Source organism: Rhipicephalus microplus, chromosome 9 (genome assembly GCF_043290135.1).
Source record: "Rhipicephalus microplus isolate Deutch F79 chromosome 9, USDA_Rmic, whole genome shotgun sequence".
In the NCBI taxonomy this organism is placed as follows: Eukaryota; Metazoa; Arthropoda; class Arachnida; order Ixodida; family Ixodidae; genus Rhipicephalus; species Rhipicephalus microplus.
In genome coordinates, this window is record NC_134708.1 from 14,791,121 (window position 1) to 15,039,420 (window position 248,300).

The window sequence follows — 248,300 nt, forward strand, 5'->3', positions numbered from 1 at the left end:
TGTGGCTTCTGCCAGCGTTTCAGGCCTTCACTGCATGCGCTGTCCAGATTTCACAGGAAGTCCAGCTTCCAGATGGAACTCGTTGGAGAGAAAAAAAAAAACTCTTTATGTAGGGAAGTGCTGACTGTGAAAGCGCACGAAAAGTGCTCGAAAACAAGAGCTCCGAAGCGAAGTGGTCGACGTGGCTTACACCATCCACCATCGGCACATGTATAGTGCCTGCTCCGAGAGGGGCCACAAAAAAAAAAAGACAAAATGACAACTGTACAGGGTGGTTCGGTCGCCCGAAAGTAAACCTGTTGGCCCCATCACCCCACCCCCCTTACGCCAACAGCTACAAAAAAAGAAGAAAATGAACGAAAACATGCCAGTCACGCAGTCGGAACAGCTGCTTAGTGGTTAGGCAGTAAAGGGAGGGAGGGACTCGAGACTGCAGAATCTTCTTTAAAGCCGGCAGATTTCACGTGCGCGTAATATATAGGAACATAATAAAAGGTTTCTAGAAAAAAAAAAAAAACATTGAGAATGGTGAGATACAGATAAACAGATTGAAGAGAAAACCGACAGGGCTTTCGGGGAAAAAAAAAAGTAACTTTGCGCAACGAAGATCACGTTTTACGGTTTTGTTATATTTTTACCATTTTACTCTGTGCCACCACCGTGCCATCTTTCGTTCGGCTCTTCCGTGAAGGAGAACATTCGGCCCGCCCGTCATTCACAGACGTGTGCTGGTTTTACACCGAGAGGGCCCCAGAGTTGGAAGAGGGTGTTTGAACCGACCGACCGGGGTTCGGAAGAACGTAAACCGAGAAAGAAAGAAAGAAAGAAAGAAAGAAAGAAAGAAAGAAAGAGAGAAAGAAAGAAAGAAAGAAAGAAGGAAAGAAAGAAAGAAAGAAAGAAAGAAAGAAAGAAAGAAAGAAAGAAAGAAAGAAAGAAGGAAAGAAAGGAGTGGTTCACACACGTACCCACCATGGGTTGAAGGGTCGTGCCCCGACCTCGATCGCTCTTTAAAGGACAGCTACCCCGACGAAAGCACCGAACCCTCCCAGAAACTACCCTCCTTGCAGAACCTGCCTTTCGGCAACCTCAGTTCAGACCCCGTGCGCAACCCTCCTGTGTGGTTCCTTCCACCCCCTTTTCCGTAAACAGGAAAAACGTGCAACGCACGTATTCTCGCGCTCTCCTCGACTTCCTCATCCTCCTCCCCTCCCTCCTCCACGCTTACAAACCTCATTCCTATTACCGGACCCCGATCCCCGCGTCACTGAGAAAAAGTCTGACTGCCTCAACGGCTGATGTGTAAAAGTAATTTTAAAGAAGCAGTAAAATAAGCGCAATGAATAGCAAGCACAAAGATGAATAACTGAGGAGGAAAAAAAAAGAAAGAACTGAGAAGCATAGAAAATAAATCGCGGCACTCGAAGGCACCCAAGCAATAGCTGCAGTTCAGGGTTCAGACACAGCGTAAGATCTCGCTGGGGTAAGCTGCGCCAAAGTGGATTGACGAACCGCAATCGTAAAGGAAAAGTAGGCGAGAGTGACTCCCTAATCCATCGAGATGGGCGGAGCGTACCCACTCTCAGACGGTCGAAAAACAACCGCGCTCTTCGGATCACGTGGTGGGCACCCCACTCCATGACATCCGACTCGTGTATATCTAATCTATAATGTCCGGTTTTGTTAACATGGAAGTAAGACCACTCATCCATAAAACATCCTACAACCCAATCGTTACACACATGTTTAAGGAGATGATTTCATACGATGACGTCATAGACGTCACACTTCTCGGTGATTTGTGGCGTCATCACATGGTGATTTACAGCATCATTAGTGTTGAATCCTCCGTTGCTGACGGTAAATTTTGGCATTTCATGAAGCTTCTACACTTAATGCTGACAATGTACAGCCATGGCCACGTCTGTGTAGAGCACGTGAGCAGCCGGTTCTGGCTCTTTGGGGTGAAACCCGGAGACAGTATTGGGCTCTGACTTGGTCGGCCTGACAACTAGGTCACGCATGCTTCTCATAGGCCACTTCAGGGTCAGAAACTGACCCAAGATTTCGGCCCACACTGCAAAAACCGGCTGCTCACGTGCTCTACCATGGCCGCGGCTGTACGTTATACTGTGTTTACCTTATTGATTGCGGATTACACGTATTCGTATAAGCCATCATGACTAGGCATCGGTACGTATGCCAGTACCACCTCCATTTTGTACCTTTTATTACGTTTAGCTGGCATGTTCAATAGATCCTCCGAATGAACATCAAGGGTGTTTCCAGGCTGCCTATAAAAAAGAGGGAGGGGGCGTTTATTTCCCAAAATATTGTACTCTAGTAAAATGCAACCAATGGCCGGAAAAGGCAGTCGGCTGACGTAACCCAGTTTCTGAGCACCGTAAATAATGTTCCTGCTTCACGGGCGACGTCAGTACAGCGATGCTTTACTTTGAAGTGGAAACGCTCGGGTCAGCAAACGAAACCACGTGGCTGCTATACGGTGGTGCGACGTCACACTTACGTCGTCTGCCACATAAATTGGAGAGGCGACGCCTGGCGGTGGCAGACGACAGAAGGTGGCCGCAACGCGAGCAGACGACAGGACCCCAAGACATGCTTCTTCTGTGACGCCCACAGAGCTTCCTTGTACAGCAGTGGTACTTCAACAACAGCTTGGCGGCCGCATGTTGAGAAGCTCCAGAGACGAGAAGCTTTTGGTTCGTCTCTTTCACCTTCTAGGCGACCCGTATCTTCCCTCGACGCCGCTGCAAGAAGAAGCGAAAACCCGACAGAAACGGGGCAAAACAGAAAAAAAAAAAAACGAAGGAGCCTGATGTCGTCGTCTTCTCCTCCGTTTCTAAGAACATGGCGACCGGAGCCTAGCGTCTGTCGTGGCATCCTGTGCCGCCTCAGTCGTTACACGGGCACAGCTTCGTAAAGCACCACATGGAGCTCAGATGGAACTTTAACGACGCGAAACACACATAGAGGTTAAAAAAAAGAAGTAAGAAAGAAAGGCAAATAAAAGCTGGGCGGTAAAAGGTTCGAGTGCGTTTGAAAACAACCAGGCGTCACTGAAACTCCCTTTCTCTCTCTCTCTCTCTCTCGCTCTTTATGGTGGCAATGTAAGAACACCGCTTCTGCCGAAGAATGGTGGATACACGAAATCGCCTTGCCATTTGCAATGACATTGGCTATTTGCGGCAACAGAGCAGGGTCATGGTCACAAAAATCGTTGTCGTTGTCGCAGCCTGCCTTCAGCCTGTGCTTAGGCGCCGGTTTGATTCCCTGTGCTGACACCAGGTTCAGTTGATGTCATTCTGAAATGGCGGACCTGTCGAAATGTTTCTAGACTTATGTAGGAGCGGATCTCAACCGAACTTAGTTTTGAGCCCTACACTCCATTGACCTGTTTTACGACTTAGCCTGGCGCACACTGGAACAAAGCAGCAGCTAAGTTTTCTGGTAAGTGTAAAACGAACATCATGAACAAGATGCAGAAGATTAGAGTAGCCTGTTTCTGGGTGGTCTACGTTCAATGTGGGGAAATAAATAGCCTAATAAATACTAAAAGTCACTTCGCGCAATTACAAGGATAAGGGAAGATCTTAAAACAAAGTGCGAACAATGCATATAGTCACCTTATCCTGACCCAGCCGGGCCAAGCTACTCGAACCTAAACACACCTTAGCAAACACTGAAAGAAATGCAGCCGTTTTGCCTTGGTCTCAGCTCCCCGAAGGTCGCCGGATCGAATCCGAACCGAGGTGGCAGCCTTTTGATCGAGGCAAAATGCGAGAGGTTCATCTTCTTGAACTTAGGTGGCTGTTAAAGAGCACGACGTGGTCAAAAATTTCCAAAAACCTTATCGGGCTTCTGGGACCTAATAACGCGTCATCAGTTATTATTGTTTAGCTCAATCCTGTTCAGTTCGGAGGCCTACAGCAACGATAAGGACAACACAGAGTTACCTTACATTAACACTAAGCTTTTGTCGTCATCCTCATCAGTATTGTGTCATTCCACGCGTTACTTTCAACCATGTTCTTTCGAAGTGATAGTTTCGTGTGCGTTGTACTTTCTTATATGTTCGGATAATTCATCTTGTTACCACTTTCACAGCATCCTTGTTTTCATGCAGTCCTTGTTAATTTAGCACTCTGGGCCACCGCAGGTGGCATCCCGCCCCAAAGTGTTGCACCGTTTCGTGCGTTTCACCACTTCATATAATTAGGAGAGAGTGAGAGAAAAGCAAGAGTGGAAAGTTTTCCATTAACCGTGGCAGTGTTGTTCGCCGACTGTTCTGCACGAGCCAGCCCCCAAGCGAAATCGTAAACACTCAATGACCTTGGCCTCGTCTTGACGCCGCTAGACTTCCCTCGTTTCGTTAAGCTTGTTCCACTTCAGCATGACGCCACGTGTTTAGCCGAGGCAAACATTCGGCCACTTTGGGCACGTTGTCTTCGCCGCTGCGATGTCACAGAGGGCAGTGGCACTCGCGAGCACTACTTAGTCTAAGCATTGCGACCGCGCAGTGTGACCTTGACTTAGTCTATATTACGGTCTTATAGTGCGGTGGCTTGTTTCGCGTAGCGGGGCGCCCGTATAGCGACCACATCTCCCGCAGGAACCACCACCCGTGGTGCGGTAATGCGTGGTTCCGAGCAGCCTGATGCGAGCGCACAGCTGGCTAGGCCAAGGTTATTAGGCCCACCCGAAAGTTTTTTGCAAACTATGTGCGGTGTACCGCGAGCTAATGTTCGTATATAACAGCAGCCGGGTGCGTTTATTATTTTTTTCCTTTTGGAGTGAATGCGCGAATTCTCACCCGTTGTGCCCTATATAACATCCGTGACTACTTTGGTTTAGTAATTTTGTGCAGTAGGGAAAAAAGAATCCTCTTTTCGGTTTTCTTTGTTTTTAGTTGGTTCACACAAACCAGCGTTACTGCTGCCCGTGAAAATGACAAGATGTGTATAGATTGTAACTTTCTCATTGATTTAACTATTATTTGTTTGTGTCATGGCGGTGTCCCAGGAATTCATGGCAACTACAATATGTGTCGGTGTTTTACATCCCAAAACCAGGATATGACGAGGGGCGCCGAAGTGAAAGCCTTCGGAAACTTCGACCACCTGGGATCATTTCACATCCTTCGAAATCTAAGCCACGGCCATCTGGCAAGTTGTCGCCATCTAAATTACACGTAACGTTAACTGCTCCAAAACTTTGACTGCCAATCAATCAATCAATCACCTGACCCCTGTCTTGGTGGGATTTTTCCCCACACTTATGGAAAGGCCACGTGAATGTGTTCGCGGCAATGTCATCAATGATATCTGACTTAATTAAGGAAACAGAGGCATCATTCCTTAGCTAGTTACAGTAAGGTGGAGATCTTTGCACGTTGGTATTCCATGATTAAGAATGGTAAAAACACACTAAAAAGGAGGACACAAAGAGTGTGTGTGTGTGTGTGTGTGTGTGTGTGTGTGTGTGTGTGTGTGTGTGTGTGTGTGTGTGTGTTCTTTTTGTCCTCGTTTTTAGTATGCCTTTACCTTTCTTTGTGATAGTTACAGTAATTATTTGTACACTACCCACACTCACGTTGGCTACACAAGACGATAACGCACGCTTAGGTTGATTAATGTGCGTATATTTCCTCTATCCTACGCTTACCCAAAAGTGTCCATGTAATCTCAATGACCCGTTATCTTAAGATTTCTTTTTGGCGGGGCCATGGTGCAGAGTCTTGAAAAAAACAAAACAAAAAGAGCAAATTTAATATCCGTAAAAGGGAGCCTATAAACTGAGCGCCACTACCAACTGATTTATTCGGCATCAAATGTGCATTTCAGTTGCCTATAAAATTTTTATTCCCTCTATTATCCTCCCAAATCAGCACAGACAGTGCATTCAAAACTGAGTCACTGTCGCTGTGCTGCGAGAGACACTCCGCGAAGAAATGCAACTTTGTGCGCGCGTGAAACCACCACGAGCCCACGACGGTCTCGAGAAATCTTCGAAATGCGCTCAACGCCGTCCCCCAGTGGTGCCTACGGAGGACGGCTGTCTGCTGCACACACATGCACGTGCAGGTCGTTGCTGCGGGTCCGACCTTCGGCTGCCCCTGCTGCACGAACCGTCGGGGGGTCCGGGCACGCCCCCTTTCGCGCTCGACCATCTGCTCGCGCCTGCCGCCAGCGGTGTAAAGTTCATCGAGAGAGGAGGAAAAGAGAGAAGGAGATATAGACTGCACACGCCACAGAAGGAGAAGCCGTGTACGTGAAAGAGGGGAAGAGAGTTTGTGCAAGAGATGGAGCGAGCGATGCCGAACAACACGACGCTTTTATCGCGCGGGCCACCGGGGGTCGCCTCCTCTCCGCGTCTGCAGCCTCCCTGCGGTCCCACACAGCAGTGCTGCGGGAAGCGCCGTATTTATGGACGCGGGTGTGTTGTACCGAAGTCGCGCGACATGGCGTTTTTCTCGCGCTCCTAGAGGAGCCAACCGCGGGTCCGAAACGCGTGCGATAGTGCGGCCCTTAGTGATATGGTTCGCTGTGTTCGTGAAGGGCAAAGCTGTAACGTGGACTCCCGAAACGAACAGCTGGACAGGGCCAGGCTCCCTACTGCGCGACGCCTGGGTGTCCCACACGCCGGATTAAATGGCTTTGGTGACTGGTGGGTGGGGAGGTTGATGGCGGGATGTCAGCGTGGCGCACCATACAGTAAAAGTAGGAGAAAAAAAAAAAAACTCGCAACCTGCCAATTGGGTACACGTCAACATTACTAGTTCTTCGCCCGTTGTCCAGCTAATTGATTTCTCATACCCAACGTTGCAAACTGAAAAGGTAACGAGACAGTTGAATTACCGCGAATAAACGCTTGTTTTAAGCTAGGCTGCCAATCGCTGGGTAAACATAATGTTACTATGCTGTGCTCACTGTAACCACGCCCTCACATTAGTCGTCGCATTAAGACTTCTTTATGTATAAAAAATTATTGTATATGCTACCTAAAGGTAGCATATACAATAGAGTGACTTCGTATGCTACCTAGGGTGAATACAGTTACCTTATAGTAGGCAAACAAGTTACTGTAAATGGAGTTACTGTATATGCTACCTAAAGGTAGCATATACAGTAACTCTATTTACTCATTAGAGTGCTTCAATTCCTGTTCTTCCTAAGGCGTGCGCATCGAGGTGCCCTATCTTTGATGATCGAACAACGCCTCCAGTGGAGATCGCCGAAATCGAAACGGAAACTCAGTGGCCTCCGAAGTTGCCCTCCTTGCATCAGTAGACAATCTCGGGGGGGCTTAGATTTTTCGCGACAATTTGTAAATGTCCCCACTCGGTGACCCCCCAAAAAAACATGGCGCGCGTGTTGTCACCGCCACCACTTATATATACACAGACAACAGTCTCCCGAAAAAGAAACTTAGAATCGTGCGAAGGAACTATCCGCAAGCCACGTCATCGGAAACTCCGGGCGTCGACCCTCGAAGCACCGCGAATCCCGCACAGACCTCGCCACCTGAGACACCACCATTCTTTAGTCGCCAAGCTGTCCGAAACTGATCGAGTCACCTGCGGCCGATATTTACGCTTGTCGAGAGTGTGAATGGATATATTATTATATGTGCGGTTTAACGTCCCAAAACCACTATATGATTATGAGAGACGCCGTAGTGGAGGGCTCCGGAAATTTAGACCATTTGGGGTTCTTTAACGTGCACCCAAATCTGAGCACACGGGCCTACAACATTTCCGCCTCCATCGGAAAAGTGTGAATGGATCCTTGCGTGAGCGAGACCCGACGGTAGCACTTGCTCATCCGTTCCTTTCGCATATAAACAACAATGAAAAAGTAAGAATTACGTAAACCAAGTTTTTTTTTTAAAGGCAAAGAAAAGACGACCCCACCTTGAACTCAGCTCGTTCACGTTTATGGATACCAAAGCCGTGTGAATGACTACGGAGTGCGGGTGGCGAGATCTCGACCTACCCTGTCGACAAAGAAAACACAGAAAAAGCAAGAAATCCCAACTTCTTTAGACGCCCTGCCTTCTTTCCAAAGCCACTTCGGAGCTTTCCTTCAAAAGGAGTGGAGGGAAGGGGGAGGAGAGGGGGAGAGTAGTTGATGGATATCATCGACCCTCTGCTGACAAGTTCGTGCACTCTTATTCTCACTGAACACACAAGTTAGAATACAGACATACGCATACATGCACGCACACGTAAAGATGATGTGCAACCATGCGTCATCTTGACAAAGATATAGAAGATGTATATGTTGTAATGCACTGGACGGAGAAATAGACACAGCGCCTGTAACCGAGGCTGGCTGTTCTATTCTGCTTCGATCTGTTCTGCCCCCCACTACCCGTGCTCGCGCCAGTGCCCAAGAGCCGGCCTTGCTTCTTTACAATGTATACAAAAAAAAATATGGCGCGCGCCCATGTACACAAATGCATACCCCTGTCGTAAAATAGAAGATTCAGCCGGCCTCTGCGTATCAGACAACCAGCCTTTGCCCTTTTACTACTTTTGAGAAGAGTTGCGTACTACTTTATTGATAGTGCGTGGGACATACGCATGTCATGCTCCTAACGTAATCAATCCCCGCCCCCCCCCACCAGAAAATATTTAGTTTTGTATGTGTACGTGCACATACAAACACACATTCACAAAACGCATAAATGGTACCTACACATCTGCCCCCCCCCCCCCCCCCGAAAAAGGGTATTTCATTTTGGCTGCCGGCCTAACACACGTAAACGCCGCAAAGCGGAGGCATACACAAACACACAACCGCACGTAAACATCCGCACACACACGCACGCAGCAACGTGGTGACAGAGTCACGGTGAAAAGAAGCCACCTTACGTAGCCGCTTTGCACCCAAACTCTCGGGGCTTCTTGCGTACGTTTATTCATCCTCCGAGACTCGCTCGCACAGAAGAGTGACACACCTAAAATGGTTGCCAGGACATGCTTTATCGCGCCACTATTCACCGAGTGCGTGCTTAAAAAAAAAGATTTCAGCGTTACAGTTTTGTTGCGTTTGCCCCCGTTTCATTTTTCTTCGCTTTCCGGTACCCTGCGTGGTGCGTCACCTGAGTGCGCCTTGCCTCCTATTCTACTACACATTCGATGCAAACGATCGCTAAACCAGAAGAAAAGAATAAATAGAAGTGGATAAGGGGCCGGGGGCGAATCCGTGTAGAAGACGGCGGGTCACACACACACACTCTCTTCTAAGTGTGCAAAACTGCGTCTCAGAGCGCAGGTCCGCTTCTTTTCAGGAACCACCGCTGATAGTTTGGAAAGGAATTTACGCTCAACCTTTTAAAACGTTCTTTTGTGCTCACGTGACTCTCGTATACGCACCACACGTTACGTGAGCTGCGACGTGACACTGGGTAGATAACTGAGAAGTGTGGCGTCAAATGTGGCATGCAAAGAAAATAAAATAAAAAGAACATTAAAAAGAAATTGTTTGCTCACGGATGAAATAAGCGTAAATAGGCCGCCACAGAAAATAATAAAAAAAACGAGCTGAAAGCGGGGCTACGCAAAGCTGAGTCACGTCATCGGCGGGTGCTGTTCGTGTTTGCAGCGTTCCTGGGTGCAGAGGTATGCACGTCATTGGAGTGGCATCACGCCGATTGCCTGTATGCGTCGATGAATGCTTCCCAGCCTCACAAGCTTGTACGCATATGAAGTGGTAAACCTGTGAGCCTGTGGGTGCTTCAATACAGACTCACTGTTTCTGATGAAGTTTGGCAAGCTCCTCTGACGCAAAAAATATTTTCTAACAACGAACATTAACAGTCGCATAGGGGTACAGAACAAAATGAGAGAAACTTGTACGTGGCCATCGAATGAAACGCCTCGCTATTTAAAAAGAAAAGTACTGTGAACGAGCAACGAAACCATAGAACAACCTATTTCCGGAGCGTGGTCTCGGGAACTTTCATGCGTTCTTGTCACGAATTTTCTTCTCAAGCATTCTATTCCCAACAAAATAATGCAATTGTTATGAGGTTATGGGTATCTTACCGTCAATGTCACTGTACTGTACTGTATAACTCACTGTACTATTAGCTTCGTGTATTTCTGGTTGGGTTCTGCATTATCAGCTGTCGCCAGCAGCGTTAGCCATCGCATATAGTTATCCCTAGCGCATAAGAAAGTATGCGGCTTGAAGTATAACGAATTCTGCAGCAGGTTCTTTTACCAGTGCTGTACTGTTCGGCAAGTACGGAAATACCGACGATCCCGACGGTGCTGAGCAGCCATTGTGAAGGGCGGATCATCATCATCATCATCATCAATCAATCAATTTTCGTGCGAGAATATTTCGCTCAAAAGTCGAGAACCATGCGGCTGCCACACCACCAGCGATATCGCAGCGCGTACATCCCAGCCCAGACATCCTTCTGCCAGCGGATGTCTTTCCCCTCCTCTCATATTTGCCCCCCTTCCCTTGCCAGTCATTCTCCCTTAGGCTTAGCTCCACGCCCCTATATACGGGCCGGTGCGCTTGCGCCGAGATCACAATGGCCTACTTATGCCCCTGCCATCTCCGTTCCTGAATGCACGCCCCGTCCAGTTCTAGACCATAGACTTGCCCCCTCGCATCATCAGTGTACTTCCCCGAAACACCACCCCCCCCCGTGCCCCCTCCGTTGCCCCACTTCCATCAAGCTGTACGAATAAAGGCCCCTACGCACACCTCTTGATCGCATGCCCGTCTGCCCCTGCTGGGGCAGGAAAAAGATAATAAAAGAAAGCAGGAAGCAAACTTTTCCTATACGCTCGCAGCGTATCCGGCACCGTTTTCTTTTAAATCCAGGTCGCGATGATTGTCGCGGGCACGACCTCAACGCTTGTTGCGCTTTGCGGCACGAGTTGCAACACCTTGGCAACAACGCCACCAGCACGAACGTGTGTCACACTGTATCCTTTTTTGTGACCTGGTAGCGCTACACTTACACAGACGAAGAAAGGATTTGTGTACATACGGACAGTGCGAGCTACCAAATAACCTAAGTGAAACCATACTAACTCGATTAAATGTCTGCGTTTCTTATAACGTTGTAGCCTAAGGGAAGAGGTGTCGAAGCTCTTTTTCCGTAATTTTTCGATTTTACTTTCGATCGCACCTCAGAGAGCATCGCACGCATATATATATACATGACGAATGGTCGAACCTCCACGCCATTCCTACCACCCCGAAAAAGATATCTGGTTACAACACTGGCTTGTACTCTATTCTCTTGATATATTCAGCTGGTTTGTCCCGAACAATCGCTTTTCTTCTCATTATTCGGGCATTAAAGTGATAAAAAAGAGGGATTATATGCAAAATGCCTAAAAATAAAGCAGAATAATGATTTTAAATAGTAATTTATAAAAGTTTCATGCACCAAATGTAATTATTATAAGGCAGGCTGGTGATCCGAATTACGTGGGTTCGATTTCGTCCACGGCATTCGCATTTCGGTGGCTCTCAACTGCTAGAAAACCCTGAAGTCCTATTTCACGGAATTCATCGCGTGCATTCCATTAGCACTCATTCTGCTGCCTGCGTTTTCCTTATTTGTTGTTGCCTCTTTTCCTCGTGCTCAAAGCTCAAACTTAGGTGCGCTATAGCGATGCAATGAGATTTCAGAGCACGTTAGGGGACCCCCGGGCGTCGAAATTTCCGGAGCCCTGGACTACGCCCACAGCGTATGATATCTGGGATTTCTTAAAGTGCACGGGCATACAACACGTCGCCCCCATCGAGAATGTGACCACTGCAGTCAAAATCGAACATGCGCCGTATACTGGTCAGCAACCGACCACTGTCATCAGCACAGATATAGTGAACAAAGTAAAAACAAACAAACAAGGGGCATGATGACAACTACATACCAATAACGATGCAGAAATGGAGATTGGAAACTGCCGCAGGTTAACTTACTTGGCTTCCTTGTTACGCTTCGTTTTCGAACGATAGCCCCGACGTATTGCTGGGTGGTTACTCTTGAGGCATACTAACACGGCTCGTCCTAACACACACACTACTTATGACACCACACTACAGTGCATGTTGATACTATTTACATGACCGCGGACAGACAACGACTGGGCGGCCGCATCAACGGAGGTGACGGCATGTTGCGACACTAATAAGCCCGTGCGTACAACACGTGTAGTGATGGTCTTGTTCACGGCCATAGTGAACTAAAAGTTCCAGTTTACTATATTCACGCCAAACGGAAACTCAAGCGGCGGCATTCCAGCGGTGTAGGGGTAGGGCGTAATTACGGTATAGGGCACTAGAGCAGCGAGCGCTCATGAACGCTTAGGGGAGCGGGATGAAGGTTGTTAGCTGAGGGCCTAGCGGCACCTGCCGGCGTGTTAAAAAAGAACGAAGAGCGCCTTGCGGCCTCAGAGATTACCTTCGGCGACGCATTGCCGGAACTGATCGCGGGCGCCACGAGCGCCTAGGTCGCGAGTGGGCAAATCGATCTCACGTGACAACGAACGTTCTGAAAACTTATTTTACTTGTTTTTATGTCCTAAAATGGTCATAAATATTAGCATGAAGGTGAATAATTACAATTTCCTCCATTCTTGTGAAAGTGAAACCTTGAGCATAATGCGTAGCCATGACTATCACTATCACTTCACAGAGTTGCAAGATGAGGTACAGCTAGTACAGTTGAGCGGCTTGTCAGATAAAAGAAGCACTATTATTAAAATAACCACGTGCTTTCGGGATTAACCGCTATACAGCTACCAACAGTACGAAGGGTGGGCTCCCTATTATGCTGTGAAAAAAAAAAAAAACTGGGGCGAGAAAAATCGGTTGTTGGTTTCTTTAAAAGACGACATACAGCAGGCCACCGATCGCAGCGCCATATGTGCCTTTGACATGTTTGGGCTTCGCCTTACGTAGTTGGTACTGTGCCCGTTGGGAGCATTCCTATTTTGGATGCAAAACATTAGTTTTTTGTCGGTGGTGGTACGGGGGGGGGGGGGGAGGTGTTAAAAGTAAACACCGTCTCACATCCACCTGCTTTTTCTACACCGATGGCGGATGATCTCAACCTATGCGATCCGTGAATTGAAATTTACAGCACGATACGAGAGCAAAAAAAAAAAAAAAGATATGTCACCTCATATAGCAACGCAAAAACTACGCGCTAACGCAGCCTGCGTGAGTAAATATGGTGAAGAATCGTACATTATGCTTCATTAAGCTTTTGAGGCATCAGTTACGTTCGTCACGTGATACCTGGCGGATTGTGTATATAGTTCTTTCCTACGTAGCCGCCATTGCATCTACAATATTATTAAAGATACTGAAAGACAGCAGTTCCTTCTATAGAAGATAGGTTCCCTAATTTATTCTGCAGGCCGGTACGCATTCTGCTAAGTTCACCTCAATGATCTTTACGTGTATTCCTATCTGGTCATGCCTATTTTTTTGCCATTTATGTACCGAACCGAATAGAATGTGTTAGAGCTTAGAGCAAAATATTACCGTGGCTAGTTCAAGGGTGTAAGAACAAGGGAAACGCTTACCATCGCCCCCCCCCCTTTTTTTTTGCTTGAAGTCAGGTAGTCGACGCAATTAACAGTCGACGCATGCAGAAAAGTGCAAACCATGTAGCCATTCACCGAGCACAGTGTTCACATTTTTATTGATTTCTCGCGCAAGGTATAAACAATTTGAACTTACGTTCATGAAAACTTCATATCGCCTATTACGTTTCATGCAATTAGACATTTGTGGCGCAGGAACCAGGAGTGGCCAAAGAGTAGTGGCCGAAGAGTATGTGGTGTTAGCGATGATCACTGGTTACAATAACAAGACTCAATACAGCTGTGATGAGGTGCAAAATAACGACTATAATTGTACGTCATTCAATTAGCCAATTTGACCATGAAGCTCTTGGGGCGATGGGGCTGACAACAGTTACACAAAGCAAACGTTCGCACGGCTACATTTTGAGAAAACAATATGCCGACGCGATATCCGACAGTTGGCGTGTAAAATAGCAACATATTCTGGAAGCCTTTCACGGTCCAATGACCGCACATATCTTACTACCTCTGACTAATAACGAAGTAAGTGTACAAATTAAGAATCGCGGCAAGTGAAATGATGCTTGTGACACCCATCAAAGTGAAAGGACTCGTGTACACTGGATAAATTACAAGAACGGTGGGCTAGCACTACGAACCAGTTTTATTGCGAGTTTCCAAAATTGGTAGCATTTGCGTTGGCTCGAAAACACGTTGGCAAGGGTATAGAGCAGTACCTTTCCCACTTGTTCACACATGCGCACTTTCGTAGTGGCATGTTGAAAATCTGAATTTCTCTAAGCGATATAAAAAAAAGAAAACCTAGACCATGCAGGAAATTCTCGCGACCAACAAGATAAATATCGCACGAAATGAACGTATCTGAAATTAACCACCCAGGAAACTCCAAACGAGTACTTCGACTGATTACACAAGAGAATGGAACATGTCCGTGTAGTATATGAAGCAATCACTCGTATATCAGCCTGCCAGAGAAAGCCCAATGAACAAATGAAGTAACCGATTCGAAGGCGGATATTGATTGAAAGTAGCAATCACTCTGGGCGCCACTCTACCGCGACAGATCGCACAAAGTGATGAGTTTCTCGCAAAGAGTGTCATCGCGATTTGCCTCTTAAAACAACAAAATCACGGACACAATCGTAGAGTGTGTGAGAACTAAGAAATCCTACGTTATCCTTTACTTCAAGAATAGCTTTAGGACAATTTCTGTGAACGGACAAAACAATCTCACTGTACAAAACTCTAGAGGTAGACAAATGCGTGCTTCGTACACTTCCACTGAACGTGTTTTCTTTACCATAAATCCCTTCAGTGGGTGAAATGACCAGCCCAGTGTCAACCATCCTCAGACCAAACCATAGGACAAAACCAAACAGGCTTCCACCGGTGCGAGACGCTTGTTGTGCCATTAAGACCAAGGCTATAGCGTTAAACATCGGCACAAAGCCAACTCTACAAATGAGTTCAGTACACGAAAGGCATATGTTACAACCTCGGGACAAAGCCAAAAGGGCTCCTACCGATGTGACACGACTAATTCGGTGCGAATAAGCTCAATGAACCAAGGCCCGAGTTGCAACCTCGGGGCAATGACAACAGGGCTCCTACCGATGCGACAACAAATTCGGTGCGAATAAGCTCAATGAACTAAAGGCCCGAGTTCTAACCTTCAGACAATGACAAAAGCGCTTCTACCGATGCAACACGACAAATTCGGTTCGAATGACCTCAGTGAAGCAAAATCCCGAGTTCCAACCTCGGGAAAAAGCCAAAAGGGCTTCAATGAATGCGACACAACAAATTCGGTGCGAATATAAGCTCAAAGAGCGAAATGTCCGAGTTCAAACCTCGGCACAACGACAAAAGCGCTTCTACCGATGCGACACGAATCCGGAGCGAATAAGCGCAATGAATGTAATGCCCAAGTTCTAACCTCGGGCCAAAGCCAAAAGCGCTTCTACTGATGCAACACGACAAATTCGGTGCGAATGAGCTCAGTGAAGCGAAAGCCAGAGTGCCAACCTTGGGACAAAGCCAAACGGGCTTCTACCAATGCGGCACGACAAATATGGTGCGAATCAGCTCAATGAACCAAACACCCGAGTTCTAACCTCAGAAAATGTAACGCCTCCTGTCCTGCTTAAGGCTTGGATATCCAGGTCGGCAGCATGGAATAAATAAAATAAATAAACAAAGCCACAAGGGTTTCTACTGATGGGACACGACAAATTAGGTGCGAATAAGCTCAATGAATCAAAGGCCCGAGTTCTAACCTTGGCGAAAAGCCAAAGGGCTCCTACTGGTTAGATACAACAAAATCGGTGCGAATAAGCTCAATGAACGAAATTACCGAGTTTTAACCTCGGGGAAAAGCCAAAAGGGCTTCTACCGATGCGATACGACAAATTCGGTGCGAATGAAGTCAATGAACCGAAACCCTGAGTTCCAACCTCGGGACAAAGCCGAAAGGCTTCTAACGATGCGATACGACAAATTCGGTGCGAATGAGGTCAATGAACCAAAACCCTGAGTTCCAACCTCGGGGAAAAGCCAAAAGGGCTTCTACCGATGCGATACGACAAATTCGGCGCGAATGAGGTCAATGAACCAAAACCCTGAGTTCCAACCTCGGGGAAAAGCCAAAAGGGCTTCTACCGATTCGATAAGACAAATTCGGTGCGAATGAGGTCGATGAACCAAAAGCCCGAGTTCCAACCTCGGGGAAAAGCCAAAAGGGCTTCTACCGATTCGATACGACAAATTCGGTGCGAATGAGATCGATGAACTAAAACCCTGAGTTCCAACCTCGGGGAAAAGCCAGAAGGGCTTCTACCGATGCGATACGACAAATTCGGTGCGAATGAGATCGATGAACTAAAACCCTGAGTTCCAACCTCGGGGAAAAGCCAAAAGGGCTTCTACCGATGCGATACGACAAATTCGGTGCGAATGAGATCGATGAACTAAAACCCCGAGTTCCAACCTCGGGGAAAAGCCAAAAGGGCTTCTACCGATGCGATACGACAAATTCGGTGCGAATAAGCTCAGTGAACGAAAGGCCCGAGTTCTAACCTCGGGACAAAGCCAAAGGGGCTTCTACTAATGCGGCACGACAAATCCGGTGCGAATAAGCTGAAAGAACAAAATGCCTGAGTTCTAACTTCGGGACAATGCCAGAAGGCCTACCAATGCGATATGACACATCTGGTGTGAATAAACTTAATGAACGAAAGACCTGAGGTATAACCGTGGGACAAAGCTAAAAGAGCTTCTACTGATGCGACATGAAAAATTGGGAGTGAATAAGCTCAATGAATTATAGGCCTGAGTTCCAGCCTCGAGGCAAAGCCAAAAGAGCTTATTCAGATGCGAAACATGTGACGACTGACGCCTAAGGTAATTTCAGAAACGAATAGCCTTGAAACCAATGTGCAGGAAGCAACTTGTGCTTGTCACGGGTAGCTCAGGAACGGATGGCCTTGAAACCACTGTGCAGGAGCCAACTTGTGCTTGTCACGGGTAGCGGTGGAAAACAGCCACGGGGAAGCTGAAACGAAAGAAGGGCGAAATAGTTAAGCATAGGTGCACACAGCCGCAGTAAGGGTCTTCTTAATGTAATACCTACCAACAGAATTCCAAGGGTAGCAGCAATGTGCCGCCTGCCAGGATCACTCCATCAGCGAAGTAGCGCGAAGCTGCAAAGAGGTTCAGCCATACGACGACTGATGCCGAAGGTGATCTCAGGAACGAGTAGCCTTGAAGCCAATGTGAAGGAGTCGACTTGTGCTTGTCACGGGTAGCGGTGGAAAACAGCCACGGGGAAGCTGCAACGAAAAAAAAGGCGAAATAGTTAAGCATAGGTGCACACAGCCGCAGTAAGCGTCTTCTTAATGTAACACTTACCAACAGAATTCCAAGGGTAGCAGCACTGTGCCGCCTGCCAGGATCACTCCATCAGCGAAGTAGCGCGAAGCTACAAAGAGGTTCAGCCATACGACGACTGACGCCCAAGGTAATCTCAGGAACGAATAGCCTTGAAGGCAATGTGAAGGACTCGACTTGTGCTTGTCACGGGTAGCGGTGGAAAACAGCCACGGGGAAGCTGCAACGAAAAAAAAGGCGAAATAGTTAAGCATAGGTGCACACAGCCGCAGTAAGGGTCTTCTAAATGCAACACCTACCAACTGAATTCCAAGAGTAACAGCAATGTGCCGCCTGCCAGGATCACGCCATCAGCGAAGCAGCGCGAAGCTGCCAAGAGATCAGCCATACGACGACTGATGCCGAAGGTGATCTCAGGAACGAGTAGCCTTGAAGCCAATGTGAAGGAGTCGACTTGTGCTTGTCACGGGTAGCGGTGGAAAACAGCCACGGGGAAGCTGCAACGAAAAAAAAGGCGAAATAGTTAAGCATAGGTGCACACCGCCGCAGTTAGGGTCTTCATAATGTAACACCTACCAACAGAATTCCAAGCGTAACAGCAATGTGCCGCCTGCCAGAATCGGGCCATCAGCGAAGCAGCGCGAAGGTGCCAAGAGGTTCAGCCATACGACGACTGATGCCCCAGGTAATCTCAGGAACGAATAGCCTTGAAACCAACGTGCAGGAATCGACTTGTGCTTGTCACGGGCAGTGGTGGAATATAACCGCGGGGAAGCTGCAACGAAAAAAAAGGCGAAATAGTTAAGCACAGGTGCATGCAGCCGCAGTAAGGGTCTTTCTTCTGAATGTAACACCTACCAACAGAATTCCAAGTCCATGTTGGCTGGAGTATCGGTGAGAGATTGTGGAACTCCTGCAGACACGGCAACAGGACGGGTGATGCTGAACGCTATATCCCGTGGACCAAGGCTGGATTGTCGGCGTTGCACTGCTCGTTCAGAAACTGGACAACTGCAGGCCTTGGTGTATCTGAAAAGGTGCAAAAATAGTTCGCTATAAACAGTGGGAATGAAAGCCATCAACTCACCATGTTCATAGTAGAGTGCAACGCTCCTCCCATGTGCTAAAGGGTGTGGCGGCAGGACAGGACCCGGAAAGCCTAGAAGTAAACCTCAAAACGGCACAGTAAACAGAGCACCACGAGAACAGAAAACCAGTAAATTTGGCAGCAACTGCAAGTCATGGGGAGAACTGGCGCACTTCCACACGGTTAATCAACACCTGGCGGGGCGATTCCGAATGTCATTTGCTTCCGCGAAAGCACATTTCGTTCGAGCGCACTATCGCGCGCGGGCTACTCGACACGAAATAGTGGTCGCTTCACAAAAGGCATTCGGAACGGGATCATTGTCCCTGGCGAAATCGAAAAGAGGACACCTGTCATATCGCGCAACGACTGAGGCTACATATGCGACGCGCCCCCCACCCACACCCCGTCCTCTTCGATTCCGTCACGGAGAAGACCCGATATGGCGGCAACAGGTGGCCACCAAGATGGGGGACACCAAAACTGGAACATTGCCTGGAACATTGTCACTCCACTTGCAATACACGACGCAATTTCATTACACGTGTTGGTGCTCGCACGACTTGCCGCGGCCCAGACGATGTGCGGCATCCCGCAGGGACGAGACACCTGAAACGTTAAAAAAAAAAAAGCGCTCTTTAGCAACACGAAAGTCGGAGCAACCGATTTACTCACCATGACGAGGTTCGCAAGCGTGCGCGGTCCGTGTTTTGTGAACTCGACGACAACGGGCGGGCGCGTCCGACAGAGTGAGGGTGGCGCATATAGCACAGTGGCGGGCAAAACAAATTGTACCACAAACGCACATCAAGGGCAAAAAAGAATGATGAGCACTCACATTGGCTGCAGACGGAAGCGCTGATCTGCAACCCGAAGTTCCACAGGACGAACAGTTAAAGCTATCGAGCTAACGAGGTTATTCCGTATGTCGTTTACTTCCTCGAACCACATTTCGCCTAATAAAAAAAACAGCTACAATTCGTACCGCGCGCGAACTGCGAAATAGTGGCCGAAGTCGCAACGCCATTCGGAACGGGCAAATATCCCTGACGAAATCGAAGGAGGACGGCTACCAAGCTACCCACACCAGCGACGCACTCCGTCCTCTCGAATTCCGTCACGGCAAACACCCACTACGTGGTCGCAGCACGCCCAGCAAAAATGGTTCGGGCTTAGTTTTACGACGCATCTAACCTCACGTAACCTTTAGCGAGCGTAACCAAGACGCCCGGCGAGCGTATACCAATTCGAGAAACTCGACTGACAGATTGTCTAGGCTGCGTAACCACCCTCGCTAGCTCGGGGAATCCCTGTCTTACTTGTTGACCGATGACCAAGCACTCCGCGAAGAAGGGTGGCCCACACTGGTCCTCGGAGAACTGTCCACCGTGAATTGAAGCACTCTGTCCAGTTGACGCTGACGGTCCGTGAGCGCGCGCAACAAAAATTGAGTCCATGGCAGGCATGACTTGCAACTTCCGGGTTCGTTCCTCCGGCTTCAAAGGAGCGTCCTTTGCGTTAGGCCTATGAACGAGCCGAGGTTTGACGTGTTGGGCGAGCGTCGCATGTATTTCAGAAAACTTGCGTGGAAGGCGGCCGTACTCGTGCGGGAAGAACTTGAGTCGAGATAAATGTCCGTGGTAAGTTGGTAGCCACTCTCGCAAATGTCGAGAAGCTAGCAGTCTCTGGTTGCAACGGGAACAGAATGTCTGCGGCGGTGTCACGGCTTGCCAGGCACCAAGTTTCTCGGAACATCCAACGCATTTTCAATGTCCGAAGGTTGAAGTCGGTTCTTGCAGAGTCCGCATAGAAGGCGCAACGTAACACGGTCGCCCCGTAGTCAAGGTCCAGTCACAGTCGGCGCGTGAATACGACAGCAGTGCGACGCACGGCTCAACAGACACATGCAACCACCATCGCCGAGAGAACAAAGCAAAATGGCGACCCGAGACCACGGAAAGACGCTCTCCGATAACGAGGATGGCGATCCCATGATGCCTGGTTCATGCCGCGACATGCCTGGAAATTTCTTCTTAATCGCGCATTGGTCGATCTCGCCTTTACGTCACTGTCGCACACCGCCACGGCGCCGTTGTTATCAGAGCCATCGGCGCGACTGGCGAAGTTGAAAAAAAAATATAAAGAAAAAAAAAGTAGCGTCGGTCATGCTGCTGTCGAAAATGGAATCTTCTGGAAGCTTTTCCCGTGTTCTTCGACTGCAACTGCGTAGTTGGCGCTGACGCCTTCGTTTTAGCGATTTAAAACGTGAACGTTCGCAGAGCGTTGTATTAACGTATTATTTTAAAAGCATAATCTAGACGTTGCCTTTACTATCAGTACTTGCGCACAAAAACTGAACTTATGGTAACGGAGAAAAATAATATAATGGTGAACGTATCGCTGCAAGAATGCCTTCGGATTCGCGATGGTACTACAAGGAGCATTGTCGCCCGTTCGGAGTTAAATAAATTATTAGCCCCAATTCAATTACGAGGCACGACGAAAATGGCTGCGCCTGGATCAATATTGTGAGCGAAAATTTTAATATGCTAGTGAACTCTGAGAAAAGGACAACGGTATATTAGCTGAGATAAAGCAGTAGGGCACACACAAGACACTGACTAACAATTATTTTTTTTATAGCATTTTCGCGTTACTGGAGAACAACCGGTATTACAAAACAAAAAATGGGGACCGTTTAAGTTCTCAGATTCCGGTTCTACTCTCTGCAACAGCGGCTGCATTTCATTGGTGGGGTGGGGGCGAATAAAAGAACACGCGTTTACGTTGATTTGGGTGCTCGCTAAGTACCTTAGGCGGTCAGTATTAAACCGTAGTATCCCAGTTCATCACGCCTCACAATCACATTCTGGTTTTCATACGGAAAAGCTCAGAATTACTTTGAGCAAATAGGAATACGAGATATCCTAGTAAACGGTGTTTCATCGTGCGTTAAGGGCAAGATTTAATTTCGGCGTAGCGACAGGGACGGCACGTTAGCACAATTACTTCTTCATTTAGGTGTGGATATGCTTCAAAGATCTCTCGCTTACGTTTTTTCTACGTAATCAATCAGCGTAAGGCTGTGCCGCCTACCCGCCGGGATTCACAGTTACGCTTCTTTCGGTGTTCGGTTCTTCCAGTTCATTAACTTATTGTGAGCAATTCAACACGCTGTTGAAGTTTTTCCAACATTTGAGTTCAATTCTCTCGTTCATTGAGCACATTGTGAGAGTGGTTTTACGCATACGAACGCGTTATGGCATTAATAATATCCGAGGTATAACGTGCCAAAATCACGATATCATTACGAGGCACGCCGTTGGACCACATCAAGAAAACTTCGATTAAAGCGCACTGAAAACGCAAAGTAAACGGACCTGGAACATTCCGTCGTCCTACCGAATGCGTCCGCTGCAGCTGGGTTCGCACCCGTAACCTCCAAGTCAGCAGCCGATGAAGCCTGTAACCACTGTAGCAACCAGGTGAATGAAGGCGTCGTTGTCTTGACCATAGTTTAGCGTGTGGCTTCGGACTGATAATGACAACCATAAACACGTGCGGGATTTCCTTTAATGGGGGTGGGGGGGAGGGGGCTAAGATTTGTCGCAGTGCTCATCATTACCAGTGACGTTGGCAGCGCCGGTCTCCCAAATGTGAATGTATAAACCTGACTTGCGCCCCCCCCCCCCCTTATGTTGCCTGTCTCGTCTGTCTGTCCGTCCATCTTTCTGTCCGTGCATTCGTCTGTCCGTGCATTCGTCTGTCCGTGCATTCGTCTGTCCGTGCATTCGTCTGTCTGTCCATATCCGTCCGTCCGTCTGTCTGTCTGTCTGTATATCCGTCCGTCTGTCTGTCTCGGTTACGCTTGACGCCGGACAACGTTAGACTAAAAGGAGATTCAGCTCTAAAAAAGAAAAAAAAGCGTAGCCGTAACCCTGCGCAATAAAAAAAATGACGTGGGAGTCCGCCTGAGTGAAGGTGTGGCTTACCATTCGCGCCCACCCCCTCCCATCCTTTAGATGATATGGTGGGGGAGGGGGGTGCATTTTAGGCTAATAGCCGTACAGTAACGTCGTCAGACACAACTTCTGTTCATTGCGTATGCAGTAGCACGTAGCGCCGGGTATAGACTATGCGGAGTTCATAATTCCTTTCAACAAACGCGACAACCGCCGCGGAAAGTACAAAATGGCGGTCCTAAGCCCCGGATGTACAGCGCCTTGACCGGGAAGCCGAGCATAGCCGAGCTGCTTGCCACACGCAACCCCCCGCCCCTCTTTTTTTTTTTTTCGTTCGTCCTTATCACAACCAGGCCGCCTCGACGCCGTTATCACCGCGATCAGCGGGACTGGCGATGTCTAAATATAGAAACACGCGCACAGTTCTCGAAATCCAAGTTCGTTGTCGAACACTGCGTTAGCGAGGTCACCGTCGTTTTAGTTTTAACGGCGCAATGCACGCCAATGGTAAGTTTCGTTTTCGCGTTCGAAGCAGCCTATGGCCGCTGTTCCGGCCACTGTCATTACTCGCGACCCATGAGCGTACGTCACCAAGCACGTTTAGAGGTAATTAGGTTGTTGGGTTTTACGGTTAAAAACCGCGAACTTTATAGACAGCTTCAGAATACGATTCTTAGCGTTAGCATTCCTCGGGTACGGGATGCTATTTCCGTAATCAGTACCCAGGGGGATAGGCAATGGTGTATTTGCAGCGACGACAAACGCTGAAGCAAAACTTTGTGTACAAAAATTATCTTCAAGGAGGCACACCGTAAGTGGCTGCGCACGGACTAATTTGACCACCTGACTCTATGCATGCGATAGCGTTTTAAAGCGGCAGCGTTAAAGAGATCGTTTCGCAGATACTCCAGCGTCAGTGTCGGCTCGTTGGTTGTGAGCGAAAAATCATCCCGAGTATGACCAAAAAATTGATAAAGATGCAGATAAAATAAATAATAAAAATCATAGCATGTCCACGGAGTGCATGATGACGAGTGGGGCATAGCGTCCATCCATCCGTCCGTCCGTCCATGCATCCGTCCATCTGCCTGTCCATCCGTGCATCCATCCTTCCGTTCATCTAGTGAACACTCGAAGTACTGCCATCTCGCATCATCTATTCAGCACATAGAAGTACCGCCATTCAGCAGACATTCCAAGGACTAAACGAGAGGTGGCACTCGTGCAATTTCTTACGGCCTTGTTTCTTACGGCCGCTGGATAAAAACCTTGATTTTTATCCAGCGGTTATGTTTATATACTAGTTCACTATATTCATGGCACTGCGGCCCAACCCTCGTTAAGCCTGCGTGTTTAGAAAAAGTGGGTAACGATTTAGAGTACTATGTAGTTACTCTACTATGGTACTAGGTACTAAACACTGTGCTACCTCGCTACAGAATTCTTTACAGACCTTGTAAAAAAGAAGGAGAGTACACGAGTTTCACGAGGCAACCTTTGCTGGTCAAATATATGCTCCTCAAACTGCGTCCTTCTGTTACTATTTTTTAGTAAGCACCAAATTCAAGGCAAATTTCATTGGAGATCAAGTCACCAATACTCGTCTCTGTAAGGTATTTCATCAGAAACGACTATTTCTTTTATTTATGATTAACGTGCACGGGTTTCCTCCTCAACTGAAAATGATGTGCATGTGCCGCTCCTCTAGTCCGGCCGTGAAGGTATAGCCACCTACTACTGCAACCACGGCCGCTGGATCAAAGCTGTGCGCTTTCATCTAGCAACCTTGGTATCGGGGACGCACGACACACGGCTTAGGGAGCTCCGCCCCCAAAAGTTCGAGTGGGGGCCAAACGTCGTGGTCGTTCACGCGGCAAGCTGGTGTTTTACCACACAGTCACGCACACGCATGCTTGTGAATGCCGTGAAAAAAAACTTCCTCTGTTTAGAAATGCAGTGAAAATAACACGAATGATCTATGAACACGCGTCCTGCATACATGCTTCACTATACATTGCAGTACAATAATGCGTGGTAGAAGCATTGCCATCGAGCGTCAGAATATGTGATTATCGTAATGACTTCATAGTTTGGAGCCGGTAAATCACTACAAAAGGCACACACATTACGGCACCTATTCCCTTAAGGCCCGTAGTGGGTGCATAGCAAGTTCGAAAATATATGCACCAAGTGTCGGAACTACGCACTAAGAACAAGACATCACTATCGCATTCAACACTAACTCCCGTATTCTAGAACGCCCCTTCACTTAACGCTCCACCTTCACTTGGGAAAGCCGATGGGAGCGCCATCTCTAGGTAGGGCAAGTCACTGCATATCAGCGATAATTTGCTGCTATTCTTGAGTAGAGCAGCGCCATTTTCAGCCGAGCAACGGCGCAGTGCTCAACTCTGTCAAGTGAAGGGTGAAACTCGAGTCGAGCAGCGTTTGTGAATGCGGGTATTAAAGGCAAAGCTCAAGGGTCCCCTATAATTTTTTGCATGTCCAGTCCGTGGAACACTTGGCGGTTTTTTGCTTCCGAATGTCATATGTATCAAGAGTTCGCGGTTCATTAAGCATAACCCCCGAATGCAGAGATGTTACTTGACTCGTACTTGACTCGTTCTTGACTCAAGACAGTCTTGCCGGTCGCCATAAATCGTTCTCGAACTTGCGGATGACTTGAAGGTGACTTGGCTCGGTCGAAGTCAGGACAAGTTTCAAGTCAGCTGCGGGGCTTGCTTGAAAGCGACTTCACGCGTTATTCCAACATGGCCACCTCTCGAATGGACGTCGCGTGAAAGGTGGCCGCTTTTGAGTTTGCTTGCCTCGCCATAAGCGTAGCATTTTTTGAGGCGCACTGCCTGCCGAAGATTCTTGGAACCACTTTACGTGACCAAGGAAATCCGATGGAGTTGTACGACGAGCAACAATTCCACGCTAGGTACAGGTTCATGAAGAACGCCGTGGGGCAGCTGCTCGTTATGTTGCCGCTCCGTGAAAGTGGGGACAACCGAAGACAGCCCGTGCATCCAGTGTTACAGCTACTGATGGCTCTCAGGTTTTACAGCGCTGGTACATTCCAACCAGTCACCGGAAATTTCGTCCGCATTCTGTAGTCGACAGTGTGCCGTGCAGTCGGAAAAGCTACGCTACTCATCGCAAAGCACCTGTACGCGATGCTGGTGCGCTTTCCGCAGCCGGCGGACTGTTATGAAGTGGCTGAGTTCCCTTGCGTTACAGGTTGTGTCGACTACGCACACGTGCGTATTAATAGCCCCGGTGTCGACAACGCCGAAGTGTTCCGTAACCGGAAAGGCTATTTCTGTTTTTCTATCAAACGACGACACTTTCCGTCTCTTTCGGTAAAAAAAAAAATTGACTCGGTGCTGTGTCCGTGTGCCTCGTCTATCCTTTCGTCCCGTCTAGGGCGCTGTTTCTCGCTCAGAAAGGCATCGCTTGTAGCACAACGCTACGTAAAATTACACACACACAAAAAAGAGGTGCCCCTATCACGGGTTTTTTTATCCGCGTCACCATCATGCAGCGATACATTGCTGCACCCCGCGAGACAGAATTCTGCTGAGGGCAATGCCCTGACCACCGCTATTTCTCTTGTTTACCAAGCTTTACAAAAGGATACGAATCACATTTGTTCCCAGAACTTGTTTTTTTTTTCATAACAACTGCAACCTAGCCCATTACAGGCATGCACACAGGCGAACAGAGGCAAATACTGTGAAAATCGCGTCACCTTGTGAGCCAGGTCAGCACAAAAAATTGCCCGCAGCTTCCCTCGGGGGAACACTGAGGAGGATGCGGAGCATATAATTGGTTAACGGGGTGTTAAAGTGCGACTTACTTGGGTCGATGGCTAAATTGGTTAACGTGGTTGTGAAATGGGGTGTTAAATTGCGACTTACTTGGGTCGATGGCTAAATTGGTTAACGTGGTTGTAGGAGGGCGTGTTAAATGAGTGAACACGTACACACGTATGCGAAAGGGCGGCGCTGGTCGAAGGGACGTCGATCATTGTGTTTGTGGATTCGTTGGAATTCATTTCACCGCGACCTTGGACGTCGACGCGCCGTACAAACCAACCGACGAGCGGCAACTGAGCGAGCGAGCGCCGACCTTGAGTATATATACAGCACGACGGCGCATGCACTGTCAGCTGTTGAATGTTCTCGAAGCGCGACGCCACATGCGCGTCCACTGGAGAATCAGGAGAATTGTAGATGTCGAACGCGGTGTGTAGAGGAGGAAGGGTGCACAGATGGTGGAGGAGTGAAGCGCGCGCGGTGTGTAGAGGAGGAAGGGATGCACAGATGGTGGAAGAGTGGGCGACGGCGCGACGGCGCATGCGCGCGCGTCAGCTGTCGAATGTTCGAGAAGCGGTGTGGACGGCGCGGACGGCGCACTACAAGGCGCGAGTATAAGATGCTCCGCATCTAATACATGCCATGGCGTTCGATTGAGGAAAAAAAACGACGAAAGAACCCAACGCGATGCTTGTTTCGCCTCCAAACAAGCAACCGTGGAGAAACGCACCGCATTTGGGTGGCCACTAAAACCAGCGGGCAACGAACGCTTTACAGAAGCAACACTGCGCATCGCTGTGGTGGCAGGCACCACGTGCCGCTCGTTAGCCGTAAAATGGCAAGAATATGCTTGTGGCCCTTCGTTTTTATAGTTATTTTAAAACGTAGGGTCTTTTTTTGGTGTAATGCATGCCTTACGCGAACCACTTCATTATTATCCTCGCTAGCAGGCGAGCAGCGTGTTTCTGCTTTGAAGCTCGTTCTTGACTTGACCAAGCAAGACAGCCTGAGCATCTATGAAACGCGAAGGCTGACTTGAACGTTTTGAAGTCCGCTGCTTGCTTCGCGCCGACTTGCTCAAGTTAAGTTGAAGTCGCGAGCCAAGTAACATCTCTGCATTCGGGGGTAAGTCTGCCTTCCGACTACTTTTATCTCTTCGCGGCTCACATTTTTCGCCAGCGTCTGCCCTTCGAAACCTACGCTAGCAAATGAAGTATTGCATGATTTAAGGTGGACACAAAAAGTTTATTGAACAGAAAGTCATACGAGAACGTGTCCTTCAGAAACTGGCGCGACAGATGTGAAGCAAAACGATCACGTGATGTCTGCTGCGTATAGCCACAGCGATACCAAAATGAATAGCATGACGCCACATTTATAAGCGATTGATTGATTTGTGGGGTTTAACGTCCCAAAACCAACATTTGATTATGAGAGACGCCGTAGTGGAGGGCTCCAGAAATTTTGACCACCTGGGGTTTTTTAACGTGCACCCAAATCTGAGTACACGGGCCTACAACATTTCCGCCTCCATCGGAAATGCAGCCGCCGCATATATAAGCGAAGCACTTCAAATGAATGATTGGTTAGTTAGCGAAAGTAATTATAATATAAGAAATGAGCGCTGGAATAATTAAAGCTGTTCAGCTAGGTTAGTTAGAAGAAATTAGGTAGGGTAGATTACTGGTGGGGGTAGAAAAGCCGAGGAACCGCGCCAACCAACATAAAAATGTCATATACACACAAAAAATCGTTTCGGCTTCCATACGGGAGCCTTGTCCACAGGTGAAATGAAGCAATGTTAGCGAACACTAATTAGTGGACGTTGCACGTATATATATACAGCACCCGGTAAAATAGCAACACAGCATGTTTTCTTTTTGTTTTGCTTACGAGTCATGGCACGCGAATGCATGAGCGACCCTGTGAGATATTCCTGTTGATTGATTGATTGATTTGTGGGGTTTAACGTCCCAAAACCACGCTATGATTATGAGAGACGTCCTAGTGGAGGGCTCCGGAAATTTCGACCACCTGGGGTTCTTTAATGTGCACCCAAATCTGAGCACACGGGCCTACAACATTTCCGCCTCCATCGGAAATGCAGCCGCCGCAGCCGGGAGAGATATTCCTGTTATTTAACTTTTTTTATAGCTAATGAAGTTATGAGAAGCACTTACAAGGGCATAAGCATCTCACAGGTGCTCGGAGGAGCGCGAGTTTGGGATACCTCGCTTTTCCCGAGAGAAACACCCCGTGAGAACCACCGTTATCTCATCTTATCGCGCCTGTCACCTCGGATAAGCGTTGCGACAAAGTCGACCGCAAAACGAAACAACAACGCGGAAGATCTCGTCTGGAAGGCGATTTTATGTCATCTACTTTTTTTTCTTTCTTTAGTAATTTTCTTCTTGCCGAATATCCGGCAGCTTTATTTTGACGAGAAGCGGCAACTCCATTCTTTCATGAAACTCCGCAACGGTGATAAGAGGTGAACAAAAAAATAAAAAAGAAAACGGATGAGAACAACGCGGAAACACGCAAGCCTTCGTATACCAAGGCAAAATAAAAGCGTGCAGCGTTGTGGAAGGCACGGCACGCACTAACGACATAAGTAGATGCGATATCGAATAGTGAGCTTATGCTCTTAACTATACCGACGACAATTTGTAATCCTTAATACACAGAAACACCCGTGTCGCGTAGGGCTGGTGCTGTGTATACGAAGTGAAGTCATGCTTCGTGTGTGTTTGTTGTCACGCGCCTGCATTGTATGCGGTTGTGTGCTTGTGCTACAACATGTATTTCAACCCGAACACATTTGAAGCTATTCTAGTGTCGACATATTAACGTACATGTGATCTTCCTCATTCCATTCTTTGCATACACTCTCAGTAAAACATCATTGTCAATCGGACAAGCGTTGCGCCAGTACATCCAACTCGAGACAGTAACGTAGCTAATTAGTGCAGAAAGGATCGCAGGACAAGGCAATTCAAATGAACAGGACGCTGCACCCTCATCCTTCGTCCTTTTTTGCGCTAATTAGTTATGTCTGAAGTCAGTAATCAACTAAGCTAATAACCCATTTATGTGTCGTCTGGTTGCATTGCTCCCAACAGCAGACGACGTTGTAAGTCGCGGTCATCAGAATACACTTCCCCGACGCGACGGCTTTTTTTCGCTACTGGATGTAATTTGTAGCCCGGCGCTGCAATGCACAGATTTGGTATGGCAGAAAACACGTTCGCGCCGTAAAACGCGACCCGATAGCGTCGACAAGCCGAGGGAAGTCTACGTAATGTAAATACGGCAAAACAAAATAGAACAACTGGTCGCATTAAAAAAAAAAAGCAAGTCCACGCAGGAACCGGCAACTATACGGACCTTTACGAATAAAAAAAGAAAGAGGACAGAACGGCGACGAGAACTAGCCTCGGGGAATTTCACATACTTCGCGAAAGGGGCCCGCCAGCCGGCCCCAGAGACGCAAGGCGAACGAAATCAAACGAACAAACAAGTGACTTCGTTCTCTGAAAGGCCGCGCCCGTATATACATTTAGTGCTTCCGTTTCCTGCGATGAATGAAAACGCGAGGACGCGCGTAATACCCTTCCCTGGCTTCGGGCTTGGCATGTTATACCTTCGACCGGCTTTATGTCTTGCGTTTACTTGAGTCTTCCGGCCTCTTCTCGGTATCTTGAGTCGCACAGTAGCGGTATCGCCTTAGGCGCGCCGTAATGTACCGCGCAGTCGCCACGCCACGACTGAATTCTCACAGGTCTTATGACATTCTTTCCCAGGTAAAATACCCCAGCCTGCAAGACCACCCCATGAAATTCTGTCCTATTGCTTGCCCTCTTTCGAATAAGGACTATGAAGGACAACGTCCTTCCGCGAGAAGGCGTTGCCTTATTTAATTAAACTGAGAACGCCACCGCAATGTAGCGCCGGAAAAATTTAGTCCGCCAATTTTACGGCAAATCGTAAAATGGTTGAAACAGGCGAATAAAAGCGCAGACATGGTATGAAGGAAAGGAAAAAAAAAACGATAACTGGCGAGACTTGTTCAGATCGTAATATGGTAAACTACCACTAGGCGGTGTCTATGTAGATAAATGACGCGATAAATTACCTGCGATATACGGGGAGACACGTATACGTTAGCGTCACCTTTCATTAGCCCTGATTACCTGCACTCATAAATATCAATCAATAGTCACGGTATTTCGTGACAACATACGATGGTCAAAAGTGGTGTTGTACAGGCGATTACGGTTAGTTTCGCCGCATAGTCGTGCGCATTAAAAACCCAGCAGACTGATTCAGTCTCGCAATCACTCGCACGTTTTCTTTTTCTTTTTTGCGTCGAGATGTGTCATGCCTGATAACCGGAATATATCGTAAATATACACCCGTTATTGTCTTGTGTTCAAAGTAACTTCGTTAATTATGACAGGTTGGTACTTTTTCGGTAAGTAAAATCACTGACTGGCGTGTAACCGATAAGGCGTACAAAGAACGGTATATTCAGTGCAGCAAGACCACAACCGACCTAGCTGTATGCGTGTCGCCAGTTCGCAGATCGTCACACAAAAGCAGGTTTCGTGCTGCGGTCGCTCTTTGGCCCCCTAACCCATGGTTAAACGGGCCTGATGAATATACCCATTTTCATACCTTCGTATATCCTCTAGTGCGCACTGAAGGCTCGACCTGGACAGGCTTTCGAACAACTGGTCTAGAAGCGTTGCAGAATAAGTCAATTCGGTTCAGATAAAGCGGATTCATTCAGTGTCCGCTTCCTGCGTGCGCCTTCAGTAGTTTAGTCAGAAGTAGCACGCCGAACCCTCCCCCCCCCCACCCATGCGAAATATTTTTTTTGTCATGGCATACAGAGCACAATGTGACCGTTTGCCCGCCCGACACCCACTGCAAAAATAAAAGGTGCCCCCCCCCCTCCCCGACAAACATTCTGCCTAGTCCCTACGCCTCCTTGTTACGGACCTATAGGGTAGACAGTCCAGAATATCAGAACCACTACATCCCCTTATCGTCCTCCAGAGTGGAGACTGTCGATGCATCCTAACCGGGACTTGCCGTAACAGGTCGCGAAATGCATTCCGGCCTGATGCACAGAATTGAAAAAAAAAGAATTCAACAACAAAGACCACACCGCAGCAGCGTACTGGCGGGAGGGTTGACCGTGAAGTCGTGGCGGGGCGTTGGCCGAAGAAGAAGCGACCGCCACGGATGTATCCGGTCCAAGGCCGCGCGCAGCGCGGCGATCCATGCATCAACGGGCGTAGCGAAACGAGGTACACGGCACGGGCAACAAGCCTCGTTGCGCGGAGTGGCCACACCGCTGACACAGCAGCAACAACTGCGCTGCAGTACGCACAAGGTCGGGTCAGTATACGAAACTAGCTGGACTCGACCCGGGGAAGACAGCAAGAAGTAACCGGCGAAGTGCCGTAGAACGAGGGGCTTACCTCTTTGACCTTCCGGGGTGTGTTTTTTTTTTGGCGGAGGAGATTAAAACAAAGAAAACTTAAGGAAAGCTGCTAGAAAAACGGGAACCAGAAATGAGAACGCCTAGGCAGGTACACAAAACGACGCTGTAAGAGCGACAGCAACACACGAGACAGGAAGGTCGCGAAGACAAAAGACCGGGAGGGTCTAGGTTAAGCTAGTATGGGTCAAAATGGTCTGCCTACTGCGTTACTGATCAGATATAGCAATAAAGGATCACGCGAGTATCGGCGCAGTTGGACACCCCACTGTACTTTATAGAGCGGTAAGGCATACGTAGCCACCTTATCTTCAACAGGCGTTATTTTTCTTCGAGGACAACACCCACGAACCAGGACGTGTCTAATCCATCACGCTTGAAAACTTGATGCAGAAAATCATAGGCAGTGGCTATTGAGAACAGGTTGTGAATCGCTATAGATTGTGTACAAACTGTCCTTGTAAGAGGGAATGGTTCCAGCGATAAGCAACTGATATCAATTAATGGCATGCGTCGTAGGGCCCCCTTTGCCCACTTTGCCAAAGTTTTGTTTTCACAAAACTTTGCCCACTTTGACCCCCCCCCTCTGCCCCCCACGGGGGCAGAGGGGGGGGGTCAAAGTGGGCAAAGTTTTACGTGAGAACTTCCGCCTTTTCGCCATCCAATAAGGCCTCCTATATAGGACCAACACTCAGTGAAAAGAACGGGAAAAGACAATGGGGAGGGGTGCAAGACTTAGGCACCAAAACTGAACTGCAGACCAAGTGAGCCGTTTGTATGTTCCAGCTATTAAGGCGAAAGTCGTTAATGCTTCACACTCGCGTTCTTCCGTCCCTCCATCCGTGCTCTGGAGCTGTGCGAGTTGAGGCCTCTCCCCCTTACACTCTCTCATAAATCACATAAATGTTGCGACAGCGTAAAAAAAAAGACATGGCATTGTCTGTCCAATGGTTACAGGCTTTCGCTGAACACATTTCGGAGTTCACGAAGTGTCCTTCAGTTTTTTTAATGAGCGCTCACATTGAATTCGAGTTCCAAGACTTACATACCTTTGAGGTTTCTATATTACGTTAACACGGGAAGTTCATGGGAAGTTTAGTGCGCCTCTTGAGCTCACAGGAAAACAATGAACAGCCAATAATAAATGCGAGGGCAGCAACCACATAAACGCGATGCCGTGTACCTCGGCATATGCCGGCCATCCCAACATGTCCGAAAATAAACGTGTTTTGAATGTAGCCGCTTGTACGCAACAACGACCTTCAAGAGTGGGCTCTCTGGTCGACTGTGGCTGCCATGGTTGCCAAAATCCTTGTGACGCCTTTAAGCTGAAGTCCGACAAGCCCGAGGGATCCGTCAGCTAAAGACAAGACAGGAAGCGGCTGAGACAAAGAAGTTGAAGATACGGAAAGAGTGGCCCGTGTCTTCGGGGGTCATCTGCCTCGTACGAATGACCGCGGACGTGGGTCACTTTAGATAGCGTAAAAAGCACGATTTCCGGAAGTCCACGGAACAGGATGCGATATCTACAGTACGATGACACGGACGGCATCGTGTTGGCCGCAAATAGTGTGGTATAAATCTTTTCCACTGACGTAGCTGCTTTGGGGGCGGGGGGTTGAAATCATTCACCATACTTGGATTTTTTTTTTATTTACATGCAATTGCACACACGCACATTTACAAACAGGCACACGAACGTACACAAAAGATTGTTGAATCTTCTCCCAAGAAAAAAATAAAATGTTGGTTCGTTCCTGTTCTGTTCCAAAAGCATGCTTCGTCTTTTGTATATGTGCGCATTGTATACTTGATGACGAGTCGTAGCAATTGCAGGATAAGATATATTAATAATATCCGGTCTCATGACTAGATAGAGAAACATTTTTTGAGAGGATAAACTGAAGCAAAACAAAAATGGTACAAGGCACGTTCGAAACAACAAATTCATGTTACGTTAATTGATGACGATAACAATTGCAACACGTCGATCAGAAACCGTTGTACATTTAGTTTTGAAGGAATTAAAGTTATCTTGTACTAGTTGAATGATCGATATGTGGGGTTTAACGTCCCAAAACCACCATATGATTAAGAGACGCCGTAGTGGAGGGCTCCGGAAATTTCGACCACCTGGGGTTCTTTAACGTGCACCCAAATCTGAGCAAACGGGCCTACAACATTTCCGCCTTTATCGTAAACACAGCCGGGATTCGAACCCGCGACCTGCGGGTCAGAAGCCGAGTACCTTAGCCACTAGACCACCGCGGCAGGGCTACTAGTTAAATGACTGAGCTAATTGAATAAATGCGCGCTTTAAGCTAACTTCATGCTATTAGGATATCAGTCATTCCTGCAATATGAGAATACTTATGCGCTATACAGAGAGGAGGTCTTCTTGTGATTGCGCTTGCGCATAAGCTTTCGGGGTGGTAAGTTTTTAATAATTAAAGTAGCTGCCTGTGGACGTTTTTTCATGTATTGTGTACTTTCTCTTGAAACACTCCACTCTTGCTCCAAAGACGCTGAACCAACATGCCAAACTAATTATTTTGAAACAAAAGTCTAGACATATCCATTTCATAAGCACTGAATGTTGGGTTATTTAGTCTGACATGTTAAGCACAAAAAATAGCAACGATGACAATAAACCAAACGAAGATGTGTACCTGCCAATTACCCCCAAGCTGCCTGTATGACTACTTTAACCCAGCCAGACATATAAGCGCGATACCGCAAATCGCCTTCTGAACGATATTAACGACGAAATTCAGGGCTGCACGATGCATGCACCCGGGCAAGTTCACGGGCGACGTTTCAGGGCGTTCCTCACACGTGCCTATCCTAAGGCGAGGCCAGACACGCGTGCACGGTATCACATTTTTCTTTTCCTTCTCGGCAGGTATCATAACAGGCGGCCGGCTGCTATCTCGAGGCGCACCATCACAGCGGCAGCCCCACGTGCACCGGCGATTTGCTCGCAGGGTGTTGCTTGCGCGGGCGGCTCCTTACACCTGCCGCTGGGCGGGACAGGTAGACGGGGGCAACCACGCGCCCGTGCATGCACCGGAGCAATGCACGGACGCCCACGCGAACGTCGGGGAGTTCGGAGCGATTAATCCTCGGCGGGAGCTAACGCGAGCAGGGGCGTCGATTTCCGCGAAGCAAAATATCACGACGCAAAGCGGGGGGGCCTTTAGAAAGAAGGAGAGTGCTAGAGGAGCGTTGTTGTTATTGTTGATGATGATGATTGCCTAAACGAATGGCTCACATCCACTTCGGGGGATTGACCAAGAAACAATAACAACAACAACAACAACAACAACAACAATAATAATAATAATAATAATAATAATAATAATAATAATAATAATAATAATAATAATAATAATAATAATAATAATAATAATAATGATTATTTTTCATCAATAGTTTGATGAAGGACTGCTGCAGGCAAAAGCTGCTCTCCAAAAGAGGCAGCTTGACAAAGGCCCACAGATACCTTTTAGCACGACAGCAGTGGCAAACAATCAGCAATGTGAAGTCAACAACAATAACAACAACACCTTATAGAAAACAAATTTTTCTAATTAAGAAATTTGGAATGAAAACCACCTTGATTCGATAAAGGATCTTTGTACAGCAGAACAGATAACCCGGTGAGAATGACCTGGTGGGGAGGCTCCTAAGGAGAAAATATGAGAAATAATGCGTTGAACTCCACTTACCAGCCGTCTTCGTCATCGGCGACCCGGAGCGAAGAAAATACAAAATGTCGGAAGTTTCGTGGTTACTTGAGGGTACCGAGCCCCGGCCGCCGCCACGCAATGTAAGAGGCAACGAGCGGAACCGCGATATTCCCAAACGACTTGATTTGACCCAGCGAGCTCTGAACGGAACACGTTGAAGCAGTGGTATACTACGGCTGAGTTCGGTAAAGGGCGGTAGGTGGGAGGTTACTAACGCTTTCCCCCCTACTCCCCCCCCCCCACCTTTTCCTATCGGAAATTCTTGCGTAACCGAGTCTTACTACTCGTACTGCTTCTGCCGTTCTCTTTCTATAGTACTACAACAGCTCACTACTTACTACTACCAGCTGTAGTATTGGCAGCAACAAGATTGCGGCAGCAGCATGCAGCGGTACTTGGTCGCTATTGTAAATGTCATCGAATTTCGTTATATTATAACGGCCTTCTCGACTCGCCGCCCAGTTCCACTTCATTAGCAGTGGTAGTAGTTAAGCAATAGTTGTAGTAGTAGTATGCACAGCAGCACGAGAAGAAGGAATATCATTCCTGCTCGGTTTACCGATGTCGCACTTTGAATTGTTCGGGTACTTCTTTCGCAGCTATACCCTCATCTTCTACACCCCCTCCCTCCCGCACCCCCCCCTCACGCACACACAACGTGCGGATTGAGGGCGACACACTACATATACATGACTGTATGCCTCCAAGGAGGATATTCGTAGGAGACACCACAAATTACGTCGCATCACAACCGTGTCACCTATAGCGTAAGGGAAAAATTCACGCAGAAAATATGGCCATTCGGACTTTTCAATAATACGAATAAACGTTGAGGTACGAAGCGATAACACACAAAAAATAACTAACAAGGAACAAGGACCACGAGTGGTCTCGTCTAAACTCGAAGGCGATGTCCCTGCACACGGCTTCAGCACAGGCTTGTTGGGGCCTGGTGTCCGCAAGGGCAGAGCTCGTAGTCCCTATGCAGTTGCCTTGGCGTCGCCGTAGGGCCATACGACGAATACGAGAGCCATGACTGCTCCGAACACGGAACCACACACGACGTCCTCCGGGAAGTGCTTGTGCTGCAGAACCCTCTGCAAACAGACCACCAAGACGAGCGCGCCGAGATAAACAGCCAGGAAAGCAGCTCGACATGGCTGGTCGAAGCCCACGCACCTGCGCAGCACGCAATGTTCATTATACCGCGGTGAAATACATCGCGAAAGTAACAAAAGTGAAAAGTTACGATACCATACAAAAGTGAAATACACTGAAGTAACAAAAGAAAATGCCCAAGTGTTTGATTAGGCATGAACATGAGCCAAACCATCCCTGAGATATGACACTTCTGCTTGTGACAGTGCTACCGAAGGTTGGCTGATGCAATTGTCTGCTGACCCGCAGGTCGCGGGTTCGAATCCCGGCTGCGGCGGATGCATTTTCGATGGAGGCGGAAATGTTGTAGGCCCGTGTGTTCAGATTTGGGTGCACGTTAAAGAACCCCAGGTGGTCGAAATTTCCGGTGCCCTCCACTACGGCGTCTCTCATAATCATATGGTGGTTTTGGGACGTTAAACCCCACATATCAATCAATCTGATGCAATTGTGATTCACTTGTATATGTCAATGGAAGCATAAGCGTGCCCAGCGGGTGCAGTCTGCCCCGTACATTGACTGAATGTGTCACCCTTACGATGACAGGTAAGGGTGACACCGACAGCACCGACTTACAACACATTCTTAAAACGAAAAGGATGTACACACAATGCCACTGACTTGCACCACAACTGTAGAAAAAAAAAGGTACGCATAATCTCGTACAAACACCACTGCGCACAAAGGTGTGGCCATTCATCATTATCTGTTCTACTAATGCTGCGTCTAACCAGAAAAACCAGCCTTTAAATTTATACTTCTTTCCAGCCAGACCTATTTACATAAGGTATTTCACGAGATAAAAGTGATATCGAAGTAGTACTGACGCATGTGACGAAGTCTGCCTGAACGATTCGACGTGTCAACTGTGAATTATTCCGGCTATAACACCTCCATTTTTTTTAATAAGGGGCACACAACCTCAATGCGGTAATGAATGCCCCAGTGGTCTTGGACCATGTTGTACTTGTTGGTGTGGCGCTCTCTTGGCAGTCCTTCGGGTAATTGTCAGTCCAATGTACATAATTTTATCTTCCCCGTCCTACGATTAAAGTGCTGTAAGTCAGCGCCACGTGTGAGTCGCACGTCATTGTACGCGTCTCATTTTGCGATGTACAGGTTCCGACCAACGTTTCACCAACGCGCCCAAGCTTCTACACTATGCCGGCTAGAAGTACGGTAGCAGCGCTGGTACCAGCACACTGCCAAGCAGAGTATCGCGGACATGGTGGTTACACTGTGGTCGACTGCTGACCCACCGGTTGCGGGATCGAATCACGGTCGCGGCGGCCGATCTCGCGATGGAGATGAAAATGCTCGAGTACCCTGTGCTTAAATTTAGGAACACGTTAAAAAATTAGACCATCTTCCGCTAAGACGAGGCTGTTAACTTTCCTCTGAAGATGAAAAAAAAAAACACTTCCTTGCAATCCTTAATGTGTCTCCGTAACTCTCTTAATAGTAACAAAATTCGTTCAATTCTTGTATATAAGTATTGCTACGTCCAGTGAAAGTTTACTGCGTAGTTGTTATTACTCATTGCCTTTCTTTTGTTTGTGTATAAAATTACATGTTTCTGTTATCTTACCCAAGTTCGAGTATCTGAATACGTATGTCTATACAATGCCTAACCTTCTTTACTATATCCGCAATGTTTAGCATCTTGTATACTGGTTCAATGCCTTGAGCTGTTGTTTTGCTACGTGTGCTATTGTTGCCCTGTGCTATCGTTTGGATACTGTGCCATTTTGTATTGAATCATTGGACCTATAGCCTTTGGCTACGGGTCCAAACAGTTTTTTGTGCTATCATGTTGGAATTGAAAATAAAGCGAAATGAAATTAAATGAAAACCATGTGTAGATACGAAGCAGCGGGTGCAAACGCTTACACTGGCGGCAGCGTTGACGCTGGCGCTCATTGCGGCGTTGCTCACGAGAGAAACCTGGGGAGGCGCAAAACACATAGTGATGGACTTGAGTTTCTTACTGGAGCATGCCTGTGGCTGCTAATGGGCAATGAGAGACAGAAGACTCCGATTGGACACAGAGACTCTCATTCCGCTTTTAGTTAACGAGCACGCTGCGATTTTTTTTGTTCAACAACTCACAGAAGAAACTTCCCATCGGCACTAGCTTGAAGGTCTAGGTCCAGTGAATGCACATATATTCAGGGTGGCCAGTGAAGTTTTGCAGCGCGAGCAGTCAGTCTCTTCAATCGAGAAACTCGCTAGCAGACACTGCCTGCGTCGAGGTTGCGAGGCGAGGGAAGGGGAGCGTAGGAGAGGAGAGCGAGAGAGAGCGCGAGAAAGGAGAGGGAAGAATGGGTGCGCATGCGCGGCAAGGGTGGTCACGCAACACACCGGACTGAGCTCGCACATAATATGCGTCGCATCTAGAAAGACCTAATGGTCTAAATTTCCGGAGCCTTCTACTACGTCGTCTCTCGTAACCATATGGTGGTTTTGGGACGTTGAATCCCAAATATTATATTCATTGCGAATCAACGTTCTATCGGGCTGAAAAAAAAGAAGTATAATGTCATTGATCCATCACAGCATGCAGTGCGGGTAGGCAAAGATATAAACGTTACTTTTACGAAATTTCGAGAAGGAAATGATTCATGCAGTACAAAAATGCTTTCATAACCTAATGTCTAAGTTTGAAGTCTTGAATGACTAAATACCATTTGTTACAGTTACCATCTTTTACTAATTTTGGTTTAGTTGGTAACCAGCCGACAGTCGGTGCTTACAACAAGCGAATAAATGCGATAGTCATCACTTGCACAGCACGCTTGCCCCGTCCAAATTAGAGGTCCTTGAATACCTGCGAGCGTCGCGTGATCGAGAATGTGAATACCCTGTCCAATCTGCTAAGTGAGCTCACCTCCGAATACTGTAGCCAAACATGAAGACAGCCGCGAAGCCCGCAACGGCTGCGTGGCCCGAAGGAAACGAGTCCCCCGACTTGGGGCCCTTGGGTCCCGTGCACCGATAGTCCGTGACGTCACCAGTGATCGGTGTCCGATAGCTAACGCGGCGATATTCGGGGTGTTCGCCGCCGCCAAAGACCGAAGGGACGCCTGTGTTTAAGGTAACGTGCAAGTCACCACCATGTTTTACTGAAGATGTATATTTTTTAGCCATTGACATAGAGCTATGAAATCCAGTCACAACAATTCATGTCCCACAACCACTGACCAACACCTCTCCACCCAAGGCGGTAGCCTAGTGTTTATGGTGCTTAACAGTAAGGGGGGTGGTAACGAATTGCAAAAAAAGGCATATCAGGGATGACCAAGATGGTACAGTATTGTGTATCCTGTGACACGGTTCAGACCTCTTTTTCGTGCTTTGTTGCACCATAGAGCGCTCACCTGAGCGCGGTCCTGGAGCCACCGGCCTTCCCGAACACACGAGCACCTCCGTTCCGTTAGGCAAGCGCACGGCAGGTTGGCAGGCGTCGATGAAAAATGGTCTCTTAGCATTAAAGGCCATCTTGATGATGCTGGTAATGTCACCTAAGAGGAACAAGGCGACGACGCGCTGTTGGTGCTGATCCTGAGCGATTATCGACGCAGAGAACTCCTGAGAGTGTGCACAGTTAGAACACCCAACTTCTCAAACCGAAGCCGTATAGACCTCTGCCACGTTTAGACCTATTCCACGCTTAGAAACAGCGGTAGACGCCGTCGACATACTGAGGCGCTTGTAGCGACGTTGTCTCGCGGAGCATCCACCCAGCCCAGAGCTGGCAACCACCTTCTATGATCACGTGACAGCACTGCAGCTGCAACGGCCGGACTCTACTCTCTCCTAGGAGCGGAGGAGAGAGTCGATTCCGGCTGTGCAGCTACAAAGCTGCTTCCGACACGCGGGAGGTTCCCCGACACGCTCTGCTCAGAGGCAGCTTTTCAGCTGCTCTTGTCACGTGATCATGGAGGTTTGGTGGAGGCTACGCACCACGACGTCGCTACAAGCGCCTCAGTATCTCAACGGCGCCTACCGCTGTTTAGGAACATGGATTAGGTCTACAGGTTCTTGCAGACCGTGTTGATGGACGCGTAGAACAACAGTTTTAGGCGCCTCTCGCCACAGGTTATCGTCCCCTCGAGACCCACCTGAAATGACGAGGCCGACGAATAATCTGCGAATATGCCTGGCCGCCCAGTAGGTTGCATCCGTCCAACTGACGCCGGGGCGCCACATCTCGTTCACTAACACCACGGCGTGCGAAGAGGCCCATACTACCAACAAATAGGGAGCCGTGGGCAAGATGTCCCGCTCCTGGGGGGCCTGCAGGGACGGGTCGTCACAGCGGAAAGGGGACGAGGGCGGACTCCGGATGACTTCTGCGAAAGCGAAGGTGTGCGCCGGGTTCGAGATTAACCGGGACATGGGGGGCAGTGTAAGGTTGACCACGACACCCACACTGTTGGTACTGAGTCATAAAAAAACGAAGCTTCGTAATGGGTGCAAAAATAAACATGAAGCAGTGACATGCTTGCCCCTTGATTTCCCTTTGGTACACGGTTTTCCAGCTATAACTACGGGAAATAAGCAGGTGTTGCAGTGCAACCATGAGTGTTTCTGGGCCGTCAATATGGCCTAAAACCGCCATGGCCACAACCATCAACGTTAAAGAATGGCCAGAAGGGACTGACCAAGTAACAATACGGACGTGACTTGGTGCATCCGTTAAATGATATTGGGAAGGGGGGGAGAATTTTTTCCCACTGAAGAAATGCAGAAGAAAGCAGCTGCTGTCCTGCAGACGAAGAATGGTCCCCTTCTCGACTCGGTACACTCGAGCTACATACCTTATTTGACAAGTTATCACTTCAAGCATTCCTGTTTCCCTTAACTAAATGGTCGGTAGAAGATATCGCGCGGTGACATAGCACCTTGCTTCCGTACTTGCAATACTCACGGATTTAAATGTGCAGCGGGAGAACGTGGTCGCTACTCGCTCGTACAAGGAGTGCCAATCATGGTGCCAGTGGAAGCAAACAGTTGTATTGTAACATAGCACGAAGGCGAGGGACATAACGACAATCCCGCATGCCCATTGTCACAGGTTATCTCCATAATTACCGTATTTATTTTTCTGAATTCATTACGTTAACCATATTCATTCCGCTGCAAGTGTGGTTCAAACAGGCGGCTCGCAACATATACCGCTTACCGGAGACAACGACCAAGGCGAAGCCGATGGCAATTCCGACAACCGCGCCGCGCACGAAGCCTCTAATGGAGTTGTCGGGCAGCAAGGTTGACAAAAAGAGTCGGACCAGCGCAAAGAAACTGTCGTCCATTGCAGTAGACCTGAGGTGGGACGATCTAGACCTCGACTCAGAACTGGCGGTACTACGGCTGCTTCCATGAGGGGCGGAAACTGCGTCCACGCCGGTAGACCCTCGGTGAGGCGCTCTGTGCCCCGGCTCAGCACTGACGACATTGTGGCTGGTTCCATGAGCGGCAGAAACTGCGTCCACTCCGGTAGGCCCTCGGTGGGTCACTCTGTGCCCCGGCTCAGAATTGACGACATTACGGCCGGTTCCGTGAGCGGCAGAAACTGCGTCCGCTACGGTAGACCCTCGGTGGGGTGCCCAGTGCCCCGGCTCAGTACTGACTACATTGTGGCTGGTTTCATGAGCGGCAGAAACTGCGTCCACTCTGGTAGACCCTCGGTGAGGCGTTCTGTGCCCCGACTCGGCATTCACGACCTTACGGCTGGTTCCATGAGCGGCGGAAACTGCGTCCGCTAGAGCAGACTCTCGGTGGGGTGCCCTGTGCCCCGGCTCAGCACTGATGACATTACGGCTGGTTCCATGAGCGGCAGAAACTGCACCTACTCTGGAAGATTCTCTGTGAGGCGCTCTGTGCCCCGGTTCAGCACTGACTACATTATGACTGGTTCCATGAGCGGCAGAAACTGCGTCCACTCCGGTAGACCCTCGGTGAGGTGCTCTGTGCCCCGACTCAGCACGAACTACATTATGACTGGTTCCATGAGCGGCAGAAACTGCGTCCACTCCGGTAGACCCTCGGTGAGGTGCTCTGTGCCCCGACTCAGCACGAACTACATTACGACTGGTTCCATGGGCGGTGGAAACAGCGTCCACACCGGTAGGCCCTCGGTGGGTAACTCTGTGCCCCGGCTCGGCAGTGACGACATTACAGCCGGTTCCGTGAGCGGCAGAAACTGCGTCCGCTACGGTAGACTCTTGGTGGAGTGTCCTGTGCCCTGGCTCGACATTGACGACATCACAGCCGGTTCTATGGGCGGCAGAAACTGCGTCCGCTACGGTAGGCCCTCGGTGGGGTACCCTGTGACCCGGCTCAGTACTGACTACATTATGGCTGGTTCCATGAGCGGCAGAAACTGCGTCCGCTACGGCAGACCCTCGGTTGGGAACTCTGTGCCCAGGGTCATAAGGGACGACACTACGGTAAGTTCCATGAGCGGCAGAAACTGCGTCCGCTGCGGTAGACCCTGGGTGGGGCGCTTTGTGCCCCGACTCATAAGGGACGACACTACGGTTAATACCATGAGCGGCAGAAAGAGCGTCCGCTGCGGTAGACCCTGGGTGGGGCGCTCTGTGCCCCATCTCATAAGGGAGAACGCTACGGCTGGTTCCATGAGCGGCAGAAACAGCGTCTACTGCGGTAGACTCTCGGTGGGGTGCTCTGTGCCCTGTCTCATAAGGAACGACACTACGGCTGGTTTCATGAGCGGCAGAAACCACGTCCGCAACGGTAGACCCTCGCTGGGGTGCTCTGTGCCCCAATTCGGCATTTACGATACTACGCTTGGTTCCATGAGCGTCTGTAGGCATCTCCTGCGTCTAGAAGACCCGCACCTGGACAAAAGATGAATAATAGCGATAAGTTCCCTCAAAGCAACTGTCAAACGTGATAAGCATTAGCCCCTCATTCTGTGCATATAATTGGAACTATGTGTACAACTAAGAGTAGCAATTGCACATGGACTCACACAAGGCCATAAAGATAGAGAGAGGATGCTGCCCCCCCCCCCCCAGCCCAATCACTCCTACCCTCAATAGAAATGGCTGGCTAAGCGCCATTAGATTCAGGCGCTACGAGGGGTTGCGCTAAATACACTTTCGCAGATAACGACTATATAGACTGTCCTGACGCTAGAGGAAAATGATGTCATGCTGCCAGCGCAATGCTCGCCCTCCGAAAAAAATACGAAAGGTGAAAGGGTATGAGTGCACAGAAAGTGTGTGTTATTACCGGCTGGGTCATAGGGCAACTACACAGTCATTTGCCCTGCACGGAACCACACACAGATTTTAAAGGCGGTCTTTCACTTCGTTGGAGGCATTGTACTGGACAGGACAGCGGCAATAGAAACCACCCGCAGCACCCTCGATAATGGACACCCATCTCCTTCCCTTCTCTGATAGTCGTCACATCTTCATTTCCCTTTCCCCATTCGCCCAGAGGCACTGAGCCACGCTCCTAACAATAGCTGCAGAAGCTGCGTCTTTCCCACTTCTCAACCTATCCCCCTCTTCCTTACCGGATGAAATGGACGTGCTTGAAAGACCTGCCCGAAGACGTGCGATGCTCTTGGTCGGTGCGTGGCACAAACGGAAGCCAGGACAGGGCAGCAGAACCGTGAAGCCACTTTGCGTGCCCTCGTGGTCGCTCGCGCAATGAATGCCACCACGAGCACGGGCCAAATCGCTGTTGCCAGACTCGCGGTGCGCTCCTGGCTAGCACTCGCAATTTGCAGCTATGAAAATGTGAGTCCGAAAAAGTGAGGAGTTTAGAGGAAGATGGAAGCTTGAAAAGGTGAAAAAAAAATGCCGCCCACATTTTCCCGCGGGGGGAACTTCAGTGAACGCGTCGCACAGTGGTGCGGGTATCACGCGAATGTTGCGTGATTGGTTATGGTTTGGGAATCCTTAATTATTATTTCGTCTTTATTATTCTTATCTAGTGAATGGAGGATAAGCGTCGCCTTTAACGTGAAGGGAAAGCCAAGACGCCCTTGACTGATTTCCGAGCGCGCGAACCAGTGCCTACATATACGGGGTGGCCAGTGAACGGCGGTGCAACGCGAGCAGTCGCTTCGTTTTTTAAAGGGGCCCTGAAACACTTTTTAGAGTAACCATGGTAGGAATTCACTGGAAGAGCTTATTGCATCACGAATTGAACGCCGACAAAATTTTAAGAATTCGTCCAGTACGAGCGAAGTTACAAAGATTAGCCACATGCTGCAATCGCATCTTCTCTTCTCTCGTCCCGACGAAAGCGCTGGAATCTAAGCAAATAGGTATGGCAAGGCCACAGAGAAACGTACCGCGAGCCCCGTGACCTTGAGCACTTTCCATCTTTTTTTCGCTTCGAATGCGCGGCTTTTTTAGTGTGATCGCACGCGCACGCGTGGGCAAGTAGCGGCCTCCCGCGGCGATCTCTGTAACGAGCGAGCATACCATGTTCAAATCAGCCAATGGCTGTTGGATGGGCTTGCTACGTGTGATTTTTGGGTATATTTCGTGATTTGTCGAGAGAAGAGAGAACAATTTTTAGCTGACTTTGATCATCTATCATTAATTCCAGGCCGCGTGCTGCGCTATATCATTTGGCTTGCGTGTTGTCGGGAGCCTCTACTACCGGTCGGCTGCGTTTTCTGACCATGCTCGAAGTGTTGCAGTGCCCCTTCAAGCCGTGGGTCGTGCATCCCTGATGTATGCAGTAGTAGTAGTAGTAGTAGTAGATAGCCAACTTTCTTTTAGTACTTGGGATGTCTGCTGGGTGGCGGTACTTGTATATGATGAATATATGACTAAAAGATACGGGATGGCGGCACTTGGAGTGTTCACTAGATGGACGGACGGACCGGCAGACGCATTGACGGACGGAAGCAAGAACCAACGGATGCACTGACGGACGCTTCGCCCCCCTCATAAATTCACTCCATGGATACGCGGCGATTTTTTTTCTTTAACTAGCAGGACACTGCTTGCGTCGGCCTTGCAAGGCAAGAGAAGGGGAGGGTAGCGACAGTTTTGCGGCTGTCTTCTTGGGCCGGCACGAGACGCGAGCATGCGGCAGAAGACAGGAGCATGCGCAGTTTGGGTATGGACGGCACCAGCGCCGAAGTGCGACATCGTGCGACTTCTACATGCACCGCATGAAAGAATAGACTTTAAAGTCCGGCAGTTTTACCGGGCGAGGTGGGGGAAGAGGGGATTGACCCCCGTCTCTTCCCACTCTCCGTTGATTATGATGGCGGTGCCTCAGGTGACCACTCGAATTCCTTGCACCCCGGCGGCATCTTCAGCTTAAAAAAAATAATTCCGAGTGTCGCTGAAGCCAACGTTTCGACAATTAGCACAAGCATGCACACGGAATGTGTGAGCTAAGAAGGTGGGGGTTGGAATCTACCCCATACTTTGGCTTAATAAGAGGGGGCGGAGTCATGTTCATCCGCCCTGGCGAGAACCGTAGGCCCATCACGCATAGTGTTGTCTTCTTGCTGTCTGGAATAGACAAGACCGGTCGCCTAAATGTTGGCTCCAGTGACACTGCGTGCTGCAAGGATTTTCCATCCATGAAAATGTGAGCTTGACCCGATGATGACACGAAGTGCTCTTTGAATTTCTTTCAGCATCTTATGGGGATGGGGTGTGAACAAAGACCAGCAGAATAAAATCAATTCTACACAATAGCACATACGTCGAAAAGGAGCGCTGGGAAGCACATCTCGCTATATGGGATGCGGGGATGCAAATCGCGCTCCTGGCTCCCGTACGGAGGGCGGCGAAGCCCACTGAAGCCCCCGGGCCTCCGTAGCCACCCAGTTGGCCTCAACTTATCCTTTTCTCGGACAAATGCAGCACGACTTGGACGAAGACGTAGGACAGCGACAGACGAGTGCCGTCTATCGCGTTGCATTTGTCCGAAATGTACCAAATCACCCGAATAAAGGAATTGTCTTTATGCTGCAAAAGTGCGTCTTGAAGAGTCGGTTGGTACATGATACTGAGGGTGAAATAGCATGAAAAACGAGATAAAGAATGACCACACATCACAGCGCTTGTATTGTGTGGTCATTTTTCGTCTCGTTTTTGCACCGTTTCCCCTTCAGTGTCTTCTTCCATTCACCTGAAATAGTTTTGTTCTTCCTTTTTACCGTCTTCTTTCACGTCTCCATACCTGAAAGCGTTTGTAGCAGCTCGTGACTGGAAGAATGAGCATCGCATCTGAGTCGAGAGACTAAAGTAAGCAGAGATCTTGCAGGCCATTGCACATGACGCAAATGAATACGGAATGCCGGATGGCACACGTATCGACATAGCTCACTTGTCAATAATTACCAGTGGGATTGCCGGCGTTAAAGTCTGCGGCGGTTACACAAAGGTTGATTCAGACAGCACTGAAGGAAGGGTATAGTATGCGAATTTACCGGATCTCCACTACTTTTGGTCAGAGCACTATTTCAACGAAGTGAATCGGAAAAGTTAGAGAATGGCATTACATCATAGATGCAATCACAGAAATCGGCTATAGCAGGACCACCTCACATGGCAAAGAGGTATGCACCAGCACCTCAACTCAGTCAAAGAATTTTTTTTGTAGTACACTTTAGGACAAGCTCAAGAAAGCTTTCCATTATTTCACCCATCAGTGAACCGAAAGGTGATGTCTAGGTAACAAGGAGTCACATGTATCTAGCTGACTGTGGCATATTCATGCTTGAGAAACCACCTTAATTTCAAATGCTGCATTACTAGAAAGTGGTTAATGTAGCAAATGTTAGTAAGAGCTTTTAAATTTCAGATGTGACAATCATGGGTTCGTGCAAACAGGTTGGTAGTGTTTGAATAAGAGGCTAACCAGGACAACCGTCAGTGAATGCAATTGCTTACTTTGCAAGAGTGTTTAGTATGTATTTCATTGTACTGAGCCCCCTCCACAAAATGGTCTGTTGTATTATAATAATGAAGCACTCAGGAATATTAGATTTGTTCTCGTTAAATGTGCAAGGAATTTAAACTACAAATAAAAATTCTGGCAGATTGTAACATGATAGTTAATACCACCACAAGTCCACATGAGTATAGAAATGTTGTACAATGGTTCAATTACAAGAAAGATTCATGAATCCCTTACTTTTTTCTTAATTTGAATCCCTAGGAATGAACAGTCAGCACTGAAATTGAGAAGAAGATTCAGAAAGTGTTCACTTGGTTGAGATAGAATGCACAACAGATTATGATGACAATACTGTATCAATGAGCTGGAACACATTTGGTAACACCAAAACTTCTTTATTGACTAGGCAGCAATATAGGAAACAGTGTTACATTAGTAGCTAGTTTGCTCAACACACCTGCCATACAAAAGGACAGGAACAATCAAACAATGGGAACATTTTCAATCGTACATTGTGACAGAAATCGACCCTGGAATCTAGTAATACTTTGTTGACTGCGATGGTGACTATCGATGAACATAAGCACTCCTGATTCAAAAAGAACAATGTGCAGAGTATGCCTTTTGCAAGCTACATGTCAGAAAGGCGTGGTGCTAATTTTATCTCTGCATCATCAATTCATTTCATTTAAACTGACCTTTTAAATCATGAGCAAAATCAATGAAGGATCAAAGGTGATATTTGAGCCAACACTCTGTATCTGAAGTGCTTACAGTATCCCCGAAAAACACTGAAAAATCTGCAGACGAACAACTTATTGCAGCCGTGTATATATTAGCAACAGGTATAGGAACAAACATCACTTGCACAGACTTTTTTTTTCTTCAGGAACATCAGCTACTTCAACTTCTGCATTATATATATTTAATAAAGTTGCCATGTCAAAAAATATTGAAAATGAAGTAAAGTACAACCAAAAGGCTTAAGCTCACAATTGATTGTCGCCATATGAACGTGTTCATGTATAAGATTGTTTCTCAGTCGACACAGTTCGATAAAGCGAAAATAATTTCCGAAATATGTATGCTCTGGTTTTACAAGCCCGAAAAATACTTCCTTGCAGGGTTATGAAACAACCCAAAGAACCACTTCTTGGTTTAAACTGTCGATCACACTAAAAAATACAAGAAAAATTAGCGGTTACATTGAGCAAGGAAAGGCTTTGGTCCTCTTACATAATTCGATGCCTCGTTGAGTACAAAAACATTCTCCTTCAATGATCATAAAATAGCTGCTGCACATGAGCATTTGCATAGACGTATAACTACACCGCAACTGCACGAGTGTAAAGCTTCAAGACAGCTGCAATTGAAATGGTAAATATATCTCTAAAAAGGTAGCTGCTATGTACAGTGCTCCAAGAAATATCAGAATCTATAAACTCGATAGCAAGTATACTTCAACAATGCATGCATGAGTAAGACTAGTACTTGTAAAATAAATGCTCTATAAACATCAACTACATATATTGGCACTTCAAACACACCTGTTTTTGTGAATGCCACAACACCAAAGCTTGCAAGCAGACTGACAGAACACATTCAACTTTGGAGTACAGGAATGCTCAGAAGTTATAAAAAAAAAAAAATGCATCACAGCCAAGTTCGGCTTAGGAAAGAACCGTTAATGACTCAGCCCAGTTGGTCTGGTCAAGTGTTGAACACTTGAGACCATTGGCGACTTAATGAAGGAGGCTTAGGAAGTGACACTGGAGTGTAGAATTTATGAGAGGGCAGTAATTCAAGCTTGCAACACTCGTAATAATTTCTGGATGTGCAGCCATTCAAAGAGGCTACCACGTGGTTTGGCCCCTATCAATTCCAACAGGTGTATGAATATAAGGCATGATCTGCATAAAATATTGCACATAGTGAACTTTCAAAATTGTGGCCTCATTCAAGTTACAAAACTGCCAACAATTAGCGCATGAAAATGCAAGCGCATAAAAAACATCACAACCACTATTCACTAATAGGCATCAAAAACAAACTCTAGTGAAGTGGTTGTCTCTTTATACTTATTAATCTAAATTCTGTAAACAGACATTTATTTAGAGCCAAAGCTATTCATTTATAATTTGTAAGGATTTCAAACCTTGTAAATTGTTTAGTCAAAAAATTATTTTCGTAAAAGACTGTATATACATCGAAAAGTTTTTTCTCTGGAAACAGATTCGAAACTTACAAATGGCAAGTTAATTGTAGCTCACAGAAAGACTAGTCTGTAAAGGACAGTCTTTCTGGACATCTGTCACACAGGAAGCATGATCATAAATGAATGAGAGAGCAAGCAAATTCACTTCTAACTAGCACGATATTCAGTATATAAGCATAATCCCAACACAACTTGTCATATTGTGTGGGGCAGTGCATTTTAGAGTCATCAAGCAATACTCACACATTAAATATGTGAACTATTAGTTCATGAGACAGTAACCCATGAGTACCAAGCATCTGTTCACTTGGCGGTTTTACAGAAGCATAAGTGAACCAAAAAATCGGCTTAGTGCTATGCACAATGCCGAACAGTTTTTACAGATATAAACATGATGTGTAGCTCCAACAGCTGAACGGAGGAGACGAGCTTCGAATAATTATAACAGTGGCCATGTAAGCAGCAATGTTTTAGTTTTGGCTGCGACTTGCATAATGTGAGAACCCATCCCCAATGACGAAGCTCATGGGTTGAAACTCGAATCACTGGACGACCCTTTCTTCGGGTCGTGCTCAAATAAGCATCAGGAAAAGGGCCACAGGACGAACACTACGGCCATGGTGAGACCCAGCGCCCCGCCGACACCGACATCCCACCAGAAATGCATTCGCTCCACTATCCTCGACAGAGACACCGCCACAGCAGAAGCGATCAGCAACGCCACGAGAAGTACGCGGGCCGCTGCTGGCGCCACGGAGTCTCCCCTCCACACGAGATATCCAACGAGGAAGAACCCGACGAAACAACTGACACTGGAATGGCCCGATGGGAAAGAGTCAAAGGCACGTAACACGTCTCTCGGGGGGCCGCTGCAGACATAGTCAGTAATGAGCGGTGGAGCTGTTGTCACAGTTGGAAGAACGGCCCCCATAGAGGCTGCAGATCCACAAAAAGGGAATGGTGGTCCAGTTGGTGCATTGAGAAAAAGAAAAAAAAGAGAGAATGTATTACAAGGACGGTTTACATTATTACTACCAGTTCAAAATTATTCTCTTGCTGCCAAATTAGGATGTGGTATTGAAGGCATGTTTTAGCAGTATAAAATAAGGTGAGCCCAATGAACTATATACTTACACTCACAAAACAACTTCCTAGCTGAAAGTTCTCAGGTTAGTGAAATTGTTTATCCTTTGTACTGAAATTTACCAAATTTCTATGTAACATGGCTCAGTACAACTTGATTGATTGATTGATTGGTTGGTTGATTGATTTATGGGGTTTAACGTCCCAAAACCACCATATGGGAGATGTCGTAGTGGAGGGCTGTCAAATCTGAGCACCCAAACGTGCACCCAAATCTGAGCACATGGGCCTACAACATTTCCACCTCCACCGGAAATGCAACCGAGTACCTTAGCCACTAGACCACCGTGGCGTGGCTCAGTACAACTTGCTTGTAGGCATGTAGTCAGGCTGATGATGATATTAACGAATGAGAAGTCTCCAAATCACTTAATGCCGCAGTCGGAGAACTCTTTCACACTCTACCACATACAAAGTTGCTCAGAGAACAAATTTTTCAGTACAACTCGCTCTTCAAAGTGGTTCTCTTACCAACTGTATATGTGGTAGAGTGTGAAAGAGTTCTCTGACTGCGGCATTAAGTGATTTGGAGCCTTCTTATTTGTTAATATACCATCATCATCATCAGCCTGACTACGTTCCTACAGCAGGGCAAAGGTTTCTCCACGTTTTGTCAATCTGGTCCTGCACTTGCTTTAACTATGTTTTATCCACCCCCCTCCCAAAATTTCTGCTTGCACCTCGTTAGTATCCTTTAAATATGACACCACCGCTGGCAACTCCAACCTCCACACACACACACGCACACCACACACACGCACACACACACAAACAGACGCACACCACACACACACACCACACACACACAGACGCACACACACACACACACAGACGCACACCACACACAGACGCACACCACACACACACACACACAGACGCACACACCACACACACACACACACACAGACGCACACACACAGACGCACACACACACACAGAGACGCACACACACAGACGCACACACACACACAGACGCACACACACACACACAGAGACGCACACACCACACGCACTCACCACACACACACACGCACACACACAGACGCACGCACACACGCACTCACCACACACACACACGCACACGCACAGACGCACGCACACACACACACCGCACACACCACACACACAGACGCACACACACGCACGCACACACCACACACAGACGCACACACACGCACGCACACACCACACACACACAGACGCACACACACGCACGCACACACCACACACACACACACACACGCACGCACCTTGGCACAGGAGGGTGGTGTTGCGCTGGTTCCGGAAGACGGGCTTGCAGGCATCCAAGAAGTAGGGGCGCTTCTCGGCGACGGCGTCTTTGAGCAGCTGCGTCGCCGTGGTTACCAGGAGGAGCCCCACCAGGTAGCGACGCAGCATGCGGCCGCTCCAGAAGAAGCGGTCGCGCAGCGGGGCGCCGCTGCGGCGGAACTCCAACACGAGCAGCATGGCCGGCGGCAAGGTGGCCACGAAGATGGCCAGGTCGCGGGTGCGAACGCTCTCGGCCAGGAAAGGAGACTGCAGGTTCGGATCGTCGCAGCGGAAGGCGGGCCGCCACATACCGGGACTGGAGCCCACCTGCGTAAAAAGCCAAGGAAATGAGGCCGTTAACAACAACAACAACAACAACAATTGCTCGGGCTTTACGTTCCACAACTGCGCACAATTACCAGAAGCAGTTATGTAATTTGATGGTTTCATGTTTTATTTTTTTTTAGTTACTTGTAACCACTCCTACAATGTCTCTAACATGAGACAGCAGTATCTGTAAATAAATAAATAAACAAAATAAATCAATCGATAAATAGCTACTACAGCGGAGGCCTCTGAAAATTTCAGCCACCTACGGTTCTTTAGATTTATATCCACGGGCCACCAGCCTTCTGCCACCATCGAAATTCGGCCACCACAGCCGGGATTCGATCCCGCTACTTTCCCGTCAGCAATCGGGCATCCTAATTAGAACAACGTGACGGGTGTAGTCGTTAGTAAACGGGCTTCACGTTTCTACACCGAATGCACGCATGTCTGTGTGACGGACGTTGATGAGTACCACCCAAGAATACTGTAGCTTCCCTAAAAATTTTATTAAAGCACTGGAAGTTGTAATGGAGGCGTTATGCAGCTCTTTAGAAAAAAAATAGCGACTCATCAATCAGTCCTTGCGATCTCTGTGTGTTCAACACTCATAGGCTGAGTAGGAAAAGAGGAAAGCGGCGATTTATTTTATTTCTCGCCTAAACCTCAAACCCGAATCCAACGATGACGTCACATATTTCAGCCTCTTATTTTGATTCAATGGGTCGATAAACTTGCCATATTGTAAGTTTATGACTAGTACCGAATAAAATGTAATTCATTTTCTCCCATAGACGACCGTAGCAGCCATCTCTCAAAATTATGACGTCGTGGCAGGTCAGTGAGAGAACTTCAGGGACGGCGACACCTCCTGATTTTTCTTTTCGGATATACAACGACTGGCAGCTGCTCGAGATAACCAAGTCATGTCACGACGAATCCGATCTCTGAAGATAATGTTGGCACTGACCTACGCGTTCGAGTCGGAATTATGCCGATTTGACCCAGAGTGAGCACGGGCACAACGAAAGTGCGTCACTTGGCCCAAAATTGCTGTTTCAATCCGTCAGTACTACAGGAAAAAAAAAACAGCGCAAAAGAAGGAACCAAGAAAGAGACGGCACATACGCCGTTCTAGGGTCATTTTTGCGTTTTTTTTTTCTTTGGAGCACAGAGAGAATGAGAGTGCCCAACCGTGCACCTCAGCTGTCATTTTCAGCACAAATACGCGAAGACTGACGCCGTACTGACACGTAACAGTTTATACTGCGATTAGATCCCCGTGCTATAATTCAAGCATGAATGGAAGCCCACAGCTAACGTGAGGTAGCAGCTGCCGACAACAGCGTCGACAGCCACCCAATTCCACTGCTCTAGACAAGTGCGATTCTGTCTGTACGACGCATTTAAACCTAAATCGCCCAGTCTGCCTTCCTAATTCGGTTTTCTTTCTGCGTGTTTCCGAGCTTACCAGACTTCTAAACCGTCAAGAATGGTGCTTTTTGCATTGTGGAACGTGACTTTGCTAATAAAAGTGAAACAATTTTTGTGCCCCGCCACGGTGGTCTAGTGGCTAAGGTACTCGGATGCTGACCCGCAGGATCAAATCCCGGCTGTGGCGGCTGCATTTCCGATGGAGGCGGAAATGTTGTAGGCCCGTGTGCTTAGATTTGGGTGCACGTTAAAGAACCCCAGGTGGTCTAAATTTCCGGAGCCCTCCACTACGGCGTCTCTCAATCATATAGTGGTTTTGGGACGTTAAACCCCACAAATCAATCAACAATTTTTTGTCCTTTAACGTCCTTCAAGAGAATAGCGTGACGAACGGTGTGACAGGAATATTCATCACCTGGAAAGCCCCGGAAATGGAGAGGACGACGTAGGCGGCGAGCGCGGCCAGCAGGACCTCGGTGGCGAGCTCGACCAGGGTCCTGGCCGGCACCAGGGCGTCGAGGAAGACCACCAGGAGAGAGGCGACCGAGCGGCGGGACTTCTTGGCGACGCCCTGGCTGCCCGGCAGCGAGGAGACGTCGCCGTCGCTGAGCGCGCTCTCCCCGGCGCCCCCGTTCCGGAGCAGCGCCTCGTCGGTCTTGTTCGCCTCGAGCTCCACGACGGTCTGGTTGGACGTCGTCGACGACAGCTCCATGGAAGCGGTTCACCTGCAACACACGTCGAAAGAACCCCGTTGAACAACGTGGCGAATGCAAGCTATAAGGATGACGAACGAGACAAGAGGCACAAGAACGGGCAGTTTCGTGAACATCTTGCGTCAATTTACATTACAAACCTGCACAGTGAACTTGGCACAACAAACCACACCGGTAACCCACACCACTAAGCCATACCACTAATGTTGAATTCCATTGGCGGAGTCGGAGCAAGTTTTTCTGCTCCTTTCAGAGCAAGTGTGTTCCAATGACAGAGTGAGAGCGAGAGTAAAAAGTTCCAATGAGAGAGCCGGAGGGGATTCAGAGCGGGAGTCCCTCCGTGGAGCAGGAAAAACTGCTCCGCCGAAATCGGTGGAGTGGACTGGAACTCAGCGCGACGCATTTCCTTTAAAACGTTTGCCTGCTTGGGGGCGTGGCTTGCGCGGTGCGAGTTGTGTTGATAATGGCGGACGGCATGGACGGCTCGGCTACCTCGGCAAAGCGTGCGGCAATGCTTCTGCTACTCGATAGCGACAGCAGACATCGTGGACAATAGCTGTTGCACGCTTGGCGTGATATCTATTCCACACAGGTGAATAGCGCTGAACAAGCAAACGAACGATGCGGCGATGCTGGTAAACCACGTGGGAAACAGACAGCGGAAAAGACCACGCGCAAGGTATCCTGGGTAACGCGGCAGCTTCCGCCTTGCTCCAGCAGGGCGGGTTGTGTTCCGATGGCGGAATCGGAGGATTCGCTCTACGCCAGAGTCGAGTGCTCGCTCGCGAAGTCGATCGGCTGCACCGACTCCGCCATTGGAATTCAACATAACACCGCTTTCTGCCGTTTAAGAATTGATGATTGATATGTGGGGTTTAACGTCCCAGAACCACCATATGATTATGAGAGACGCCGTAGTGGAGGGCTCCGGAAATTTCGACCACCTTGGGTTCTTTAACGTGCATCCAAATTTGAGTACACGGGCCTACAACATTTCCGCCTCCATCGGAAGTGCAGCCGCCACAGCCGGGATTCGATCCCGCGACATGCGGGTGCCGTTTGAAGATTAACGCACTAAACTTTTCGCACTGAAGAGTTACACGGTCAACTTGCATCGCTAATTTGCAACGTTGACCTGCACCACTAACTTCTTTTTCTGCTTATAGATTTAACCGGAACAATCTGGTGCACTATCAGCGTCAAATGAAACCCGAGCAGCGGCAAGCCTTCACGATGGTATAGTGAGCGCAGTCTACTTATCACCATAGACATGCACGCATATCTGCGCAGAGCTGCCGAACGGGATGCGCGCGCCTGCCAATGGCGATAAACTGGACGGTGTGCGCTACATCATCGTGAAGGCTTGCCGCTATTGGGGTTTCATTTGACGCTGATAAATACATCTAGATTATGGACGTTCTCGGCGTCCCCTCTGAAAACGGACCCGTGAAGAAGGCATGCGATCCAGAAAGCTAAATTGCTTATTCTACCTAATGCATTCGGAACTTAGTATTCTGTTTGAAAGCTATTAGCTAACATAGACTAAGGTTTCTCGTGTTTTACAACAAATAATGAGTTTTTTACGCTAGTTCAATTGTTCTCTAAACTTTTCCCGCCACCAATTCTCCAACGGCACTCTACTGCATCTATCAACGGACGCTGAATACAAAAGAAATACTTCCACGTTCTCATTCAGTAGCAGCCATGCCGCAGCAGACTATTTCACGTATTGTGCAGCTCTTCAAATTGTACCCCGATTGAGCAGCCACATTTCGGGAAGACTAGACCACAGCCTTTTTTTTTTCTCCCACCACGAAAGACGCGCCGACGAAACATTAATCACAGCGGCTTCACACTTTTCCGCCACCTTGGCTGTCGCCCGATTCAGGGGTGCAGGCAGCACACACACACTCAATGACGTTCTCAGGCCTCGACGACTGTCTGAAAATACCGCTTTTTTTTTTCTGCGTACACTTGCCGCGCCTGCACCGTTTCGCGCACCGTGCACGTAAAGGAGAGGCGACGGCCGTGAATGGAAACCCGCCCTTCCCAAGATCATCCTCGCGGCGGAAAACGGCGAAAAGGACTCCAGAAGCCAGCAACCCCGACCAAGGTCAGCGTCGCTTTTAGCCGAACCGCCCCTGCCTCGCACACACAAGCAAAGGCGCTGAGACGACGACGCTCAGCGATTCCGCGCAGCCGGCAGAAAGAAGCACGGGTCCTTTAAAAAAACTTGCAGGGTGCCATATGTGTATGCGACTAAGACGACCAGAGGGCAAAAGTCACATTCATTTCAGTCGATGTATTGATCTTACAACCCCCCTTCCTCAACCCGACCGAAAGCCTTCTTCACTTGACGTGGACTTGAACTGCCTCTGTACCATACACAAGTGGATTTACAATATCTATAGATTGCGTAAAAATAAAATTAGACTATAGAATCTCTAAATCTGTTTTTAGTCTGTAGACTGCCTAAAAATAAACCTAAGAAGTCTAGAATGTTTAAAAATAGACTGAGAAGGTCCATTATCGAATAAATATAAAGTCTACAGGCTATCTAAATATAGATTCCAACAATATATGCTGTCTAGTTCTATTTTTGCAGTCTATGTATTGTCTAAAAGCAAATTTAGAAAGTCTATAAACTGATCAAAAACAGATTTAAAATGCGTACAAATTGAATAAATTTAAAAGGTCTGTAGACCGTAATAGATTTATACAGTCTATAGACTTTAAATCAACTGTTGTAAGGGCCCGCATTCGACCAGGCGACTACGACGTCTTTGTTTTGTGACGTCAGAGTTTCTGGCATCAATCATGTCGACGTCGCCGACGGTCGACTTTCGCGTTTAATAATGCACATAAGGCATGTGTCCTAAAAAACGAAGAACGAGGAGCCCAAAGTGCAGGACAGTCTCGTACCAGAGTACCTTCGATGCTTTCTGCTCGTACGTTGTGCGCCGCTAATCGTACCACGCTCAAGATCGGTTGGACAGCCACATCACGGCCGGATCAGCGAAGCCCACAAAACTAAACTCAATAAAATTTCACAGAAGGGTTCCGTGCAGCGGAGAATCCTTCGTGCCGAGGCATCATCATCATCATCATCATCAGCAGCAGCAGCCTGACTACGTCCACTGCAGGACCGAGGCCTCTCCCATGTTCTGCCAGTTAACCCGGTCTTGTGCTTGCTGCTGCCAATGCTGCCGATGCAATGCTGCCGATGCAACAGAACTCAACACGTGACGACGTCACGTCATTCCCAGGAGACAGAGAATAAAACGTTTACTAGGTTTTCTGCGCGAGTAGATCAGTGAGTGGGATCCTTAAGGCGTGGATGCCATTGGCGTGGGCCACTGTCCTTGCACGTTTCACAAGGGCCGAGTCATACGCACGACTTTCAAGAAGGCTAGCCCTGAACCTTCCCCCGTGGACACTCGCGGAACGTCTGCTTCAAATGGGGACTGCACAATAACGTATCGGGACTATTCCATGCACACCACACGAGTCAAGTCATTCCCACGAATTGGGTACATCATGACGTGGCGCCATCCCTGGGCGGCAGGAACGGCATCCTGTCGTAACTGAATGGAAAATAGATGAGAAAAATTATCACTTTAAAAAATTTTTAAAAGGACTCCAGGTTTTATGTAACAGAGACCCACAGGTGCGTTTGCGTGAAATTTCAGTATCACGCTACTACAAGTGTGTGATTTCAAAGGGTAATTGAACGCCGCCTTCAGAAACACACACGAGACTGTTAAACACTGTGGAAAGCCACGCGGTTTGTAGTGCGGCACTGTAACTTTGACAGACTGTTCGAACAAGTTTTTGCTCTAGAGAACCGGGAGTCATTTTTGATAACTATAGCTTATTTCGTGAGATTTTTTCCCCCTTCAATCAGTTATGGCTGGCCACCGCTGGAGCCGACAACATAAGACGCTACAGCAAACTCTTCGCGACATCGAATGTTGGTGCATAACGTGGGACATGGAATTAAACGCAGATAAAAACGGTGCTCTTGAATATAACGCGAAAAATAAACGCCAGTGTATTTACCTACAATATACATGGTTCTCCCGTTGAAGCTCACCGTTTCGAGTGACATGACGTGGCGGGCACACATTTCTGCACTTCCGCATTTCGAAAACTGTTTCTTAAAAAGGAAGCTCGCAAAGGCTACTGTGGATGTTAAACTTCAAGCGTATATGCTATTATCAGACCTAAATTGGAGTATGCATCTGTGGTGTGGGACACACACACACACACACACACACACACACACACACACACACACACACACACACACACACACACACACACACACAAAAGGATACACAGCTTAGAAGCGCTACAAAAGAAAGCGATCAGATTTATATTTAATAAATACACAAGGATAGATTCCTCCACTCAACTCATGAAAGCTTATAATATCCTCTCACTAGCTGTTCACAGAAAATTCAGTCGACTTAAGTTCTTGCGTAACGTTTTAAACGGTATCCCCCCCTTGATTTTGGAGGGTGCGGGTGGGGGGGGGGGGGACACCTTTCTTCTTGAAATTGTCATTTTCAGCTCTCTATGCTGTGGTGAAAAACATTCGCGAGGGAAGGGCGGCACGGGCCCGGCGTTCCACCTCCTGGCTACGCCCCTGGCTGAGTATAACCGTATAGCTTTGCGTACACTGCACACAATTTGCGAACGAGGCGTGCCATATCCCTCGCATGAGCGTCTTTTGTAAAGCCGGCCACGCCAACAAGGGCGACGAAAGTGTCAACGCGCACACATATGCATGCACACGCAAATCATCAAAAAGACCGGCACCCCAGGCGGCGAATAACGTCGTTTCAGCGCCAAACACGCATTACAGGCGAGCCCAATAAAGCCGGCCCCGAGGAAGGTGCTCTATGGCGATCGAACAAACGCGACGTTAAATGAATAAGCAATATATATATATATATATATATATATATATATATATAATGAGATCTAACACAGTAATGCCAAGGAATGTACAAAGGAAGTTATTAGAACCGATGGAATGTTAAGAAGAAAGAAAAGTGGGTGAAAAAATAACCAGCCGTGAGCAGGAATCGAACCTACGACCTTCGAATAACGCGTTCGATGCTTCAAAGGTCGTAGGTTCGATTCCTGCTCACGGCTGGTTATTTTTTCACCCACTTTTCTTTCTTGTTAACATTCCATTGGTTCTAATAACTTCCCCTGTACATTTCTTGGCATTACTGTCTGTTAGATCTCTCCTATATATATATATATATATATATATATATATATATATATATATATATATATATATATATATATATATATATATATATATATATATATATATATATATATATATATATATATATATATATATATATATATATATATAAACGGCTTCTCTGTCGACGATGTGTGCACCTGCATTCATAGCGTCCGTCCGCTCCCCGACTTTCTCGAAGGCTTCCTTCGCAAACAGGCAACGGCGATGGTCATTCATGCGGCTCGCCGCTGGTCAACGTTCCCTCCCGAGGACGAAGCAGCATTCGCGCGCGCCGTTACGTTCGAAACTCTCTCTCATAACGTCGCACGCCAGGTGCGCTCAAGCAATCGCCACGCCCGGATTACCTGATGCAGTGCAGAAGCAGCCTGTGCGCGGCAGTACATGATCAATGCTGTTTTTTTTTTTATCGCTGAATGAATGCTTTTTCTATCGCTAAAAAAAGAAAAATAAGTTAAATGCTAAGCGGCTTCTGCATGTCTTGCCTTTGTTTTTTGTATCGATTGATATATACTTTCAGCAGCGCACAGATTATAATCACCACTTTATTTTTTATTATTTACAAAAGACCTGTAATGGTCAAGGTTTGCTGTTTGCCCTCGACAGAAAATCATCGTCCCCACAACCCGGCGAGCACGATCACTGCCTAAGCAGCACTCGGGTAAAGATGGTTAAGAAGAGAATCCTCAACGTGAGGCCCCTCCTCGATTTTAGCATGCAGTCCACATGTTCTCTTGCCGATTTCTAGTTGAGTATAGCATAGCATATTATAGCATAGCAAGGAGTAGCGAAGAGACAGATGAGAGGGTGAAGGCCTCGCTAAGTCAGAACGAGCTTAGCTAGGCTTTACCCTCTCACCTTTTTCTGGGCCACAATGCCCACCAGCTCAGTTGTGGCCCAGTCTCGCGCGACGAACACTAGTGGCTAAATGCAGACATTAATCTATTATTATCATCATTGTTATTGTTTGCAACTTGTTACAGGGTTATGTACCTTCGCGCTACAGGCAGTGATATTCCATGCAGGAAATTTTCCCTTTTTCGGGCAATTTTCGCCTGCCATTCTGCGCCAAAAGGAAAAAGTGAATCTTCGTGATACAGCAGGGAGTTTCAGGAATGGTTAAATTATATGACGGCCTATATTTAGCAGTCACAGTGAGTCTTCATCTGCTGTAATCAGTTCTGGCGCATGCACCACGCAAGCATATAATTTGACATTTGTTTAATAATTACGCGGAGCGATTTCTAGTTCGTATTGGTGTTATACTGTTAGTACACAGCACATTGTGGTCTTCAAGTCTATGTATGGTTTCAAAACTCGCCAGTACGTGAGACACGAGTAATTAACGTATGTGTGCGCGCGTGTAGGAGAAGGCGGAAATCAGAACTGTAGCGCAAGGAAAAATGCCGGAAATTTCGTCAACGTTTGCAGAGAAAAATATCCGAAATAGAGAATTTTCACGTCTCTAAATGGGACTGTTCGGCTTAGTGCGGTGAATGACAGGCTCATTCGCACACAACACACGAACAAGCTGTACGGCGACAAATTACGATTAATCAGTCCCGCGTACAAAGCAGCGTGCGCTTTAACTAAATCCCACAAAATGAGTAGGAAAGAGGAACACTTAATGACCCGCTAACAAAACTCAAGCAAGCACGCCCAGGGTGTTCATCCGTCCGGGTGAAAAACGCGCCAAGGCCTCTCAAGAACAGCGCCCAAAAGGCAACGCGGCCACTGATGCATGTCGAGAGTCGAACCCGCTACCACGCGCTCAGCAGCGAAACGCTATTGGCAACGGGGCCCTGCATGAGCTACTGCGAATTCGTTTCCGAGCACTTGGCCTTCACTGCGGTCATTCGCTTCGCACCGTTACGGCTTCTTCGAAGTTCTGGACTCGAGCCAAGCAGAGAAGAAGGAAGAGCGCTGTTACGGGGTTCCGTATATACATTAACAATCGCCATGTACACAGATAGTTATCGTCCCTAACTCGACTAGTAGAGTGTAACGTAACACAAGCGAGAGCCGACTCTCGTAACTATTCACGTTTTATGAGGGGTTGCCCCATCTCGTAGCCGCGTTCCGGCTGATAACGGGCAGCGTGCCAAAAGAAGCGTCGTCGGTCATCCAACTCGCTCTCGAATCTCTAACCACTTCTCTCTAACCATTTCCAGACTGCGTCTTCGAAGAGCTTTTTTTTTTTGTGCCTTTTCCGTTTTTTATAAGACTGTTTGGCACAATCACTGTGATAAATAGTTACCGTAATCACTTGAATGGCGAAAAACATCGGTCAGCGAACAAAAAAAAAAAAACACAGAGAGAGAGAGCTCTCTCAGACTCGCCCGACAAATATATTTTGCGTTCGGGGGGGCCGACTCGGTCGGGCTCCATATCACAAAAGTTTTCCTCGGCCAGACTCACTCGGAACTCAAATTCATCAGAACATTACTCGCTCCGACTTGCAAAGACTCGGACTCACGCTTCGAGCCAAGTATGGTGAGTCAACTGATGACTGAGTATGCCGGCCTATAGTCGGGAAGTGACTCGACTGAAGAATGAATAGGCCTCGATTCCATAAGAAGTATAGACTAATGCGCCAAGAAGAGAAAATGCACGTTGTCGGCGTTACAGAACAAAGAAGAATTGAGATCGAAAAAAATGGCTATGCGCAATTGCGAAACACCAGCGACGAACAACACAGGGGGAGGGGAGGGGGGCGTGCATATGGTGACCACTCCACCATATTCATGATGCCCCGGAGCATGCGCTTACTTTATTATTTATTAATTAATTTATTTTATTTGGGCATTATTTACAAAAATTCCCACGAAGGGGGCAAAAGGAGAGAGCGTCTCCTGACTAGGCCTACTCTTCGCGAGGCACCTCCGGCAAGTACAGCAAAACAGCACATAGAAAATTCAAGATTATACATACAAATTATATAAAAAACGCTGATCATTACAACAAGCGGAAAAATCGCGAAACGTGTCTCATCATCTCGGAGGATTTGCGCATGGCGATATACCGGCTGTCCCGGCCCTTACGGAAACCCTACCAAAACGGGAGAGGGCCGCACAGGCAAATAAAAAGAAAGGCGGTTTTCAATGGGCGTCTACTCCAGCTTGAACACAAAGCTTGATTCACAACAGTACAGAGCGCAGTTTTATTGCATCCTTTAAAGGGACACTAAATACAAACAATTACTTAATGAAGATTTACAACTACACTTCAGGAACTGTAATATGTTGAACTATCACAAGTTCATTATCAGTAGAGAAAATCAATGTTGAAGTAGCATACTTAAACTTCGCGCCCAAATGGCCACGCATGACGTTGATTGATTGATTGATTGATTGATTGATTGATTGATATGTGGGGTTTAACGTCCCAAAACCACCATATGATTATGAGAGACGCTGTTGTGGAGGACTCCGGAAATTTCGACCACCTGGGGTTCTTTAACATGCACCCAAATCTGAGCACACGGGGCTACAACATTTCCGCCTTCATGAGAAATGCAGCCGCCGCAGCCGGGATTTGAACCCGCGACCGGCCGCGCATGACGTCAGAAACTTCGAAATGTATTTTTGGTGTTTTCGCGACATTGGCTAAATGAAATTTTCTGAAACTTCGTATGCTGGGTCTACGGCACCCACAGATGACAATGTAACTCATGTTCTTCGATTAGAAGCTACGTAGGACCGACCCAGCAGACGCCTTCAAAGTCTATGACGCTACGGTGTTTGGTGCGGGAGTCTCAAGTTGGCGTGACTTACCCCCCTCCACCGCATTTTATTTTCGCGCGTTTTCTCGCAAACCAACCGCCGTGTCGCGGTGTTTACGGGGTCATGAAATTGTGCCTTCGCTATTTAACACAAGTCAAGACTAACTACTCTGCGTTGGTATATGCGTGCATTGCGCACATTACGCTAGCCTAACTACGCACGTTAGTATAACGACACCTGCGCGTTTAACTAAAGGAACGAGAGCGAATGGCACGCGGCGAAATCCATCACGCGCAGGTAATACTTCCGAGAAACCTCCGTTTCACTCAACGCCACGTTAAAAGAAATAAAAAAAACGAAAAGAAAAAACGAAAGACGCAGACAATGCAAGCTTTTTTATCAGAGTTTAGTTTTTTTTTCTTTTTCTGGCTGTAGCCTGCGGGGAGATCTCGCAGTTTCATATATTATAGGTCATCAACAGTATTGGGATATCGTCGAGTTATGCGCCAGCTAGTACTACGGGAAATCAATATGAGTGAGTTATGAGCTGCAGCTATGGTACTTAGGATAATCAATATAAGTCCGTTTCCACAAGTTCCGTCACCGTGGACGCGAAGCAGTTAGGTTAACACCTGAAGCGAGTTTGGGCACATTGGTAATCGATAAGAACGCCTGCAAGAGCGTAAAAAAAAAAAAACTTTCTTTAATCGACAAAACGCTCTCAAACGAAGCTACAGGCATGATTGTGCCTGACGTACTGTTTTATATCACTTGCACAGTGCAATACCACTACTGCGTCTGCCGGTTTAGAGCATATGTTAAAACGAAAACAAGAGATGACCAATTCACTGCTGCCGCTCCGATACGAGATTTTCGCCAAAGCGATTGAGCCGGTTCTGAGCATATACACCGCTCGATTCGTGGTGAAAAAAATGAAAGCTTTTGCTTACGAGATAGCGAAGATCGACGTCCATTCCTGGAATCACATAAAAGAGGTTAGTTTAACGAGTATTATCAAGCAAGCTTATGCTCTGTTTTTTATACAGCCTATAGGTGCCGCTATGCATTGGAACATACAATCTGCCTAATAGCGAATCGATACGTTCTTCAGCACGAAATTTCTAGGTATACAGAAAGAGGTGGGATTTTTTTTGGGGGGGAGGGGGGGTCATATTGACACAACGCGAATATCGAGGCAGGACTGTAGCGCTAAAGATCACGGAAATGTACAGGTGTGCCTAATCAAGTAAGTGCTCATAAAACTTGTGCACACGTTTTATCAGTAGTATTTAGCTAACGCTGCAGGAAGTGCGAGAAATGTATGGCGATCGCTGCACCAACCAGCTATAAGTAACACACGTAGAATAACGACATATGCCTCCAATTAACCGGGAAACCCCAAATTAACTATAGCAATTGTGGGGTTTCTGAAGCACCAGAGCCGCGATTAGATTACGCGACACCGACTCATAACTAGGGGCCCTCAAATCGGTCTAAAATACAGTCCTCTGAAGAGTGATTACACTAGCAGAACACAAATTCGGCTATAATTTTCCGTCAAGTTTTCCGCTCCGACCAGAACAGGGGCGCAGAAAACGCTTAGTCGGACGTTGACGCTGAGAGTGCACTTAATGCGTCATTGTTGACCATTTTCCTTCGAACGAACTCTATAGCAGGATCTGCCGTCCGGAGGGAGCCGTCAGGGGGAGGCTCATGATGGAGTGTCGGCAGATTGGACAATACGCAATAAGCGCGAACATTCGCAGAAATAACTCCACAAGGTCGCGTATCTATTCAACCCACTCTTCGCAGCCGTTGCAAGGTCACTACGACGCAATTGCGCAGCTCCGATGGCGCAATTCAAATGGCGCAAGAAAATAACCGGACGTTAATTAAGGACGCAGTTGAGGGGAAAAAAGAAACAGGTAACTTCACACTCGTTGGGAGCCGCACGCATCGTACTTTCGAAAAAACGCCTGAGCGTGTTCTCAGACGTGTATCATCATCAGCGACATGCAAACGGCATAGTAGATGTCCACATGCCCATTCACAATTGAACTCGCTCGTTGCGTAGCAGGAAGCGTCAGTTTGCCCCCAGAGACAGCGGGCCACAACGAAGGCTACAAGGTTGCCAGCAAAAAGCTACAAATAGAATTACAACGCTGCGATTGCATTCGCAGCCACCAGAAGTTCCAGGGCTTAATGTCTGGGAGGGGGGCTAAAGGGGAGGGCAGAACCCCTTCCATTTCTTCAGCAGGGGCTCGTCCCCTCCCCCTTTCCAACTCGAATATTCAACCTAATCGCGTAATTTTCTACAAATGCAACGAGGCAACACGCATTCGCACACACTAATCATCACTTCACGAAGTTGCACTCACAACGCAGTACTTAATTCAACTCGACCTAATTAGCGAGTGCGAAACAGAACCGCACCAACTAAATTTAAGAATGTCTGTGCGCAATCCAATCACTGCCCCATTGGCTAAACGGTCGTGCTCTCAATCCCCGAAAACGAGTACCGGAACGAACGTAATCAAGCGAGGCGGAGGTGCAATACCTTTTTCCCGTGGGTAAAGGTTCGACAGTGCGGGACACGTGACGGGTTGCCTAGAATTATTTGCGCGCGCGCGTGTGTGGTTGAGTGCGAGAGAGCGAGTGTGTCAGAGTGGGTGAGAGAGAGGGGGCCAGTGAGAGGGAGCGAGTATATACGTGCGAGTGCATCGCGAGAGTGCGTATACTTCTCAGAGCACGTGACTGATCACAAACAAGACGTCCACCTAATAATAGAAAGTAACAACACGCAGCTCTGATGATCCCTTTCTTATTTACTCGACGGCCGCGCCCTCATTCTGCCACTTCCAGCACCGACTGCACTATATCGGTCCGACGAAAGAAAGCCCTCTTCTGGACACATGTCGGACAACAGTAGGACAAAGACTTACCCCCGTATTCACAAACGCTCCTCGATTCGACTTTCACCCTTCACTCGACAGAGTTGAGCACTGCGCCACCACTCGGCTGAAAATGACGCTGCGCTACTCAAGAATCGCAGCAGACTATCGCTTGTGTGCAGTGACTTGCCGTGCCTAGAGATGGCGCGCTCATCGGCTTTTTAGAAAAAGCCGATGAGCGCGCCATCTCTAGGCACGGCAAGTCCTAGAGATGGCGCGCTCTCTTTTTTCTACTCGATGAAGTAGAAAAAAGCTTGAAGGACGGACAAATACCGGACAGTTGGCGACAAAGTAGAATGAACTTAATCTATAAAGGCAAGGGAGAAAAGGACAAGATTCGCTCGTATAGACCACTAACCATTACATCGGTACTATACAGGATGGCGATGCAAGCAGTAAAAATGAAAATAGAAACATGGGCCGAACATAACGATATTTTGGGAGAACTTCAGAACGGATTTCGAGTCGACAGGCGGTTAGACGATAACCTGTTTGTTCTCACTCAGTGTATAGAAATATCTAAAATAGAGAATAGGCCCTTGTACGTGGCTTTTCTAGACATCACTGGGGCATACGACAACGTTAATCAGGAAATTTTGTGGGATATATTGAAAGAAATGGGCATGGGCGACGACTGTATACAGCTTTTGAGGGAGATATACCGAGAAAATACAGTTTGCATAGAGTGGGAAGGAATGCGTAGCAAAGAGAACGTTGAGGTTAGCAAGGGTCTGAGACAGGGATGTCCTTTGTCCCCGCTGTTATTCATGCTGTACATGGTGAGTATGGAAAAAGCGCTAGAAGGTAGCAACATTGGTTTTAATCTGTCACACAAACAGGGCGGCATGATGATTGAGCAGAAGCTTCCAGGTTTATTTTATGCGGACGATATCGTCTTATTTGCGGACAGTCGAGATGATATACAGCAGCTGGCGAATATATGCGGAAGGGAAGGTGAAGCTCTTGGACTAGGATTCAGTGTAACGAAGTGTGGATTGATGGTATTCAATGATCCCTGTGATCAGACGGTGTCCATACAAGGCCAAGAAATACCGAGGGTAAGCGAATACAAGTACCTTGGAGTATGGGTAAATGAGAGTGATAGATACATGGAGGTACAGGAAAAAGCCTCGGCAGCAAAAGGAAAGAGGAATGCGGCAATAATGAAGCACAGAGCGTTGTGGGGATACAATAGGTATGAGGTGCTTCGAGGTCTGTGGAAGGGTGTAATGGTTCCAGGGCTTACTTTTGGGAACTCAGTGGTGTGCATGAGGGCAGAGGTGCAATCGGGAATGGATGTAAATCAAAGGACTGTGGGACGCCTCGCGTTGGGTGCTCACGGGAAGACGACAAACGAGGCTGTAAAGGGCGATATGGGGTGGGCAGGTTTTGAGGCGAGGGAAGCGCAGAGCAAAATAAGGTTCGAAGAAAGGCTAAGAAATATGAAGGAGAGTAGATGGGCAGAGAAGATGTTCCGTTATTTGTATAGGAAGAGCGTGGACACACAGTGGAGAAAAAGAACTAGAAGACTCACTAGTAAATATACGGCTGGTACTGTAAGCCATATGTCAACAAAGAGCGTTAAGGGAAAAGTCAGGGAGGCGGAGAGGATTTACTGGATGGCAGCTATGGAGAAAAAACCGGCTTTGAGTAACTACCGAAAGGGCAAAAATGAAATAAGGAGGGAGGCATTTTACGATAATTCAAGGGGAAGCGCTTTACTGTTTGAAGCGAGATCGGGTTGCCTTAGAACGCGTAGTTATAAAGCAAGATTCAGTAAAGAAGATGAACAATGCACATGCTGCGGGAAAGATAAGGAAACGGCGGAGCATGTTCTGATTGAATGTGGAGATATCCACCCAGGTGTACGTTTGGGCACGAGCCTACAGGAAGCCTTGGGTTTTAGGGACAACAATGGAAAGCTGAACACACCCGCGATTGAAATAAGTAAGAGACGGTTAGAGTATTGGTGGCAGAAAATTAGAGAGAAAGGACAAAAATAAATATTGGAAAAATAAAATATGGACAGTGTGCCGTAAATGGCAGAGAACTTAAGCTGAAAATTTACCTTTTTTTCCATTAAGATAGAATTTATCGAAGTAGAGGCATTAGGCCAACATCAAAAAAGAAAAAAGGTTTTTTTTTTTTTGTCGAGCCTGGTGGCATACTTGTCACCACCCCGTTATAAAGGGGACGCTCATAGCATCCATCCATCCATCCATCCAGTGAAGGTGAAGCATTGAGTGAAGGGAGGTTCTAGAATACGGGGGTAAGTGTCTACGAAGGTACAAAGGCATAAAGGTATAAGCACTTATACGAAGCTATAACGACTCACACGCGTCCTCGTGTCACACTAAACGTACCCGCCACAAGATCGCGTCCCTGGTCCGGACATATTCTTAGCGAAAGAAGCAGGCTGCTTCTATTTACGCCAGTTGGCCGGAAAAAAGATGCATTTGCGGCCTCCACGTCCTCGACGTTACGAGAGCGCTGCGCACGCGAGACTCTCGCTCTGGAACGTCGAGCTGTCTCGAGGACGCTCACTCAACGCCGGCTCTTTATACAGAGGAGTGAAACTCGCGTGCATCGTCCCTTCTTCGCCGTCGCCAACGTCAAAGACGTCCACGACAGCAGGGACACTCACCCAGGTTGTCGCGCGCAGTGTTGTGAAAACAACGCAGCTCGTGAAGTATGTAGGCGGTCGCACAAGCGACGAAGAAAGCCCAGCGGGAGGTTCGGCGTGACCGCATGCCATCGAGCATGCCCATAGAGCATGCGAGTTTCGCGTTATAGCGCAGCATGCCCGACATACGTATTAAATAACTCCATTAGCAGATATGATCCTTTCTCAACTACTGACAGTCAAAAAGCTTCGCTTCGAACTTTGTGGCAAAAATTATGGAAATGGAATAGACAAAAACACAATAGAATGAAAATGCAATCGGCGCTGCGCGTAAAACATACGTTTAGTGTATTGGTGGTTTACATATTGAGACTTTATTTATACTTCTATGTAAGTTTATCACACTGTGTGTTTGTGTGTGTGTGTGTGTGTGTGTGTGTGTGTGTGTAAACGCCGCCACCCACAGTGCATTTGAAAACTGTATAATTGCTAATTTTGTTAATGTTGCGTACGTTGTAACGCTGTCTCACCACCATCGCCTTATCTATATAGGGGGGGGGGGTGAGAACTAAGTCAAGCGGATAGCCACTTTTATTCTCAACCGTTTCATCAACTTTGTACTGGTGATTATTATTATTATTATTATTATTATTATGAGCAAAACTGTCACAGCATATCACTACCTTGGCATTCATTATAAAATCACATTAAACCCATTATCTAAAGGTAACAGTACCCTAGGATTATAGACATGTGGTATAATTAACTATTCGCGGTGTGTTTTTTAGAAAAAGCCAAACGCAGATACCAAAACTAGGCTGAATTACACGGGAGCGTACAGCCCATCTGAGCGTATAACATCTAAAACAGCTGGAATCAAAATGGGCCTATTCCCAATTGTAACGCGCATTAAACAGGGTCAATATCTCGACTGAGGAAAAAAAAAAAAGGAGCTTGCGCCTTCGTGTTTCTTAGACCCATGTCTAAGGAACCCTACAAATTTTTTGTTCATTACTGTGTAGTGTTGCTCCTCATGCTGTAAATTCCTAGAATTTTTTTTTACTCTTGCGTTGTACTCTCACCCTTTTCCTCTATGATGTACGAACCACACCCAGCGGGTGTCACAAATAAATAAACAAATAAGCCGTTGCACAAACTGTTAGTAAGATGTAAAATGTACGTATGTGAGGGCAGGAAAGAAAAAAAGCGACAGATGTGTAGAGAATAAAAAAAAACCACGCAATATCAAAAAACCACCATTGACTATCAACAATCAACCTATTTGAAATTCCTAGTAACGCACTATAGTCGAACGTAGCGGCTTTCTAGCGCGCCATCCTTTAGCGCCGTTTAGCGTTCAACCACGCAGCGCATTCATGGTGCATCTTTTTTTTTTTCTTTCTCCCGCCCTTATCTTGCAGCTTGCGCCACCACGGGTATCCCGCTAAATGGCTACAACGCCCAGAGAAGGCGCCAACCATAAAACCACAAAAGGAGAGCCCGCGTCACAAAAAAACCAACTATATGCGGTGGCGGGACGCAATTCTATATTCTGCACAGAGGAGCACAAAAGCGCGTAAAGGACCGCGCGCTGTATATACGGAGTCGACAGCGAGTGATGGGGAAAAAAATACAACCCGAGAAAGTGAAAGGAGAGCAAAAATCCCATCTGCCGAAACGTCCTTCGACGCGAAAGCGGAGCAGGAGGGCAGCACCGCCCGAAGCTGAATAGAACACGAAGCGAAAAGGGGAGAGGGGAGGACGCCGTCCAATGCCGCGGGGGGCGGCAGACGCTCGCGATAACACCGCCGACGGCCATCAACGATCGCCTCCTCTGGCTTAATGCTGTGGGTGCCCTTCGCTGCTTGCAAACCCCTAAACCACTCTTCTCTTTTCGTTTTCAGCTTACATACGCACATATTTTCGACTTTTTTTTTTTAAGTAACCTACGGTAGATGCCAACTGAAAAGTATCGAAACGACTTTTTCAGAGCGGCGTGTCAAACAACGGCAAAAAATCCGGGGATGAGCGTTAACGACGCCCCCCCCCCCCCCTTTCGCAGCGAAGCTACGTGGAACGCGTCACGTAGATGCGCGGATTCGCGTCGACAATTGGGGCGGCTTTTCACGCACCGAGCATAGCTTCGTCTATCTATACGCGGCGCAAAGTGTAATTAATGACAGAGCGCACAAAACTGACGCCGCAGCTATCGACCGTAATCCAGGTAATGACAAATCTATGATGGCTAATGCATGTAACAGACGAAACGATGTGCGAATGTTCGTTTAAGGGAGCATAAGTTATCTCTTCAAGGGATCGCACGACTTCATCTGCCAAAACATTGCAGGTCATGCGGTTGCCATCCCATTTTTGAGAGAACCACCATCATCTCAAGCATCCTAACCAACTAACAAGAGAAATCGCTCAGGCATATCATATAAACATTAGGGGTAGCAAGTGCATTAGTGAACCATCCGTCACACTGCATGAAAAAGAATTAAGTTACTTAGGCCAATCTTGTTTATTGCCATGAGTGTGACAACGCTACCTCGGTGCACCTAGTATTCTGCGCATGTTGTGATGTAGGCTGCCAGTACCTATATATATGCCTTTCACCACGTTTTTTTTTCCACAAAACAACAGTTGTGAGTCAGCGCCGTCTTTTCTTTCTCTTTTGCTCCTTTCCTGTCCTGTATTTTTTCTGGTGTTGCGCTGTAAGTTCACGATGGATCTCAACCAACTGGCCCAACTTGCCGTCTAACTAACAGCTAGCGCTATTGCGCCATAGGCAGATGGTTTTCGCATCCAAATAAGAAAATCGCCACAGACAGACAAACGTCTTGTTTTTTCTTGGTGCACGCCGTAGGCGCAGGATGGCACCAGGAACCTTGATACGCACGTCAGTGCTAGCGCTCTTTATACTGTTACCGCCTACTACGCAATGCCACATTGCCGGAGGCAAAAACAGCTTGTGCAGCTCTTACGATGCTCGGCTGCTGAGCGGAAGGCCACGGGTTCGATCCCTGCCGAGGTGGTCGCATCGGCGATGGAGACGAAAATGCTAGGCCCGTGCATTCAAATTGAGGCACACCCTCAAATGGTCGAACTTGTTTGAGCCCATCACTACGGGTGGCTGAAATTATATGTCATGCTTGTGGGACGATTGATTGATATGTGGGGTTTAACGTCCCAAAACCACCATATGACTATGAGAGACGCCGTAGCGGAGGGCTCCGGAAATTTCGACCACCTGGGGTTCTTTAACGTGCACCCAAATCTGAGCACACGGGCCTACGACATTTCCGCCTCCATCGGAAATGCAGCCGCCGCAGCCGGGATTCGATCCCGCGACCAGCGGGTCAGCAGCCGAGTACCTTATCCACTAGACCACCGCGGCGGGGCATGCATGCGGGACGGAAAACCCCCAACAATTACGTCATTGTTCACGACATAGCCACAAGACGGTGCAACGAGCCTTCGTGCGCATGTCGGTTTCTATCAGTTTTCTATTACGCAATCTTTCGTTACTCTACTTTAAACAGATCACCGGAGGTGTAAACCATGCAGTTATGCAGATCACCACGCAGATCACCGGAGATGTAAACCATGCTATTAACAGAGGAAAATACGGCACTGTAGCGTTTATGCGAGATGCAACGCACGACACTTCAGCCTGCACGGGAATTATGTATAGGTATAGTACACGGATTTGCATCAGTTTCGTTTTCTCAGTTCTGTGTGTCATGCAGCCGATTTCTCGCGAGACGAAAGTTCGGCAGGCCCTGATTAGTACTTCGATCCTTTTATAGGCAGATTAAAAATTTTGTGTAATATGTATTGATGCCGTGGGGCAAGCTTACGCGATATGAAAAAAAAACAAAAACAATCGGCTCACGCGGTTCGAAACAAGCCATACTTTCGTCTAGAACAAAAGTCGACACACAAAAATAAGCAAAGCCACTCGTGCGTTCCAAAGAGGAAGCACGAAGACTAGGTAATCCCAATATAATTCCCATGGTAGCTGAAAGACCGCAGCACCTGTTTCCTTTATAGCATATATTGTAGGGAAACATGGGATCACAAACAGCACACGTAGCGACATTCCGCGACCCTTCAGACTTCAACGCAGGAACCCGAGTCTATAACGAAGAACCTTTACTGGGACTAATTTCACTACCCCCCTCCTCAACCCTGGCAATGGACCTACTGGAACCGTTATTTCGCTAGCCTTCCGAATGAGCAAGCGAATCGGCAGTCTATCCGGAGTGAAAAGGAACGGTCTTGAAGCGCTGCGACCGTGAGTGCCGACAGCTTCTACCTTCCACGCGAGGTGGAAAGCGCCTTCGGCACAGCCTCCGCTACAGTGAAAAACCGCGGAAGCAGAGCCAAAAATTGTTTTTACGAGCGCGGTCAAGGGAAAACAGTGGAACAGGAGTGGGCGAAGGATGGGATACAGTTGCGGAAGTCACTAGTCAAAGCAAGCTAGGGAGGCGTAAAGCCGGCACTGACATGTGCGCCTCGTAATGCTTTATTGTCGTACTGTCGTCGACGTAAGCACGCCGTGGGCGAACAGAAAACTAAATATTTCATTTCCGCAAAAACGTTCCAAAGGCAGGATGCATTCATGATAGAGGAAAAAAATATTCCATTTGATATTGAAAGACACCGACCCTCATGAAAATTCCTCGGAGAATTCAAAGGTGAAAGCCCATCTTATTCTTAGTCGATCGTATTGACACTGCAGGTGTTCGAATGACGCAAGGACAACACGGACATCGATTAAAATTTATTACTCCCACAAAAACAAACAGATCAGGAGGTGTGTTCACATAAAAAACATGAACTACTCGTAAACTGGGAAAATAACCCCATGCAGAATTGACTCCAATCGAATTGACTCATTTTGACTCCTCTGGAACTAACTCCTCTAGAATTAACTCCGGTGCATTGTTAACCTAAATAAAACCCCACCCCTTGTGTAATGCCCCTTTAAGAAAGGGGGGAGTTTGGTAATAAATGAACTCAACTGAATCCCCACATGCAGTTTTACCAAGATTTCATCTCTGTCACAATGACTTTGAAGGTCATCTCATCTTTCGGAGTAATGTATAGACCGGCATATTTGAGGCCACTTGTTCGCTCTTTTCCTATTACCCCTATGAATCATTTCAAGTACGCTTATATAAAGTACATAACACTAATACGCTGCAACCTAAAAAAAAGAAAAACGAATACCAGCTCGCGTTTCATGGTTTCACCTATACCGACTCTTGCCTCGATGATCACAGAGTTAAAGAGGCCACGAAACTCTCGCCCAACAATCTGAGGCTTTCAAAGAAAAATAGAAGCAGAGAGTATTATATCCATACATATATGAAAATTAGACTAGAATAACAATTCACAGCTAGCAACACAGCCCACCAGCGGAGACCGCCATTTTGCACTGGCGTCTGTGACGTCATGGACTGCATCGAGTGGAGCCGTCGTCTTCAACTCCCGCAAAGTTTCAGCCGCTTAAAATTTTATAATTTCAGTGTCAAGCGGAAAAAAAAGTTTAAGTATTTCGATTTCACGCGCAGGTGACCACGGAACAGTAGCGTTCGTCAGAATGCAGACACCCGCACAGCAAGCCACTCGATACGTCACTGCAAGCGAGTGCTCCAGCGTTGTCCGACTATTAGACCACTCGCGCCTTCGTGAAAATATGCAGTAACAAACTAGGTGACGGAGCAATCGCGCCTAATTTGCTGCCAGCTCATTTGAGAACGCACAAGAATTAAGCCACAGATCACAACCGAAATTTGGGTGCCATGATGGGCCCTTCCACCTTCCCGACGATCATGCCTGCGGCACGCGAGACATCCCCGCTTCTCAGGTTCCCGACAATATCTGAACGAGGTCGACGCATCCGGCGATTCGAACCCGGAACTTCGGTTTCGAACAGCGCAACGTCACGGAGACACCGCTAGAGGGTGCCTATCAGCGTCGCGCCAGCTCTATTTGGCACCCACGACTTGGACTGTGGGCTCGTACACCCCTACTGCAGGCACGTCACCCTAGTGGGCTTGGCAACTAAAAAAAAATAAACAATCAAAACAGCAGTCAAACAACACGACGTCGAATATAAAAACGCCGAATCAAAATTTTAAGAGAGTTAGAATCTAGAAAAGCAGCCAGAACACGACGTCGCCTCTTTTTCTCCTCTCCTACGCCCTCGCATTGAGTGATGCTCTTCCCCATTTTGCCTCCTATATGTGAGAGGTGAAAGAGAGAGAAAGAGAGAGATTCACGGCTAATACTTGCCCGCACCGCTCTCCTCCTCAAGCACCGAGCGACCGCCTGTTTACTACTTTTCTTTCCGCCGCACTGGTATCCGTTTTCCCACGGGCTCCACTCCAATCGGCACAACTACAGCGCCCCGGCGGACAACGATGTACCCAGAGAAGAAGATGAAGAACAAGAAGCAGAAGAAGAAAAAACGGTGCGGGCAAACTAACGCCGAGCACCCAATGCGGCCAACCGGCGATCCCTCTTGCTAAAAGCACGCACGCACACGCACACACCTATACGACGATCCCAAAGTTCTTTCTCCCACAGGGTCGGTGGTCCCCCGGAGCGGTAGTCAGTCAGGTCGTCCCTCTTTAGAAATATCGCGCTACGTCGACCGAAAGGCCGGGCGCGGTAAAAGAGAAACCACCCAAGTAAGTGCCACCGCCGGAAAGAATAAGTATACGTATGGCCCGTAGATGCTATAGTAGGCGGCCACGGCGACTATAAGAAATGGCAGAGAATGACCATCACGTTTTAATGACAGAAAAATAAACAAACAAGAAAGGAAGAACAGAATCTCCTTATAAGCAGCCGACACAATCAATTATATTGATATGAGATTTCATTATTATATAAACATACGGCAACAGACACCAGCCAGAATGATTGAACACCGCTATGAGTCAGCACTAATTGACGCCTTGTTCTCATTTACCCAAAATTAGCCGCCGCTAGCCAATATGGTGTGATTATTTGTTGGGGCAACTGCAGTGACCTTACTGTGTGGTACAGCAGTTCGCTTCTTTCAGTAATAGATTTAATCGTGTACACCGACCTAGCACATAATGTCTTATAATAAGTCACCTTTCGGATGTACGGAATTAGAAGAAAGGTACAATAGTTGCCTTCGAATATATGCGTCCCCGGCATGTTGAAAGAAACCAGGAAATCGAAATATCGAAATTGCTCTTGTGAATTTTTTTTTTTCGAAGAGATTTAACACGAACACGATCAAGGCCCCAACATCGGCATACACGTAGCACGTAATACATTGCATATATTGGTTAACTTGCAGAAAAAAATACAAGGGGGCGGATGCGGGGCGAGGTAGGCAGCCCAATGGTCGACGTCAGGTAGTAAGGTGAGTGTTGCTGTATTAAATATATTGAACATCGGACGACATTAGTGTGACATTAGGTATACGACGAGTTAGTTAAACGTTGCTATGAAACACCATGCAACGTACGCTAGCGAGCAGTATACGCACGAGCATGCCCACATCACCACCCTGGTCTATAAATAAACCAACGGTTAGCCAACACTTACTGAACGTTACCTAGTGCCAGTTGTGTGCAAGTTAATGCGGTAGTTGAATTCGGCCACAAATATTGATAGAACCTGGCTAAGGCTCATTCACATTTGCGACTCGCGCCTGTAGCGCGACCATTTGCGACCGGCGATCAGTGGCAAATTTTGAACAAAATGTCACCTATAACGTTGTCATTTGATATAAATTTATGTACCGCGAGGCGAAAAAACGGACACAGGAAGAAATAGACTGAGAGGACAGAGCGCTCTGTCCTCTCACTCTATTCCTTCCTGTGTGTTTTTTCGCCTCGCGCTACATAAATTTCTTTCAAATGCATCACCAACAAGCCCACGTCGCGACTCTTCTCATTTGATAGAACGCCTTTCCCATATCCCACATATGGGTCCTCTTCGAAGTGAATTCAACGTGAGGTACCGAAAAATATACGAATACCAACCTCCACAACGACTCAAATCTGAACGCCGATTAGAGTTCTCGTTACACGGTGACGTGACCATGGAATTATATATATGTGTCAACTCCATGCGGTCACTATGCGACCGCATTGAGTACATCCCTAAAAACGTTTGAGACAAGTCTAGTCTCTGTAGCTTACCCGAAGAAAGTACTATTGATCGCAATAGGTGAGAAAATGTTGAGGGCGCCATTTGGCAAAACCACAAAACTTAATCCAGTGTGAAGACGCCGGCCGCTGGCAAAACGTTTTCAGGCCGAGTCTTCGATACCCCTGCTGTGAAGAGTGTGTGTATCTAAGATCTTCCCGGGTCCGTTCCACTCAATCATGCGGCTAGAAGCTAGGGAGCACGTATTGGATTCTCGGCAGGAAGTGAAATGATAGCCGCGTACTTCGATTCAGCTGGACTTTGAAAGGAGCTTGCCTCAGCATGGTCACAACCGATGCAAAATATTATGGCGCCACACGTACGCGGCCTGAAATTAATAATTATCAAAATCAGCAGGGAATCATTTGTCGTCTTTACGCAGATTACGCAAAATATTGCGTCATATACAAATTCCCGGTCATTACCTGATTCGAGTATTGCGAGCCTGCATAGAGACAGCGGCCGCCGCAGGAGGTCGCCACAGGCCCACCATCAAACCGAAAGTTAGCGGCGCATTAAAAAAAAAAAAAGTGCTCAAGGTCATGACGCGAACGTGACGTAACTTCTTTCCCTCTGTGTTTAGCTTCCGGCGCGCTTGCCGTCGGAAGCTAAACAAGCTAAAAGTGAAGAAGCTAAAACTGAACAAGGAAACAAATTACAACGTCCGACAAATATAACTCCGCTCGTGTTTGTAGGGTTCTAAATTTTTTTTCAGAGGTCAATACCTCAGGCAATAAACTCTTTCGGTGAAGCCACGCGATGGTTATTTGAAAACCATTGAAGAGTCCCTTTAAAGAATCCCATTGATATGTGGGGTTTAACGTCCCAAAACCACGATATGATTATGAGAGACGCCGTAGTGGAGGGCTCCGGAAATTTAGACCACCTGGGGTTCTTTAACGTGCACCCAAATCTGAGCACACGGGCCTACAACATTTCCGCCTCCACCGGAAATGCAGCCGCCACAGCCGGGATTCGAACCCGCGCCCTGCGGGTCATTTAAAGAATCCCAGGTGGTTCAGAGTTAATCCAGAGTTCTCACACTACGGCGTGCCCCATAACCACGTTTCGTCGATACACAAAACACGAGAAATTATTACAAAACGAGGCAAAGTGGTCAGTGCCTAGACTCGTCTAATTCGGCTAATGCATCAAAAGCGGCGCCGAGACGACACCCGCAACAATAAAGCACAGTATCAGAGGGGGGGGGGGGCTTCATTATTAAACACAATCGTTACGTGGAAATCGCGGCAAAAGACTATAAACCATCTCCACACGTGCGACTCAGTAAACCAGAATACCCCAAAAAAAGAAAAAAGAAAAAGAGCAGGACAGAATAAATAAGTTTAGGCGACCTCCTTCCCTCTTCATCCTCCCATCACGGTCGCCGACTCCGGCGCGACGTGGAAGAATCTTTTTTTCCCACGGAAACCAGGCTGCCTGCCGCAGCAGAAGCAAGAGGAGCAGCCCAGAAGAAGAAGAAGACCGAAATCGCGCCGCACAGGGGCAACTTGCGGCGCCGAGTGGGCAAGGTCATCGCACCCCGCGATCATGCGTGTCATCATGTATATCCTCACGCCGCTCTCCGAATAGACAAGGGAGTCCCTGTGCACACGAGGACCGGACGTTGTGAGGAGGAAAAAGTAGAAACACACACAACGCCAACCATGCGAACAGCTCTGGCACGCAAAAAAGGAAAACCGGCGGCAGCGAAAGCAACGTAACAAAACAGTCCCGAGATCGATGGACGCATTAACGAACACGAAAGCTTTTCGGCTTCTGTTTCGCCCTGTTGTTGATACTGCGAGCGACGGGCCTGCGGTATAGTATACCGTGTTTGAGCATGCGCGGCCTCGGCGTAGAGAAACAGTTCAGAGACCCGACGATTTTTTTTTTTTGTTTGTCGTTTAGGGTGACTGCCCTATTTGCTTCAAGTGTACGGATCGTGCCGCGCTTATAGCGTTTAGTGTCGACGATCTGTTTCCCGTTGATATAAATCTAGACTAACAACAATAACGGGCTGTCACCTAACGAAGGGGATTTCCGGTCGTTACGCAACCGTCTCTTTCCGGTGCACTCACTGTAGTTGCTTAGTGGCAACGGTGTTGCGCCACTAATCACAAGGGCGCAGGTTAGATTCACGATTAATGTACGCAGATTTATGATCAGCCGGTATTAGTGACGCCAGGTGTCAGGGTTGTCCGTTTTGATGTGGCGATAGCCTTGACCAATACTGATGATCGTGTGATGGGATGTAATACGGCTGCAATGAAGTCCTAAAATCATGCGCTATATCGAACCGTGAAAGATAAGCGCTATAAAACAAATGCAGTGCCACGTGTAGTGATCTATGGGTGTTGAACAAGCGACTGGTGTTTATAATTTGAGCAAGTTAGAACTTACAACGAGCCCAACTGCCTAGCGAAGGCCTTTGAACCAAAAGCAGGGACCATACCGAAAGGCCACGAGAGAGGTGCTTACTTGATATGGATGGATGCTATGAGCGTCCCCTGTATAACGGGGTGGTAACAAGTATGCCACCAGGCTCCACAAAAAAAAAAAAAACCTTTTTTCTTTTTTGATGTTGGCCTAATGCCTCTACTTCGATAAATTCTATCTTAATGGAAAAAAAGGTAAATTTTCAGCTTAAGTTCTCTGCCATTTACGGCACACTGTCCATATTTTATTTTTCCAATATTTATTTTTGTCCTTTCTCTCTAATTTTCTGCCACCAATACTCTAACCGTCTCTTACTTATTTCAATCGCGGGTGTGTTCAGCTTTCCATTGTTGTCCCTAAAACCCAAGGCTTCCTGTAGGCTCGTGCCCAAACGTACACCTGGGTGGATATCTCCACATTCAATCAGAACATGCTCCGCCGTTTCCTTATCTTTCCCGCAGCATGTGCATTGTTCATCTTCTTTACTGAATCTTGCTTTATAACTACGCGTTCTAAGGCAACCCGATCTCGCTTCAAACAGTAAAGCGCTTCCCCTTGAATTATCGTAAAATGCCTCCCTCCTTATTTCATTTTTGCCCTTTCGGTAGTTACTCAAAGCCGGTTTTTTCTCCATAGCTGCCATCCAGTAAATCCTCTCCGCCTCCCTGACTTTTCCCTTAACGCTCTTTGTTGACATATGGCTTACAGTACCAGCCGTATATTTACTAGTGAGTCTTCTAGTTCTTTTTCTCCACTGTGTGTCCACGCTCTTCCTATACAAATAACGGAACATCTTCTCTGCCCATCTACTCTCCTTCATATTTCTTAGCCTTTCTTCGAACCTTATTTTGCTCTGCGCTTCCCTCGCCTCAAAACCTGCCCACCCCATATCGCCCTTTACAGCCTCGTTTGTCGTCTTCCCGTGAGCACCCAACGCGAGGCGTCCCACAGTCCTTTGATTTACATCCATTCCCGATTGCACCTCTGCCCTCATGCACACCACTGAGTTCCCAAAAGTAAGCCCTGGAACCATTACACCCTTCCACAGACCTCGAAGCACCTCATACCTATTGTATCCCCACAACGCTCTGTGCTTCATTATTGCCGCATTCCTCTTTCCTTTTGCTGCCGAGGCTTTTTCCTGTACCTCCATGTATCTATCACTCTCATTTACCCATACTCCAAGGTACTTGTATTCGCTTACCCTCGGTATTTCTTGGCCTTGTATGGACACCGTCTGATCACAGGGATCATTGAATACCATCAATCCACACTTCGTTACACTGAATCCTAGTCCAAGAGCTTCACCTTCCCTTCCGCATATATTCGCCAGCTGCTGTATATCATCTCGACTGTCCGCAAATAAGACGATATCGTCCGCATAAAATAAACCTGGAAGCTTCTGCTCAATCATCATGCCGCCCTGTTTGTGTGACAGATTAAAACCAATGTTGCTACCTTCTAGCGCTTTTTCCATACTCACCATGTACAGCATGAATAACAGCGGGGACAAAGGACATCCCTGTCTCAGACCCTTGCTAACCTCAACGTTCTCTTTGCTACGCATTCCTTCCCACTCTATGCAAACTGTATTTTCTCGGTATATCTCCCTCAAAAGCTGTATACAGTCGTCGCCCATGCCCATTTCTTTCAATATATCCCACAAAATTTCCTGATTAACGTTGTCGTATGCCCCAGTGATGTCTAGAAAAGCCACGTACAAGGGCCTATTCTCTATTTTAGATATTTCTATACACTGAGTGAGAACAAACAGGTTATCGTCTAACCGCCTGTCGACTCGAAATCCGTTCTGAAGTTCTCCCAAAATATCGTTATGTTCGGCCCATGTTTCTATTTTCATTTTTACTGCTTGCATCGCCAACCTGTATAGTACCGATGTAATGGTTAGTGGTCTATACGAGCGAATCTTGTCCTTTTCTCCCTTGCCTTTATAGATTAAGTTCATTCTACTTTGTCGCCAACTGTCCGGTATTTGTCCGTCCTTTAAGCTTTTTTCTACTGCTTTTAACAATGCTTCTTTAGTGTTATGTCCTAGTTCGTTAATGAGGCTAACGGGAATCCCATCTAAACCCGCGGCAGTGCGCTTTGGAATTTTTCCTTCGGCCTTTTTCCAGTTGAAATTATCAAGTACTAGCTCTTCCTCTGTTGCTTTCTCCGCCACACTTTTACTCACCGGGAAGATCCCCTGGACGCTCTTTTGAAACGAATCGGCTGTTACCTTTTGGATGTAACCTAGCGCTTCGTACCCTTCCAATTGATTTCCTCCTTCATCTAGAATATGTTGTTGCGTTGTGACAGACTTCCTACCTAGCGCCTTTATGTGGCTCCAAAAAATCCTAGGCGCGGCCTCCTTTTTTTCGTGTATCTCTGTCATCCAGCGTTCACTTTCACCTTTAATTTTTGCCTCTACCAATTTCTGTACAAGGGATTTTTTCTCTAAATATATTTCCCATATTTTTTTGACTTCGTCCTGCGGCCGCTTCTCCTTTTTTGCCTTTCTATGCTCCCGTGATGCTTCGCGTCGCTTCTCGATCGCCTCCAGGATTTCCCCGTTCCACCAACTTTTTGGCCTCCTTTTTCCTTTCCAGCAAACAGTTTTCTTCTCTTTCCCTATCTCCTTCGTCATTAGATGTAACAGCTCACTATACTCCCAGTCCTTGCCTGGTATTTCGCCTACTTCTTCCTCGACTCTTGCGGCTATATTTATTATTTGTTTGTCATTTAAATACGAGCTGCCAGACTTTGATTCCATGCTCATATTTTCAGTTTCGTATCCCATTTGTAATGTTATTCGTTTATGATCACTACCCAAGCTGTTAATGCCTTCCTCGTCTATCCTCATTTCTGTCAGTTTGTGGTAAATTCCTTCAGTCATGAGACAATAATCAATACTTGATTGCTTGTTTCCGACTTCCCATGTGATCTGACCGTCACATTTAGGCCCCGTGTTAACTATCTCCAGACTATGTTGCTCGCAAAGATCTAGTAATAACTTCCCATTGGTGTCTGAATATCCGTCAAGGTCATGTATGTGGGCATTCATGTCCCCTAGAAGGATGATTTCGGCCCCATTACCAAATTCCTTAATATCCGCACTCATGCAATCCACTATCTCCTGATTCTTTTCTCTGCAGTTATTCCCCGTCCACAAGTAGGCTACCCCTAGCCACGTTTCCTTTCCACCTACTGTGCCCAGAACCCAGAGGTGCTCTGAACACGTCTGTTTCACTCTAACCCATTTGGCTCCGCGATGAATTAGCATTCCTACACCCCCACCTTTCCTTTCCGATATGGTCCTGTTACACCCTTCCCAAACATAATTTTCAATATGTGGTGGCTCTTCCAAGTCTCTAAGGTGTGTTTCCGTAACCGCATACACGCCTATCTGTTCTTTGTTTAACTGCTCCTCAATCTCTAACCATTTTGCCTTCTTTCTGCCACCCTGCATGTTTATGTAACTAATTGCAACACGCGCCTTTTTCCTTTTTCTTTTACCTTTTTTCTGGTTTTTCGCAATTCTACCTGTCAAAGCGTCCTCCTGGTTGTTTTCCCTGTTACGAGCTACCCCGGACTCCGAAGGGCCCGTGAGCCCCCCAAAAAAGCTACTGCGCGTCCTGCCAGTCGCCAGCCCACCTCGTGTCCAAGCCTCTTATCGAAATGAATCTTGTCTCTTTGGAATCCACCCCACCTGTGTACTATCGCAGCAGCGACATCTGACGACAGGCTGCGCTAGTGATTATCAGCAAATGGAACTAAAACTATGTAGGTCTTAAAAACAAATCCTCCAAAGAGCGACGCACCGTCAAAGTCAAATTACATGTGCGTCAATGTTACAATTACCGTCAATGTTACATGTGCGTACTATCGAACAAAAAAAATAAAATATGTGAAGTATGTGCAACTCTTCCTGTCGAGTCCTGATCGACTTAGAATTGAGTCTATTTAAAGAGACCAACTATGTTTCGAAACCATCTCCCAAAAGAGAGTTGACGTACGTGACTTCAAAGTGATATGCCAGTTTTCGCACAATAGCGAAATACCTTATTCAGAGTAGTTAAGCCCAGCGCCACTAACCAAACCGTTCACGTTAACGCCTACCGGTAAATAGGCAATTCGAGAGCTGCAGGAACTTTGCAGACATACAAAGGCACTATGCACCAACCACACTATACTGTACAACTTCAACTGGACATACAGCCACTGTCGGCTCGAGTAAATCGAAGGTTTTCTCCCGGGCGTTTCGTCAAGATTACTTTTTGTAATTTACACTCCAATGTACAGATCGTTCAGTAGGGTTGAGAGCTGGGCTAGTTGGTGAGACATCATTTAACCATATGGTGTAGTAGCGCAATTTTCACGGGGACGAAGAGGACAAGAGGTAGCGAGTGTCGTGTGCTCTTGTCCTCTTCGTCCCCGTGAAAATTGCGCTACTACACCATATGGTTAAATGATGTACAGATCGTTCTATTCTGCCTGCAACTCTGCCGAGAACAAGCTTGTCCTCCTTTCTGTTACGCAGAGACCTCGGCTTTTAATCCACGCGCGTTCCTTTCTGCATCGCAATCGAGTCTCTCGGCTTAGCGCGCGACGCGCGCTAGATGCCCACTAATCACCTTCGCCATCTGGTGGTAGGGCTTTCGTCGGAAATGGGCGCATCTCGCGGCGTTCAGCTTCTTCCCGCCGAGAGAACCGTGAGAAATTCGAACGGCACAGCGGCGTCGAAAGTAAAGCGAGTCCTTCGCAATAATGAATCCTCCAATACACTCACGAAGGAAGCACACATTACCCTACTTAACGGATGATCATGCAGGTAGAACAGAAGACAGGCAGGCGGTCCAGCGGAGTAAAAGGCATCCCAGTGCAGCCGAGCGGGGAAAACATCGCAGGGAAAGCATATACGTCACAGAAAAAAAAAAAATCATCGAAGTCCGCTTGGCGGACGATCGCGAAACGGCAATGCAGGCGGCTTACGGAAAACCATTCGCTATGCCGAGTATTCGAGCTGGTTAAATGAAGTGCGATAAGAATTAAGTGGTGTTGAATGAAGTAATAATAAGTTACGGGGCTTAACGTCCCCGAAAATTTCGACCCTCTCGGGTTTTTTAGCGTGCACCTAAATGGGCCTCGAGCATTTTTCACTCGCATCGAAAATGCAGTCGCCGCGGCCGGGATTCGAGACCACAACCAGCGGGTCATCAGATGAGGGCAATATAACCACTAGACCACCGCGGCGGGTTGAGTGAACGAAGTGGTTGACGAGTGGGACGAGCGGCTGGAGTAGCAATGGGCGTAGTGGTCAGTTGTGGGAGTATAGCGGTACAGGAGTGGCGCATATTCGTATAGTGGGATTCACCAACTTTCAGTGGTACATACCCATTTCTGATCTACGACGAACAAACAGAAATGTCCGCGCTTCAGACTAAGCAGCTTCACTGTTAAAAACGTAATAGATTGCGATTCATATTCATGATTTTCGATGCCATAGACGAAAAAATTAAAAAAAAACATAAGGAGACCTTGCCCTATAAAAGGAAACGGGTTAGAGCGAAGGTTGGCGTGTGTGTTCTATGAGTAGACACTTTTTCCATCGCGTTGCGCTGTGCCCATTCCTGTTTCCGCAATGCCGGGACCTTCATCTATATGTGCTCATCACCGAAACACTTCAGCTGCTATTGTAAACCAGTTTGCATCCTTAAGGGTGCCTTGCGCGTCCAGAACGCCCATGCCATGGGTGTCCAGAGCACTAAACAACCGATGGCATGGCTATAGTTTTGGACGCGCAAATGCAAACTGGTTTACAGTGATACAGGCTACAAAAGGTCATGCGCCCTACCCAGGCAACGCTCGAAATGTGACAATGTGAAATGACGAGTCACCCTCGATAAGAGATCAGATTGCCGTATCAGAAACCACTCATCGCTAACAAGCCCACAATCGAGAGAGCAGCAGTTATTGGAAAACGGCGCAAGCAGATATGCATGTGACCCCCCCCCCCCACACACACACATAGAGAGAGAGAAAGAAAAAAGAGAGAGAATGGAAGCACTGTCCAGCACGTAGTATTTGTCAGTCAATTTGTCCCGTTCTTTGCATCGTTACCTAGTTTTCACCAACTAGCCCAACCTAACACTGTATTATAACCCTTTCCTTTGCAGTAATGGATATAAAGTTCCCGATTGCTAACAGACGATTCGGCATGGAAAGTACTGGAAATCGGTCACTTCTACGCTACACTGCTAACTATTTCATTAACGCTGCACAGATAAATTCTGAATGGATCATCTTAAACCATTCACTGTTTTTACAAAAGATCAATGATGCTTCGCCAACTGTTCTTTGGTTCGTGAATGTCTTCCACCGCGTTTTGGTTGTTTTTTTTTCAACAAGATAATAAATTGCCAGCTAACTAAGCAGTCTATGCTTCATAGATACAAATAGGGTTCAACAAAGCCGTCACTTACGGTTTCACAAGGTAACTAGTCGAAGTTACTAGTTAGACTGACGCGTTGTATAACGTCACAGCCCTAGTCGGACGATTGCTCCCCTGTTCGGGTTCCGAAAATTTGAAGGCAGCAGGAATTGACTTTATTTCGGCCAGTCGCTCAAACTGCCAAAGCTTACAGTGGGAGCGACGTAAAGAATAGCGCTAGTAGCGCCGGCGACGACAAACGTGGAACACAGACTGTGGCCTCCGAGATGAGAACTGGAGCTGCCCTTTGATTTCGCAGGCTACACACAGAATTCTATACAGCGGCATGCCTGCAATCGAAGCAACGTTGTTTTTTTTTTTTCAGGCGGCAGATTGTACTTAATCCCATCTACGAAACTAACAATGTTATAGATAACCTAATAAGGAGCTGCTCAGCAACAGGCGTCCTAAGACGGTGCGCCCTACACTGTGATCCCGCAAACGTCCCAGTTGCTCCTGTCACTGCGTTGTGCCTGGAACTTTTCAAAACAACTTTACAAGTTCACGATACATATCGCTCTATACATATCGAGCGCCATCGGAACCCGACGCGTGACAACAAGGCTGATCAGGAAGTAAAAGTGTTACGGTCGCCTGAAGCGTCACTTGACAACCAGAGCCCCTCTTTAGGTTTTTCCCGGTCTCATCACGCAGCGCTCTCTTCCGTCCCCCGTCGTTCAATCCACACACAAAGCTCGAGGCCAGAGAAAGTAACTCGCGCAAAAAAAAAAAAGCAGTACAAACCACGAGTTAACCACTTCCCCTTCACACGTCGGCAAACAATCCGACGCGGTTAAAGACCGGAGTTTCGCGACGGGCGAACACATTAACTAACTTAACTAGAGATAACGAAGGAACGCTCACGAGAGAGACAATGCGCCACATTCGGTAAGCAAGAAAACAAAAGAGCGAAAAAAAAGGGAGAGGAAAAGCACGACAGAAATCAAAAGGAAGAGAAGGCAAAACAAGCACAACGATTGTTCCCGTCTCCAGTGCCAACTGTGTGAATGCGGAGGACGCCATTCGCAACCAGAGACTTTTTACGAGCAACGCAACAGTCGGGAGGTTCTGCGGAAGACCGACAGACGTTCGCCCGTAAGAACAGAAAGCAACCCTTTTTGTTGTCCCATCAAACGGAAGGTGGGAATACGCGAAAGAGAAATATACGAGGAACGCGACAGAAGAAACGGCACCCATACAGAGACCGGGCCTTACTTAACAGGGGCCGTTGCGAGGTGCGAGAAACTGAATGGCAATAAATGGCAAACAAAAGCTAAACAACGAAAGCCTCCGCAGCATGCATCGCTTCGCATCGTTCGTGCACCACGCGAGTACAAGAGCCGAGAAAAATAAAAACAGAATATCGTCTCCTCCCAGCGAAGATCGGCATCATTGACGCCATCATCCAGTCCTGCCTTTGTAACGCAGGACGGCTGGACGGAGAAGCAGATGAAGGAAGTAAAAACAACGCTGGCGCGAAAAGCCGATGAAGGTTGCGTAACAGCTTCGATGGAAGAGCGAGTGCTGCTAGGCAAATGTGTACGTAGAGCGGCGGTGGAGGAGAAAATAAAAATAAAGAAGGAAGGTGTGTATAGGAAGGATGGAGGAGCGGAGCTACCAGAGGGAAACGGTGGCAATGTCGAATGAAAGACGTGGGGCACCTGGAAGGAAACAAAAAAGAAAGAGGAGGAGGAGAGGAAGAAGCTTGGGAAGAATGTCAAGGTCTCCGAGACCATTTCGTGAGCGAGAAACGAGCAGCAGCCGGAGATGAAGCCGGTTCCTGGCAGTCGTGAAAAAAAAAGTAAAAGGAGAAACGGCCCAGTGGACTGCCGTGACTGAAACATCGCGTAGCTTGCAAGAGCGAGAAAAAAAAAATCGTGTGTATGCACCAAATGAGTGCATCATGTGCAAACTTCTGTTCTGCCTTTCTCACTTCGTGTCAAGTGACAGTCACATGCAAGTTTTTGTTTTTTGTCCTGATCATATATCGTATGTAAATGACACAGGACAAGGGAAGGGACGAAGGGGAGCACTTCGTCTCTTGCCTTGTCCTGTGTCATTTTTTTTTTTTGCGCTACGTGATCAGTTTTGCGTATGACACACTTACGTTTTCTTCTAAGAAACGAGTAATAGCGAGAGAGAGAGAGCAGTTTTATATTTCACAACAACTTGCCAGCACCTAAAACACGGGCACAAAGGAACACAATGAACAGGACAGACGTCAACACGTGAGCATTGCGTGCATGCGTCATCGTACTGGTCGAATGCCATACTGTTACTGGTCTACTGTCACACGGTTCAATGTGCTCAAAAAGAGGTTCTTTTCGTTGTGATATAAATTAGTTGCAAGTTGGCACCCGTCCCGATATTTGTGCTCCTTCGTGCCCGCGCTTAAAGTTTGCGCAGGAAAGCTTTCCGTGAAGTACGGATTTTGAACGAGCTCAAACCGCAATCTTACTTTATCGTATAATAATTTTACAGCGCAACGAATTACCGACAGAGAAGGGACACAGCATGAACTCAGTACTGAATTTTATTTGAAAAGGAAAGAACACGGTTAAGAAACAATGACTCACCAAAACTGCACATGTATTACACAACACAACAAAATTCGCGTCTTGTCTATAACAGTTAACTAAATTCATCTAGAAGAGCGATATATGAATGACTTATGCAATTGTTATTGGATATAACGAAAAAAATGCTTCGGCTGCCTCACGCGTGCGCTAATCACCATGTCTATATCCGATAGTTGTTTTCTGCAAGTGGGGCCACACGCCCGCAATAAATCCAATAACAAGTTCATCCATCTATCACTCTTCAGGATGAAGAATATAAAAATCTGTTAGACAAGACATGAGTGATGTTTCGTAACACATGTGCACATGGGCACAGTTCCGATGAGCCAATGTGTCCTATTAATGTCCTTTCCTTTTCCAAATCAATCAGTTGCGAGTTCAGTGCTGTGTCCGTTACCTGCCCGTATATCTAACCCGTTGCGCTGTCAACTTGCTTAACTCGCGACTCCGCTTCAGCATCCTGCATGCTTGAACTGCGGCATGCAGAGGTAATAATTTCTGCCGAGGACAGCCGGTGAACAAGCTGCATTCTTTCACGCACCGAGGCTGTCACAGGCATGCCCCGCCTATGCGAACGCGCGTTTAATTCGGGCATACGATGCGAATCATTAGTGCTAGACACCAAGTACTTTTCCGAACGCAAAAAGAATATAGACGGTTGCAATACTATAACTGGTAACATCTTAACAATTATATAATGTAATCAAGAACGCAGGCAGAAATTTTTTTCGGGGGGGGGGGGGGGGGCTGGGAGCTGTGGGGGGCATCTCTTACGTCCGAAGAAATTCGGGGCACGGGGGGTGGGACACGGGCCTGGTGTACTACCGACGCACTATACGCCACCGAATATGACAAAACTAAGCACGATGCTGCCACTATTAATAAATAGAGGTTGTAGCAAAACTATATAAATATTAAAAAAGAGTTCCCGCTCTTATTCGCACCGAGCCTGTCAGAGTGTCGCCGCATGGCAGTCATAGCAAATAAGGCAACACAATCGACGGCACTTTGCACGCTTTAGGATTCCACCGTATCTTGTCATGTCTTGCCCGCGTGGCTCCATGGTAAGGCTACTGCTATTATCAACTACTGTGTGGATGGCTTTTGGTGCAGCCATATATAACTGCACCGTTGAAATTGTAAATTTTGAATCTAACAGATAAACGAACAGCAGTATACAGTATAGACGTGCACGCATGAAAACTGTTAGGCTGGCGTATTCGACGTTCCACGACCCCGTTAATTAACGCCTCGGACGTACGAAGCTAAGAAAACATTCATTTGACAGCCCAAGATATCGGTGCCCATGAATGGAAAGCAAAGTAGCCTACAGATGCTCAAAAACAGAAGCGCGGATGAATTTCGCAATGTACAGATTGACTATTGCAGGCGACTTTTATAGGGTGGGCGACGAGTGCGACAGCCCATCGATGATGCGATCGCTGTAGCCGAAGCGGGATGTCACAATCGGGCAGTTTTACGGTAACTTACGCAAAAAAAAATAGCACTAACTGCGTACGCACGCTATTTCCGTCACAGTTGCGTAACCAGAGGGCGGCAAACCACCTCCTTACCCTCTGCCCACCCAGATTTTTTTTAGCCATGACATGCAGGGTTCAAAACGACACTATTCTACATGTGCCTCCGCCACCCTTTCAGAATTCAGATGAAAGTGGCGCCTCCTCGAAAAAATCACGGCATGACAACGGAGTGAATAATGATGAGTGGGCGAAGTTCTGTCCCTGAGGTACATTGGGAACCCGTTAATCCTCCGTGAATTTTGCCCAATCGACACGCCATATCCACGAAGTGAGTGATCACGAAGGAGCTTGCTCCGTCCGTCCTTCTCTCTGTCTATCGAAACATCCCAAACGCTGCACGCCTCCACACCATCTAGTGATCGATTCGAGTACTAGTGATGCGTGCGCCATCTAGTCAACACCTCGCGTACTAAGGGGTGGCTACGTCAGACAACCACTACGGCGGACAAGCCTGCGCCTTAAAGAACTTCGCCCCTAAAAGATTTCCGTTTACGCCCGTGTCACTTAACGCAAGTACGCAAAAGGATAGGCGTAAGACGCGCTGGCATGCAGTGGCGATAAACGCTAACGCTAAGCTTTGCGTAACATTCTAAAGCACCTTTTCAGCCAGTACACACGGTATGATTGCGAGTGTAACATAGCTTTTTGCTTTGCGATACCAGCCGGCAACAAGAGCTGAAGGGGGGAGAGGGGTTGGGTTGCCGAAGACCACATAGCTATATACATATAACACACAGGCGGCAGGCGTGGCACGATGATCTACATCGGGGGAGGGCCCCTCGCCGACGGCCACCTCGATTTCGGCGACGGGCGGTTCTCGCTTTCAGCATTTCCCAAGGACGCGCTGTCTGGACTGCAGGCGGAGACGCGTCGCCTTGCACATGGCGCATACAATGCGATGTTGAAATGTCCACTCAGTGACAGTTACTCGATATCACTTATGCAAAGCAGCGTTAACAAACAAAAAAAAAACCTTTAAAGCTCTCTGTCCGTCCAGAAAAGCGGGGACTTGTGTCAACGTACCTTCACTATCACTTCTCAAAAAATGAATTGCTGTTTTTTTTTCCGAAGACGGTGATCTGGCAATGTTGCAACGAAATCACGTTCCTCGATATGCACATCGATCGTGCACCCCCCTGTGCATATTGACGTGCAAACGCAATAAAATACGGCTGTTAGTCAGCGCTGTGTTTGTGTCCTCTCGTCTTTGTCCAGTTCTATAGCCGTCCAGTTCTATAGGGCTGTTCCTTCGTTCAGAATTATTGGTCTGAAGACTCCGACTCTTATGAAACGACCGCGGGGACTGGGCAAGCCGGAAATGGTTTCTGTGCGGCACGCGTATTCACAGGGTGTGAACTGGGGATGCGTGCGCCCCCCCCCCCCCCATAAAAACCATAAAAAAAGGACATTGCCACACCTCTGAAAGCGGTTGTCCACCTTGAATATAATCAAGTAGCCACGGTGCACTCGATAGCTCATTAGCCTCTAACTGGTGCTTTTATTTACTTTAGGCTTTAGCCACTTTAGGCTTTAGCCACTTCATGTCTTGAATATAATCAAATAACCATGGTGCGCTATATAGCTCATTAGCTCCTAACTGGTGCTTTTATTTACTTTAGATTCATGTCAAGCTTCGACAGCAAGGTATTCGTACACCTAAGGTATTCACCTTAAATATACCTACGCCTAAGGTATTCGTGTCGATTCAGCGCAGTTTCCGAGAGCCATACCACTATGCAGTAGATTTAGTGAGCGGGGATCAGCGATCGCGGAACCCCAAAGGACGCAGATTACGCGTCAATTTTTTTTTTTCTCTCCACAGCTGGCGCCACTGGACGTGGCGGCAGCTGCAACTACGGCAGACGTTGTCCGGTATTAATCTACGCCTATGCTATACTAGAATACCGGACACAACATGAAATGGTAAAGAATGCAATAAAAAAAAAAGAAAATGCTGGGACTCGGCGTGCTCCTACGACATCGACGTCTCCGGTGGTTCCATCGATGAGCTCATCGTAAAATAAAGATTACGCTGCGTTTTGGAGCCTTCGAGGCCCACGCTTCGAAAGCACTCTCCGAATCCCATGGACGAGAAAATTAAGTTGAGACACTCGATGTGCGGCAGTCCTACGAGACCGGCGTGTGGCTGTTTGAACGCGAGGTGTTGAGGGAGGGTTTTCTGGTTTATTACAGAAACTATTTTACGAATGGGTTTCAGCGTCGCCATGTTGGGCTGTTAAGTGTTTTGTACCTAACAACTAAAGGGACAGTGTTACGGTAGACACATACTCATGAATACGGTCGGGTTGCTGCCTACGATGCCCCATGCTCTTATTAATTCACGTCGTATTGTGCAAGGAAAACACACAATGTTAAGGCGTTTATTAGCCGGCAATGAGCGAGAATATACAATGGCGACAGTCACAGCCAAGCACGGGCTCTCAGCGCGAGCGGCGTCCTTGTTGGGTAGCCCCACTAGAAGGTACTCAAGAGTTCGACCCATTTCAGCGTTCGGAGGCTTCGCTACAACAACATCAGATTTAAGCCACGCCTAGGTGTCTTAGGGAAAATAGCCTATAAGCGTCTTCTCAAGACATGAACGGTCTTTGCATTACTGTACTTCATGGTCTCGGATTGTCGGCGTGTTATCATATTGGCACAGCGCACGACTACGAGCAGTTAAGACGTAACTACAGAAGAAGGGACAAGGACAGAAAGATCGCCGACTTCAACTGAAATTTTATTAGCGAAAACGCTGGAAATATATACTCGTGACAGAACATCACCACGCAATCGCGAAACCTATTGCATCCCAGCATGACAATCATCTCATTATGTGGTTACAACGCCACAAGCTCAGCACAAATTCACGATCTATTGTGTCAAAGCCAGGAACTCTATTTATTTTTTTTAGTCAGAGCAAGCGAAAGCATGTCGTCATCACAATCCGTCAAATGGGTACGCGCCACAAAGATGGGGTGAAGTCCGCTACTCGATCATCACCGGGCCAAAATGTGCACATTGTGAGTTAGAGGTTCTTCGTTACTTCCTGAAACAATGTTTAGTTCAGCGTCAGGGGTCAGAATCGCCGACGGAATTCAACAAAACCCTCAAGTTTTTCATCTAGTTCACATACAAACGTGCATATATACGGTGTGGTCCTCCATTTGAAACACCGCTTTTTGAAACATATCTGCAAAGTGTCATGACGGTGCGTCAGGGGGATCGACGGCGGTGATGCAATAGAAAGTGAAGACTTTGCTTGGCGAAAGAACAGCGCTGCATGCCCGGCCGGCCACCCGAATGTTTACGCTAGTGGAGTCGAAACACTTTTCAACTCGATAGCATTAAACTCGTTTCGCATTCATTCTGGCGTCGGTGTCATTAGCGACAAATCATGTTGTGCGTGATCGAAAAATCGAGATGGTGCAAACGTCGGGTTTTTTACGTATTTTAACATATACTTTACTTTGCTTCGAGTTAAAGTTGTTTTCCCTAGTGAATTAAATCAAAAATTCTCGGTGAGAGTGGAGATAGAGCCCTGGTCGTTTGCGCGGCAAGCGACACAGCCACACTCCAGCTAAATAGACTGAAAATAACTATCATGCTTAACCCCCACATTGTGAATTTATTTACAGCGCAACACCAGAAAACACTAGGACAGGAAAAGAGCAAAAGAGAAAGAAAAAACAGCGCTGTTCGAGTGAACACATAGAAAAGAGCCCTGGGTAATATAAATATATTGCAGTAAGACTGGCCCATTGGCCAGTCGTACTGCAGGCCTTACTGCATTTACCCGTTAACACACGCGTCTTGTATATATGCTTCATAACACAATATGAAATAGTGCAGTAATAATGGGTGGTACCAAGGAAGTTTACAAAAAAAAATTGTTGGAGTGAAAATTCTTGCTCACGAGTGAAGCCGTGCCAACCGTAACATGGCGGCTGCGGCAGTCATATTACTAGGGGCACGATGAGCTGTGGCGTTCGGCGACTGAGAAGGAGCGTTTTCCTGTCACGCCCAACGAGTTTAACATGACAACCTTTTCGGGTCAGATGGCGCTCAAAGTGCGTGCTTGTGTTACTAGCTTCCTTTTTTGTAAGCCTCGAATTAAAGGCAAACTTTATTGGAGATCAAGTCACCGGTACTAGTCGATGCGGATTATTTCTTGGGAAAGAAATGTCTTCTAATTTATAATTAACGCAGCCTTTAGACTAACAAATCAAAGCCACTTCAAGTCTAAGTGGGCACCACCAGAAGAAAGCATGTTTCCGAGATCCATGGAGGGCAAAACCTGGCTTCGCTACTGCTGGCGAAGCAGTGCGGGAGCTTCCACTCCAGAATTTTTTTTTTTAAGCTCTTGGGGTGGCAGACGCGTGCATTGCCATCGGGCGTCAGGCCACGTGATTATCATAATCACTTCATGGTTTAAATCCGGTCACTCGCAACCGTTACTGCGCCTTTTACACGTCATGTTACTACGCGTTACAAGCACCCAAGTGCTTGAAGTACGCACTCGGGGCACGATATCGCTATCAACTTTTTAAGGTGAAACTTACGTGTCCCCTAATATTTTTCTTTGTCTCTTTTTAGTGTCCATTTATGCTCAGTCTTGCCTGCACTTGCAGAACAGTGACGGACAGCGTCAATTAACAATCCACGTCAAGAAAAAAAATATAGAGGACCCTAAAGCTTCACCTTTAGGAACGCGATAGCCGCATCCTGTTCGTATAGTGCGTACTTCAAACACTTAATGCATGAAACCTTTTCGAATTTGCTACGCACCTACTATACGTGGCCTTAAGGAAAAATGTGCAGTAGCATGTGTGTCTTTCGTAGTGGGGTATCGGCTTTCAACGACGGAGCCATTATGATAATCATTCTGACGCACCCTTGGCAATGGACGCTTGTACCACTCATTATTACTGCAATATTTCACGTTGCATTGTGAAGCATATATGCAGGACGCGCGTGTTTGTGAAGCATGAAAGCTATTTTCACTGCATTTCCTAGAGGAGGAAGTTCTTTTCACGGTTTTCAGAAGCAGGGGCGTGGCTTTGTGGTGAAACATCTGCTTGCCACGTGAAGTGCCGGGATTGGATCTCTACTCGGGCCCAAAACCCTGGTTCGGTCCCGACTCTGCCGCAGCGTTTTTTTTTAACCATTTTATTCGTTTAGTTATAGCTTTTTTGCTCACAGCCAACGACGCCAACACCGAACTTTCAACGAAACAAGCTCTTTAACGCTATCGCTTTAAAAAAAACAGCGCTGCGCCCCACCCACCACTTTGACGAGCACGACGATCCTCACCGAAAGCCAGGTAACAGCGACAAAGGGTACCCCCACAGGTTGATTTGCGACACGTTCAATGAAAGAATAATGGGCCCGCACCAGCAAACAACAGTTGTTTATAGCGCGGCCGAGTTCACACACCCACGGGCCCGGCCGAAGTCGAGATGCGTCAACTATTTGCCGCGCTGGCCGACGTCACCACCACAACGAATGAATAAGTCGGCGGACCATTTGTGGGCACGCTCGTGCTTTCCGCGATGGACCCACCCCGAGGTCCTCCGAGCTCCGATACAGCGGGCCCGACTCGTCGCTGGAGTCGTCCTAGGGACACCGGACTAGGGGTTCCTCCCACGCCTTCCTCCTCTTTGCCTTTGTGAATAAAGACGTTTCTCTCTCTCTCTCTCTCTCTCTCTCTCTCTCTCTCTCTCTCTCTCTCTCTCTCTCTAAAGGGATACTAACACGTCGCTCGAGCAGTGAACACAGTTCACACACAAAAAAAAAGGGAGGGGGCGGATCCAACACACAAGCAACTAAGCCTAACAAAAAAAAAAAACAAATTAACTCGATACGCAAAAGCGAGGGATGAAAGAAAAGCAAGAATTAGAACTAAAGCACGCAAAAGGTGCAAACATACAAAAATAGGTCGACGGGAGTACAACCTACAAGCTTTCAAGTAGAGAGCAAAATCTGAAACACACTAGTCTCAGAGCGTTCGATTGCGTGACTCTGGACGCCTCTGCCATCCACAGTTGCTAGATAGCTCGCGTTAGCTGCGAGCTTCCGTTTATGCTCGAATTACAGCACAGAGATATATACGGGCAGTGCAACCATGTTCGACATCATTGAGACGTCGGTCTCTGAATATTTTATGGAAAAGAAAGAAAAAAAAAAAACGCCGGCTGTAACGGCCGACGGCCGCTCCATAGACTTGCGTGATTTTAGACCATAGGTATCCCAGAGTATTATTGAACTTCATTTTGCGACCGGCAAACGTGCTGTTCATCCAGATGCCCATTTCGAAGAGAAAAAAAACGGCAAGCACAAAATAAAAGGCGGGAACGTATACGGCCAAACCAGACGAGCAAAACATTAATCAAGTGACACTGGAGCCTCGAAACAATTATAGACGCAGCCGGCAAGAAGACATACCCGAGTCAGAGGGGGTGAACGGTATAGAAAGACTTCGCACCACTCACCCAACCCACACGGTCGACGGAAGGAAGGTCGATGGCACCGCGGGATAAAAAACCGCACGCAGTCAGTCGTCCACACCGCAACAAACCAGTCGGGCACCCCGCACACCACAGGCGCGACCGTGCGATATATATTTTTTTCACGGTCAAGCAGTGGCGTATGACGCAGGATGTGGCGCGGTTACGGCACGAGCAGCTGCTCGTATCAAAGCAAAGGTCGACGAGGGGCGGCCCAGTCGAGGTCAACGCGACAATTAGCGCCGCCCGGCGCAGAAAAGCAAAATTACGAATAAACTCCGGTCACCGCAACGAGTTGTTGGCGTATAAAGTGTGCGGCTGGGACGCAGTGAACGGTCACGCGACTCGAATCAGAATCAGTGCCGCGGCGAAAAATCAGAGGATCGTAAAAACAAAAACAAAAACAAAACGCGTTATACGAGATGGACGGTGAAATAAACGGGAAAAGAAGATGCGTATAGTACCACGCTTTCTTTCCATATTTATTTTTTTTAATGCAGGAGTACGGGCATGCGCGCATGCGTCGTCCGCAACATAGAGTTTATCAAAATTAACTAGGGGGCACTCTGGCGCTGCGATCGTTCGGCGACCATGGGAATGATGGGTAGTACACATATTCGACTAGTCTTCGTACTTGCGGGCGGCGAATCGTACTTGCGGCTTCGTTTATTACTGGTTACGGTTTTGTTTTGAAAGAAAGAACGAACCCTTTTGAACTTACCGACTTGATTCGAAATAGTAAGCTTAAAAGAATAAGGTTGTGAAGCGCAAACGGTGAACATTTGCTAATTTATGTTGTCGTGAAAAAACAGCTCCAAGCCACACGAACACGCACAAAGCCAAAAGCAGGCCAGAAGTACGAAGTTTAGACAAATGTGTGTACTACCCATCATTCCCATGCTCGTTGAAGTGCCTTGCGTTGCAGCTCCCATAGACACTAGCGCCAGAGTTCCCTCTAGTTAGTACTGTGGGAAACTATGGTCCACAAGTCCCGCGTTCACTTTTTTTTTTTTGGATAACGTATCTGGAGTTTTACGCGCCGGAACTGTAAGCGACATGATTGCGAGAGACGCCCTAGTGGAGGGCTCCGGAAATCCCGTTAGCCCGGGGTTCTTTAGCGTGCAACTAAAGCCAAGTACGCGAGCCTATATAGCACTTTTCCTCGGAAATACGGTCGCCACGACTGCTGGGAATCGAACCTGCGACCTTCAGCCCAGCACCACAACCACTGACTGTACCGCGGCAGCGCACCATTCTACTTACTTCTCGAGCCAGATTATTCCGCCATAAACGCACAATACTTCGACAAGTCCCAACGAATATTTGCGAAACTAACTAAGTATCCTTAATTAACTGGGTGCACGTTAAACAAGCCAAGGTGGTCGAAATTTTCGGAGCCCTCCACTACGACGTCTCTCATAATCATATGGTGGTTTTGGGACATTAAACACAACATATCAATCAATCAATCATCTCTAATTAACTTTCCCTGGAGGCCTTATGGAGAAACATTGTAATACCGAAAATATATCCAGTAGCTTCGCCCCGCCGCGGTGCTCTAGTGGCTAAGGTACTCGGCTGCTGACCCGCAGGTCGCGGGTTCCAATCCCGGCTGCGGCGGCTGCATTTCCGATGGAGGCGGAAATGTTGTAGGCCCGTGTGCTCAGATTTGGGTGCACGTTAAAGAACCCCAGGTGGTTGAAATTTCCGGAGCCCTCCACTACGGCGTTTCTCATAATCAAATGGTGGTTTTGGGACGTTAAACCCCACATATCAATCAATTATCCAGTAGCTTCAATTGCCAGCTTGCTCGTGACGACATGAACGCAGCTAGGTTCTTGACGTACTGCAGGGTGCTCGAACACACGCCAAACTTGATGACGTCAAGGCAACATAATCACGTGGTAAAATAACATGCTCCACAGTGATAACGACGCTGCTGGTATACATTTGACGCGTATGTGCGCGAAAACAACGAGGCAAACTGCATGCGATGCACTGATAATATCGAAGTGACATCACAACCTTCATGCCCCATCACATTGGTCATATTTTAACAAGGCCGTTGCTATTACGTGGGTGCAAGCCATCACCATCAACAACAATATTTTGGTGCACGTTAAAGGGGCACTTTTATTGAAGGGAAACCTTTATTCCACAAACATAAAATTATGAAGATTCACAACATATACAAGCATAAATTACTGAGAACATACAAAAATGCCACATCAGGAAGAACACAGCTATTCGAAGAAATTGCAAATCTTCGAGCAAATACAATTTTCTATCTTTTCAGGTATCACCCACCATACCACGTTCCTTTCTCGCGTACCTATTATGGGAAAGAAAAACTTGATTATATACTCGCAACCACACTAAATGAACTAGAACAAAGAAATGTTGACGTTCTTAACTTTACTAACAAAACCTTACTAGATCTGTTTATGTAAAAGTATTAGAACTACTCATGTTTGTATATTTACAGTAGCTGGTTTTGCTAAAGTGATTGTAACTTAAAACATACATTGATGGTTTTTTTTTGTAATCGCATTGTATATACCGTGGCTATATAGACTTGTTAGATGTTTTGCCCTGTCACTACTGCTGTACGGGTGACCAGAGCTTAGTCAAGCTGCGCAAGCGCAGCTTTTTTCTCTGGTCCCCTATTTTCGCAGTGACAATGCGCTGTATTGTCTGAAGCGAAAATAAAATTTGATTTGATCGATTGATTGATAAAGGCAAGGCGACACTAACGTTGATTGTTGAAATAGCGGTCTAGAAACCTCGCAGTGCTACTTTTGTCCCAAAGAAAGGGCTTGTTTTCAAATAAAATCGCGTTTTAGTGGTCCGCATCGCGTTAGCACACTTCAAATTACCCGCCTGAAGCGCAACGTCTCACGTCACTGTTGCCGTAGACAACGTTGACCGGCTTTACTGCGCGGCCACCGACACTAGCAGCAGCAGAGCGAAAGCAGCGGGAGCCACAGCAGCAAGAAACGTCATTGAACGATTTCCTGACATGGCCTCCAAGATGGCAGGCATAACGATCCGTATGCGATGTCCAATAATTCCGTATGTTTCCGTAAGAATACAAGTTTCCTATATATTTTCCATATATTTCCGTAAGATTCTTACGGAAACATACAGAATTATTGGACATCGCATACGCATCGTTTCAATAGGGATGCCTGGTTCAACTGGGCCTTTCTAGATAGCACGACCTGTCCAGTTTAATCAGGCGAAAATTGACCTTTTCAACCACTCGCGCCCTTCCCTATAGTAACGTCCGGCGGCTTTATTTTTTATCTATGAATCCAAAAAGAGAATCACAAGCTGCATTTTATTACGCCTCTTGATGCACGGAAGGTTCTTTATTTAGAGCAGCTAGTTCAATTACTAGTGATTAATTGTAGGCGGCAACTTTCACGTCATCGGGATCACTTTGCGAATGTCCTAGGCGTAACTCATGTGTTCCCGTGCATTTATTTTAATTTCTCGTGCCATGGGATCATGGCCGTCGTCTAGGTTTGGTCCTCCCTTTTCCTCTCGCACCTGAAAGGGGAAGAGGACCTTTCTGCTAATTAAATAAAGTTTGTTCATCATCATCGTGCAAGTAAGGCATTGCTGTTGATAATATTGTCCTTTTAGCCGTTGTCATACATTGAGCTTTCACTTTGACATAAAATGCCGTTTGACTTTATTGTCCCTATGAGAACCCCAGGTGATCAAAATTTCTGGATACCTCTACTATAGCGTCCCTAGCTCATGACGATATCGTGCTCGCGAGACGCAAAACCACAACAATTATAATTATTCTTACAACTGCCCCAGGACCGCGCAATAGCTGCACGAAATACTAACGATTCGACTGCAGGTAGAGCGTAACAAATGAGCGCTCAGATAAGCAGAGTCCGGTACGAACCGGTACAGCATTCGCTTAACCTCGCAAAACGCATTTCATAGTTTCCAGCACAAACTTTGTGTGTGTGTGTGTGTGTGTGTGTGTGTGTGTGTGTGCACCCTCAAAGTAGCCTTAACGCACACAGGAAGCGGATGAAACGGAGGCTTCCAGCACTTCGAGCACTGCAATATGCGGTGAGAGTAATAAATAGCCCTGTTCCAACTCCGGTGGTCGCTTGTGATGTAAAAAAAATAAAGAAAAAAGTTTCAGCTTCCAAATCTAACGCGCGGCGTTTACAGGCGACACGGGTCATATGCCTTCCGTATAACGCAAAATGGCATTTTCTTATCTATAAAGAATGAAAGAAAAAAAAAAAACCAGTTCACGAAGAGGTTTTCTTGGGACGGGCGTAACAGTCTATTAACGGGATCTCGCGTCGCGGTCAACCGTCCTAGCACCGTACGGACCATTGACTTTGAGGCTTACGCAAATAACCCTTTCTCACCCTCTCCCTCTTACAACATACTTCCGCCATACCACTTCCGGATGAAACCGTGGGTGGCTGCAGCCACAAGCCACTCCCACCCGGGCTCTCGAAAAATTCCCGCACACCAGTTACATAACCTTGCGACGTTAATGTACGGAGACTTTGAGCTCGAAACTAGCGTTAAGGCCGCTGCAGGTCAGTGAACTGGTATAAGCGCGGCGTTTTCGAAGTGCTTTATCGCCAACTACGATATGCGCAACGCCGCAACTTCCATCTTTTGCACTTGCCTGAGCTGTTTGTGGGAAGCACTAATGATCATAAGCATGTGTACGGGGTCAGTCTGCCCTGCACACTGACTTCATAAGGAGATTCACTGAGGAATATATATATATATATATATATATATATATATATATACACCAAAGGGCTCGTTTTTCCGTGTTTTGACCCAGTATTAATGAGATCTAACAGCCAATAATGCCAAGGATAGTATAGGGGAAGTTATTAGAACCAATTTAATGTGAATAAGAAGAAAGAAAAGTGGGTGAAAAAATAACTTGCCGGGAACAGGAATCGAACCAACGACCCTCGAATAACGCGTTCGATGCTCTACCACTGAGCTACCACGGTTATATATATATATAAATATATATAATATGACACACGAGCTGACAGCTGACCAATAGTCCCTCGCATGCAACCTAAAGGCACCAAGCCTGCCAGTACGAGACCCTCGTGAATTACGGAAAGAAGTGTATACTTAAGGTCTCGTTTTTCTTTGTTTGACACAATATTGATGAGATCCAACAGACAATAATGCCAAGGAAAGTATAGGGGAAGATAGACCGAATTGTAATGTAAATATGAAGAAAAGTGGGTGAAAAGATACCTTGCCGTGGGCAGGAACCGAACACCTGCGACCTTCGAGTATGTATGTATGTATGTATGTATGTATGTATGTATGTATGTATGTATGTATGTATGTATGTATGTATGTATGTATGTATGTATGTATGTATCTACGTAAAAAACACGCATGCATGCATGGATGTAAACCACCGAGGCAGTAAACCACTGAAGTGGAGACACGAGACCAGTAAATCAGGGTGCCCGAAGTCGTCACACTAATAAATACTGTCCGAGACTCTACTGGAAACGACACTTTCGTTTTTTGTTTTTTTTTTTCGTCTGCGGATCATTTCCCGCAGACGACGACCTTCAATTCGTACAGGTCGACCAGTCTACCACGTTAGAAACATGAAAATACTACAAAGTAAGACGAAAGAGACCACCGTCCGTGCTCACCAAAGCATAAACGTGGCGCAGTATATAGACATATGGTTTACACGAAGCCGGGAAAGAAGGTGGACCGAGAACACATTGCGGGTTGTTTGTGTGTAGCGAGCGCACCTTGTGTGTGGGTGGCGAGGTGGTTGGAAAGCGGCGGCGACGGCAAAGGGAGACGACCTCGGAGATCCTTGACGCGCCGCGCCACACAGACTGTGCGAGGTCACCGCGAGAGGGGGCATGCAGTTCTTACGCGCGTCAAACGATGGGCCACTCGCGTCTGAGCGCACACGGGAGATTGTAGCAAACAACCTAGAGTATAGTGTTGCTTCGTATGCGAACGCGATACGCGAAGAACGCCAAGGCATAGAGTGAAGAAGGATAGCCGAGTTGGTAGTTTCACCTAAATCGCGCGACAGTGGCGCACAGTTAATGAAGTCACGAGAAATAACTACAGAAGCAAACTATTAGGCGTATCTTGCACTACCGATTGGGGGCTAAATATAATAATTATAGCTAACGAGGTTTTACGTTCTTCACTTATTTATTTATAAGGCGTATCCTGCAGTAATTTGAATCGTTAGACAAAGCTAAAATATACTAACTATAGCAAACGGTACTTTACGTCATATACGATTCATATACTTATTTTATTTACTTATTCATGAGGCGTATAGTGCGTATGGAATCGTTGCCAACGAGGATAAAATAAAATATTTATAGATAACGAGGTTTTACGTCCCATATTTATTTATTTATCTATTTATCAGGCATATCCCGCATTGTATCGAATCGTTCTCGATGCGGCTAAAATGTAATAATTATAGTAATAACGATATATAATGTAATAATTATGTAACCACGATATGTTGATCAGGAATGCCGTAGGGAACAGCTCCGGATATTTCGACCACACATATAAACAAAGTATCATTTAACAGTGCGGCGCCCCTAAGTGAAGACACGCGGGCCTGTAACATTTTCGGCTTCATCGAGAAATGTGGCCGGGATTCGCTGCCGCGACCTTTGAGTCAGCCTGGAAGTCGAGCGCTGCAGACAGACTACAGCGGCGGGTGTGGAGAAAACATCAGCACGCCGGATACACCCGGGTAATTTATGTAGGGAACCCATATGACGTGCACAGCGCATAGTACGCGCCTTGTCCGATTCTTATAGTAATGACAATACAGACTACAAACCTCATATTTATGGCAAATACCAAGGGAAGCTGGGGCAGCTTCGCTTGAACCGTTGTTGTTTCCCTGTGCAAATGGCTCGTACCCAAAGAAGGGGATTGGCCGATTATAAGGTGAACTTGCCCTATACTTTCAGCATTACGTCATTCCTACAAAACTTTTGTAAACTAATTTTGATTTGAAATGCCGATATAAAGTTTGCAGAAAAAGAATAAAGAAAAATAGTGAGACCGTGATTTAGCAAGAAAATCATTTATTCGCAGTGATGTATTTCTGAACGGCAAATAAAACATCCCTGTGGCTGAAACTAATTTCACGGCCGGCACGATCCAAACTTTTTCTTCCCCCTCCTCTTTTTTTGAGAGAAATAGTTTCTAGGATTGGGACAAAAAAAAAAAACAGACTAAAGAGAACACTGTAATAGGATGCAATCAGCATCTAAAAGTTGAGCATTACGGGTGATCACCTGACCCGACTACCCACAGAATCCTCATCAAAAAGGTATACACTTCTTTTTTTTTGGGGGGGGGGGTTGAAGGTTGTTCACGTGAGACCGGCTTCACGCAATGAAATATTTGAACCGCAACTGCCGGTGTATAGTCTAGCCGACAGAGTGGTAACTGAGAGCATGACGCCACACCAGGAGGAAAAAAAAAAGCCTTTTTGATTACATGTTACAGATTTCGCGTTAATAAGATATTTAAACCGTAATTGCCGGTGTTGCCCGGGCGACAAAGTATAGTGACTAAACAAAAGTCCCTTCCTCGGTTCACGTACGGTTAGCGAGAGACAAGCTAACCGTCAATTAAGTCAACTTCCCATGAGTCGAAGGTTGCCGTGAGGTTCCCGCGACGAGAGCACCGAGGACCAGGCGGCGGCAATTTTCGTTTATTTCAACACAAAGTCACCGTTACGCAATTGCCGAAAAAGCGGCGTTGTCAAGGAACACTGTACCAATTAGCTTGCCATTATCTCTTTTCTCTCTCTCTCTCTCTCACATATATATATATATATATATATATATATATATATATATATATATATATATATATATATATATATATATATATATATATATATATATATATATATATAAGGGAAAGAAGTGTATACCTAAGGGCTCGTTTTTCCGTGTTTTAACACAATAATAATGAGGTTCGTAGGTTCCATTCCTGCTCACGGCTGGTTATTTTTTCATCCACTTTTCTTCTTGCTTACACTCCATTGGATCTAATAACTTCCCCTGTACATTCCTTGGCATTACTGTCTGTTAGATCTCATTAATATAACACGTCACGCTAACACGTCACGCTTTTAAAGCACTGGCGCAACGAACGCGTTATAGAAAAAGAAGAAAAAAATCAGAGATTCTTATATGCTTCGTGAGCAAATTACAACCGACCTCCCGACGCTAAATATATACGGCATAATAAATGATTGCCTAGCGTCAGTGTTGAAACGGACGACGACGTACAGGAAGGGAAGGGAAAGGGGGGACTGTAAAAATAAAAAAAGAACCCGAAAAACCCCATTTGTAAGTGTCACAGTAACCTCCCGCACTCCCTTCTTGAGCAACCACTGACTGCGTCGAAAAGGTCTCGCAAAAAAAAAAAAAAAAGAACCCTCACCCGCTTGTTTCCTTCTTCTCGTTCGGAGAAAAATGGAGACAATGACTGCAAATACCGCGCAGGGAGGTAATAAATCGAAAAGGCCGACGCCGAACCGGCGTAACAGCAGGTAAAGAACCCGGCCGGCAAAAAGGTGAACTAGTCTCGCTTCTTCTACGGTTGCCGACGCGGCGTTAACAAAGTTAGCCCCCTGACGCAACGCGCAGGTGAGTGCGTCTCTAACATCGGCGCAAGAGAGCAGCGGCCCAGCAGCATCTAGACAACAGCGGTGCGCACGACGCTTCAAGAAATAAACGTGTGTGATACGCACGCTACCACTCCTCAAAAGATGACGCTACACCGGCCACCGTAACGTCGACCAATTCGCCAGAGCCGATCGACAGGCTTAAATTGAGGACGACGCAGCGAGCAATGGAAAGAAAAATGGTAGGCGCAACCTTAAGAGACAAGAAGAGAGCAGAGTGGATTAGGGGACAAACGGGGGTTAAGGATATCATAGTTGAAATAAAGAAGAGGAAATAGACGTGGGCCGGGCATGTAGCGCGTAGACAGGATAACCGCTGGTCATTAAGGGTAACTAAGTAGATTCCCAGAGAAGGGAAGCGGGTTAGGGGGAGACAGCAGGTTAGGTGGGCAGATGAGATTAAGAAGTTTGCGGGTATAAATTGGCGGCAGCTAGCACAGAACCGGGTTGACTGGCGGAACATGGGAGAGGCCTTTGTCCTGCAGTGGACGTAGTCAGGCTGATGATGATGATGAATAGACAGGCTCTCCGCTTCCGCACAATATCACCCCGAGGCAAGCAAGCATCGCAACTTGCACATTTCTGATATCGTTATTCCCGATTCATGCCGAGAAGGCAGGACACAGCGGAGAGCAGGGCCGCAGCAGCGGGAACCATGGGGAAACCCTGTCGGAGGAAGGAGGGAAACAAAGGAGAGAAGGGATTCGATCGAGGGAAAGGAGGGTTACAAAACGGGAGACGACGACATTGCGTGAGACGGCCGGCCAGCCAGCCTCAGTCGGGGAAATCCCCCATCGCCGCCCTGCTCTCCCTTTCTCTCCGCTCTTCTTCTAGGCGGGTCTCTGCCACCATCCCGTTCCCATGGCAACGGCAGCATCCCCTCCACTGGAGCATGTCGAGAGAAAAAAAGGAGCGGTGGAAGAAGAAAAAGGTGTATCCCCATAGCAACAGCGGTAAGCTGCGCGAGTGGAGGGAAGAGCGGGATGAAACACAGCGCCCAGCGAAGTACGACGTTTATATTGCGGCACAGTATTAGGAGAGCGTATTTTCATTAGCGCTGCAGCGAAGGACGCACCCATAATCCCCTCCTCTTCCCATCTTACACACAATAAAAAGGAGAATACGTTCATACGCGTCTTCAGCTGTAAAGTTCGTGAGGACCCCAGTTTGCGAAAAGAATTTGGTCGTTACGAAGCAGCTGACTGTTTGCGATTATGGTGAGCTTAAATGTTCAGGAAGAAAGTGAAGAAACATGCCATTCGAGTCCACACGTTTTTTTGGGAATTTAGCAGTGAAGCATAAAAGTTCAATTATAAAATTACCCCCTAAAGTAGACCGAGTCCATCATGTAACTTATTTAAGTTAGAAAGACAGTTAATCGTACTGTATTTGCTTTACTAGCGAGTGAGAGGCTTGCGACTGAAAAAAAAAGCTGTATATGATAGTATTATGGGGTCGATCATGAGTCAGTACAAACACAAATATTTAACACCCGCATTTGTCCGTTGCATTTGCGCTTCGAAAGCCTTCGCTGCTCCTCATTTTATTTGAACACAACAAAAAAGTCATCTTTCTTATAAAGCAATTGTGTTTATAGGTACAGGAGGTCCTAATTATGTTTATACTGTGGAACACCCTTTTGCATATCAATATCCTCTACAGTTTATCGCGAAAGAATGAAAAAATTGATTTATTTATTTAGTGAAATCCATGAAACGGGAGACGCTATGCGATACGAAATGGAATATTCGCGTACCCTAACTTTTCTCCTCCGTTATTAGAGTTATCATTTCGCAGGACGTAGAGATTGTCAAGTATCTTAAATGGACCATAACAACCAATTTTCGCTCGCAACCGGTGATATGTGGGTTCATTCTTCGGACATAACGAGCAAGCTGGCGAAATTTCGGCGCACTTGGTTCATTGTACTTAATGTACAATGAATATTTACATCAGCTGCACTTTCGATGGAGGCGAAAATGCCGAAGGCCAATGTGCTCATATTTGGGTGCACGTTAGCAAAACCCAGGTGGTAGAAATTTCTGTAAACCTCCACCACGACGTCTCTCATAATCATATCGTGGTTTTGGGACGTTACACCCCACATATTTATCGAATATTTTTAAAACACGTGAGCGGACCGAGAGTCTGACAACCCTGGTACATTCGTGAGCCGAGACGTAACAGGCGTCTTTGATTGATATGTGGGGTTTAACGTCCCAAAACCACGATATGATTATGAGAGACGCCGTAGTGGAGGGCTCCGGAAATTTAGACCACCTGGGGTTCTTTAACGTGAACAGGCGTCTTTCTCTGCGATAGTTGGTATTCAGACCGAAGATGTTTTGTTCCATGGCCAGCCCAGCCCCCCCCCCTCCCCCTCAGCGTGTAATAGAGCAATTTCAGCTTTTTTCAGCTTAGCATTGAAAACTGAAGGACTTGCGCCGGCTGAAATCGAGGTAGTAGACGACGGTTCGACTCCACGAAACATATGACGTCACACACGCTATGAAAAAAAAAAGTTGAGGTCACGATAAGTGTGCGCGATTTATAGCCGGCGACTTCAAGAGTTCATTTTGTAATGAAATATTCTATTAGTCAATTTTTTATATATAGAGAGTTTTTTTTTTTGAAAAAAAAAAAAAACCTCCACTTCTATGTTTCGCCGAGAACCTCAATTTGGCGGGTCACCAAGCCATGGTCCCTTTAATACCCATGTATCGCCAAAGGCGTCAACTTATGTGATACGCCAAGTTGACAGCCCCTCTTCTGTGGGCTCCAAGACGTTAGATTCTCGGCTGGAGCGCTCAGTCGCCGCTTGAATGGATGGAAGTGGGTTCCTACGATCGACGAGTCGGTCCGGCTTCTTCCGACTTCCTTTCGTATCGCTGCTTCCGAGGAAGCGGAAAGCATCCGTCGATCGTTCGTATAAGACTCCTCCCCCTACTCCTCCTTAGTCTTCACCTCTGTTCTGCGTCCAGGGTGACCTTTGCGCAAAAAATGCGCTTTCGCAACGACCCCCCCTTCCATTCTCTTCCTCTCCTCTCCCTGTCTTTTCCTCTACACGGCTGCGCAATCGTGCGCGCAAAGAGATCGGTTTCGAAACGAACGGTCGACAAAAAAAGAGACGAGGTGCGACTTGTTTTTATCGTTAACTTCACAGGCATGACGAAAAGAACCATTGCGTTGCAGAAAATACCGTTACAGCATCGGATGTCGCCATCCGAACGACTCGTACCGTAATCTTTGAACTGACACGAGCACTCGAACGATGAAATCGCGCTACATAGACGAATTCATCTATTTCACTTTTTATTCACGGACAGCCCATACTCGGGCTTTTACACAAATCGCGAATGATTTCTCAGTTTATCTAGTCGCGAAGTCGTATTAACACGGTCTTGAAAAAAAATTTCGAATGCATCGGTACGGACGTATTCATGTGTATCGAATGTACCGTGGTAACGTTTGACTCGAGTTGTTACAGATACGAAACGACAAAGTTAAGAGCTCGACATGGCGGCATGCACTTCTCTCGTATGCGTACTATCACTGCGATGTAACACAAGGTGATTCCACAGCGTCACTAGAACGCAGGCATGCATGGGGAAACGACAGCCTCGCCATCGAAAATGAGTGACCGAGCAGGTATGAGGTGCCACGAAAGATAAACGTAGACAAAATATAATTGAGCTTATTAATATTATTATTGTTATCATTGTTATTATTATTATTATTATTACAAATCTGTTGTCCTTTAACGCGGCCGAGATCGAACCCACGTTCTCGGGTGTCGGAAAAAGTTAAAGATGAATTCGGCAAATCCCACGTACCTTGGGAATCGACATTATGCGAAGCATGCAGATGGAAGGCGGCCATACTGTATTTTGTTGTTCATTGAGCTACACGGTATGATAGGATGCTAATATTGAACGCACGGATTCGCACCGTTTTCCGCAGCTACTTTGTCAATGCCAAACCAGATGGCGCCACCACACCGGTGCGTCACAGCCTTCTCCTGGGCGGCGCGGCCGCGATGTGGCGTGTGGCGGACGAGAAACGGTGGTGGTAGTGATTCTTAAAGAAGGAAAAAAAAAGCATCTAATGTCTGTCAGCCATAAAGCGACACAGCACAGTGGTTAAAAGCCCCGCCGCGGTGGTCTAGTGACTAAGGTACTCGGCTGCTGACCCGCAGGTCGCGGGCTCGTATCCCGGCTGCGGCGGCTGCATTTCCGATGGAGGCGGGAATGTTGTAGGCTCGTGTGCTCAGATTTGGGTGCACGTTAAAGAACCCCAGGTGGTCGAAATTTCCGGAGCCCTCCACTACGGCGTCTCTCATAATCAGACGGCGGCTTTAGGACGTTAAACCCCACATATCAATCAATCACAGTGCTTAAGAGAGAGAAAAAAAGGAAAAAAAAGAGAAACGTGCGGCCCGGTTTATGAGCTGCGCCCGCTTTGCTAGCCCTCAATCCGCGAGCGGAGGCGTCGACGAATCGGTCAGCCATCGGCGACGGCGAAGAAGTGGAAAGGAGAAGTCCATTAGATCACGTGTTCAAAAGTGGCAGCGCCCTTTTGCCGCTGCGAAAAACCGTCTATATGTTAAATAGTAGCAGGTGTTTATATAACCATTGTTTGCACTTGCGCCAAGAGGCTAACAGGAACATGAGTAATAGCAACACCACAAGCGATAAGCTGATATGAAGCGCTCGTGATCGCGACGACAGTATATAGGCCTGGACGCTCCTACATAAATCAACTTGAGCGAATGGCACCTAGCTACAATTGACGCTGACCCAACTTGACGACTGCATCATAAGACTACATACATAACGTTTATAAAATTGGATAGCGATCCCTGCAACCACAATAGGCATTTCACGAACTGCACTTGAAAAGTATTTCCGAAACCTGGCGCGGCTAAGTGGTAAAATGCTTGATTGCCACGCAGAATGCGAGGGTTCGAGTCCTGCTGGGACCCTGACATTTATTCTATGCATCCTTCTGGTGAACGCTGCCAATATCAGGTTTTTCTCAACACTCACGCGTTAAAATTGCTCATATGTGTTCTCGTTGTTCCTGATATAGATAGTAAGTGCCAATTACATGGGGCCCGTACCCGCATGCATACCAGTGGGACTATTTGAGCTAAATACGACGAAAAAAATTCTACCATCGCCATCGAGCAACAGTGATGCATGATCACGGAATTCCGGCGCATAATCTCGAACAAAAATGAACAGTCACGTTTTGTTTACTTTCCGGAAAAGGACACACCCGGAACTCAATGAAATTAGAGTCCTTAAAGAATACTTTATAAACCCTATTCGATATTTCCCAACGCATAGGTTATAGACAACAAACACATAAGACGACACGAACAGCGCTCAACTTACAAGTGAGCTTCATTTCTTATCTGCTCGGGAAACACAACAGAATACGCCGAAACAATTAGCCGAACGTTTAAACTTCGTTTCTAAGCAGATTTGCAGTTTTTTTTTTCAGAAGATCGTGCCGACAATATGGGGCCTATACTCGCATAACTTCATTCTGCCGACTCTAAATCAGTTTTTTAAAAAAAGTGTGTCCGACATCATCCTCGGCGGAAATCGATAACGGAAATGAGAGAGGGCTTTCAAGATTCAATTCGTGTCCCGCTCGCTGGCACAGTCGTCGATGCTACACCAACCAGTCGCACTGTCAGCGTTGTTCACCGTCGTCGGGCTCTTTCGTATCTTGCAGGGCTTCTTTATCTGATTACGCGACAGGCCTGCAGTGTGGGTGAGTCGTTTCAAACCCATTCCCAAAATGGGGGCGCTGTCAAGAACAATTCCACTCAATCGAAGTGCCACGGGACGAAGCACTGGGAGTGCTGGGTGAAAGAAAGAAATATGGAAGCCAACTGCTTTTCGGGTGCCTGTCTCTTCGAGCTGCATTTTCAGCCAGCCGCTGAAGGAACTAATGACACAAACATAGGGCGAAACATCAGTTGCGCAGTATCGAAACGTGCCAAAGAGTACGCATCAAGAAGAACAACTGAGAAGTGGATTTGCCATATAAAAACGAACATGATGCAAATTTCTTCCAGGATTACGAACTATTAAATAAAGTTTCTTTCATTCCATTCATTCCATTACGAACTGTATTGGGCCTAACTATGCTCTACAGGAAAACAAAAGGAAAGAGAATACCTGTACTTCTTTCTTAACGCATTCTACGCCTACCTGTTAATCTGTTTAACGCTTTGTTACTCTTTAGCACTCCTTGAAGAGTCATACCTCCAACAAATCTCCGAAGAGAGTATTATGACCCGAAAAGGGGAGTTAACATGAACCCTTAGAGGCAGCCTCACATTTTGCAAAGTCGACAAAAATCCAAAATGCCCCCCCCCCCCCACCCAATCACTGCCAAGTAGTCGCTTATCCCGCTGAAGCTGATCAAGATTCACCACGCTCGCTTAAAATATGGCATTTCGCTTACATCTATGGCATCTTTCTTGGTCGAAACGCTTATCCGTATACGGTGTTCAATTACCAGTAGAGATATTTCTTTTAAACAGGCGATTCAGCCAAACTAATCGCAACATTTCGGTGAAGTTACTTCAGCTTTCTGGGAACATGATGAGGCTCCTCGCTCATTTTTTATGGGGCGGAAAAGGCTAATTCTAGCAACTTAAAAAACATTTCGCTTGCACCTCAAAAGCCAGCGTTAAGAAAGATGTCAAGAAGATGTTCACCGTATGACCGTATGAAATTGCTCATGAACGACGCCACTTCTCTGTGGCGTATGCCCACAGTTAAATAATAATAATAAAAAGAAGATTTGCAAGCTCGAAGCACACGGCGAGAACTTGAAACACATGCATGGTGCTCTTCAAGTTCCGTTTTCCACCCCACGGGGCCCGCCGCATGCGGCGGCGGTACCTTAAAAAAAAAAAAAGAGCTATAGTTCGCCGTCGTCCGTGGCAGCGGCCGCACCTGGATTCAGTCGAGCGGAACGGGCCGCTGCTGCGCACCGGCTGCCGCGACGCCACACTCGACATGGAGGCCCGTGAAAAAATACGCATCTTGCCCCACACGAGACCGAAGCGACGAACCAAAAAACAAAATCCGCGAGCATACGTGGTTCACGAACAAGACTGGAAACCTGCGCTTGGAAGGCGAATTGCGCCTGCTCGTTCCTCCCTTCCAGTGCGAAAACGTGCGCGTCGGTTACAGTCCAAAACGTCGATTATTATTACGACTATCAAAACAATTACTCAATCCGTGAGAGAGGCAATCGTTACGACTGCGAAAAAACATTTGCCGAGTTCGAAACCGCGCCAATAATTTAGGGAGTTTTGGAATGGCGTACCGCGAGGCTTTGCGTTGCGGTGGCTGCCACTGCGCACGCGTCGCAACGCGAACCGTCGAAATAGCGTGCGACCGGAAAGCACATTTTGCGGAGAGCGAGCGTGCGTCAGCGTTTACGGAGCCAAACGCCATTTGAAAACTCGTATGGCGCCGTACGCAAACGCTACGCCCGCTAACTTAGCATACGCTGTTCGAAAAGTCCCTATTATAATCGCTAGCGCACCTTTTAATTAGTCACATAGCCCTCATTACATATGCTAAAGAATCACACACACACACACACGTGTCTCCGACAATTACGATACTGCCTAACGCGAATTCTGAACGATATTTTGCGTTCGTGCAAGGCCAAATGTGTTTGAAGTTTAGGCTTTGCGCAACGTATCGACTATACGCTATAAATCATATTTTTTCCAGAGTAGGACAGCACCAAGTACGTCATTATTCACCGATCCGCGGACAAGCGAGTTACCCGCTACACATCTGTAAGGTACCACGTACACGTTGTTGTGCTTCGTGTGGCTGATGATGACGAGGCATTATGGCTGACCACTTGGCAGTGGGTGGCAGGCAAAATGGACACCAGACGCGTTAGGCGTGGCAGTCCTTCGAAATACCGGTTTAACATCACTATGTTCACGACGAGGGTATGCTTGTTGCGTAGAATATATTATATACTAGCAAGATTATCGTTTTGAACGTCCGAATGTTGCAAGTTCCAAAATGACGAGACGATTACGGGACACGTCACTGTATTTTGTCGGGAATAGCGAGGGAGGGGTGTTGTTCCCATTAATCTTGACCACCTGGGTATCTTTAACGCGCGCATGAACCTAAACGCAAGGACTACTCCTCTTCACCACAAAAATATGGTAGCCATATTTACGAATCGAACAGGTGCCTTCGCGGTTAGGCTTGGCAGATCAATGCCGTAGCCGCAAGAAAGAAAATAAAGAAATGTCTGCACGGAAAGGTAGCCCCAATCTCGGTCGCAAACTTCCGCACGATTAATCCACGTGGTGCGATACCGGAGTGGCCATTGCGTTATATATATATATATATATATATATATATATATATATATATATATATATATATATATATTTATATTATTGCGTGCGGGCTGCCCACACTCGGTCACCCACCCACTCAATTCAGCCACTTCGCGCGGCATCACTCAAAGGTCACCTGTTTCGGTCGTTCGAGAGGAAGTTCTTTCTTTTTTAGCCCCAATTTATTTTTCGGATATCGCCCGGTATTACGGCGTTGCGCACCGCAGCACCCACTCGCCGAAACGTACGCTGTGGATCTAAAGTCGCTATTATATATCGCGTGGGCTTACGAGGAAACGGAATAGAAAAACCCACACTACCCACCAAGTTATTGCGTCATGAAGCGCGACGCCAACATAAAACGTGCTCGGGAACAGACCTTGCCGATGTCGTCATATCTTTTCTTTCCGGCAAGCGAACGTTACGACGACGATTCTAAGCCTAACGGAGAGAATAATGCATTAACTGTAGGAGGGCTTATACGTACCAAAACCTCGATGTGGTTTACGAGGGACGCCGCACAGTGGAGGGCTCCGGAAATTCCGACCGTCTGGTGTTGCTTAACGTGCATCGGTGTCGCAGAGTATACGCCGGCCTCTATAGCATTTTACTTCCACCACGGCTGGAATCGAACTCGCGACCTCAGGTCAGCGGCCGAGCAGGGTAACCACTATACCAAAATGACGGACGACGCTGCAGGTTTAGCGTTTCGATACCAAGTACCGAATTAGCGAAAAAAATCGGTTTTTTTTCACACCTGCAGCGACTTCTCGTTTTGTGTGCACGTTTTAGCGCGACACCTGTATAAACGTTATTTTCTAATTAAAATATTCGAATCACATTCAGTGTCGGTCACGCGTTCAACGTCTCCGCATACGCATTTTGGCAGCAGCAGTACCAATATCCCGTTAACGTATCAACTCGACCACGTTACTTACTACCCGTCACAGACTTTCACAGCCTCCTCCGCGCTGCACGCAACTGATGAGAGAAGAGTGCATCCACGCTAAGGGTCAGTCCGGGAAGCGGGAGCACGGCAACATCAACCAAACGCGAGGAAAAGGCGCCAGCCAATTTCGAGGACTGAGTGCGCTATCGATCGGCGCGGAAGTGTAGGAGGAGGAGGAGGAGGAAACACCAGGCGTAAGCACAGGGCCCGGGAAGAAAACGCTTACTTCACCACCCGAGCGCGCTGCGGAGCACAGGAGGGGGTTTCATAAACGAATTACGACACGCACGCCTGGTGCTAGGGCACCTTCGCCAGCGATGTGCGGCTCCACTGCAGGAAAGACACGTGCTTCACTATGTATACTCCTTAAATAATGACAGAACTTTGGACGTTAGACTCTGAGTGATTGGGGCGAGCGTCGGCGCTCCTGGCAACCTCGTTACCATAAGCCCGCGTTGACAAATGAGCAATTCAATCTAATGTTTTTTTTTTCCGGCAGTGGTGCAACGGCTTGTCGTCACTGCAGCTTAAAGTGCACACTACAGTTTACGACGCGAATTCGCTAGGTGCAGACATCGTAAGAAACACGCTCACGAGGGGGTGACCGGGCCAACTATACAAATATCCCTTACGAACGAAAAACGCCGCAGATATATACAGCATACGCTTCGCAATTGAATGGCAGCTAGAATATCGCTAGCATGAACACTGTCACATAACGCCAAACAATATTCGCCCGTTGCCGTAGGGCAAAGTCAAAGGGGCGCCATATTATAGCGAAGGTATCATTTGCGACGTGTTCCACTCCAACTGCGCCTTCTTTATTTCTTGTTTATGAACGTAACAAATACTGCCAATAAAAAAATACGCGCTGCCAAGAAACAAATGTTGTTATTCTATCGCGGTGTTTAGAGACGAATCTGAATGAAACACCTACCCTTCCGGTGTTTTATTTTTCTGTCATTGCCATCAGAAGTCCACAACCATTTCCAAGGAAGCTGCCTCAAAAGATTTTCGCGATTAAAAGTTGCTTTTCGTTAATGCTTTACCCAACTAAAGCTGAAAACAAGCCCAGATAAGAATAAAGTTTACTGAAAGCTGGCCACAATGAGCACTCGTATTTATTGCAGGACAGCGGTAAATGTGAAAGCCATCATTCGAAGCGAAATGTCGTAAGGAAAATATGTGCGCTCCCACGCGTTTTCAACGCCCCACGTACCAATACTCCCAATCTATCATGTCTTGCCATCCGAAATCATTTATGTATCTTCGACAGTACACAACTATTCTAGTGTATGATCAAGACACAAGTTCACGGCCCAGTGATTCCGCCAGTTGATCGGCTTGAGGAAAAAAGTTGTTAAGGCTTATCTGACCCATGAGAACCACGAGATCGAAGTTACTAGAAGAATAAAAATGGGTGGACCACATTCAGCAAGCATTCTCAAATAATGAGCGCTAATCTACCACTATCCCCCAAGAGGAAGGTACATAACAGCTGCATCTTGCCGGTACTTACCCACTGAACCGAAACCTGGAGGCTTACAAAGAGGGTCTAGCTTAATTAAATTGAGGACGGCGCAGCGTACGATGGAAAGCAAAATCATAGGTGTTACCTTGAGAGACAAGAAGAGAGCAGCGTGGGTCAGGGAGCAAAACGCGGTTAGGATATCACAGTTGAAATCAAGAAAAAAAAATGGATATGGGTTGGGCACGTAGCACGCAGGCAGGATAACCGCTCGTCATTAAGGGCACTGGATTCCCAGAGAAGGCAAACGCACGACGGGGAGACAGAAAGCTAGGTGGGCCGATATAGCAGAAAGCACAGGACCAAGCTGACTGGGGGAACATGGGAGAGGCCTTCGTCCATCAGTGGACGTAGTCAGGCTGATGATGATGTGACAGATGACTATAACATGCTGTGCGCGACACACGATTGCGCCATACGCTGACGACACGGTTGGTGATCCGCATCACAGTAGTTTTACTACGATTATATTAAGAAAACCGCTTTAGATGACCCACAAAACGAAAATCGATCGTCAACGCAGGTGACGCGAAAGATCCCGACGCGACGACGTCACATATCGCCGAACTCTATGACATCGTCACATAACGTGACCACATATGATAACGTAATCACGCGACATCGTCACCAGGTTCAAAGGTGGACCGATCACGGAGGCGACGGAAAAATACGGACAGCGTATAGAGAGCTCGCAGAGCTTCGGATCCCAGAGGCAACGCATAAACCACGTTAGGTGCAGAAAGCTGTCGAAAGGGGCCGGACGGAGATAGGTCAATACATCGACTGAGAAGAAACAGAAGACGGCTTTCGCCTTCCGGTTGTCTTACGCGATTGCGCAAAAGACCACGTGACAACTATGTACGATCAACTACTAAGACGTTATTTATTACTTCCTTTTTTCGATATTGGTGGCGCATATTGGACCGGCGCACGTGTTGTCGAGCGGTGGCGAACGCCTCATGACGGCCAAGAGAGGAGCGAAGAGCCGCAGAACAAGAGGAGGTTCCGCCTCTTCTTCGAAACAATGGCTTCCTCGCGAGGTCACTGCAGGTCAAGATCAAGACCCTTTCCTCTCGCCTCGAAAGACCTCGCCCACACCCTTCCGCCACCACCCCTTCTTCCTTCGCCTTGGCCAATGTGCTCGCCCTTCGATCGCCGCGCACACACACCCGCAAAGAAAACCCGCCATGCACTCGCGCGGGAAACTGAGTCGCTGGGCACGTGGCGCCATCTGTCGGGCAGCGACGACGCTAGCGGCGGCCGTACCGGCGTAGAATGTTGCCCGAGTTTCCAAACACGTAGTTAACTGCGGTAGTTTGAAAAGTACGAGTGTTTGACAGTTCGCAGTACCGAATTGAATCGTTGACGTAGCCCAAAGTAGGGGTGGAGGTTCACACACCACGTTCCCACTTGTTCCAAAAAGACTAAAACGGAAAGAAAGTTGAACGCGACTCTATCATTGGCGTAACGCTCAAGTTCCTTTTTGCTCAAGAAAACGAACTTAGTGTCTAATGGGCAAATTATTTACCTAGCTTCAGTTTAGCGGTATTCAGTGTATGACACTAAAGGAATGCGTCAGTTCAGACATACGTTATCTTTTCAAAACTATATTGCCCTTGGTTTCGCTACCATAGGTCAATTTTAAAAGGTGCAACGAAAGTGGAAATTTCACTTTTCGATTTCGCGAAGAAACTTCAGCATGAAAACTTCAGTGTCACGTCAGGCATTTCAATTATTTTTTTTTTTGCGGAATTTGGGAACATTGCTTCGATAAGATTTCATGAAACTTGCTATGTTATGACTTCGGGGTTTTATAGAACACAACGCAATCAGTTTTAAGCGATAAACAATAACGTAGACCCTAGCAGACGTCGACTAAATCTGTGACGTCATGGCAAGCTGGTGCGTGAACTTAACTGCCAAAAATGCGGCTGCACACCTGAACTTCAATGCTGGATCGTAATTAAAGAAAAGTGAAAGAACACGCTTAATCATTGAAATTTGAAATATCTCCCGTCTCTAAGACAAATGCACCAGCATGCAACCTATCTCTTCATAAGGCAAAGAAATTGCTTATCTCACTGGTAACACACGTAAGCGGTAGTTCTATCTTAGCTTCGCTTCGTAATACGCAATGAGCATTAGACATCGTTGTAAATGAGGTCACATCACTTGCCAATTAGCTGTTGTTAGCTTGCGCTTCGTCTGTCTGTGTTGCATCAAGTGCCCTGTCTTTTGTGCATCAGTTTCCATCAAGATGATTCGCAAACAAGCCCAAGTTGAGAGCCTCCAGGGAACTTCACAATAAGGCTTTGTAAGTGTTTTTTTTTTCTGTGCGGAGTAGTGCTTGCGGTATTGTGAAATTGTAACTCGCTAATACGAAAAAATTTTTTTTTTCTTTCCGTGTTAGTTGCTTCTAACAACGGAGTCATAACGAAACGGCGGCCGTAGCCGCAATGAGGCGATTGCTCAACAAACGGATCTTACTCACGAAGGATCCGCCGACGTTTTATGACTTATGCCTAGTTCACACTGAAACATCCGCTTTATACAGCGACCGAAATTCCCCTGCCGCCGAAACGGAGCGTTGTTCGCACTGGACGCGCCCCGCGCCGCCTAATATGCCATCTACTACGGGGCGAACGCGGAATGGATGCGCTGTCACCCGGTTGTTGACGCGGCTCGCAAACGCTACTACGCTATCCGGTGGTGTATACTTCGACGATTCTCGTACGCAAGAAGCATGAAAAGACAGTACTGCTCACTTTGCTGGCAAGTGGCTGTCCTTAATGCACGAAGAGCAGAAAAACCACCGACGCCAGCGGCGTTGGTGGGTTCATTTTGCTTTGCAAGACCGCAGCAAGCTCGGTCACGCCAACAGCAAGCTCGGTAACCTCTTTCACGAAATACGGAGGCGAAGTAGGCACAGAGTAGGTAAAACTCCCGTTGGCTTCAACATTCAGTTACGTGCACTGCAGCATAACAAGTGAGTAGGGCTTGGCCGCCATTTTTCAAAATTTCTTGACTAGCGCTCCTATTGGTCCGCGGTGACCGATTCGGCGGCAGACGCCGCGAAAATCGGTCCGAGAGCGATCGGCGCGGAGAGGGCCCTTTCGGCGGATCTCGCCACCGCCGAACCGGATTCGGAGTACTTTCGGCGGCCGGAATGCTCAGTGTGAACGCGGCCTTACGAAGCGACGGCGGATTGTTTTCAAAGCGCGAGCGGCTCCGCGCCACCGAGTCTACTTTTGCCGGGCGCGTCAAAAAAAAAAAAAAGAAAAAAAAACCCTCACTGCGCGCCAGCGAGCGAGCTTATTCGAGCAGCGGGTTCAACAGCACGAAGTGCGTGCGCCTGTGTTTTCTCTCACGTTCCCGAGCTTCCAGCGGCGCCTGGCACGTGCGAAGAGTAGCATACACACATTGACGCACGCTGAGCGTAAAAAGCGATAAGCAGAAGCGTTATGTCGCACATGAACGCAAGATCAGACACAAAGCCACTGCTCCGACAGACAGCATCGGACATCTTTATGGAAGCTGAGCTCTGAAAAATCTATTCAGATTGCATATCGGCACAGACGCTCAGAATTCCGCGCCGCGGAGACCCTGGCGCCATCTACAAGGGCTCGCTGACACTAACGATCGCACGGTACACAGGGCTCGAGCATTTCGTCAGCACCCAATCCTAGTCGTCCTAGTAGTTATAGGCCAACGCAGCGAGCAGCGAACACTTCGACCTTAATTTCTATTATATGCCCCGTCGCAGTTGTCTAGTGGCTGAGGTATACTCGGCTGCTGACCCGCAGGTCGAGGAATCGAATCCCAGCTGCGGCGGCTGCTGCATTTTAGATGGAGGCGAAAATGCTGTTAGACCCGTGTGCTCAGATTTGGGTGCACTTTAAAAAACTCCAGATGGTCGAAATTTCCGGAGCCCTCCACTACAGCGTCTCTCATAATCCTGTGGTGGTTTTGGAACGTTAAACCCCACACATCAATTTTCTTGCATATTAGTGGTGAGGAAATTAACCCTTTCAGTCACGCATTATGATGCGCTGTCGGAAACGCGTGAATTCGCGAGGCACGATTCTAAGGCACTCAGTATTACATTCTAAGTAAGAAAATGAAGTAAACATTCTTCCATGTGTCTTATGGTAATTAAACTTAACTAGTTTGTAAATAATTATCCAACTATTATGCCACCAGTCAGCTTCAGTACTTGCATAAAAAGAATCCCCTATTAGGCCCGAAATGCATGAACAGTTTGTTTTTCGGCAACATTTGTTTTGAGCAAAGAAAAATAAATATTTTTCACGTTGGTTGGTCTTGGAATGCGTCACGTCGAACAATCGTTGAGTATTGCCCCGCCGCAGCAGTCTAGTAGCTAAGGTACTCGGCTGCTGACCCGCAGGTCACGGGTTCGAATCCCTGCTGCGGCGGCTGCATTTCCGATGGAGGCGGAAATGTTGTAGGCCCGTGTGCTCAGATTTGGGTGCACGTTAAAGAACCCCCAGGTGGACGAAATTTCCGGAGCCCTCCACCACGGCGTTTCTCATAATCATATGGTAGTTTTGGGGCGTTAAACCCCACATATCAATCAATTAATCGTTGAGCCCATATGGTATCGCACCCAGCAAACTGATCCTCTGTAGCAATACGCAACACAATAAAGTTAAATAATGGCCAGCTGTCCACTCTGGAGGCGTGAACGAATGTGCACACTAAGTTTCAAGCCACTTGATGAAACACGCGGGGCGTGGCATGCCATTGAAGTTGGCGTCTCCATTTGTACATACCCGAATGAACAACTTGGTTTGTACTGAAGAAACTTGGCGCAACTTTGCATCGACTCATTCACGTACACATTTACACACGTGTGCATGCACGCCAGAACACACTCCACAAACAGCACTCGCTCTCTATTTTGATGATTGCGCCAAGTTTCGTCCACATGACGAGTTACCTAAATAGCCCAACAGATAGTTATGATAAACTTTGTTTATTCGTACTCAAATAAAAGATAGCTATTCGATAGAAAGTCGGTGAAGGAGGTAGGGGGGGGGGGCAGACGAAACTATATGAAGTAGGCATCCTCCGCCTTCTCTCTCAGCCCACACAGTGATGACCTCGGAAATGTCGTAGCGTTTCTACCACGACTACACCGAAAGGGCTTCACGGTACTGGATACTGACGTGCGCGTAATGTTAGCTCAAATTTCTTACCTGCAACTTTTAAGCACGCTTACTCAAGGTCCCTCACTACAAAATGTGTACTATGAAGTCCTCGAAAAATCTAGGGACTTCAGTATGCACTGTACAGTAAGAGCAGAGAGACGATGCGAGCACGCATCAGCGAAAATATGTCGGAAGTTGAGCTTCGTTTCAACCACCCTAGAAACATCATGAAGCAAGACGATAGTTATAGCGCGAGAACAAAACGCCCACACAGAGATAAGAAGGACACGTAGTCGTATTGTTCTCGCGCTATAACTATCGTCATGCCATACCAACCAGCTGCCACACTTCTAATTCATGAAGCAAAGTGGGGGGAAAAAACGAGAGAGAAAAGAAAACACTGCGGAGGGAGAAAAATGTGCGGCTGACTGGCGCGCGGGCAATTTTTAGGTCAAAGTAAGCAAGCCCAACCACGCGGCGCGCGCTGCCGAAGCTCGGGCTAATTTTAAAGGCGCGCCCAACCTCCCTTTCGAGAGCTTCATCGGCGAGATAGCGCGGCGGCAACCAGTCTTTCTCCGGCTGCACCCCCGTAGTTGACAGGTCCAGCCAGCCGCCCGCATATAAGATACGGAAAGGTGGGGTCAAGAACCGGTAATTTCCCAGGGGGACAACATCCCACCGCACATATTTTTTTTTCGCTCTTCTTCCCTTTTAAACGCCACCCAGGTGAAAGAACTGGGCAAACAAAACGCGCCAGAGGTGTGTATCTTGAGTTTCCCTTCAAGAACGCCCGGTTACAGCGAAGAAGAGACGGGACGGCTGCATGCCGGGCCTTCGATCGCACACATGTCAGTTCGCACGCAGCAATCAGCGCAATGCCACCTCGCGGTTGTATTTAGCCAGCATCACTGCTGCTACAGCCGACAAAGAGGAAACTGCTTCACCAGTGACGTCAGACGTGACGTTTCCGCCCACGTGACGTGACTGCGGAGCTGTCGAGGCGCATATAGACACTACCGTTTACCAACGACTTATTCACAGAGACAGAATCCCCCCCCCCCCCAATTATTAAGTGGAGAGGGGAGGGGGCGAGGTGATTCTTAAATGAAAAGAAGATAAAAGTGAGCCCCGCAACTGTCTCTCAGGGGGAGGACACCTCCACAGTAGCTCACGAGGGATGGGGGGTAAGGAGGGATTAAAAAGGATAGGAATTAAAGGTGTAGAGATAGAGAGAGGAGGAAGAGGAGAAAGAGGCACAGGGACAGCCACATACGGAAGTAGGGAGAAGATAGGAAAAATGGACACCGTCGCAGAAGTCCGAGGACGGGGCACCACTCAGCGAGAGCTCTTGTAGGCGTCAGGAGATAGTGTAGGGCGAGCCAGTTGCCCAGAGCTGCACTGTCGTCGGAGATCGCGGGAGCACAACCGGTCGGCACCAAATCCAGCGAGCGAGTGGAGACTGAGGGAGAGTTACGTGCGACTTCGTACAAGGCACCATAACCGCCCAGTCATCACGACAAGTAGGTTCACACGAACTCGGTTCAGATAAATTATTCAGTCTGGGTAGACATTTGGCAAGTCATCTCGAAGGCTTATGTCAGCGTATCACAACTGCTCCGATGACGCAGAAAAGTGCATGTCGCTTTATAGAGAAAAACTTTAAGCGTCTCCAAGATGACCCCACCCTTTTACCCTAAAAAGGATGTCTCTAGACTGGACAGTTGGCATAGCAAGGGTAGGGTGGCTGGAATGGCCCTAGCAAGGGGGTGTATGGGTAATTTCCCCTCTCATTTCTTTAAAACAAAAAAAATTAAAGGCTTGTTGCGACTGCCGCCTGAGCCGACGAGGGAGCGGCGTTTTTTTTTTTTTTTGTCCTCAAACAAGTCGCCGAACGTCAGGCATACGCATTGTCCCTCCTGGCCGGAGGGTGAGGCATCGTGACACCACGACGCCTCACCATTCACGAGACGACGACAAGTGCAGCTTCTTCCTTGGAAGGTGGAGCGGCGGCAGCCGCAAACCGCCCAGCTAATTGAACGAGCAGTGCGGCGGACGCTTTTGAGCTTGGTTGCGGCGGCCATTTTGATGTATGCTGCCGTGAGTCGGAGAACCCTCGCACAGCGGCACACACACGACGAGGAAGAGCCACGTTGGTGACACATGGCAGTGCAGTGACATTGCCTCAATATTGAACGTTTCCGCGGGCCGTGCATGCTCGTCACCCTCGCCGGTTATGTGTGATACGTGATTGGACCATTCCATCTGGACGCGTTTCCCTGATCTAGGGATCTGGGGAGAACGTACCCTTTATAATGAGCCTACCGGCTCACTCGAAGGAGCGCAATGTAGAGGAGCACCAGATTCGAGAGCTCGCCATGTAAGAAAGAGCTCGGCATGTACGAGAGCTCGCCATGTACATAATGTAAATAAACCCACTTAAAGTCTCTCTTCCTCCTGCCTCGACAACTTCACTCCGGATCTCCGGTGCCTGCAAACCCCCGGTGACAACAGTCTTAAATCAGCCATATGACCGCCCCTGGCCGATTCTGTCGCCCTAGTAACACGCCGCAGGTGTACTTATCGTCATAGGGTTTCCTATAAGTACACTAGAGATGGAACTCAGACGCTAGTGTCTATGGGAGCTGCAACGCACGGCACTTCAGCGAGCATGAGAATGATCGGTAGTACAACATTTTGTATAATCTGCGTACTTTCGGCTACGTTTGGCTTCGCGTGGCTTAGAGCAGCTTCATTACGAGACGACAATGAGCAAATGTTGAGCAGTTACACTTTACCGCCTTAATCTTTTAGGCCTACCAATTGAAATCCGCTCGCGAAACCCACAACGGTCCGTTCTTTTATTTGAAACAAAGCCAAAACACAGCAGTAAACGAAGCCACAAGTGCATTCGAATGCTATGCAAATTTTGTGTACTGCCCATTACTTCCGTGGTATCTGAACGATCAGAGCGGACGGAAGTTCCCCCTCCATGTAACTTCAGGCATCTTTATACTTACCGTCAATTCTTCTCGAGAGAATCAGCGGCGAAATCACGTCTACCGTTCACGAATTTGGAAATACGTCAAGGGGCAAGCAATTTGCTGCAAACGTGCATCAAGCGTAGCCGCCACAGCAGCGGAAATAAAACAAAAAAAAAAGAGAAAGAGAGAGAGAGAGAGAGAGAGAGAGAGAGAGAGAGAGAGAGAGAGAGAGAGAGAGAGAGAGAGAGAGAGAGGCGGACAGCAACGAATGTGGGAGGGTTGTTCTTTCGAGGCCCACGCTTCGAAGCACCAAACTGCACGAAATCAAGGCCCTATATGTCACGCCAAAACGCCATTTCCACGACACGCGCAGGCAAATTTGCCAATACATGTGCCTTGTCGCAGCGAAAGCTACATTAAACACGCTTGCAAAAACACGTCGATGAACTCTTTTTAACTATTGTCATGGGGCAATCGTCTGCATAAAAAGTTGTACGGCGTCAGAATTCACGGCATAACGCTTTATTAACAAAATCGAACTGCCAGAATGTTCGGTGCATAATTCGATCCAACTTTAACTGTTACCCTTTCCACGCTTTTTCTGCACCTACACTGAACGTTCACCATCAATAGCATCATTAGACGCAAAGTTGTGTCGATTATAACGAAAGAACACCTGCGTGGCTCGATACCAAATGTGCACGTAAGCCAGAAAAACGAGACATGACATCGCACGGAAGTTTCAAGCAGTGGAACGCGAAAAATGAAAAATACAACGCACACATGAAACGAAATCCTACTAGACATGACTTGCCAGTCATGGAGAACAAAATGGTTTTGGGTAATGTGGGCCGCTGTTCCAACTACGCAATGCAAGAGCTCATTGAAACGATTTGACCTTGAGTTCAACGGTAAGTAAGCACCTTATTCAAACGAAATATTAGTGACACTGAATCCTGTTTCCGCAAATAGGGAACAGCATTCGGCGTAGGGAGAATGAAACGTGTATTGGATGTTCTGCGCAAGATGATCCGTTCAGGGATCTAAGCCTGTCCGGCAGTGAGCTAGCGCCACCTTCAAACACATGGCGCAACGAAAAGCCAAGTTCCGTGATTCGCGCGAGAACGTCACGCGAATCGCAGACGCCGCGGCAATGACGATGACGAGAAAACGCAAGCGCCCCCTGTGAACACGAGCTCAAAATGAAATCTTGCCTCCGCGACACGCACAAGAAAATAAAAACACACCGCTCATCTCGAAAGCAACCAATACGCCAGCGCCATCTCCATTCAGCCAAGTGAAAAGAAAACAGCCTCTGCAACTCGAAAGACGCAACACTCATCTCAAAGGCGTCAGTGCGCGAGCGCCATCTATGAACGAGAAGTTGAACGAAAATCTAACCTCCGCAATTCGAAAACAGCGGAACAATGTGATACCGGTCTTGAAGGATGGATGCTATGAGCGTCCCCTTTATAACGGGGTGGTGACAAGTATGCCACCAGGCTCGGAAGCTTTTGAAGACTTTAGTCCGCCAGCGCCATCTACGAACTAACGAACGAAGGAGAAAACAGCCTTCGGAATGTGTGCACAAGAAAACACGGGCGACATTCATCTCGAAGGCCATGTTAAATGTCGCACAGTTACTGCTACGTACAAAAGATGGCAGCACTGGCGCATGCGCTAGTTCTGCCATCTATTGAATGTTATTCCACTTGCTTAGCAGATTGTTCCGTGTTTGGCCGACAGGGGCCGCGCACGCTAATTACAAAACAAAGGCGTGCATACAACCACGGTTCATCTAGCGGCCGTGATTCAACACAGCGTCTGAGGATCTCCACGCCTACTGCAGTGAGGTTAAATTTATCGTAATATCGAGCATCCAATGAATCAATACAAAGAAGCGCCAATTTCGTTAAGCGCGTTACGCCACTAAAATTTTTACAGCGAATCTTTCTCGACGCTTCACAAAAAAATATTCGTTTTCTTAGTTGCTTTTTTCTTTCGTCTTGCTGGTGCTAGGTTTTGAGGCATAAAGAAATATTAGCGAGAGAAATCACATTGAATAGAATTTTATGCGTAATTTAACTAAAACTGGGATCAAAACAGTAGACAAGGCTAGCTCGATGCAGCTCAAAAGATAACAAGGTTACAAAATAAAAGCAATCGGGCGACCCAATTGAACCCCACGGAAGCCCATCACAAGCATCCTCATCAACACTTCAGTGGCGAAACCTCTCCTCTCGCCCTCCCGGCAGTAAATTAAGCGACGCAATACAAGGCCGAGCTTATCGAAAGCGCCCGATCGTCACTGCGGGCTCGATAGAAACCGAACAAGGTATCACCATAAACCGATCAAGCGTTCACAATACACGCCGCCTGCGAGCGTTAAATATTTTGCGTTGCGGTTGACAAAGAAGAAAGCCTATGAGATATAAGCGAAATTGGCTCCGCACAAAACAAATGGGCCAAATATATACGGGTCACAAAAGAGGTCGGGTTAAACAGAACGCGCCATCACCGAGAACCAGTGAAAGCGCCCAGTTAGGGGTCATTGACACCAAAGGAGTAACACATAAGTTGCGTTGGTTTCCAAGTAAAAATGTGAAAATACGAAGCAAACGCGGTACCTGCATCACTGTTATCACGTTCGTTGTCTTTTTGCCATTAAGAACTACTGCTAGTACTACATGGGTGTCAACGACCTCAGACAACGTGCGACTGCGCTACAGCCAAGCGAAGCTCAACAATGAAACACTTTGGAGCAATTGAAGCAGATCACGCCACCGGGGGAAGAGTCAAGTTTTCCACTCCTTACTTCGAGCCAAGGCATAGCGTTCACCGGGAATAAACTGGCACAATAAATTTGACATCGCCGAAGGACGCGCGCGCGGTAAGCAACAAGTAGGCGGCAAAGCGACTGAACAAAGGACGCGCGCGGACAGAAGCGACGCCGACGAAACTGACGCTGAATAAATTAAGAAAAAGTGATAAGCTATGCCGGCCGTGAGCTCACGCGTGTGCGTTTCTAGCACGAAAATCTGCTTGCTCGAATAATGTGATAAAAAAATGCGTCGGCGTGTTGCCAGGTTGTGTAACAAAGGGACGTTGGACGCGTCGGCGCTGTGGTGGTACGTCAAACGAATCTAGGCAACGTAGAGGTGTGGATGAATTAGCACATCGGTCGGGTACTACGCCACATTCCCAACACTTCCAACGATTCCACTTGATTAGTTAAACTGCGATCGGTTGTTACAAAACACAGCGGAGCCGATCAAGCGCTGCGCGCGTGCGACACATTGTTCGCCGCGATTCAACCCGGTGATGCATCGGAATTAGGCGGCGCACCTTTTAACCCTACCGGCGGCGCATTCCACCTCACAAAGGCATTGCGCCATCGGCAACCACTTGCGACATAACATGGCATCCAATAGCTGTGCGATCGCCACACTTGGAGAAACGAGAAGAGAAAGCAGAGATGTCTTGCTTTCTCCACTGCTCACCTGAATTCCGTAGCATCCAGCGACGGCTTTTTCCGTTTTATTTTCTGTAACAACGCCGTTAATCCGTAAATTCCAGGGCACACAACATCGAGCGCACGCGCACACACCTCACCACACCTGAGCACAACACTTCCGTCAACACAAACCCCTTCGCGGAGGGCCGGTCACTATTCACCGAACAAAGGCCGTCACTCACGCTATTTCCCACATGCCGCCATTGGCTTTGTTGGCGCGCCAGCCGCGCCTCCTTCGGGCGTCGCGCCACTAGTAAAGCTTCGTTTAACGCTAGCTGTGACGTTTACGCCTAAATGTTTACCCAAAGCCAGTTAAATAAAACTTGTCCTGTCGTCTTGACTAATTTACTGTAACAATTATAACATTTATTTTGTAATAAAATTATTATAAATGATTAATTTTGTGATTGACAGATGTCGCGACAATCGGCGTGTTTTTAACTTTGGGTTGATAAATGGGTTGTTTGGTAGTTTGGTGTAGCAGTTGGCAAGAAAACTATTCTTCTTAATTTACCGACAATTATTTGTTCAGATAATGCCTTACAGATCATTTTAATGATATCGCTTTAGATTTTTGAACCTATTTGCGATCTATTTTAGAATAGCAAAGCGCCAGTCGCCGATTAATAAGTAGCGCTGCTAGTCGCGACAGCGCCTGAGAACGAGAGTTTCGTGCATGGTGATAGCCGGCGTGGTGACGTTGCGCAGCGAAGAATTTGTTTTGGGCTTGGATCTTCCACTCAAATTTCGAGGTTCGTAGTCGTGCAAAGGCTTCTTTGGTGTTGAGTGTGTTTGATGATCGATCTGTTGGTATCCCTGCCTCAATCGCCTGTTGCCAGCCGAAGAAGTTTCGTTAGACAGTGAAGAGGGTTGCTGTGTTGGCGACACGTCGACCGGTGCTTCGCTGGCGTCGATCTCACTTCTTCGGTCACCTTTTAACTGTATCTGTATGAATACTTAGAACTGAGATCTGGTACCTACTTTTGTTGCTCACTGATTGTCTGTGTAGTGTGTGTGCGTGCTTGTGATCAGTTGAGGGTGTGTTTGTCTTGTCAACCGGTGGGGGCATATCTACAGCGGCGGTTTCACAAATTCCTGGTGTCTTAAGAGCTTTATTGCCTTACGTAACTTCACTGCAGAAAACTGAACATGCTTACAAATACTGTTCATACGGCACCAATGGTTTAATCTTAAAAACTAGCAGTTAGCAGTATCAATCGGCCTACTTAAGCGGTGTAACACGAAACCCAGCATTGTTATGTAATAATGCATCTACTCAGAATCACGCGCGTGTTGTTCGTGAACGAAATGTGCTAAATATTTCAAGGCATCATAGTCTTCTGTTATTTTTCCACCTTCTTTATTCGAATCGTCCTTGGAACGCATCCAGAGTTTCTTGCAAGGTGAGAGCGAAAAACCTTTAATACGATGTTGTTTAACTATTCGGGACAACCAGTTCGTCAAGCCAAGCACATTGCACGAGCATCGCATCCCACAGTCCAGAATAGAAGATTTTACGTTATAGCGTGCATTTCAAATGTCAATCTGCATTCCAGTGAAAATGTAAACTTGATCAAGATGTTACATAGTAGCGTGCATTTCAAATGTCAATCTGCGTTCCGGTGAAAATGTAAACTTGATCATAACTGGATCAAACTTGATCCATAACTTCTTCTCGTACTACACCTTGCTTTCTCAAATTTCCATAATTTCTTATGGCTACATATTTTTATATGTAAATGTGACATAAGCGATGGCTTTTTCTTGTTTTTTATTCTTACGTGGCCTATCAGTACATAAGAAAACACACAATTCGTGCTCTAATTCAACGAATATATGCTGTGCTTACAGTGAACTGGAAGTATCCTTAGGCCTGTTCTTTATCGTAAGACATAATTAGCACACGTCAGCAGGGCACTTTCTCAATGTGCGCTTTTTCAGAGACATTTCCAAGCGTACAATGGTTTGCTCTTTTCTGTACTCCATCATGACTTTGAACTTCAGTGGTATCGCGAAAGTGCCGCACTTTCATTAATCTGTTGTGTATGTCGTGAGTTCTCTCCTCTCGTCAAGACATTTTTCTTGGTTTCTTTACTGCCATGTAGAAGTAAAGTAATAACATAAAATTATTTGTGCAGAAAAGAATAACTTGACGTAGTGTAGTGAAGTATGTGGACACATGTTCTAGCTGCTCGTCAGTTGTGCTAGGCAAGTACAAAATGACCTTTCTGGATACATGATGCGTGACGTATCGGTACGTTCTTGGTTTTAGAGATTGGTCATCAAAGTACAGGCTGCAGGTTTTAAGGAATATCTTGTTTTTGTGTAACATAAATATCTATTACGCATTCACTAATGCTCTCGTTTTACATAACTCAGTGTCTTTGTTGGTACCCTACATGAGGCATTATATTCACTAAACCTAATAAATATTGTATTGCACATCAAATGCCATCTTACATTTCTAACAATTCGTGCAGGTCACCATGATCACCGACATCCAACTAGCTGTCTTTGCGAATGCCCTCGGGGTATCCTTGTTTCTCCTGGTGGTTTTGTACCACTACCTCTCTGTAAACAACCCAAAGAAGGCTGATTAGGTATGTCTTCACTGTCATGTTCCGGTTGCGGCTTGCACGCAGCTTGCGATGTCGCGAGACATTCTCTACACATCGCCGCCAAGTCTGTAGCCTGGCTCTTGCAAAGCCATGCCCTACACTGCTTATGGCGAATTCCATAGGAGAAAAAAGAAGCATTTAAAAGCGCTCTTACAGTTCTCTCTTCAGAGCCGGCAAGTTTCAGTGATCGAACATGAGTAGGTGTACCGTCATCCAGTGGTAAAGCGAGAGTGCTTTCGCTGCTATATTGGCACCTCTTGTACGGGGATGACGGCTACGAAGTATACGCAGCTACACTTACCGAATGCATCGCTGCACACGGAACGTAATACGTAACTGCGAATTAGGATAATGGCAAACATGTGGCTGACAGATTTCACACATATTGTCCTGCTGCCACAGAAAATGCTGGGGCCTCGGGACTTTTTGATCCCGTGGAATACTTATCGTCACTCTCTCACCTGCTCTCCCGAAGCGTGATGCATTCCAGTCGCAGATGGAGTTGCCCTGCTCACAGTGCACTGCACCCAGCTCCTCACTATTTGGTGCACCTGCTCCTGTTCTCTCAATGAAATTTGCTAAGTGATGATGCGATTAACTTGGGGTATGTTGGCTGTCACAGCATGGTTGAAATTAATTTTAGCTGTTGTATTAATTTTATTAAACCTATCCATTCTAATTCATTCTTCTTGGCCTCATTGTGTTGTAAACAGTAACTTTACCTTCCGTCCTGAGTATCTGACTGCATGTACTAGATTTAAGCATTGGAGTGCATACTTATATCTATCGTTTATTCGTTGGTTGTCTTAAAGCGACTCTGAAGGCAACTATTAAGTCGATGTTGATTGTTGAAATAGCAATCCAGAAACCTCATAGCTTTATTTTTGTGCCAAAGAAGTGCATATTTTGAAAAAAAAAAAAGTGTTTTAGTGGTCCTCTAGTGGAGCCTGTCACATCACTGTTGCCATGCACAACGTTGCCCAGCTTTTCTGCGCAGCTGCTGAATCTAGGAGCAGCAGAACGAAAGTAGCATGAGCCACAAGCGCAACAATGGCCATAGAACAATTTCTTGCCGTGACCTGCGAGATAGCAGGCCAGCGTGGGCAGGCGTGTTTTGTTGAACTGAGCCCCGCTAGATGGCACGACCTGTCCAGGTTAACCAGGCGAAAATTGAACTTTTGGACCACTCGCGCCATTTATTTATTTATTTACAGTACCTTACAGAGCCCTCGAGGGGCATTGTGTAAGGGGGGCGGTACAGATAATATGTTAGAAAAATACATATAGGTAATATCTACACATACATAAGCAAATAATAAATATAATAGAAAATGCAGTTCTACTTATGAACATGTAAGCAAAATACAAACTAGAAAAGTGAGTTACAGTATGTGAAGGTGAAATACAAAAAAAAACTATTATGACAGTAACTATAACCTAGCAATAGTGCAAAAACATCGGCAACAGTCCTATAAACACTGATGATTACGAAGATGCGAGAGAGCAGTTTTTGGTGCATAAGTATTTTTTAAGAGTATGATAGAATTTTGTGTGGTCTTGTTCTGACGCAAGATCATCTGGCAAATCATTCCACAAACGAATAGCTCGTGGAAGAGCCGACTGGTTGAAAGCGTTAGTATTGCCGTACATGCGTGATAAGCTAAAGGTGTTATGTAGTATGCTCGAAGTTCGAAGGCTAGATTAAGGTGAACAGATGGCATCATGCTGGTGTGGATGAGTTTGTGAAATAGTGATAAAAGTGAGATGTCGCGGCGAATTTTCAGTGGCTCAGTGCAAGGCTATGTTTAATCTGTGTTACGCTGGACGGGTAGCTGTGATTACGCGCTATGAATCGACTAGCTCTGTTCTGTATGCATTCTAAATTATCTATGAAATATTGTTGATATGGTGACCAAATGGAGGATGCGAACTCCAGTTGAGGACGGATTAGAGCAAGATAAGCCAGTTTGCGCACATCGGAGAGAGCACTGTGTAGATTTCGACACAGAAAACCTAATGATCTTGATGTGTTGGCACAGATAGAAGTGATATGTGTGGACCACGAAAGTGTAGAAGTGTAGAAGGACCACGAAGCAGGCTCACCTCTAGGAGCTGCGCCCGTCAGTTTTCCGAGGACTGGTGGTAGGAGGGTGAGGGAGAGCGACGTCGGTTAGTTGAGCGGGACATGCGTCCACAGGGCGACGGGGGAGCGGCTAAATAGAACCATCACGGACATGCTCGCCGTGTACGTTTCTTCCAACCATTGTGACTGGGACTCCGCCCTTCCATTTGGAACATTTGCCTATAATACGTCTCGGCATGACACTGCAGGTTTCTCGCCATTTTTCCTCCTGTACGGACGAGAACCTACATTGCCTTTCGACACGCTCCTTCCTGCCGTTAGCCACACGTCAGAATATGCCCGCGATGTGATTTCTAGAGCTCTAGAGGCACGTGAGATCGCTCGCCGGCGTCTGAGTGATTCGCAGGAACGACAACGACAGGTCTACAACGCGTGCCATCGTGATGTCTACTTCAGTCAAGGTGACACAGTCCTTCTCTGGACGCCGTCGCGGCGAGTTGGCCTGTGCGAAAAGCTCACTTCACCGTACTCGGGTCCGTACCGTGTGGTGCGCCAAGTCACCGACGCGACATATGATATTGAACCTCTTAACGCCACCAGCGCGCGATCGTGTTCTGACGTTGTTCACGTCACGAGACTGAAGCGATATTACTTGGACCAACCGAGCACCGAGACGGTGCCTTCGCCGCCGGGGGTGATGCTACGGGGCGCCACAAACGAACATTGTAGAAAAGAGGCCGATGTTTAGGGCGAGCTTGTGCTGACTGGGCTCCATATTGAATGCCTGCCTATTTACCAAAAGTAAAGGTATTTTTCAGACGCCTTCTCCCCGTAACAATATTCCTTGTAGTAACGTCCGGCGGTTATTTTTTCCGATGAGTCGAACAGAAACAAACAAGCAGCATTTTATTAAGTCTTTTGATGCAAAGAAGGTTCTTTATTCAGTGCAGCTAGTTTGATTACTAGTGATTAATTGTAGGTGGTACCTTTTAAGTCATCGGGATCACTTTTTGCATGTCCTACGTGAAGCACATCTGTTCTTGTGTATTTGCCTTAACTTTTCGGTAAGTAGGGCACTGCTGTTGATAGTATTGTTTAATGGTTGTGATGCATTGAGCTTTCACTCTGACATAAATTATTTGGCTTTAGTGTCCCTTTAAATGTTTGTTTAAAGAGCTCTATGAAATGAGGATAAATTGAGGGGGAAAGATTGTGCATTAGTGATGATGACAGTGAGAACACATTAGTTGCCTAATATATGCAACTGCCTAGCAGATCTTGTGTATGTTTTCATGCTATGTTCTTTCTACTGCGCTCTGCGTTTTTACCAATTAACATATGTTCTTTCTACTGCGCTCTGCGTTTTTACCAATTAACATTAGTAATTGTCAATAATTTAAGTGCAAAGCCATACTGACATATGTAAAGTGCTACGAGATATTGAGAGGGAAGTGGCTGCTCATAGGCTTTATTGCATTGCCTTACCAATAATAAAGTTGTTTTTTTTGTTAGTTCATTTTTCAACCAGTTACAATTCTGTCCTTAAGCATCCATGAGATACATGTGTAATTCTTGTTTTCCAGGGGATAATGTGTGGCTGGTGTGCGTTCATCTGGGCCGTGCCTGCATCTGCTTTGACTTGATTTCTTCATGGAGGGAAACCCACCAGACTTCAACTAACCATGCGAGCGTGTGTGCTGTAAATAAATGATGTGCACTGTTTCCTGACCTGCTTGTCTTAGTTGTACAATTGTACAACGGAAATTGTCTGAGCCTGTGGTATGATAACAGAAATTACTAGCTTACAAAAAAAAATGTTTAAGAATTGTAAACATGGCTGTAGAGATTACCACTACAGTCTTTTTCGTAGTTGGCATGCACATGCTGCATTTTCTGCACTCTGTAATCATTCTATTAGGCTCACTGAGATAAAATGGCACATTAATTAGCCTTATAGAATACTAACCTATTGGGCAAAGTCTCTTGGCAAAGATTGTTGCCTTTGAAAACAACATTTGCAGCTCTCTGGGCCATGGTTTATGTGCAGAGGTTATGTATTGCCAGTCTTAATAGAAACGCATGCGAAATAAAGTTGCCCAAGGGTCGCAGGTCGAGCTTGGGCTGGTTGGTATGGCATGCCGATAGTTATAGCGCGAGAATAAAACGACGACACAGAGACAAGAAGGACACGAAAGACAGTTATTCGTTGATGTGAAAACACTCCTTGCAGTTGCACTGCCTCCTACAGTCATCTTTGCACAATGACCTAACTTGTTTGTGTGATGAAACATGTTTTTTTCCTTTTTTTAAATGTGGCACATTTGTTTTGGCGAAAGCTCAAGAATGCGCGATGGAGGATTATGGAAAGGAGAGGTGACCTTTTTAGAATGACTGCTTACACCAGTAAGCATGAGGTCGGCTGACCTCCCTTCTCAATAAAAAAGCGTTGGATGCCTGGCGGCGGCACTGGGAATCGAACCCATTACCTCTCGCATCGGAGGCGGACGTCGAATCGTGTTGAACATCACGAAGAACACAGGCTTAATTGTCCCTCATCACTATCCCCCCCCCCCCCCCCAGAAGTAAAGACAACATTTTTTGCGCCAGAACTGTTCATGGACAATTCATACAACTTCCGGCGTACAACTTTCATGATGGCGACGAACGCGTCCCTCGGCGCGTTATTCATTATCATCATCATCGACATCGACTCGGAATTTCTTCGCACGTGCCCAACCGAGAGGGAAGCGGCGAAGTTGAAGATCATCCGCTGGTTATGCGTCTGACACGAAGGATGCTTAGAGACTGGAAATCATTTGTGGTGACTTTCGGCATGGCTCTTCTGGCCATCCTCGGGTAAGTATGCGAGCACAATTTCACACCGTCAACAGAGGAGTATTGCGTTTCCTAGTACGTCACGATTGGCTCTTCTGTCATACACGACTACACCGCTTTGATTAGGGTATTCGCGATGCAGACCACCATTTTGCTAGGCACAGGGGGCTATTCAGGGGGCTAGTCATATAGGGGGGGGGGGTCATAGTCTGCCTTGTACATTGACTTAATAGGGAGCAGGTCGTTGCGATGATGAACTTGACCTCATCACAGCACCAGTCTTGTCTTATTCACCAGGCTGAAATTTAAGCACGTCGGTCATAGCCATTGTGCTGTCGTATAGCTTATCTGTCGGCAAACAAAACAGTGATTTGGGCGGTTTAGATGCTTAGGGGGGTAAACAGCGCACGATAGACCAGAGCGAAGAGCCCTGATGTATACTTAAAACTGAAACTTCGACAACCACAGCGCACAACAGCACGTCGCATTTTCGATTCAAAAGGTGTCGCGTCGGAAAGAGAGAAGGAAGCAGTCCATGTGCACTGCTATTCAATGTTAGCACGTTGTTCTTAATTTATTTACGCCACGCTGTCGTGAGCAGCATCATCGCGTCGAGGAAGCACTCGTCGAGGCCGTCGGTGGCCCGCGAACCTCAGCGGGACGTGTTCTTCCTGAAGACGCACAAGACGGCCGGCTCGTCGGTGCTCAACCTGCTGCTCCGCAGAGCCGACGGCGAGGGCCTCAACCTGGCGCTCCCGAAGGAGGCCACCAGCCACATGATGGGCTACCCGCAGTCCTTCTCGCCGCGCGACCACATGCTCAACTACTCGCAGTGCGGGCTGCGGCCAAATCTGATGGCGCTGCACATGCGATTCAACGAGACCGGCGTCAAGGAGGTGCGTAAACGTTTCGAAACAAGGCTAAACTGCCTGATCGCCAAAGCAGGAGTTATGCAAGGACGAGGAGAGATGAAGTAGAATCGGAGCTTAGTCATGTATCTTGCCCGACTACGCCCACTACAAGGCAAAAGCCTCTCTTATGTTCCGCCAACCAACCCGGCCGGTGCCCTGCTTGCTGTATAGTATGCATATAGTATCAGGTATTATGCATCACATATAATCTCAACTACAGCTTAGCATAGCATAGCAAAATGTGGGAAGCGAGACTGAGAAGCGATGCGACGATGAGGAGCGGGAGGTAAAAAGATGACCGACCGCGTGGAGTGGAATGGAGGAGGGAGAGAGGGTGAAGCACAGATTCGTAAGTAAAGGATTCCGAATTTTTAGCTCATTCTACAGACGTTCGAATGATGGGGCAGCCCCCCTCTCCAATAATCTAAAAGGAATGCCGATTCCACGCCGTGCCGTATGGCCGCGCATGTTTTGTTTTTTGTTTTCAGCTATTATGTCGATCAAATACGTGTTTACTTGCAACTTTTGTAAAACTCTGAAAAACCGGGGACCAAGAATAGGCTTTTGGGCGAAGCTTGACATCGCTTCGTTTGCACTTTTGCGTCCATTGCGGGGCTCGTTTTTCTAAGAACTCAATGAACGATGGGTGGGATGAGAGAGCTCTATTCCTCAAGGGAAACCCTGTGCTTACTTCATAATCATCATCAGCCTGACTACGTCCACTGCAGGACAAAGGCCTCTCCCATGTTCCGCCAGTCAACTCGGTCCTGTGCTTACTGCTGCCAATTTATACCCGCAAACTTCTTAATCTCATCTGCCCACCTAACCTTCTGTCTCCCCCTAACCCGCTTGCCTTCTCTTGGAATCCAGTTAGTTACCCTTAACGACCAGCGGTTATCCTGTCTACGCGCGACATGCCCGGCCCATGTCCGTTTCCTCTTCTTGATTTCAACTATGATATCCTTGACCCCCGTTTGTTCCCTAATCCACTCTGCTCTCTTTTTGTCTTTTAAGGTTACACCTACCATTTTTCTTTCCATTGCTCGCTGCGCGTGCTCAATTCAAGTTGAACCCTCTTTGTAAGTCTCCATCTTTCTGCTCCGTAGCTAAGTACCGGCAAGATACAGCTGTTATATACCTCCCTCTTGAGGGATAGTGGCAATCTACCTGTCCTGATTTGAGAGTGCTTGCCAAAACTGCTCCACCCCATTCCTATTCTTCTAGTTACTTCAATCTCGTGGTTCGGCTCCACGGTTATTACCTGCCCTAGGTAGACATAGTCTGTTACAACTTGAAGTGCACTATTACCTATCTCGAAGCGCTGCCCTCTTCCGAGGTTGTTGTACATTACTTTCGTTTTCTGCAGATTAATTTTAAGACCCACATTTCTGCTCTCCTCGTCTAACTCCGTAATCCTGAGTTGCAATCCGTCCCCTGAGTTACTCAGCAATGCAATGCCATCGGCGAAGCGCAGGTTACTAAGGTACTCACTTATGATTCGTTAGTTTCGCACTTTGCAATCACCAAGTGACCCCAGAGCAGTTTTACTGTGACGTAATTTCGTCCTGCTCAGGTGATGCCCGTCGACACCGTGTACGTGACGATACTGCGACGGCCGACGGACGCCTTCGCCTCGCTGTTCTACTACTTCGAGCTGCACAACGTTTACGACGCCAACCTGACCGCCTTTCTCAAGCAGCCATTCTTCGTGCAGGTGCGACAACACCGACTCTCTGGCAGTACGAATACACGAAGTGCCGAGTAAGGGGACAAAGAACGATCGGTGATTTATGAACGAAGATTTTGCTTTGAGGCGAAATGCTTCCTCACAAAATAGAAAAAAAAGACCATCGGCGTCAGCACGAACAACAACAACCAAAAAACGTCATCATTACGCGACGATGCCACAGGACACCAAATATCAAAGTAGCGAGAACAGTGAAAGTAGTGAAAGCATATGCTCTCGCAAGTTTCGTCCTTAAGAGGCTGGGCCTCACTCTGGAACAGTAAGATATGTCCAGCTTTAATGCTCCTACATAGAACAGCACCGCAGCCTGAGCGAGGGTCAACGGCATAGGCGAGCGAACTCATGAGTTGACTCACTTGGACTTGCTCAGACTCAGATCGAGCTCTAAGTCTGAGTGATTCCCGGCGACTAGTACTTTTGGAAGTTTTAGTTAGAGTGAGTCCGATTGATAAAAATGAGTGTGAATCCGAGTTAGTCCAACTCAGAAAAACGTTGGTCCACGCGAGTCCAAAACACAACCACAAGATATGTTCCGTTTGTTGACCTATAGCCGACGGTTTACGTGATTAAGAAAGCTTCCAACCCAGGACGCAGCTTTTCGCCTCATATTAATGTTTGTTTTGTTTTTTTCGCTCTCTCGGTTCATCCTCAGACGGTGCGCAATTCGCGTCTGCACGGGTCTCTGGGCTTCAACCAGATGGCGTTCGACCTCGGCGTCGACGGAGACGACATGGCGGACCGCGGCAGTGTCGAAGAAATCTCCCGGTTCGTGGAGTCCGTGGATCGGACCTTCCACCTCGTCATGATCGCCGAACGGTTCACCGAGTCGCTGGTGCTGCTGCGCGACCTGCTCGGTTGGCAGCTGGACGACGTGGTCACCTTCAAGCACAACATGCGCCTCAAACGATACCCGAGGCCCGACGAAGAAGCTGTCAGGTGCGGAGAAACCGCTTAGCTCACCGGTTTTCGAAGCCGAGTTTACTCCACCGTAAAAATATGTATACTGTACACAAGGACGGCTGTGGATCAGGCGTCATCATCACCAGGCTGATTGCGCCCCACGTTTCGTCGATAAGCGTGGCCCTGCAATTGCCCCTGTCCACACACCGCAAACTTCTCAATCTCATCTGTCCACCTAACTCTGTCTTCCCTTCGTGCATTCGCCGTCTCTAGGAATCTGATCTGTTACTGCTAAAGACCGGCGGTTATCTGGCCTACGCGCTACGTGCCCTGTACACGCCCATTCATTCAACTTGATTTCGACAATGAGGATCTAAGTAGCCCAAATGCACGCAAGATTATACTTTATTTTGACATAATATTGTCAGCTTTTGCAATGGCGCGCCTGCTTACATGGCGATTGTTATAGCGCGAGCTCAGAACGACGACAAAAGGACAAGAAGACGTGCGCTGTCCTCTTTTATCGTGACATGACTTGAGGACATGGCGCCATAACAATCGTCATGTCCTAGTAAATAGCACAATTTGCCACGCTTCTAACATTAGAGTGTGAATGTTGGTGAACCCCCCCACCCTCTCCACGCCCCTTCCGAGCCAATAACTTTGAGACTATTGATTGATTTGTGGTGTTTAACATCCCAAAACCACTATATGATCATGAGAGACGCCGTAGTGGAGGGCTCCGGAGATTTTGACCACCTGGGGTTCGTTAACGTGCACCCAAATCTGAGCACACGGGCCTACGACATTTCCGCCTCCATCGCAAATGCAGCCGGGATTCGATCCCGCGACCTGCGGGTCGGCAGCCGAGTACCTTAGCCACTAGACTACCGCGGCGGGGCAATTTTGAGACTAGGCATATTACGGGGGAGTCGATTCTACACATGTGTATGACTTGAGCGTACCTTGCGTAGGCAAAACATTAAACACCCCATCACCAATCACCCTTTCTAAATATAATGTCCATTACCCCCCATCCTTCTCACTCCCCAGCCCTTCCAAATTATTTCAGGCCAACATATCCAACCTCACCCACACCCGTAAAAGACCGGCACTCATGGACCCACCTCCGCATCGTAGTATAACTTCCCCAAAATCGAATTTCGATAATACCCACTTTTCGTAAGTGTACAAAATCATAAATAAGAGCACTAATTAACCAGAACGATATTCCCGTCAGCTTAATAAAAACTTTGTGCCGATTTGTTTTCAAACCTTCGCTCCACAAAGAGATCGATGACAACGTTACCTTTTCATGATCATTCTTTTAGGAGTAGGACTGTTCTAGGGGTAGGGATCTAGAAGAACGCTAATCTCAAATTTAAACGTTGACTCGCTAATTTATTAGTGCAGTGACATGCAGTCACACTTTTCACTCGTAATTCAAGGGTGGCCGTTTTAGTCAACACCATGCGATTACCATGGTCCAGATTTTATGCACAACAAGTTTGAAATTGTGAAACTAGTGTGACAGCTTGTTCATTTGTACACCAAAAAGCTTTCACCAGAGCCATACCCGTGATTCCTCAGCGTGCGATATTGTACAATGAAGTTCAGTGCAGTCAGCTTATCATACCACTGCTTTGATGGTGCTGCGTTGGCAGGGACTCTGTTAAAACCTCGACGCAAGTGACAAGCAGAAAGCGGGCTTTGCCGCACGACGTGCCTTGCTGCGGGAAAGCCGACTAAAATAGTCTGAGAAAGAGGGCTTTGCCCCTCAAATTGTGCTATTGCAGCGAAGCCCAATTTTACTAAAGGAGTGATGCTTTAGATTGAGCATATAAGGATATTTCCTTTGAATCTGACCTATTGCCTTGGGCGGTAGTTACAAAGAATTCCACTTTAGCGCGATTCGTGGCAGAACACTCAAGAAATATGAAAAGCTAATGGCCCGTCCCGTTTTTGTTTTTCTGCGAAGCACCGAAAAAAAAAAACGCAATATGTTATGCATGAACGAACGGCTTGGGCCTATAAAACTTTATTATAACTTTGACTGCCATGTGGCATAACAAGCATGATTTGTTTTTTTTTCAAATTATAAAGGTTAACAAATGATTACCCTGCTGGCGTAGGCATAACCAAAGCGTCTCCCCCCATCGCCCTTTACAGAACAATACACAGGCCTACATACAAAAAAAAGTGCTCTGAAAACTAAAGCTTCTTCTCTCGAGCTGCTTTATGATTAGTTAATTTCAAGCGCTATCTAAAAAATACAAATTTTATTCAAATCGTGAAAAGAACGTTCGATCCTGGATGGGGCATATTAAAGCTCGTTCACACCTGCGACAAGCACCGGACGCGCGACCATTTGGGACTGGCGACCAAAAAGCGACGCAAGGAGACCGATGAGCGAACTTGCGCGGGACAAACCCATGGTCACTCGGAATTCACAACTGCTCGCAAATGGCCCGCATTTCCATCGTCCCGTAAATTAAGCAGACGTCATGTTCCCGAGCCCGCGATGGGTTCAGAGGTCACGCGATTGAAGTCGCCTGTCTGAAAAATGGATCAGCGAGCGGCTGTGCCAAGTCATTTGCGACCATTTGCGTCAAACCGCGGGTCAGAAGGAGCATTAAGGCTTTCGCCTTAACATGTGTCCTTGCATACTTTTGTCCTTGCATACATGTGTCCTTGCATAACATGTGTCCTTGCATAACATGTGTCCTTGCATAACATGTGTCCTTGCATACGTCACTGTGGTCTGATCGGCCTCGCGCAGTATCCTGGAGAAGGCTAACCGCGTGGACGAGGGGCTGTATAGGCACTTCGCGGCCAAACTGGATCGCAAGGTGGAGGAGTTCGGCCGCAGCCGCATGGAGGCCGAGGTGGCGGCGCTGGAGAGCCGCACGGCGTTCTGGTACCGGCGGTGCGTCGACTCCATCCGGGTGTCCAAGATGGCCGTGATCGAGTACTCGCCCCTCACGAACGTCTCCGAGGCCGAGCAACGCATGTGCAGGCTCCTCACCACGCCCGAACAGGCGTTCGTCAAGGAGGCTCGCCAGCGACTGTTCGCGCTCTGCCCGCAGGTGTCGCCACCTACGACCACCACGACGACGCCGGCGCGCAGGGCGAGATAGAAAAAACGAACGAAACAAATGCGCGATTTAACTTCACAAACGAAACGGGCATATCAAGCCCTACTCGCTGTTCATTTCACTTGGTTTCATTGTAGCCCGGAATTTTTCGTAAATAAAGTGTCAAATGTCTCAGAATACAGAGCGAGCGGCCCCACCTTCTTGGGGGAAGGGGTATAATCATACACAATATTTGGAAAAGGTGACCTTGCTCGAAGATGGCAGCGCAAGATTAGCTAAGCGCTTCTAATGATGGAACTTATTGAATACGCATGCGTTTAGCGTCTCTACTGAACTGGAGGGAAATCTCGTGCGAATTTCACACGGAGGGAATCTCACGTGGTATGACAAAAGGGGAGGAAAATGCATCATTCAAATGTTCCGACCATTTGTGACAACTCGGAATACAACACGAGGCACTGCACTGCAAAACCAAGAAATCAGGTGCTTATCTAAACACTCCCAGAACCTTTCTGGGAACCACGGCTGCAGGATTCTTTATCGGAGGAGAGGTTAAAAAAATGGCAGCAGGTTGTGGTGGGCGCTAGCACGGTCAGTGTCGCACATTTCGAATGTCCCGAAAACGGGAAGGAGACGCTTGCTCGGGCTCTTTTTACAGTGGAGGCGTCATTTTCTGCCTCCAAGCTGTGTTCTCACGACGGACGAAATCGCGATTAGAGCTTGCGTACTACGTCACCATACGTCAGCCGTTCGCGCGTCCCCGCTTCGGTCCGGGCGGAGCGATTCGCGAAAAAGCCGGAAGTCCGAATCACGGTCGGGATCCTTGGGGGAGCAATGCTAAAATCCTCGCGAGTCCTCCCCGTCGTGTGAATGCTGGATGCGGAAAAATCACATGCCACGTGACTGATTCATCCGCGATCGCGTCTGTCGTGTGAATACAGATTCACGGGAGCACTGCTCAACGCCTACGGAGAGAAGATTTAGGGCTCGTTCTAGCAGCCGTAAAACGACCAGTCCCGTCACCATGACGTCACCGGTTTTCGTCAAGGGGGAGGATTCCCATCCCGTTTTTTCTCGTCAAAAAACGGGGTGACGGTGAGGTAGAGCGATGCTCTAAGTTTCCAGCGCGGGTACTGAGCCCCACTCCTCATTGTATCAGGGCCGGCTCCCCCTCGGCGCACCTGACGAACAGAAGAAATCGCGGAGAGCACAAAAGAACGCGGGGATAGATAGACTGGTTGTTTGCACGGTCACGGAGAAAGGAATTGTGTACAAAAATGTGCTGCTGTCGGCCTTGCAACCACCGTCGTCTGTCCGTACACAGCTCCATCGCGTAATCTCTACGTTTCTTTTTTAGACGTCACATAACGCGACGGGTCGTTTGACGGCTGTGAGAACGAGGCCTGAGAGGTCAATACGAAAGAGCTGGAGCACAGCGTCGATGGATGGATGGATGGATGGATGCTATGAGCGTCCCCTTTATAACGGGGTGGTGACAAGTATGCCACCAGGCTCGACAAAAAAATAAAATAAAAAAATAAAAAAACCTTTTTTTCTTTTTTGATGTTGGCCTAATGCCTCTACTTCGATAAATTCTATCTTAATGGAAAAAAAGGTAAATTTTCAGCTTAAGTTCTCTGCCATTTACGGCACACTGTCCATATTTTATTTTTCCAATATTTATTTTTGTCCTTTCTCTCTAATTTTCTGCCACCAATACTCTAACCGTCTCTTACTTATTTCAATCGCGGGTGTGTTCAGCTTTCCATTGTTGTCCCTAAAACCCAAGGCTTCCTGTAGGCTCGTGCCCAAACGTACACCTGGGTGGATATTTCCACATTCAATCAGAACATGCTCCGCCGTTTCCTTATCTTTCCCGCAGCATGTGCATTGTTCTTCTTCTTTACTGAATCTTGCTTTATAACTACGCGTTCTAAGGCAACCCGATCTCGCTTCAAACAGTAAAGCGCTTCCCCTTGAATTATCGTAAAATGCCTCCCTCCTTATTTCATTTTTGCCCTTTCGGTAGTTACTCAAAGCCGGTTTTTTCTCCATAGCTGCCATCCAGTAAATCCTCTCCGCCTCCCTGACTTTTCCCTTAACGCTCTTTGTTGACATATGGCTTACAATACCAGCCGTATATTTACTAGTGAGTCTTCTAGTTCTTTTTCTCCACTGTGTGTCCACGCTCTTCCTATACAAATAACGGAACACCTTCTCTGCCCATCTACTCTCCTTCATATTTCTTAGCCTTTCTTCGAACCTTATTTTGCTCTGCGCTTCCCTCGCCTCAAAACCTGCCCACCCCATATCGCACGTGATGTGCACGCCAGCGACATCTGGAGGCAGGAGCGTCCGGCACAGAAGATTTGCAGTCAGGCTACGCTGCTTTGCCTCTCCCCCTTTTTTCGACGAGGGAGACGCTACGCGATCCGAAAGCATTGGTCGCGGACGATCGAAGAGTGCTTCTAAATACGTTTGCCTCGGCTACAGCGATGGAAAACGAAGCAGCTGCCTCACTCCACTTCCCGGCATCATCCTGGGCGGAGCCACCTGGCTGAGCTAGCGGGGCCTCCGGTCCCGTCCCGTCTCTGCCGCCTTTGGACCAAAATAAAGTTCTCACTCATTCGCTCCCTTCAAGGCATGCAACACTTCTGCCCCCTCTCCCCTTTTTACCCGAGTTCCTACAGTAAACAAACGCGAATGCACTCTGACAAGAAAACATAGGCATGGCTTGATGTATGCACTTGGCTTAAACGTTTAACTCTAACATACTTCTAAAAAAAAAAAAACTAGCTACTTGTCAGAGTCTGCTCATTTTAGCAGAGTACCAAGGCGACCAAGCCTTAGGGTAAATGTCTGAAGATCACCGAAGACGCGCAATTTTCTTCTGACGATGTCCTACCTTTATATTTAAAGTTTTATAATTTTACACAATTAGACATTATGCACTATTAAAGCAGTTGCATACAGCAGAGAAAGTTCTCTTTTCTACCCCTATGTCTACTTTACTATTATACGATTGCCTTGGTGTTATTTAGTATTTTACATTTTTGAAACTGCATATTAGCCCTTTATTAGAAGACTGCATGTTTGTTTCTGCATTACACCGGAGTAACTTGGATAATGACTAAAGCTTTCCCTTTACCATGATCATGTTGCATTTTGTGGAGCTCATGAACACTAGAAACGCAAATAGGAAAGATTCCACGGCCTATGATGACCATGATAGGCCCTGTGTTTTGCGACAGCATCATGTAGCCTTTGTATTCTTGTGTTCTGCTCCTGCACAGTTCCAAGAAAGACATCATCACAAGCCTCGATATAAAGAATGATCAGTTGTAAAGAATTTTCAGATAAACCGAACCCATCTTTGTGTCGGATATGTTAATTTATCATTAAGAGGCCTGCCAAACCTGAGCACAAAAGCAAATAGTACGTGCTCAGATAAGCATTACGCACAACCACAAGAACCTTGTGGCTAGGCAACGACACTTTGCCCCTTATCTGAACTTGTGATCAAACAAGACGTGCATCTTTATAAACAACAATATTCTTTATTAAAAACAACGAAAGTTACGACATCAGCCGGCAGCACTTGCATCTCTGTCCAGCCATTCCCTGCATATGCAGCAACGTGGCATGTCCAACGTCCAAAAAAGACCACTTAAATGCAAGCACATCACCACCACCGCCGAGACAGGAAAAATACGTCTTCATACGAACTAGAAAAACTCGTTAACGGCAAAGTAGTTAGTATACACTCCAGAACAAATCTAAGTGCAACAATCAATGTTGCCTGCACCGAACAATGCCATCCGCATCAATGCATTGGCCCGCTGTGAAAAACAGAAGCCGAACAGCATCAGTGCTCCTGTCTTACAAATGCCGCTTGCAGATTTCTGCACAGAAATAAAATGCAAGTGCCAATCTGGTAACATTCGTAACAGCACAGTCTGAAAGAATTGTTGCAAGCAGCACTATTTTTAAATGGGGGTATGCGACATAAGTTAGAAGATACGAGTTGCGAGAATGCAATTATTCTTGGTGCTTGTGCAGAAGGCTGCTAGACAATCGTGCATAATATACTTAAACAATAGTTCCAGTGACATAGCAAGCAACATGATTGTGCCTAAAGTAAACACAAAAACGACTGTGCATGTTCACAGGGTCTGGGAAAAACACGCCAGCCTAAGTATTAGCACATGCTATGTACATGAACGAAATGTTGACACAATGTTAACAACTGTCAACATAAGGCTCGTAAAAAATGAACGGCCTCCCCCCGTGTCTCTTAAAAGACACACTGGGATTTTCGATGCTTAAAAAAAGTACAGAAAAAAAGGTGTATATATATAGAAATACCGGCATTATACTTCAGATTCTGTTGTGATCTTATAGAATATGCAATCTTTTGCCTTCTATATATATAAAAGTCACAATACTTGTCTGAGCATGAGCATGCAATAAAACATTACACGTTTCACTTCCGAAAAAACTGTGCGACCTTAAAAACTGAGTGTTTTTGCCGAAGCGGCAGTGCGACAGGTGCACACACGAAAATGAAACACTGAAAAAATTGCAACTATCAGTCCTAAGAGAGGCATGTCATACCTATAAAATGCGTTGCAGGCGCCGCCTATACGTAACAAATTGAGCATCGAGCGAACATTTGTGCCAAGACTTGAAACCAAGTCAACAAAGTTGTGTCGACAATTACACACACACACACAGTGTATGCACACACGTACAAAATTACCACGTACTCGGTTTCCTATGTAGCTCAACACTTAATCCACTCAGCAAGGATACAAGATACGGCGAATGCCGAGGAGATGCATACATTTTCAAAGAGTACATTTGTGTGAAATATCTATACATGAAATGACCCGCAATCGAACTCACAGATGTGCGTGAATAGCGTAGCGGCCTTAGAAAACACTGCAGCGCTCGAGATAAGAATGCCATCATGTGCTACTTGAAAATGACTCATTTTGAAAGCACTGCCATGATAACTGGCAGATTGGTCAGCAAGTTATCAATACTTAATGTTAAGCAAAGTGTCGATGTAACTTCATTATGTGTTCCCAATGTCCAATGGAGTATAATCATTAAGTAAGTTAACCAGAAGGTGCCCAAGGCACTAGAAGATAGATACGCACTTCTGTTCTATTTTCCACCAAAATCACATAAAATCGTCTTCAATGTGCAAATACTCGAAATAGTTCAACGCAATGCACTGAATTGGGAATGATTCATTCAAATGTTCCGCACCACACCAATAGAACCAACAACTGGACAACTTAACAAGTATTCATAACTAGTACTAAACGGCACCACAAACCTAAACGAATGCGCTGGGAAGCACACAAGCACTAAAAAATCGATGCTTCGTTGACTTTCTTGAGTATTCGTCTAGCTTCATGGTGCCGTTCGTAGATTGTGTGTCACGTCAATAAACCCCGTTTCAGAGTGGTGGAGGTGCTGGGTAACTCAACCTGGAACTCCACAGCAGGAAACTACCCGCCATCTCAGAAACGGCTGACGAAAACATTCAGCACCACAACTCTGAAATGGGGTTTATTGGCGTAAGTAGCACTTGCACAGGTCTATCGATACTGAAAGCGGGGGCGCGATCGACACAGGAATCGCAGTGCTAGGGCCAACAGCTCGCACTCTGCTCCTCTCGCTAAGGTCGTGAATCACTGCGCCACATAATCTTCTTCTGCTCAACACTAGGTTTATTTTCGAAGTGCAAACAGCACACCTCTCAAAGAATGAGCTTTGCGCAAGCATATTTCGCACTTAACAGGACAAAGAGGAGGCCATCACAGTTAGGACCATGTACGCATCTACAGCGAGTAAATTAAAAATGCTGCAAGACTATGTATCTACTTTTATGGCCCCTACCCCAAGTTCATCTTGAACACTGCAGTGTTTTCCCTGTTTTAGTACCAACCAGCTGAACAGTCAGCACTCCTTCATGACCTCGACCATAGAACTAGCAGTCACTCAGTCGAACATACTTTGTGCTCTTTCAATGGTGCTTTTCTCCGGCGAATTATTATGAGACCAGGAATTATTGACATGACTTCAGCAGTCTTTGTGCAGGGTCCTCTATATGAAACCCAAGTACACAGATGCTTAATTATTTCGTCTACAGAAGCGATGTGCATTGCAAGTTATCATTCGTTACACAATGAGAAGAAAAAGTGTACGCACGAATTATCACAATACATGGAGTGATGATAAAACAGAGCCTCCACTGCAGTAGAGTAAATGTACTTAAAAAAAAAGATTACAAGAGCTAACAAAGATTCCACCTAAATCACATAAAATCATCGTCGATGTGCAAATACTCGAAATAGTTCAGAACGATCCCCCATAAACACAGATTTCATAGTTCAGAACGATCCCCCATAAACACAGATTTCGCACAAGAGTTATACAAAAAAAAGTGAGAGCGGTATAGGCTATACAATAACCATGCAACACCACCGCCAACAAAAGTTACCCACGCGTTGTTGCAAATCGCTAAGAAAAATATACAATGGGGAAACTAGAATGACTAGCATCTTATAAATAAAACAAAAGAAAAAATAATCGAGACTTCGGACTGTGACAACAAAACTGAGAAGAGCTCAAGAACTCTGCTAAATCAAAGAACGCGGAAAGTCCAAAGGCCACGAATGACTGAACGACTAACCACGGCGACATCGCCAGATTCTTGAAACCTCATATTAAGTGTACTCTTGCAAACACTCAATCAGGCCTGACAAAAAATTTTTTTACTAAGCTAAATAGTCACAACTGCTCACGTCGGATGGTAATGACAGTATAAAACACAGAAATAACACACACATATAAGCAGCAAACACATACATTTGTGTAAATTTAGCACTGTTAATCTGAGCAAGCACAAAGAGCTGTATTGAGCTTTACAATGTATACAGCATTAGCAGGCAGTAGACCATTGTCAAATCAAAGTCTGCCACCAGAAACTATGCATAGCTTATGAATAGCAGTCATCATACACACGATCAATTGCCGTTAGTTACAATGCAATGAGGTTTACTAGGTAATGGTACGAATGATTAACCACTTCAAAGTCTGACCAAATGCTTTTAAAAACCCACCTCTTTCTAAATAGCTAGAATAACATGCAATACAGTCACTATAAGAGACCGCAGCCAAAACAAAATGAGCTTTCATTTTCACATTAAATTACAAGTACGCTGAGACACGAAGTGATGAAATCGAAGTCTTTTTTATCCTCTCGCAATGACAATGATGTCTCGTTTGATGTTTCATGATGTTTCAATGATGAAACACCATAATTGATGATGTTTCAAATACGAAGTGGCTTTTACCATGTGAATTGCAGAAACTAAATTAACTCCATCATACCTTTTCACTGTGTACACACGGAGCATGAAAATTTACCAAGTCACGATTGGTGCTTAGGGCTTGCCAACTCAATGCACCGCCTCTAGTAATATTAACTAGCAGGGTTTATATTCACACGAAAGTGAAACTGAACGGGCGAATGTTTCTGTATTCCACTTGCATCTAAAAATAACTTCACCAGCCGAGAATCGAACCCTTAACCTTAGGCTTTGCAACAGAATGATACGTATGCACTCAGTCATTGTGGCGGGCGAAAAAGAACTCTATTATCGACAGATATATGGCAGTAAAACTAAAGTGCCTTCCACTTAGCCTAAACTGCACTCAGAGGGTTGAGTTGTCAATGGTCTACCGTGGACATAGCCTTTCTTTCCGCACGCTCACATTAGTAAAAGCCTCACGCATCACCGACCTTGCAACGATACAGCCAACTTTTCTCACAACCCAGCCACCTTCACGTCTTTCCAAAAATAGCACCTCTCGCTACATGCCTATAGTATGTGCAGTGGCAAAACCCTGGTCGCGAAATGGCCACCACAAAGTGGGTGGGCCAGGCGTGATGTTCAGGCAGAAAAAAACAATTGCCTCGACAGAATGAGTGGTTTGGCAGTATTTTGCTTAGCAATGCGCTTCATCTACAGAGAGTTTCGCGGAAGACATTTTATATTCTCTACAAGTGGAAAAGGAGATTACTCAAGTGCTTGATGCAACACTTTGTCGGGCATAAGTATTACATGCTCCCATTATAGAGATTTAGATGTACGACTTTTCTGCAAAGCAAAACGGTGCGCCCTAACAATTTAGATTTGGAGTAAAAAAATCCAAGCTAGTTTAGAGGAGACAGCAATCAGGGTTTGGGATGCAAAGAAGCTTAGTGGCCTTGTGTTACGCTAAGACGCTAAATCTGAACACGCCTTAGTAAATTACTACTTTTACGATACTTCATAAAGATTAGATGCTCGCCTGAATGCCACGGTCAAACATTACCGTAGGCAGTCCAATTTTGTAAATTTCACAGGTTAAGGAAAGAACAAATCCTGTGCAGAGTGAAATAAAATTTCGAGAGTAACAACACAGGAATGCATTGAATATCCTTAACTGCATATGAAACACTAGGGCAATAAACATTCACGTTACGTGGCAGCCGCTACCGTAAAGCTTTAACGAGGTGTTGCATGTGCAGTTTACACCACTATCATTTTGCGCAGCTCGAGGAGATGCACCCTGTTTTGTATTATGACTAACCCTGTTGCACCACTACGCGAGAGCCACCTATGGGTCCTACGATCAAGCTACAAAAATCAATGTCGTCAGTAACGCAACACTTGCGTCAGATCCAGGCTTCCCTGAATTCCAATTCTAGACACAATGTCACAACAGCGCCTTCTGCATCGTTCTACATGTTGAGGTTTCTTCTACACGATGAAAATTCATGAACAGTACTTCGTCGATTGTTTTAAAAGAACTTGCAAGAATGTGCTCATTCTAATCTTTGTAGCAGAAAATGAGTTGAGGTACAGTTTCTCAGATACCTTGATAAAAAAAAAATGCGAAAGTTGTGCGCCGCAATGCTTTTGGTGACTGAAATTGTACGTAAGAGTAATCTTTCGTCATCTAAGAGGCATGAAACTCCACGTTTAAAGGCGAGTGCGATTTATTTTCAGATTATACGTACTCGCAAATAGCGAAAGTGCGTTGCTAATCTCACAGCTGTCGTAACTTGAAAGTCGTGGGTCATTGGCATGTTGCACCTACCACGCGTTGTTCGAAAGCCCAAGTGAAAGAATAATGATAATTATCTAGAAACTCAGTCTCTGTTCTGCCTAAGTATGTACATATCTGATCACGTATGCCGCCACATTAGTACATATAAGTTGGCTTGCCTCCCATTGATAATTCGATCTGGGGCTTTGAAGCACGTGGCGCAAGTGTAGAAGCTTTTAAAACGCGTCCTAAAAATTATTTCCGTCGCATAAAATTCTTCGAGGCTCCTAGGCTTTCCCACAGCAGCATTATGCAGCTAGCGCAGGTATAGTATCTTCAGTTTTCCAGGATTACAGCAGAACTGGGTCTTCAGAGCCATATGACAATCAACAGCGTGGTTAAAAAGACATTGATTGATTTGTGGGGTTTAACGTCCCAAAACCACCATATGATTATGAGAGACGCCGTAGTGGAGGGCTCCGGAAATTTCGACCACCTGGGGTTCTTTAACGTGCACCCAAATCTGAGCACACGGGCCTACAACATTTCCGCCTCCATCGGAAATGCAGCCGCCGCAGCCGGGATTCGAACCCGCGACCTGCGGGTCAGCAGCCGAGTACCTTAGCCACTAGACCACCGCGGCGGGGCGTGGTTAAAAAGACACGACAGTAGACTGCGACTACATCGATTGCAGTTCTGATAAATCCCACTGCTAGGGTACGTGCTCATGCGACTGTGAGAGAGCCTACAGTTCGGCATTAGTTTTCATCATCAACGACAGTGTATATTATTCAGTTATGATCAGGAGGAGCATGAACACATGGGAGAGAGCCTAACTCCCAACCAGCACTAGCAATGAAACTGAAAAGTTTCTGATTAATGCAAGTAGAAAATTTTAGATCGTAAACACACAAAAATGAGAAAAAAAGACATCCCGATTTCTAATGTGTATATGCACTACATTTTAAAACTATACTAATGATCGTTTGCACATCGGAAAAAGTCTGAATGGGGGCACGAGAATGGCCGACCTTTTTTAGCCCTCTTTCAAGTTTAATCTCGACTGCTTCACTAACGACGTTTCAACAGGCCATCTACCATGTGTGCGTGTGTTGTGTAGTGACAAAGCACGTGACAGTACAAACACAAATTGCAGACACCGGCGTTTGTGCTACCAGCCAAGATGTCTCAACGCTTCACCTGTACATACGCTCGAGTCTTGAAGGCATCCTAGAAAGTCTTCCAAATAGTCTAGATATAGGAATTGCAAACCCTTACACCATTTTGCAGCTGTAATAGATAGAAAATGACACGCCGAATGTCAAACACAGCCTATGCACGAAATGAACGCTCACGGCTGATGTACGGTGATAGGCAAGATAAATTGCAACGAAAGAAACGGGCTGACCAGTTCAAGCAGCAGGGACAGAGAAAGAACACACAGGATAAGGCCACAACGTAAACTTTCAACGTAAAAATAAAAGCTATAGTGAAAAGTTTCCCACAGAGCGAACCTCAAGATCAAATCTGTGGAAACACAAAAACAGTGCTAGAGAAGTTACAAAACTAAAGCAAGCTAAGAGACCACTACCCAAAGGTTGTTATTTGAAGGACTCGAAGCAAAAAAAAAAAAAAAAAAAGCTACTGACTGAGCACTCTGTGGAGGTAAAGGATACAATGTCGATAATGTTTATTCTACCTCTAACTCGAAAGCGGGGTCTTACATAAAACCAAGTGAAATGCTGTAAAAGGCAAGACAAACTAAAAATTTAGTCGTTGGGGACACAGCTAATAGAGCCCAAGTCAATTACTAAAAGCCGTGAACATTACACAGGTTCTAGAGAAGTGCTTAAACGATGTCGACAAATAAATGATATCAGTTTGTCGTCCAAAAAAAAAATCTGCGAAAGCTTCGGTTTCTACGATGGAAAGATCTTGTTGTTGCCTACCTGCGTCTTTCTCAGTCTCAAACACATTGCGAGGTTCACCAGTTTCTTCTCGGTACATCACACCATGTCCAACATAAAATTCAACGCCGTTGTGACCGACAAACAAACAAAATTTTAAGTGGTCCAGCTCACTTTCGTCGACGAAGTCGCGCTCTTTTTCATGTTGTGACATGAACACAAATCACAGGTGCTATTAAAGAGAAACAAGCGCCGTGCATAGCACGGCGCGGCCCTTTGCTGTAGCACAGAAGTGACGAGCGATGTCGACTGAAAAGCAACGTTTAAAATTGAATACTCGAGAGATGACTACCGCAGCGCAGTCCAAGTCAGGCCAGCAAACCTTTGATGTTGCGCGGCGTCGTTTCGTCGTTCAGGTGACGTGTTGTGTACCTGAAGCGTCGGAAACGTCAGTCAGTTTTTGCAGCGAATCTGATAACATCCTGAACAAACTTCAGAAGATTGGATAAAACATGCAACCATTCACTACAAAAGCGTGAATTTACTCGACCGGCATTGCCGATACCCCCTCAGTCTTATTTGTAGCCCTCAAATTTGGCAGAGAGCATTACTTCTGAACAAAAACCATAAGTGAACATAATTATTTGTGTCAAGAGAAGCTAACCTTTTGAAAAATTCCTATGTCACAAGATACTTGCTGAATGAATGATAAGTAAAATTCTGTTTAGCACTTACTCCTGTAAGCTAACAGTTGCAAACAATGATGTCTCATTGTATTAACTCTGTGTAAGCCAGCACATTGTGAAGCACCTGCATAGTGTTTTAAAGGTCGAATAGCAGTGCCAATGATGCCATGTTGTTGTCTTCAAGGAGTACGGACAGAACACATAAACATCACAAAAGGGATGTCACTTATTTCGTTGGCGTTAAGTGTTAATGTTCTCCACACTACATAATTGGAAAACACGTATAAAGTATTTAAAGAATATTTTACTTTGACATTAATGTTTTTGTCGGTGTGCATCTATCTGCAAACTAGCCCCACCGCAATGGACATTATCCTGACTTGCTAACACAGTTCTGCAGAATTTGAAAACTCCATCTAGCATGCAGCCCATTTTGCAGAAATTGCTGCTGGGCTTGCTGGGTGACAATTCGTTTGTTTACATCTACTGTAAGCACATGACAAATATGCCGCTAGTACTCTGGGACTTGCCGTTTACTCGTGATGCCGTACTGCAATGACAGGACACTGCCACTTGCTTTTGCCTACCGCTTGACATCAAAACCGAGAGTTTCTTTCCAAGGTAGTGGTATTAGGCGTATGTTTGATGCATCCCTGACACTACACTACTTTGTTTTAGGGTTGACACCAGTGCTTATCAAGTGCAAACCCGAAAATATTTAAAATTAATGTCACTAATCTTTTAAGGAACATAAAAAAAAACGATGTAAAGAAAGTGCCATCACGGAAATTCACCGATTACGCAATCAACAATGACAAAAGTCCACTGTGCTTGTGAAGTCCGTGTAGTGGCAGAAAACTCGAAAGCTTGCGTCTGAAAGCGGAAAAGCTTTTAAATTTGTGAGCGAGGTAGCAAATCCAATAATGAAAACGCTTTTCTGGATAGGAAATTCAATGTGCAGTCCACAAGGATGCGATCGCACATTCTATGCAGAGTGCACGCTGCCGGCCTAGGGGCCGGAGCCGCCCCGGTGCAAAGGTTAGTCCGACACTAAAGCAACCGCGCCCTTCCTCTTCACTCGGAGAGCCCGCCAAGCTGGCGCAGCGCTGCCGTGATTTTTCCTTTTTTTTTCCTTGCTTCAGTTAATGTAAAAAGGCGTCGAATTGCAATCGTGCAAATATGGTACAGAACTACTGACCCCAGCGACCGAGCTGAGGGTGTGCACCTATTTTGGGAGTAAATACGGTATTTTCAAGTGTGGAAACACGGCATGATTGCCACCATTACACTTGCATATACACTTTACCAACGCTCGCACAATCAAGTTCACACCGAGCCTGTTTGTACTTTTACGGACAGCTGCAGAAAAAACTAATGACGATTGCCAATCGAGCTCACCTTAGTGCATTCAGGAGTCCCTCGACAACATTCGGTGGCTGTTCCTTGAGGACCCTAATTGACCGTTTGACCTGAAAACGGAGAGAAATTGGTTTTCTATAGATACACTTTCAGAGATATACAGGAGCTACATGTTCACAGCATTTTAGCTGTTCATGTACAGGTTGCAGCAGTCGCCATTCAAATGGTCAGGTTGTAATGCTGAATACACTGATGCGAAGGCTAAGTTAAAGAACTAAATATCTGGCAAATTTGTTCATAGCGAAGCCAAGAGCACGTTTAGTACCAATGGTAGCGGTAAGCACAACAGCAGACATCTGATCTGGGAGTCAAATGCCTCCGCATCACATACACATGTTGTCAACACATTCCAGTGTAATCACTGGCGCTAACATGCTGCTGCCAAGCCAGTGAAACGTGGTGACTGAAAAACCAACAAACACACGCGTCAAAATGAAGCCGTAGTGTTCACCGCATAAAAGGAAGATAAGTATCTTGAATAAGGTTTCACTGCATAAAACACGTCCACTTTTTTCACGCTGTAAAATCGGGAGTTCTTGCACAGGAGAAGTAACTTGGAATGCATAAGCTTAGGACTAAATTGTGATGGTGTGCCATACGATGGCAGCACTGTGAACTGGCAAAGCACTGCACGAACAGCTGAAGCCCAAAAACACTGATGCGAAAAGCCAAGCTTGTAGGGATTACGTGTCAATGGCAGCTCGGGATGTTAAACCTCCTTATTATTGGAGCCTTGAAGACTCAATAAGAAACAAAATACTGGATCGTGTCGCAAGTTGATAAGAGCAATAGATCGACGTCAATCGGTATTATTTGTAAATACCAGCTGGTAGAAAATTAGGGGCCTAAAATGTATCGGCGGGCTAGTTAGTAAAACATTACAACACATGGCAGCAGACACCAGGTTACACAAATAACATGCACACATAGGGGACGACACAAGCGCTGAGTCGTTTGCGAAGGTTTGGTTTGGTTTTTGTAGTACATAGGCAGCTTAGGCCATCATGCACCAAACGCATGGTATGATTCTTTTAAAATGTTGCGATGCCTCGCCGAGTCCTTGCCTAGGCAAGGGCCTTGAGGATACCAACCAGGTCTAAAAAAAAAAAAACCTCGATCTTCTCAGACAGCCAGGGGGCCACGGAGTGCAGACAAGCATGTTGCGTCAGCTCCGAAAATTTTCAGTGATTCTCAGCGTGAAATCGAAGAATTGACGGACGCCTTCTTACAGTGAAGTGGAAGTTCCACGGAACCCCACGATACCACTCTCAAGTAGGTGGACACTTAATTTTCGGCACATTGACCACATTTCTGTAACGCCGACGAATGCACGACGCCGTTGCCTCCTGCTGCTGTGCATAATACGCTTGGTCTAGCCCACGGACGCTGGTGTCTTGAGCCCCTTCAAGGCGGCGTCTTATCGGGTTAATGCCACAGGATGGCTACGATGAGCGTGGATGGCGAAGATATCACGCAACAAGAGTATGAGAACGAAGCAGGTTGGCGCCTTGTGAACAGAAGAGGACGAGCCAACAAAGAAACCACAACGCATGAAGCCAAGGACCAAGAAACGCACTTCTCAAGCGAGAACGCGGTCAGTAGTAGGTGGAGGAAGGGACAGAGAGCATCCTGCTCGCAGAGGTGGCTGCGAGCAGGATGCCCCGTCTGCCGAAGGAAGATTACAAGATAATTGTGCGCCCACGTGACGGCTTCAAGGTCACTGACTACGGGATCAATCATCTAGAATGCTGCGTCGCCAACGCCGCTAAAATACCCAGGAATGAATCGGAAGAAGACACGGTATGTGCCAACTATAAACAGAACATTCTAGTGGTCAGCACACCATCAGAGGAGCACGCCGAAAAATACAGAACCATCGCTCAACTGAAGATTGGGGACAAAGAAATCGAAGCCAATGCGTACGAGTCAGCTCCGGAAGATACATCTAAAGGGGTGATCCGAGGAGTAACGCAGGACATGTCTGCAAGAGAGATCGTGGAAATGCTGGTAACCCCGAGAAATCCGACAGTCCTCATGGCCAAGAGGATGGGAAACACCACGAACGTCATCGTCCTCTTCAATGGGCATCGCGTTCCCAGTTATGTGAGCTACGGAAGAGCACTGGTCAAGTGCTCACTATACTGCAAGAAAATAGATGTGTGCTACCAGTGTGGACGCCTTGGTCACAGAGCTGACGTCTGTCCAAGCCCGAATAGCAGAATATGCAGAGGGTGTGGCACTGAGAACCCACCGCAGGAGCACGAGTGCGAAGTGAAGTGCCAGCTGTGTGGCAAAGACCACCCGACGGCAGATCGCCATTGCAAGGCCAGATTTAAGGTACCGTACCTGGTGAAACGACGCCGCTAGGAACGAGCCCGACGGGAGGAAGAAGAAGCACTTTACTACGAGACGGAAGCGAAAGCACTTCACAGGCAAAGAAGGGGCGACTCAGGTCAACGATCGGAACATCGGACGCGGGACGCATCCGGACCAGAAGCCTTCACCAAGCTTCAAGCACAAAACAAAAACCGCTCTACATTTACTACCACCACATCTATGTCGTGATCCAGATCGAGGTCCAGATCGAGGTCTAGACCCAAGACCGGCAATACCGGGTCTCCCCGATCAAAGGAGGGAGGAGGATCCCAAAGCTCAAAAGGACCGAGCGGCGTCCGTGGCACCGCGGGACCCTTCCAGGTGAGCTGGGCTGATGTAGCTTCCGGGGCGCGCGCGGAGGCAGAGGCTGCTTTTCAATGTAGGATTAAGGCGCTAGAGAACGAATTGGCGCAGATCAGGCAGAACAATGTTCCATTTATGAATGAGATTAGAGAACTCGGGGAAGAAAATGATTATCTGAAAAACGGAGGGGTTACATGCAACGAGAAAACCTCACAAGTTATAATGGAGGAAAAAGGCGCAGCAATGGAGGAAGAGGTAGCAGCCCTCACCCCTGTTAAACGTAAACCAGAGAACGCTCCGATTAAAAGCGTGGTAAAGAAACCAAAAGCAGTGGCGACGCCACAAGAAAGACAGGAGGAATTCGCAAACACCATGAAAGCCGAAATAGAACAAATTGAAAGAAAATTGCAAACTAAGCTCGAACAACAAGAAGTTAGATTTGAGGCAAACAGAGGCCAAAATCGAGGAGCTAGGCAAGACGATATTGCAGAAAGTGCAGCAAATGGTGGCTGATTTCGACACCAAGCTAGCAATATGGGGATTGCAGTCAAGTGGTGGGGGCCCAGTTAAGACGTCTTTTAAACCGTACACTAGAACCTCGGTGCCCACCGAGGGATTAGAGAGCCTGTAACGCCTCCATGGACAGACAAAATAGCTACACGATTTGGCAATGAAATTGTCGAGGATATAATCAAAAACGATACATTTTGCAACAACATCTTAAAGACACCAGCACCCCGGATGTTATAATGGTGCAAGAAACGCATGGGCTGGTCAAACTGTCAGGATATAAGTCATTTGGTAGTGCTGATGGGGAGACAAAGGTATTAGCAACGTTGGTTAAGCGAAATCACGCGGTGGTGCAACATGACACGGAAGTCAAGGCAATAAATCACATTCTCCTCGAACTCATACCCACGCGAAAAACAGAGGACAGTCTTTTTGTATTGAATATTTACAGCAGTCCTAAATGCAGAAAGCACAAATTCCGCACGCTGTTTCGAAAAACCCTCGCTATAACGGGCAACCGGGCGCTAGTGATTGGAGGAGATTTCAACGCCCCACACGGTGCATGGGGATACAGGATCGAAACCCAGAAAGGCAGGAACTTGTCGTTGGACGCACAGGAGGAGGGCCTGACGCTCGTGACCGATCCATCCATTCCTACAAGAACAGGTACTAGCGTTTGCGCGGATACCACGCCAGATTTGACGTTCACCAAAAATATACTGGACACGTAATGGACCAATACGCAACATGACTTGGGAAGCGATCATTTTATACTTGAAATAACGGTGAGGACAGGGCCGCGGAAGGCAAAAGGCCGACAACTTAAACTTGTCGATTGGGACAAGTTCCGAAACATCAGAGAGGAGCCCGACGAAATGATACGGAGTATTGAGGAATGGACCGAAAAGTTAAAATGAGACGTGGAGGCCGCTATGCAAACGGTGCCACCGGAGGCGCAGCTAGAGTATGTAGGCAATAAGCTTCTCCACATGTGGGAAGCTAAGGAAGGTTTACAACGGAGGTGGAAAAACCAAAGGCACAACCGGACACTTCGTAGAAAAATCGCTAAATTGAACAGAGATATAGAGCAATACGCTCAGCAGCTGTGTAGACAACAGTGGGAGGAAAAGTGCAATGACATGGACAACCAGATAGGAATGGCGAAAACGTGGACCATCCTTAGACATTTGTTAAACCAGGACGGAAACAAGTTGGCAGAAAGGCACAATATTAATCGGTTAATACAAAGATATCAAGGTATAGAGCAGGATTTCCTGAATGAAATCAAGAAAACATACATCTCTCAAGCGCTTCCCGTTACACACCCTGATTACACAGGGCTAGCAAATGATGATTTAGACAACAAGATCGGGGAGGCAGAAGTGAGGGCCGTCTTGCAAAAACTCAATACTAGATCAGCACCTGGAACAGATGGCATAACTAACAAAACGCTACGCAATTGGGATGACGAGTCCATAACTAAGTTAACTGAATTCATTAACAAATCATGGAAGGCAGGACAGATTCCGCAACAATGGAAGACTGCAAAAATAGTGTTAATACCCAAGCCAGACAAGCGAGTGCAGATTGCGGACTTGAGACCCATATCTCTCACATCTTGCGTGGGGAAACTCATGGAGCACGTGATTCTGGAGAGGATAACTACCTATCTCGAGGACCAGGATGCGCTTCCACCCACAATGATAGGGTTCAGGAGGAACCTCTCAACACAAGACGCAATGCTACAGTTAAAACATCAGATTATAGATAATCCGGGAACAGCGACAAAGGCCATTCTAGGGTTAGACCTCAAGAAGGCCTTTGATAATGTAACCCATGCAACGGTGCTAAAAAGGGTAAACGATCTAGATCTGGGACAACGGACGTACAATTACGTGCGTAATTTCCTGACAGAAAGGAAGGCAAAGATCATGATAGGGGACCTAGTTTCAGAGGAGATTGAGATGGGCAGTGCAGGTATGCCGCAAGGCTCGGTATTATCACCTATGTTATTCAATCTGGCTCTAATTGGACTGCCAACCAAACTCCAAGCAATCGAAGGACTGAATCATACTATATATGCAGACGACATCACCTTATGGGTAAGAAGTGGTAGTGATGGCGAAATAGAGGAAACGCTTCAAACAGCAGTCGAAACGGTAGAGCGGTATCCGGAAGGTACTGGGCTAGCCTGCTCTGCGGAAAAATCAGAGCTGTTGCTGTACAGACATACTCGTAGAGGTCGCAAACCAGGCAACTGCCTGCAAGGTCTTGCTCATAGAGAAGAAATACAGTTAAGAACAGCCGATGGAAAAACCATACCCATAGTCGACAGGATCAGAGTACTGGGTCTGCTCATCGAAGCCAAGGGCAACAATGGAGAAATCCTCAGGCGACTGGATGCAACTGTAGCCCAAATAATGAGACTCATAAAAAGGATAGCAACTAAGCACAGTGGCATGAGGGAGGAAAACACGATAAGGTTGATACAGGCATTCGTGATAAGCAGAATAGTATACGTAGCGCCATACTTAAAATGGCAAGTCGCGGAAAAGATCACGTTAGACTGCCTCATTCGAAAAATATTCAAACTAGCTATAGGGCTACCGATTAGCACAAGCACCGACAAACTGTTACAGCTAGGCCTGCACAATACAATAGATGAGCTTATTGAGGCGCAGCGTACAGCGCAATATGAACGTCTCTCTAAGACACGAGCAAGAAGACATTCTAGAGCGACTAGGCATAACGTATCACACGCAACATGGCGTTGAGGTGGACATTCCAAAAGAGACCAGGGAAACAATGATGATACCACCCTTGCCAAAAAACATGCACCCCGAACACGATAAAGCTAGACGAGAGACAAGAGCAAAACAAATACAAAAAAAGTTTGGTAATGACAAGGACGCAGTTTTCGTAGACGCTGCTCGATACAAGCGCAAACGAGGGTTTACCGCAGCCGTAATCGATAGCAACAAACGCTGTACAACATGCGCAACGATACGCACCACAAGTACCGAGACAGCAGAAGAGGTAGCCATAGCGCTCGCTGTAGCTCAGACAAACGCAACCGTGATAGTCAGTGACTCTCAAACGGCAGTGAGAAACTTTGCCAACGGCCGCATCTCCCCGGAGGCACTACGTATTCTCAAAGGAGGGTGTCGAACAAGCCCCAGAAATACATATATTATATGGACACCTGCTCATGCCATCGTGGCGGACAGCAACAATGGGGCTGTACATGACGCAGCTAGAGGGCTCACCGACCGAGCTGCCCTCTCAAGTGCCGCCCCAACCTCCTCCGGTGATTACGGCGTGGCAGACGAGTGGGAGTGGGAAGACAGAATGACCAGATACAATGAAATTACAAAACATTATAGATTACAGAGGGGCATATTCCCGCCCCCTCACCCAAAATTAACAAAAAGACAGTGCGGAACGGCGGCAGTTACAAACTAGGACATATCCGAATCCTGCACTATCGCACATTATATATCCTGATATATACAAAACGGACAGATGCAAGCGTTGCGACTCCAGAGCCACTCTGGAGCATATGTTATGGGAATGTAGAGGGATTATTACTCATAACAAGTATGCGGCCTCTGCTGACAGCCTTCGCGCGCGCTGGGAAGCCGCAATGCTCTGTTCCGTCCTCGAAGACCAAATGTGGGCCGTCCAGCGGTCCGAGGAAGCCGCCAGGATTCAAGGACTCCTGGCCGTAACCTAGGCGGGGCCAATCGCCCACCCCATCTACTTGCCAGACTCTGAATAAAGTTCTTTCCTCCTCCTCGATCTTCTCAAAAGTGGGAAGCCCTACGAGGTGTTCCTGTGTATTTAAACGATGCATTGTATAAGTTTAGAGTTTGTCTAAAAATCCTGCTTTTAGGAAGCTAAAAACTTCTGAGTTATCAACAAGCGCATCTTCACTTAAAAGCAGTGCAGGATGAAGAGGTATATGTTGATAGTGAAATACGATAAAATGTTTTTTCCGTAATTCTAGTTTAGTGCATGACATTAAAGTATGATTTACAGATAGCTCGCCTCCACATTTCGGACACTGAGGTTTGTCCTCTTTTGCTAGTAAGTAATTGTGGGTGAGGTGTGTGTGTCCAATGTGTAAACGACATAAAACTACTTCTATGAACCGTGCTTGGTGTGAGCAGGACTTCCATTTTTCTAAGGTGGGTTTCACTAGGTGGAGATTGTTTCCTGTTTCCGAGTGCCATCTAGCCTGCCATGCATTTCTGAGTTTGTGGTGTACTAATTTTACGACATCTTTCTAGGGAATGCTGACGTTCTTTATTTCTTTACATCGCGCTTTTGCTGCACATTCATCTGCTTTCTCGTTTCCACAGACGTGGCTCGGAACCCAGCAAAGCTTTATGCCGTGTTCCTGTTCTATAACTGTTATTATGTTGTGTAGGATGTCGCCTATCATTGGTACACATGCATTTCTCGGATGAAGGGCTTTTAGTACACTTAATGAGTCTGTGTATATTATACTTTTCTCGATGTTTTCATTATTGATTTTTTTTTTCACCGCTATTGATACAGCGTAGCATTCTGCGGTAAATACGGATGCACACTGCGGTAACCGAACTGTATGTTCCCAGTGATTGTGTATTACCGCACTTCCAACATATCGTGTCGATTTGGAACCATCGGTGTAAAATGCTGTGTGTCTCGCATATTCTCTTTGTGTCCAAGTTATCAGTGTAACCCAGTGTGCATTGCCATATGCTGTAATTACGGGGAAAGAAAGAGCGGGCAACTCACATCAATATGAGACGTCTTGGTGAAAGCTCCCTGGGGGTGAACGTGGTCGTACAGTATGATCACGCCCACCATTACCCGCAGCACAAACAGGATGGTCTCCTCATTCTTGAATCTCGAACAAATTTCTCTGCACAAGAAATCAGAACCGTCAGGGCTGTGGCGTTAGCTGGCTTGCAGTACCGCTATCAACCAGCTACAATGAAGTGTCAGCTTTTGCACGGATAAGAATCTTGGTTGAGACACTGGCCTAGCGTGACCATCCTGACTGTGTATGAAACTGACGTCAGTGAGGCCACAGCAACGGAGGTTCCTGTGATGTTAATGTTTTCTAGGCTGCCTCCTCAATATCAACAAGAGACAAAATGCTGCCTTAGCATGTTCTCCGACGTTGGTAACAAGGTCTAGGATCATGCTTGTGGCCAAATCAATATAACACCCATAATGTTCTCATATTAACGAAGTGTTACAGGCATTTGTTATCTATTACTCAAGCCATGTTGCATAACATTCATAGAGGTTAATGACCTGAAATCTGCTGATGTTTTCAATGTTGATTTGACATTTCATTTGCACAATTATCATTTAGTCCTGGTTAATATACCTATATTTTTGTGTAATCATTACTTGAACTGCACATTGTGCCCCCATATACTTATGTGCTACTGCGACATGTCACTTGACACTGCTGTTCTGTTTTATTATGCTCTAATATTGTAACATTCTGCATCCTTTCATCGTGCACATAATCTGTTCGCTGCAGTCTGTGAACAAAGCAGGAGCTTCTGTCTGGCCTTAGTGCCTTTTGATCTTGCCACTGCTTTTGTAACATTGGAGAATAAAAAGTCTTTTCTAGTAGGTGCTGGCAAAACCAACAAGATTAGCTCACACGGAACAGGCAGGTGTTGCACGAGAAGATTCCAAGCAACAACAACAACAATAATGATAATACAGTCGAACCCACATATAACAACCCCACTTAAAACGCACTTTAGCTAAAAACGAACAATATCCTCGTGACCGTCAAATATACATTGGTTCAATGGCACAAAATTGCACTTACAACGAATGTCTCCGAGCGCCGCTAATCGGTTACAGCGAACGGAGTCAGCGGTCTGCCGACTTCCCGGGAAACCAATTTCGACTACCGATCAGGTATCGACGAGGTGCCCATACATTCTTATTGTTAAACGCTGATTCTGCCTCCGCGTCCCTCTAGTTGCTGCTCTCCCCTACCGCTTTTTGTTACGCACCGCTCCGTCCTTTGTCCCCCCGCTACTCTGAGCACCTCGCATCGCCAGACGAGGCCCGTGTTTTCACATTGCCACCGATCTTTCGAAGACCGGTCGGCCATGTACCCTGTTTTTGATCGCTGGTACCGTCGTTGGCGTCACCGGCCTGGAGTGACCAGACCATTCGCCAACATCGTCGGCCACCGACTGTATTGTATCCGATACTCTGCGTCTAGTGCACACGTGTATGCTACCCCACCGACTGATAATTTGTGATTCGTTTCGTATTTAGGACTTGTTCTCGCTCACTTTGCACTCAACTCAGCATGCCTTCCGTGCGCGCAGAAGCATGAAAACGGCCGTTAGTTTGCACGGAACGAATCGCAAAATATCAAAGTGCGCCCAGAGCTGTTTCACGCGTATGCGCGTCTTGCTCGCTCTTGGTGTGCGTGTGTGGTCATGATGGCCGACGGGAGGACTAGCACGCCTTTTCGTGCCGCTCAACAAAACGTCAAAAGTGTGACCGCTTGGCTTGAGCGTAATCCGCGTGTTAGGTGCCGCGTTGCGGAGCGCTTGCTCAGAGCTGTTGACCACCTGGCAGCCAACTTGCCGCTTCGGGTGTCCCGGTATTCAGCTGTGGAGATGAATATTTCGTGGGCGGCGGTGACGGCTACATGTGCGCGAAACTATTTTCGCAAGGCCAATTTCGTTGATCGTCGGGCCTGATGCCGAGCCTGAAGCTTCGGAACAAGACCACTGCGGCGGCGATTTGTGGCAGCGCGTCATCGACTCCGACCTGGGAGAGCGGGTAGGACATCTGTTGCGTTGGTTTAATTACGGCTGATGATGATGCCGACAATGCGGAATCATACGCGGATTGGAGCATTGTGAATGAAGTACGTGGCGAGAGCGATTTGGAGGAATCGGATTGCGAGAACGACGAACCTTTGGAGTCAGCGCCTCATGCAGTTTATGCCACGGGCCTCGGCGAACGAGCAGCCTGCCGTTTTAAATGAACTCGAGACCCCCCTTATCGTTTCTGCTCTTCGAAACACGTGCATCACAGACATTTTTGGGGCAAAAAAAGTGTGTTTTCACTCGCAACTTTTTTTTAAAAGCTGTGTTTCATTTACTACGAACTTCAGGATACAGCGAACGGATGCTGCGTCACGCTCAGGTTCGTTATAAGCAGGCTTGACTGTAATAATTATAATATCTAGGGTACGTCCCAAAATCCTAACATGATTATGAAAGATGCCATAGTGGAGGGCTCCGAAAAATTCTGACCATCTGGTGTTTTCAACATGCACCGAGATGGTCTCCTGATTCTTGAATCTCGAACAAATTTTTCTGCACAAGAAAGCCGATTCGCCCCACAGTACATGGGCCTCCAGTGTTTCGTTTTCATCAAAATGCCATCACGGCAGCTGGGAATCAACCACAGAACAAACATGTCTTGCTTAATGCACTAAGAAGCGGGACTGGAATCGGGTCACTTTTAAAAGGTCTTTTCTGGATGTTTATTGCTCCAGTTCCTTAGCCTACCATATCCTTGTTGCCTCTGATGAAGGCCGAGGCTAGCTCACATTCAACAATTTTGAAACCACCCACCTGTTGTCGACCATCCTCTGGCACACCTTGGCCATGGTCCCCAGGGTCTCAGTGGTGTTCTCAATGGGCAGGTCCTTGTTTTCGGCGACAAAGCGCGTCGTTGCATCGCTGAGCACCTTCAGCATGGGCGTCGCGTGTGCGTAGAACAGCGACATGTGGTTCGCGAGCTCGTTGGGAACCTCCAGACCATCCTCTATGTTTTCCTGCATTTCGTTCAAAACACGTGCAAGAAAGACACATGGTTGGACGAACCAATGAATGACAAAGATGTGCTCGTTTATTTTTACTCAAAAACAGTTTCGAATAAAGAAAGCAGCATCATATGTGAAGGAAGGCTTAGCATGAAACCAGGAGGGCAAATGTGTAGTTAAAGATCAGTCAGAGATTGTCTTAAAAAGGCTGTCAAAGTCACAGGACACAGGATATCAACATACTCTATATCTATTGGTTAATGCTGTGAGGAGCATGCCCAGTCAAAAAAGTATTGACAACGATCAGGTTTTTCAATGGGAATTAATTGGAACCAATAGGAACCAATTAGAATCCCTTTACTCCCAATTGGGTCACAGGACAAACCAACTGGATTTGCCAATTGGAATGAAGTGGGCCAATTAGCACCAATAGGGAAATTTTTTTGCTTCCAATTAATTATAATAGAGCCAAATTGAAACAAATTCAGATCTCCAATTGGTTCAGATTGCCTCCTATCGGGTTAGCCATTACGAATCAACTAAGCCCACATTGCATACCTCCCCAACTGAGTTAAATTTAGGCTACCACCCGAAACAAACTATTAATAAACAATTTACTTTGCAACTTGCTCCTAAACATTTTCATTGATTTCTTTATCTACGGCCATTACCCTTATCACCTATCTGTTGTTTCTGTGTCAAAAAAACCTTGTAAAATAGACATCTGCTCCACTGCACGCATCCCCTGCAGTACAGAAACCACTGCCTGTCACTGTTCCACCACCGGAGCAATCTGCACAGGAGCCGAAGCTCCCCGACACAGAATGCAACTTGCAGTTCACAAGTTTTGCTTGAACTCTTGAGCTGGCATATTTAGTTCTTGGTGGTTTTAGTGTAAGTTTGTGATTTCTATTTTTTTTACAGGCCGACTTTTGGAGTGGTTTTAAAGTATTGATGTCGGCCTGGCACCGGCAAAGTCCCTCAATATTTTGGCCGCAGATTCAAAACAGTTCTAAGGACTTATGTTCGTAAAGGGCCTATTTACGGCTGTTTAGAGTTCGGCAGACTTGCTTGGACGGTCTCGGCAAGGTAACTACAGTCAAGAATTATTTTGTGGCTTGTTCTAATCTGTTCTATAAGCACCTTTTCAATTTTTTTCTTTTCTTACACTTTGCAGAAAAGCATTGTCTGTGCGGTTTCCCAACCGTCCAAGGAAGAAGCCGCTGTTGCTATGAAAAGTGTCGATCACGCGCGGCGAGTGAAGATACTAAGTGATCACGTCTAATACGCATTCAGAAAGTTTGGCCAATGAAACTTTATATTATTTGCTTGTGTGTAGATTTTTACTTTTGTTTGACAGAATGATCAAAGGAGCGAATAGAGAAAAAAATGACCGGTTGCTGAAATGATGCCTCGGGCTTTCAAACAGATGAAGTACTTCATCGTGGAGAAGCTGAGTGCCATAGAAAGGATGTCCAAAAGGTTTGGAAGCTGCTTAATTGCCATGTCACATTTAAGGTCTAAGGTATAAATTTGCACAGAATTTATTTTGCCTGTGCATGTAGCTTCTAGTGCATGCCCTGCATTACTCATGTACAACAGCCCACAAAAATTGTCTGCAATTACCTTTTCAGTATTTAGAGAATCTGTTAGGAAATTGTCTACACTTTTGTCATCTCTCCACCATGTTATACAAAGTACATTGCACGCACATTCATTTTGTACATTTATTACTTCCCTGTTTCTATCAGAGCAGCCAAGAACTGCCCCCACGAGGACTTCTGGAGAACCTACAGCTTCAGAGTGCAATAAAGTTGTGCTTTTTTTTATACCCCTTAAACTTCCTGTTTTGTTGCCAATTACTATTGCTCATTGGTGCGGCCAAGGAGCTGCCACCACGAGGCTGTTTGGCCAATTGGTTACAACAATAAATTAGTACCCATTGACTACCAATTGGTCTGTCCTAAAAAAACAAATTGGTTGCCTTTTAATAGGTCTAATTGGTTTTAATTATAAATATTCGAATTAGAGTCAATGGTTTTTTTTTACTAGGTGGGGTTTATGATTGGCAGCATCCACAATCATTCCACATTGCAAACCAATGGAACAACAAGCTAGGTTAGTTGGTTGACAACTATCGTGGCGTCTGGCACGCTTAAAAGATCTCATTTACAGCAAAACCTCTATAAAATGAAGAGCTTCATTTAATTGCTTTTCGTTCGCAGCACGCCACATGTTTCCACTGCAAGTTTATCAGGTGTGCATCCCCGATTGCAATATCGTGAATATAAAAGCTTTGCGAAGAGGCATTGTGCACTGGTATAAAGATTGGTGCACTACGTCAATGACTTCAATTATAAATCGGCTCATTTCTTTAGTTTAGACAGCTGTTTATACAACGTGGAAAGAGGGATGGAGAAAAAGCCGCCCCTCCAAAGATGGCTTGCAGAGTGCAGAATGCCTAGTCACATGCCATGTGCACATTTGTACTCTGTGCCTTCTCACCTCTCCATGGTGAGAAAGGCAAATCATCAGCGTCATCAGATAAGCACTAGGTGTACTAAGCACTTTATGACCACACATCCTTTGTTTGCTGTAGCTCACAGTCGCACGACCGACACACTCACCTGGTTTGCCAGCCGTAACCTGCTAACCGTCCTGCGGTAGTAGCTGAAGTCATTTTGGATTGCTGGGTTTGTCATCTGCGACAAAAGGCAAGGTTGTCAGCTTTCCAGTTCACGTTTTTGAGTTATCGAGTGTAAACATATCGAAGCCATTCGCGAGCCTATAAGAAGCTGTAGCAGTAAATATCAGCATGTTTAAAATCCACTGAAAGCTTCAGAAACCTGTAATCAGAATATTACATGAAAAGATGCGCTAAGTAGCTGTCATGTGAAATTTTGTGCCAGAAATGCGCCGAATTGGCCCTGCAAGAAACTAAATAGTGTAAGCCACACTTTTTAGATTACCGTATTGATTTGAATCTAGGCCGACATTTTTTTTTTTCAAATTCTTTTTCTATCAAACTTCAGGATCGGCTTAAAATACGTGGATTTAAAAAAAAAAGAGCAATTTTTCATTGAGAAAAGTGGTGCACAACTAGCGCCACCTAGACGGTATTGTAGCCGTTAGTAGCAGAGCCGACACCTGGCTTAAGTGCACACGTGAGGCCTCCATTTGGATCTCTGTGGAAAGTGTTGAGGCGAGACGTTTGTCCTCTCGAGTCGCACTTCGGGTGGCCCGTTTGAGGAGTAGCTGAATGGCACTAAACAGGTGGTGTCATTATAGTGCCGTTTCTGAAAGGAAAGTTGTCCTAGCCATGGAGCCATCGTCCAACGCTCAACCAGGGCAGGACTTTGGAGTGGACGAAAAAATGTGCTTCGCTGGAAGGGCTGCTGCATGGAACGACATCCCAGGAACTTTGTGCGCTCTTAAGAAGTGCGGCGCATCCAATGCGCTTGATGGCAACGAGGATAGCGCACTGTTCACTGTTTGAAGACAGCAACGATGACTTGGAGTGAGCGCGGCATTGGCAAGCACGGCATCTTTGTAGTGCAAATAACTACAAGCAGCGTGAAAAAAACGACAAAGAAACAAACAACAGAACCAGCGACTGTGTTTTTCGAGTTATTTGCATCATGAACCAACTGCTTTGTTTCATCTTTATGTTCAATAAATGTTTTATTTTTGTGAACGCTGTCTTCACTGTATGGTTTGACCTACATACGAAGTTTTTTTTTTTTACCCCAGGGTTCGGACTCTAGGGGTCGGCTTAGAATCTGGGTCGGCCTAGATGCGAGTAAATACGGTACATACTGGCAAATGAGCAAGAAGTTCCGAACAAGGCGGTCACGCCTATTTTTTAAATAATTGCAGATTTAAAGACTCTCCAACTGTTTTTGTTAAAGCAGATATTAGCTTGGGTTTTTGTTCAAGCAAATATTTAATAACATCGATTACCTAAACAGATGCCACAGCTTAAAGTGGATACCCTACATAAACAAAGTTGGCTCAAATAAAACTCGTGCTTGAGCTTCTAATACATCTGTACCAGCTTTTAGAACATCACAAAGCACAACCACATGTCACATACAAACAAACACAGCATTTGAAGACAACAGCTGAGAAGACTGCTGACAGAAGATTCAGACAGCTTCAGGAGGGATTCAAAGTGGCCCCATGGCCATATTATATAGTAGGTCGTGAAACTTATACAAGTGGTGACATCAACGCCCGCCGTATGATTGAAGCACCACTAAGTGAGAAGGCGATAATAAAGAAAACCAAAAAACTCAAGAGAACTTTATATCTAATATATGTAATTTTATATACGCCAAAGTAAAGCAGAAATTTACTTCAAGGTTAATCTGACATTTGTCCAAATGGTTGATTGCCTCATTTCTTCGTCGAGCGCAATAAATGGGGGGCGCATGCGGGCTGTCTACAATCTCAGCTTGTGTTTAGGTCGGTGCCTCGTCTGATCAAAAAGGAGTCTCACTTTTGCACGGCGGTCCCGTGCCTACCATCTGTAGTTAATTTACTTGCTTACGTGCTGCTTACTGGCGTGATATTTCACCGCTGAACTAGCTCACAGAGCATGCAGATAGCCGCTCCTGTGACTGCAGACTGCCTTCATTAGCACACGGCCGGTGCACCCTCGCCTTTCATGATTGTGAATGCGACATACTAAGCAAAAGAAACGCTGTGTTCTAGGGTTGCAAAAGTGATATTCTCAAGGCTGCTGTCTCGCTGCAATGGTTTTTCACGATTGGTCAACAAGAATGTTCAATTAACTTCAATTTCGCACCGTGCCAGGCTGTAGTGTACATTACATTGTAGTGCCAGGCTGTAGTGTAATTGTAGTGTACATGTACAAGTACACTACAATTAGAGCCCTTCATAAGAGGCATGCTCCGGGCAGCGATTCCTGTCTTTTATATGAGACGTCTCTTACAAGCAGGGTACCTCGTATGCATTTTCTTATCAACCCATGTTTTGCTGCAAGCATGGTGGTGTCTCATACCCATTTGTCTCTTTTATCAGTGTCTCTTATAAAGGCGTTTGACTTGTCGCTATTATTTAATATTGTGACATAAGATTTTTGTTTTTTTATTTTGTGCCGTCTCTTATTTGTCCCCACTATACGTAGATGGCGACGGTGGCAACAAGCCACTAACTACTTAATACACGAAATGGAAGTTGCGCTACCTCTTACTTATGCCTTGGCGGCTCCCTCACCTTGAGGTCGTCGAACTTGAGCACAAAGTCCAAAATCTCTGCAAACTGCTTCACAAGGGCCTGCTGTGTTTCCAGGTGCTCACGAGGGGTCCGAGGACCCGAGCAAAGCTCCCACAGGATGCGTGGCACAACTTCCTCTGCAAATAGGAACGAAAACTAGTTGGTTAGAAGAGTTGGTGAGAAGAGGTTAGTTGGGCCAGATGGTTAGTCTTGTGTTAGTCTTCACCACTTATGTTCGTATATTCACATGTCATCCGCTGCGCTTGTTTCAGATGTGCAGTGTGATAAGCTGAAGTGAAGACTGTGACCCTATTTGTCGGTCAGAAGGCGTAGAATGCTGCATATCATTCTGATAATTGTCAAGTTTTAAGCGCCCCAAAACTACCAAATGATTTTCGGTTCCATTGAAAATGCGGCAACGGTGGCAGGGACTCAATTTCGTGTCGTGCCGGTCAGCAGTCGAGCGCCACAACTACTAGACCACTGTGACGGGTGCACACGAACCACTCTTAGAATTCTAAGACGAAAATAGACCTTAAGCACGAATAACCCTAAAGCTGAGCAGAAAAAATATGGTAAGCTCAATATAGAAGCAACTTCATCCGGTACAGGATTCAAATGGCCAGTTTTGAAAGCATATTTGCCCTATCTTTTGTCTTTCTGGAGATCTCCCACAAGGTCTCCACACATTTGAACAGAAAAAGCCCAGAAAGTTTCAAACCATCCGCGAAATGTATTTTGAAATAAATGCTATGCCGACTAGTCTTCTCTGTACTGAATGGATGCATTTCGAGAGCCAGGCATCCACTTTACTAGAGTTGAATCACATTAGTTTGTCTCACATTGAATACCACTTGCTTGTTGCTTAACCTGAACACATTTCAAAGTCCTGGCAAGAACCTATACTTTGGTATGAAAGAAAACTTGTCTATATAGAATGGCAGGGATTCATCACAAAAATACGAAGGCATGTACGAGTGCATGCCTTAGTGGCTGCCACTACACACATGTGTGTGCACACACACACACATGTGTGTGCACACACATGCACATGTGTGCGAGAGAAAGAAACATTGGTGTTGGTCACCTTTTCTTGTGACCGCCTCTGCACGCCTTGCTCTCTTTTGCAATAAGCTTCAACTGCTCAGTAACAGAATTCTCGGCTATATACGCTGTCTATCTGAAGGTTAACTATTTAACTGACTGATTGGTCGTGCAGCGTAGCGGATCTGGCAATATCCCGATGGCAACTACAGGCACATTGACCTATGAAGACTACTGTACGTCATTCGTGGCAAGCACTCACCAAGACTTTGTGAGAAGATGTAAAACTGCTTCAACTTGGACACCAGGGGCAGCACGGCCTCCCATGCTTTCATTTGACGAGCTTCACTCCTTGGATTGGCTATAGCCTGGGAAACGCACAATGGTAAGCATAAAGGGTGTCAGAATACGAACAAGAGAATCTCGAGGGCTTGTTTTTTTTTTTGTTTGACACATCCTAACAAAAAAAAAACAGTAGATAATGAAGCCAGGAAACACCTAGGGGAACATTAATTTTATTGTTTCAAGTCGATTGGGGTACTTGCAAAATACAAGTCAAAAGCCAGAAGAAACCGAATGCGAAATTTTTATATTATGCACCAACTGAGCTAAGCTGAAAGTCATCCCATTTCCAGCTTTCCCTGTATGGGGTATTTATGCGCATGGAAACTTGAAGGTCAGGCAGCATCGCTTGTAGCCATGATAGCAAGTGTGATTATAACAGCCTCATTATAACAAAAGTCACACGTGTAAAAAAATACTTCGTTATATCCGAAGATTCCTTCTAGACATATTTGTAGCCCTCTATAACAAAGCTATTCTTCATTTACTTAGTTTTAACCGATAACTCGTTAGATCCAGGTTTGTTATATCGAGGTTTGAGTGTATTTGCAAGCTGGCATGTGTTAGCATCTGATCTTTATTGCGTGGACAGCTGGTGAATAAGCCGTCCCATACCACCTGAAGGCATCAAGCCCGCCAGAACGAGACTCTTGCGATCAATGTATGAAGGAAGGAAATTTCGTCGGCTCGTTTCTTTTTGTTTGACATGGCCTTAATGAAAACCAGCACATAATGAAGCCAAGCAAGGTATATAGGACATTAATTGCACTGCTTCAAGTGTATTGTAGTAATTTCACCTTTAGGGAAAAAAGACTTCCCTAGACGGTAACATACTGTTTGGAGAGCTAAACAATGTCACCAACTCCAAATCCATACTTAAACACTGACATGGTTCTCATAGTGTATGGCACAACTGTTCTGCAAGAACACCCTGTTCGTTGCAATGTGCACAATGTTCCCATCTGCTAGAGCACTCCCATGCGTTGGATACAATATGGGTGTATGGACTGCACTGGGCTGAACAGTTTTCATGGTACACGAAAATCCCACTTAAATTATTATGGTGCTGATGTGTGTATTGTGGCATAACCATGAAGCCGGTGGCTGTGGGTGTGACAGCTAACAGTGCTTTGCCGTGAAAAATTTGTACTTCAGGCCATTTTAAACAGGAGCCCTAATCACTTATTTTTTTACCACATTAGATGAAATTTCACAGGTTTGTTCAGTTTCTTTAGCCAATTCTAACTTGATTTACATCTTAAGCAGATGAAGTACTTTTAAACAATTTGTAATTACATTAGACTGTTTGCTGAAAGATTGAAAGCATAAATACTAAATAGAACATTCTGATTAACACATGCACAGATACTAGAATTCATGAGGTATGCAATGCTGCCAGTGGATATGAAATGGAGTGGTTATTTCTTTGCTTACAGCACAACAAAAGTCGTTTACGCATAAGTATTGACGACCACATCAAATTGAAAGCAAGTTTAATAGCATTCAATGACAGTAAAAGCATGAAGGTTAAAATTAGCGACATTTACTCTCTGTGTTTCCTAGCCTGCCTATAGCCCCGCCGCAGTGCTCTAGTGGCTAAGGTACTTGGCTGCTGTCCCGCAGGTCGCGGGATCGAATGCCGGCTGCGGCGGCTGCATTTCCGATGGAGGCGGAAGGTTGAGGCGGAAATGTTGTAGGCCCGTGTGCTCAGATTTGGGTGCACGTTAAAGAACCCCAGGGGGTCGAAAATTCTGGAGCCCTCCACTACGGCGTCCCTCATAATCATATGGTGGATTTGGGACGTTAAACCCCACATATCAATCAATCATTAGGCTGCTTATATTTTAGCTGTATACAGCAACGGAAATTAAAGCTTCAGCTGCACTAGGTCCAAATATATTGATGCAGGAAACAAGGAGAGTGGCAAATACTGTGTTGTACAAAACAGGATAACAAATTTATTTTGCAATTTAATGTACTCTTAAGAAGTGAGACACATGTACAAAAATAATGAACACTGAAGCAAGAAATACCACAGATTAGTATAAGAATGTGTTACAAATTCTGAGAATGAGTGCTTCGGAAAGTCTATTTCGTTCCCATTATTCGGCCTTCAAAGACCCATGTACCCCCTTAATGTGAACTTGTATGGGAAAACCCAGAAAGAGGTCTCATATTCAAACTTGCTTTTAATCCAGCTGCTAAGTGCGATGTCGCATTAATGAGAAAGCATTTCTTGGCTTGGTTGGGGGAAAAGAGCGCATCCCGCCAGAATGTGCAAAATACACATTTGGAAAGCACATTACCTCACACTGGAACCAACACCAACAGCTGTAGCATCAGCCGCGTGCCTCATAGGCAGCATTTTTTGGCTATGTTTGCAAAAACACTACGATGTTCTCGTCTCCTAAGGATGTGTTTAGGTATCCACTGTAACCTTCTAAACTTGAGCTGGTGCGCTTCCAGCAGTGTTTGCTATAGCAATAGGTAATATCTTGAGTTTAATGTTCCAAAACGACAAAATAATGAGGAACGCTGTAGTTGAGGGCTCAAAAAAATTGGGTCATCTAGTGTTCTTTAACGCGCTTCGACGTCGCAAAGTACACGGGTCTTTACCGTATTCCTCCACTGAAATGCGAATGCCACAGCCGAGATCAAACTCGCGACACCGTAGCGATTGCTGGTATGGTTGAATGTAGCCTGTGACGGTGGCAGACAAGTGGCCCGTGCTCACCTCTCTGATCTCGCTGCCCGCACCTTTGTACGTCTGAAGTTCCAGGAGTATGTCTCTTGAGTGCTGTAGCACATCCTGCACTACGTAGTATGTCTCCTGTTCAGATTCTGAAGGCTCAGCGTCTGGAAGGAAAAGAAAATACCAGCAAAAAAAAAGTAAGACCAGGATAGCTAGTTGCAATTACAGCAAAGCATAATTTGTCCAAGAAAAAAGATACAGCTGTAGAGAACTCTTCCTATCTTTTCAAGTAAAAAAGGCCATATGCAGTTCAAGGAAGAGTGCCTATTTCCCTTTCCAGCCAGATCTGTTAAGACGCTGACTTTCAAGCAAGCAAGCGAGCCTTTTCCGGAGTCCCGATGCCTTGGCATCAATTACTCCGCATTTAATGCCACTAGACACTACGCACACGTCACAAGCATGTAACAAATCGAAACGAGAACACACCATCATCTAGAACATTCATATTGGCTGTAATACAAACCAAACAATGTGCTGCCTGCAGTTTTAGAAGCTGCATCTACATAGCAAAACTGCTAAGCTGCCAGTTTGCAAGCAGTTTAGCATGCATTATCTAAAATACCATAAAGGGCACTTGACTCGATGTGCTGAAGGTTGCTTTTTGCGATAAGGGGGGCCTCAAACAGCAAGGCAGAGTGATGCCTCATTAATAACTGTAGCTTTCATGCAGTAAGCTTTTTTTTTTTTCCAGACCGTGCGAATTCTCACTGCTTTCACATAACAAAAATGCAGTAGGCAAACAGACAAAGCTAATGCAGTTCTTTACTTTCGGCTGCAAAAGATAAAAAATATATACAAGTTTTTCAATCACAAGTAAGTCAGAATTCAAGCACAGTACTGTATGGCGTAGTATTTTTAATGTATTTGGGAAAGACTGGTAGTATATGAACAGCTCTGATCTTTAATGATTCTTGCAACTGCACTAGCTCTTATCTGCCTTTGTCAGCCATAATTACCAAGCAGTTCCCGATTCCGCAGCGCATGCTCTAAATGCACAACCATGATCATCATCATCATCAGCCTGACTTACGCCCATTGCAGGGCAAAGGCCTCTTCCATGTTCCGCCAGTCAACTTGGTCCTGTGCTTGCCCCTGCCACTTGATACCTGAACTTATTATTCTCATCTACCCACCCAACTTTCTGTCTCTCGCCTCACCCGCTTGCCTTCTCTGGGAATCCAGTCAGTTACCTTTAACGACCAGCGGTTATCCTACCTACAGGCTACGTGCCCGGCCCATGTCCATTTCTTCTTGATTTGAAATATGATATCCTTAGCCCCAGGTTGTTCCCTGACAAACTCTGCTCTACTTTTGTCTCTTACAGTTACACCTATCATTTTCCTTTTTATCGCTCGCTGCGTTGTCCTCAATTTAACCTGAAACCTCTTCGTAAGCATCCAGGTTTCAGCTCTGTAAGTAAGTAATGGAGAGATGCTACCTGCTATATACCTTCCACTCGAGGGTTAGTAGTAGATTACCATTCATGATTTGAGAATGCTTTACCGAATGTGCTCCACCCCAAGCTTATTCTTCTAGTTACTTCAATCTGTTGGTTCGGCCCCGTGGTTACTACCTGTTCTAAGTACACGTACTCTTTTACAACTTCAAGTGTACTGCTACTTATCTCGAAGCGCTGTTCTCTTCCGAGGTTAGTGTACATTACTTTCGTTTTCTACAGATTAATTTTAAGGCCTAACTTTCTGCTCTCCTTGTCTAATTCAATAACCATGAATTGCGATTTGTCCCCCGAGTTACTCAGCAATGTAATGTCATTGGCGAAACGCAGGCTACTAAGGTAGTCTCCTTTAACTTGTATCCCTAACTCTTCCCATACAAGGCCTCTGAAAACCTGCTGTAAGAACGCAGTAAATAGCATTGGGGAGATCACATCGACTTGTCTTACACACTTTTTCATTGGTATTCTGTCGCTTTCTTTATGGAGCACTATGGTGGCAGTTGATCCTCACTAGATTTCTTCCAGAATGTTTATATATGCTTCGTTGATGCACTGATTCCACAGTGTCTGCATGACTGCTAACAGTATCTCTACAGAATCAAAAGCCTTCTTGTAATCTACAAAGGCTATGTATAGTGCTTGGGTGTATTCTGAGCATTTCTCTATGGGGTACATTGCCGAGTAGCCTGTTCGAAATCCTGCTTGATCATTTGGTTGATTGAATTCTAATGTTGTCTTAATTCTGTTACCAATTACCTTTGTAGATCGCTTGTATTGTCACGGGGTCGTGACGTGGCCGAAGACAGGAGACTTCGTGTTGGGATTTAACTGTTTATTTGGGCGAACCTGTGCCCGGTAAACGGAAAGTCCAATTACAGCAGCAGTCTCGCACAGATAGCAGTCTCGGACTGATAGCGGCGAACGGAGCGTCGGCCTTCGATCAACAACTGACAAGCGGCAAAGCGCGTCGGCATTTATACTCTTGCCGTCGAATGTCCTAGCGTTATCGCTGGCGGTGGCGTAGGTTCCAGAACAATCTGTACCATTCACACAGTGGGCGTGATCTTATCGAAATGATCTACTACAGTCCGGAACATTCTCGAAAATTGCAGGCGCAGTTTGTGCTGAGAATCGCGTCGTGTTTTTGGGACGATAACAAAAACTTGGAAAATGGAACGTGGCAGTATACGACAGAGCAAGCTGATCGGCCAGTAATTACTCAGGTCCTTGTCATCCTCTTTCTTATAGATCAAGATGATATGTTCATTATGGATTAAAATAATGGACATGGAGAGTCCTAGCGAAGAAAGTAAGAACGAAATAGAATTTATACTGACTGCACGCCCAGACACTGTGCAGGATGCTGAAGTGCTTGTTAAGGTATGATGTAGTGACCATAGAATGGTAAGGTCTCGAATCCACCTAGACTTGAAGGAACGACAGAAACTGATACACAAAGAAGCCTACCAATGAGCTAGTACTGAGAGGAAAAATACAGGAATTCAGAATATCGCTCCAGAACCTGCTTTTATTCAAAAAACCAGCCTTAGCATTGACGCAATGAATGATAATCTGGCGAGTATCATTATGGAGTGTGCAGTGGAAGTTGGAAGTACAGTAGTTAGGCAGGATACTGGCAAGCAGTCCCAGGAGACGAAGAACCTCGTTAGGAACGTCAAGGCATGTTAGCATCAAGCCCAACAGACAAAATAGAACTGGTAGAGCTTTTGAAGTTGATTAATTAGCTGAAGGTATCCGATGTATGAAGGTATAACTTGGAGAGAATTGAACATGCTCTAAATAATGCAGGCAGCGCCAAAGCAGTGAAGAGAAAACTCGGGATATGCGAGAACCAGATATATGCCCTAAGAGACGAAGAAGGCAAAGTAACAATCAATATCGATTGGATAGTTAAAGTAGTGGAGGAGTTATACAGAGATATGTACACTAGCCGGAACAAGCACGGCCATAGTGTAATAACTAGCAACAAACAACACGACATCCCTCTAGTAATGGCAGAAGAGGTCAGGAAAGCCTTGGAGGGAACGCAAAGAAACAAAGCTGCTGGTGAGGCTAGCCACCCTGTTTACAAGGTGTCTTCTGAAGGGGAGGGTACCAGAATCTCGGAAGAGTGGTAACATGCGTGCATAAACCACTGCAAATCATTGAGCTTATAATGAAACATCTTGCAAAAAAATTATCCCTGAGGCCTTAATGATCAGTGGACGCTAGGGGCCTCTACTTACTTTCGAAGTCAACGAAGACGTCGTACTTCGGGGCATCGTCCCTTGACAGCAAGCGCAGAAGGTTGCCCATTTCACATCTGTATGAAAAGAAAAAGGCATACATAGTAGTGAGGGTAACATTTATATGGGAACAAAAATAAAGTTACAAAATGTAATATGTAGTGGGCTATGCTATTGACCCATGTTTCCCCTTGCACGAACTGCACAGAACATTTTTTTTTGCTACAGTTATGCAAGTCTGTATATAAGTTTTGAAGTAAAGCTTGTCTACTTTTACAAAAAAAATATGGTAATGGTCACTATGGTGCTGTAATGATGACACTGCACACACAGCTGATAGTTCTACTGCTGCTGCTAAAAGCTTGAACAAAAGTTGTAGCCAACCTTAAAGAGACACTAAAATGAAACAATGACTGTTTAGATTGACGAACTGCACTCTGAGTACTGTGAAGCCATATGTTTCTTTATCATAAGTTTACTATTAGTGAAAAAAAAAACAAGATTGAAGTTTTATTTTTCGAAATTTTGCACCAAACTCTCTGCATGTGATGCAACAAATTTGAAAATGTATTCTTTGTAGTTTCGCGACATGGGCTCAATGAAATCTTGCGAAACTTCATATGCTAAGTCACAGATGATACTAGGTCACCCACACATGACATCTTGCGAAACTTCATATGCTAGGTCACAGATGATACTAGGTCACCCACAGATGACAATGTGCTTAATTTTGATTGAGCAAAAGCTGTGGAGGACAGAGCAGGCACCTTCAAAATTTACTACGTCGCTGTGTTTGGTGCAGGAATATCAACGTCCCAAAACCACTATATGATTATGAGAGACGCCGTAGTGGAGGGCTCCGGAAATTTCGACCACCTGGGGTTCTTTAACGTGCACCCAAATCTGAGCACACGGGCCTACAACATTTCCGCCTCCATCGGAAATGCAGCCGCCGCAGCCGGGATTTGAACCCGCGCCCTGCGGGTCAGCAGCCGAGTGAGTACCTTAGCCACTAGACCACCGCGGCGGGGCCTCCCCACCGCATTTTCTTTTCGTGCGTTTTCTCAGTTACCAAGCGTCATGTCACGGAAGAGTGTTCTTTTCGGCACCGTAAAATTGCACTTTAAAAATATGCGAGAAATCATTTTTGTTAATTAGTGTCCCCTTAACGCTGAAACTACTGCATTTTGAAGCTTTTTCACCTCACCTGAAGGACATATTTCTGTCAATACTGGCAACAAAAACGCGTTATCCCAGGAAGGTGACAAACTATACTATAGTTGCAACCTAGGCTTCAAGGATTCAGCAACTGTTGTTCTGGTCAGCATCTCTGAATGCAAGCAGCCAAAAAAATAAAAAAGCACCAAGTGCAACAGTGCAAAAGGGAACCAAAAGAAATGGGCGCTGGACTGATTCTTACTAAAGTGAGAGCGAGAGATTTATTAAACCATGATAAAGAATGTATATACACATAACCAGTTCTCATAAATCTAAACAAAGAAAAGAAAAAAGAAGGTCTCCAGTCTCGTGTTAAAAAAATTGACAGAAATGGGGATAAGTGGCATATTTCTAAATTATGTCTTCTTTTTTGTATAACCCTGTTCAACAAATAAACGTTCCAAATGAATCACTAATTAAGCTATAGTAGTGTCCTTGCATGCATTTTATAGGATATTTATGTGCACAATTTCATAACCTCATCGTTTCACTGTTAAGTCACACAACTTGTAACTTTTGACAAAAGCGCACTGATTGAATGGTGAAACTAGGACTATTCAAGCCATGAATTCGTTACAAGGCCAAGCCTAGTTCCTCGAAAAATTCCTGACTGTAATTGTGCCAGAACATGCATACAAGTGATGCTGCAGGCATTGCTCTAACGATTCACAAAAAGCTAGTCTTCCCTGCAAATGTGGAACCTTCTAAATGCCCTGCCAAGACAACCAGTGTTGATCACAAAGCCAAAACTCCTGACACCAAAGCCATCTGTAAGCTGTTCTCACGCCCACTACCTGACTTAATTGCGCAATTGATCTTGAAAGTGAGAGGGGCTGCAGAAGAAGCCCGCAGAGTGACAACAGCATATTCTTAAGCTCGTGTTTCGCAATAATGAATTATCAGTAATTATGAGTAACATAACTTTTTTTATAAGTTTCTGGACTTCCCTTCTTATCTAAACAACCCTCTCCTGCAAACAATGCGACTTTCCTCCTCGATGACTTCATACAGGAGCTGCAATTTCTCCGATATGGTAAACATGTTTATGCAAATCAGTTGCTCAGGTGATTGCCCTATTCCTGACAACATAGCGGATAAAGTTGTGTGGACTAAGAACTATTCAGCTACCGCAAAGAACTCCAGAACCTGAATTAGGGAATACATGGTGGCCCAAAGGAGCGTTAACAGTATAAGAGAAGTTTACAGTACACTCACAATGCATTCACACAAAGAAAACTGCATAGGATGAGAACAACAGTATGTTACATAACACATCTACAGCCAAAAGCTCAGAGTCTGAGCTTTTGGCACACTTCCTTATTTTAGTCTATCAATCAGCAATTCAATTTTTTTTGTACTTGAAAAACACGACCGTAAAAGATGTCCAAGCCTAACAGATGTCAAATAATCCCTCATTACCGCAGACACAGTAAAACATGTGAAGCTATACATTAACATTTTACAAGTAGTATACACGTCACTAAAAAATGAATCATAGTAAGCACCACCTAAAGTCAGAAAAACAAAAGTTATAGAGAAGAAATGTCAAGTAACTCTCCTGCCTCATACAATCTACCAATGTGGCAGCACCAGAGCCAGCGCCTTTACAAGGTGCCAACGAACACAACGCACCTGAAACAGCAGCGGCAAGTGTGGGTGGCCATGTGTATCCGAGATAAGTCTGGTTACCACACACATCACAACTAACTAGTAGCCAAGTCTACGCCAAGCTACTTTCGGCACTGTTCCATCAGAAATTGTACGAAGTGGCCTCAGCGAGGCACATTCATTCCTCGGGCAGAGGAGCCTGCAATGATTGAGCAAGCAGAGAGACACCCTGACCCGAAAACACGAGCAGCTAGCGTGACAACAGTGCTCAAGAAAGTAGAAACAAGGAGAACAAAATATAGAAGAGACACTGTCGTACAGCCGTCCCCGCCCCCCTGCTGTTCTGCTCTGTCTCCTCAGAGGTCACGCATCATTTGACGAGAGAGCTGGCAGGTCGGGGGTCTACCATCCGAAGGAGGACAATCTCCCTTGCAAATGAAGCCTTGGCATTCAGCCAGAGTCAAGGCTTCTCTAGTCTTCCGGCACGTGTTCGTGATAAAGATGTACGCAGTCATCGTCGATGTGTACACATGTTGCTATAAATACGCATCTGGCAAAATGAACTTGCAGTCTGCCGCAACGTGCAGGCATAGCTATTGATGGGAGTGAAGTATATGGTCCCCAAGATGCCATGAAAATTTGTGAAACGAAGAAGAATGACAAGATTTCTTATGATCCTCAACACAGAGCATAATGCATTGTTGTAGTGCCTGCAGAGATAGTTGGGCAATGGACAAGCACGCATTCGGATGTTGCGGGTTCGGGTTATTGAAAGTGAATGGGTGATTTTTTTGTCCACTTTGGTTCATATTAATTTAATTTACTTCACAATACACTACAGTTAAAAGCAACAATTAAAGTTCTTAGTGCTTGCCCTGTCCTAAGGATCAGGTTCATTTGGTTGTGTTGTGTACATCAAAAGTCAGACACATAAAGTATACAATATTGTGCTCCCACAATGCACGAGACTGCACTGTCAAGATTGCCCTTTCCTGCAACATTTTTCCCAAGCGTATTTTTGTCCACCGTAATGCAGTGTCAAACAGGCACAAGATACTGCACTTCTTTAAAACCCGTGAAAGTTGCAAACAGCGACTACCCCTTGGAAGCACCTGTAGCTATCACATCGGACGGGCAACTGCAAGTGATGTCTCAAGTTCTAGCACTGGCGATTGCATTGATTACTCGCATCAATCGGCTGATCGGGTGCCATACCTGCATAGGAACATCCCGAATCCTTCGTAGGAATCAAACTGCCTGCACCGATTCCAGTATTTAGTTAAACGCGACTCTCACAGCACGGGTCAGAGTGGCATGAAACTCCTTGCACAACTCTGACTGGTTGGCCACGGGGGACACACAGACGAAGTCACGGTAGGTCATGAAGTTACGGGTAGCACAGGCCACTGCATCCGGCACAGCAACTAAGGGCCAATGGCTGGTGTTTCACAGGCATCACAGTGGCGTGTTGCACACGGAGTACTCTCCGTAAGTACTGGAGTCGCTTTCACCGACAGGATCGTATTCAAACCACGGGGCGGTGTGATGGGCACGTGTCGACGCGACACGCCAGATGGAAGCGGAGTAGACGAGGTCTCTGAAGCGGGTTTTCTGACGGCGGCGGCGGCGAGCTAGCTTTCTTCCAAGATCGCGCGCACAAAAGAGGTACGACGGAGGAAGGGAGGTGGGGGGGGGGGGGGTGTCAGGCAAAAATTAAGGCAGGCATAAAAGGGCATACCCCTTCCTGCTATTTGCGCTCCCCCGGAAGCCAGTGGCAAAGCGCCAGTTTTTCTCGTACTCCGCTGCCACCAGCCCGACCGATGTCGTTCACCTCACCTCTCTAAAGAAAAAAAAAAAAATATCGCACAGAAGGCAACCTCAACGGCACGGCTCTTGTTTGCCCGCCGGCTACACTCAAAAACTCGCGCAGTGCTCGCGTTGGTTGCGATTTCTTACAAGGTCGCGAGAGATTTGGAGCTGGATAGTGGAACGGGGCGTATCGCGAGACGAAGAGAAAGACTGCGTAATATTGCTGAGGCAATTAAGGACAAGACCTCAAATGAGCGAGAAAGAAAAAAAAAGAAACGTATGACGTACGACCACGGAAGTTTTATCAATCGCGCCAGCACACCGAACGTCGTTTCGATTTTTCGTTCGGTCGCCGCCCGCGACAGCTATCTCGACTTCAAGGACGATGTTTTCCAGCAGAAACGGAACACCCAGCCACACGAGCTCCACATACTTGAATCCAGTGGAGCTGACGGGCGCTTTCTAGCTGTTCCGAAACTGATACGTCGCGCGAGGCGATTTCTCGGGCACTCACTCCAAGAAAGTTGGCAACGGCACGAAACGGTTCGCCTATACGTGCTTTCGAGAATTCCCGACGCCACTCGCCCCCCTCGAGAGACGAAAACAAACCCGGCGCGCTTACGAATCAAAATCTAAAATAAACACACTTACGTCGTCGCACTGGCGCGAGAAGCCGACGAAGCGCTGAAAAGGCCCAAAAAGTTTCGACGCTTTGAGCGAACACCGTGCAGATGATCTTGACGCTTTGCGCAGTTCGTACGCCACTCAAATGGCAGGACAGCGCGTGTGCTGGATGTAAAAAAAGGCGAACGTGCGATCACGTCGGCAAACTTGTTCCCTTCTTAAACTAGAATCACACACTTCTTCCCTTCTTAAACTAGAATCACACAGGCACAGCCAGCGCGAAAGGCGCGGACCGCTTTGAGATGCTCGAGCCGCAATACACTTTTCATAGCTCGCTAGAATGCAAGCAGTGCCACATCAAAGGCACGGTGCGGTAAGGTGGTCCAGAATAGGCTCACCGCCGCATGCCAACCCGGCTGTGACGACCAAGGGAATGGTGAGAGGCAGGCCACTCGGAGTGGGAGTAGTAGAACTCGATGATAAAAAAAAAAAAAAAGCCGCGCAACAATAGGAAGATGAGAGACGTGAACTGGGCAAAGTGAAAAAGGTACACGGCAGAGCCACTCGCGCTGACCGCGTTTTCGGTCCTATTCAGGAGGGTTACGCCAGTTACGCTTTTTTTTTACCCCCACCAACTTAGTCGCCGGATGAGAACTAAAGCACGGCCTGACGTATGACAAAGGAAAGGATATACTACGCACGGTGGATGGGCGAAAGAGATGGCCTTCCTCTCTGGTAGTACGTGGTGCAAAGACAAAGGCAGGTGAATGCGTGTGCGCGACGAGTGCGAAGAGGTTACCCGGCAACTTAGCGAGACGCCGCACTACAAGTCTGGACGACCGGAAACACCTGCTGCTTTTGCGAGGAGAGCGAGCACGATGGGGGAAGAAGAAGCAGAAGAGGAAATACACAAAAATGATAAAGCAGTGTTGCAGGCGGAGAACGAGACGAGGCTCTAAGAAATGTGGCTTCGGCGTTGCCTCGTGTGAACGCAGATGCAGTCGCCTGCCGCTACCAGCCTTCCCAACTTACTGGCAGCGCCAGACAGGCAACGAATGCTGCAGACTACCTTTTGTGTTTTCCTGTTTTTTTTTTTTCACCACCCAATAGAGGTTTCTTTATCGAAGCCGTGGCCAGCTACGAGCCAAACGGACGTACGAAAAAAAAAAAAATAGAGGGAAGCCGGTTGAGAGTTACGTGAGTGGAATAGAGTTCGGAAAAAGTTGTTTTGGAATGTCGCGCCAGCAACTAGGCCAGAAAAACAAGAACCCAAATGAAATGCGCTAGTGACCCTGAAGCACAGCGCGACACCACTTCGTCAGCGAAAAAAGCTACGCGACTGGGATAGGAATGACCCAGTGACGTTTGATGTGGGCGCCAAGAAACATCGAACAATTTCTGGCGTCAAAAAAAAAAAAAAGCCCCACCAAATGTGTGCTTCCCTGCACAAACCCACCGGCCTACCGTCATCACCATCTGGTTCGTTGTAAAAACAAAAATACGCGCGTGCTTCGTCAGATAGGCGAAGAAACGAGCTGCTTCTCATCGAACCAGCCGGGAAGCGGGGAGTGTTTATACTTTTCGTGTTTATGGAAACAGCGTTTTTAAACCTAGTCAAGAAAGTCGGCGCGGTTTGCGTATATAACGGGAAGGGTGCGTGTTTTTCTTGGCCGGCCAAAAAGAAGCCGCAACACCGTCCGAGGAAGGGCCCCCTCATTCAATGGACGAAAGCGCTAGCTTGTTTAGCTTTCGATATATAGGTCGGGGACTAGCGCTCTTTTTGTATTCAGCTACAACGGTGAATCTTTAAGGTCCTACATGGCTAGCAAAGCGTACCGGACATTCCCTACGGCACACACTGCCATCCGGTAGCACGAGGAAGTCTGTACAAAGTGAGTTGCAAAAAAGAAGAACATAGCAAAAAAATTTGTCGAATCGGAAAGCGCGCTAGCAACATCACTCGGGATGTGGACCCCCCCGAGTCACTTGCGCGCGCGTTTTCTTCCGCGCTCGTGAACCCCTGGTAGAAGCATGGAAGGCGTGCAGTTACTCACACTTCTTGGCTGGCTCTCTCGACAACTTGCGAAGGCTTCGGCAGTCGTTGCACGGCTAGAAAGTAACATTATCAGCGACGACTCGCGATGGTGTTCGACAACAACCACCGCCCGCTGCCATTTCGGAGGAAGTGGGGCACCGCCACCAACGCCAGTTTCCGGTTTAGGGCAAGCAAGTTGCAGGCGAAGTTGCGTATCAAAATGAACGTGTATTTTTTCGTACAGATAAAGAAAGCAATCAGATATATAAATAAAGCAATCAAATAAGTAATAGTTAGAGTAATATAAACTCAACTAATACAACTTAAACGATAAAGCTCAATATTTACCTAAATTGCATCATATTTCTTGAGCAGACGACTCGAATCAAGCGTTGTTCTCTGGTGTGTTGGCTGGGCTTCTTCGTAGCTCTTACTTCACACGTGAAAAAAACGGTTCAAATTCATCGCTAAGTCACAGAAACACTACTAAATTCGCGAACAAGCTATTGATAAGGTGAGTTTTGCTTGAACAAAGTCGCAACGCTGTTTACTAACACAGAAATTCTTTTGCGTGTATAGGAAAACTTCAAATCGGAAAACTCTCCTTTGCACGATTGCACAGGAACGCAAGACTTCGACGCGCTGCTGAAGTAAGTGTGGATTATTTGTAACCACCTTTTATTTCAAATCAATGGTGAGTAATTAAAGTGTATTATCTTTGGGGAAGCTCGCAGTCGATAAAAATAGATGGTTACCTGTGCCTGCTTTGCAAGTGAACGAATTATAGATGAAGTTTTTATGTTCTGCACTTTGAAGTGGCATTATGTGATCGTTTAAAGTAGTGCAAGCAACGTTTTGTCTCGCAGGCGCACCCCACGATGGCCGGCTTGGGGAGGGAAGCCGAACTCGAAACCGAAAACGAACAGAACGTCGCCGCGCAAGAAGGCGCCACTTTTGAACTCGGGCACGACGCGGACCGGCTCGACTCCGAAGAATGTCAAGGCCAACGTTGCGCCGGCCCTCAGAACGGCCCGCCGCTCGTCTGTGGCCGTTCAATTGAAGAGGCCAATTGCACTTCGTTGCCCTCTCGTTCTGATGCGCCGTTCTTCGCACCACGCCAGCTCGCGACAATGCGGCCAGCTCCATCCTTAACCGACGGCGCTTCTGCGAACTTCCCGTCTGTATTGGAGCCGGCGCTGAATGCCGAGAACGAGCGAGGCATCGGCCGCTCTCTTAACGCCACCTCTGAAGAGTTTGTAGAACTTTCGATGGGTGACTCGTCACATCCGCATCAGACGGACGGCACCTTCGAGGTGCCGGACAATGAACCATCACCAGTCATCATTCGTGACCGAAGCGTGGAAGATGCGAACAAACGCAGCTTCTCGAGAGAATCGGCTTCAGAGTTAGAAGACGAGCTTGTTAACCTTAACCAGAGTATTGGTAGTCCCAACGCCCAAGTCACTACCCACGATGTCATTGCGAGGAAACTCTCGGAGTGTGACTTGTCAAACGAGGGCACCATTCTTAAAGTCGACTCACACCTGAATATGAAACCAGGACGCTTAGACAGTGAGATGAAGTCTGCACCAAACACTGCGAAAACGGTTACAAAGGCGCAGATGAGGAACACTGTTGGTCGGCTCGAGCATCATCCTGACACTTTGGAAGGGATTCCTGTCGCAGGGCCGCATTCCTTAGACTACAGGGGAGCCGCGATCGCCGAAAACTGCGAAGTAGCACACAGTTCCAGAATGAGGGCTACTTCAGCTGGCTCGCTACTGCCACGCTACTCGATCGAGGAAGCACTTTCACGGGCCTACGACGAAGCCTTCCCGACACGTCAGGCGAGGAACACGGGAATCGTGAAAATTTTCGACCTGCGGGGAACTCACAGCATCATGAGCAGGACTCGCAGAAACCTCGAGGGTGAACTGCTCGTCATCGGCAGTGTTCCGGCAGGGGCGTGGTGGAACAAAGACGGCGTGTTCAACTTGGACTCGGCACGTGACCGCTTCGCACTTGAAACGATGCCGGAGTCGGTTGAACGTCCCCAATGCATAGACGTAAGTCGGGAGCTTGCTAGCGGCATGGTCGTTTCTATCAGCAACGCAGGGGTCGCCACTGAACCCACAAACGCCGAGACCAAACAGGCATCTGTCTGTCCTGACGGCTTACACAACGACGACATCGATCGACAGGCTGACCTTGTCGCGGCTTCATATCCAACTTGCAAAACAGAATGCCGAGAAGTTCCTGCTCTCTTTCCACTGGCACTTCCGCTGGCATTTCCGCAACTTGCAAGCCGCGGAGCTCTTGGACTCGCCGGCAGCATCCAGGCTTGTAACCTGGCAGCTGCGCTTCCAGCATCCATACACCTTAACACACCAGCTAACTACTATCGATGCTCGCTCCAAACCCTCCCCCACCCTGAGAGCTTTCCACCAAATGTCTTGAAGAATGAGGCGATAGTGACAACTGATTGCACGGTGGATGAAAAAATGAATTCCTTCGAGCACGACACAGACCTCGCAGTCCCCGCTATCGGCGCATGCGTAGAACTGGATTACGAGACCGAGGAGCGCGATGAAAGTACGGGGCACGGGGAAAGCTTTGTTATGGACAATGCTCTCGTTCCTTCAGGTGACGCTTCGTCTAAGCGTAGCTCCGTAGAGCTCGCGACTGGGCCCACCAAGAGCGCCCGACTTGACCTGGTTGGAGCAGAACCCGCCACCCAACAATTACAAATGAATGACAGCTTCATTGGACCACTAAGTCCTCGGTACGACACCACAAGCTCCCCCTCAGTCTCACTGTCACAAGTGAACGGCGCAAACGAACTCGCTAGCGCTGGCCAGAATCTGAACCACCACGATCCGAACTTCGAGAGCTGCTCATTTTCTTCATATAGACAGATTAAAGGTGAAGTCAGCCCCCCATCGGCAGCGATGAGCGACTCGTCGGGTTCTGTATTCAAAACCGGGAACAGCGATGAAAGTTACCACGTGCCTTGCGCTCAGACCTCGCTGAACGAGGTTGAAGAGCACGACCGAAGTTTTTACGAGGACGAACGCGTGGTGCCCGATGTAGTCAAGATATGCTTGCCAGAGCAGGCCGGATGCTTCGATCTCGAAGCCGAACGTGACTGCCACTTGAACGAGCTGCCTCACATCACGAGCGCCGAAATGGAAGAACTCCGCGACCATATCCGAGTGTTGGTCGCAAGCCAGGCTCCGCGTCTGAGCACGCCAACAACACCCCTTGGCCGACAGGCGGGGTCCCTGTCAAGCTCTGACGTCGACGAGGAAGAGAGCTCCGAAGAAGACGTCAGCGAAGAAGACGGGAGCAACGACAGTTCGCGCACTCTTCACACGACCACCGATGAGTCGGATCTGTCCGAATACGACCAGGTATCCTGTTACTCGGTTTTTTCGTATGTCTCAGCGTCTTCCTCGGGAGCTTCCGACGGGGCTTTGAGCACGTTCGACCTGTTTACCCAGTACACTCGCCGCAACGAGCAACCCTCCGAAGACGCCGAGTCGAGCGATGAACTGTTCATGCCTGTTGGCTGCTCAGCGTCTTCATACTCCAGAAAGAGGAAGGCCAACTGCTCGCCCGAAGAGATGCAGGAGGCTCAGGAAGATCCATTCGCTGGACTCATCAAGAAAGCTCGTCTAGTCCAGCTCGAAAGTGCTGTAGGCACCACGCCACAAGTGGAACTGAAGTCGAAGGACGACTCTGGGGTAGCAGTATCCGCGACTGCGCAAACGGAAGAGCCGAGCAGTGGCGTAACAACTGCGACGGGCAACGGCAGTCTGCACAGGCTAGTGCTGTCACAACATAATTATTGTAAAAACAGCACAGAAGAAGACTTGAATGACCGATACACAAGACGTTCGGGTGTTGACGGCGATGCTATGGATGTGTCGCCTCTTTCGTCTGCTATGACAGGAAGACGTATTAAACTGCGGGGCGATGAAGATTCAACCAATCAGCTTAGCACTCCTCGCGTGGGCGTGGCCAAACTAGTGGACTACCCTGAATGTACTCCTCCTAGAGAGGAAAACGACGGCGACAGCACTCCGCCTGTACAGCACTCGCAGAGGCGCCCTCTCGCGGACATATCGAATAACAAGGAAAAACCTCAGCGCAATACTGAGAACAAGGCAGACGTCTACAAGAAGGTCATGGAAATATACTTCAACGAGAACTCCAGAAACTTCATGGTCGTTCCGGCGTATCAGGAATGTCCCGACCCGGAGAACAGCGAGAACATCCCTCCTGATGAAAGAAAATCCGGGACCGAACATGCTTTATACGCAAGCGGTGGACAGGGAGTCGAACCCGGCAGCATGCAAGCCCCGAACGAGCCGGAGGTGCCTCGGAAAAGCGCTGCTTTCAACGTGGCGAGTACGTCCGAAGAAAAAAGCAATGATCACGGGGAGGCCGACTGCGAAGGTAACAAAACATGGAAGCTCTTGGCTTGAACTGGCACCAAACTCTTGGTTTGAGTGCTTTATGCGTTCTTTGTTTGGTAGAATTTGCATCTATAGCCATGTTATAACTAATTAACTTACTATGAAAACTGATAGTAATCAACGAACCAATAGATAGCATATGTAACCAAGTAAGAGATGCATTCAATTTAGTTCGAAATACTCGTTTGAACTGGTCCACCACTTGACTAGGTAATGAACTTGAATTAAATATTAAATTTAATATAAAACACGAATATCAAGTTACCAACGTGTTCGCCTACGTATTTTCTGCCCACCTTCAAAAAAAAAGCGACGCAATCTTGATCTTTATGGCATCGAAAAGCGTATCTACACGTCGAAGCCGTAATATAGAACCCACATATAATGAAATATTGTGTATATTGAACAATTTTACAATTATCTTGAATGTATTTTCGATACTTATTATGTGTATGCGTGGAATTACCAATACATCAAAATTTTATCCAGTTTGTCCATCCACTGTTTCATGTCGCACGGTCACGCAGTGGTCAACGCAGGCCTTAAACGGTACTAACAAGGCTCGAAACCTGACAAAATAAACTAGCTATGTTAAACTAATGCAATCACAAAGTAAGCATGAATTAATCGTAGTAATTTGCCTAAAACTTTGAAAGACTCTTCTGAAACATTGGGCTGATACCAGCCCCACGCGACAGAGAGCGCCACCGCTGATCGAGAACGCACCTCGAGACTGGCCGTGGATGGCCAAGGGAATCGCAGGGTTGTCCGTGCTACGCAATTCCTCAGACTCCACGACAGGAAAGTTGCAATAAACGCAGGACTTGCAACTGCATCCAAGACCTACACAGGCAACATTTGATGAGCTTTTTTTTTTCAGATGAGCTAAATACAGAACCGAAGCTAGCTCAAATAAGGCTTTTTTGGCACACACGCACTCTCAGCTTGACTCTCAACTAATAATAATAAATTACAAATAATAATTAGCATTTTGTTATTACTGTATGAGATGAACGTTGGGGGTATGCATGTGCCGAAACAGCCTTGTCATTTTAGCTAGTTTCAGTTCTTTATTCGGTTTATTTCGAAAAAAAGCTGCTCGTTTATAAGTAAAAAATAAACAAGAACTACAGTAAGGCGCTACATTAAGCATAAATTTACCGCTGAATTAGAGCCGAACTCACGCTACATTAAGTGCAAGACTTAGATTTTTTTCTTTTTTATCTGATGCCTTTCAGATTCGATATATTCGGGTTTGACTGTACGTTGCGTTCTTCCTGGTAAAGTAGCCCGAAATCTAGTGAATATCCATTAAAGCGAGCCGACCCCTTCGTTTATTGGCTCGGTATTCGACAAACGCATCCTTGGACACAGCACACAACGATATTGTAAATCTTCACGTAAGGGGGGAATTTATTTATAACAACGTTCTGTTTCTTTCATCTCTGCGATCCTTCAGGTCCGAAAAAGAAGATTCGGAGAATCGGTCTTCCCAAGAGCTTCAAGGGTCAAGCGCTGCACCCCAACTGGAAAGCAAATGTCGACATGTGATACGACGCGGCCATGACCGGATTTGCTTTCACTTTTTTTCGTTTCTTTATTTTGTTTTCTCTACAGGTTGTTCCTTATTTATTACATTGTATACCTGGTTAAATAAAATTGTTTCTGTGTTCCGGCTTCAGGAACAGGCTGGACTTGCGTTGTGTCTTCTTCACCCGAATATATAGTGCCATTAACTAATTGGTATTCTCATAGCCTGTCGTAATAAGTGCAGAAACACCGTGTGACTATATTAATGAGCGCGTTAAAGAACCTCAAGTAGTCAGAATTAACCCAGACTCCCCTCCCCCCTCACCGATAGAACAGGCCTTTTTTTGCATGTGAATTTTCGTTTAGACTGCTGTTATCGCATTCATAAAAGTGCGACTAAAAATAGAATGTGAGCTTCCATAAATATGCAACTAATAATACGTAACTAATTATAAACCTTCTAATCAGTTAAGCTTATGCTGGCACAAGGAGACAGATACTACGCATAAACATGCGTACGAAGCAATGACTTGGTTTTAAAAGCAGACATGCATTTTCTGCTGAAACACATCCAAGACGTGCTTCACTATGCGAACACTTATGATCACGAATGTAAACTAGGAAATCAGCTTGTCAGGTTTCATTAGTTGATGAAAATGAGCATGTCAAAATAAGAAATAAATAAACATAAATTTATTGCACTTTTTTTTTGTCACAGGCACTAACATGGATAAAAGACGTTCGTGCAGGTCGAGAGTCGACCATCGAGTCTGCAAAATAATCGGTGCATCTACGACAGAACATTTTGCAACAGTAAACATCACGCAGAACTTTACAACAAATGGAGTTCTGCTATTTTAACTTCATTCGGCGCGTATAGGTGACCCAGCAGTACGATGCACACATTTGAAAATTTGACAAGCGCTGCAACCATCAGTATGGCACACAATGGCGTCGGCAAGAAACACAACCACACAAGACAACGGCCGGTATATTCTTTGTGACTTTACCCCTTGGCTAATCGACGAGGGTTGCCATGTGGGCTTGGTGAATCATTTGAACTGCTTTGATGTAGCGCGAAGGGAAACGAGGGGGCATATAGGGACACCACACAGTGCTACTAGCAACATCCTCAAGAACAGTTATAACTGCTGTTACTGTAGTAGTGATATGTGTGGTGACAACAAGAACAACAGTTATCATAACTGTTGTTGCTATGACAATTTCGTTTTGGATCACTCGTGTCCACGCCTGTGCCGCTGGCAATGACGGTGAATTTTCGATTTCAAATAGGCATTTAGGGCTTCGGCCATAATAAGAGCTTTTCACAGCTACTATTTTTAACATCATATGCTCTATCGACGTTTCTTTACGAAGAGGACGACATTGAAGGTACTTAGGAGGAACACAAGGGTCTCTGACTACTTATGGCCATAAAGCGACCTGAATATGAAGAAGGGTGTGAAGGACCCGAGGAACTGCTGAGATAATCGAGGAACGAGTCGAACCCGTCGTCCGCAGAGGCAGCGGACTGGTATCGATGTCCACCGTGACACGAGGTTAACTGCTGCTGCTGCTGCTGATAAAGCTGCTTGTTGACGGGTCGGTGGGGTGAAGCGGGAGACGCGGCGTCACCCTCGAACATTCGACAGGAGACGCCGTGTCGTACCTTGACCTCTGCGTCCTGACCCTCGGGACTCGGGAGGCGTTGATTGAACGAGAACGGCCACGTCTGAAAAAAGCGTCATTACGTCATCATCACTTGCTAAAAAAATGGGACAAGAATGGAATGAGAGCAGACAGGTACAGCGCTGACTAACAACCAGATTTTCGCTATCGCTTGACAAACAATAAGAAGAAACGAACGTGCGACGTCACAGAAACAGCTCATTGTGTAGTTGGACCTAGGGCACACCTACTCAAACAGTTCCATTGCAAGCACAATCACACGTATATTTAGCACCAGATAATTAACGTGATTGTTCGGGGGCTCTCATTGTGTTGTCCTGTTCTTTCACGTAGTCACGCGCTATGATAGGAAGACAGAGCCGGGAGAGGGAGGAAGGGCAGGCGTACTGAAATCACCACAGAAAAACCGGTATGCTTTTCTACAACGGTGAAAGAGATCAGTGAGCTTGAGAGTCAGATGTACCGAGAAAGAGAGTGAGGACTGGGATAGAGAGAGCACACACTGTCAAATTCTACGTGCTGGCCATCGCCAGCATGCCGCAGAAGCGGGGATGACGAAACACTAGAGGATATAATTTGTTCCTGCCCTGCTTTGCCCACTGAACGATGCGCTATGGTGATCACCTGCTCGGTCCCCCATGTTTGGTCTCCACGCGCCCTTGAAGATACTGGCCCTGCGATCGTTCATCGAGTTCGCGGTTCCTGCAGACCTCGTCGCCCTCTACAGCCGAATGCTTGCCTTCTGCTCCGCTTATATCTTCTTCTTTTTCACGACAACTCTCTCTCTCTCTCTCTCTTGTTCTGTAACCAACGGGGCAAGCCTGTTGTCTTCATGAATTTGAGCAAGGCTTATGCTACCCTAATCTGCAGTGACCTCTTGGGATGACATTATGAAATGGTGACTACCGTCATTGATCAACAGTCATGTTGAGCGTGAACGGTGTAATGATTTCATGTGCGAATCGCCTTAGGGTCTTGGCTTGTCGTCTTGTCATGTCGTTGTCGCGGTCCATCCTCAACGAGTATGCACCTCCGAAATTGGGGAAGTCCCACTTACCTGCCATTCATCGATGCTACTCGTATTACGAGTTAAATGTTCGTCATTACGCCTAAAACATTACGCTTGGCTTTTGCATAATGCCCGAAGAAGTTTACCAAGGCGCTCAAGTTTATCATCATCAACCAGAGGCACAAGCGTGCAGTGATACGGTAATATCATCAATTTGAAACACCACTTCTTGGAACGCATGTGTGAAGTGATGGTGCATATTAGGGGACTGCCGGTGAATAAAGCAATAGAGAGTAAATATTCCGCTGTGGGAATCGCGGAGGCACACAACATTCTTCACCCCTTCCCAGGTGTAAGACAGCGGAGCTGTAACAGCCTTCCCTACATGCCCTTCGCCACAGTTTTTTTTTATATTGCCGTAATGGGTAGGGTATCGAACACGATGCAAAATTATAGTTTTAAGGCCATGCATATGAACTTCAGCACATCAAGCGAACCCACCAGCGCCAGTGGGTGCAGGCATCGCGGCGAACCGCAGGCTGCGTCTTCGGCGGCCGAAGCGGGCGATGACGACGACGCCTCGTCGTCGTCGATCAGCACTCGTCGCAGGTGCGCGATGTAGCCGGCCGCCAGCCTGAGCGTGTCCAGCTTGGAGAGCTTGGTGTCCTCGGGAACCCAGGGAAGCGACGTCTTGAGACGCGAGAAGGCGCGACTCAGCACGCGCATCCGCGCCCTCTCGCGGGCGTTCGCCGCGTTGCGCTGCAAGGGACGAGGCTTGAGCCTCGGTGGCGCGTCACAACCGCCGTCCGAACCCACCGCTGGACGCCGCCGCGAGGTGGCGCAGGCTTCGGGAGGTAGACGACGCCTCCGCGCCATGATGACGTGGACTAGCACGGGATTTCGTCCACACGGAGGTCCTTGTGAACCGCGGCAGACACTTTGGCGGGAAGTCCTGCGCGACAGATTGGTGTCACTGACTCGTAGTGACGTTGCGAATACTCGAGTTTGACCGAACAGCTGCGAAATCGTTAAAGGGGCCATGTCGACCTATTTTCGATGACAATCTGTGTTATGCGGGTTAGTCCTTGTGCGTTCACAAACAAGTTGGCTAAAGTGTAGCGCATTAGCATAGCATTTAATGATTGGATATTTTTATAAACAGCGAGCAGTCTGGGACTCGGGTCGTTAGCGAGCCGTGACGTAACAAGCTGCTTACTGTGCTATAGCGTCTGCATTCAGGCGAATGATCTTGTTCTGTGCTCATCTGTGCGCGCAGCCGAGAATTTTAAGCATTCTTCTGCTTGACATCGGAACTGAACGCTCTCTAGTGGCTAAAACTTTGGTAAAAGGCGACGGCTCCACCCCATGCAGATCATGACGTTACACACAGCATGGCAAAATGGCGGTCACAGGTGGGGGGGGGGGGTTCAATGCCACTGAGTTCTGGTGTTTATTTTGCACTGCAATATTTATTTAGTCTATGTTCTATACATGCGCGACAAACCTTCCACTTGTATTTATCGCTGAAACCCGCAATTTGTTGGGTGACATGCCATGGCACATTTAAGAAAAAAACATAACGCACGTAGGTGGTCACGTACAATTTGGGTCGCTTCATGGGAGCCTGTCATCGTCAAGATGTGTCGACAACTGGGTGACCTTGCGCCTGACATTGTGGTCAATGGTATAGTTAAAATTCCAGCGGATTACTATGTTTAAGTCTACTTCAAGCTGAGAGTTCCAAACAGTTTTGTAAGATGCTGCCGAGCAAACAATTTAGAACTCATCGCAAAAGAAGCCCAAAAGAAGCAGTAACATAAGAATTTTCCCATTCTTGAATATATTTTTAGTTAAAATAACGAGGGTCGCTTAAATACGAAGAGCAGTTTAAGCAATTACCCAATTGTTATGTACAGCGAAATCATGCGCAACTATGAACAAAAGCACGTGGCTACTCGTTAACAATTTTTCCAGGTTAGCCTCCATTCAGTTAAACTTATTCATTTATTTATTTACAGGTACTTCAATTACCATTCGGTGATTTCATCAGGGTGGTACATGAAGAAAGACACGTTTGCAGACTCACGATTAACGTTACCTGACGATTCCCCCAATGTATGTTTGCATACGTGCACACGGGGAGGAAGGGTAGGGAGTCGGCCCCTCCCCCTCTAGTGCCCTGAAAATAAGTAGGGGGGAGGCGTTAAATCACCCCGTACATTGGCTTAGTAGTACGGGACGCTGCAGTGAATCTTCGGCACTTTAAATGGGGAACCTTGTGAACTCCTATGCATGCAACTACTCAACGTCATCGGTAAACTCGCTGTGAGTGAACGACAAACGCACATCGGTGTACGTGATGAACACCAAAGTAAGTACAATTGCTGGGAAAAGCAAAAAAAGAAGCCCAGAGAAACGTGGAATGCGACTGGAGTGTTCCATAAGCGACTTGGCGAAAAAAGAGCTCAAATGGGCTTATTATTAGCGAAACTAGCAACTCTGGTTCCGGAGCATATGTGGGGAGACTCCCCCCCCCCACTCACCTAAGAGGGGGGGGGGCACGACACTTAGTAAGTAAGCTAAGTAAGTAGTAAGAAAAGGGTGGACGCTGCAATCAACCTTTGCCTCCCATCATGGCGAAACTCGCGTATACATATGTTCCAAAGCGCAGCTTTATGAATGTAGCTGACTTGCTTCGAGATCTTAAATTAAAGGGTACGAATGTATTTTGAGAATAATGGTCGTAAGATGGGCATTTGTTTGGTGCCTTACACAGGTTGTTTATTACGCAGAAAAATTCAGCTACCAACCCAGAGAAAGTAAGACGGCTTTTCAAAATGTCGTATGCTCAGAGTGCAGTTGCAGGTTACGCTCCATAGACATCACCATGAATGCTTGGCTGGTAGAGCCCCAGGAATTACGTCACGGTACTTTCGCTGTTGAGGCCCACGGGACGGCTTTTTGCTCTCCCATAGCAGAGTGCCTAGTACTCTAAATCGTTAACTACTTTTTGTGAACACAGCTAGAAGGTTTCTCTTGGTCTGTCCCACGACATCACCATGAATGGTTGGCTTGTCTAATTGCAGGTTAGGCTCCATAAACATCACCATGAATGGTTGGCCAGTCTAGCCTCAGGAAGTACGTCACAGCACTTTTGCTGTTGAGGCCCACGAGATGGTTTTTTGCTCTCCCATAGTAGAGTACTATGAACTCTAAATCGTTAACCACTTTTTCTAAACACAGCTAGAATGTTTCTTTTGGTGTGTTCCACGTCCTTCGGTTCCATACCGGGTACTCTACTGGGTATGGGGCTGGGCGTAACGTCTTTGGTTTTAGCAAGGGACGGCGCACTGCTCTCCTATATTTGAGTACGAAGTTCTCAAAATCGTTAGGCACTTTTTCTAAACACATTTAGTATTCGTTACCGGCAGCTTAATGCTCTTTCATAGTAGAGTACACGGTGCTCTGAATCGACGAACACTTTCTTCTAAATACACATCATCGTTGAACATTTTTTTGTAAACAAACATGATGTATGGACCCTGTACATTGTGCTTACTAGTTGTGTATGTGTTCATTATACTGTCCTTGTTGTACAGACACTAAGTCCACGTGTGTGGTACGTACTACGTCCAAATAAACTTTTTTCTAAACTCACGCAGCATTGCCGGTTTTACACCGAATTCCCAAAACTGATTTTTGGTTCTCTTTCGCTTCAGCTCAATAGTACATGGTGCACCACACAGTGAGTTATTGAAGTCTGTACAGAATTGCGTCTGCGTTTGCATAAATTATACTCGTATGATTTCGAAGTTCTCAGTGTATAAGTGTCTCAAGTGTCTGTGTATAGTTTAATAAACCTTCCTCAGACCACACCAAGCTTTGCAGGACGTTAGACCTGATCATGGTTACAGACAGAATCGGAAAACGAGGAAGCTTTCTCGGAAGGTGGCGTTCACGATCTTTGTGGGGCGGAATGGTAATATTGAGTTTCCTACAGTGACGTTTGTAAACGCCCGGCGTGAGGAAAACAACAAAAACAGGGCATCAGTGGGATCGTTTGGTGTAACCGCAAATCCCTCGCGACATTGACCACTCAGGCATGTAAATGAGTGACAAAGCGGTGTCCAAGCAATGCATTTTGATCGTAACTGGTACGTTGTGTGATGTAGACTTCCCAAATCCTTACATACATATGCGGCGATATATCCTATGTTGCTCCTTTAAACGCACTGGTGAAAGTAGCAAGGGTTGTCTAGCCTTCAATATCATTAATAACTCTTTACTGGCGTTGCTTGAAGTCTGCATCGGCTAAATTAAATGGAGTGTGTTAGCTAAATTGATCAAGGTAGTATATGTAGCTAGAGCTTGTTAATTAAATGCGTGATGAAGAAGTGTGTGCAAATGAAAGTCCCTTTACCGTTCCTCATCAAAGAACTGAATAGTAATAGGTGCCACGAATTAGTTTATAATTAGTTTTACTTGAAATAAAGAAAATGTAAAACATAACAGTTTTCTCGAGAATGAACGAGCGTGATGTAATTATACATAGAATAACACGATGTAGAAGTTACGAAACACGATATTTTTCTTTCACAGGAAAGCTTTGGAAAGTCCCGGAAAGTTGTTTAAACCACGACGGTGCTCCAATCAGTCAAGGTCAGCGCATTATGGCCGACAGTCCCATTGCCGCATAAATCACTGCATCATGCCATTGCTTCTCATCTTATATCGAAATAAACGCACTCAAAGATAAAAGGTGTAAGATAAATCAACAGACGAAAAAGAAATCACGTAAAAGAAAGAAAGGAAACCATCCACTCACCTCGTTGTGAATTATCTCTCCTTTAGGTGCACAGTCCCGTCCACTTCGTTTCGCAACGACACTCAACGAGATGGCTTCGTCACAACCGTAATGCCCGATGTATCGCCACGCGTAGGAAATCAAACTTGAACACTATTTTTTTTTCAAGGAAATGGCTTACACGCCATGAGTAACGCATAGACGCGTAAGTGGAAGTGATAAAAGACGACAAAACCACTCTGCTACTGTATACCCCGTTCGCTTTTAGCGAAGACTCATCTTATCGAGCGACAAATTGAGCGCTCGTCGCCATTCTGAACAGAACCTCGCTGTCTTGCAGTGTCTTTCAAAGGACCTTCTGTTTCGTGCGTTCCGCAAAACGCCTCTGTGAGTGCTGTCAGACTTTTGGAGCTTTCGTTTAATTTCGTTTGCTGTTTTGTCGGAGTTGTCTTCGTTTTGTAATTCGCTTTCTTCGCAACAGTGGCGCGCTGCGTGCACCACTCTCTCCTCTGCTGCTTCGTCACTCTCGGTGTGGTCGTGTCGAAGGCAACGACTAATGGACGAACAAAAAGTGGGCACTGAACAAACGGTACTTAACAAAAAAAAAATAAAAGGATCCAAGAAAGAGCTGACATAGATGGCACGGGGATACGCTACCAGGAGGGGAGGGGTCGGGCCCGTAAGTTCGCGCATTTATTTATGTGTGTGTGAACGTGCTAGTGTCCAGGACTACGAGTGCGCAGAGCCGTAGGAGAGAGGAAGAAATAGAGGGAAAGGAGGGCACTGGGAACGCGCCCACAGTAGCGGTGGAGGAAAACTCTCGGCGGGCGTTTTCGAAGAGTCCGGATTCGAACCCCGAGTCGCGGGGGCGTGTCGGTGGGAAAGACAGGGCCCCTCCCCTTTGGCGAGACCCCAACCCCTCAGTTCACCACTTAGTATATTCCTGCGGTGTACACCGACTTCAGACGTGACAGCGACAATTCGTGGTCATAGCGGTAACCTCTTAATGCGTCTCGCTTAGTCGTGTGTACTGCAGGGATATCTTGGGCTTACCGTCATTAACACATCGTTGTCTTCACGTAGATAATATGTGTTGCTCTTTGATTACATGTTGAGCATTTAAAATTTTCGGGCAGCTCTGCCTCGCCGAGCAAGTGTCCGTGACGGACTGGTCTTTCACAAGGGTTCTTTGGTAGTGATCAATATTGCAGAACGGCACAGACGACGGGACAGCAAACACAAAGCCGGGGTGCTCACTGTACCCACTTTCTGAGATATTGTGTCACAATGGTCTTTCAGGATCTCAAAACATTTCATTCGTAATATAACCAGAGCTTGATGTCGAGATGAGGTCCGTCACAATGCTCTGGAATTCTCGCCAACTATACCCCCTCCATATCATATGGCTCACACTCGGCATTTAACGTGAAGGATCAATCTATATTCCGTTCGTCAAGGATAATAAACAAAATTTCGGACGATAGTAGTTGTAATAGTCGTTGGGCTTTAACGTCCCGAAACAATGACGTAGTTAAGAGGGACACCGTAGTGGAAGGCTCCGGAAATTTCGAGCTATTACGAGTGACGAGAGAAGAGAGAGAGAGAGAGAGAGTAACGAGGAAAAAAGGAAGGCAGGGAGGTTAACCAGATGCTAGTATCCGGTATGCTACCCTACACTGGGGTTGGGGAATGGGGGGTTGAAAGAGAAAGGGAGAGTTAAAAAATAAATAAAAGAAAAACACCGACACACGCGCACACACAAAATCACTCCACTCAGAGGCGTTCCGACAGTCCAGTAGTTCGTAAGAAGCCCAGTAGCGCTTGCACGGCTTTCTTCTGTGACGATGAGTCATGACGATGGCGCAGTATCCTTTCTTCTGACAGCGGCTGGTCATCTAACCTGTTTAGTTTATTAGAAAGGTGTTGTCTTTCCAGGTTGTATTTTGGGCAGTCACACAGTATATGTCGAATTGTTTCTTCATCTCCACAGTGTGCACAGTCGGCGGTGTCGGCCATACCTATGCGGAACGCGTACGCACGGGTAAACGCGACTCCCAACCACAGTCTGCACAGAGCAGTAGCGTCGCCTCGAAAGGCCCACGTTTCTATCGGTGGTAACACAGCCACCTTTGCACGTTAGTTCTGACGTGTGAGTTTGGAGATTCTTGCGTTGTCTGTGACAGGCTGCATGAGGTTCGACTCTTCTTTGTCTACGCCAAGGCAAGACCTATACACTCTTAATCAGTTCCTGGATAAATGCGGGCTATATATCCAGGAAACCAGGTGAAAACTGTCCGGTTTCCCTACTATGTCCAGCATATTATGCGGGACCTGATTAGGAGTGTAGCATTAGTCAGGAAGGCCACGCTATCATCGCAAACACTCATCATCCTCAACGCCACATAACTGATATGGCGCTCTTTGGCCACTTATGGCCTGTGCGCCACAGCATCCCACTAATCATCATCATCATCATCATCATCATCATCATCATTATCAATAACCCCACGTTAAGCCCCTGAAGTCAACCGGTTAGTGTAACCCTCCTCGCCACCTTTTTTATTTCCTAGTTTTACCCGGCAAACTCTGGCGATTTATAATTGCCACGTTCTGTTGCTCTGTGTGTTGCTGTGAGAAATTTTTTGTATTGCAAGCTCGATTCCTTGAAGAGCTGAAGAGCATAGCCGGCGCCTCACATTTGCACCAACGTCTCCTTCACATCATATCAGTAAAACAAAGATAACGAGGTACAGAGTAGACACTCATGTACACTGGCTCTTCGAATAAAAGTCTTCCGTCTTGTACCGCGCACGTAAAAAATGACTCCCCCCCCCCCGCCCCGCCGCCCTCCTGTTGGTCTAACATACGACGCCACAACATGCGCTACTGCTTCGGCAACTGCAAGCGGCACCGCGGAAGACACTTAGAATGAGTTTCCCGACGCTCTCCGAAAGTCACGCAGACAGTCTCTTAAGTTGTTAGAGGTAAAAAAGAAAACGTAGAAATGTTTCACCATCGTATTTCCCTTCCCACGGAAAACGAGAAAGCACATAAGCAGTGTGCCGCTATGTGCCGTTGAGACACCGACAGCGGGAGGTATGCAGTGTGCATGCACGTGCGAGTTACGATAGGGATTAGGAAGTATACGACCCTGGGAGCAGCGGATTAAGTTTGCCCTCCAGCTTCCGTCTTGAAACAGCATCCGCGAGTGCACCGGAAACACTGTAATCTGCGCGTCAACCCCGCATCATCCCTTAGAAAGAAGAATTAGACCAAACCGCTCTCGACGTGTCGTGTCGTAATGAAGTCAACTTTCAACACGTGCGCGCATGATGCCTGTAAGTGCTATTTTAAAGCAAACATAAGTGGACCATTTCCGCCGTCATCCTCATTGTGACGAAGGCGTCCGTGCGGGAGCGGAAACATTCGATTTCATAACAGGTGTTCATTTTAGTTGTTGCTGGAAGTAACAGCAGAAGCATAACCTGTGAGTTATACCGAAAGCCAAGAGGGTTCAGCTTAAATTGAGGACGACGCAGCGAGCAATGGAAAGAAAAATGGTAGCTGTAACCTTAAGAGACAAGAAGAGAGCAGAGTGGATTAGGAAACAAACGGGGGTTGAGGATATCATAGCTGAAATCAAGAAGAAGAAATGGACATGGGCCGGACATGTAGCGCGTAGACAGGATAAGCGCTGGTCATTAAGGGTAACTAACTGGATTCCCAGAGAAGGCAAGCGGGTTTGGGGGAGACAGAAGGTTATTTGGGCAGATGAGATTAAGAAGTTTGCGGGAATAAATTGGCAGCTACAAGCACAGAACCGAGTTAACTGGCGGAACATGGGAGAGGCCTTTGTCCTGCAGCGGACGTAGTCAGACTAATGATGATGATGATGATGATGATGATGATGATGATGATGATACTGAGAGCAGCGTTCTTATTATACTTTTACCGCTTGATGAACAGACAAGTTACGGTAGTACGTTCACAGTGCTACAGCTAATCCAATCAAAAGTGTGTATGCAGTATAGAACGCGTTTTCTCGAAAAACACACGTCGCCTGTGGCTGTACGCTGAAAGTCGTAACTTGTGTGTTTGCTGCTGAAAGATCTTTGCTTCTGATTAGTTGAAGGCTGCCTGAGCAACTCACGTGGTGAAAACACTCCTGGAGTTTCTAAGGTACATACTGCATGATCCAATCAAAAGACGTATGATCCTTGATTGTTGTGGTGTGCTTTGGTTACGCTCTATATCTGCCACACACTGTACGCCATTGCACTATATTTTTAAGGTTGGCCTCCCCTGCCTCTCTCTCATTTTATGAATCTCTCTCTATCTATATGTCTAGTTTGTAAGTTTATACGAATCCAGACTATTATTCTAGACGCGCCTTCAGGCAAAACCTAGATATCCACTGCTCATCATAGAATCTTTCTGTGACGAGTCCATGTCATTGTAGACAAGTTACATGCATGGTATCGAACTATAGACATTGGCAACTATCGCGATGTCGTACTCTTAAATGAGAGTTGTCACATATATGATGTCGAGAAATTCGCAGGGCACGCAAACGCGCACGTGATTAAGAAGGGCGCGCGTGGGCTGACAGACGCACAACGCCTGCATACACACGTCGAGCACAGACGGACGCCCACACATCCCACATTACAAGATTACTCCAAAGGTGTGATTAAATTACGCAATTACATTCCTGGATTTCTCACAATGTGATTAAGCTACATTACGAATCACAGATGACTGAAATTAACGCTATTTCATTACTATAGCATGAAGAAAGAAATGAGATCCATTTAAATTTTTTTATCAAACGTTCATCATTCGTGCAGAACTGATGCACCCATTATTTGCCTCAAGTATGCATTAAAATCTCTGATATCCTTGCTCTACTTCACAAACTTGAAGTTTGTCTCTGAAATTACCTTTTCTTCGCTGCTGTTTTTTTTTTTCTTTCGAAGTCAATTTTTTATGCCACAAAGGAAACGGACGGACTATGCTTTTCGTCCTAGGTAACTGGAAAGTAATGAATAACCGTCTTGAAGTACCACACTTGAAGTCATTCATTACATTACTAAACTACGAGCCCACAAAAGTAATCCACGACCTTACTCACTAAAGCTACATTTCATGATTGTAACTTCGCTACTGTAAAGTCTGCCTTACATGTACCATAATAATAGTTTTTGGGGTATTACTTCCCAAAACTATTATATAATTGTGACGGTCGCCATTGTCGAGGGCCCCTGAAATTTCGACCCACTGGCGTTTTTTTAGCATGCACCTAAATCTAAGCATACGGGCATCTCGGATTTGGCCTCCATCTAAACGGGGCTGGCGCTACAGGGATTCGATCCCGTGACCTTCCGGTCAAAGACAGGCACCACAATGACTAGTCTACCGTGGCAGGTCACAAATGAGCCAGAAAAGAAACAGAAAATTAACAAAAGACATACGACCACTACTGAAAGAAGGAGCCATTGACGAGAGGAATGAAATAGCGGTTGACATGCATGAGAGCGTGTCGAGTTGAAGTCGTCATGGCGTCGTTCGAGCGTGTCGTTATGGAGAACAGCCCCCACGAATGGGACAGGTTCGGAGTCGCTCTCCGAGCCGGACCGGAGATAAGAAACTCACACCGACAGGATGGCGTTTCTAGTTGAGGGTGTCCGGTCTTTGGCGGGTCGTCACCCATGAAATGCCACGAGGGGGCGTATACGATACGCCGTTTTTGCTTTTGCACGTATACCGCAGATCATCAACGACGACCCGGCGCTTGCCTTCCTCTCTGGGTATTGAGTTTCAGCGTGGCTTCTGGGATACGAAGCACAGAGCACGACCTTATATACGCTGCATGTTACCGGGGTTTCGGAGGCAATGTTTATACATACGGTGACACCAAAAGGGGCTATCGCCGCCATGTGCATTGAGGGGGCGCTGGTGAAATGTTGCCTTCACAGCACGCAGGATAGTTTCGTAAATCAGGTTTAGCAGCTGCGTTCAGGTGACTATCCTTACCCTGTCGCTATACCCGTTTCCGAAACCCTGCATCTAAAGTTGAAGGGCACAAGGAAAAGCAGGCAGCACGTGTGCCCGTAGTAAAAAGACATATGGTTGTACCTTTTGTACATGAGGCAGCTCACAGCCTCTAAAACGTGGCCAATTAGCATGAAGTTCCTGTAGTTTTTTCTGCGCCACGCAAATCGGGTGGGCCCGCGTTGACGCATTTCTAAACCAACGAGGCCCTCCCTGTGTGGCAAGAAACACGTTTGGTCGTATGTGAATTGCTCGTTTGGCGTGGTACATAAAATACCACCCAGTTGCGGTCGGGTTTACATAGGCCAAAGTGGTCACTGTATGAACGTCAGAGTTAGTTTCATTATAAAAAAATCGATCAACATATTTGCCTAACATTGTGATTCTGGCTCATGCGAGGCGAGGTTTTTCAGAGTTTTCCTTCTTACCATAAGATTGGTTGTTCTGGCCTATAAAATAGCGGAAGTATTTTGGATAAAAAAAAAGAGAAGTGAGTTGTGTATAAGTGAGACGTCTGTGCTTTTCCGCACGTCCTTCTACTTCTTTGCTGGATCAGAAATGGCTTCAATGCTCTCGTGTTTCATGTGTAATGCTTACGTGAGGCAGATCTGCTTGTGCATTCATGGTGCGACTCATATTTTCCTCTGTTCTCCTGCAAAGAAAAAAATTTGTGGCGAATCGCGTTGTTATCTTGCGCCTCTTCTATATGCAATTCTGCGACTCGAATTGGGAATCAACATATTTGCGACTGCAAATATGTTGATTCCCAATCAACAACTAGACTAAGCACCTGTCTTATCTGGTGATGTCTAGGCACGCAATTTATTTTACTCGAAGTATATATGTACCAACCAGCCAATCAACAAGTTTGCCTACGTGACACGACACCAACGTTGTGAGATGCAGAGTTTTCTGGCTAGGCGGCCAGGTTTTGAACGTGAGGATACCGTTCTCTTTTTCAGCAACTCTGTGTCTGTTTCAGAGATCAACATGATCTGATTGATATGTGGGGTTTAACGTCCCAAAACTACTGTATGATTATGAGAGACGCCGTAGGGGAGGGCTCCGGATATTTAGACCACCGGGGTTCTTTAACGTCCACCCAAGTCTGAGCACACGGGCCTACAACATTTCCGCCTCCATCGGAAATGCAGCCGCCGCAGCCGGGATTTGAACCCGCGACCAGCGGGTCAGCAGCCGAGTACCTTAGCCACTAGACCACCGCGGCGGGGCATCAACATGATCTGAAGCGAAAGTAAGGAAGTAACAAGGAAAGGCCAAGTGAATGAGAAAAAAGAGATATGATGTATTTTAATAAAGATAAGGCTCCCTGGTTAAGGAACCAGAGGGAAAAAAAAGAAAGATGGAATACATTTTAATAAAAAGCACAGCTGCCTGGTTACTGTAGGTGCAGCCCCTCATCCAGGGCTCGCAGGCTATTGCGGCTCACCGGGCGTGATCAAGGGTGGACACTCAGCTTCCTAAGTGCAATCTGAAATGTTCACCTCAGCGCACCAAGTTCAGCTGTGAGCAAGTCACTGATCACCTTCTGTTCCATTGCCTCCGTTTTCGCAAATAGCGCCATATCATCCGTCCAGTGTATCCTGAATATAGGCTTGATCATGTGCATTTTAAGGATGGATGAACTTTATTAGGTCCATCGGAAGAAAATAAAATAAGGCCGGGATGAACAGGAGGGCTAGCTTGTACTTTCTTATAGTTTGTACTGCGTCGTTGAAAAGTTGGTGAACGTGGTGTGTGTTCTTGACAACGAAGAACACGATGTGCGTTCGTATGTGCGTGTTTGCAGTGTTTCCAGAGTTGGTCCACCTTAGGCCAAGCAGTGGCATCACACAATGACGTCACAGATTTTGGCAACCAATGACGTTCTGGTTATATCGTGTGGTGACGTGATCACCTGATTATATTTTGAATCGCTCGCGTTGACGACGTCGACGGTTACTTTTCGGCTTTGACGAGACATTGAAAGCTTTCGCCTTAAATTTTCGCGGACTGGCAAAATAGGGACGCGATTCGGTCCAGAAGACCAAATCGCGTCCCTATGTGACGTCGTTACGACAAATCGGAACAGAAACAGAACTTTATTAAGGGCCTGAGGAACACTACCGTTCGAAACGGCGAAGCAGCGGGCTGCTGCCACGCCGGCACGAGAAGACCAAGCTTCAAACGTCGTGTAGCGGGCCCCGTGGACCCTGGATTGCCCTGCAGAGTTGGTGTAAAAAGTACTGAGCTTCTGAGCGCAAAGCTCCCCTCTCTTCATTCGCGTGCTGAGAGCTAAAATGAGGGACATTGCGAGAACACGTGCTATAACGTAGATTCGGAGCTACAGTCTGGGCATGTTGGATAAGAGAAAAAAAAATCTCGATAAACTTGGGTCGGAGTGAGATAGAAAAAGCGGAATTGTAGGACACTGCGGAAGAACGCTTCGGTCTGGATAAAAATGACGGACGCGATAAGAAGAAAATAGAAATCACGAGACGGGGCTGCGTAAAAGACCGAAACGGAAGCTCTAGGGGGCGGCGGCTTTGCTTTGCGTGTCAGCGGGGCTCATCGAGGCTGACACACAAGCACGCCACTGTCCCATGCAGTGTCGGGTTTCCCCTGGCTGCGACGCCTCGTCGCGCCCCGAGGTAGCCAGCGCGGAACGCAGGGCTCCACCACGACTAAGCTGCACGCGAATCGCTGCTGTTGTTTCTTCAAGCTCTTCGCAGCTCGAGACGACATTCATGCCTTGCGTGCTAACCACTCGGATGGCGACCACGTGGACGAACTGTAAACTGCTAATTGGACGGGCCGGGCCTTGTTTATCATGTGATTAGGGGATGGGGAAGTAAGAATTAATCATCGCACATACTGTGACCACCATAATAAGACCGATGCGTCAGCGGAGCCTATTATAAAATGCCAGCAACACGAACAACGTGCTGAACTGAGTGATCGGTCGAAGCGCTTCGACAGACGACCACTTTCCAATTAGCGAAGTGTTTGGACCGCGGCCACATCCTTTTAATTAAAGATGCACATTGAGTGCTCTTCGTCAGTTTTAAATGGATACAAGTTTAATGAACTGCTTGCGGTTGTCATTATTGCTCCCTTTCCTAGTATTGAGTTATAAGTGAGGATACCTCATAGTCACGATGTATGTAAGTGAATATAAAACTATCTGTGTGGACTGCGTCCTCAGTAGGACCACACTGTACATACTGGACCATGCCCTTAGATTGTGCTCGCTTTTTATATGCCACGTCTTGTATATGAGTAGAGTGATTCTGCCTATTAGTTATTATTATTATTCTTTTATTCGTTGCACTGTTTCTTCTGTGTTCCTCCAGTACCATTTGCATGCTGATGGAATAGCAGGAAATAGTGTAACTCATTTTCTTCTGTTTATATATGGGTTATGCCATGCCTAATCATCCAGCGTTTTCCCGACCATCGCGAATATGGCAGAAAAAATTTTCACATGTTTTTAAAAGACATAAACTCATCCTGGTCGTTTATTTTCGTTGCCAAAAAATGTCCTCCCTATTTATGAAAGTCCGTAGTTTGGCGCTGGCTGAGCCAGAGGGCGTCAAACAACATTTCGTTTTCAAAAAAAAGTTTTCTGGAATTCACTCGATAAAATTGTATTTGCAGGAGGGTAATGAAGTGATATAACTGCAAAAATAATGACTTACTTGTGAATATCGATTCTTCGAGGGCATTTCGCACCACCAATATTGAATAAAAATACCAAATTTGATTTTTTTGCGAGAATATGGGAAGCGCAAAAAACACAAATTAAACATGTGGTGGTGGTTTGTTTGACATGCTACAAATTAAAAATAATTTAGGCACTGACGTTATTGCAGATAGTCTGAAATAAAGTTGGAAATTTCACTTTTTTTTAAATCTTTGCAATCAGCATGAAAAAACTTGCCTTGGTGGTCGGAATAAAATATGCACAACGTTTCGACTGAAAGCCCAATGTATTAGCTAAAAATAAGTGCAGTTACTAGAATATAATTTTTTTTAAACTTGAGAAATGTATCTGTCTATACTGTTGGTAAAGTGCGGTGTTATGAAAGCTGTACAGCAATGCCAAGCTCACTGCTTGCCGCAGCAGAGAGGTTCAAATACCCTGCCGCCGTTCGTGCGAATAAACCTGCACGCGTCAAACCTGAATAACAACTGCACAGTACATAACTTGTAAAATCACATGCAACCTGTAACAACATAACAACATGACTTGTGACAACAGTGTTGGCACTTTTCATTTAGCGCTGGGAAGAGTCGCGATTGTGTAAATAGGCCCGTGTTTTGCCTGTCTCTTTTCTTATGACTTTTTTAGCTTTCTCCCTCCTAGTGGAATGGAAAATTAGTCGATTAATACCACTTTTGAAATCGGGAAAATCACCATTGGACTTGACAGCGTATCGCCCTATTGCCCTCGCAAGCTGCCTCGGAAAAGTGATGGAAAGAATGGTTCTATTTCGTCTCGAGTGGTACTTGGAACGATACACCAAATACCCTTCTTGCATGGCAGGCTTTCGTCGGGGCCGCTCCTCCATTGACTGTGTCATTGATTTATCGACATTTGTTCAACAAGAAAAAAGTCGCAAGCGCATATCAGTGGCACTCTTTCTTGACGTGAAGGGTGCATATGATAATGTAGCTCACGATTCCATCCTCACTTCTCTCGCAGCAATGGGCATTGGTGGACGAATGTTTCAATGGGTAAAAGACTATATAACTGGCAGGGGTTTCTTTGTGCAAACAGATGAGGGTAAAACTGCTGAACATTACACCTACTGCGGAGTACCTCAGGGAGGTGTTTTAAGCCCCACATTGTTCAATGTGGCCCTCATTGGTCTGGTGAAGGTTCTGCCAAAGTCGGTGTGCCTATCCATATACGCCGATGATATTTGCCTCTGGAGTGCTGCAGTTACTCGCCCTCAGGTGCGTGCACGAATACAGCGGGCAGCAACCCTCACAACAGCCTACCTTCAGAAACAAGGCCTAAATATATCAACTGTGAAGTGCGCGTTGATGGCGTTTACACGCAAACCAATGACGCCATACCCTGTTTACATCAATGGGCAGAGTGTCAAATATGCACGGACGCATCGTTTCCTGGGCATAATTATCGACAGAAGTCTTTCGTGGAGCCCACATTGTGCGTACTTGAAGAAGAGACTGCTATCTATTGTGCATATCATGAAATTCTTGTGCGGTAAAGCATGGGGAACTTCTGCGGCCTCCATGCTACAGCTGTACAGGGCCCTATTTCTGGGTCTATTGCGCTACAGCTTGCCGGTGCTGACTAACACTTGCAAATCGAATACTCATTCATTGGAGAGTTTGCAGGGTCAGGCACTGCGTATCTGCCTAGGACTGCCCCGATGCGCTTCTACTTATGCCACAATCATGCTTGCCAAAGACCATCCGGTCAGGACATATATAGTTGTGGATTGCCTCAGAGCGCACATTCGACATGCTAGCCGTGTCCCCGACCACCACTTGGCCCTTCTACCTTCCGGAAGACCACGTGCTACGTTTTCAGACGTCATAGCCAAGCACCTAAACAGCATTCCATCAGGATATACGCCAGCTGCGAGAACGGCATGCCCTTTGTGGTGCCTCGACCAGCCGCAAGTACGTCTAGAAATTCCGGGAATCAAAAAGAAAAGCAGTCACTCCAGAGTAGCATTGAAGCAAGCAACACTGCTATTATTACATGAGTTGTACTTAGACCGAACGCAGATATACACTGATGGGTCCGTCTCATCCAGCAGCTCATCAGGTGCCGCTGTAATTCCGGCTGCAGAAATGACAATCAAGTTTAAGTTGTCGCATATGACTACATCTACGGCATCAAAGCTTGCTGCTATAAGGGCTGCTTTACAATATCTCGTTCAAGAACGTCCAGGAAAATGGGTCATATTCTGTGATTCGAAGGCAGCGCTTCAGAGTTTGCAGTCTACCATGCGTAGAAGGAGCCATGACCAACTGGTAGAAGAAATAAGACATTGCCATCATGAAGCTCTAGCACGAGGGCATGATATTATATATCAATGGCTGCCTGGACATATCGGTATTACCGGAAATCAATTAGCCGATGATGCAGCCCGCTCAGCCCATGAAGAAACCCGTGTAGTCCCGATTCCTCTATCAAGGAATGATGCAGCAAGACAACTTTACCTGCTGGCTCGAGATCTCACACGCACGTTCTGGTCGTCTACCACCTTCCAAAGGTGTCAATTTTATGAACTGGATCCTTCGCTCAAGCTAAAGCTACCATCACACCTTTCCCGCTCCGATGCGACACTGTTATGCCGCCTTTGGTTGGGTGTTGCATTCACAAAGGCGTACTCCTTTCGCATTGGTATGGCAGACACTCCTACATGTGACTACTGCAGAGATGAAGAGACCATCGAACACGTCCTGTGCAGCTGCGCTTGCTACGACACACAGCGATGCCAGCTACGGATGGTTTTGAATCGACTTGACCCCGGACCATTTTGTGTGCAGAAGATACTAGGACCTTGGGCATCTGCCTCAGTTGCGCAGAAAGCAACTAAAGCACTGCTACTTTACCTTAAGTCAACAAACCTGAGCGACCGCCTGTAAACTGTGTGTGCTCCCCGAGTGTGCTCGTGATTGTGTGTACCTTCTCATCTTTCTGCAACCTCTTTTCTCCCCTTTATCCCCTCCCCAGTGCAGGGTAGCAAACCGGATGTGCGTCTGGTTAACCTCCCTGCCTTTCCTTGCATCTTTATCTCTCTCTCTCTCTCTCCCTCCTAGTGTGGGGTAGCAAGCCGAATATTTGTAATGGTTGTTGTTATTACATTCACCGTAATCTCTTTCTTTTTCGAGGCCATGCGGTTTATTCAATCTTCGAGTTTGTTTTGAGGTACTTTAGAACCAGGTCATTGATTGTTTTATTTATGAAGTTTATCTACATATATGGATGACACTAATATGTGATGAGAGTTGCTTTTCAATCTCCCTTTACGGACAACCACGAATCAGGAAATCAGGATTACGATGGCTGACGCCCGTGTTTAGACAAGCATTATTGTTTTGACATGGGCGTGCTTGTAAATGGGACTGTTGTGTGCGCAGTGTTTGTTTGCGACTTTGAATTTTCTTGACCTTGTATTTTTCCTGTCAGAGATGTTTGCATGACAGACCCTAATTGCACACGCTTGCGATCGTGTTTTTGTTTTTAATTGATGAAAAAGTAGCTCACTGAGCTGATTATTTGTACATAAGTGTGCGCCACAAAAAATAAAACAAAACAAAAAGACAGTCATGGAGATTAATGAGGTCATATAAGCCCGAATACAAAGCAAATGCAGAAAACAATTTCAAAGTACTTCCGATAAATATTACTAAAATCTATGTTCTCGTAAAGTTCTTGTAAAATTAAAGAGACACCAAAAGAAAAGAATGAATTGGTTTAGGTTGATAAATTGTGCTCTGCGAAATCTAAAGTTGTTAATTTAAGCATCATAGGTTTTTCAATATAGGATGCAATCAAGTTCAGTGGTTCATTTTTAAATTTCAGACCAATCTCTCCAAGCGTGATTTCAAGAGTTCCAAAGTCTTATTCCTCTTATTTTGGCAACATAAGGCCAACAAAATTTTCTGAAGCTTGGGATGTTAAACCTCTGAATTCCTCAGAACGTAATCTACTTTTTTTTTTCGCCAATTGTGAGCAACGTTGGCCCTCACAGACACCGTGAAATTTTTTTTTTGAATTTAAATTGAAAGACAATTTAAATTCTAGTGCACTAGCTAGTTTCAGCAAGAAAAAGATACCCCCGCCCCAACACACACACACACACACACACACACACACACACACACACACACACACACACACGCACGCACGCACACACACACGCACGCACGCACACACACACACACACACACGCACGCACGCACGCACGCGCACACACACACACACACACACACACACACACACACACACACACACACACACATTTGCCTCGCCGCGGTGGTCTAGTGGCTAAGGTACTCGGCTGCTGACCTGTAGGTCGCGGGATCAAATCCCGGCTGCAGCGGCTGCATTTTCGATGGAGGCGGAAATGTTGTAGGCCCGTGTGCTCAGATTTGGGTGCACGTTAAAGAACCCCAGGTGGTCGAAATTTCCGGAGCTCTCCACTACGGCGTCTCTCATAATCAAATAGTGGTTTTGGGACGTTAAACCCCACATATCAATCAATCACACACTCTCTTTTCACGCTTATAAAAATTTATTAGTGTGATTTTAAAATCTGTAGTACGGCCATGCAATACACACCACCATTACAATGGATAATACGAAAAACTCCTTTGTGATTCACAAACAATCTAGCATTGATTTGATTGATATGTGGGGTTTAACGTCCCAAAACCACTATATGATTATGAGAGACGCCGTAGTGGAGGGCTCCGGAAATTTAGACCACCTGGGGTTCTTTAACGTGCACCCAAATCTGAGCACACGGGCCTACAACATTTCCGCCTCCATCGGAAATGCAGCCGCCGCAGCCGGGATTCGAACCCGCGCCCTGCGGGTCAGCAGCCGAGTACCTTAGCCACTAGACCACCGCGGCGGGGCCAAACAATCTAGCAAATCTGCAGGGAGGAAAGGTAATGTCAAACGGCAACCATATTCTCTTATATATTTTTATTTAGATATAAAAAAAATAGAACCTTCTACACTAACGTCTCGCCAAGCACCTACGACCACGGTGGCTTGCAACGCGGTGTGCCCTGTCTGTCGTGAGTCCCCTTCCCGAGCTCGAGTGGTCCGAGACAGAAAAAATGGACGTCAAGCAAAGGCACGGCCGATCATCATAAATATCGCTCACGGCGTTGTTTAATGTCGGTGATGACACGGTTTAGTGGGAGCGGCGACGCAAATGCCGCAGTCCCTTCTGTCCGGACACCGGAAGGGCCGATCGACTGGCCTCGGCGTGGCTAGTATCGCGGCTGTATCCAAGCCACCGGATGCGCGTGACAACCAATCATTTGCCGAAGCCGCACACCCCGAAAGAGTCGTCTGCTTCTGAAACCTGTCGCCTCACACGTATACGAGCGCTAATGACGTCGTGAAGCCTCGGTAGAGGGTTTCCGCGAATGCTATATGGCTACGGTGGTGTACTTACCACGACTCCGTCACCCAGTACTATTAGCCGATGGTAATGCGTTCACGTTTAGGATGCACCACGTGGTTTGCTTGTTTAACTAGGTGCATTACAAACCGTATGTTCGTTACATCTATTCAACGATCGTGTATTTCCTGGATCTTCACTTTTTTCTTATCATTTTGTGGTATCGTTGTACATTATCGTGTCATACGAAAGCCTTCATCGTCGCTTCTGCATAGCTCTACGGGTGCCATCATGCAATGTTCTGAGCCACACGCGGTAGTGATCAATATTAGACGCAGCCGCTTCAATAAAGCCACGTGGGTTGGATTATGTACAGGTATCTCTCCCGTACTTCCGCGTAGACGAGAACATGTTGTCGAAGAGTAGCCACTTGAGAAGGCAACGTCGAGGCACACGGATAATATCCTTAAAGTGTATGCGTACGTGTCACTAGAGTGACAGATTATCCGGCCTGCGCCGGCCACATTCGGTTGAGTCCCTGACTGGCTTCAGTTCTTGCAGTGTCCTCGATGTGCTTTTCACGTCCCGAGTACGCTTAGAGCGATGACTGTTTCGTACAATGTGCCGCTGGGAGGAGCAGTTACACATTTTGACCAAAACGGGATAAAAATATCGAGGTGACACATGGTAGTTCATATTACGTTACTGTAACATATAAGTTGCTTTACTTGTAAGCATTTAGAGCAGCCTGTCACACTCGGTGTAGACACACTGACGGGTGAAAGAATATAGGCGTTGAAACAAACAAAAAAGAGACGGGATCAATGTAACAAAAAAAAAACACCGTTTAAACCACACAGAAGCTGAGCTTCAACAAAGAAAAGCCGGTTCCTTGAAAACGGCGACATACTACCAGCACAAAACAAGTGAATAACAATTAAAGAAGGAAAAGAAGCGGAACTGCTCAGATAAGTATAGAAGAGCACGGAAAATAGCTCAGAATACTTGCTATGAAAACTAATAATCAATTGAATAGTCTGAGCAAGAGTGCAGTGACAACGAAGATGCACCTTTTATCAACTTTGTTACCCCCTGCTGTAACGCCTTTGGGCAAAGCAGCGATATGTATGAAAGGAAGACAAAGAGAAAAAATATAAAGCCATAACAATGAAGCGCAAGTTCCACGACTGCTTAGCGTTCTGTTTGATTTTTTCGGTCTATTTTGCACTTCTGCAGCACATCATTACTCTCATGAAGCCTAGAATTGACGAAAGTTTGACTGGTTGGTACGAAATCATGATGAAATGAAGGATGCAAGCACATGCACAAGTTATGAGAGGAAGACAACACAAATGCTGATTTCTGTTGCCCATGTTTGTGCGCTTGCTTCAATTGGTCATGGACTATAACCACATACACTCAAGAAAAAAAAAGAGATTGTGTGACTATTTCACACAATCTATTTCAGGTAGTCCTGACCTGCCACGTATTTCACTCTCTATGCACGTCAACAATCTTCGGGTGTCCTTGAACTCTCTTCGCAGAGTCACGTGACCCACGAGAGAGTTAACGTGTCCCTATAAAAAAGCAGTTCAGAACTACTGGAGAGGTGTCACACATACTACTCTTTTTTCGTCTTTCCGTGTAGGTCCTCATTATGTCGTCCTAAGCTACAATGGGTGGGTCTCAGGTTACGCGTCGAACGTTAGTGCGCACAACCACACTCATGTGCCCCTGACCTGCACATTCGTACAAAACACACGTTTGTTACAAAAACAGCAACGAAGAGTGCCGCGGAAAGCAGAAGATTTAAGAAGTGTCACCATATATACAAAGCATATATGTAAACTGAAAAAGAATGAAGATTAGAGTAAGTTAGAGCCGGCTTGCATACTGTTAGACTTTTGACTCACAAAACGCATGGTTACCATTAGGATACATTTTCCTAAGCGTAAATTGACGTAGTTAAGACGGGATGCATAATCGTTATTCTTAAAGGGGCACTGATACGAGCTTTTTGAGTTGTGTATGGCTTTGTTTTGCTCGCAAATAAAAAGGCCGAGCCTTCAAAGGAACCCACAAGATGCATTGTAAAGTATGAGTGCGCTGTATGAATCAATTGCAACATTTCTTAAGGTCTAGTTTTGGTTCCTAAATGTAGTTTCGGTTCCTTCTGCACCCTGACGCCACGACATGCCATGGGGTTCTCGACACGTGCTCGGGCCAAATGTCGTCATGTTTTCATGGATGCTCGATACCTCTGCTCCGCTGGTGACGCGCACATGGCCGTTTTGAAATTTCCGGTATTATGAAGTCACCACAACTATACAAACTGGTGCGAGAATTTACCGAAATTCGTACTGTAGCGTAACGTCACGCTATAGGGTCGCCAGCAGTCCTGCCATGCGAAAATAGTATTTAATATAAAAAATAAATTATGTTATCAGCATTTTATGAGCTTCGAACTTGCGCATAGTGCTCTATGTATAGAGTAGATTTATATGGTAAAGTAAACTCACCTAGAAAATTTGTGTCTTAACGGCAAGTCGCCGTAAGACAGCAGAGACAACGTGTCAACACCCGTATCGCATGCGGCAACAGGAAAGGGCGCAACAAAAACACACACGCGGAAAACGTGCGCATTGTGCGTGAAGTCATGAAAGTGAGTTAACGTTGGTGACACGTCCTTGGAAGCGGAAGTGACGCAACTAGCGTGGCGTCACCGCTATTTGTCCTGCTCGTGCGTCGCTTCCCTTTTCCGCGAACGTGACTGCGCGAGAATTTTCGATCGTGACGAACATTTCACACAGCTACACTGCTTAGCCATGGGACACTTTTCACTGTACTGAAATGATGCACTTCGAGAACCTGGACTAAGCGAAGCGAAACACAGTATTTGGAGATAATTTAAAAATCAGTTATATTATTATCAAGCGAAATAAATTGACTCACAGGCTGGCCCTTTGATGCGTAGACCAGACCATAGAGTTTCCTAGTGGGACACTATGGGGAACTCTGCTGCTATAGTGTACATGGGAGCGGCAGTCGCACGGCGTTTCAGCGAACATGGGAATGAGGGGTAGCGCACAACTATGCCTAGCCTTTGTACTTCCTGCTACGTTCGGCTTCGCGTGGCTTGGTGCTGCTTTTGTCACGAAACAAAAATCAGTTAATGTTCGACAGTTACAACTTCCCAACCTCAACCTTTCAGGCTCACCAATTCAAATCGGGTCATGACGTTCGCAGCGGTTCATTCTTTTATTCGCAACAAAACCAAAACACAGCAATGAACAAAGCCACGAATGCGTTCGAAGTCCGTAAGCAAGAAGACAAGGCGAATTCGTCTACTACCCATCATTCTCATGGTGGTAGAACGATCGCAACGCCAGAGTCACCTCTAGTTACTTTCAGCAAACTCTGGAGGATGCAATCGTGTAAAGGCCTGACCACACGTGCCCATTGGAGCGCGTCAGCGCGCGTCTTTTTGACGTGACACCGACCCTCTCTCATGTGAAAATAGATGGCGCACAGGCTTCGCACAGCCACGATTCTCTCTCTCTCTGTAGGGAGAGGGCGCGGCGCCACGTTAAAAAGCCATGTACTGACGTGCATGGAGGGGTACGTGTGGTTAGACCTTTGGGCAACAGAATGGTTACCCATGCATGAGAAACGCAGCTAACGAAGGTGCCACATACGAAACGAAGCCTACGAGAGATGAAACTAAGAAGTACGCACGGATAAAACGTAAATCTCGCACAGAATAGTGTCACGAGGTCGTGACGTGGCCAAAGACAGGAGACTGTGTTGGAATTTAACTGTTTATTTGGGCGAACCTGTGCCCGGTAAACGGAAAGTCCGATTACATAAGCAGTCTTGGACTGATAGCGGCGAACGGAGCGTCGGCCGTGGATCAACTACTGACAAGCGGCGAAGTGCGTCGGCATTTATACTCTTGCCATCGAATGTGCTAGGTTTATCGCTGGCGGTGGCGTAGGTTCCAGAATAATCTGTACAGTTCGTAGAGTAGGCGTGATCTTATCGAAATGATCTACTAAAGTCCAGAAGCTTCTCGAAAACTGCACGCGCGTTTTACGCTGACACTTGTGTAGTGTTTTGGGGCGATAACAAAACTTGAGAAATGGAACGTGGCAATAGGGTGAACCGGAGATCATTGTGAGACTCACGGGATTCAGCTTTTCGGGAATCATCCTGTATCGACAGGCTTAAATGTCGCGACAGCAAGGAGATAATAAATACAGCTTGATTAAAAATCATGCCTTGTGAATGAAGCTGTAACCTACTAAGATGGTGGCCATGACAACCATTTTAACATGAGGCAAAACGCCAGCGTTGGGTGACAGCTTGTGTCAGCGGGTGCAATAAAAGTACGACTGCAGGTGCCTGGTCAAACTTTTTTTCTTTTGATCGGATTCGGTATTGTATATAGAATGCACACAGCGTCTCCTCATGCCTCAGCGCTGGTCGAGGGGAACACAACTGCGTTCAAAGGCACACTTCATTCTGCAGCAAGGAAATAACATGCTATAAACTATTAATTGTTAAGTCCTGAAATGACAAGAGTTTGGACATGCCGGTACTTATTTCAGAATCTAAAGTAGGACAGAGTATAAAGAACTCGGGGAAATACAACGAAGGCTCTTATTGCGTGCTATACTACGCGTCACACGCTGGGGGCTGACACTCAATTCTGTATAATGACTTCTTTTGCAGAGCGAGACAACACATAATAAATAAGGAGCGTTTTAATGTTACAGATAACGTTTTGTAAAATCATTCAGTTCTTTGCTTTGAACGTGATCTGCATATTGCAAATTACTTCTGCGGTGTCCCGTAAGGTATTGATACAGATTCATGAAAGACAGAACACGGTTATTCATCCGCTTGTCCTACGAACCTAAATAAAGAGAAAAAAAATGAAATCCATAGCAATTTCTCGGAAAGACTTGCTATAGTAAAACATAAATGTCCTGCTGCCTCGGAAATTTTTTGTCAGTTACATATGCAGACCTATTCCTGAGAAATTAGTACAGATTTCATTTATCTGGTGAAGCTTCAAATGGGTAGATGACACCTTTTATTTCTCATAATCCGCTTCGCACAATATTTCAATGTGCGGCCAGTAGAATCTAAAGTAATTGATTAATTGATATGTGGGGTTTAACGTCCCAAAACCACCATATGATTATGAGAGACGCCGTAGTGGAGGGCTCCGGAAATTTCGACCACCTGGGGATCTTTACGAATCTAAAGTAAAAAAGAAAAACAAAAAGAAACATAGTGCGCTTTTTACTAAGAGTGAAGAAGAAAAGGTGCTACATCAAAAATGCAACGTAACCGACTGATACACGAATGAGCCGTGTAAAATGGCTGAATGTAGACAGACAGACAGACAGACAGACAGACAGACAGACAGACGGACGGACGGACGGACGGACGGACGGACGGACGGACGGACGGACGGACGGACAGACAGACAGACAGATGGACGGACAAACAGACAGACAGATAAACGGACAGACTGACAGACAGACAGACAGACAGACAGACAGACAGACAGACAGACAGACAGACAGACAGACAGACAGACAGAAGACAGAACGACAGACAGACAGAAAGAAGACAGACAGAAAGAAGACAGACAGACAGACAGACAGACAGACAAACAGACAGACAGGTGGACGGACGGACGGACAAACAGACAGACAGATGGACGGACGGACGGACGGACAGACAGACAGAAAGAAGACAGACAGACAGACAGACAGACAGACGGACGGACGGACGGACAGACAGACAGACAGACAGACAGACGGACGGACGGACGGACAGACAGACAGACAGACAGACAGACAGACGGACGGACGGACGGACGGACGGACGGACAGACAGACAGACAGACAGACAGACAGACAGACAGACAGACAAACAGACAGACAGACAGACAGACAGACAGACAGACAGACAGACAGACAGACAGACAGACAGACAGACAGACAGACAGACAGACACGAAACTAAATTGTTCCAAACGAGCAAAAGCAATGTCCATTGTTTCAATCCTGGGCCCGGCTTCGCTTTGTTTTCCCCCGCTTTTACGGGCTGACCTTTCTATCAGCGCGGTGTCAGCGTCCGCGTGTCGACAGCGGAGGCGTCGCTTCATCGATCAGTGTGACACGCGTGGCCCGCCCAACTTCGGGCGACGACACGGACCGTCGCTTCTTCTTCTTCGGCCCCCTTCCTGGTACGCAGTGCCGGAATGCGGCTCACGCATTCTCTCCAGCCACGGAGTCGTTGCCTTTTTCCCGGTATACGCAACACGTACACGCAAGACACGCACGCACACGCACGCGCACGCACTTCACGTTAAGTTCTCACGCATGCGCGAACGCACTACACCATAGTAAGCGCGCGAGTAATTTCGCGCCGTTTTCTCTCTTTCTCAGCCCCCCACACACTGCGTCTGATAGATTTTATTCTATTTTATTCCTTTCTTTATTATAAATTTCGTTATCTTGTGCTTCTTCAGTATTACTTTAATGTTGATCGGACAGCCAGCTCTAACGTACTCTCTCTCTCTCTCTCTCTCTCCATACATATATATATATATATATATATATATATATATATATATATATATATATATATATATATATATATATATATATATATATATATATATATATATATATATATATATATATATATATAGGTGTGCGTGCGTGTACGTGCGTGTGCGTGTGTGTGTGTGCAAACACGAGCACTGGAACTGTCCTGCAGTGGATATATATAGAGTGACCAGCGGTCAATTGCCCTGAAGGCGACGCCCCGGCGATACAATGACCTTCGCTTCGCGGCAAAAAAAAAAAAAAACAGAGAAGATGCGTTTGCCGGGTCATCCACTCTGTGAGTTATCTCATCGTTTGCAGGAAACAAAGTGCCGCAACCTGTGTAGATGGTCAGATCACGTCGGGCTGTGGCCAATGTCATCGAGAGCCCCTTCGTTAACCACGCTTTGGAGGCACTTCGACTCCGCTGAATTAAATAGAGCGAAGAGGGTGTGTTTATTTAAACTGAGCGAGATGAATCATCACTCATACTGCAGGTGCGCAAGAAAAGTATTCCCAGATAACGTGATCTAGAGAGAGAGAGAGAGAGAGATAAATAGAGAGGAAAGGCAGGGAGGTTAACCAAGCTTGGCTCGGTTGGCTACCCTACACTTGGGGTGGGGGAAAAGGGGAATAATAGAACAAAAAGAGACAGAAAAGAAGAGGAGTAAAAAAGAGAAGCATAAATAGTCAGCTCGAAACTACACAGCACGGCCTCGCACAGTTCTTTCACAAGCGGTCGTGAAGTTTGGTGTTCCTTAAAAAGTACAAGAGGGCTTTCGTGGCTTTGCGCGTATGGGAAGCCGTCGGCCAAGGTCCCAGGATCTTCTCTTCTGTAAGCGGCCGTGAATCCAGCTGACAGAGCTTGGCTTCCATAATACGTCGTTCGGTCTGGTATGCTGGGCAATGACATAGAATGTGCTCAAGCGTTTCCTCGCAGGCGCAGATGTTGCATGCCGAAGTGCTCACCATTCCAAGGAGACGAGAGTACGAATTCGTAAATGCCACGCCCAACCTCATGCGACACAGTAAAGTTTCAGCGCATCGTGGGAACCCGGATGGCAAACGAAGTTGCAAGTTTGGGTCGATCGAATACAGGTGCGTGTTGGAGAAACCCTGCGTATTCCATTGTAGGAGAGATATACGGCGAGCAAGTGATTGTAGTAGCCTTGCAGCGTCCGTTCTCAAGGGTGGTATGGGCGTGCGCTGGTCTTGGTCATGAGCCGATCGAGCAGCTTCATCTGCGCGGTCATTGCCAACGATTCCGCAATGACTCGGCAACCACTGAAATACAATATTGTGACCTTCCGCGAGCGCGTCGTGGTAGTCGTGCCTTATCTGATATACTGATTGTTCATGTAGCCCGTGCTGCAGAACAAACCGTAGTGACTGTAAGGCTGACCTGGAGTCGCAAAAGATGGCCCATTGGTTAGGTTCCTGGTGAAGAATGTACTTTACTGCACCTTGAAGTGCTGCGAGCTCTGCTGCTGTCGACGTCGTGGTGTGAGAAAACTTGTACTGAAGCAACACATTTTCAGATGGAACAACCACTGCTCCTGTGGAGCTGTTGGAATTAGTGGAGCCATCGATGTAAACATGTATGCGGTCGAAGTACCTTTCGTCCAACAGACGCAAAGTCAGTTGCTTCAGGGCTAGCGTTGACATGCGTGCCTTCTTAAAGATTCCAGGAACTGATAAGCGCACGTAAGGTTGACGAAGACTCCATGGCGCAGTTGCTGGATGCATGGCAAGTTTGAAGCCAGGCGGTAGTATGTCCTGATGTTTTGTCACGATACCGCAGTACGAAGAATGGGGCCTCCGAGCTGTCAAACACGTTAAATGATGTGACGGTAGCCGTGATAAATGCCGAATGTGCGCTCTCAGCGTCTCGACAATGATGTGCGTTGTGACCGGTTGTTCTTGTGCTAGTGTTGCGTGAATAAGAGTATATGCTGAAAATGGCAGCGTTTATTTATAAGTAAAAGCTCGGCACTTATCGAGAACCAAGTGCTTGGATTCCGCCACGACGCGAGTCTGTGCCAGTTAATATATTTTTCTCGCTGTAGAGAAATGAATTGAGAGAAATTTTTATTACCGGAAAACAAGAGTAGATATCGGGAGCGGACAATTTATAACATAAGAAGCGACACCACCGCCGGCCCAGTAATATAGCAAGGAAGTGGCACATTGAACCTGTGCCTCCCCTCCTCGACATTTTTTTTCGGCATGGCATACAGAGCACGAAATGAACATTTTCCTATCCGCATCCCCTCTCCTTTAAATAGAGAGACGCTCCCCCTCCCCCCGGAAAAGATTTCAGCCTCCCTCGCCACCCTTAGCTTTTGTAAACAAAGTAGGCGGTCGACCGATGGTTTCTACACTGATTTGATATGCAAACTTTTGCTGCTTCCAGTAAAACTTCAGATAACTATCGGTTGAATGTCATATATAGTATTTAGGACTGGAACCTTTTTGTCACGTTGCATACTCTGGTTGATGAAATATGACGTAATCTTCAATATGGCTTGAGCAAGCCAGGCCTGGACAAACGTATACCATAGAGATGACACAGCTTGCGCTTGGCTGGTAGTATATTGAAACTGCTGCATATACTAAACGGCGCAGGTCAGTGTCGTGTCGAGGTCGTGGAACCGATACGACCCGTCGCAGTCTCTGCAGCAGCTTCAGCAGAAACGCGCCTACCCAGAAGGCCTGCGACCGGCGCACGTGATGTCAAGTTCAGCGAAGACCGGGCACCGTCCATTAACCGAGTCCGCTAGCTCGCTTGCTTTATTGTTTGTCTTCTTTGTTTCTGCCAGCGCCTCCTACAGGAGGGGAGGCGCTGGTGTTTGCGATCGCTGGACTGTGGCCGAAGGGTTCGCGAGACAGAAATAAAGCGCTGTTGTCAGTGGCCCGTTTACACTGAAGGTTATTCTTAATCATCATTTTGATAAGCAGTAATTATTGTCGAGTCAGGATCGCCATCGTAGTTGTTAATAAGTTTCTCGGTTAACGAATGAATAATAGGATCACTTCAGTATTCAATTACGTTGTTACCACAATAAAGTTCAACAAAAAAGGTGTTTTGTTTACATATAAGCAAAGCAAACGTACCGTTTTGGTATAGGAATGTCCGTTTTAGCACTTTCAAAAAAAAAAAGAAATAATGTATGTTACTGATTTTGTTAAGCCCTGACTTGCCAAGGAAATGACTCTCTCTGAAAAAGCACGTAGACTCTGTTTTAAAACTTTCCGGCGAAAGTGGAACATGTCTCTTGAAATGGTCATTTACGTAGAAATTCGGCCCTCACAGAAAAAATAAAAAAAAAGAAAGGTTGCTTTTTTTTAGAATGCAGCAATGTGTCACTTGACGCATTGTCTTATTGTAACCGAGGCAGTGGTGTTGACCTTTTTGGAAAGGTCGCCACCAGGATGCTTTCAAAAAATACTGCTATTTCGGCCAAAAGTCGCTAGACGATGATGATTATAATTTATTTCCCGAGTATTTAGTTTTTGACTCGATAAAGCACGGGAATAGATTGTTTTATTATTTAAAGAATATTTTGAATCAATTTCTGTTGTGACGAATGATGTGGGACTGCGCCGCTACCCCCTGGCTATGCTACTGTGAACCGGTGACCAGCTGTATAGTCCATGTGTTTGTAGCGAACCATGAGCTCTTCAACTGATCCGTTCGGAGCCGTTTTGCCCATTTGCAACTGGAACAGAAGGAGTGCACGCAACGGCCACATTGCTCGCTGAAGATCGCAGTGCCACAAGCAGCTTGATTCTGTACACTTTGGCCTGATTTAATGAAGCTCCTTCCAAACATTCCACTGTTTTCACAGTTTCCTACTTTTCTATGTCTGTTTCAGAAGCCTCTACCTCGAACTTTGAAAGTCCTTCCTTAAAACGATAGTTATAGCGCGAGAACAGAACGACGACGCAGAGACAAGAAGGACACGTTCTATTCTCGCGCTATAACTATCATCATGTCATACCAACTAGCCCACGTTGCCACAGTCCCCCCAAAAGTCGCAGACTCCAAGGAGATAGAATTGTCGCTAGGACGGCTGAAAAGACGCTGAACTTAGCGATTTTCTCACTAATTTAACATCACTGAACTGAAGAGTCTGCTTAGCCATCCACAGCCCCCGGTAACGCGGTTTTAGCAGAAACGCCACGTGTGACGTCATAACACCACCGTAAAATTAGAATGGAAGGCAAGGTTCTGCTTGGAGTTGCTTAAGTATAGTTATTTTACACAAGTATCGGTAGTTTAGCCCGCGGAGTTTCTTAATAAACACTAGAGGGAACTCTGGCGCTATGTCTATGGGAGCTGCAACACACGGCGCTTCAGCGAGCATGGGAAGGATGGGTAGTACACACATTCGTCTAATTTTCGTACGTCTGGCCTGCTTCTGGCTCCGTGTGTGTTCGTGTGGCTTGGAACTATTTTTTCACGAAAACATAAAATAGCAAATTTTCACCCTTTGCGCTTCACAACCTTAATCTTTCAGACTTACCATTTCGAATTAAGTCACTGAGTTCAAAAGGGTTCGTTCTTTCTTTCAAAACAAAACCGTAACCAGCAGTAAACGAAGCCGCGAGTACGAAGACTAGGCAAATGTGTGTACTTCCCATCATTCCCATGGTCACTGAACAATCGCAGCGCCAAAGTGCCCTCTAGTTAATTTCGGGAAACTCTATGGTTTAGCCAGTGATTGGCCGGCATTACAAGGGGAGCGAGTAACCTATTTGCCAGGCTACTTCGTGGCTTCGTGATTTTACTGACGTCACTGCGGCCAGAGCCACTATAGGTCAGACCACTCAAGGTCACGCTGCGTAGCGTTCAAGTCTAGCTTGCTGACGACCGTACATCACAGCTAACGCAAATAAAACGTCACATATATAACGCGATAGTTTCGGCGACTTTTCATCTTTACACCTTTAAAAAAAGTCATTTAACGGCGGTCGGCATGAGCCCCTTCCGCCGCTATACCCAACCGCTCCGCTATGACAGAGTTTTCTTAGAAGGCCGCTCGGCGGTCGCCTCTTTTGAAGTGGTAACGGAATCAGGCCGGGGACAGCGCAGACGCAGCCTACGTAAGTGCCTCGTCGCGCCCCCGTCGTCACACCTCGTAAACACAGCAACGGCGTCGTGGCCCCCTTTTTACTCCCTCTCCAAACGAACAGCATTCACGCGGAGGGTTTGGCTGGGCGGAGTCGGCCTTCGTCGCGCCTCCATTTTCGTGGCACTGCCGCTTTCCATTCTGCTCTTTTATTTTCGCTGCGCCCTTGCCGCCACATTGCTGATTGTGAGGGCAACGCAGAACATTGTTCAAATGTAACTGCCATTCGTTTACTAACGAAAGGTAGCCATTGCATGCCCCTACATTTGAAACTCAATTAAACGAAGTTAAAGGGGTGCTCGAATTCATTTTTCAAACGACTTGAACTCTGAGGTTATCGAAATCAAACATATCCTTTCAAAACTTCACTTCTTTCTTTGATTTCTTTTTTTTCTCGTGAATCAATCTTAGAAAGTGATTTCAAAACCATTTATTGTTTAAGATTTTGACTTTATGAACGAATTCTTTTATGTAACCAGGCACCACTCGTTTCATCGACGACATCTCATGGTTAATTGCGCCGGCTTAAGAGAATCAATCAATCAATCAATCAATCAATCAATCAATCAATCAATCAATCAATCAATCAATTCGTTAAATTGGGAAGTTCGTAAAATCAAGACAGGAATTTTTTCCTCCTTCCAATTGTGCAGCCGTATGACGTAACATCGCCCGAATCTTCCCGCAGCATATTATTTGTCATTAGTTCACGCCTGTATGCGTGAAAAGTTCGTTAGGGCAACCCAAGCATGAATTATTTCCGTGGACGGGTGATACAGGCGAGATGACGTGTAGGTCACGTGAAACTACGACAAGCCACCGACATTCACAGACAGCTAGAACGAACGCAGTTGATGTGAGAGAAGTGTGGCAGCTTGGGCTAGTTGGTATGGCATGACGTGTCTTTCGTGTCCTTCTTGTCTTTGTGTCGTCGTTTTGTTTTCGCGCTATAACTATCGTGATGTGGGAGCTTGCGAAGCACGAAAATTTCAAGGAGACGATGAGTGCCATCTGTCGCATAGCGAAAGCAACCACACTGTTCCTGTGGGAGTACTTGCAGTAAAAACCGACCCGTACCGCTTGCGGCATTTGACATGTAAAAGCAATACCGACTGCAGCGTGCAACTTTGTCAAAATAAAACTGGTGTCGCGACAAACATGCCCGGATGTTGTAATGTGATCGGGTTGCAGCACGCTGGTCAGAAGAGAAATAGGACGTAAATCACTGCATTTTTGCTCATTTATTTCGGGAAGAACTTGGTTAAATGAAGTTTGGCGCCGTGAAGGCTGCATTGATTCTAGTTGATGACATCATCAAAGCCCATGGGTTCCTTATGGTCAATGGGTATTTCTTCGCTGGATCGGGATAATCGTAAAACCGGTTTTCATCTGATAGAGTTTTCGCAATATAACTCTGAAATACGTGCAATGCCTGACTGTCTATATAAGTGCATGACATTTGCATAATTTGATGCAACACTCTGAAGGACAAAGTTAAAGAAAGTTGAAGTGTGAGAAGAAGTTATAGTTATTTTAGTGATAAATTGCAACTAAGACACCACTCGTTCATGATTAATTCGTAGTTGGTAAATGAGTTTATTGCCTATTTGAAACAGCGAACCAATTATCCCGACCCTTAAGTCGAGCTATGCATCAGATGCTTCTTTTAACTCAACTTTTCCTTTGAATTGTTAGGTTCACTTTCCTCGTGCCCAAGTGTAGGTTAGCAAACCAAGTGCAACCAAGTTAACCTTCCTTACCGTTCTTCTGCGTTCTCTGTCTCTTTCTCTCTCTCTGCTGTGGAGGTGCATTTTACACGAGAGACAGAAGGGACAGAGGGGTACCCTTTCCTAGTGCTTTAGTATTCTTAAGGACACTCCCATGAGATGATATAGGAGGCGGCGGCGGCGCCTTCTGGTCTTTCGCACAATCGCAACCTCCCCCCCCCCTCCCCTCCCTCCAGGTAAAAGAAAACAGACTGAAAACAACGCTTCCTCTCACCCTCAGTCGTCTTCTTTAATGGTCGCCCTTCAAGATGCCTGCCACGTTAGCCCACGAGGAACAACTAAAAAAAAAAAGCTCAAAGAGCTTAAAGCGAAGGAGATGCGTATACGTACTTACGATGGCTCTGACGTGGTGCCGCGTCATTCAAGTAGAGTACGCCAGCGCTCGGTGCGCGGTGAAGCGCGTCAACCCGGCGGTGGAACTCTGAAGCGTGAAATAGGCGGCGGTGTGCTTTCATGCATCAAGACGCAGTAATTACGTGCATTGGGGCCTACTGGTTTCCTCGGAGAGGTATAGCACCGTCGTTTGAGCGCTGAGTGATTTCCACCGAAAGTGTGCGTATGAGTCTGTGGGCGCTTTCGGGGTTCGTGCATGTTGCGCGAATCCATGTGTGCCTCAGTGTGCGTGAATATGTGCGTGAATATGTGGGTGCGTGTGTATGCGTGAGTGTGTGTTGGTTGTTCACGTATTGTACTTGCGTGTGATCGTATGCCTATAGGGCTCTTACCTAAGGCTGTGCGTGATTTTGTTACGCTGCCACTCCTGCTGTACAGTGCGCCAGTACTGCATTAACGATATTGAAGCTCGCTCACAAGAACTTTACTGTAAGTGTTTTGTCTGGTACATCTGTCTGCGTTCTGTTGTAAGGACACATGCGCTGTACTTCAGGAGCCTGTACACCTTACTCCTCTTGCAGTCAGCAAAGTCAAATAGTAGACCCGCGACGGTGCCATATACAGTAGTTGCTGTGCTCTACTGCAGACCCGCAGGTTGAGCAACCAAATACAGGCCGCATTGACCGCGTTTTCGATGGAAGCGAAAATGCTGGAGGCCTGTGCACTTTGATTTAGATGCACTCTTTGAACCCCAGGCTGTCTAAATTTCTAGAGTCCTCCACTACGGCATCCCTCTGACTATATCGTGGTTTAGGAACGTTAAGTATCCCCCCCCCCTCCCGCTTTAATAAACGTTATATTGTGCGCGACTACGTAAAACTTACTTCTGTTGATTCCCATTTCATTTCTTCGAACTCTACCTTGATTATCTCCTCCCAACATTATCTAAATAAACCATTCTGCCCATTTCTCGTGACAAAGTGCTCAATACATTGGATCTTTACTAATAAGATTGCTCATGCTCAATGAAGCCGGTAGTAATAAAGAGGGAATATTTATGTTCTCACACAAGCTTCCGACTACTTCGGGTGCCACCTAATAGTGCACAGAACTACATTAAACTGCACGAATAGCGCGGTTCACGCACGTTCTCGCTGTCCTTTCCAGAATACGGTAGTCGAAATCAAGATTCAAAGGCTTAACCTCAATAGCCAGTGATGTACATCACCATACAAACTTTCAAGGGCAGCTCGTGCTTTCAACCATATTTCCGTATTTGATGCACGCAATTCGTAGTTGCTGCGTGTATAGTCAGCAGACATCGTCACGACACAGTTCAACTTCTGAGGGCGGCCGTTCACGGCAAGGGAAGACCGAAATAAGTTGCGTGCAGCGCACGCAAGCTGCGCAGGCTAGCTATTATTGCACCTTCCTCTCGCAAGCGAATGCGATTTGGCCAAGTTGAACAAGAAGGCGAACGTCGGCAAACCTTTACAGTGTGGCGCGACGAGGGCGGGCTATGCCCAAAATAACACCCAACGGAACGTTTTAGCCCGAAGCGAGCGACGTTGAAATAACACGCTCGTTGGGTGTTCACTGGCGCGTAGTTTGTGCTTTCATCTCTCTGCATTCCGGACGTTCAGCTAAATACGACTTGAGGCGAACGGGTGAGCTATGCATTTGAGCGTCGAAACTGTCGTGTGACATCACAAGCACGCAGGGGGATTTAAGGAGACGCTTTGCTGTGGAACTGTGCTTTTCGGTAAGACGATGGTAACGATGGCAAATGGATTAAGAATGATCATCATTACGAACAACCATCTAGCCGATGCTCTAGTGTTATTGGGTCATTTAGAGCGTGATTCCCCGAATCGCTCCTTAACTTGTGCGTTCGCATAGTTGCTCATCTTGAATAAAGTAATGGCTAGTAATCATGAGAGGGCACGTAGTGTGGAAACGCATTGGCAGGGAGTGAAATATAAAATTTAGTTTATTATTTTGCCCAACATTAAGGGCCGTGTTGAGGAAAGCTTTTAACATGTGAAAGAACATGCAGATTTAACAGCGAGCTAATCTCGGACCAGGACATGATGTGTACAAGCTCTTAACTAAACGTTACTAAGCTTCAGTATTTTGTACCGTCCACTTCCGTATTTCCTGGTCTGTACGAAAGCTTACTCCAAAGTGTATGTAAAACCCTGTGTTTCGCGAAAGAAAAAGAATTAAACAGTTCCACGCTTGCGAAACCATGGGTAAGCTAAGCTGCAAAATCTAGAGTGTATGTGACGATAACGTAAGACATCGTAGTCTCATTTTAAGTACCATTATCATCATAATCATCATAATCCTTTATCGTCGTTACCATAATAACAATAATTCTGAGCATCATGATTCTTTGCTGATTTCTTTATTCCATCCTATTGCAACCACGCGACCTACGTGACCCAAGACAGCACAGGCTTGACGTGCAACAGCTCCGCGATCAAAAAAAAAAAAGATAAACTAGTACATACTGAATTATCCATATTGTCCTTACTAGTATAGTAAAACACAAACATTGCATATTCTCCTCGTTGATATACCACAATCGTTGTATACATTCGCCTCACCTTCGTATTGCAATCATACGGATTTAACACGTAGAACAAAAAACACCATACAAGATCCATGCAACTCCATACAACATCTATACTAAATTTTAATAATCTATCGCCTTGTTTGTCCCTCTATTCTACACTCTGACATCTTCGGGCCCTACCAGAAGCTAAATGGTCATGAATTCTGATTCCAAGCGCCTACGGAGGTCATTTACAACCGTCTTTTTCCTCGGGCGTCAAGTGCGTTGTATGTATAGACAGCCGTTGGAGCAGCCGAGTCGTGCCATTTCCTCGGCTGGTCCCCTAACGGTTTCTGTACCTCAAACTATATCTTAACGCTCTGCCTTTCCCATCTGATAGGACTCTCACAGCTGTGCTCGCTTTAAACGGTGGCACGTGCCACGCGGACGCTGCACCAATCACAGTCCTTCCTTGACCATTCCCCTCCCTACATCCTCGGAGTTGAGGATAAGAAAAACGACACCACAGGAACGACAGCTTCCGACTCGTAAACAAGACGCACAGAGGGCGCGCGACTTGAAGAAACATCGAACACCCCCCCCCCCTTCCCCTCACATCTACACCAATAGTGAAAACAAACTATGGGTCGGCCAGCGGTGTAGCTGCCGCCTACATGTACCCTGCAGTGGTATGCCGACGTTGCTGTTGGCATTTACATCGAGGAGGATGATGCCGATGCTGCTCGTGCGAGTTCGATACCCTCTTCCCAGGGTCAGGGGCAGGGCAGGCTTTTCGATTTTCGACATAATTCAATAAGACGTGGAAACGAGCATGAAATTCGCCCCGTAGTAAAAGCCATCAACAAAGACGACGATGACAACTGCTTACGTAGTGTGCCACTGTTCAGATTCAGTGACAAGCGTGACATTGGTAACGTTCGTATAAAGTGATTTGCAGGAGAGTTGACAGGTGAACTAACTGGTATAGATTCATTATGCAAAGACAGCTATAAACAAGAGCTCTTGAAATGGTAACTCAATTTTAGCGAAAATACAGACATAGACGAATACAATAGAAACGCGCAGTGACCTTGTAAACGATTTCCGGTGACCTTTCCAAACACGTACACGACACTAGTTCTTGCTCTCCTCTTCTCGCGCTCAAACATGTTGAAAGGCTGTTCGAGCACTTCGAGCACATCTCGGCAATGTCATCATGCCTGCGCTACCGAACTGTTTGTTTCCTGAATTGAGGAACTGCTTCGCACAATCTTGTGCGAAAAAAAAAAAATGTTATGCGTGGGCGTCTTTTCGACAGCGGCCCCTGCATCAAGAGAAAAAATCTATTTTGCCTGCGATAAGAGCTTTCTTTTGTTGTGTTTACTCCTGTTTTTTTATGGGTTAATGATGTGTGTTATTGATCGGAGGCTCAAATACAAAGTTGACTGACAATGCCTTGCCTTCGCAGCGAGGGCCTGAAATGTGTGTGCTTAATTTTAAAGTTCGAGTGATTCTAACAAAGCAGAGGAATACAAGACAGGCGTCCAGCAAGTGATATGAGAGTCCGTTGTTCTTTGGTGGAAAAACCATTGTACCCGGGTGAAAGAGCGTCCACTGGCTTGGAGCGATCGATCTGTTCACGACGGAGTCACCGTCGTATCCGTGGGTTTTCTTAAAGTAAATTGTTTTCAATTAACCATGGCCAACAATGAATGGATGAATGACTGAATGAATCAATAACTTTGATGAATCGTAGTACTTGTTCTCGTTAAGGACTATGAGGTTGGTAAAAAGTGTGTAAGTGTGAATGCCTCAGTAAATTAGCGTAGCATTTGTTGTTGTAGAAGCTATGTTGTTGTTGTTGTTGTTGTTGTTGTTGTTGTTGTTGTTGTTGTTGTTGTTGTTGTTGTTGTTGTTGTTGTTGTTGTTGTTGTTGTTGTTGTTGTTGTTGTTGTTGTTGTTGTTGTTGTTGTTGTTGTAGTAGTAGTAGTAGTAGTAGTAGTAGTAGTAGTAGTAGTAGTAGTAGTAGTAGTAGTAGTAGTAGTAGTAGTAGTAGTAGTAGTAGTAGTAGTAGTAGTAGTAGTAGTAGTAGTAGTAGTAGTAGTAGTAGTAGTAGTAGTAGTAGTAGTAGTAGTAGTAGTAGTAGTAGTAGTAGTAGTAGTAGTAGTAGTAGTAGTAGTAGTAGTAGTAGTAGTAGTAGTAGTAGTAGTAGTAGTAGTAGTAGTAGTAGTAGTAGTAGTAGTAGTAGTAGTAGTAGTAGTAGTAGTAGTAGTAGTAGTAGTAGTAGTAGTAGTAGTAGTAGTAGTAGTAGTAGTAGTAGTAGTAGTAGTAGTAGTAGTAGTAGTAGTAGTAGTAGTAGTAGTAGTAGTAGTAGTAGTAGTAGTAGTAGTAGTAGTAGTAGTAGTAGTAGTAGTAGTAGTAGTAGTAGTAGTAGTAGTAGTAGTAGTAGTAGTAGTAGTAGTAGTAGTAGTAGTAGTAGTAGTAGTAGTAGTAGTAGTAGTAGTAGTAGTAGTAGTAGTAGTAGTAGTAGTAGTAGTAGTAGTAGTAGTAGTAGTAGTAGTAGTAGTAGTAGTAGTAGTAGTAGTAGTAGTAGTAGTAGTAGTAGTAGTAGTAGTAGTAGTAGCGGTGGTAGTGAAAACTGAAAAAGCTGGTATTCTAGAGCATAAAAAAAATCTCTTGGGCCCTCTATCCTACAAGCACACTTGCACGGTGCTCCCCACACTATACATTATTATAATTTTTGTATATATTTTTCATTTTCATTTTTATGTGGGCTTTCTTACTAAGTGATAATAATTATTAGCCTAATGAAACCTGCAGCACCCGAGAGTAAACTTATTTAACGTTTACACATTTCCAGACGTTGCCTTATAATTCACGTCTGAAGGAGTAAAAATGAAGTTTAATAGAAAAGTGGCAGGAAAACTTCCGGCTGGAACACATCAGGTGGTCACACTTTTAGAAATAAATGTTTCAAACAAAAAATATTCTCGAAGCTTTCTGATGGCCTTGTCGACGTGTGTGTTTGTTCGAAACGACGATAAAGTAACGTACCGCATCAATTTATTTGTTCAATCAATCAATCAATCAATCAATCAATCAATCAATCAATCAATCAATCAATCAATCAATCAATCAATCAATCAGTTTATTATCATGTCGTAAAAGGATGTTACAGGGAGTAAAATATATAGACGAAGGTCCCAAAGTACACGACTGCAACGGGACCAGCAATGTATTACCAGCAATGTACTGCTGACATAAAAATAAAAACGTTTACTAAACCAATTTGGCGTCCAATAGCCTCTTCGTATGATTCAGTACGTCCCATCAAAACAGCGCTCGCCTTGTAAGAAGATGCTCAAAGCGCAAGCAACCACGGATATTGAATATCCAACTCTGCAGCAGAAAACCAGTCGAGTGTTTAAACGACAGTCTAGCACACGCGCCTGTCGGCAAACACCACAAAAACGAGATAATCTTTAACGCTTAACAGATACACTTGAACAACAACACGTGTATCAATGAGGCCGGAAAAAACCACCACTAAGGACGCCGCCTGCCAGAAACACCGCAGCGCGGCGCTCGTAAACAAGTCCGTCAGCGATGGCGGAACAAGCCGTCAGCTGTTGGACGACTTTGCGAGGCAACAACAGGATTCGCAAAAAAGGAGAAAGAGAGATTAGCGAGGGAGGAAGCACTAAATCTTTCCCGCGAATCCATTTACTCCCCACAATTTTGTGTTTCACACCCTACTCCCCCCCCCCCCCCATCCCTGGCGTCTGTTCATCCCTCCATCTTTTCTTGCTTCGCGCCCCCTTCTGCTACTCTGCTCGTTTCTCACTCTATACGTCTGTTTTCAAAAGCCTTTGACTTGCCTTGACAAGGTGCCAGACCTATACACGTGACCTTGCTGTGTGTGGATAATCTATGGAGCTTAGCACAAAATTACAGTACAAGGGGACGCATGCCGATACTCTGGCAGTGACAGACATTTGCGCTTACTGCATTGGTTGACGGTTAGCTTCCGGGTTCTAGCTTTATCTGTTTGCTGCGCTGTAAGTACTTTCATTCTGGTAGGTACATCTGTGTGAGGCTTTGTGTATCACGAAAGCTATGACCTTATACCATTGATTGATATGTGGTGTTTAACGTTCCAAAACCACCATATGATTATGGGAGACGCCGTAGTGGAGGGCTTCGGAGATTTTGACCACCTGGAGTTCTTCAACGTGCACCCAAATCTGAGCACACAGGCCTACAACATTTCCGTCTCCATCGGAAATGCAGCCGCCACAGCCGGGATTCCATCCCACGACCTGCGGGTCAGCAGCCGAGTACCTTAGTCACTAGACCACCGCAGCGGGGCAAAAATACACCGCCGTGACCGTATACCAGGAGATCTGCACGTCACTGTAGGGTGCTATATAGAAGCATAAGTTGTCCTCATTTGGGGATAAAGAAAAAAAGCCCAATATTCGCCAAAGCGGCTCATTGAATATTACTTAGGGATAGCGCGAAACCACGGGGAATAAGCAAAGTGCAAGGTCAACCATGGAAGATTGCACTAGTCATGTTCGTTGCTCCTACTGAGGGTCCACAAGGACGTAAGCTAACTAAAAGTGTACTACTTCATTCTTGTAATTCTTCCTAATAAGCATTATACGCACTTAGTGCAGCGTTGAAGTCGGACACCGGTGATGGATCGCATCCGGAAGCCCGTGATGGTTGTTGTGCACGAGCACGGACCACCCACAGTGTCATAACAGAACACGTGACCTTTTTTACACCATCTACCCGTTTCCTGATAGTAACCGTTACCCTAAAGCTAACAAATTGACTCGAAAATAACCCCCGGCTACTCTTTAGGATCCCCCCCCCCTCCCCCCACAAGCATGTAGTGACGCTGGTGATTGGCTGACGCGAGAAGTCAGCAAAAGCCAGTGGCACAGCCGGTCAGAAGGCACCGGTGTCGTCATTTGTACACGTGCAGGGCTCCTGCAAGGCACATCGATACTTCGGAGAACCACTTCGTATACGAATTGTCCGTTAACTGCGGTCCGAGGGCTATAAAATTCGCGCGGCGTGGTCTTGCTGACGTAAACAGTGGCGCAACTGCGCACGCGCGCACTTCCTTTAGAATTCACCGCCCCTTCAGCTGGACGGGACACCTGCAAGCAGGGGGCATCGCTCGCTGGCCCTCACACATCCAATCACACAACCATGGCGCACGCACGCACGCACGCACGCACGCACGCACGCACACACACACACACACACACACACACGCACGCACGCACGCACGCACGTACGTACATACATACATACATACATACATACATACATACATACATACATACATACATACATACATACATACATACATACATACATACATACATACATACATACATACATACATACATACATACATACATACATACATACATACATACATACATACATACATACATACACATACATACATACATACATACATACACATACACACACAATACAGTCAGTCAGTAAATCAATCTTTATCCAGCACAGCACACAGTTGCCGTGAGAAATTGTGGCCAAACTATTCGACTTGCTCCAAGGAAAAAAAAATGGAACAGCAAAGTGCAGCTATACAGCTAACCTAACACCACACAATTATTTAATGATCACACGAGTACAGTTGTAATGATTTCTGAGGTTTTACACGTCGAGAAAGGATGAACATTGTGGCGGACCACTCCCGAAATTTCGATCATCTGGGGATGTTTAGCGTGCACCCAATGCTAAGTACATGCGCCTCTAGCGCTTCCCATTAATCAAAATGGAAGTGAAGAGGTGAAGGTCGCCACCACCACGACCGAGATTCGAAGCCGGACAATGTATAGTAATTATTTATTCATGCACTAGCCATTAAAAACAAGGAAACACGCAATCTATAGTGTGTTATTCGGCAATCGACTTTGTGAATTACTAACGCTAGCGTCATGAGTCGATGACGGTGATAAGGCTTTCCGGCAACAAATCTTACTTCCGTGACATCTCGTCGTTCTCCTCTGACCACGACGTGCGAGCGAGAATTGAGCATCATTGCTGTACAGTGGTGTCACATTAATTTGCATAGATATGATTACGGTGCAGTAATCGAAGCGACATGATACTGAGTGGTGAAAACGAAAGTAGAGTAAAAAATGTAACAATAACAATAAAATGTTTTTCGTTTGTTTTATTTTTTTCTTCATATAACTATTGTATAGTCCCCCTCACATAATGCTCCTACTTGGAGCCTGTGAGGTATTTGTGAATAAATAAATAAATAAATAAATAAATAAATAAATAAATAAAGTAGGCCATGTTCCACGTGCCGGTAGTTATTTGTTATGAGTTTGTAGCGTGAGTGCTTTGAGCTAGAATTTGCGTCGCTCGCATCCATACAATATATATTTCAGGGCTGACCAGTTCTGACGGTGTTCTGTTCTGTTCTGTTTTAACTGTTTTGCTGTGGAGAGGTTGAGGAGTCTATTGCCTCGGCTACTCCATATCACAGAGTTCTGCAGCGAAAAATAAAAGAATAATACAGAACGGTACCCAAAAATTAACAATACGGAAAAGGAAAAAAAAACACATAATAGCAAACTGAAACCAGTTCAAATAACATGTCAATACACAGTTTTCTTCACGCAGTTCACACAGTCATAAATTACTTACACGCACACCTTAGTACTCTAATGCCAGTATATACATGACCACACTTTACATAATACCCATTTCTGGCTGTCAGTCATAGGCGCTTGTCCAGTCCGGTCTCCACTAAAAAGTCTGTCAGGAAGATTATTGCCTTTTTCTGAAGATGCATCTCAGGCCATGGTCCAAGTAGTTTCTTTATTGTGAGGGGCCGTCTGTCCAAACTTGCTAAGTTGTTCTTTAATTTTTCTCTTTCTTTCGTGTATTTACTGCACTCCAAAAGAATATGGCGAACATTTTCTTCTGCATGACCACAATGGCATTCCGGTGAGTTGGATCGATGTATCTTGTGCAGGAAGCTGTTTGTGTATGCTACTTCCAATCTAAGTCGGTGGATCAATGTCTCTAGGTGTCGTGAAAGGTCTATCGCTATGGAAAATTTTCTGTGTGGATCAACTTCATAAAGTACCGTTTCCTTTGATTTAGGGCTCTCAAACCACTTCTCCATCGAACAATGGTTAGCTCGTTGCGATATAAAATGTCGAATATCCGTCCCAGATATAGGGATTGTGCAATCCCGTCCTTCCTTCAATGCTTTCTTCGCGAGACTATCAGCATCTTCATTTCCCTTTATTCCAATGTGGCTGGGTATCCATTGGAATACGATGTTGTGACCCTGCGATGAGGCATATTCCACAGTTTCTGCGATACATTGTGGTATTTCACCATTTCTGTAAGGTGATCTCACATTTCTGATTAGCTGAAGAGCAGGTTTGCTATCAGTGCATATCACCCATTTTCGTGGATCTGGATTCTCGCAGATAAGCCTAACTGCTTCAAAGATAGCCACCAACTCTGCTGTCGTCGATGAAGATTTGTGCGATAATTTGTACATCTTCTTTTCCTGAATTTCGGGTATAAAGACCGCACAGGCTGACGCTTCTTCTGTGCATGATCCATCTGTATATATCTTCGTTTTTTCATTATGCATTACATGAAGCTGATGAAGTACCAACTGTGCCGCTACTAGAGGTGCCATGGCTGCTTTCTTCTCTATGCCGTCTATTTCACAGATAACGTTGAGAAGTGGCAGCGTCCAAGGTGGTTTTGAAGGTTTCCATTGTTTAAATTCTGGTACTACTGCTTGAAATGATGATATAGTATCCTGTAGTCTCGTTGCCGTTCTTTGTGTTAATGCACCAGATAAAAAATGACTTTCATGTTGCGTGAAAATTCTAAATAAATTTAGAGATGTTTCTTTAGTTCGCAGTACTGCCAAAGGTGGCTCTCGAGCCTCCGCATACACTAAATCACTGGAAGTTGACCGTGGTAAACCCAGACATACCTTCAAGCTCCTTGCCAATAACAAGTGAAGTCTCCTTTCGGTGGAGGCTGGGAGTCCATGCAGCAGGGGCAGTGAGTAAGTTACGATGGGGCGTATCCAGGCAACATGTAGGGCTAATAACGACTCTGTAGTACCCCCCCCCCCCCCCATTTGGCCCCGCAGAGATGCCGGAGGATTCGAATGGCCTGATTCACTTTTTGTTCCAGGGACTGGACATGAGGCGACCATGTTAGTCTCCGGTCTAAAATTACTCCCAAGAATTTATGAGTTTTAGCCATTTTAATAGGCTGATTTTGCAGAATAATCTGGAAATTTCCAGGTCTTTTTAATGTAAACGGAAGTATGGCTGTTTTGGCCAGACTCAGTGCCATACCTCTTTTTTTTAGAAAATCTGACGGTGTAATCAGTCTTTTTATTTTCTATATATTCCTACGGAGACTGGCCTTCGTTTCCCACAGCAACGAATATTGGTAGGCAAGCCGCCAAGGGCAGCAAAACAATGCACGAATGACGAGTAGACCAAGTAAGCAGCAGCGCATAGATAACTTGCACGTAACTTCACGGTCACAGCTTCCTAACGTATTGACTCACCAATATGGCCTTGATGAGGTAAAAACAGCATACACACGTCGCGTCTTTTCACAACGATAATGGTGGTGTAACGAGAACTTCATTGGCCTGTATGCGCCAATAACAAGAAACTTGTAAGTGATACGTAACGACAACGTTAACACGTGAAGTCACAAACCTTGCTTGTGTGTGTGATGTGGTGCACACAGATGGCGGTTTCAATGATGTCAGTGCAAGAAATGTTTTTTTTTCAAAGCTGGTTGGTGGGTAACGAGGGGGAGAAGGGGACTCAACCACTTTTTGTATACGTTCGTACGTATGCTTGTATATATATATATATATATATATATATATATATATATATATATATATATATATATATATATATATATATCTTGTAACGGGGTTTATTTGCAGCGCAGAACGCAGAAAGCGAAGCAGTCAGCAGCGTCCGGCCAAGCGCAGCAAGCACGAGCTTATGCTGATGGCGATGCCCCTGATGCGCCGAGAAATGCCGCTGAAGCTCTTCTTCTTCACTACAATCGCCCTCCGCACAAAAAGACGCCATCCTGGCGGATTAGGGAGAAGAAACGACTAATGGGTCGTAATATGGCTTGAGACGAGAGACGTGGACAGTGTCGCGGCCGCGGTAGCGTAGGTCTGTGGATGGGATGATGGGCTCCACGATATAGTTGACGAGTGACGTTCGCTCTACAACGCGGTATGGCCCGATGTATTTGGGAAGAAGTTTTGCGGAGCGGCCAGGCGCGGTAGCAGGTGCCCGAAGCCATACTAATGAACCAGGTGGAAAGTTTGGAGCCGAACGGTCCCCAGTCTGGCGGGATTGCTGCTGCCACTGGTCCTCGGTAGAAAAAGAGCGGGCAAGCTGGCGGCATTCTTCAGCATGTCGGGCAGCTTCGGACAGAGTTGTACTTTCAGACTCATAAGGTTTATATGGAAGAATAGTGTCTACTGTATTTGAAGGTTCTCGTCCGTACAAAAGAAAGTATGGCGAAAACCCAGTAGTAGCTTGTACGGCAGTATTATACGCGTAGGTGACGAACGGGAGAACTTGGTCCCAATTTGAATGATCAGAGGCGACGTACATCGACAGCATACTGCCAAGAGTACGGTTGAAGCGCTCCGTCATGCCATTTGTTTGAGGGTGGTACGCTGTACTTGTGCGGTGCACGATTCGGCATTCGTTGAGTAATGCCTTCAAGGCGTCAGAAAGAAAGGCACGGCCTCTGTCACTTATGAGCTCGCGAGGGGCACCATGACGCAGAATGAAACGTTGCAACAGAAACGTTCCAACGTCACGGGCTGTGGCAGTCGGCAGCGCGGCTGTTTCGGCATAGCGTGTCAGATGGTCTATCGCAACAATAATCCAGCGATTGCCAGCTAGAGTTGATGGTAGTGGTCCGTAAATGTCAATGCCGACGCGATCAAAAGGTCGACTAGGACAAGGAAGAGGTTGTGACGGGTAGACTTGCCCGGGAGGTAACTTTTGTCGTTGGCACTGAGCACACGAGCGAATGAACTTTCGCACGTAGTTATACATGCCACGCCAATAATATCTGAGTCGAAGCCTAGCGTATGTCTTGAAGAGGCCTGCGTGGGCGCACTGTGGGTGCGCGTGAAAAGCTTCACAGATGGCAGCTCGAAGATGGCGGGGTATCACAAGAAGACACTTGCGACCGTCAGAAAGGTAGTTGCGTCGATAAAGAAGATCATCCCTTAGGCAAAAGTTGCTAGCCTGGCGGCGGAGAGCGCGAGACGGCGAAGGAGTGAGAGGATCAGAAAGAATGCTTATGAGGCCACTGATCCAGGGATCCTTTCGTTGTTCCACCGTCATGTTGCGCAAGGCGGATGACGCAAGTGCAGGCTCGAGGGAAGAGAGGCAAACACCTTCATCCGATATGGGTGAGCGAGAAAGGGCGTCGGCGTCCGTGTGCTTACGACCAGATCTGTAAATAACGCGGATGTCGTATTCCTGAAGTTTGAGCGCCCAGCGAGCAAGTCGTCCGGAAGGGTCTTTAAGTGTGGATAGCCAACAAAGGGCGTGGTGGTCAGTGACGACGTCGAATGCGTGGCCATACAGGTAGGGGCGAAATTTTCCAAGGGCCCAAATAATAGCTAAACACTCTTTCTCGGTCACGGAGTAGTTATCCTCGGCTTTCGTCAAAGTACGGCTTGCGTAAGCGACGACATATTCATCAAACCCTGCCTTTCGTTGCGCGAGCACAGCGCCAAGTCCAACACCGCTGGCATCAGTATGAACCTCCGTGGGAGCGGCAGGATCGTAGTGGCGGAGGATGGGTGGTGAAGTCAGCAGGTGGCGTAATTTGGTGAATGCATCGTCGCATGCTGGTGACCAGGTGGAAAGGTCCTTGTCGCCGCTAAGAAGGTCCGTAAGGGGCGCACATATGGAAGCAAAATTTCTAATAAAACGTCGGAAGTATGACGACAAGCCGACAAAACTTCTAAGTTCCTTCAAGTTCTTTGGCTTCGGAAAATCGGCGACTGCTCGAAGCTTGGCGGGGTCGGGAAGTATGCCGTCCCGCGATACGACGTGGCCAAGAATGGTGAGCTGCCGAGCACCAAAACGACACTTCTTGAGGTTGAGTTGAAGGCCGGCGTCGGTGAGACGTGTGAGGACGTGCTCGAGACGATTTAAATGGGTGTCGAAATCGGTGGAAAAGACAACTACGTCATCGAGGTAGCATAAACATGTGTTCCACTTGAGGCCTCGTAAAATAGCGTCCATCATTCTTTCAAAAGTGGCTGGAGCGTTACAAAGGCCGAAAGGCATAACGGTAAACTCGTATAACCCATCAGGTGTGACAAATGCTGTTTTCAGTCGGTCAGATGCTTCCATAGGAACTTGCCAATATCCAGACCGTAAATCCAGCGAAGAGAAGTATTCTGCTCCCTGCAAACAGTCAAGGGCGTCGTTTATTCGAGGTAACGGGTAAACGTCCTTGCGGGTGATCTTGTTTAAACGTCGATAGTCCACACAGAACCGAATGGAGCCGTCCTTCTTCTTAACAAGAACGACCGGTGACGACCAGGGACTGTTAGAAGGCTGTACAATACCCCGCTGGAGCATGTCAGCAACCTGGTCGTCAATAACACGGCGCTCCGACGCTGAGACTCGGTAGGGGCGCTGCCGTAGAGGCGTATGGCTTCCTGTGTCAATCTTGTGAGATATGTTCGATGTGCGACTGAGGCCAGAAGCGTGGCTGTCAAAAGAAGTACGAAACTTTTGCAGCAGGTTCACTAACTGGCTTCGTTCTGACGAAGACGTTGCGACATCGATGGAGCGGTGGAAAGCGTCAAGGAGTGACTGGTCAACAACAGAGTCAGAAATAAGTGCGCTGAGGTCCGTAGAAAGTAAACTAGATGGAGCGTCAAAAATGTGACGGGCGTCGATCGGATGCACGTGACCGAGACATTCACCATAGAATAAAGGTAAAGGCCCTTCTAGCGTATTGTACAAGAGCGTCTTCGTGACGCCATGGTGGAGAGTAAGGAGAGCAATGGGCAGTGGAGAACATTTCCGTTGAATGAACAGGGCAGAGGGCGTAAATAAAACATCACCGTCGGAAATAGCGTCACACGACAGAGTCACCAGCAAAGAAGAGCGCGGTGGTACGGTGGTGTCGTCGGAAACAAACAGTTTATAACACGGCAGGGAGGCTTCAACAGCATCAACATCAGGAAGTGCAGATAGCTCAAGTTCAGCGCGACAGCAGTCAATGACGGCATTATTATTCGCAAGGAAGTCCCAGCCGAGTATCATGTCATGGGAACACGAGGGTAGCACTACGAATTCGACGATATACACAATCCCTTCGATGACGACTCGTGTGGTGCAGGCTGCGAGAGGTGTTACACTTTCTGCGTTAGCCGTTCTAAGAGAGAGGCCGGATAATGGCGTCAGAACTTTGCGGAGTTTGCGGCACAGGTTCATGGACAGGACGGATAGAGCGGCTCCGGTGTCAACAAGCGCCATGACGACGATACCATCGACTGACACTTCAATGACGTTAGCTGGACAAAGGCGAGGACTTGTGCATGGTGACGGGGACGCAGTTCGTGCCTCGGGAACTGCGGCCGTTAGTTTTCCTGGTCGGTAGGTCCGGAACGGCGACGCATAGGGGAAAGCGAACGTCGACGTGGAGATGGGGAGCGGCGGGTCGGGCCGTGTGGACGATCAGAAGAAAAGGAAGAGGAAGGAGGGCTTGAAGGCGTAGACGAAAACTGAGGGTCGAAAGAGGGCATTCGTCGAATGTTCTGGGCAGCCTGGCGACGACGACAATAACGTGCCACGTGGCCAACACCACCACAAGAAAAACATATGGGACGGTTGTCGTAGGTCCGCCATTGGTCGGAGTAGACTCCGACTTGCGGCTGGGGGGCAGAAAACTGCGGCCGAGGTGGTATCGGCATAGGCGGCGGTGAATAGGTCGGCGGTGAATAGGTCGGCGGTGAATAGGTCGGCGGCGAAAAGGGCGGCGGCGAATACATAGGCGCTGACTGGAACGCAGGCTGTCGAGGTCGAGCAACGGCTTCGGCGTACGTGAGAGGTGCGGCGACTGGGGGAGGTTCACGGGCGGGAGGAAGAACTTGTGCGACCTGGTCCTGAATGAAGTCGCGGAGTGTAGACGGCGATCTGCGTGGTTGATCGGGTACACAGGACATCAAAGAGAGCTGACGAGCGACCTCAGCGCGTATGAACTCTTGGATCTTGGAGAGAAGAGGGGCATGGTCTTCTCCTATGCCAAGGGTGGAAAGGCTGGACGAAGAGTCGTCGAGCACCGAGGGACGTCGGGTGGAAAGACGTTGCCTGCGCAACTCGTCGAAACTCTGGCATAACTCGGTCAGTTCTAGGACAGTGCGAGGACTCTTAGAAAGCAACATTTGGAAAGCGTCGTCCTCAATGCCCTTCATGATATGCTTGATCTTAAGCTCTTCGGACATTGACTCGTTCACTCGCTTGCAAAGGTCCAGAACATCCTCAATGTAGCTTGTGAAATTCTCACCAAGCTGCTGGGATCGAGTATGTAAGCGTTGTTCGGCACGGCGTTTGCGTACCTCAGGCCGCCCGAAAACTTGTGTGAGGCTCGTTTTGAAGACCGACCATGTAGGGAGTTCCGCTTCGTGGTTTATAAACCACAGCTTGGCCACGTCCGACAGGTAGAAAGAGACGTAGGCCAACTTGGCGGTGTCATCCCATTTGTTGTGAGTACTCACTCGCTCGTACATTGAAATCCAGTCGTCAACGTCCTTGTCTTCTGTGCCTGAGAAGACAGGGGGATCTCGCAGACGCAGAGAACCGGCGCAGAGAACAGTAGGCGGTGCCGGTGGAGGAGTTGGAGCGGCGCTTGCGTCGGTAGGCATAATTGATGGTAAAATGCGATTCCGAAGCTCCAGGGTGATCGAAACCCAGCAGAATCCACCACTTGTAACGGGGTTTATTTGCAGCGCAGAACGCAGAAAGCGAAGCAGTCAGCAGCGTCCGGCCAAGCGCAGCAAGCACGAGCTTATGCTGATGGCGATGCCCCTGATGCGCCGAGAAATGCCGCTGAAGCTCTTCTTCTTCACTACAATATATATATATATATATATATATATATATATATATATATATATATATATATATATATATATATATATATATATATATATATATATATATATATATACGCAAAACTTAAAACATTGGTGGGGAGACGTCTTCTCACCCTACCACTATTCGTGAGCTTGCCTTCGCCAATGAGAGCTTGAGAGGATCGGCCCCGTAAAAAAATCACAAAGTGCTCTTCAATACGCACTGCGTAAACAAGGTGACAAATAAAACGTTTGCTGAGCCAGGCATCTCAGAAAATTTTTCGTTAATCCTCAAGAAATATCATAACGCTTCTTGCAAGGCGTTATTTCACAGCAGCACGAACTTGAATTAAAAAAAACATTTGCGAATGTTGTTGTTGCTTAACCAGAGTGCCTATAACGTGTCGATCGTTCTATGAAAGGGAAGGTGTCAGCTTTGCGCTTCGTACTAAGTACAATTCTGATTCCCATAAAACTTACCAAAAGCCCAGTAATGAAGGCTTTACATCAGGACACATTGGGATGACCTCTTTAGTGCATGGCCGTGTCGATCAAGCGACAGTGATTGCAGAAACGAACAGGTTGAGAATCGTTATTGTAGATATGGACACTATAACCGCGTGTAAACTTAGCCGGTAAGATCGAGCTTCACGCCTGAAGGCGACTAAGATGCCACTGAGGTTTTTGTGGGCGACCTGCCTCATTGAAAGATTGTATACAATAAATATCTGAAGTTTTATATCCCAAAACCACAATACGATTATGAGAGACCCCGTAGTGGAGAGCTCCGGAAATTTCGACCCCTTGGGGGTTCTTTCACGTGCACCGAAATCTGAGTACATGGACCTCCAATATTTTCGCCTTCATCAAAAATGCGGCCACCGAGGCAGGGATTCGATCTCGCGACTAGCAGATTGAACGATTATGATGCTCCTGTGTGTTTGCGCGTGTTTCTGCTCACCCCCCCCCCCCCCCCCTGTCCTTTTCTCGTTTCTCTCTTCCTTACTTTTCTGTATCCCATTTCCCCTTCCTCAGTGCACAGTAGCAAACCAGATACTTGCTTTCCGGTTAATCTCCCTGCCTTTCCGCAGTAGATCTCTGTCTCTCTTCACTACCAACCAAGGTGGTTTAGCGACTATAGCACCTCATGCTAAGCCGGGTTCGTGGTTTTGATTCCCAGCAGCGGCGGCTGCTTTTAAAACGCCCCAAAACGTCCATGCCTTCCGATTTAGGTGTACGCTGATCGCTAACGGGTAATCGCTGCTTCAGTCACTTCGCAGGCCACCGGCGTGAAGATAACTGCGACTTAGTGCAAGCAGCAGAAGGTACAAGCATACAGAAGTTACTGTAACCGCGTTAAAGCTCGCAGCCCTCATTGCTTCCTGTCAACGATTGATTTTTCCCCCGAGCAGCAACAGATTAGAATTGCCTTTCCCACACCATTGCAGCCATTACTAATCTATCAAACTTCTTGGACAAAGTAACGAACTTTCTTACCGAGTGAAGTCACCTGGCTATACTGTATACCCACCCCTTATGTAATGCCCCCTTGAGGGGTCTTTAAGGAAATAAAGTGAAGTGAAGTGAAGTGAAGTGAAGATAGCCTTCCCAGCTTCATGAAGGTGCTTAGGAAAGATAAGACGAATATGCAAGGCATGAGTGTCTTTTGGGGATGTGTCGTCACCTGTTATCACGGCGACGTGACTTAGCTCTGGAAGCAGAGTGACGGTAACGCCTGGCCTAACGCGACCGAAAATGATGGAGAGTCGCATACAAACGTTAGGGTGTTTTAACAAGACATGAAATAGCGTACCGTTAGAGCTATACGGCAGGGGCCGCTTACTTGCGGTCCGTGGGGCA

General features: G+C 46.6%; 6 protein-coding genes across 12 annotated transcripts; 3 read left to right on the forward strand and 3 right to left on the reverse strand.

Annotated features, from left to right (window-relative positions):
* Window positions 1–36,417: 36,417 nt before the first annotated feature.
* Window positions 36,418–128,674, reverse strand: LOC119163495 (putative phosphatidate phosphatase). Of its 4 annotated transcripts, none has more exons than XM_075873174.1 (6): window positions 128,409–128,674; window positions 54,501–54,810; window positions 52,306–52,651; window positions 40,905–41,135; window positions 40,161–40,304; window positions 36,418–36,804 (listed from the first exon to the last, which is right to left on the reverse strand). In XM_075873174.1, the coding sequence occupies exons 2-6, from the start codon at window positions 54,795–54,797 to the stop codon at window positions 36,554–36,556; spliced, it is 1,269 nt and encodes a 422-aa protein (XP_075729289.1). In that variant the 5' UTR covers window positions 54,798–54,810; window positions 128,409–128,674; the 3' UTR covers window positions 36,418–36,553. The 4 variants fall into 4 exon arrangements, with proteins under 4 accessions (XP_075729289.1, XP_075729290.1, XP_037271397.2 ...); XM_075873175.1 differs by lacking the exon at window positions 128,409–128,674 and adding an exon at window positions 97,121–97,255; XM_037415500.2 differs by lacking the exons at window positions 36,418–36,804; window positions 40,161–40,304; window positions 40,905–41,135 and adding an exon at window positions 48,072–50,848 and having other exon boundaries at window positions 128,409–128,660.
* Window positions 128,675–135,865: 7,191 nt separating this feature from the next.
* LOC119164881 (galactose-3-O-sulfotransferase 3-like) lies at window positions 135,866–139,641 on the forward strand. The gene is made up of 4 exons (XM_075874354.1): window positions 135,866–135,979; window positions 136,560–136,905; window positions 138,443–138,583; window positions 139,167–139,641. The coding sequence occupies exons 1-4, from the start codon at window positions 135,900–135,902 to the stop codon at window positions 139,569–139,571; spliced, it is 972 nt and encodes a 323-aa protein (XP_075730469.1). The 5' UTR covers window positions 135,866–135,899; the 3' UTR covers window positions 139,572–139,641.
* Window positions 139,642–142,271: 2,630 nt separating this feature from the next.
* Window positions 142,272–142,721, forward strand: LOC142771260 (uncharacterized). Its single transcript, XM_075872738.1, has one exon. It carries the CDS (start codon window positions 142,390–142,392, stop codon window positions 142,651–142,653), a length of 264 nt encoding a protein of 87 aa, XP_075728853.1. The 5' UTR covers window positions 142,272–142,389; the 3' UTR covers window positions 142,654–142,721.
* A 3,425-nt stretch (window positions 142,722–146,146) lies between these two features.
* LOC119163492 (CYFIP-related Rac1 interactor B) lies at window positions 146,147–187,281 on the reverse strand. 4 transcript variants are annotated; one of them, XM_075873178.1, is made up of 10 exons: window positions 187,128–187,281; window positions 179,815–179,891; window positions 176,095–176,216; window positions 173,281–173,386; window positions 171,975–172,111; window positions 169,364–169,438; window positions 166,546–166,748; window positions 163,706–163,832; window positions 155,714–155,784; window positions 146,147–154,061 (listed from the first exon to the last, which is right to left on the reverse strand). In XM_075873178.1, exons 2-10 carry the CDS (start codon window positions 179,882–179,884, stop codon window positions 153,998–154,000), a joined length of 975 nt encoding a protein of 324 aa, XP_075729293.1. In that variant the 5' UTR covers window positions 179,885–179,891; window positions 187,128–187,281; the 3' UTR covers window positions 146,147–153,997. The 4 variants fall into 4 exon arrangements, with proteins under 4 accessions (XP_075729293.1, XP_075729294.1, XP_075729292.1 ...); XM_075873179.1 differs by lacking the exon at window positions 187,128–187,281 and adding an exon at window positions 185,775–185,793; XM_075873177.1 differs by lacking the exon at window positions 187,128–187,281 and adding an exon at window positions 183,856–183,971.
* Window positions 187,282–189,830: 2,549 nt separating this feature from the next.
* LOC142771261 (uncharacterized) lies at window positions 189,831–193,280 on the forward strand. Its single transcript, XM_075872739.1, has 2 exons — window positions 189,831–191,566; window positions 193,046–193,280. Exons 1-2 carry the CDS (start codon window positions 189,856–189,858, stop codon window positions 193,135–193,137), a joined length of 1,803 nt encoding a protein of 600 aa, XP_075728854.1. The 5' UTR covers window positions 189,831–189,855; the 3' UTR covers window positions 193,138–193,280.
* A 1,098-nt stretch (window positions 193,281–194,378) lies between these two features.
* On the reverse strand, window positions 194,379–196,803 carry LOC119187137 (uncharacterized). Its single transcript, XM_037435374.2, has 2 exons — window positions 196,316–196,803; window positions 194,379–194,848 (listed from the first exon to the last, which is right to left on the reverse strand). The coding sequence occupies exons 1-2, from the start codon at window positions 196,688–196,690 to the stop codon at window positions 194,513–194,515; spliced, it is 711 nt and encodes a 236-aa protein (XP_037291271.2). The 5' UTR covers window positions 196,691–196,803; the 3' UTR covers window positions 194,379–194,512.
* Window positions 196,804–248,300: the final 51,497 nt, after the last annotated feature.

Excerpts from the sequence above, each read along its gene's own strand:
- LOC119163495 (XM_075873174.1), bottom strand. The coding sequence starts at position 54,797 with ATGGAGCTGTCGTCGACGACGTCCAACCAGACCGTCGTGGAGCTCGAG. Across the intron at positions 52,652-54,500 it reads CCATTTCCGGGGCTTTCCAG|GTGGGCTCCAGTCCCGGTAT; the intron begins GTGATGAATATT and ends CTTTTTACGCAG. Across the intron at positions 40,305-40,904 it reads CGTCGGCCTCGTCATTTCAG|GTGACATTACCAGCATCATC; the intron begins GTGGGTCTCGAG and ends TGTTCCTCTTAG.
- LOC119164881 (XM_075874354.1), top strand. The coding sequence starts at position 135,900 with ATGCGTCTGACACGAAGGATGCTTAGAGACTGGAAATCATTTGTGGTG. Across the intron at positions 136,906-138,442 it reads GCCTGATCGCCAAAGCAGGA|GTGATGCCCGTCGACACCGT; the intron begins GTTATGCAAGGA and ends CGTCCTGCTCAG. Across the intron at positions 138,584-139,166 it reads AGCAGCCATTCTTCGTGCAG|CCGACGGTTTACGTGATTAA; the intron begins GTGCGACAACAC and ends GTTGACCTATAG.
- LOC142771260 (XM_075872738.1), top strand. The coding sequence starts at position 142,390 with ATGGAGGCCGAGGTGGCGGCGCTGGAGAGCCGCACGGCGTTCTGGTAC.
- LOC119163492 (XM_075873176.1), bottom strand. The coding sequence starts at position 182,696 with ATGGCCACCCACACTTGCCGCTGCTGTTTCAG. Across the intron at positions 173,387-176,094 it reads CGGGCAGCGAGATCAGAGAG|GCTATAGCCAATCCAAGGAG; the intron begins GTGAGCACGGGC and ends TGCGTTTCCCAG. Across the intron at positions 172,112-173,280 it reads CATCTTCTCACAAAGTCTTG|AGGAAGTTGTGCCACGCATC; the intron begins GTGAGTGCTTGC and ends TCCTATTTGCAG.
- LOC142771261 (XM_075872739.1), top strand. The coding sequence starts at position 189,856 with ATGAATGACAGCTTCATTGGACCACTAAGTCCTCGGTACGACACCACA. Across the intron at positions 191,567-193,045 it reads CGGGGAGGCCGACTGCGAAG|GTCCGAAAAAGAAGATTCGG; the intron begins GTAACAAAACAT and ends GCGATCCTTCAG.
- LOC119187137 (XM_037435374.2), bottom strand. The coding sequence starts at position 196,690 with ATGGCGCGGAGGCGTCGTCTACCTCCCGAAGCCTGCGCCACCTCGCGG. Across the intron at positions 194,849-196,315 it reads GCCTGCACCCACTGGCGCTG|ACGTGGCCGTTCTCGTTCAA; the intron begins GTGGGTTCGCTT and ends CGCTTTTTTCAG.